General features: G+C 37.9%; 3 protein-coding genes across 4 annotated transcripts; 2 read left to right on the top strand and 1 right to left on the bottom strand.

Moving 5' to 3' along the window:
• The first annotated feature begins 47,223 nt into the window (after positions 1 to 47,223).
• On the top strand, positions 47,224 to 209,130 carry LOC122751450 (phospholipid-transporting ATPase ABCA3-like). The gene is given in 35 exon segments (XM_043998512.1): positions 47,224 to 47,289; positions 48,088 to 48,352; positions 48,893 to 49,020; positions 53,034 to 53,196; positions 54,678 to 54,757; positions 54,759 to 54,941; positions 70,406 to 70,522; positions 71,251 to 71,368; positions 75,421 to 75,594; positions 97,890 to 97,986; positions 97,988 to 98,043; positions 98,046 to 98,068; positions 99,036 to 99,123; positions 99,126 to 99,169; positions 105,714 to 105,843; positions 113,999 to 114,153; positions 114,715 to 114,870; positions 115,236 to 115,446; positions 117,371 to 117,521; positions 120,272 to 120,370; positions 132,417 to 132,624; positions 135,045 to 135,348; positions 156,985 to 157,243; positions 157,424 to 157,628; positions 158,180 to 158,399; positions 172,805 to 172,960; positions 176,758 to 176,942; positions 177,611 to 177,686; positions 187,433 to 187,566; positions 187,817 to 188,011; positions 195,873 to 196,060; positions 196,827 to 196,997; positions 197,494 to 197,684; positions 207,991 to 208,064; positions 208,999 to 209,130. Coding segments are annotated over 35 exon segments (5,202 nt in total).
• Positions 209,131 to 224,839: 15,709 nt separating this feature from the next.
• LOC122735137 (cytochrome b-c1 complex subunit 2, mitochondrial) lies at positions 224,840 to 250,318 on the top strand. Its single transcript, XM_043976470.1, has 14 exons — positions 224,840 to 225,026; positions 229,381 to 229,467; positions 229,571 to 229,720; positions 231,382 to 231,446; positions 231,573 to 231,629; positions 231,743 to 231,867; positions 233,807 to 233,904; positions 238,583 to 238,640; positions 239,050 to 239,145; positions 241,489 to 241,688; positions 242,786 to 242,866; positions 245,604 to 245,680; positions 248,412 to 248,565; positions 250,046 to 250,318. Exons 1-14 carry the CDS (start codon positions 224,994 to 224,996, stop codon positions 250,133 to 250,135), a joined length of 1,371 nt encoding a protein of 456 aa, XP_043832405.1. The 5' UTR covers positions 224,840 to 224,993; the 3' UTR covers positions 250,136 to 250,318.
• A 1,541-nt stretch (positions 250,319 to 251,859) lies between these two features.
• Positions 251,860 to 264,584, bottom strand: PDZD9 (PDZ domain containing 9). 2 transcript variants are annotated; one of them, XM_043976518.1, is made up of 4 exons: positions 264,355 to 264,584; positions 261,825 to 262,001; positions 254,402 to 254,597; positions 251,860 to 253,106 (listed from the first exon to the last, which is right to left on the bottom strand). In XM_043976518.1, exons 1-4 carry the CDS (start codon positions 264,422 to 264,424, stop codon positions 252,728 to 252,730), a joined length of 822 nt encoding a protein of 273 aa, XP_043832453.1. In that variant the 5' UTR covers positions 264,425 to 264,584; the 3' UTR covers positions 251,860 to 252,727. The 2 variants fall into 2 exon arrangements, with proteins under 2 accessions (XP_043832453.1, XP_043832454.1); XM_043976519.1 differs by lacking the exon at positions 261,825 to 262,001.
• Positions 264,585 to 288,065: the final 23,481 nt, after the last annotated feature.

Genomic DNA, 288,065 nt, shown 5'->3' with positions numbered 1-288,065 from the left:
TATATATATATATATATATATACCCCTCCTTTATATAATACAGGGTTGAAGCAGTTACGCAATCTATAACACTTCTTAACACCATGTGTCTGGATCAAAGCCAAATTTAGTAATGTGTCTATGATACCTGAAAATGTTATGGAAAGGTTATCATACCATATCTCATGGTTCCTAGACATCCAGAAATTGTGCTAGGCCACAGGTGGATGGATTCTGATCATGCCATCAGACTGAGTGAAAGAAAAAGAAAACAAGTTAAACTAGGTGCATGTGATGGAGCTTCTATGACAACAGGCTATTTTAGGATGGGGAGAGAAAGAAACTGGACTATGTCCAGCAATTGTGGTCTACATAGTCACCATCATAAGCAAACCATGGACTTACGTGTACACATCTCTCCTCCTGTTGTACATATATTCTCTCCAGGGCCTGCATCAAACTCACTGTAAGAGCAGTTAGTCTCTGAAATTCTAAGTTTACATAATTCAGAAATCCCATATTAATTTCACCAAAGGCAGTATGATGGTAAAAGTGTGTGTTATGCTGCATAACTGAGGATATACTTGTAATATATACAATAATTCCAAACCATACCCAGAGTATAATTTCATATAAATATTAGACATTATTACTGTGGGGACCAATTTTTAATTTGGGAGTGTTAGCTAAGCGGCTCGCTGCAATATTGGGGCAAGGAAGGAGACTGGCAGCCTCCCTCAAAACAGAACAGGATTTATCTATTTCGTGTGTGTGTGTGTGTGTGTGTGTGTGTGTGTGTGTGTGTGTGTGTGTGTGTGTAGTTTTGGTTTTTTTTAGTGAGGCAATTGGGGTTAAGTGACTTGCCCAGGGTCAGACAGCTAGTAAGTGTTAAGTGTCTGATGCCGGATTTGAACTCAGGTACTCCTGACTCCAGGGCCGGTGCTCTATCCACTGCACCACCTAGCTGCCCCGGGATTTATTTTAACAAGAATGAACTTAAAAAAAACACAAACAGGCTCAGTAGGATCAAGGGAAAGGAAATAAAATGGGGAAAGGGAAATTATACAACCTGAAAAAAATACCACCGACCAGGAATCAGCTGAGAATACACAGTCCCGCTCCTGTCGCCTTCCAGCTAGAATGGTGACTTCTCCCCATTCCCTGAAACCCCACACAGCCCCCAACCAATTGTCTGGCTGCTCTGACAGTCACATGACTGCCCTTACTAGGCTTCCAATCATTATAATTTTGCCAGGCCCATGTAGGCGTCGGTGAGTGGTGATGACGTGAGGTGCCAGCACCATTGCAATGGCTACAACCAGTGGGTGGAGCATTGTGCATTTTGAGGAGCCCCAGGCCAGTATGTGCTGAGGCATAAAAACCTCAAATAACAATTAATTCTTTACATTCCCCCCTTTGTTTTGTCAAGAAACACAGGGTGTTTCCTTGATGGAACAATAAATAATAAACAATAAATTTAAAAAATAACAATATCATAACCAATGCTAACAAACAATATACAAATAACAATATAGGAAAGGGAAAATACATACTACAGATGATGTCTATAGTAACAGAAGGAAAAGCAAAAATGTCCATTTAAAGTCCTTAAAATCTTGTCTTTGAAAGAGAGATGTCATCAGGGGAACTGGACTCTGGTCTGGATTCTGGCTGTCTCTAGATTCTGGCTGTCTCTGGATTTTCATTAATCTTTAGCATAGCATTGTCCAAAAATGTTCAAATTAAACAATGAAAGTTCTTCAAAATATAAAAAACAAGTTTAAACTTGATACATATACAGCGTATTGGAGTCCCCCCTTTGGAGGATACTCATATCTATACGCAATACAAAATTGAGACAGTTATGACATTACTAACACTTTTTACCACTATATATCTGGATCAAGGCCAAATTTAGTCATGTGTCCATGATGACACCTGAAAATGTTATGGAAAGGTTACCATACCACATTTCATGGTGCATAGACATCTAATAATTGTGCTAGGCCTCAGGTGGATGGATTCTGACCATGCCACCAGATTGAGTGAAGAAGCCAAGTTAAGTTAAACCAGGTGCATGCATTAGGGCTAACATGACACCAGAACATTTTTTGGAGTGAGAGAGGAAGAAACTGTACTATGTCCAGCAATTGTGCTCTACATAGCTGCTCTCATAAGGAAACGATGAACTTCCTGAATGTATTTGGCTGTTCTCTCAGCCTCCATCAGGGTATCTTACATGTACCTGTCTCTCCTCCTGTTGGACATATATTCTCTCCAGGGCCTGCAATGTGGAGTTGAACCATCTCCATCAAGCTCATTGGAAGAGCAATTAGTCTCTGAAATGGTAAGTTTCCATAAATCATAAATCTTGTATTAATTTCACCAAAGACAATTTGATGGTAAAAGTGTGTGATACACTGCATAACTTAGGATATACTTGAAATATATGTATATATATAATCCCAAACCATACCCAGAGTATATATAGTCACAGTGACATACAAATGATAAATGAATGTAAATGGCTGATATTATTAAACATTATTACAGAATCTTCATTAAGCAAGTAAACCACATCATCTTGTCCATGAATTCTCTATCTAGTACGATGACAATAACAGATACTTGAAATGATAAACAATTTATCAAAAGGAAATAAAACATCAGTGAGACTCAATATGTTCATTAATTGTCTTATAAATCAAGCAATAAGGTTCAATAACCCTTTCTAGAAGACAGAGCCATGTGCTCTTGGTGGAGAAGTTCTTCACCTGTAGGAGGAAAAGCTTGTTTAAGGTAAGAGCTTATAATGCTAGAGTTTGGGGTATACCACATTTTTTAAACTGGTTCCCCAATTCTCTGCATGCCAAAGTGGCAGGGGTTTCTGAATCATCACTGATTCTTCTAATGCTGTCATAATGACAGTTATGGTAGAAAATATGGAGTTCTTTAGCATTGGCTTTTTCTGTGGCACAAATTTGCCATAGGGGTTTTTCAACTGGTGAATGATTACATTTAGTTGGTTATGTTTGGCAAAGGCTACAATGGCATTGTTCCCAGCCACTTTTTTCAAATCAGCAACATAGTCTTCAAAGGGAATATCTGTTTCTATAAAAGACCCAAAGTCTTCTTTATGACTGAGCATATAATTAGCAGTTTCTTGTCTGTGTTTGAGACGGTTTCTCGAATGAGAGTTCTGAAAAGACAATTTCCATATCCTGATACCTTATGGAGTTTGAGTCCCAGGGTTTGCAATTGAGTGATATTACTTACAAATTGGAACTATTACCCCTGGCCTCTGTTTGGTTTCTTTTCTCTTTAGCAGCTGGTTGAGTTTTATCTGAAATTACTTTACCCATAAATGGTGTGAGCTTCACATGGGAACAATGAATCCAAGATTCTTTTTCTCCAATTTTAATAGCAGTAGGACTTGACAATAATACTTGAAAAGGTCCCTCCCAAGTGGGCTAGGTTCCATTGGTCTGCTGAAAATTCTTAATATATACATTGTCTCCAGGACTTAAATCATGCAAGGAAAAATCTAAAGGACCAGCTTGTACAGCAACTCCTGCTTCATGGAGTTCACGTAGCCTAGTTTGTAGTTCCTGTATATAGGAAGCAACAGAAGTATAACCTCCCCGCAGTGATATATAGACTAGGGAAAAAGTTTTAGCTTGGATAGGAGGGCGACCAAAAAGCATCTCATAAGGAGATATGTGGAGTTCACCTCTTGGTCTACTGCGCAGATAGAATAATGCCAAGGGTAGAACATCAGGCCATTTCAAATGGGTTTTAGTATATAATTTGCCAATCATGCTCTTAAGCTCTTTATTCATACATTCAACTTGGCCTGAGCTTTGAGGGTGGTAAGGAGTATGAAATCTAGGAGTTACTCCCAAGAAAGAATAAATATGGGAGAGAATTGAATCTGTAAAATGTGTACCTCTATCAGAGTCAATGTATGCTGGTGGCCTAAAGCAAGGAAAAATCTCTTTAAGGAGAGCTTTGGCCACAAAGCCAGCAGTTGCTCATGGGGCAAGAAAAGCCTCCACCTGTCGAGTGAGCTGGTCCACAATAACAAGGCAAAATTTATATTGTCCTGCTTTGGGCATAGAAATAAAGTCAATTTGTAGATGTTCAAAAGATGTATATGCCAAAGGGCGCCCTCCATATGCTTTAGCACAGAAAGCATGTTGATTGTAAGATTGAAATGTGGAGCAGCCCGAGCAGATTCAAGATGCTATGTTAGTTATACCTGGTGCTAACCAGGTCCTTCTAACTGAGTCCACAATGCCTTGTGTGCCAAAATGGCCTTTCTTGTTAATAGAGAGGCATAGCTGGTGATAGAATTTCTGGGGGAGAAGTGGTTTTCCCTCCGAAGACATCCAGACTCCATTGATCTGTTTAGCCTTGAATCTCTTTTTCCACCTTTCTACTTCAGAATCATAAGTTAGGTGGAGAGAAATATCCTCAGAAAGTGAGAGGTTAAATACATGTTAAGGGGCTTCTAAAGCAGTGAGCTTAGCTGCTGAATCAGCTTGTGCATTCCCCTTTGAAACAGGATCACTATTCCCTGTGTGGGCAGGGCAATTCTGCTAGAGCAGAAGGAAGTTTCAGGGCAGATAGGAGGTCCTTGATAAGGTCTCCATTAGCAATAGCTTTGCCAGAGGATGTTAGAAAGCCCCTCTGTAGCCAAAGCATGCCTACAGCATGGCATACACTGAAGGCATATCTGGAGTCAGTATAAATGGTAGCACTCTTCCCTTTGGCTATGTTACAGGCTTGTGTAAGAGCCACAAGTTCAGCAGCTTGGCACTAAAATGTGAAGGCAGACAAGCTGCCCAAATAATATAATCAGAAACTACAGCAGCCCCAGTGAAACAGGTGCCATCTTTCATAAACAAAGAACCATCTGTATAGAGTCTAAAGGTATATCCAAAAGGTCATCACGGAGTTTCTCAGCCATATCAGCTAAAGAGGCACAGTCATTCAACGGCTTCCCCAAGAGTGGTAAGTTAGGGAGCAGTGTTGCTGGGTTAAGAACTGTATAGTGTTTTAAAGTGATATTTTCATGGTCTAGCAGAGTTACTTCATACTTAGCCAGCCTTTGATCTTAAAAGGCTTGTGTTCTATGGCATAGTAAGAGGGCCTCTACTTCGTGGGGACATTGTATTGTAAGAGGATTACCTAGGACCAAATAAGAGGCTTTTTCTACCAAAAGGGCTGTAGCTGCCACTGCCACAGAATCTAGTTGGCTGGAATAATAAGCTATTGGATGCTGGACAGGTTCTAATGATTGAGTCAGGACCCCAGAAGCCATTCCCTTCTTTTCATGCACAAAAAGAGTAAAAGGCTTATTGTAATCTGGGAGTCCTAGTGCAGGTGCTTATAACAATGCCCGCTTCAATTCTGTTATAGCTGAGAGATGCTGGGAATCCAGCTGTAAAAGTTCTAGGAAAGAATTTTTGGTTAGAGCTATAAGAGGCTTAGTAATTTCACCAAAAGAGGGTATCCATTGTCTGCAATACCCAGCTGCTCCTAGAATGGCCCTTAACTGCTTCTTAGTAGAGGGAGAAGCAAGTTGTTGAATAGCCTGGACTCACTTAGGAGAGATAGGGCGAGTTCCAGCAGCCAGAATGAAGCCCAAATATTCTACCTGAGGTAAGCACCATTGCACCTTTGACTTAGAGACCTTGTGGCCTCTCTTGTATAGTTCTAATAATAAATGGTGGCTGTCTTCCTGACAGGTGTCAACATCAGGGGAGGCTAAAAGCAAATCATCTACATACTGCACTAAAGTGGAACCTTAAAAAGTAATAGAGGCCAGGTCCTGTTGTAAAATTTGATAAAATAATGTAGGACTGTCCACAAATCCCTGTGGGAGTCTAGTCCAGGTTCACTGTGTATTTTTCCAGTTAAAGGCAAATAAATACTGGAAGTCCTCATGCACTGGTATAGAGAAAAAGGCAGAGCAGAGGTCTACCACTGTGAAGCATGTAGCCTCACATGTGATTGAAGAAACTATGGTGGCAGGATTAGGGACTATAGCATGTCTAGGAATAACATAATTGTTAATCGCTCTAAGATCTTGTACAAAATGATAAACAGGTTTGCCATCTGGGCCAGGCTTGGGCTTTTTAACTGGCAAAATGGGAGTATTACATGGAGAATGATGGCATGGGACAATAATACCCTGACTTTTCAGAGTCTCAATTATAGGAGTGATCCCTTCTATAGCTTCTTTAGACAATGGATACTGTGGAATGGATGGAGGTGGTCCCCCTTTAACTTTAAAAGTAAGAGGCATGGCAGATTTAAGGAACCCCACCTTAGTAGGGCATGAGGCCCATAAAGACTCAGGAATGTCAGAGGGAATTTTGGATACATCCCCTACTGCTCCTTGAGCTTCTGTAAGCAAAATTGGTAATAAATGAACAGTATCCTCTGGCAATTGTAGGGAGAAAGCCCCATCTGGAGCACAAGAAATGGTTGCTCTAAGCTTGCAAAGGAGATCACGACCTAATTAACAGGGGCATCAGGCATAAGTAAGAATGAATGTTCCACTGTTAAAGGCCTCATAGATACCATGCGAGGGGTTAATTTTGCCACTCTTTGGGCTTTTCCCGAGAATCCTACCACATTCAAAGATCCTACAGCTTTACTCCCAGGGTCTGGTTTGCTTACTAATACTGATTTATAGGCTCCTGTATCTAACAGACAATCATGATATGTGTCCCCAACTTTGAGGGTCACATTCGGTTCGTTACTCTGGGGAGGCAAATGGACTGGCACAAGGGCATTCAAAAAATCTGGGTCTGGGAATACATGGCTTAGAGTATCTATTTTCCATCCCTCCCCTTCATCTTGTCAATCCTGTGCCCCCCTCTGAGGGAGACCTTGGTTACTTTGATTCTGGTTCTGTCTTTCTGTACCTCTCTGATAGGGTCTATGGTTATTCTGATACTGTTTTTCTGTATTCCCCTGAAAAGATCTATTTCCATTTTGATTTCACCTGTAATATGGCCTATCATTATCTTGGTCCTTGTACATTATCTATAGTCCCTCAATGAGTGTCCTTCTTTATCACAGTAACTGCACACCTTAGTGCCCTTGTATTGGCCCTTAGACGACTGACCAGAAAGTGCTGGTGCCAGAATATTTTGTTTAGGCTTACTCTCCTCATGTGAGTCAAAGACATAGGTGGCAAGTTCCTTAAGTCTATCTATAGTCAAAGTTCTCCAGTCTGGACATTGTTTCAGAAAATATTTGCAGATTCTGACAACGAATTATGAACAAATGTGTTAAGTACAATATAGGAATCTCTTAAATCTAAAGGATCCAGTCTGGTATATTGTCTAATGGCCTCACAAAGTCTATCGTAAAACCTGTTAGGTCTTTCGTTAGTGTCCTGATCTATGTTTAAGAATTTCTGCCAGTTTTCAGGTTTTCTAGAGCAAGATTCCATTCCCTTCAGAAGTGTTTCCCTAGTGTCTTTTAATTCTTGGAATTGTTAGTCATCATTATAATTCCACTGTGGATCTCTGAGAGGCCATGCGGCAACTGCCTGGCCCCTCGAATCCAGGGCATTTCCTGCTGAGATAATATCTGTAATCTCACTTGGGAATAGTAGAGTTTCCATAAGGCAAGTAACACTGGCCCAGGTAGATTGATATGTATTAAATATAGTCCTTAACCATGAAATTACAGTGTTTGGATTTTGATCAAATCTAGGGATGATTTATTTTCATGCACTCAAGTCATTTGGTCTAAAGGGACTATATTTCCTAACTTGTATTGGCACTCCTTTTTTGGTATGTTCTATAGCTTCCTGCAGAGCAAGCAGTTTCTGCTGATCTGATTCTTTTTTTTTTTTTGACAGACAAGGAGTACATTTATTAAACTTCACATAACACATTTTCCCTTTTCCCCCTTCCCTCCCAACCCCCCCCACCATCCCTTATATCTAGGCACTAATATAACCTCCAGGGATCCAAATTTACAAAGCCCCCACATCTTTAACTGTTGCTCCATAATGATCACAGAATATTTTGCTTTAGCCAAAAAAACCAATCAGATCTCCAAGTTCAAAATCAAAATTATGCCTAGATTTTAGATACAGCCTATCTACAGCATCACATAAACTAACACAATTTTTAAAGTTGCTTTTCTGTGGTTGTGGTGGTCAGTTTTTCAGTGGAGAAGAAAAACACCTCCATTTCCACTCTTGAACTCAAGTAGTATTTCAGCATTAGCACCATCATTATATAGTATGTGTGTATAATTTGTATGTGTGTGTATATCAAGAACATCCACATACCAATATGTATGTGAACATTATACCCAGCCTTTGTTCTGCAAGCATCCTCAAAGACATGCTTATTCATTTACAAAGGCTGTCCAAAACACATTTTACTACACAAATAACATGACAAAAAATATTCTAAGTTCAGTTCTAGTTACAATATCATCTTTTATCCTATATATTTATCTATGGGAACAATGACATACTCTCTCTCTCCTTTCACTCTGATATGTTGAGAAAATAAATACCATGCCTTTAAAAGAAAATATGTTCTGGAGTACAGGATGAATCTTGAAAGTGTGCTGTTTTTTAAAAATATTTCCCTCAACAAATAAAAAAAAGTGATTTTTTTTCCTCCCATCCCCTCACCCCCAGAGATGGTATAAAATATCTCATTTTAAATGGTCTGCTTATAGCAAAGTTGCGTTGTGGACCCCAATTTGGCAATCTCCTGAAACCTATGGATCCTTTCTCAGAAGAATTAAAAAAAAAAAAGCTCAAAGGAAAGAAATGCTAAGTTTGAGGTTGGTGGGAATAACGATATAATTTTTTCCTACCCAAGTTTATTAATGCCCTGAAATCTATCCATTGACCTCTTGAAAGTCTGGATCCCAGGTTAAGGACTCCTGGCTCATAGCAAAGTTACCATAAATGAATTAGTACTATTGACAAATGATCACCTTTTAACAAAAATAGACATTGATAAGGCCAAGGGAAGAAATCTTAACTTTGAAATCTCAACAAATCTAATCCATAACTTGTACTGTGACATATAATTGCCAAACTTGGAAACACAAAAGATCTACCGCCTCCCAAAAGTATAAGAAGTGCAAGCTGGTTTTTGCTGTTTCATAGTTTTCTCCATAAGCCTAAATCACAGCATCTATCTGAAACAAATGTCTTCCTGTAAAAGTCTGAAAGAGAAAAAAAGAGCAGAGAGCCTCATCTCACCATCTCCCACCAGAATGGAAAAGGGAACAGACGAAGCCTTTCAACTTGACAGTGCCAAAGGAGCAGTAGCTTCCTAACTTTGTGTCAAGTTCACAAGCACATGAAACAGATGGTGGTGGGGGAAGGGAACGGCTATCTTATCAGGTGGTTAATGAAACTAAATATATAACCAGAACTACAATTACACTGAAGTATAGCAAGTGGGTTTTAAAAAAAAGCATTTTTTCTTTAATTTTAATGGAAGCACAGTTATTCACCCTAAGTTCTCCTTTAACCCAATTTCTCAAATAGTATCAACTTTTGGAAAAGAAAAATCTATTTCTGGACATCCCTTAAGAGTGAAACTTAAAAAAAAAAAAAAAAGGAAGGGAAAGGAAACAACCTAAGATGTCTCCACTCCCTCCCCCCACCCCATATATTTTCATATAGATGGGCCAATAAAACCCCATAATGAAACCCTATGACAGAAAAAGATAAGAATCACATTCTAAGAAGTTAAGTACATCAAACTTAAGGAGATGAAGTTTGTTATGTGCATTAAGCTTGAACAGAGCAACCAGTTCAAATTTTAGTTGACCTTCAAAAAGATCTCATCAAAGTCAACATTTTCATTTGTCTTTTCAATTAAAATGATTTTTAAAACGTTTAAGGAATTCACAAGCAACAGCACACCTAGTTCTGCTGATCTGATTCTAAAGATTGGTCAAGATCTGTTTCTGAACTCGGGTCATCTCCAGCAGAGGGAGTTGTCTTAGCATCTCTCTCGCCATGTGGTCTAACATGGTCATATCCTTTTTTCTCTTTCTCCCTTATCATAAAAGAATACCACAGTGGTATATTGCTAATAAAATGGATAATCATTAGAGCTATGATAATATTTTCACAACAAAATTCAAATTTGGCTATAATACCCTCAGTAACATTGAACACATGCCCGGTGAGGGGAACAGACTCTCCCACTCAATTATGCCAAAGGTTTCATCCTACATAGATGAGGAAAAAGCCCATAAGACAATGAGAAAAGACTGAGTAGGCCATCTGATTGAATCTGGATGTTAAGTAGTCCCAAAATGCTCTAATGAGGAAAATCATGAGGAAGAAAAAGTATTCAAACATGTTGCTCTTTAAAGTGGACTGGCTTTTAGAGGCTTAAAGCAAGGGAGATTAGTTAAATGAGGCAGTGGGGGAGGGTTAAGAGAAAGTCCACGAGATTAACTGGCTCCTAAACTAGGAGTGGGTGGGTTCGTAAGCTCCTGACTTAGGCTTGCCAAAACTGTGAGGGCCAAAATTTGATATACGGATCACTAATTGGGTGACTCACCTAAATATTGGGGTCCTGGAAACATGAGGGACCTTTTAGGTTCACCCTCCCCTTTGAACTGCCCTTTTTTAGATATTTCTCCCAGGCCAATAAGAAAGGAGCCTTTAAGCTTTAATTCACAAAAGGATCAGATTTTATTACTTGGGAATTAATTAAACAACAAAGGTGAAACTAATAAAAATCAAAGACAAGGAAATATGAAAAAAGAAATACAGATAAATACTCTTAACTCTAAACTGAGCCTATGCAATCCCCAGACCATTTCCAATTAAGCTAACTCAAAGGAATTTAGGATATTCTGTAATTAACTCGCCAAAACCTAGACAGTCTACAGTTGTTCATGCCACGAGAAAAGCAGATGCCAGAGAGAAAGAGAGAGAGAGAGTGTGTTCCAGAAGAACCTCTGCCTCTCCTCATGGAGCATTCAATATTCCTCCCCGAAAAGGGGAGGTCCTTCAAAAACTGCCTATGGAGAGCTCTCCTTCTGACCTCAGTAGTATATGTAACTTCAGGGTGGGCCAGGTGTGGCCCCTCCCAAATGACTCAGCTGAAAACTGCAATAATATTTTTTTACCACAACTAATTTTTACTATAATGGGTACATGATTTAGACATAAAAAGTGATATCATAGGTAAATTAGGAGAGGAAGGAATAATTTACCTCTCAGATCTTTGGAAAGGAGAACAGTTTATGATCAAAAAAGAGATAGAGGATATTATGAAATGCAAAATGGATGATTTTGATTAAATTTAAAAGGTTTTTTACAAACAGAAGCAATGCATCCAAAATTAGAAGGGAGGCAGAAAGCTGGGAAACAATTTTTATAGCCTGTGTTTCTGACAAAGGCCTAATTTCTAAAATATATCAGGAACTAAATCAAATTTATAAGAATCCAAGTCATTCCCCAATTTAGAAATGGTCAAAGGATATGAACAAGCAGTTTTCTGATGAAGAAATAAAAGCTATCTATTGTCATATGAAAAAATTCTCTAAATCACTATTGATTACAGAAATGTAAATTTAAAAAAACTCTCAGGTGCCACCTGACACCTATCAGATCAGCTAATATGACAAAAAAGGAAAATAATAAATGTTCGAGAAGCTGTGTAAAAATTGGAACACTAATGTATTGTTGGTGGAGCTGTGAACTGATCCAACCATTCTGGAGAGCAATTTGGAACTGTGCTCAAAGGTCTATAAAGTTGTGCATAACCTTTGACCCAGCAAGACCACTCACTATTAGGTCTTTTCCCCAAAGAGATCATAAAAAAAGGGGAAAGGACCCACATGTACAAAAATATTTATAGCTGCTCTTTTTGTGGTTGCAAGGAATTGGAAGTTGAGGGAATGCCCATCAATTGGGGAATGGCTAAACAAGTTGTGGTATATGAATGTAATAGAACACTATTGTGCTGTAAGAAATGATGAGCAGGTGGATTTCAGAGAAACCTGGAAGAACTTACAGGAACTGATACTGAGTGAGATGAGCAGAATCAGGAGAACATTGTACACAGTACCAACAACACTGTGTGTTGATCAACTGTGATGGACTTGACTCTTCTCAGCAATACAATGGTCCAAGATAGTTCCAAAGGACTCATAATGGAAAATGCTCTCCAAATCCAGAAGAAAAAAAAAACTATGGAATCTAGATGCAGATTGAACCATACTATCTCTATTTTGTTTTTTGAGATTTTTCCTTTTTGTTCTGATTCTTCTTTCACAGAATGACTAATGCAGAAATATGTTTAATGTGATTTCATATATATAACTTGTATCGGATTGTTAGCTGTCTTGGGGAGGAGGGAGGGAGGAAAAATTGAAACTAGAAATCTTATAAAAACAAATGTTGCAAACTATCTCTATATGTAAGTGGAAAATGATAAAATGCTTTTATGTAAAAAAGAAACAAAGGAAGGGAAAAAACATCTCTAGGTTTCAAGGAGATCACGTTCTAATGGGGAAAACAATGAATACATACATACATACATATATATATAAAATACACACATATATTTGATGTTTTCCCCATTAGAATGTATCTCATATTATATATATATATATATATATATCAGTATACACATAATAAATTAAGAGTTGATGGAAGTACTTTAGAGGTAGCCAGAGCTGCTGGCTATGAGGTTATATGAACCACAGACTTCATGCCTTAGGAATTCATATATATAGGTTGGATCACAAAGAGCTAGAAAGGACCTTAATTCCATCATCTTACAGAGAAGGAAATCAAAGCCCAAAGAAAGTGCCTTGTCCAAGGCCTTGTGGTTATTTATTGCCTTACCAAATGCAAAGGCCTCGAGGGCGGCAGCAGGATCTTCTCTAAATCAGACATCTCCCCAGATCCAGTATGTGCTTAATAAATGGTTGCCAGTATTGAATCCATTTAAAAAAAGAAAAATCCCACCACACAAAGAAGGAAAAAACTCAGTATTTTAATTTTTTAATTATGATAAAAAAGTGATCACTTCTACAAAGTACCGAAAAAAGAGAATTGAATATGAAACTATGAAACCCTATAATATACAGCTTGTTTTAAGTACATAATAAATGTAACACAGTAATTCCAATACCCTTTTGCTTGTCTTTATCTCTTTCTGAACTTCGTTCTGCATTTTCCTATGTGTTTTATAATTGCTACATTGATGCTCTTTTCTTTCTTTTCTCTTTTTTCCTGGCTTCACTATTACTACTACCCCCTCCAGGTAATCCCTGCCCTCCCTTATAAAAAATAAGTAGATAAGTATGGCCAAGCAGAACAGATCTACACAAACATTGGCAGTGTTAAAAAAAAAGTATGATTTATTCTGCAATTCTAGCCCATCACCTCAATCATAATTCATTATCAGTCTTCTAAAGTCATGGCTATTAATTGAATGAATCAGAGTTCTTAGGTCTTTCAAAGATCTTTTCTTTTATAGTGTTGTTCAGTCACTCAGTCTTGTCTGACTCTTCATGATTCCATGGACACCATACCCTTCTATCCTCCAATATCTCTCCAAATCTGTCTGTCCAAGTTCATGTTTGTTATTTCCATGATACTATCTCTCCATCCTTTCTTCTGCCATCCCCTTTTCCCTTTCTCTTCAATCTTTTCCAGCTTCAGAGTCTTTTCAAATGAGTCCCCTCGTCTCATTATGTGGCCAAAGTATTTAAGCTTCAGCTTCATATTTGACCTACCAGTGAATAATCTGAACTAATCTCTTTAAACATTGACTAATTTGACTTCCTTGCTGTCCATGGGACTTTGAAAAGTCTTTTCCAGCACCACTATTTGAAAGTGTTGATTCTGTTATGTTCGGTTTTCCTTATAGTCCAACTCTCACAGTCATTGACTGCTACTAGAAAAATACTCATTTTGACTATATGGACATTTGTTGGCAAGGTGATGTTCCTGCTTTTTAGTATGCTATCCATATTTACCATAGCTTTCCTTCCAAAGAGCAAGCATCTTTTAATTTCATAGCTACAATCACCATCTGCAGTGCTCTTTGAGCCCAAGAATATAAAATCTAACATTTCTTCCCTTTCTTCTCCACCTATTCGCCAGGAAGGGATGGGATCAGATGTTTTTTTATGTGAAGCTTCTAGTCAACTTTTACACTGTCCTCTTTCACCCTCATCAAGAGGTTTCTTAATTGTTTTTCACTTCCTTCTATCGGGGTGCATATGATCTGCATATCTGAGAGTGTTGATATTTCTCCCAGCAACATTAATTCCAGCTTTTGGTTCATCCAGCCTGACATTTCACATGATGGACTTTGCACATAAGTTAAATAATTAAGGAGACAATATACAGCTGCCTTGTACTCCCTTTGCAATCTTAAACCAATCAGTTGTTCCATGTTTGGTTCTATCTGTTGCTTCTTGGCCTACATACAGGTTCCTCAGGAGACAAGTAAGATGATCTGGTATTCTCATCTCTTTAAGGACTTGCCACATTTTGTTGTCATCCACACAGGCAAAGACTTTAGTGTGGTCAATGAAACAGAGGTAAATGTTGTGGTTTTTTTTTTTCTGAAACTCCCTTGCTTTCTCCATAATCCAGTGGATGTTGGTAATTTGGTCTCTAATTCCTCTGCCTCTTCAAAAACCAGCCTGCTCTTCTGGCAATTCTTGGTTCACATATTGCTGAAGCCTAGCTTGCACAATCTTAAACATAACTTTGCTGGAGTGTGAAATGAACTCCACTGTATGGTGTTTTGGACAGTCCTTGACATTGCTCTTCTTTAAGATTGGGATGTAAACTGTTCTTTTTCTAGTCGAGTGGTCACTGTTATATTTTCAAAATTTGCTGCTATATTGAGTGCAGCATTTTAGCATAATCATCTTTTAGGGTCTTAAATAGCTCAGCCCACTTAATTCTCCATGATGTCTGCCACTAGATCAGTAACCATACCATTGTGATTATTAGTGATATTAAGATCTTTCTTGCCACCTCTTCTTAATGTCTTCTGCTTCTGTAAAATCCCTACTATTGGGGGGGGGCGGTTTGTGCCTATTTTTGCATGAAACTTTCTCTTCATATCTCTAATTTTCTTGAAGGGATCTTTCCCATTCTGTTGAAGTTACTGTATAAGTAGCTTTCATAGAGTTCTGCTTTATTCTGCATCAATTCTCCTACATCTTCCTAGGTTTCTGCTATTTCTTTTACCACAATAATATTGTATTCCATTTATATGCCATAGTTTACTCAGCCATTTTCCAATTTATGAGTACTCTCTTTGTTTCTACCATAATGTGCTACTGCAAATATTTTTGTTACATATTGGTCCTTCTCTCATTCTTAGATCTCTTTTAGGGGTAGGCATATTATAAGCTGAGTGGTGCTAAGGCAAAGCCAAAGGATATATATAGTTAACTGGCTTTTGAGATAGTTCCAAATTCCTTTTCAGAATATATAGAGCAAGATCAAGTCACATCCCTATGAATGGTGCCTTAGTGTCACTGTCCTCCCACAGCCAGACCAAAAACTGTCACTTTTCTTTTTTTTTTTTTGGAGGGTGAGACATCTTTTCCAACTTTATTTATGGTTATAAGTTAGAATCTTGAATTGTTTTACTTTGAATTTTTCTTAATAGACTTGGTACTTTTAAAAATATGGTTGGTGATGGCTTACATTTCTTGTTTTATAAATGCCTGCTCATATCCTGTGACCATTTATCTACGGGGGAATGACCTTGTTTTTATATATTTGAATCAATTCCCTATATATCTTGGATATTTTATATTTACCAAAGGAGTTTGCTGCAAAGATTTTTCACCCCAGATAATTGCTTCCCTTCTAATTTTAACTGCATTGTTTTAGTTTGTGCCAAAGCTTTTTAATTTCATGCGATCAAGACTTCGCATTTCTCTCCATTGATTCTCCCTGTCCCTTAATTAAGAACATTCCTCTTCCATAGCTGTGAAAAAAAAATCTTTCCCTTCTTCTTCAATATGTTTATGGGGTGACCTTTTCTGTCTAGGCCCTGCATTCACTTGGAGCTTGTTGGAGTAATAGAGCTTATGGAAGATGTTGATCTAAACTCAATTTCTGTCCGATTGCTTTCCACTTTTCCCAGCAGGTTGTTATTGTTTATTTCCAAATAGTGAGTCCTTATCCTAGTAGTTGAGGTTCTTGGTTTTACCAATAACTGTACATCTTCAATATGTTCATGAAAATCAGTACCTTCACTTAATTGTCAACTGACAAATCCAATATGATACAACTTAATAAATAGAAAATTCTGCATTTTAAAAAAGAATTAACTGTATATGCATAGAATGGGGAAGAGTATGACTAAAATCCCTTCTATAACATACCTGAAAAGTACTCAGCCAGGCTTTTTCTGAAGACCACTTTCACTGAGGAGGGACCTATTCCTGAGGCACTGCATTTCATTTTTTAAGAACTCTGATTATTAGGAAGTTTTCCTTTTCATCAGGCTATCATTGAGAGGGTAAAAAAAAAACTTAAACTTTTTAGTACAAAGCAGAGAGAAGCTTTATTCACTTTGTTACATACTCCATAGCAGAGAAAGGCTTGTTGATTCACACAGTTTCCTCTGTAAGCCAAATAAATTCTGTTTAAAATCTTTTTCTTACTAGTATATACAGAAATGAATAGAAAAAAAGACAAGGGCAGTTATGCTTGGTAACAAATTGTTGTTAAATACAAGGTAACTATTCTACACAAGCAGTTCTCAGATATGATTTTGCAACATGTTTTAACCTTGTTCACTATGCTGATGACACTAGTGATAAGAAAATATTATGAAAAGCTTTGCAAATGGACTGGTGTAGACATAAATTCAAAAATGAATAGAGCATTGGACCACAGACAAATACTCACTGTGTGACCCTGGGCAAGTCAAGACTTAACTGCTGCCTACCTGTTTCTTCATCTGTAAAATGGATATAATACCTACATCCCAGGGTTGTTGTGAGGATAACATGAGATATTTGTAAATGTGCTTTGCAAATCTTAAAGGCTATATAGATTCTAGGTATTTTGCTATTCAGGGAAATGAATTTGTTCATTTTGCACAAAAATGGAAGCTACTTTAAAGATGTAGTCTCATGTCAAGAGAGAAGAAATTTCCCTCAATATTCTCAATATTCCCCCTCTGAAGCTTTTTTAGTTTTACTCAATATCTATCTCCAGTAACTGCATAAATACAGAGTACTTGTAACAGGAGTTAAAGAGAACAGTTAGATTATATTGCTGGCCTATGGATATAGAGTTCTATTTATGAACTTGAAGAACTGAAGGACAAAGAAAATTACTAAAAGCACAGTGAATATAGAGATAAATACTTGGTGTGGACCCCAAAATTGTATGGAAAAGGGTTAACTCATATGTGGTTGTCATGTAGTTTAGGGGATCAGAAGGTTCTGAATTGAACAGAGCAAATTATTATTTCCATTTCAATCTTCTTCATACACAGTCCCGGCTACAATGGAAACAGAGATATCTGGTTTCAAAGGTGGGTAAATTATTTTGTAAGATTTGTAAGTCCACAGGGGCAGCTAGGTGGCACAGTGGATAAAGCACCAGCCCTGGATTTAGGAGTACCTGAGTTCAAATCTGGCCTCAGACACTTGACACATACTAGCTGTGTGACCCTGGGCAAGTCACTTAACCCCCATTGCCCCACACACAAAAAAAAAAGATATGTGAGTCCACATCTGATGTCCCTAATAGTGGATAGAAATACTGGTGGTTATCAGGTCTAGATAAACTCTTCCAGAAAGCTTAAAGAGTATTTTTTTCTATTGGTAGTTTCTGTGTAGATTCTTGTTTCCTTGTTGGAGATTGTGACAGAGTGTATCAGTAAATAACAGCAGAACTGCTGCTATCTGCTGGTAAAACAACAACAACAAAACCCCAGAATACTTAATTAGCACTTGACAATAGTTCAGCTTGGTACCATCTATCTTTCTGGTATGGGGTGACTGGAAGTCTAGCTGGCATTCACATAGAGCATACCATGAGATTATCACATACTATTTACCATGTTTTCTGTTTACAGTGTCTACAATGTGCATGAGGATGATAGGAAGTACACTAGTTCACTTAAGTCTAGTCTCAGCACAGATCTTAGTTATTTTTTTTTTGGCTGGGCAATGAGGGTTAAGTGACTTGCCCAGGGTCACACAGCTAGTAAGTGTCAAGTGTCTGAGGCTGGATTTGAACTCAGGTCCTCCTGAATCCAGGGCCAGTGCTTTATCCACTGCACCACCTAGCTGCCCATTAGTTTTTTTTTTAATAAAAGTATTTTATTATTTTCCATAGGATTCTTAGTTCCAAAATTTTTTCCCACCCTCCCTTACCTCCCTCCTCCCCAAGACAGAAAGCAATCAGATATAGGCTATATATGTGCAATTACATTAAACATATTTCTGCATTAGTCATATTGTGAAAGAATCAAAGCATAACAGAAAAACCTCAAAAAAGAAGGGAAAAGGGGCAGCTAGGTGGCGCAGTGGATAAAGCACTGGCCCTGGATTCAGGAGTACCTGAGTTCAAATCCAGCCTCAGACCCTTGACACTTACTAGCTGTGTGACCCTGGGCAAGTCACTTAACCCCCATTGCCCCACCAAAAAAAAAAAAAAAGGGAAAAAACAGTCCAAAAGTAGAAACAATATGGTTCAATCTGCATTCATAAACCACAGTTCTTTTTCCTGGATGTTGAGAACATTTTCTATCATGAAGTTCTTTGAAATTGTTTTAGACTGTTGCATTGCTAAAAAGAGCCAAGTCTTTCACCATTGTTCATCACACAATGTTGCCATTACTGTATACAATGTTCTCCTGGTTCTCCTCCTTTCAGTCAGCATCAGTTCATATAAGTCCTTCCTGGTTTCTCTGAACTCCTCCTGCTGATCATTATTTTTCACATTGATTTTTTAAAAATTTTGTGTTCTAAATTTTCGTTCTCCATCCCTCCTGGAACCTCTTTGTGAAATCAAGCAATTCAATATAAGTCATACATGTGCAGTTATGCAAAACATCTTCTCATTAGTCAGGTTGTAAAAGAAAATAGATAAAATAACTTTAGAAAGAGGAACTAACAAATAAAATTATACTTCAATCTGTATTCAGATACCATCAGTTCTTCCTCTCTTGATGTTTTGCATTTTTCATATGCCATTCTGATATCATCCTGCTCATCATTTCTTTCACAGTTACTACTGCTAACTGTATTACCCTCCATCTTATTCCCTCCCCTTGATATTTTCTATCTTCCTTCACCCTGTGAGCGACTAAAAAATTATCCCCGAGTCTCAGGATTTTTCTCTGAGCCTGGCTGGCACCCCTCCCCCTCTGCTTCAGCGGATTTCTTTCAACAGGTGATCAGTGGATTCTTTCAATTTCTATTTTATCTTCTGATTCTAGAATATCAGGGCAATTTCCCCTGACAATTTCTTGAAAGATGATGTCTAAACTCTTATTTTGGTCATGATTTTCAGGTATTCCAATGATTTTTCAAATTATCTCTCCTGGATCTATTTTCCAGGGCAGCTGTTTTTCCAAGGAGATATTTCATATTGCCCTCTATATTTTTATTCATTTGGATTTGCTTTACCATATCTTGGTTTCTCATAAAGTCACTAGCTTCCATTTGTTCAATCCTAATTCTTAGGCAATTATTTTCTTCAGAGAGCTTTTGTATCTCCTTTTCCATTTGGCTTTTCAAGCTGTTGACTTTTTTTTCCTGACCTTTCTGCATCACTCTCATTTGTCTTTCCATTCTTTCCTCCATCTCTCTAAATCTTCCATCTCTCCTACTTTCTCTTCAGAGTCCCTTTTGAGAGCTTCCATGGCCTGAGACCAATTCATTTTTCTTAGCAGCTTTGGATGTTGGAGCTTTGACTTTGTTATTATCTACTTCTGAGGGCATATTCTGGTCTACTTCCCCCCCCCCAAAAAAAGGTATCTTTGTCCACTGCTTTCTCATCTCTACCCAGAAGCAGATATCTGATTGAAATCTGATTCTCTATGGTTGGAAACTTGGTATTCCTGTGCCCCTCCCCCACTGGCCATCACCACTCAATTTAGCCCACTGGTTCAGAACCAGGGTGCTTTACCCCAACTCCAACAGAGTTGTCTTATGGTATATTTTGGAGTGGACAGGTTTATTGGGAGCTTGGGGGAGTCACAGCTTTTCCTCTGCCATCTTGGCTCTGCCCCCTATCTTAGTTATTTTTAAGATTCCATTTGTCATTCAATCATTTTAAAAGATCCAGGGTGATATGAGCAGTGAGAATGCTGTTGTATCTCTAAAGTCTTGAAAAGTTCCCTGACAATCTCGTCTATAAAATAGATACCTCAAGTCATTACTGATAGAGGGATACCAACTCTGGAAATATATTCTTTTGAAAGTCTTCTATATTTGTTCAGTCATTTACTCACATCAAACTTTTTGTGACCCTGTGTTCACACCAATACTATCTGTGGAGTTTTCTTAGAAAAGATACTACAGTGGTTTGCTATATCTTTCTCCAGTGTATTAAGGTAAACAAAGGTTAAGTGATTTACCTCATAGTTACCTGTTACTTACACATAACTACTAAGTGTCTGAAACTGGATTTGAGCTCAGACCTTCCTGAGACATCTAGCTGCAAATCTAGTAGTCATATAGTTACTATAGTAGTATCTGATTTTTACAAGGGAAATAGTCATTCCATCTTGAATACAAGCAGACAATTAATTATAAGTACACATTCGAAAGAATAACCTTTTATCATTAGAAAAAAATCAGTTTGCATTTTTATATGAATGGTAGGGGATGAAGGGTTTTTTATTACTTTTGAAGGTTTCCTAGTACCTGATAGACAGGCTAGTTTGCACAGGACTGTTGGACTAAAGAAAATGTGGGGTAACTCATGCCCTTTTTTTTTTAACATAACCTTATCTCCTTTGCTTATGGTGACTATGAATAAAGTATGTCTCCAAGAAAAAGACAGATTAAGGGAATCCTCCAAGCTGGTTCATAGACTAAACTTCACTTGCTACCAACAATCATTCTCAAGTATCCACTATGTGCCAAAAACTCTGGTAAATGCTGGGGATATAAAGAAAGACCAAAAAAAGTCATTGTCAGGGCACTTATAATCTGTGAAAGATAACAACATGCAAACAACCATGTATAAACTATACACACAGAGATATATAAAATTAGAGATAATCTTAGAGGTATTACATTTGAAAATTAAGGTAAACTGAAAGGTAAGTTTCCTAACATGGTCAATTTATTAAGTAGGCTAGCAGTAACCAATAAATTGAGTCAGTGGCCTCTCCCAATAGCCAAAAAACAGGTGTTAGGGCTTATTAACCTTCATAAAGTTTGGGAAGTACAAGAGAATAAAGAAAAGAAATAATGTGATTGGTTATAGGTTAGAGAGCATGGGGGGGGCACAGACATAATTGGTTACATCAAGGGTAGCACCCATGTGGGGCTAGTAATCACTTCCTTTGTCATTAAACAGTGCTGATTGATTTATGGGATCCATCTACATATTGCAGATCTTGTTAGTGGACCTAATTCAGCAGTCTCCTGGTGACAAGAAAGGTTTGTTAGGGAGATAACAGCTTTTCTTAATAATGTAAGGACAGTTCAAGGACAATGTATCTCTTAGAGCTAGCTTCAGGACTTATCAAAGATAATACCAGATGTCTTTGTATTTTCACAGGAGCTGAAGGTATGATAGATAAGTTTTCCCCATTAATTATAACTTTAAACTGGGGCAGCTAGGTAGTGCAGTGGATAGAGCACCGGCCCTGGAGTCAGGAGAACCTGAGTTCAAATTCAGCCTCAGACACTTGACACTTATTAGCTATGTGACCCTGGGCAAGTCACAACCCCAATTGCCTCACCAAAAATAAAATAATAATAATAACTTTAAACTAACTCAGAGGGAAAGCTAAATTCCTAAGCTCAGTTCAAGGGCATAGAAAGAAGGATTCAGGCAAATGCAGACTCAATTATAAAAATCAATAAAGCATAAAATCAATTATATTGTAGAATACAGTAGAAATTTGAGGTGATATTAATTTTTATTTCAGAGGGAAGGCATTAGCATTAAGAGGGACTAGGAAAAGCTTCTTGCAGAAAGTGAAATTTTAGCTGAAATGTGAAGAAAGCCAATAAAACCAGGAGTCAGATTTAGGAGGGTGAGAACTCCAAGCATGGAATTGTAACAGTGAAAATGTACAGTCAGAATATAGAGTATCTTGTTTGAGGAAAAGCAAAAAAAGCTAGAGTCATTGTATCACAAAGTACTTAGAGAGAAATAAAACACAAGATATCTTATAGGAAAGAGTGAGGGAGAGTTTCCAAATTATGAGGAGCTTTAAAAGTCTAACAGATTTTATATTCTATCTTAGAGGTAATAGGGAGTCATGAGTTTACTGAATAAGGAGATAGAGTGGCATGATCAGACTCATGCTTTAAGAAGATCACTTTGGGAGGGCGGAGCCAAGATGGCGGAGGAGAGGCTGTGATTCCCACAAGCTCCAGATAAACCTGTCCATTCACGCCCAAATAATGCGGTAAAAATCAAAACCCAGAACAGCCTAATGCACATAAGAACAGAGTGAGACTGTTTCTCCGCAGAAGAGGGCAATTCTGATCACCTACTGATCAGGCTGAACAGCTCAGCGCGCGGTCCAGACCCAGCCAGGGACACTGCTTCCAGCAGCTTCCGAGACTCCGATCACGGACTGGTGAGGGGGTTCAGCAGTAGGCCGGGGTAAAGTGGAGGCAGTATCTACTGGAGTTGGAGCAAAGCGCCCTGTGTCTAAACCAGTGAGCTGAATCAAGTGGTGGTGGCCCAGTGGGGGAGGGGTAAAAGCACGCCAAGCTTCCGACCATAGAGAATCAGAATTCAATCAGACTTCTGTTTCTGGGTCAAAGAGAAAGCAGCTGTGATTACTCACAAGCCAGGCAGGCTGAGAAGAAGCCCAATCACCCCCTGGGCCACGCTGTAGCATGAACAGTGTGTCTGGGAAGCAGTGCTACACTTTAAGGAGTAAAAAGCCAAGAAACAGTAAGCCATGATGAGTAGGCAGAGAAAGCAGAAGACCATCGAAAACTTCTTTGGGGGAAAGGTAGACCACAATACATCCTCAGAAGAAGAAGATAATAATAGGGTCAAAGCTCCAACAGCCAAAACTTCCAAGAAAAATATGAACTGGTCTCAGGCCATGGAAGCTCTCAAAAGGGACTTTGAAGAGAAAGTAGGAGAGATAGAACAAAGATGTAGAGAAAGAGAGGAAGGAATGGAAAGAGAAATGAGAGCAATGCAGGAGAGTCATGAGAAAAAAGTCAACAGTTTGAAAAGCCAAATGGAAAAGGAGATTAAAAAACTGTCTGCTGAAAATAATTGCCTAAGAATTAGGATTGAACAAATGGAAGCTAGTGACCTTATGAGAAACCAAGACACAGTAAAACAAATCCAATTGAATGAAAAAATAGAGGGCAATGTGAAATATCTCCTTGGAAAAACAGCTGACCTAGAAAATAAATCTAGGAGAGATAATTTGAAAATCACTGGACTACCTGAAAACCATGACCAAAACAAGAGCTTAGACACCATCCTCCAAGAGATTGTGAGGGAAAATTGCCCTGATATTCTAGAAGCAGAAGCTAAAATAGTAATTGAAAGAATCTACCAATCACCTCCTGAAAGAGATCCCAAAAGGAAAACCTCCAGGAATATTATAGCCAAATTCCAGAACTCCCAGGTCAAGAAGAAAATATTGCAAGCAGCTAGAAAAAAGGAATTTAAATACTGTGGAGCTCCAGTAAGGATAAAGTAAGATCTAGCAGCTTCTACATTAAAGGACCGGAGGGCATGGAATATGATATTCCAGAGGGCAAAGGAACTGGGCCTACAGCCAAAAATCATGTACCCAGCAAAACTAAGTTACATCATCTTTCAGAGGCAAACATGGAACTTCAAGGAGAAAGAAGACTTTCAGGCATTTGTTATGAAAAGACCTGAACTGAATAGAAAATTTGACTTTCAAATACAAGACCCTGGAGAAGCATAAAAAGATAAACAGGAAAAAGACTTCATGAGGGATATTAAAAGATCAAACTATTTATATTCCTACATGGGAAGATAATACTTCAAACTCATAAGAACTATATCAGTAAGGATTTAATAGAGGACACAGGTCTGAACTGAATACGAAGGGATGTTATGTTTTGTTCTGTGTGGGGTGTCTTATGTCTGGGGCCAGATTTGGGCTTAGGGCCTCCTGGGTCCAGGGCTGGTGCATTGTCCACTGTGCCACCTAACTAACCCATAATGACATCCTTAAAATAGGGTTGAGGTGTAGGAGAAATAGACTGGGGGAGGGGGAAGGGGAGAGATGATCTGGGGAGAGGTTGTTCACATGAAGGAAACAAGAAAAAAGCTTATGGAGGGGAGGGGAAGAGGGGGAAGGAATTGGGGAGTGAGTGAACCTTAATATCATCAGAATTGACTCAAAGAAGGACTAACATACATACCCAAGTGGGTATAGTAATATATTTTTGCCCTGAGGGAGGGGAGGGAGATAAGGGGCAGGGGGAAGGAGGGAAGAGCAGATTCAGGGAGAGTAGTAAAAAGCAAAATACTTTGGAGGAAGGTAAAGATGTTCTGCATAACAGCACAAGTATGAAATATTGAATTGCTTGATTTCATAGGGAGGGTTGAGGAAAGAGGGAGGAAGAAAATTTGGAACATAGAATTAGCTCAAAGACCTTAAACTCATCAGAGTTGGCTCATGGAGGGAATAACATTCACACCCAGTTGGGAGGAGTAATCTATTTAACCCTAAAGAAAAGTATGAGGGGAAGAGGATAAGGAAGGAAGGGTGAAAAAAAAAGGAAGTGCAGAGTAGGGGAGGGGACAGTCAGAAGTAAAACACTTTTGAGGAGGAATAGTTTAAAAGAAGATGGAAAACAGAGTAAATATCATGGGAAGGGAATAGTATGGAGGGAAATAGTTATGATGACTTTGCTGGGCTAATATGAAGAAAATTCTTTGTCAAGTTTAAGGTACTTTATTTAGGTTATAATGAACAAGATACTATTAGAAAAACCTGGAAAGACCTACATGAACTGAAGCAGAGTGAAATGCACTGTATACAAAATAACAGCAATATTGTAAGATGATCTGCTGGGAAGCATGTGGTTATTTTCAGCAAGGCAATGGTCCACTATAACCCTGAAGGACTTATGAAAATGGCAACCCATCTACAGAGAAAGAAGTGATAGTATCTGAAAATAGATGGAAACACATTTTTTTCTTTTCTTTTTTTTTGGTGAGGCAATTGGTGTTGGGTGGCTTGCCCGCAGTCATGCGGCTGGTGGGTGTTGGGTGTCCGGGGCCGGATTTGGGCTCAGGTGCTCCTGGTCTGCTGTGCCACCTAGCTGCCCCTGGAAACACATTTTTAAAAAATTTTTTTTTCTCTTTGACAATTCCTCAGTCTGAAGTTTTGGGAGTTTTTTGACTGTTTTCTCTCACAACCTAGCTAATGTGGGAATGTTTTCCATGACTACTCATGAATAACTTATTTTGAAATGCTTGAGTTCTAGTGGGTGGGAGGTGGGAATGGAGGAGGAGGAAGAGAAGTTGGAACAATTTTTTTTTAATTGATTTTAAAATTTGTTTTTACATATATTTTGGAAAATAAAATTCTATTCAAAAAAAAAAGAAAATTGCCGGGTCAAAGAATTGAAAATTGAGGAGATGCCCATCAATTAGAAAAGGGCTGAACAAGTTATGTTACACAATTGTGATGGAATGTAATTGTGCTGTAAGAAATATAAGCAGGACGGTTTCTGAAAAACCTGGGAAGATTTACATGAAATGATGCAGAGCTGGAACATTGTAAATAGTAATGGCAATGTTGTGACATTGCTCAACTGTGAGAATTAGCTACTTTCATGAAAACCACAATCCAAGATACTTTCAAAGGAACTATGATGAAAAATGATGTCTTCAGAGAGAGAGAGAGAGAGAGAGAGAGAGAGAGATATCGAACTGATGATTTCTGAGTGTATATTGAAGCCTACGTTTTCACTTTTTCTTTCCTGTTTTTTAGACTTTTCTCAACTTGGCTAATATGGAAATATGTTTTGCATGACTTCACATGTATTCTATTGTTTGCCATCTAAATGGGTATTGGACAGGCCAGAGGGTGACAGAATTTGGAATTGAAAAAAAATTAATAGAACATGAAATGATCCAAGGCACTTCCAAAAGACATATGATGGAATATGCTCTAAACATCCACTAAAACAACTATGGAGCCTAAATGCAGATCAAAATATACTATTTTTACTTTGTTGTTATTTTTTTCTTGTGGTTTCCCCTTTTATTCTGATTCTTCTTTTACAACATGACTAACATATAAATTAAAAAAAAAAAAAAGAAGATCACTTTGAAAACGAAATGGAGAATGGACTGGAGTGGGGAGGCTGAAGGTAGAGAGACCAATCAAAAAGGAAATTGTGGGGCAGTTAGGTGGCACAGTGGATAAAACACTGACCCTGGATTCAGGAGGACTTGACTTCAAATCCAGTCTTCAACACTTGACACTTACTAGCTGTGTGACCCTGGGCAAGTCACTTAACCCTCATTTGCCCGCCAGAAAAATAAAAGGGAAAAAAAAGGATATTGCAACAATAGCCCAGGTGTGAAATGATGAGTGACATAAAAGTGACAATGTCAGAGAAGATAAGGGGGTAAATACAAGAGATGTGAAAGGAAAGCCGTGCAACAGGACTTGACAACATATTGGACGGGGTGTGGTGAGAGTGAGGAGTTCTGGATGACACTTAGGTTACGAGTCTGGGTGATTGGATAGACACTGGCACCCTTGACAAAAGATAGGGTTTTAGGAAAAAGAGTTCAATTTTGAAATGGTCAAGTTTAAGATGTCTATGGGACATCTAGTTTGAGATGTCCAATAGGCAGTTGGAGATATATGAGACTGTACAGGACAGTAGAGAAATCTGGACTAGATGAGTGGATCTTCTATCTTCCTTTAATGGGTTTATTATTTTAACAAGAAACCTTTTAGTTGTACTTTATGGATGTACTTAGTCATAAGGGACAATTTGTATTTCTACAGGTTTATTTTTATGTTGAGATAGACTAAGTTCATATTTTGGTAACTGAGCAGTATATTAATTTTGAGTTCTCAATATTTTTCCTATCATTTTGCAAACTGAATCTAAATAGCTCAATCCATAAATTAAAAATTCTAAGGCGGGGGCGGTTAGGTGGTGCAGTGGATAAAGCACCGGCCCTGGATTCAGGAGTATCTGAGCTCAAATCCGGCCTCAGACATTTGACACTTACTAGCTGTGTGACCCTGCGCAAGTCACTTCACCCCAACTGCCTCATCTGTAAAATGGGCAGGAAACCACTCCAGTATCGTTGCCAAGAGAACCCCAAATAAGGTCACGAAGAGTCGGTCAGGACTGCTGGCCCACAAGAGTTTTCTCTGCTCCGGGCCTGCGAGGTATCTGCAGCATGCGCCCTCTCTCCCCTGCCGCCTCGACACGCATCGCGAGACTAGCCGAGAGGCCGTTGGGGAGGAAGGCGGAGGGGCAGCGCGTGCCCTCCCGCGAGTGCTCACTCCCCAAGGTCCTCTCGCGCCCTCTCTTGGCGGCGGCGGCATCGGCAGCGGCAGCGGCATCGGCGCAGCGGTTGTGAGTATTTTGGGGGATCGGCAAGAGCTTCGAGGCGGGGTGGAGGTGGGGGCGGACAGGTGGGGGGGCGGGTTAGAGGAGACTCGCGAGTTCTCAGTTGGCGGTGGGGGAAGAAGACTGTGGCCTTTCACCCCTTTTTCCAACGGCCTGGTGAGTGCCGCCCCACCCGTCCCGAGCTCCCCTCTCCTTCAGCTAGTGCGGTGGGCCCATCCCCTTTCTACAGAGCTTGGCCCGTCCCACCCCCAACCCGAAGGTTTTCCCGCCCTCTGCTCCCCTTGGTCCCCCTGAATCATGCCTGGAAAATTGGAAATAGGTCGGAGAGCTGAAACTCCTGAAGGGTCTTGGAGGTGGAAGGTGGGGGTGGGGGTACTCCCAACAGGAGTTGGGTCTGGGTTCAGATAAGGAGCCTGAGGCCCAGACAGTTCAAGTGACCTTGCCCAAGGTCATATAACACAACAAGGCAAGGGTCCCAGGCTGGATTTAAACCTTGGGCCTCTCACTTCAAGTCCATTTGCTTTCTACTACATCACGTTGCCCGACTGTGTGTACTCTTTCTGTGCTGCAGATAATTCCCAAATCCTTATAACCAGCTGTAATCTCTGCCTCTCTACTCAGATGTCCCATATATATATATATATATATATATATATATATATATATATATATATATATATATATATATATATATATATGTGTGTGTGTGTGTGTGTGTGTGTGTGTGTGTGTGTATCAGATTTTTAGACCATGGATCTAGCTCCTTTGAGGCCACCTAATCCAACTCCTCCACCACCGCCCCCTCCCCCTTAAAGAAATTAAGCCAGGAAACTGAGGCCCAGAGAGGTTGTGACTTGTCCAAGTGGAATTTGAACTCATCCTCTGACTCCAGAGCTAGTAATCATTTCATTCTACCCATATCTTGAAGTGGATTGATTACTGCATTATCCTTTCTCCTAACTCTTCGCCCTTCTGCTGACTTGCTTATTTAGTGGATGGTATTGCTATCCTGACAGTCACCCAGGCTTGAAATTTAGTACTTATCTTTGACCCATTATCTTCTTGCCTTTGACCAAACTGCCCCATAAATTTACTTACTAATTTCTGTCAGTTCTATTTCCATGAGCTTTCAGATCTGTTCTGTTCTCTCATTATCTTTCACCTGCCCTGATTATTAATAATGGTTCCTCATTTCCTCTAGAAGCTAAGGTACTGAGCAGTGGGTAGAGGACCAGGTCTGAAGTCAAGAAAATTCCTCTTCCTGACTTCAAACCTGGCTTCAGATACTTCCTAGCTATATGACTCTAGGTAAGTTACTTAACCTTGTTTGCCTCAATTTCCTCATCTGTAAAATGGGCTGGAAAAGGAAATAGCGAACCACTCCAGCATCTTTGCCAAGAAAACCCCAAATGGGATCATGAAGAGTCAGACACCACTGAACAATAGTTGCCTCTAGGAAAAAAAAAAAAAACTCCTTAGTTTAGCATTTAAGGCCCTCTACAATCTAGTGGAGTTTTCACACCACAAACTGTTTTTCCAGTTTTATTTCACTTTGTTTCCCTTCATGCATTTTGTGTACCAGCCAAATCTTTCTACTGCCTGGACTCAACATGTTGTCTTCTGCCTCTGTGCATTAGTGCAGCCCATCTCTTATGACTATCATACCTTTTTTTCACTTCCTTTCAAAATCCTCTTTTTTTCAAGGATCAGGTCAGGTACCAGCTTCTTAATGCATGCCTGATATACTCTGTTTGAATCTCTCTTTTGCTGTATTGTATTCTCCCAATAGAAGGCAAACACTTTGTAGTGGAGAGTATCATATTTTATCTTTGTATTTGCCAGTGCCTAGCATAGTACTGTACTCATAGCTAACTTTTAATAAATTTTTGTTAAAATGTTAGTTTAAAAGCTTGTTTTGTTCATAAGATTGATTATGTTTAGCATATTAAACTTAGCAGCATAGTTTATTCAGACAATAATTGTGACTTTACAACTGTAAACTAGTTAAGAAATCGTGTGTGTGTGTGTGTGTGTTATAGTTATAGTTATAGTTATATATATATATATATAGTTATATATATATATATATAGTTATAGTGAAAAGCATCAAAGACCAAAGAAGAAGCTTAAGGTAACTAATGCTTTAAAGATTTGGTACTCTATTGTGTTAAGCAGATACAGAAAACTCTCAAGTTTAGAAAAGTTAGAATACTATTCAAACCCCATTTACCACAATTTTTGCCATGTGTTACGAAGTATCTCATTTTCTGAGTTATTACCAACTTGGTTCTATTTTTTTTTCTGAATGTTTAAACTTGTTCTTATTTCTTTCTTGAGCCTTTTCAGCAATTAGTTTTAAGATTCTTATATCTAACCTCTATAGTAACTGGATGAATTAATTAATTGTTCTAGGCTTCTGTTAACCTGATTTTATAATAAGGATAATGCCTTACTAGCCCAAAAGCAGTGGAGCTGGAACAGATGCTTTCTTGAGGTCCTTTACAATGTTTATGATTTGGTGATAGGGTGTCATTGTCTACCAAACTCCCAATTCTTTAAGGCATAACCAAAACAGGGACACTTTGATAGATCAAAAGTCAGCAAGAAGTACATAAACAAGCAAAGCACTGAATCTAGCTGACTCTTGTCAAAATGACTACCTCCTGAAGAACAACATTTATATAGGCCATGTATTGGAGAGCCATACTATACTGCTTATTTTCATTGTTCAAAAACTATGATGATGTGATTCTATAGTTTTACACAATGTGCCTGTTGCAAAGGTTTTTAAAATTATTTTGGGGGAATATTGTGGATCAATGCGTGAACATCTTAGTAACTTACTATTTAAAAAGTCATCATCCAGGGGCAGCTAGATGGAGCAGTGGATAAAGCACTGGCCCTGGATTCAGGAGTACCTGAGTTCAAATCCGGCCTCAGACACTTAACACTTTCTAGCTGTGTGACCCTGGGCAAGTCACTTAACCCCCATTGCCCTGCCCCCCCAAAAGTCATCATCCAAATAATTCAGTTTTTTCCCAAAGGATAAGAAAGTCCTGGAAAAAAGCTTTCCCCAATGTTTCTCACCATTTTTCTGATCTTACACTATTGTTCCTACAACCTCCTCCCCAACTTTTTCCTTCCAATAGCATTATTTCCCATATACTTCTTTTAACACTACAGCATAAATATACCTAATATTAGTCTAGTCCATGTGTGTCTATTAGTATTTAAGCTTCCTTCAGATATCCCTGACATCTCCCTTTCTATAGTCCTTCCCATTCCCAACAAGTATTTATTAAACATGTTCTCTGTCTTTACTTTTCTGTATTCTGAAAAAAAATAAAAAGGAAGTAGAAGACTCAAAGAAATGGAACAGTGGAGGCTGAACAGGAGATCACTTTCTAGGGTAAGAGAGGGGAAATAGAAACTTCTTAAGGAATGAACCTTTGGGGAGGGAATTCTAAGAGAGGGAATCGTTTCCTTTCTATCAAAGTATGTGTTATGGGAGATTGAGAAGAATAACTTATTAGGTTAATTGAGATTTATTCCTATCATGGAAACCAAAGCCATATTGGGGTAAAAAATTCTCTGTTAGCCATTTGGGAATTTGATGGGGAGAGAATCCATATTTTGACTTTTAAATCTCAGATGGAAAAAACAAAACCACACATAGACTGGATTAGGATGCTATTTTTAGAGGTGTGAGGTGAATCTAATGTTTTGTTTTTCACGTGGTCTCTGGTTGTGTGTTCTGGGTAGAGCTCTGGACCTAAAGTCAAGAAAACCTGAGTTCAAATCCTGCCTAAAGGGACATGGACTGTAATCCACCCATATCTCATCTGTGTTCTGTTAATCTTCCTCAGAGCGCCCTTGCACCAGGCTTCCAGAATGTGCTTGCACCAGGCTTTCAGGGGGACTTACAAAAAATATTAATGTTGAATGTTGGGGGGTAGCTAGGTGGCACAGTGGATAAAGCACCGGCCCTGGATTCAGGAGGACCTGAGGTCAAATCCAGCCTCAAACACTTGACACTTACTAGCTGTGTGACTTTGGGCAAGTCACTCAACCCTCATTTCCCCCCCCTCCCCCGAAAAAATAATGAATGGAGAATATTAATGATTCACTGTTTATAAATTAGTTATCACTTTCTTCATTGACTCTTTAAATTTTTCTACTAATAACACAGAATAATCTACTTCGGTTTTTGAGTTTTCATGGAATGAGGATCATTTCCCATATTTTTACAAACACAACCCTAAATCAGCATTATGTGAGAACTCTGCCAAATTTTAAATTTTATGGATCTGATCAGGTGACACCTGGTGAACCAGTAGAATGGTATAAGAAAATAGAGATAATATTTTCAATCTCCAGCATGTGTTTTATTATTACTGTAAGCAAGATTTATATCTCCTTTTTTTTAAAAGATTTATATCTCCTGAAATAGGATTGTGTGCTGTACTATCATGGCCAAGACCAAAAAGAATGTTTCTACTGACACAGAGAATCAGATAGTTATGACCCAGGATGATTTTAGCATGTGGTGATCATGTTATCTGTTATCATCAGCCTTCAATTGACTCCAGTAAACTTAATATCTCTATTCAGAGGCTTATGCAACAGCATTTTGGCAAAGGTTCAGATAATGTTTTTACCACCTACTGAAAGTAATGATTCTCCATAGCATATATCCAGTAGTTGATGTAGCCCATAGAATGTAAGCTCCTAGAAAACAGATACTGTTGCACCTTTATATTTTTATCCCTACTGCCTGGGATAGTGTCTGCCACATATTAGCTGCTTAATAAGTGCTTTTTGGTATACACTAATTACTGTGAAGGAGTTTCTTCTTTAAATCATTCTTTAATGATTTTACTTCACCTTCATTTACCAATATATATCTTTTACTTCTTCACCCAGAGAATCAGGTCAAATAAAATGAAGTCAACAAGCATTTATTAAGTGACTACTGTGTGCCAAGCACTGTGCTAAGCATTGGTAATACAAAGAAAGGCAAAAAATGGCTCCTCTCAAGGAGCTCACAGTCTAATGAAGGAGACAACATGCAGACAGTGAGTGGGATGGAAAGTACACCCACTGACCCCTGTAATAGAGACTTGAGGAGAAAGGAAGCCAAAGCATTGATTTTATTTCTTTTGAAAGAAAGGTGCACCACACTCACTGGGACAACCAGGAGGTGTGACACACTGGGATTAGGAAACCAAGCAGTTTTTATACTCTTTACAGACATCCAATTTGAGCAAAATGCAGTAATTGGGTTCAGCAATAAATCATTCTCCTGGAATGTTCAATGATAACTCTCTCTCTCCTGGGTTGTTAGATTATTTTGTAAAATTTTCTGTTTCTGCAACAATGTATCATGTCTGCATAATGTCTCGGTGCAGATTCCATGAAGCAATTTTTAAGTTGATATGCCTATATTTAGAAAGGGGGATAGTAGCTTCCCATTATTGCCTCTCTCTAGAGAAAAAACAGAGAGATAGAGAAATAGGGGGCTCTAAGGGGCTTCAAGACTTTGAGATCAGATCACTAGGCCGAAGGGGGGGGGCACTTTCCATCTCAGTGGAGGGTCATATCCCTATGTCCCTCTCAACAGCTATGTATGAGCAAGCTTTACACAGGATAAATTGCAAATGATCAACAAAGGGAAGGTACTAGAATTAAGGGAATTTGGGAAATTGAAATTTTAGCTCAGACTTAAAGAAAGCCAGGGAAGCCAGAAAATGAGAGGAGGAAAGAAAACATTCTAAGCATGGGAGATAGCCAGTGAAAATGAAGGCATGAGCTTTAAAAAATCCAGGGTGATTAGCATATCACACTCAAAAACAGAGGCAGTTGGTGAAACAGAAAGTTTTTGTAGGACTTTTGCTATATTTTCCTTGCCAGAGGGTAGTTAATTTTGGTCAACTGATAATGGAATATTCAGAGAAATTATACTTGATGCCCTGCCACCAGATGGAACAAATGAAGAACAAACCTCTATTGGTGAGAAAACCTTGATCATCACTGTTAGGTTCTAGCTGGATGCTTATATTAAAGACATCATATGTTAGATGATTCAGAAAAGGTTAGGTGCTACTGAGTTATACTGCTTCATCTATACTTAAAATGGGAAGTAAGAAAAGGCTATATAAAATTATTTCTGCTCAAGGGGAACAATCCCAAATCATCAAAACCACCTACAACTGAAGATACCTGAGTGAAACAGTTTCACCAGGAAGCCTAAACTGTTCCGGGGGGGGGGGGGGGGGGGGGGGGGAGAGAAACAGGAACAACAAAGTTACTTCTGAGCAAATTATACCAGTGTGAAAATGTGGCATTATAGATGGAACACACATCATTAGGGTATAGAAACAAAACTATCAGTATTTCTAACATAGTTAGCATGGTATATTTTACCACATAGCCTAAAGCTTGTTTGCTTTTTAAGGGTGTGAGCAGTTAACCTGTCATCTTTTTCCATTGTTAACTCCACTCATACCACACAACTGAGTTGTCTGTGGAAATCAGGCCTTCAATAAGTGATAGAAAGTAATTTCAACTTCTAAGTGTCCACAGCACTCTCAAAGAAGTAGATACTGACACAAATATAGACTATATGAAACCTCTGAAAAACTCAAGAAAAAAATTTGGCATTCAGCCTAAAGTTTGTCTTCAGTCTCTTCACACAGTTTGATATTATACTTGTTTTAGAGCATGTGGCTATGATTTTGGATTTGCTTCAGAGAGAGGAAAAATGCCAACAGATACAAGTTAATTTTCAGTTGAAATTCTTGACAAGATATGCAAGGCAGCTGACTTTTGCGGCATTTTTAATTTAACATACAGTTTTTAATTTATAAATTTTGTAGCCATCCTGTCATTTTGACCAAGATCTTTAGGATACATTTTTATAAGGTAGTTAAAGAATAACCTCTTACAGAAGTATTATGGAAAAAATATATACTTAAAACTACAGGTATAAACCAAGCTTCTTTAGTGTGGATTATCCTGAAAGAATTTTCAGCATTTTTCTCAGGGAAAGTAATCTAGGTCAGATGTGGGGCCTGGGGACTGGTATATATCTACAAATATTTTTGTTTAAATCCCCCTTTGCATTTTCAGAGAGGTAAATGGCCAGCCAATGCTCTTCTGGTATGATGTGAGGATAGGTGTTGACCTGTATTACCAGAGGTCACCAGGATAACTTCTAGGAAGTATATCAGAGGAGTCAGAGTCTAGGTAATAAAATTACCTAGAACATCCTTCTTTTATCCCCAATCCGTGGTCTAGAAGATCTTTTAAAATTTTATTTTATGAAACAAGAGCCCTTACCTAGATCTAGTGTAATTCCTTTGTATAAAAAAGTACCAGTAGTCTGTCCTCCATTAATCTTTAAGTTTTTGGTTTTTTAAAATTCTTTAATTTTTAAAAACATCTTTCCAATTACATTTAAAAACAATTTTTAACATTTAAAAAAATTTTGAGTTCCAAATTCTCTCCTCTCCCGAATCTCCCATTATTGAAAATGCAAACAATTTTATATGTATGTTCAGTCGTGCAAAACATATTTCCATGTTAGCAATACTATGAAAGAAAACACCAACAAAAAAAAAACCCACAAGAAAAATAAAGTAAAACAAAGTATGCTTTGATCTGCATTTAGAATCCATCAGTTATATCTTGGAGGTGGATAGCATTTTTCATCATAAGTCCTTTTAAATTGTCTTGGGTGACTATTGCTAAGAATAACTAATCATCATACAATATTGTGTACTCTATTCTCCTGGTTCTGCTCATTTCCTTTTTTTTTTTTTTTTTTTTTTTTGCAGGGCAATGAGGGTTAAGTGACTTGCCCAGGGTCACACAGCTAGTAAGTGTCAAGTATCTGAGGCCAGACTTGAACTCAGGTCCTCTTGAATCCAAGGCTGGTGCTTTATCCACCACACCACCTAGCTGCCCCTGCTCATTTCACTTTGCCTCTTTTCATGTAGGTCTTTCCAGATTTTTCTGAAAGAAGCTTGTCCATCTTTTTTTATAGCAAAATAGTATTCCATCAAAACAGTGTACTACAACTTCTTCAGTCATTCCCCATTTGATGGGCTTCTTCTCAATTTCTAATTCTTTGCCACCACAAAAAGACCTGATATAAATATTTGTATACATAGAGATCCCTTTCCCTTTTTTTTTTTTTTGGCGGGGCAGTGAGTGTTAAGTGACTTGCCTAAGGTCACACAGCTAGTAAGTCAAGTGTCTGAGGCCAGCTTTGAACTCAGGTCCTCTTGAATCCAGGGCCGGTGCTTTATCGACTGTACGATTTAGCTACACCTGATCTCTTTCCTTTTTTTAAAAATCTCTTTGGGATATAGAACCAGTAGTGAGTGGTGTTGCTGTATCAAAGGGAATGGAGCACTTTGAGCATATTTCCAAATTGCTCTCCGGAATGATTGGATCAGTTCACAATTCTACTGACAATGCATTAGTGTTCCAGTTTTCCCACATCCCCTCCAAGATTTATCATTTTCCTTTTCTGTCATAGTAGTCAATCTGATGGGTATGAGGTGGTACCTCAGAGTTGTTTTAATTTGTATGTCTTTAATAAGTAGAGATTTAGAGCATTTTTTCCCCCATATGACTATGGATAGCTTTGATTTCTTTGTCTAAAAACTGCCTGTTCATATCCTTTGACCTTTTATCAATTGGGGAATTACTTGTATTCTTAAAAATTTGACTCTCTGATGGTGGGCCATCCTGTTGGCCTCCCCTAGGGCTACGTTCTTGCTGATAGACTTCCAGGGGCAGGCTTGCATTTATGGTCTGCTTGGAGGTAGAGCAGGGGGACCCCTTGCTGTTGCCCAGCAATGGGGACAGTGCCTTATTGGTGACCTGCATTGGGGTGGGGCCTAGCTGTGCTGCTGCTGCTGGTCTTCAGGGACTGTTGGCTTGCCTGAGGGCTCCACCTTGCTTCTGGTTTACACTGGGTATGGGGCCTTACTTGTGCCCTGCCCCACAACTCAGACTTTGCTTCAGGTTCCTTGGGCTGTGATACGCCACTGATGCTTCTTATCTACCATGCTCCCCCATGCCAGTGAGACAGATCTTTTTTGCTGACCTTCCAAGCTATCCTGGGCTGGTAAGCTGTTTACCACTCCAAGATATGTTGTGAGGCATCATTATAAGATTATTTGGGGGGCAGCTGGGTGGTGCAGTGGATAAAGCACCAGCCCTGGATTCAGGAGAACTTGAGTTCAAATCCAGCCTCAGACACTTGACACTTACTAGCTGTGTGACCTTCAACAAGTCATTTAACCCTCATTGCCCTGCAAAAAAGAAAGAAAGAGAAAAAAAAGATTATTTGGAGAAGAAATTTCAGAGGGCTCCAGGGAGTTCATGTCTTACTCTGCCATCTTGGCACTGGAAGCTTGTAATTTTGCTTTTTTAAGGAGTTCTCTATAGTGAATTTTTTTTTTTTTTGGTGAGGCAATTGGGGTTAAGTGACTTGCCCAGGATCACACAGCTAGTAAGTGTCATGTGTCTGAGGCCAGATTTTAACTCAGGTCCTCCTGAATCCAGGGCCGGTGCTCTATCTACTGTGCCACCTCGCTGCCCCTATAGTGAATTTTTATGCCTGTTTTTTTTACCACTTGGCTTATTTGGCTTTTTCATGTTATTTTCTTCAGTATTTTTGCATCTCCTTTGCCAAACTATTGACTTTTTTTTATGATTCTCTTGCATCATTCTCATTTCTTTTTTTCAATTTTTTCTTGACCTCTTTTATAAGATTTTTAAAATTCTTTTTGAGCTCTTCCAGGAATTTGTTGTTTTTGTTTCATTTTTTTGTTTGTTTTTTAGCCTGAGATCAATTCACATTTTTCTTTGAGGATTTAGATATAGCTGTTTTGACTGTTATCTTCTGAGTTTGTGGTTTGATCTTTCCAGTAACTTTCTATGGTCAGGTTGTTGGGGTTTTTTTTGTTGTTGTTGTTTTCTCATTTTCCAGCCTATTTCTTGATTTTGTATTTTATGTTAAAGTTGGGCTCTGCTCCTGGTGTGGAAGGAGAACTGTCTTAAGCTTCAGGATTTTTGTGCTGCTGTTCCGAGCTAGTTCTGAGGGTCTGTAAGTTTTCAGTTCTTCCAAGGCTGTATGATCTAAGGAGAAGTGTGGTCACTACTTTCTGGTATGTACTCTTTTCCATGCTGGAACTGTGACCAGGGTCCCTGCTCTCCTGCAGCTCCATGCTCTGGTATGCTAGTGTTCCTCGAGTATGGGCAGTACAACAGAGTCCTGTCCCCAGTGCCAGCCAAGAGACCCTTATGATCTCCTTCTGACCCCTTTACCATCTGTGGGCTGAGAGCTCTTTAAGCTACTGTTGACAATTTAGTTGCCCTCAAGTCCTGCTATTTACTTCCTGGAGAGCTGTCTGTGTTGGACTGTGTTCCACTCTCACCCTAGTGAGATAGACCTTTCCTGCAAACATTCTAAGTTGTCTTGGGCTATTAATTTTTTTACCCTGTCCCTGTGTTGGTTTTGCCACTCTAGAATTTATTTTGAGGTGTTATTGTAAAGTTGTCTGGATGGTAATTTGGGATTGTTCAGGTGAGTCCCTGCGTTTATTCCACCATCTTGGTTCTATTCAAGTGCTCCTCACCCTCACCCCAGTCTATAAGTCTGTAAATAGTCTTGTGGTATTCACATATGACATTCTGAATATCTTACCTAGGAAAGTCTGCTCATACCCCCTTTTGAATTTCCCTTTTATTTCAGATAACCCTTATGTGGTCACCTTTTGCATAGGTGGGCTTTTGTTGTTTGAGGTTGTTATTGATGGATTTTTCTTTTCTTTTCTTTTTTTTTAGGTTTCTTTTATTTTTTTCTTAGTTTTTTGGTTTTTTTTTTTCCAATAACATGTAAAGATAGTTTTCAACAATTCATTTTTGGATTTTGAGTTCCAAATTTTTCTCCCACCCTCTCTTCCCTCCCCCCCTCCTCAATATAGGAAGTAATCTGATTATAGGTTATACAGTACAATCATGTTAAACATATTTCCACATTAGTCATGTTGTGAGAGAAGAATCAGAAAAAAAGGATTTTAATTATTCCTTGAAGAAGGCAAGAAAAATGACTTTCAGACTTTTTATTGATTTGCCGCTTAGAATTCAATTTGGCAAACTTTCAAAAAGTTGTTTAGAGGGGAATGTTGGGAGAACTTTGCAAAAATCCTCCCTTTATCCTCCCCCACCCCCTCCCTGATTACCCTTTTCAAGGAATTTAGCCACAAAGGACAGAAGAGATACAGGACAGTAGTTATCAGGGAAGGAATGCTCAAGTGAGCATTTTTTCAAGATAGAGGAGACATGGATATTTTTGTGCTCAGTAGGGAATGAGCCAGTATACAGAAAGAGAAGGAATATATAAGCAAAACACATTCTAAGGATGTATAAAAATATACAATTATATTGGGAAACAGGTGAATAAGTTAGGATATATAATGTGATGAAATACTTTTGTTTTGTGAGAAACGAAGGGGATGGTTTCAAAGAAACCTGGCAAGACTTTATGAGTTAATGTAGAATAAAGTGAAGAGAATCAGAAGAACAATGTGGTACAAACAACTTTGAAAAAAAAATTGGGATTCTCATTAGTATAATGACCAACCCAATTCCAGATAAAACATGCTAGCCACTCTGGATAGAAAGGTAAGGGACTCAATGCAAAATGAGACGTCTGTCTTTGGGGGATGGCCAAAGTGGAAATTTGCTTTGCTTGACTCTTTAAAAGATATTGCAGTACTCAAGGTGAAAGGTGATGTGAGAGGTGTACTAAGGTTGTGAATGGAAAAAAAGATTAAGATTAAGATTATAAAAGAGATACAGAAATAGAAATGACACGGTTTAGCAGATATGTGGGGTGAGTAAAAGTGGAATTGAGAATGATACCAATATTGTGAACCTGGGTGACTGAAAAGACAGCAAATTCCTTCTCCAGATAGAAAATGTTCCAGAGTAAATCCTAATAGGGAAATCTAGAAACAATCACAGTGAGTCATTTGTCCAATCCATTTCAGCATAGGAGACAAAGAAGACTTCAGACAATGAGGACATGGTGGAGCCAGGAATGTTCTGCATTCAGAGCACTCCAGTCCAGAGAAAGGTTGAATACAAGGGTAAGAGGAGGTCCTAGGTCCATACAGGGCCACCCCCAGACCCTGTGACCTGGTAGTTTGGTCAGCTACTACTACCAAGTTCCAGGGTGAACCAAGAAGGGGACCTGCACACAGAGATGGTGTTCTCAGGTATAGAGGCAGAAGTCATTAGCAGCGGTGGTATAGCCAAGAGCCCCACATGTAGAACAGGGTCTCATTTCCAGAATATAGTTCTACCTGCAGAGAAACAACCAAAGAGAAAGCATTTTCAGTTGAATGATTGGTTTGAAAGCCAACTCGTTGAGGGTTTCAAGGAGGTTGAGAGTAAAGGAAGTAGAGGTAGAGAGTAGGTGATTTTTTTTCAAAGAATTTAACTTAAAAGGGAAAGAAAATTATAGGATGATGCCCAGGAGAGGGGTAAATCTAATGGTTTATTTTTAGGAATTAGACTTTGGTGTGTTTTTAGATAAGGGGAGAAATAAGTAATTAGGGAGAAATATTGATTCTTGGTTGGAGTGGGGAATGAAAAGGGTGGGTAATCATATGGAAAAGAGAGGTGGGTATGGGATCAAAGGTACACATGAAGAAATTGATCTTGGCAAGAAGAAAGGCCACCTCTTCATCAGCCAATTGAGCAAGAGCAATTAGTGAGAGGATCAGTTCCCAGCTCCACCAACAGTGCAAGTGCTCTTATTTGTTGTTTTAATTTGTATTTTTCTAATCAATAGTGATTTAGAGCATTTTTCAAATGACTATAGATAGCTTTGAATTTTTTATCTGAAAATTGCCTGTTCATATCCTTTGACCATTTATCAACTGGGGAATGGCTCTTATTTTTATAAATTTGGCTCAGTTCACTATATATTTGAAAAATGAAACCTTTATCAGAGAAACTTACTCTAAAATTTTTTCCCAGTTTCCTTCTAATGTTGGGTAAATTATTTTTTTATTTGTGCAAATGCCTTTTAATTTCATGTAATCAAAATTATTTGTTTTACTTTCCATAGTCTTCTCTGTCTCATATTTGGTCATTTGGATAAAGTCTTCCCTTATCCATAGATCTGACAGGTATATTTTTCTATCCTCACCTAATTTATTTATGATATCACCTTTTTGTCTAAATCATTTATCCATTTCGACCTTATCTTCATATATAGTGTAAAATGTTCGTCTTTGCCTAGTTCCTGCCAAACTTCTTGATAATTCACCTGGCAATTTTTGTCAGATGTTGAGGTCTTACCCCCCCAAATCTTGGATCTTTAAGTTAATCAAACACTATGATCATTTGCTACTGTGTATTGTGTACCTAATCTACTCCACTTCTCCTTCATTCTATTTCTTAGTACCAGATTGTTTTGAAGATTACCACTTTATAATACAGTTTGAAATCTGGAACAGCTAGGCTACCTTCCTTCACATTTGTATTTTCATTGGTTCCCTTGATATTCTTGACATTTTGTTTTTCCACATGAATTTTATTACTATTTTTTCTAGCTTTCTAAAATAAATTTTGGCTAATTTGATTCCTATGGCAATGAATAAGTAGATTAATTATGGTAGTCATTTTTATTATATTAGTGTGATTTACCCATAAGCAATTAATATTTCTGCACTTGTTTAGATCTGTCTATGTGAAAAGTGTTTTATAATTATATTCATATGAGCCCTAGGTTTGTCTTGGCAGGTATATTCCCAAATATTTTGTATTGGCTAGTTATTTTAAATGGAATTTCTCCTTGCTGGGTTTTGTTGGTAGTATATAGAAATGCTTATTATTTATATGGATTTATTTTATATCCTTAAACTTTGCTGATTTTTGTTCATTGTTTCAACTGGTTTTTAGTTGATTCTCTAAGGTTCTGTAAGCATGCTGTCATTTATCTTGAAGAAGTGATAATTTTGTTTCCTCATTACTTATTTTTATTCCTTCAATTTCTTTTTCTTGTCTTATTGCTATAGCTATTTTTCTAGTACAATATTAAATAATAGTGGTGATTATGGACATACTTGCTTTACTCCTGATCTTATTAGGAAATTCAAGTTTAACCCCATTGCAGATAATGCTTGCTCTTGGTTTTAAATAGATACTACTTACCATTCTAAGAAAAGCTCCATTGATTATTGTGTTTTCAAGTGTTTGGGTTTTTTTTTTTTTAATAGGAATGGGTGTTGTATTTTGTCAAAGGCCTGTTCTGCATCAGTTTATATAATCATATAATTATTGTTGTTTTTATTATCAATACGACCAATTATGCTGACAGTTTTCGTAATATTGAGCCAGCCCTGCATTGCTTGTATAAATCCTACCTGGTCAGAGTGTATGATATTTGTGCTATACTGCTGTAATCTCCTTGCTGGTATTTTATTTAAAATTTTTGCATCAATATTCATTAGAGAAATTGGCTTATAATTTTCTTTCTGTTTTTGCTCTTCCCTGAATTACATATTGAAAGCCTGTATGTGTCATAAAAAAATTTGATAGGATTCCTTTACCCATTTTTTCAAATATTTTATAAATTATTGGGATTAATTGTTCCTCAAATTTTTGGTAAAATTCATTTGTAAGTACATCTAATCCTGGGGATTTTTTTCTTAGGCACCTCATTGATAGCTCCTTCAAAATATTTTTTCTAATATCATGTTATTTAGGCATTCTTTCCTCTTCTCTTAATCTGGATCATCTATATTTTTGTAAATATTTATCAATTTCACTTGGATTGTCAGTTTTGCTGGTATATATTTGGGCAAAATAACTCCTAATAATTGCTTTAATTTCCTCTTTGTTGGTGGTACATTTACCCTTTTCTTTTTTGATACTAGTAATTTGGTTTTCTTTCCTTTCTAAAATCAAATTAATCAATGGTTTATTTTATCATGTGTTGTTTTTTCATAAAATTAGCTCCTAGTTTTATTAATTATAGCAGGGGTTTTTTTTTTGCTTTTATTAACCTTTCCTTTGATTTTTCAGGAATTCCACTTTGGTATTTAATTGGGGATTTCTAATTTGTTCTTTTTCTAGGTATTTTTTTAGTTGCATGCCCAATTCATTGGTCTTCTCTTTCACAGTTTTATTGATGTACACATATAGAGTTATAAATTTTCTCAGAGTTCTCAAGTTTCTTTCTAAAAGTTACTTCATTTGATGATTTACATAAATTTTGGAATGTCTAATTGACTTCATCCTCACTGATGAAATTATTAATTGTCTCTATGCTTTGTTCTTTGATCCACTTATTTTTTAGTATTAGATTGTTTAGTTTCCAAATAATTTTAATCTATGTTTCTTCAATGTTACTTTATTGAATGTAATTTTTATTTTATTATGATCTGAAAATGGTGCATTAATATTTCTGCTTTCTTACATTTGGTTATAAGGTTTTTGTTCCCTTACACATGATCAGTTTTTGTGAAGGTACCTTGTATAGCTGAATAAAAGGTATACTCCATTCTATTCCTATTCCATTTTCTCCATTAGTCTATCATATCTCACTAAGATTCTTTCATTTATTTCATGGTTAGATTTATCAGACTCTGAAAGGGTAAAGTTGAGGTTCCCCACTAGTATGGTTTACTGCCTATTTCCTTCTATAAATCATTTAATTTTTCCTTTATGAATTTGTATGCCATGCCATTTGGTGCATATGTTTAGTATTGCTATTATTCCATTGTCTGTGGTTTCCTTTAGCAAACTGTATGTCTATTTTTGCTTTTGCTTTGTTGGGAATCATGATTGCTACTCCTGCACATACATATATGTATGTATAAATGTGCGTATATATACATATGCATCTACATCTACATCTGCATGCACATACACATACATGTGGCTCAGTGGGTAGAGTACTGGCCTGGAAGTTGAGGAAAACTGAGTTCATATCTGACCTCAGAACCTTATTAGCTGTGTGACCCTGGGCAAGTCACTTAACCCCAATTGCCTTAAACATCTGGGGCCATCTCCAGTTATCCTGATAATATATCTTGCCACTGGAACCATATGGCTGTGGAGGAGAGAATGAAGCTTGTAGAGCCCTCCTTCACTTAAATCCAATTCATTGCAAGTCATGACATCTGTAATGGTCCTCTTGAAGAATGAAGTACAAACAACAACATATATAATATTAATATGTAATATAATAATTATATAATATTTTATATATACTTTACCTAAAACATAATATATCCTATTCCGTCTCCTTATTTTAACTCTCTATGTGTCTTTCTATTTCAAATGTGTTTCTTCTCAACAACATATTGTTGGACTCTGATTTCTGATCCTTTCTGCTGTTTCCATTTTATAGATGAGTTCTTCCCATTCTCAGTTATAATTGCTAACTGTGTTTTTCTCCATCCTGTTTTGTTCCATTTATCTTTCTCTCTCTTTTTGTCCTGTCCCTCCTCTAAAGTCTGTTTTGCTTCTGACCACTTCTTTCTTTTATCTGCCTTCTCTTTTATCATTTCTTTACCATTTTCTTTGGCCCCTTCCTTTCCTATTTCCCCATTGAGTAAGATAAATTTCTATTACCAATTGAGTATATGTGTGAACACACACACACACACACACACACACACACACACACATACACACACACACACTGAACCAATTTAGATATGAGTGAAGTTCAACTGTTGCTTGCCCTACCTCCTCTCCCCCTCCCATTTTCCCCTCCACTGTAAAAGCTTTTATTTGCATGCCTCTTTTATGTGGGATAAATTTCCCCATTCTTTCCCTTCTCTATTTTCCCAGGGCATCTCTTTTTTGTCTATCAATTTTTTTCATCATCCCAACATAATTCAGCCATTCCTGCATCCTCTATATAGAATTCTTCCTCCCCTAATAATGATGAAGTTTTTATAAAATACATATATCATCTTCCCATATAGAAAGGTAAAGCATATGACTTTGTTGAATCCTTTATGAGTTCTCTTTTCATGTTTACCTTTTATACTTCTCTTGAGTCTTGTATTCAGCTCTGGTCTTTTTATCAGGAATGCTTGAATGACCTTTATTTCATTAAAGATCCCTTTTTCCCACTTGAAGGATTATATTCCATATTGCTGGGTAGGTTATTCTTGGTTGTAATCCCAGCTCTTTTGCCTTCTGGAATATCTTATTCTAAATCCTTCATTCCTTTAATGTGGTAGCTGTTAAATCTTCTGTGATCCCGACTATGACTCCATGGTATTTGAATGATTTCTTTCTGGTTACTTGAAGTATTTTCTTTTTGACCTTGGAGCTCTGGAATTTGGCTATAATATTCCTGGGAGTTTGCATTTTAGGATATTTTTCAGGAGATAATTGGTGAATTCTTTCCATTTCTCCTTTACCTTATGGTTCAAGCATATTGGGGCAGTTTTAAAATATGATGTCTAGGTTCTTTCTTTGATCATGGTTTTCAGGTAATATAATAATTCTTAAATTATCTCTCCTTGATCTATTATCTAGATCAGTTGCTTTACAATGAGATAGTTCTCATTTTCTTCTCTTTTTCATTCTTTTGTCTTTGTTTTATTATTGTTTCTTGATGTTTCAAGGAGTCATTACCTTCTACTTATCCAATTCTGATTTTTAAGGAATTTTTTTCTTTAGTGAGCTTTTGTACCTCCTTTTCCATTTGGCCAATTATGCTTTTTAAAGAATTATTTTCAATGAATTTTGTACCTCTTTTTCCATTTGGCCTATTCTATTTTTAAGGTTTTATGTATTCAGTATTTATGTGACTCTTTTACCAAGTTATTGTCTTTCCATTATTTTCTTCCTTTTACTTCATTTATTTATCTAATTTTTCCTCTTCTACTTTTTTATTTTGAAAATAATTTTAACTCTTCTAAGAATTCTTGTTGAGCTTCTGTCCAATTTATATTTTTTTTTCCTTTGAGTCTTTGCTTGTAGCTGTTTTGACTTCATTATTTTCTTCTGACTTTGTAATATGATCTTCCTGACATCATAGTAACTTTTTATGGTCAGCTTCTTTTTTTGTTGTTTGTTCATTTTTCTACCATATTTCTTGAGTTGGAACTTTTTGTTAATTTTAGGCTCTATTCCCAGTGTAGCACTGGGTAGAGGGGGAGTACTGGAAATTGAGATTGAGTCTTAGAAAAAAAAAATGCATTATTTAGGTTACTGCAAGGGCAGGGGTAATGTCTTTCCACTGGAATTAGAAATTGTGGAATCAATGCTCCTTTTTCACTGTTGTTTTAAGTATCTGCTATATGTGAAGTGAATTTGGGTACTAATATTTATCTAGTATTCTGAGGATTTTAAAGAAATGTTCCTGTTAGTGTATGGGGACTTTCAGTGTGAAAACTCCTCCCATCAATACAGATTAGCAACTTTTATGTAACTTACAATTATAGAGAGTTATCTAGAGGTATCTTGAAAAGATAAAATTAAGTACCCATAGCCACATGGTTAGTGTCAAAGGCAGGACTTGAGTCCAGATCTTTCTGACTCCAAGGCTGGTAGTCTGTCTACTATACCATGTTGCCTCTTTTTTTAGGGAAAAGGTTAAAAACTGATTTATATATCAGTACATTCTAGAATCAACAAAAGTAATTGTTAGTCCAGTGACCCCTGTTAAATCTTTTGTTTTTTCATTGACTGGCCTAAAAACTTAAGGATAGACAGACAAGCACACATATGCATATATGTGCATATGTATGTACACACATGTATATATTGTGTATATACATGTATATGTGTATATATGTTAGTAATTGTAGTTTTGTGGGGGGATGCCTGGTAGAAAAGTATGGTATGGGTATCATGTCTTTCTAGGTTCTTGTTACAATTTGTTTCAAAGAAGAAATGGCAAAAGTACCCTAAAGTTCAGTGAACTCTGCTGATCATATTTAGTTTCCCACATGTCGACATGCAGAAACCAAGCTAAGATTCTGGGAAAACATTGCACTCTGGCTACCACTTTAGCAGCCAGTTTGGTCAGGGATGGATTTATGGTGGGAGGTACTAGAAAAATCCCCAAACCTAAGTTTGCAGGAAATATATATTCATTACTTGGCTCATATGGAGACATGATACCTATGATGGAGCTACGATGAGAAAAAAACAAATTTCCCTCTCAAAGATTTTATAAAAGAACCTACAATAAAGAAAAACAACCTAATCATGGATATAAAATAAGGACTTTTTCTTATTAAACATAAACATTAACATCTCTGTTAATTTTGAGGGTGGGTAAGAGAAACATAAAATAAGGAAGTGAGTAGAAGAGTAGAAGAAGGGAATTTTTTTTAACTGGTTAGATATTCTAAATTTCTTCTCTTATATATCTGGCCTAGTGATGAATTTTTCACCATGGGAAGATGCAAATTATTATCCCGGCAGTTTTCACTGCTTCTCTGGAAGAATTACATTATAAAGGTAAGTATAGACAACCTTGAGAAAATCTGAGGGACCAATTGACCAAGGGCTATGAAAGTTTGATGCTCTCATTTCTAGTTCCTGTTATTTCTTTTTATCAATCCTAGGACTCTGGGTGTCTGTGGGTTATGTGTATAGGAAGACAGGACCACTAGAATCAGGAGTACACTCAGGCAGTGGATTTAAACAAGATCTGGCTGGTAACCACATTAGTGGCCAGGAGTCCAGATATCTATGTGAGTTAAGGTCTGGGTGGAGTAAGTCAGAAGAACAGGAAATATAGTTCTAGAGAAGAAATAGGTCAGATATCAGTAAGTCAAACCAGTATTTATAGTCAATCACATAAAATGGTTGTTAGAGCAAACACAGAATCAACCACCATATATATGGGTAGACAAAAATCAGTAGTTTATATATACTGAAAAGATTAAGTTGAGCTAGATGATCAGTCTGGCAGACAGCCCAGCAGAGCCACAGATATCCAAGTGTCTGGGCAAAATAGAAGAATAAATGCAAGGCACTGGCACCAAGACCTTGATTTCTGAGACCAGGGAGTATTGATGTGCTTCTTGTTAGAGCAGAAGTTCCCAATGGTGCCTAATCTAATGCCCTCAGATGGAAATGGGTGAGTAAAGAATATGTAACTAGAGAGAGAGTGTTCTTGAATGTCAGATTTTTATAATTTTCAGACCACAAAACATCAAATATAGTAGTTTGAGGCTAAAAGAAAACAAAGAATTCTAAATGTAAGAGAATTGACTATGTTCCCTCTATGTTTCTTTTCAATTTCTCTACCAGAGGCGGCTGTGGATAATTACATTCCTAGAAATCATCTTGGAATTGCTATTTGCTATTATGCTTTTGATGTTTCGCAAGTATATTCCCACAGAGCTGGTGGATTCTGTCAGTTACAATGTTCAACAAATCACAACCCTACCCTCATTTTTCCAAACTCCTCCAAGGCAGACTAGCCCATGGGAGCTGGTTTATGTGCCATCCAACAGTGAAGTGGTGAAGGGTATCACTAAAAGAGTGCAACAGTCTTTAGGCACCAATATGAAAGGTTAGGAAATGTCTGAAGAGAGGAGTTTCCATAAAATATTTTATTAAATTAATTTGTAGATCACAATCTTGTTTGTTGCGACTTATACTTAGTCCCATTACTATGGACGTTCTAGGAAAGAAATATCCAGTTATCTCATAAATATAAAATTATGAACTAGATAAAGCTTGAGGACGAAATTAAAATTGAATTATTTCCCAGTATAGCCAACAAAAATGTAACCTGTAAAATGAGTAGGTTGGATTAAACGATTTCCAAGGTAACTGTAAGTTCCATGATTCTGTGTCTATGAGATTGAAGTCACCAGGAAAAGAGAGTCAACTTGATGGTTAGAAAAGAAACTTTCCAAAGGAAAGTTGACTTGGATAGAAGTTTTACAGGGTCTTATTTTTGGAAGTTTGCCATTACTTGGAAATTTTGATAAACCCATCCTTGCTAATTGGTCTGAAACTCCCATATCTCCTCAAATAGACAGGATAATCAAACATTAATTATTATGTTTATTTAGACAGCTCACTACATGATTTTCTTTCTCCACAGCTCGAGGCTTTACTTCAGAGCAGGCTTTTGATGATTACATTAGGTATCACAATGAGTCTTCCAATGTGCTGGCTGCCATTGTTTTTGAACATACCTTTAGCCATAAATTGGAACCCCTGCCACTTAAGGTGAGGAAATTGTGACTAAAATGTAAGCAATCAGATATAGGTTATACATGTGTAATTATATAAAACGTTACCATATTAGTCGTTTTGTATAAGAAAACTCAAATGAAAGGAAAAAATGAAAGAAATAAAGTGAAAATAGTATGCTTCAGTCTGTGTTCAATCAATATCAGTTCTTTCTTTGGAGGTGGATAGTATGTTTCATCATTAGTCCTTTGGGATTGTCTTGGATCATTGTATTGCTGAGAATAGTTAAGTCATTCACAGTTCTTCATCGAGCAATATTGCTCTTGTGTACAGTGTTCTCCTGATTCTTTTCACTTCGCTATGCATCAGTTCATGTAAATCTTTCTAGGCATTTCCTGAAATCATGCTACTTGTCATTTCTTATAGCACAATATATTCCATTATAATCCTGTACCACAGGTTGTTTGTTTAGCCATTCCTCAATTGATGGACATTCCTTAGGACACCACAAAAAGAGCTGCTATAATATTTTTGTACAAATAGGTCTTTTTCTCTTTTGGGGATGTCTTTGGGATATAAATCTAGCAGTGGTATTGCTGGATCAAAGGGTGTGCACAGTTCTATAGCCCTTTGGGCATATTCCAAATTGCTTTCCAAAATGGTAGGAACAGTTCACAACTCTGCCAGCAGTGGATTAGTGTCCCAGTTTTCCCATAGTCCCTCCAACATCCAACATTTTCCATTTTTTGTTATATTTGCCACTCTGATAGGTCGAACTGGCACTTGTTTAAATTTTCATTTTCTCTGATCAGTAGTGATTTAGAGCATTGTTCATATGACTGTAGATAGCTTTGATTTCTTTATCCAAAAACTGCCTGTTCATATCCTTTGACCATTTATCAATTGAGGAATGACTTTTATTTTTTATAAATTTGACTCTGTTCTCTCTATATATATTTGATAAATGATGTCATTAGTAGTAATACTTATTGCAAAATTCTTTCCCAGTTTTCTGCTTTCCTTATAATTTTGGTTATGTTGATTTTTGTTTGTGCAAGAGCTTTTTAATTTTATATAATCAAAAATATCTATTTTACATTTTATAATGCTCTCTATATTTTCTTTGCTCCTAAATTCTTCCTCTGTCCATAAATCTGACAGATAAACTATTCCATGCTCTCTTAATTTGTTTATGGGATCACCCTTTATGTGTAAATCATGTACCCATTTTGACCTTATTTTAGTATACAGTGTGAGATTTTGGTCTATACCTAGTTTCTGCTCTAATGTTTTCCAGTTTTCCCAGAAGTTTTTTTATCAAATAAAGAGTTTTTGTTCCAAAAACTTAGATCTTTGGGTTTAGCATATTCTAGATTACTATAGTAATTTACTATAGTGTAATTTGTATCTATTCTATTCCACTGATCCACTTCTCTATTTCTTAGCCAGTAATAGGTTGTTTTAATGATTACCACTTTAGAATACAATTCGAAATCTGGAACTGCTAGGCTATCTCCCTTCACATTTTTCTTTTCATTGGTTCCCTTGATACTTTTGACATTTTATTCTTCCAGATGAATTTTGTTATGATTTTTCTGGCTCTAAAATATTTTTTTATAGTTTGATTGGTGTGGCACTAAATAAATAGATTAATATATATAGAATTTTCATTTTTATTATATTGGCTTGGCCTACCCATGAACAATTAATGTTTTTCCAGTTGTTTAGATCTGACTTTGTATGAAAAGTCTTTTATAGTTGTGTACATATAGTTCCTGGGTTTGTCTTGGCAGGTAGACTCCTAAGTATTTTATAATGTCTACAGTTAATTTAAATGGTATTTCTCTTTGTAGATTCTAGGAATTTAATGGATTTGAAGACTCCCTGAAGGTTGAATGGCCTTTAACTATAGTCATCGTTTCTTGGCTTCCAGTGAGAATTGGATAGTTGCTTTATCACCATATTTGTTACATGATCATTCATTTTACTGTTAGATAAGGGATAGGATTGTTGAGAGGTTTAAAATCTGTATTTTAAGCCTCCCTTATTGGCCATAGTCTGGCCTACAAATATCTCCTTGTTTCCCAAACTATTTGTATAAGTTCCTGGCCCTTTGTTTTTCTTCCTCTCTAAACCTGAATTTATAATTCCTGACCACCTAGACTTTGTACCTTTACCTGCCTGCTCTCCCATGACTTGCCTCATTTTTTTTGGAGGGGCAATGAGGGTTAAGTGACTCACCCAAGACTGAAGCAAAAGGAAATATTGACAAAGACAGAGGCTTTGAGATGCAGAGACTACATCAGGAAGTATTTATTATTTTCTTTTTATCTGCCAGGCACTATGTCAGGTGATAGGGCTACTAAGATAAAAAGGAAACAGTCCCTGCTCCTCAAGTAGATCATAGTATATTGGAAATGGGAAATAAGAGAGCTCCCAACAGATGACTAATTTCACACACTCAGAAGTCTATGGCAAATTACCTCAGCTGGACTGGACTGTCATTAGTTTTCTTTTTTTGTTTTTTTTTTTGTTTGGTTGGTTTTTTTTGTTTTTCTTTGTGGGGCAATGAAGGTTAAGTGACTTGCCCAAAGTCACACAGATAGTAAGTGTCAAGTGTCTGAGGATAGATATGAACTTATGTCCTCCTGAATCCAGGGCCGGTGCTTTATCCACTGTACCATCTAGCTGCCCCCCGTCATTACTTTTCAACAGTCTTGATACTTTTATCATATCAACTCCCAATCTCATTCCCCACCGGATCACTGTTCCAAACTGCAAATCCCTCAAATTTATAGGACTTAGGCTATAAGTATATTACATAGACTGTTGCCTCAATGAAATACTGAAACCAATCATAATCTGGGTCCCACTTCTCCAATCTTATTTTGTATTACTTCCCTTCACATACTACAAGTCAAATTGGCCTGCTAGCTGTCCCAACATGGCATTCTGTTTACTGCTTATGTATTTTTGTACTTGTGGTACACTCCATGAACTCCTTGATTACCTCAAAAATATCCCTAGTTTTCTTCACAGGTGTCATCTGTACATACGGAAGCCTTTCCCTGTATATGACTTCACACACACACACCCCAGCTTGCCATTTAAAACCCCTTCATTATCTGGCTTCTAATTATTCTTTTCCCACCCCCTTCAGTCCAGCCAAACTGGCCTTGCTCTTCCTCATAGGGGATGTTCCTTTCATGATACCTTTGCACAGGCTGTCCCTATATATCTCTGCTTCTTAGAATCCCAAATTTTAAAAATAAAAATTTTTAAAATCCCTTAGTTTCCTATGTACCTTCACACTCAAATGATACTTCCTACTCAAGAGCCTTTGATCATCCCCCAAGCTCTCACTACTATTATATGTACTGCTAACTGTATATGTTGTATTCCCCAGGAGAATGAAAGCTCTTTAGGGGTAAGGACTCTTACCATTTATTTCTTTTGTATTCCTAGTACCTAGAACAATACCTTTATGGTTTTTTATTGAATTGTAAATTTAGATGAATTTGGGTTAAGAGAGAGGGTTCTGGGGCAGCTAGGTGGCGCAGTGGATAGAGCACCGGCCCTGGATTCAGGAGTACTTGAGTTCAAATCCGGCCTCAGACACTTAACACTTACTAGCTGTGTGACCCTGGGCAAGTCACTTAACCCCAATTGCCTCACAAAAAAAAAAAGAGAGAGAGAGAGAGAGAGGGTTCTACTGATGCCATATAGTTATATATTTAAAGTGGAAAGGACTTAAAAGGCCATTAACTTCAACTTCCTCATTTTATAGAAGAGGAAGCTTGGGCTAGAGAGGTTAAGTAACTTGCCCAGTGTCACAAAGTTAAGTCTCTGAGGCAGGATTTGAACTCAGGTCTTCCTGATTCCAAGGCTAGAGATCTATCTATTGTAGTACCAAGCTTCCATGTCAGAGTTTCTTTACCCAGCATATGTAGTCCTCACTCACTTAGATAGTTAGAATCTTTCCTTGGTTTAAATCTTTCTTCTTTACTATATATATATCACTGAACCTGTTTTCTAATTGTTTCTTGTAGGCTAGATACCACCTGCGTTTCAGTTTCTCTCCAAGAAACACATTGGTAACAGGGAGACTTTTCTTGATGCCAAAGGAGCCAGAAGGCTGGCGCACAGCCCTTCTCTTTCCACTTTACCCATTACCAGGACCCCGGAATCATCTTTTGAGTGATGGGGGAAATCCTGGTGAGAATGATTTTAAGTATATTTATTTTATTTTACAACTCAATTGATTGCCTTTTAGCAAACCAATATTGTGTTTATTTTTTATCTCTGAAGAAAATCTGTTTATGTTTAGGCTATTATTGTGGTTTTTTTAATGTTTGAACTATCTGTAATTTGATAGTTATAGTTAAAAAAGAGTCTGGCCCCCTATGAAAAATCAGATTGAGCCTAACCTGGGTGAGATTACTTAGAATTGAATTGAGCTAGGAAAAAAAGAAACATGGAGGGACTATTTGGGGAACCAAACTCATTCTTTCAAAAGAGGAGGGTTTCCTTCAGAGAACCCCCCCCCCAAAAAAGAAGCTGAATTAAAGACATGTTTCTGAGTAATTTAGTAAGTAGCGAAGTCACATTACCATGATATTTCATGTCCACATTTAGGAGAGGTTATATATGACAGTAGAAAAAGTACTGACCTAGGTATGAAAACACCAAGATATAGTTTCAGTTCTACTACTTACTAACTGTAAGCAGTTCCTTACTTCTCTTCAATTATGTAGAAGTGGGAATTTTTATCAGACATTATTTAAGATCTTCCTCTAGCTATAAAATTCTATGATAGTAAATACTGACTTTCCTTAGGCCCATTTGAGAATAAACTGATAGTGAAGAAAGGCATAAGCAGAATTATCATACATTAAGAAAATTAGCATAATTCTTTTTCTTAACTTAGAAGAGTTTTGTGAGGGGTTTTGCTTATTTACGTTTCCTTGATTATTTCAGGAATAGACAAGAATATTATATAAAATACTTTAAAGCGCTCTTTCCCCTCTGTATAAACAAAAAAGTAGGCCACTCAATAATACTTTTTTTTTTAATTACATAAACTATAACATGATTTCCTGAGGGTATTCTTTTCCTCCTACAAGTTGAGTTCAGGTATGTCCTCATAAGAAAAATGTGGTCTTTTTCTTATTTGAGGGTTTGCATTCAAGCCTTTTAAAAGCCTCTATTATAGCTTTTCTTTTTGGTTAGGTAACCCATTTTATAAATTATATTCTAGCATCTGTAGTCAAGATATAGGTAATTTACCTGAACAGAGATGCAGTCCTCTTCCTATAGTGATCTATAGTTCATTTCTTTCTCAAGCTTTCCAATTTACCCAAGATTAGAATCTTTTAAAGTTTTTTATAACTCTTTATTTAAATGAACCTACATTCTGTTTAGTTGATAAAATGTGTCTAGCCTATCAGTTGTCATGTAATATATCAAATTGGAAGGAGGTAGAAAAGGCACAGAAATGAGGTAAAAAGCACATTTACTTCGCAAGTGTGCATTAAGTGCCAGACAAGTGTTATGACATAGTTTTATGCCTAATGAAACCACATTTTTTTAGATGAAAAGTATTGTACTACCATCCTCCCTGAATAAAATTGACATTTGCTATTTTCCTGTGAGATACTTTTCAATCTATATGTAGTGTCCTTTTCTTTTTCATTCCGGCTATGTCTCTGAAGGGTTCCTAGCTATTCAGCATGCTGTAGATAAAGCATCATTCGATATCATGGGAAAAGAATCCTGGAAAGTGGCTTGTTGAACATGTCACTGTCAGTGTAAAGAGGTTTCCATTCCCACGTTTTGTTTCTGACAACTTCCTTGAGTTCCTGGGCCGGGTGTTGCCCCTGATAATTTTACTGATTTATTCTTTAAATGTACTCATGATCATCCGGGTCATTGTTCAAGAAAAGGAAAAACAATTGAAGGTAATCTCATTTGTGTTTGAATTTCAAACTTTTTGATAGATTGAGTTGCTGTGGAATGTTAGTAACTCAAAAGTAATACTTAGTAGGGGGCTTAGTTTATTTCCCTACACTCTCAGTAATACTAGTTATTTGCCTTAAGGTGTCAACATAATGCACACATGACTAGCACGTAACAAGGAGTCATTGAGTCCACTGAATTACTTGGTCACCTTTTCTATTTCCTATTCTGATGTTTTTTAACCTAATTCTTGATTATGCTTCTTTTCTTTTCTTATCAATTGGAATGGCCTGGACTTTGCAGTTTCTACCTTCGTAATGTCTTTCTAAATGATCTCTTATTGTCCCACCAAGGGTTGTATCTTCTAGTCACTGGGCACTGGAATGCTCCTTGAGGTAAACACCTGGCCAGACATCATCCTTAGTGCCCGCAGACCTTTCTGTCTCTTTATTCCAACCTAGGCTGGAAAAATTACTCACTGATTTTTTTTCCCTGCCTGGATTCTTGATCAGGATTCTGGCTAGTAGGTTTTATAGATCTTTGTGCAGGAGGTTTAATGGATGAGCTTAACTGTTAGTTCTTCCTGCTGCTATGCCATCTTGATTCTTCTCTGCATCAATATTCAATAAGGATTTGAGTCTATAGTTTTATTTCTCTATTTTAATTATCCCTAAATTAGTGGTCAGGATTAAATTTATATTTTTGAAGGAATTTGGTAAATTTCTATTTTCCCCTGTTTTAGAAAATAGTTTATGTACTCTTGGAACAAATTTTTCTTTAATATTTGAAAGAATTCATTTATAAATCTTCCTTGGTTGTGGACTTTTTTTCTTTGGAAATTCATATATAGGCTTGTTCAAATTCTTTTTCTAGACTTGGGTTATTTTAATTATGCCTTTTTTATTCTGTTACAGTTGGGCATTCTGTACTTTTGTAAATATACATGTATTTATTTGTCAGTTTTATTGACACTTGTTAGGCAAAACTTTATAAATAAATTCCTTTATTTTTTAATAGTTGTAATTTCTCCTTTTTCATTTTTGATACTACTAACTTGATTTTCTCTTTTTAAAAAATCAAGTTGGCTAAATGTTTATCTCCTTCAAAAATATATAACTGTTAACTATTCCAATGGAATAGATAAAACATTGATAACCAAAATTATAGCTATATTTTAAGTGTCCTTTGAATAAGCTTTCCCTACCCCAACATATAAACTTTTAAGAAGAATAAAAATTGATCAATATACTGGCTAAATAAATGAGAAAAAAAGAGAATGCCATAGAAGGCTTGCATAAATAAAAGTGATGTGTAATTGGGTTACAAAGAGTTTCATTGCCTTAAAACAAACAGCTCCTTATTTTGTTTAATAATTCACTGATTTTTAAAAATTAAACTTTTGTTCATTTCTTCCTTGATTTTTTAGTATTTCTATTTTGGTATTTAACTGCGTTTTTAAAAATTAGTTACTACTTTTTTTAGTTTGATGCCTAATTCATAATCTCTTCATTCTCTTTTTTGTTGATGAAAGAGTTTGGCGATTATAAATTCCCTCTACAGAACTTCTTTGACTGCATCCCAAAAATTTTGGTATGTTGTCTCATTGCAATTATGTTAATAATTTTTTGACTCACAATTTCATTAGCATTGTTAGGCGTATCTTTAATTTTTTGTTTTATATTTCCCTTGCAGGGGTAATTTTTTGTTTTATTGTGTTCTTATTTATACTGTTCAATGTCTCATAAGTACATTTTTAAATTTTATATATTTCAGTTTTTCCAATTACATGTAAAGCAATTTTTAACCATGTTAAAAATTTTTGAGTTCCAGATTCTGGCCCTTGTTGAGAAGGCAAGCAGCTTGACATTGAATATACATGTGCAGTCATGCAAAATTAGCCATATTTCCATATTAGCCATGTTGTAAAACAAACAAACCAACAAAGGTTTTTTTAAAAGCATTTTTAAAAAGGCTTCAGTCAGCATTAAGACTCCATTAGGTCTTCCTCTGGAGGTAGATAGCATTTTTCATCATAAATCCTTCAGAATTGTGTTGGGTCATTATTTTGTTGATCACATTACAATATTGATGTTACTGTTCAGAATGTTCTCCTGGTTCTGCTCACTTAAATTTGCAGCAGTTTCATATACGTCTTCCTAGGTTTTCCCTGAAGCATCTCGCTCATCATTTCTCATAGCACAATAGTATTCCATCACAATGATATACGATAACTTGTTCAACCAGTCTCTAGTTGACGGGCAGCCCCTCAATTTCCAATTCTTTGCTACCATAAAAAAGAGCTGCTATAAATATTTTTGTACATATAGGTCTTTTGCCTTTTTTGTTTTTTATTTCTTTGGGATATAGTAGTAGTATTGCTGAGTCAAAGGGCATGCAGAATTTTATAGCCCTTTGAACATAGTTCCAAATTGCTCTCCAGGATGCTTGCATCAGTTCACAACTGCACCAAAAGTCCATTAGTGTCCCAATTTTCCCACATCCTTTCTAGCAACCACCATTTTCCTGTTCTAATTCCTTCAATTTCTTTTTCTTCTCTTATTGCTATAGCTAAAATTTCTAGTACAATATTAAATAATAGAGGTGATAATGGGCATCCTTGCTTTACCCTGATTGTACTGGAAAGGCTTCTGGCCTATCCCCATTACAGATAATGCTTGCTGATGGTTTTAGATAAATATTACTTATCATTTTAAAGAGATTTCCCTTCATTCCTGTGCTCTCTAGTGTTTTTAGTAGGAAATGGTGTTGTATTTTGTCAAAGCCTTTCTCTGTATCTATTGAGATGATCATATGATTTCAGTTGGTTTTGTTATTGATATGGTCAGTTATGCTGATATTTTCCCTAATATTGAACCAACTCTGCATTTTTGGTTTGAATCCCACCTGTTCTTAGTATATGATCCTTGTGATATATTGCTGTAATGTCCTCAGCATTTCATTTAAAATTTTTGAAGCAATACTTGTTAGGGATATTAGCCTATAATTTTCTTTCTCTGTTTTGGCTTAGTGCAGTTTTCATTTAAGGTTTCTCAAAATAGAATGTCTAAGCTCTCTTTTTCATCATGGTGTTTCAGATAGTCCATTGATTCTTTTTTTTTTTTTAATATTTTTTTAATTTTATTGTGGGCCGCAATGGGGGTTAAGTGACCTTGCCCAGGGTCACACAGATAGTAAGTATCAAGTGTCTAGGCCCGGAATTTGAACTCAGTAACTCCTGAACCCAGGGCCGGTGTGCTTTATCCACTGTGGCCACCTAGCTGCCCCTAGTCCATTGATTCTTAAATATTTTCTCTTTGATCCATTTTCCAGGTCACTTGTTTTTGCTATTAGATACTTTACATTTTCATCCATTTTTAAACCTTTCAGTTTTGTTTTAATATTTATTGTTGCATCATTCTCTCATTACGTTCTATCTAGACTGTTTGAATTTTCAAGGCATTTCTTGCTTGAGCAAGGTTTTGTACCTCTTGTGCCAAGCTATTAATTCCTTTACTCTTTCTTACATATCTTCTATTTTTTCCTCAAATACTCTTATTCCACTTAAAACATATTTTGAATCTCTTTATAAAACTCTGCTTCATCTCTTTCCAGGAATTCTTATTGATTTTGTGTCAAAGCTGTGTTTTGGGGTTTGGTGTTTTTTTTGAGGGCTTTGCTTATACATGTTTTGGAGTCATTCTCTACTGTGTTTGTGTCTTGAGCTTCCCTGACCCATTATAGGTCATTATGATATCACCATTTTTTTGTTTGCCCGTACTTCTAACCAACCACTTGACTTCAGGCATGTTAGAACTAGGCTCAGCCATACTTCTTGAGGGAAGGTCTAGGTTGGTCCTGTTACTGCACTCTTGGGGTGTTGACTATTGTGTTTTTCTAGTATCTCAAGGTCAGGCTGGAGACTTTCAAGCTTTCAGTGCTCCCAAAAGGGTTCTGATCCAGGGCAAAGTTTGATTTCTGTCCACCTGGTCTTAAGTTTCTGACCTGGCTTTGAGTCTGTGCAAGTGTAGACTGCTACTAGACTCAGTCTCTATCATCCAGCAGGAAAACTGTTGATTCAAAGTGGCAGACCAAGAGTCTTCTCTTTGGTCTGGGTTTCTTTCCTGCCTTGGTTATTCTTTTACAGGCTCCCCTAGATGCTGGAAGTAATATCCTGCTTTACCTCAGGTACCTCAGATCTGAGCCATACCACTGCTGCTGCTGACTCCTGAATTCCTTTCTTGGTATAATGCCCAGGGCCTCCTTACACTGTGCACAGGTACCCTTTTCACTCTACCATGGATCTATAACCCAGGAATGGGTAGTGAATGATAATACCTGTTGCATTGCTCCAGTGTGGATTTGGGGGTACCCCAGCATAATCTGTTGGTATGCATCTGCTCCCTGGACACTGGGGTTTACTGTCTATTCTTTCCTTTTAACTTTTCTTTTATTTAGGTGCTATGCTATTTGAAGCATCTATGTTAATTATTGATACTAATTTATTATCCATAATAATTTTCACTATAATATAATTTCCCTGTTTATCTCATTTAATCAATTGTATTTGCTGTTGCTTTGTCTAAGGTTATGATTACTTTTTCTGAAGCATCTTAGGTTTTGCTTCAGCCCTTTATTGTAAATCTTCATGACAACTTTATGTCTCAAGTCTGTTTCATGGAAACAACGTATTGTTGTATTCAGTTTTCTAATCTATTGTTAAGGGCTAAAATTCTAGCTAAAACTGTCTAAAATATCTAATGAGCGGTCGCCAAATAAATTATAAGCTTTAGCAAGAGTTTAGACTTTTAAGCATTTATTAAGGAGAATAAGAATTTGGTAAAGAGAGAAGAAAAGGCCTAGATTCCTATCTATTAAAGGGAGAGCACATTTCTAGCTCTGCTCTCCACCAGAGTCCCAAGGAAAGAGAGCGAGACCAAGCGCCAGTCTCTTCCTTCTTCCTCCCACTAGCCAATGTCACTTCCTGACGCCAAAGAAAAGACTCCTGGTCTTGCCCTCAAAGACCTTCGCTTCATGGGTGGAACTCTTCTACAGTAAGTCTCCAGCAGGTGGCGTCATTCCAATCGTTCCACTATTCTGCTGTCCTCTTACATTTTATGGATGAATTCATCATATTCACATTTATGGTTGTAGATTTCTTTTCATGCTATTCTCTAATAATTTTTCCTCTCTTTCCTTCTTGGTCACTCTTTACAAAGAAGAGGATTGCAAGAGAGATGAAGTGTGCTTAGCACCAAGGGCTCTATACATGATGCAATCATCTTCTCTTCTTTTCCAGTTCTCTTCCCCCACTTAAGACCCTTAATCACAGATTCTTACCCATTCATTCTTTTCTTTTATACATCTCTTAATAATCAACCCATTCAAGCTTAGCATTTGTTTTACTTTTGACTGATTCCTCCCTCTTATTCCTTTCTCTTTTCTTTCCCCATTTCTGTTTCCTTGTTGATTTAAATTATCTAACCTCTTGGCTGCTTCAGAAGAAAGTGAGGTTTAAGTGTCACTCTTTCTGTCCACCTGATCTTCTTTGTATATTATCTTCTACTTGCATACCCCAGTTTTGTGAGATATGTTTCCTTATCCTTTAAGCCATATTGCATTACTTTTTTCTCTTTTATTTCCTCTTTTAGGATCATCAAAATCAACCCTAATGAAATAATTCCCAAATTCTCTACCTTATTAAACTCTCTCTGTAACTCTTGATGTCATCATAGTTTTAAGGGGACACAATACTTCCCACTGTAATTTGAATGTAAATACTTAATCAGTGTTTAATCCTTTCCAATTACTTGCTTACCTTTACCATTTTCTGTTTCTTTTGACTCTTGTGTTTGTATTTCAAAGTTTCTACTCAGGTTTCATCTTTTCATCAGGAATGTTTGGGAGTCCTCTATTTCATTAAAGGTCCATTCTGCCCTCTAAAATTTTTTGCAGTTTCACTAGGTGAGTTATTCATACTTATAAGCCTTTATATTTTATATACAGTATTCCATATTCTCTGATCTTTTATAGTTCCATCTGCTAATTGTCGTGAACTCCTAACTGACTCCTTGGTACATGAACTCTTTCTTTCTAATTATTTACAGTATTTTCTCTTTGATCTGGAAGTTCTTGATTTTGACTGTTATCCCTGGGATTTTTCATTTTCAGATTTCTTAATTTTGTAACTTTAAAAATTTTGTATTGATATCTTTTATTTTTATATCAACTAAATTTCCCCTTAAGTACTTCCCCTCGGTTTTCCCAGAGAGCCATCTCAAGAATCTTTTTTATAAGAGAAACAAAAAGAGGATAAAGAAAAATAACCAACCAACAAATCAATACTTCAAAAAAAATCTGAAAATATATTCAGTGTTTCATACCCTTGGACCTTCCACTTGTGCAAAGGAGTAGGGGAGAGCCATCTTCTCATGTCTTCTTTTGACCATACTTACTCTTAGTAATTTTACATTTTAATGTTTCTTGGTGGTGGTTCTCTCCATTTATTTTTTTTGTGATAATTATGTATATATGTTCTAGACTGATTAACTTGACTTTGCTTTAGTTCATAGAAGTCTTTCTTTGCTTCTCTGTATGTACCATATTTGTTGTTTACTACAGGACATTATTATTCCATTACATGTACATACTATAGTTTGTTTAAACATTTCCCAGTAAGTGGCCAACGTATAAAAGTCATCTGTCCTAAATTTCATAATAATACTTTCTTGTTCATTCATTTCAGTCGTGTCCAACTCTTCATGACCCATTTGGGGTTTTCTTGGGAAAGATACTAGAGTGATTTGCCATTTCCTTCTCTAGTTCATTTTACAGCTCAGGAAACTGAAGCAGACGGGGTTAAGTGACTGTCATACAGCTAGTAATAATACTAAGATGCTTTTGATGTGGTAATTATTGATTGATATAATCTACATAAACAAAGGCATTTTATTATCCTTAATAATGTTTAGAGTGTAAAGGGGTCTTGAGGGGCAGCTAGGTGGTACAGTGGATAAAGCACTGGCCCTGGATTCAGGAGGACCTGAATTCAAATCCGGCCTCAGACACTTGACACTTACTAGCTGTGTGACCCTGGGCAAGTCACTTAACCCTCATTTCCCTGCAAAAAAATAAATACATAATTTTTAAAATAAAAAATAAAATAGAGGGTAAAGGTTAAGCTAAGACCAAAAAATTTGGGAGCCACTACACTAGAAATTTTCTTAATAAATTTAGGTTTAAAGTAATGATGTTCACATTTTTATTTGTTAGTTTTAGAAATGCTAGCAAAAACAGTAAAATTTTTAAAAATAAATTAAAGGTGTAAAGAAACACAAAGATGAGATAAGACTATGCCTGTTTGCTGATAATATTTTTAAACTCTTGCATCATTTTATCTACTTGACCTTGTTTGTGGCTAAACTGTGTTTTTCCTGTGAGGCTTTACTTGTATTTAGAGTCATTCTCTTCTTCTAGGTTTGTGTATTATATCCCAGACACTATAATAACTCTTTATCGTGGGAGTCTTTTTTTGTTTATTCATTCTTCCAGTCTTATCTCCTGAATTGTGACTTTGTATAGGGCCAGGCTCTGTGAACTTGTGGAGGTATTTCTGGGCCTAATTTGTTCTTCATTTGTATTTTCTTGGGTCATGTTTCTGCTTTCTCTTGAGTGTTGTACTCTTCAAGAATCTCAGGAGTAGCTCAGACTAGGGACCTGCAAACTTGAAGTGGGCCTAAAGTGATCTGTTCTAGGACGAAATCTGATGGTTGCCCTCCTAGTGTGAACTTGAAAAACTCTTGACCTTGGTTTGTATGGGCAAACCAATTATAGTCTTACCTCCCACTTGGAGCTTCACTTGCTGCTGTTCACCTCCTGGAAGAAGGTTCAGTGACAGAACTGCTAGTTCCCTTTTGATCTAAGCTCCCTGTTCTGGTTGCTCAGCTACAGGCCTCAGTAAATTCAGAAGACTGAATCCTAGATGCAGTTCTGGAGTCAGAACCACATAATGACTGCTCACTTATGTTTCTACTCTTTTCCCAGAACTTAGCCTCGGGCCTATTATGACCACTTCTTGTCCCAGTAAGCACCATGGTTTTCTTCCTCAATCCACCCTGGCTCTGTGGCCCACCTGTGTTGTCAAAGCAACAGAAATACCAGTTGACACCTATTCCTACTTGCTGAGTAGCATCAGGCCCATACCTACTATATTTGCAGCTGCTTCTTTCCCTAGTACACAGCTGTAAGATCCAGTTCAATCCCTGTGCTGAAAGGTTATTTTCTTGTTAGATCCTCTCCTTAGTGCTCATGCACCATTCTATGTCTTTCTAAGATGACTTGAGTTGGGAAAATGACTCATCATGGTTTTTCTTTAAATTTCCCAATTATAACTCAGTCTCATGTTCTTTGAAATGTTTGTTTTGCTGGTCCTCAGTCTGAATTTTTTTCAGTAAAGTTAAGAAGCAAAGTGCTCAGTGGAAAGGGAGAAGGGATGTGGAGGTTTTGGGTGCTTGAGAAGGGAAGATGGATTTGTTTAAATAGCTTCTGTGGAGAGTGATAAGAGATAAATTATGGTGGAATAAAATGAATGCCTTACTGCAGTAAGACTAGTCATTAATGGTTGTGAGAACAAACCTCTAGGCTTGTTTAGCATCTCATGAGTAGGAGCAGAAGGCAAATTTGGAAGTAATCCAGAGCTGACTTTGTCAAGAGAAGAATAGAAAGAAGACAAAGGGGCCAGATATTCAAGAACAGAAGGAAGCATAGCATAAAAATAGCTTACTATTGGGGCAGCTAGGTGGCGCAGTGGATAAAGCACCGGCCCTGGATTCAGGAGGACCTGGGTTCAAATCCAGCCTCAGACACTTGACACTTACTAGCTGTGTGGCCCTGGGCAAGTCACTTAACCCTCATTGCCCTGAAAAAAAAAAAAACAAAAAATAGCTTACTATTGGGGTGACATTGGAGAGGATAGAAAGTGAAGTTGGAATAGGAATCATGGCCTGAGAAAGTACTGAGGGATAAAGGTAATAGAGATCTTTATGAGGATAAAGAACAGGTAGAAGAAGGAAGCATAGTAAGAAGTATAATGATAGGATATAGTAAATAAGGGAATATCATTGTTTCTTTTTTTTAATATGTTTTTATTTTATTTTCTTGTTTCTTATATCACCATAATTTTCTAAGTTTCCCTCTCCTTCTCAGAGAACCGTTCCATATAACAAACAGTATTTTTAGATAAAAACGATCAGCACAATTGATCAATATATAGAAATACTCCCACGACAGTTTCTAATGAGAGAAAAGAAGTGTTTATGTGTAAGGGTGAGATCTAGTATGTGGTCATCTCTATACAGGACTGAGATGGAGTAAAGTAGTAGGTCAAAAGATTTAAGGGGGCCGAGGAATTAGGAAGTCAAGGAATTTGAGGGAGCATTTAAGTTCTTAATCACTTTCACATCATAGACATGGCAATAGACATGGCATTCCAACAAAGTCTACAGATCTACTTCTCAAAATGGTGTTTTTAAATGCATAAAAGAAAATACGTATTATTTCAAAAGAACCCAAAAGTTGATTAAAATAAAAATGTAATCTTTTCCATCCAATTTCACTGACCCCCTAAAATCTTCTGTGAACTCCTTGAGGTTTGTTGAACCCCTGATCTAAGGGGATATTGAAGTCCCATAGGATAAGTGCAGGATTTGGGAGGGGAGGATGATGGTGATCCAGGTACTGAACTCCTTGAGAAAGGAAGAAAGGGGTGATCAAGAGAACTTCAAAAGGGGAAAAGTTATGAAGGAATAGTGGAAAAGTAAGGAGTGTTTTGACTCTTCCCTCCAGGCCCAGTGTGTAAATTACTTTCTTCCATTGCTTTTATTGGATGCTTATCTCTTTCCTTTTTACCTAACATCTGTGGAAATTGAAGAACCAAAGACCTCTTATTTTACTATGACCCAAATATTATATTATAATATCCATACAACACAATATTACAAAACTATATCTTATAACATATCAATTATTATTAGCCCATCTAAAAGCAATAATTACTTTTTGGCTTTACAGATTATCACAGTATAATAAAATGAAACTGATCCTGTTTTGCAACAGCTTGAAACATCATAGGTTCATAGATGTAGAAATAAAAGGAAACTCAGAGACCATCTAGTCTAACCCCCTAATTTTACAAATAAAAATACTTGAAGCCCAAGGAGATTGTGACTTACCCAGAACACACAGTAAGTAGCAGAGGCAGGATTTTTTGTTTGTTGGTTTGGTTTGGTTTGGTTTGGTTTTGCGGGGCAATGGGAGTTAAATGACTTGCCCAGGGTCAAGTGTCAAGTTTCTGAGGCTGGATTTGAACTCAGGTCTTCCTGAATCCAGGGCTGGTGCTTTATCCACTGTGCCACCTAGCTTCCCCCACAGAGGCAGGATTTTAACTCAGTTTTTCTGATTCCAGAGGCATTGTGCTTTCACAATGTGATTTTGAACTTCTGAAGAATCTCTATGGATGATAGTTACCAGAAAGACAAATTTTGGCTCATTTTAAGTAAAACTTTTCTAATAGCGTTATTAGGTTGTCTCAATGACTAATTAGTTCCCAGTCTCTAGATGTCATCTGGCAAAAATTAGATAACTGCTTGTTAGAGATGTTACTATAAAATTCATGCTTTAGGTGCTGGACTAATTGATCTCTAGAGTCCATTCTTATGGGGTTTTTTAAACATTTTAACTTAAAGTTTTGAGTTTCAAATTCTATCCCTCCATTCCTCCATCCCTCTTCTCCCCGCTTCCTGAGATGGTAAATAATCAGGTATAGGTTATACATATGCAGTTATTTAAAACATTTCCATATTAGTGATTTTGTACAAGAAGACTAAAATAAAAGAAAAAATGAAGGAAAGAAAATGAAAAATGTATTGCATGCTTCGGTCTGTATTCAATCAATATCACTTCTTTCTCTGGAGGTGGATAGTATGCTTCATTATTAGTCCTTTGGGATTATCTTGGATCATTGTATTATGAGAATAGCTGAGTCCTTTACTATTCTTCATCAAACAATATAATTGTTACTGTGTAAATTCTCCTGGTTCTGTTCACTTCTCTATGCATAAGTTCATGTAAGTCTTTCCAGCTTTTTCTGAAATCATCCTGCTTGTCATTTCTTATAGCGCAATAATATTCCATCACAATCATATACCACAGCTTGTTTAGTCATTCCCCAATTGATGAACATCTCTTTGATTTCCAATTCTTAGGAACAACGAAAAGAATTGCTATAAATATAGTTGTATAAATAGATCCTTTGGGCATAGTTCCAAATTGTTTTCCTGAAAAGTTGGATCAGTTGACAACTCCACCAACAGTGTGTTAGTATTCCAGTTTTTTCACATCCCCTCCAACATCTAACATTTTCCTTTGTTATTATATTAGCCACTCTGATAGGTGTGAGATGGTACCTCAGAATTGTTTTAATTTGCATTTCTCTGATCAGTAGTGATTTAGAGCATTTTTTCATTTGACTATAGATAGCTTTGTTGTTTCTTTTTTTTTTGCCTGAAAACTGCCTGTTAATATCCTTTAACCATTTATCATTTGGGGAATGACTTGTATTTTTATAAATTTGACTCAGTTTGCTATATATTTGACAAATGAGGCCTTTAGGAGAGATAATTGAGGGGCGGAGCCAAGATGGCAGAGGAAAGGCATTAAATGCACAGAGCTCCTGATACAATCACCCTAAAAACAGCAATAAAAGAACCCCTGGAACAGAAAAACCCACAAAAATACAGGCTGAGATTATTTTCCAGCCATAGACAGATTAAAGGGAGCCATGCTAAGCTACCGGTAAAGTCCAACCCCACAATTGTGCTGACAGAGACCCCAGGCACGCCACACCAGAGGAACTAAACCCCCAATCCCCCAAATCAGCTGCAGCACCAGTGTCTTCTGGAACTGAGCTTACGGTCTGGTGAGAGGACTGAATAGCTGGCTGAGGGGAAAAGTGCAGGGATGTCAGTGGGACCTAGGGAAGAATTCGACTGTTCCTCCCCAGAAGGGCACCAGGAAGAAATCCTGAGTGGCAGGAGACCCAGTTTGGGGAGGGGCATAGGCTCACTGAAGCTAAGAACCACACCACAGAAAGCTTTGTTGGTTGGTTGTTTAGTAAATAGGCTTGAGGTTATCTTCAGACCAGAGAACAGGCCAGGCAAGAGAAAAACCTGCCCTCCCTCAAACCAAAACACCTGGGACCCTCTGAAGCTGGGAACAGTAGTGTAGCCTAGAAGCAGGGCCCCCCAGTGGGGAGTTAAAAGTCAAGTAAAAGACAGCAAGATGAGCAAGCAAAGAAAGTTTAGAACTATAGAAAGTTTCTTCAGTGACAAGGAAGATCAAGGTGCACCCTCAGAAGATAACAACCTCAGGGCCCCTACAGCCAAAGCTTCCAAGAAAAAGATGAACTGGTCTCAGGCCATGGAAGCTCTCAAAAGGGACTTTGAAGAGAAAGTAGGAAAGATAGAAGGAAGATTTAGAGAGAGGGAGGAAAGAATGGAAAGAGAAATGAAAGCGATGCAGGAAAGTCATGAGAAAAAAAGTTAACAGCTTGAAAAGTCATATGTAAAAGGAGATAAAAAAACTGTCTGAAGAGAGATAATTGTTGCAAATTTTTTTCCTAGTTTCCTGCTTTCCTTATAATTTTGGTTTCCTTGGTTGTGTTTGTGCGAAATGTTTTCATTTTGTATAATCAAAATTATCAATTTTATGTTTTGTAAAATGATTGCTATCCCTGCTTTCTTTGCTTCAGGTAAAGCATAATAGATTCTGCTCTAGCCCCTTACCTTTACCCTGGGTATATCTCTTTGATTCAGATGTGTTTCTTGTAAAAAAACAGTGCAGGATCCTGATTTTTAATCCATTCTGCTATCCACTTCCATTTTATGGGTGAGTAATTCCCATTTACATTTTTTTTTTTTTTTTAGTGAGGCAGTTGGGGTTAAGTGACTTGCCCAGGGTCACTCAGCTAGAGAGTGTTAAGTATCTGAGGCTGGATTTGAACTCAGGTACTCCTGACTCCAGGGCCGGTGCTCTATCCACTGCGCCATCTAGCTGCCCCTCCCATTTACATTTATAGCTGAAACTGTATCGTTCCCTCCAAGCTATTTTTCACTTGTTTATCCCTCCCCTCTCTCTCTTACCCTCACCTTTTCCCTCTTCACAAGTGTTTTACTTCTGATCACTGCCTTCTCTTATATGCCCTTTTTATCAGTCCCCTCCCCCTTCTATTATCCCTATCCTTTGATTTCTATATGCAAATAAATGTTGGATTATTTCCTCTTTGAGCCAATTTTGATGAGAAAATAAGGCTTAAGCTTTGCGCACCACTACCCTCATTAAGCTCTTTCATGCAGGACAATTTACCCCATTCAATCTTGCCCCTCTTTCTTCCTCCAGTGCAATTTCTTTCTTATGTCTTTAGTTTCTTTTGGGGGTATCATCCCATCAAAGTCACTTTATATCCATACCCGTTGTCTACATATACTCCTTCTAATTGCTCTTATACTAATAAAGTTGTCAAGAGTTACAAGTATTATCTTGCCATATTGAAATATAAACAGTTTAATCTTGTTGAATTTCTTATGTTTTCTCTTTTTTGTTTCTTTGTAACTTTATTATGCTTTCCTTGAGTCTTGTATTGGGGATTCATTTTTTTTTTAAATTCAGCTCATATCTTTTAACTAGAAATGCTTGAAAGTCCTCTATTTTGTTAAATAGCCATTTTTTCCCCAGAAAGATCAGTTTTTCTGGGTAGGTGATCCTTGGTTGTAATCCTGTCTCCTTTGTCTTTAAGTATATCATATTCTAAGCCCTCTGACTCTTTAATGTGGAAGCTGTCAAATTCTGTGTAATCCTGACTGTAGCTCCATGATATTTGGATTCTTTCTTTTTGCTTGCTGACAATACATTCTCCTTGATCTGTGAGCTCTGGAATTTGACTGTGATGTTCCTGGTGGTGATTGATGTATTTTTTTCAATTTCTATTTTGCCCTGTGATTCTAGGGTTCAGGGCTGTTTTCTTTGATAATTTCTTAAAAGATGTTGTCCAGGCTTTTTTTTTTTTTTTTTGGTGACTGGATGTTTTTATGTGAGAGTTGGGGTCTGATTGTGCACTCTCCCAAGCTTTTTGTACTGGGACTTTGGGTCTTCTTGTTTTCACTGAGCTTCAAGGCTTATCTGCTTGCTTTCTCTGGAGGATAGGCTTCCCTTCATACTTCTACTGGGGGTTCCTTGTTGGCCTCCCCCTGGTGTAGGGTTTAACGGCTATCTGGCTTCATGAATGTGGCCTTGCTGATGGGTTGCTATGGTAAGAGTCTTTCTGGTAGCTAGCCCTGAAGAAGATATCTTGTTGCTTGTTGGCCTTAGGGGTGGGGCCCTGGTGCTGGGTTGCCTTGGAAACAGGGCCTCTCTGGTAGCTGGCCCTGGAGGAGTAATTTTGTTGCTGATCCTCCTTTGGAATGGGGCCCTGATTCTGGGTGGCTATGGAAACAGGCCTCTCTGTTGTTGGGCCCCAGGGTAGAGATCTCACTGTTGGCTAGCATTAGGGTGGAGCTTCACTACAGGTCAGCATTGGGGTCAGTGCCTTGCAGTGACTTGTGCTGGGAGTGGGGTTTCTGGGGTGGGGCCTTGCTGTGCAATAGAGACTGCTCACTTGCCTAGGGGGCTGCTGGTTTACAGGACAGTGGGGCCTTCCTGGTAGATTGCCCCAGGCTTAGAGCCCTGCTGCAGCCCCTCTGCTATGAGGCTGGCTGCTGCTGTTGCTCTTGGGCCTCCCTCTACTCCCACCCTAGTGAGATAGATCTTTCTCAGCTGGTACAATGCTTCCCTGCTCCTAGATCATTTCTTTTCTTTTTTCTTTCTCTTTTTTTTTTTTTTGGTGAGGCAATTGGGGTTAAGTGACTTGCCCAGGGTCACACAGCTAGTAAGTGTTAAGTGTCTGAGGCTGGATTGAACTCAGGTCCTCCTGACTCCAGGGCCGGTGCTCTATCCACTGCGCCACCTAGCTGCCCCTCCTAGATCATTTCTAATGAGGTTTTCTAATTGGAGGAAATTTGGAAGGGCTTCAGATGGTTCCTTCCTCACTCCACCATCTGGCACCAGAAGTGCCATTCTTATCTTTTAAGTATGTTTCTATGATTCACCAATTTCAGTGTGAATTATTCTATGAACTCTCCCTTTATTTTTCTGTGGCCTGATTTAGAGCTTTCTACTGACCATCAATAGAGATAAAATTAACTTCCCTAGCTATTATGAATGATACCCATAAAAGTTCCTCACATACTTTCAGAGTTTTGATCCTTTACAGATTTATTTAACCATTTACTCTGTCAAACCAGTACCCAGGTAAGTGTTTGATTTTGTGCCATTTGGTTTATGTTTCTTCCTTCTTCCTTCTCCCCAAACTCCCTCCTAGGAATACCTTCAAATGATGGGACTCAGCAACTGGCTGTTCTGGGGTTCCTATTTCATCACATTCTTTGGTTCTTTTCTCATTACCGTCAGTTTGATGACAATGTTTTTCTTCATTAAGGCAAGTATTTGGTTTCTTCTGTCATACTGAAATTCTATTGTAAGAGATGTTTGGTATTGGGAGCCCTGATAGAGGAAAGCAGGGTAGTATATGAGAAAGTGAGAGATCTTTTAAGGGAAGAATTGGGTTCAGATACCAGCTCTACCACTTATTATTACCTGTGTTACTTGGGGCCTCAGCTTCTTTATCTGTAAAATAAGAGTTAGACTATATGACTTCTGAGAGTGCTTCAGCTCTAAATCTATGAATCAAATTAGTTAACAGTGACTATTTCAGAAATCTTGAGTCTAATCAAAGGTATATGTTAGTGTCCTAGGAAATAATACCTTAAACTTAAAGGGACAGTTTTGCAGTTCCTTGAAAAGTGAGTAGTCTGTTTTACTTCACATGCCACTGGACTCTAGGCACTGCTTGTTTGTTTTGGTTTAGACCTATGGTTTCGTTGGTGTTGGGAATTCTAAGAGAGATTACTCCTATCAGAGCAGAGAAGCAGTTATTTTGTACCTTTTAATCTAAGAGTTTCCTGGGGCACTAGATGTTAAGTAACTTATTGAAGGTCATCCAGCTCTATATACATTATGCCTTGCTGCCATGAATATTTTTGGATTAATTGCATTACTCATGCAGGAATTTTAAACAACATTTTCTATTCTCTTTCCATCTTTCCCTTGTTTTATATAATAACATGTACCTGTGTGACTAATGTAATTTTTAAATATTTTTGGTAGATTTTTAACCAACCAATACTTCGCAACAGTGATCCATCTTTGGTGTTTATCTTTCTGGTGTGTTTTGCCATTTCTTCCCTGTTCTTCAGCTTCATGATCAGCACATTCTTCAATAAAGGTGAGATGAAAAATTTCTTCCCTCACATATCATCAGTCTTTTCTTGTAGATACACTAAGGATTTATTTGGTTGTTTTCTGTCAGCCTTCCCTGCTGCGGAGTAACTAGCCATGTTGGAGAGAACTAAGGGTCACAGCTAGCCCAAATTCTTTTCCATTCTTATTGTATCTTGCTTCAGCTCTGTTAATTTTTGTACTTTCTTCAGGAGTGACAAGGGTCAGAAGGATTAGCTTTGGCAAGAGCCATCTCTTCGTGAGAGCCTAAAATAAAGGATAATAGTAATAATGTCAAGGAGTTTGAAGATGTAGAAAAGATGGAGCTTACAACAAATGGTCTCTATATTTTTCAATAAACTATGAAGTATGGTCCTCAGCTCTAAGGCTCAAGTTAGGAGGATGTATGGGAGGCTTGAGGAAAGAGGAGATTTGAAACAACCTTTTTGAGGAGTAGCACAGAGAATCAAAATGAAAGGATCAAAAGAATCGCCTTACTACTTCAGTAAAAATCCATTTGAAGTTAAATAGCATACATTTGTTGTGATCCTACTCAGTTTGCTTAAATGACTTCCTCCATTTCTATTCATTGACACATCAACAGGAGTGGAGGACATGGATGGTGGGAGTTGTTCATGATTGAGATAGGGCAAAGCCTAGGCTGCACAGGATGAGGAAGCAGGGGAGTTGAGAGGAAAGGAGAGTAATGTTGAAGTGATTATCTATAGCCTAACTTTTTAAAGTGTGGGTCTTGATCCCATACGGGGTAATGTAACTGAATGTGGGGGTCACGAAAAATTTGGCAAAAGTAAAAGGTTATGTATACCTATTTTATACCTGTATACCTCTGGTCACATAAAAATTTCTTGGGCAAAATTCTTCAAATTATAGGAGAAATAGATCAAATTTTTTAAAAATTGAAGTTGATAAAATAAAGTCTTTTTAAAAATCTTAGCAAAACTGATAAACCATTTTAACTAACTTGATTTTTTAAAAGAGTGAAAAATCAAATTATCAAAATAAAAAAGTGAAGAGAGTAAATTAGCAAGTATGTAGAGGAAATACATAAAATTAAACAGTTGCACAAAATAATAGGATCATAGATCTAGAGCTGGAACCATCTAGTCCAACTCTTGTTTTACAGATAAGGAAACTGAAAACTAGGGATTTTAATTATTTGCTTAAGACTGCACAGTTTATAAGGATGATGGATTTGAACACAGGATGTCTGACTTCATCTCTGGAACTCTTTCTACTCTATCTCACAGAGAACTTTGAAAGAAATGGATGGTTATCTACAAAAATATAAAATAACCAAGTTAATGAAAAAAGAAATAGAAATCTTAACCCAAACTCAGAAAGATAGAGGAAACTATAAATAAATCACAAAAAAGAAAAAAGCTCCAATCTACATAGATTTACAAGTAGACACTTAACTATTGATTTGTATCTTTGTAATAAAAATTATTCTCAATAATAATAGCTAGAATTTATATAACACTTAAATGCTTGCAGTGTGCTCTACAAAAGAATAATAATGATGATAATTATGAAATAATGACTTTTTCTAAAGAGCTTACCATGTGTCAGGCATCAAGCTAAGTGCTTTATAATTATTATCTCATTTTATCCTCACAGTAGTCCTCTGGGATAATTTCTTTTATCTTCATTTTACAAATGAGGAAACTGAGTCCAAGAGATTAGGTTACTTTCTCGGGATCACACAGCTATTATGTGTGAGACAGTATTTGAATTCAGTTCTTCCTGACTCTAAGTCAAATACTCTTGTCTACTATCATTTACCTGCCCTCAGTAAGTACAGTAAGGCAAGAGAGAGAAATTTGAAGTATGAACATGGTCAAAGAGGAAACAAAATTAAACCAATTTGTAGATGGTATGTTGGATAATGTAGAAAACTCCAGAGAATCAAATAAACTAATTGAGTTGATGAATTGCTTCAGTAGGTTACAGAATAAATCCATAAAAATCATCATTATCTCCAAACTATACTAACAAAAACCAGGAGAAAATATTCTCAAAATTCCATTCAAAATAAATAAATAATGCATAAAATATTTGGAGGTTAACTTACCTATAAACATTAATAACTAAGTAATTGGAGAGATAGAGAGTATTCATTGCAAGGCTGTTCTAATATATTTAGTGATATGCCATTTAAACTGCCAAAGAGTTACTTGCTGGAGCTAGACAAAATAATTTCATTTTGAAGAAAAATGATCTAGAATGTAGAGGGAACTATGGTATGCTGCAGTGACAACACCTTTCCCCATATCACACCACTTTGTAAGCACTGAAAACTTGTAGACCCCTAGAATTATCTCTGAAAACAGCACAAGAAAAGTCTGAAACTTGGAAGAGAGCCTCCCCAACCCCAGGTGAACAGAGTTCAACTTTAACATAAAGTTCAAAGTCAAGAAATAGGCTGTAAAATGACCAAACAACAACAACAATAAAAAGAATTTGACTATAAAAAGCTACTATAGTGGCAGAGACTACCAAGACACAAACTCTGAAGATAACCACAAAAATAGCTACAACCAAAGCCTCAAAAAAATTGCTAATCAGACAATAAGAATTCCTAGAATAGTTAAGCAATGAATGCAGAGAGAAAAATTGAGAAAATTCATGAGAGTGATGCAAGAAAATTATAAAAAGAGAATTTACGTCATGGTAATAGAACACAAAAAATACAGAAGGAAATAACATTTTTAAAATAGAATTGGCCTAATGGCAAAAGAGGCATAAAATTAACTGAAGAAAGGAACTCCTTAAAAAGGAGAATTTGCAAAATGGGTGAAAAAGAGGTACAAAAGTTCACTGAGAAAATAATTCCTTAAAAATTAGAATTGGTGAGTGGAAGCTAATGGTTCTATGAGACATCAAGAAACAATAAAACAAAGTCAAAAGAATGAAAAAATAAAAGAAAATGTGAAATGTTATTAGAAAAAACAAGTGATCTGGAAATTAGATCAAGGAGCTAATTTAAGAATGAATCGGCTACTAGAAAGCCATGGTCAAAAAAAAAAGAATCCTGGACATTATCTTTCAAGAAATTATCAAGGAAAACTGCCCTGATATCTAGAATCAGAGAGCCAAAATATAAATTAAAAGAATCCACTCATCACCTACTGTAAGAGATCCCAAAATGAAAATTCCAATATTATAGCCAAATTCCAAAACTCCAGCTCCTAGAGAAAATTTTGTAAGCATCCAGAAAGAAACATTCAAATATGATGCCACAGTCATAATTATGCAAGATTTAGCAGCTTCCACATTAAAAGACTGCAGGACTTAGAATATTATATTACAGAAGGCAAAGGAACTAGGATTACAACAAAGAATAACCTGTACAATAATTAAAATCCTTCAGGGGGAAATGGACATTTAATGAAATAGAGGATATTCAGCCAAATATGCCATTATTGGTTATATACCAAAATAATTGCAAAAACTCCATTTTTTTGTGCTAGCAAAAAAATTGGAAATACACAACCATGACTGAAAAGATCATTGTGTATGAAGTAGTTGCGTGTTATGGTGTATATTGACTGGGGTAAAAGTTGCATTAATAAACTTGAAAGATTTGCAAGCAAGAAGAATATCAAGGTAGAAGAAGAAGAACCACATAGCCAGAGGATGTATTGATAATGTATGTCGTATATATAAAATAATATTTAAGACTTCATGAGCTCATAGTCTAATTGAGAGACTTAGTATATACACTTAGGAAGCAATTTGAGAATGCATTTTTAAAAAGATACTAAGCAGTATAGAGTATTATATTATTTCTAAGAGGGTGCAAAATCAATATTCAAAATGGATGAGTGTGGGATGAATTAAAATTTTCTGGAAGAGGTGAGTTTTTAGGGCTATATTGGATGTGAAATTCACAGAAATAATCAGGGGAACTATACCGAACAAAATCACATGTTCCCCTAATCAGAGGGTAGTTTTGTTGCTTGTCATTTTCCAAAGGCTTTGATTTCTTATATTGCATATTGTTTAAATTATTTCTATTTTCCCCCTCAAAACTTTCAGCTAATATGGCTGTTGCTACAGGAGGGTGTATATACTTCATCACCTACCTCCCATACCTGTTCATTAATTCTCGATACAACCAGATGACTCTTAACCAAAAGCTGTCTGCCTGTCTACTCTCGAATATTGCCATGACATTGGGAATCAATCTGCTAGTCAAGTTTGAAATTAAAGGTGAGTGTTTTCATTTTAAAATTCCATCTCCACTAATTTAATCCTTTAACAGAACTGAAGAAATGACAGCATTATCTTAGAATTTTAAATAGAACTGAAAATGTACTGGCTTTAGCATGTTTCCTGTTATTTGGAGGGAATTTGGGATAGTTCTAAATTAGTTTACATCTTAATGATGATTAAATTTTTGTTAATATATCCTTTTCAAGGAGACTGTGACTTGTGTAGTTAAGATTTTCATGACACACATGGATTGAATGAGATTTCATTTTTCTAAAGTAATCTACAAAATGATTAATTCTGAAGTGAGCCATAATGACCCAAATTCTCTTTGGAAATTTACTCTTTACTGAGGAATTGGTGAATTATTGCTTTTGTTTCAAATAGTCAAAAAATGACTGTTAATTGCCTCTTACCTTCTGAGCAACTGTGCAAGGTCCTTTGGGAATACAAAAGAAGTATAAGGAATAGGCTCCCTTGAGAAGCTTCCACTAAGATTGAGGCTGAATATAAGAAACACTTATGGAAAGGAAAACAGTATAGATGTTAAGGGTTGTTCAGAGAAGTCATTAAAAATTCTATCTTCAAGTCTTATTCTAACTTAGGAATGTCTTTTATATCCCTTTCCTTCTATCTGCTCACTGACCACCATGCTATTTGAGGCTTTTATTGCCTCTTATGCAGGCTATCATTATAGCCTGCCAGTTGGTCATTCTGTATCCAGTTTCTTTCCTGTCCAGTCCATCTTCCAAAGAGCTTCTATGTACAGCTTTGACCCTGTTCTTAAACTTTCTGTGACTGCCTATTAACTCTGGGATAAAACACAAGCTTCTTTAGTCTGTCATTTAATATCATGCAACATATGGTTCCTTATTTATTTATTTTTATTTATTTATTTATTTATTTTTATTTTATTTTATTTATTTATTTATTGTGAGGCAATTGGGGTTAAGTAACTTGCCCAGGGTCACACAGCTAGTAAGTGTCAAGTGTCTGAGGCTGGATTTGAACTCAGGTCCTCCTGACTCCAGGGCCGGTTGCTTTATCCATGTGCCATCTAGCCGCCCCAGTTTCATCTTTATTTCATAGTCCTTTTCCCGCTCTCAATAACAGCACTACTTGGCTCTTCCCAAAGTTCCTTTCTATCCTCTACCTGATTCTCTATGATTGAAATGAGTTTCCTCCTCAAATTTTCAATATCTTTATCTTCATTGAAGGCTCTGCATAAGTAAAACTTTCTCTAAGCTTCTCAAAGTATTTGTATTTTTATCTCTCCTTAGTCTATACTGTATTTGCGTATACTTTTACTGTCCCAGTAGTAGAATATATGTTTCTTGAGGGCATCTACAGAACTTAGCACAACATCTTGTAAAATATTTTAATTTAATACTTTTAATTAATATCTTGCAAAATATTTTTAAAAATTAAATTGAATTAAGTGCTTCCTGGGCAAGGCAGTATTTGTGATGAGTTTTTAGGCCAAAGAAGAGGGAACAAAAGGAGAGAGTAGAATACTCTAGCCAAGGAAAATATAAGCAAAACTTGAAGAGAGGATTCTGGAAAGATGGTGGTTCAGAAAACTTTGAGCTCTCCAAATTTCCTCCATAAAAAAAGCCAGAACATAGGCTCAGAGCAGCCGAAATAAACTTTGGGTAAAGCAGATGTCCTCTTAAGACAATTTAAGAAGACCCCAGGAAAGATCTACCCTCCAGGGGCTGATATTGGCCTGAATGAAATGCAAACACCTCCAAGCTTACTCTGCAGGATCAGTAAACAAGCCCTAGAGGCAGCTGGGTTGAGAGGCAGCCTCAGCCTTAGAAACTTACATCTCACAGACAGTGTTGGAGTCTGAAGGTTGAGTAGGAGAAGATTAAAAGACCCTCTACTGTTGAGAGACAAGGGATGCCACCCACAGCTGTGCTGACAAGATGGGTTTGGGGCTGTGACACAAAGAGAAGGAGCTAGCACACACCTGGTGAGTGTACTGGTGAGGGGTGAGGACATTTCAGGACAGAGAGGACAGCTGTAGTTTGTAGCCACCAGAGGGACCACAGGGAGCAAGATCATTTGCATGACAGTGTGGCCAGGGGCCTGGCCATGGCTTAGGAGTGGAAAGCTCAAACAAATAAAAATGAGCAAGCAAAGGAGAAAAAAATTCAACCATAGATAGTTACATAGGGATAAAAAAGATCTGGGTGCATATTCAGAGCGAAGATTCATGGAGCTAAAAAAGCCACTCCTTTTTCAATGAGAAATGTCAAAATGATCTCAGGGCACAGAAAGAATTTTTGGAAGAACTTAAAAAGGACTTTAAAAATCAGAGAGATTCAGGAAAAAATTAGGAAAAAATAACAGCAATCCAAGAAAAATTAACAAAAGTTAACTAATTTGAAATAGAGAACCAAAAACTGAAGGAAGAAAGTAATTTCTTGAAAACTAGAATTCAGCCAGGGGAAAATAATGACATTCTAAGACAACAAGAAAGCATTAAGCAAAACCAAAGGAATGAAAAAATAGAAGAGAAATTGAAATATCTCATCAGAAAAACAAGTGATCTAGAGAGTAGATGGAGGAGAAATAATATAGGAATATTTGAACTACCTGAAAATTACAATTAAAAAATGAATCTTGATATGGTATTCTAAGAAATTATCAAGGAAAATTCCGTGAAGTTCTAGAACAAGAAAGCAAAACAAAAATAGAAGAAACTACTGTCAGAAAAATCTGAAAGACCTATGAAATGATGCAAAGCGAAATGAGCAGGACCAGGAGATCATTGTACAAAGTAATAGTAATATTGTAAGCTGATCAACTGTGAATGACTTAGTTATTCTCAGTAATACAGTGATCCAAGACAATTCTGAAAGACCTGTGATGAAAAATTCTATCTCCAAAGAAAGAACTGATGGAGTCTGGATATAGATCAAAGCATACTTTTCTTTTACTTTCTTTTTCTTGTTTTTTGCCTGTTTTCTTTCACAACATGACTAATGTAGAAATGTTTTGCATGACTACATATGTATATAACCTGTATCAATTGCTTGCCTTCTTAAAAGAGTCAGTAGGAGGGAGGAAAGAGGGAGAGAATTAGGAACTCAGTTTTAAAAACATTTTTTTAATTGTTTTTCCATGTAATTGGGTGAAAAGAAAATGTTAATGTTTTAAAAAGAAAGAAAGCCAGGGTACTTGGCTCCTCCAGAATCCCAGTATGTTAAGTGAAAAGCCACTGAAAACTCTTATTCCACAAAATAATGAAGGAATGGCAGGAATAGAAGCACAAAAAAAGTCAAGTAAGAGAACTAATTGGAGAAGAGGAGATGGGTGCTAATGGTTTGGTAGCTCCCATAGCTTCAAAACCTTGAGTGACTGCTACATGGTACCTTCCCTCTCTAGGCACAAAAATTCCCTTTCCCCCATCCAGTTGAGAGAACAGGATCCTTTTAACATGCAAGTGTAATGTCCTTTTTTTCAATCCCAATCCTACTGATTTTTTTGCAGATTTTGACAACTACCAATCATACTTATTTTCCTTGATATACTCTTCTCTAGGTTTCTGTGGCACTAGTCTATCATGGTTTTCTATCTATCTCAGCACCCTTTCTCAGTCTCCTTTTGATTCATCTAGGGTCATACCCACTACTAGGACTTCAGCCCTCTTCTCTTTTCCCTTTATACTTTTCACTTGGAGATCTCATTGGCTACTATGACTTCTATTATCACATCTATGATGATGATTCTCAGATATCCTTATCTGGGTCCTAACTTCCCACCCCGACCTCTAGACTTGCATCTCCAATTTCTTAACATCTCATACTGGATATTCCGTAGACATCTTAAATTCAACATGTCCTGCCAATCATTCCAGGTTTTGCCTAGAGCTTCTTCTCCAGAATTATGTTTGGGGCACTATTTTATGGTTGTGTTAGAGGTAAATAAGGAGGCATTACAATAATTACTGCTTACTCCACCATCTTGGTTCCTGGAAATCCTTCTCCCCACCACTCTATTTCTTAGCCATTACAAATAGTTTTGATGATTACCACTTTATGATATAGTTTTAGATTAGATACAGCTTAGGCCACCTTCCTTTACATTTTTTTGTTCATTAATTCCCTTGATATTCCTGACCTTTTATCCGTCCAGATGAAATTTTGTTATTATTTTTTTCTAGCTCTATAAAATAATTTTTGGTAGTTTGATTGGTATGGTACTGAATTAGTAAATTAATTTAGGTAGAATTATTTTTATTATATTAGCTCAGCCTACCCGTGAGCAATTGATAGTTTTTCCAATTGTTTAGATCTGACTTTATTTGTTTTGAAAAGTGCTTTTATAAGTTATGTTCTTATATTTCCTGGTTTGTCTTAGAAGGTAGAGTCCAAATATTTTATATTGTCTATAATTATTTTAAATGGAATTTTTCTATCTCTTGCTGTTGAGATTTGTTGGTAATATGTACGAAAAGGTAATGAGTTATGTGGGTTTATTTATATCCTGCAACTTTGCTAAAGTTGTTAATTATTTCAAGTAGTTTTTTAGTTGATTCTGGAAGATGCTCTAAGTATACCATCTATCTACAAGGAGTGATAGTTTTTGTTTACTTCATTGGCCTATTCTAATTTCCTGTAATACATTTTTCACATCTTTTCATGTGATATAATTTACCTCATCTGTCCTCCACCCTTCTCTTCTTCTCCCAGTACAATCCTTTTTTTTTTCACTCATTTTTATATCATCACATCAAAGTTATACCCACTTATAACCCACAACCTCTGTGTAAGTATACTCCTTCTAACTTCCTTAATAAGGAACAGTTCTTCAGGAGTTACAAGTGTCATCTTTCTATATAAGTATGTAAATAGTTTAACCTTATTGAATAGGCATGGTTTTTTCTCTCCTTTTTACCTATTTATGTTTCTCTTGAGTCTTGTATTTTTTTTGCAGGGCAATGAGGGCTAAGTGACTTGCCCAGGGTCACATAGCTAGTAAGTGTCAAGTGTCTAAGGCTGGATTTGAACTCAGGTCCTCCTGAATCCAGGGCTGGTGCCTATCCACTGCTTCACCTAGCTGCCCTGAGTCTTGTATTTGAAGATAAAACTTTCTGTTCAGCTCTGATCTTTTCATCAGGAAATTTGAAAGTCCCCTATTTCATTGAATATCCATCTTTTCCCTGAAAGATTATACACAGTTTTGCTAGGTAGTTGGTTTCTTGGTTGTAATTCAAACTCCTTTGCCTTCCAGGGTATCAGATTCTAAGCCTTTCAGTCCTTTAATGTAGAAGCTACTAAAGTAGCTTATGTAATCCTGACTCTGGTTCTTAATATTTGAATTGTTTCTTTCTGGCTGCTTGAAGTATTTTCTTCTTCACTGGATAGTTCTGGAATTTGACTTATTGAATTGGAATATTCCTGGAGTTCTTCATTTTGGGATCTCTTTCAGGAGAACATGAATCCAACAGTTATTTTTACTCCCTTCCCTAACATTGTGATAACAGTTGTGGTTGTAATAGCTTTACCATCAAAAACCTAGGGATGGGGGCAGCTAGGTGGCGCAGTGGATAGAGCACCAGCCTGGAGTCAGGAGTACCTGAGTTCAAATCCGGCCTCAGACACTAACACTTACTAGCTGTGTGACCTGGGCAAGTAACTTAACCCAATTGCCTCACTAAAAAAAAAAGCCTAGGATGGGGGAGGCATGCTAGGTGGCACAGTGGATAATAAATCACCGGCCCTGGATTCAGGAGGACCTGAGTTCAAATCCGTCCTCAGACACTTGACACTTACTAGCTGTGTGACCCTGAGCAAGACACTTAACCCTCATTGCCCTGCCCCCACAAAAAACAAACCAAAAAAACCCTAGGGACGTATTATAGTGTCTTTATTGCATAATGTCTAATAATTAATGAGTTTGTTTAAAGATAACATTTCTATACTTTTAAACCCTTGTATTTTGATAATTAATTAAAATGTCCATAACCCAGCCTTCTTTGTTGACATATTGTTTATTAAATCAAAATAAATATGGCACCTCTCTCATGATGCACCTTTCAGTTCCACTCTTGTATCTTAGAAGTTTAGGGCAGCTAGGTGGCGCAGTAGATAGAGCACCGGCCTGGAGTACGGTAGGACCTGAGTTCAATCCGGAATCAGACACTTAACATTACTAGCTGTGTGACCCTGGGCAAATCACTTACATCAGTTGCCCTCCATTTAAAAAAAAAAAAAAAGAAGTTAATAGATTCTGTCTGAAATAAACCACCTTCTGTTATATTAAACAAATCCAGTGACACCTGCTTTTTGTATTTTCTTGTACAATCTTTGGATATTTTTGAGTGATGTAGCTATGAATGTTTTGTATGATGTATGGGATATAAACTATACTATACCAAATACATACATACACACTTCATATAACTGGCAGTTAGGTCTTTGGTAAGAAAATGGAATCAGGCCTCACATCTGATAGAAGTTGGAAAATTCATGGGCCAATGTAAAGCATATAAACCAATAATTATTTATCATGGGGGCAGCTAGATGGGTTCAAATCTGGCCTCAGACACTTGACACTTGCTAGCTGTGTGACCCTGGGCAAGTCACTTAACCCTCATTGCCCCATCCAAAAAATTATTTATCATATATGGATATACCACTTTATAGTTTTACAGACTCAAGAGATTGAATCACTTTCCCTGACATGACTTCTCTATCATTCATTATCATTCATTCATTTTCTGTTTCATATTTGATCCATCATGGCCTTTCATCATGTTGAATTTTTTTTTGGTGACCATGCAGCTGACTAGAAATTTCCCACACCCTCTTTATAGGTTTGTATCACTTCATTAATTTCTTTTCCTCCTAGCCTCTATTGTATTTTTTCGTTTTTTATTGCTATTAATTATTTATTTGTCATTTATACCATTGTACCTGTTTGTGTCACCTTAACCTTTTGAATATAGCTTTAATTGTTTATATAGAATATTAAGAATTTCACTTTAACTTTGTTTTCTAAATTCCATTCCACATGTTTGTTTGTTTGGGTTTGTTTCTTTCAGTCAGATGATATGATATTCAAGTTTTCTTGCACATTCCACTAACTACTGATACAGTATTCCAGTGTCTTTATGCAGTTCTTAAGGTGTTTTTTTCAAGTTGTTTCTACCATAGTAATATTTAATACCTCTCCTTAAAAGGATTCATAGTTAGTTCTACCTTCCCTTCTCTGGTTCTTACCATAACAACAATTACAGCATATTCTGAAATATTTTACACTCTATCAAATATTGTGAAATAATTAATAGACTTGCTTTTTCTAAACTCTATTTTGACATAATTAGCCAATCAGTTGGATTTGTGTCATCATACCCAAAAGGGTTTTTTGAAATTCTAGTCTAAATATGTCAGTATCCTTTGCAAAATAATTTGAATCATCATCAGTATTCTTTCTGTCCATTTCGTTATTGGTTTTCACTTTGGGAATTTAAGTGTATATTTTCAGAGTGCCTTCAGGGTTCTTCAGTTTTAAGTAACTCCTCAGTCTTCATTTTTATTCCATCTAATCTGGGCTTAGAAATACAGTTATTTCTTATAATTGTCCTCTGTTGATCTACAGTACACTGTGTAACTTGAAGCTGAGGATAGCATTGAAAAAAAGTAATCCTTGCCTGTAACTGGTAACATCTGTTTCCAAATTTGTTGTGAAGTAGTATAGGGTTTATATAAAAACATTCAGATATTCACTCCATTTCATGTGAACCTCAAGGTTTGCTCTGCTGTAGTAGTCAGTGCTATCTGCACAGGAGCATTTTCTGAAGTAGAGTTTTGATGATTTCAGATTCATTCCAATGTTTCTTTCCTTCTTGTGAATTAGAATATGATGAGTGCTACTCACTCTGCTGCTGTCTTTGTTAAGTTGATACAGTGTTGTACAGTTTTATCTCTTGGTAAGCCTATCCGTCCTCCTTGAACACACAGTTATTTAGATTCATAGGAACACATATTACATTGGCCAGAATGTTTACTTAATCAGTGATATCACCAGGGTCCAAGTGACCAACATTTCATTAGCAATCTCAGGGCACACAAGAGTCCTTACCAACCCTACACACAGATAGTAGGGCAGTATACTGGATAGAAAGCTGATCCTGTAATCAGGAAGACCTGAGTTCAAATCTGTCCTCAGACACTTACTAGCTATGTGACTCTGGGCAAGTTACATCCCACCTCCCTGACCCCACCTTTCCAGTTTCTTTATACCTCACTACCCAACACATACTGACATGGGCCTCCTGGCTTTTCCATGAAGACACTCCATCTCTCAGCTCCATGAATTTTCTTTGGCTGTCCTCCACAGCTAGAATAGTCTCCCTCCTCTTCCATGCCATTGACTCCATGGCTTCCTTTAAGATCCAATCAAAATCCCATCTTTTACTTGAAGCCTTCCCCAATTCCTCTTGATTTTGATTGCTTTCCTTCTGTTAATTATCTCCTAGTTATCCTATATATAGCTTGCTTTGTATAGGTGTTTGCAGGTTGTCTTCCTCAGTACCTTAAGGGCAGGTACCTTTAGGAAAAAAAATCATTTTAGTGGCTGAGTGGAGTGGGGCAGGGTTGGAGTTGAAACAGGCTGACTCAACAGCAGGCTATGAGAGCAGTCCAGGAGAGATTGGAGAGAGATTTCAAAGGCGAAATTAACAAACATTGGCAATAGATTGTATGTAGGGGGAGTGGGAGAGATATCCAGGTCCAGTATGACTCCTAAATTGTAAGCCTGAGAGACTGGGATTATAACTTTGCTCTCTAAAGTAATAAGGAAGGTAGAAGGCGAGAAGGGTTTGGAGAGAAAAATGAGTTCTGTTTTGGAAATACTGAGTTTAAGATGTCTACTGGACATACCATTCAGGATTTCTGAAAGGAAGTTAGAGATACAAGATTGAAGGTCAACAAAGTGTTTGGGACTGGAAGGGGAGATTTGAGAATCATCATGATAGAGATGATAATTAAATCCATGGGAGTTGATGAGATCATCTAGTGAAGTAGTATAGAAAGAGAAAAGAACCCAGGAGAGAACCCCTAGGGACACCTGCAGTTAGAGATCATGATCTAGAGAAGGATCCAGTAAGGAAGACAGAAAGGAAGTGGTCAGGTAGGAAGAGGACAACCACTAGGAAGTAGTGGAAAGAAGGAGAGTGACCTGGGAGTGTGTATGCAGGACTACCAGAATCTCGATTGGGTGGTAGATGTGAAAAGAGTTTACTGACTGATGGAGGCAGGAGAAGAACCTGGAAGTAGCAATAGGGATTAAGAAGAGTTCCAATTCCCCCACCACAACTAAGGAGAATAAGTGAAGGTGCAGCCAGTACTGGCAAGCATAGCCAGAGAAGCTACATTATCAGGGGGATGCCAGAGAGAGCAAGGTTTTAATAAAAATATTCCATCCAAGGACAATGGTAGTTATGACTCTTGGTTTCAGAACAACATGGGGAGTAATATAATCACTGGAGGAAGTGAGTTAAAGTGTGACTGTGGCTTTACCTAAAATAGCCATGCCACTTCCACTGTGGTAATCATCCTCACTTCTTCCTGCTGGAACCTTGGACTCTGCCCATGAAATATCAGGGAGGCTTTCTACTTAGCTTGTCCAGAGCTAGGCCTGTATTGAAACCGTTCCTGCATTCTTGTTATGAATCCAACCTGGTAATGGATTATCCTTTTATCTGTTGCTGGGTAGCCTTTTTGCTAATATTTCATTTTAAAATTTTGCATCGACATTCATTAAGGATGTTGTTTTCCACTTTTTTTTCTTTCTCTGTTTTGAATCTCCCTGGTTTAGATATCAAGATCATACTTGCAATCAAAGGAATTTGGTTAGGATCCATTCACTCTTTTGATTTTTTTTTTGCAAACAATTTGAGCAATAATGGGATTGTTATTTGTATGTTTGATAGAATATACTTGTAAATCCATCTGGTCCCAGTGTTCCTCACCCCTCTTTGGAAATATAAATGTCTTGTCCAATTTCTCTTTCTGAGATGGAGTTGTTTAAATTCTCTATTTACTGTTCTTTTTATCTGATTTTACATTTTTGTAAATATTCTTCCATATCATTTGTCAGTTTTATTGACTTGTAGTTGGGAAAAAATAATTTTCTTTACTTGTTGTGAATTCTCCTTTTTCATTTTTATATTGAAAAGTTAATTTTCCTTTTCTTTAAAAATCAAATTGGGGGAAAAAATCAAATTGGGGGCAGCTAGGTAGAGCAGTGGATAGAGCACCGGCCCTGGAGTCAGGAGTACCTGAGTTCAAATCCGGCCTCAGACATTTGACACTTACTAGCTGTGTGACCCTTGGCAAGTCACTTAACCCCAATTGCCTCACCAAAAAAAATCAAATTGGCTATAGTTTCTGTTTTTTCTTTCCTTTAAAAAAACAGCTCCTAATTGATTTCTTTTTTGCTTTTAATTTTATTCATTTTATTTTATTTTTCAGGATTTCTATTTTGGTGTTTGAATGGGGGATTTTAATTTCTTGGTTTTCTAGGATTTTTCTTTTAGTTTCAAGCCCAAGTCATTGATCTGTTCTTTCTTTCTTTAATGAGAATACTTAGAAGTTTTCCCTGCAGAACTATTTTGGTTGCATCTCCAAAATACTGATACATTATCTATATTGTTGTAATTCTCTATATTGAAATTATTTATTGTTTCTTTAATTTGTTGACCAATCTATTCTTTAGGATTAAGTTAATCTCCAGTTACTTTTTTTTTTAAGGCAACTGGGGTTAAGTGACTTGCCCAGGGTCACACAGCTAGTAAGTGTTAAGTGTCTGAGGCCGAATTTGAACTCAGGTCCTCCTGACTCCAGGGCCGGTGCTCTATCCACTGTGCCACCTAGCTGCCCCTCCAATTACTTTTTTTTTTTTTTTTTGCGGGGCAATGGGGCTTAAGTGACTTGCCCAAGGTCACACAGCTAATACGTGTCAAGTGTCTGAGGCCGGATTTGAACTCAGGAACTCCTGAATCCAGGGCCGGTGCTTTATCCACTGCGCCACCTAGCCACCCCCCTCCAATTACTTTTTAATCCTTTCTTCACTATGATCTATTGATTACATAAAGATATGTTTACTATTACTGCTTTTGTTTGTGAGTTTTTATGCCCTAATATATGTTTAGTTTTTGTAAAGATGACATGCACAACTAAGAAATAGGCGATGTGCTTTGGAGTTATTCTTCACCATTCCTGGCATCAATGATAGCTCTTTATCTTTTTGTTCATTTTTCTAGCATTATTCACAAGATTTGTACTTTGTGTAAGAGCCAGGCTCTGTGCACTTATGGTGGGATAGTTGTGTGACCTTGTTTGGTTCTGATCTAATTTGGTGTCCACACACCCAAGACCATGACAAAGGTAGGGCTGTTGGGTCCAACTGAGGGGCTGCTCCATTTTCCACTGCAATAAAGTCTTGACTTTTAAAAAAAATTGAGATAGAATGGGCTTTTTTTCAATGCATACACAAAAATATGGGGAAATCCTGCAAACATAGGAGAGTATTTACTGTCCTCTCCAACAATAATGTTTTCAATACAATGCTTTTCAGATCCAGTTTGGGCCACTTATGGCTGAGAGTCACTGCAGTTATCCATGAACTAAAAAATTATATCTCTAAAGAGAAATGGGCTAATTCCTTCCAGACACATATGTCTTTATCTAGGCATTACATTCACAGGGTATTTCATGCTGTGTTCTTCAAAGACAACTGGGGTACCTCAGGCCAAGGAGTTGTAAAGTTTCATTATATCATTTGTGACCTTAGGAAAGGCATGGTCTGATCATTGCCCTCTTGGGCCTTCTGGACCCCAGACCCTAGTTTGGACCTAGGCAATATGGCTACACACTTTCCCTGGAGGGATATCCAGTAGATGGGCTGATTCTAGCCCTGCCAGTTAGATGAAATGTTCCTTAGGTTCAAAGCAATAGTGTTGCCTGATTATTCCTATTTATGTAGAAGTAAGAAAGGGTTTGGAGGAGAAGATGAAGGCTGGAGATGGCTTTTCTGGATCAAAGAGATATCACTAAGGCTCTGTTCTACTTCTGGGGTTTGGCTCCATAATCTTAATTCACCTCTGCTCCACAGTTCCTTCCCTAATCACTTGCCTATAGGTCACATTTGTGATCTTGTTCTAGAAAATTGATCCACTGTAATTTCTCCTTAGATTTCCCAATCACTGTCACTCTTCTTAGATCTTTGAGTAATTGGTAGAGTAGGAGAAGACAGGAAGCTAGAAGCTAGTCTGTACTATTTTATCCTGCTCTACCATCTTGGCTGTTCTCTACAAATTTAGTTCTTAACTCTCATTTACATATTTAGAGGCAGTTGGTTAGTTTAGGAGCATACAGATGTTTCTGTATAATTTGCTTTTACTACAATATTAATTACGTATAGTATGGTATTCAGAAAGAATTTACAAATTTTCTCACTTGATTTTCTTTTGAATGATTTTTTGGGGGTGGGGCAGTGAGGGTTAAGTGACTTGCCCAGGGTCACACAGCTAGTAAGTGTCTGAGCCTGGATTTGAACTCAGGTCCTCCCAAATCCAGTGTCAGTGCCTTATCTACTGCGTCACCTAGCTGTCCGCTTTTGAATGATTTTTACATTTTTGTTGCAAATGAGCTGCTAAATGTAAGAAACCACCACATGTGAGAAACAACAAAAACTCAAGAATAAAAGATACTATCACATTACAGAAAAACAAAGTTATGTATCCTGAATTCTGTGCCTAGAAAATACTTAATTTTATTAAAAGAGCTGAGGAAATGGGGCAGGAAAAAAAAGATAAAACCACACTCCAAAGCTTACTGAATACTTTTTTCCTCATGGAGTTTTATCTCATTCTCTGACTATAATCAAAATTTTCCACTGTTTTAGAGTTGATTTTAGTTCCTTTCTGGCCTTTCCTTAGCATTTGTTTAAGTAGGGGAGTAAGTATCATTTTTGTTCAACAAATATTTGTTGAGTACTTTCGATACTCAAGGCAGTGGATGGGGTAATGAGTGATATTCAGAAATGAATATGACATAGGATCATATGTTCAACTAAAATGAACCTTAAGTCATCTAGTCTGATCTCATTTAATTTCATGAAAGTCAAATCTAGTAGGGAATAAACTTTTCCGGAACAAATGTATACTGCTTCCATTTTCTTACTCCTTTTGGACTTATTCAAAAAGTTAAAAGCATATCTACTAATTACTAAATAAAAGCCGTTAAAAGAGTCCTCTTTTTGTGCTATGGATCCCTTTGGCTATGTAATGATGCTTGTGGATCCCTTCTCATAATACTTTATTTATGGATGATATTTGTTAATTTCTTCAAGCCCTAGGCCTCTTCCAATAGTTGTACAGTCACATTAATCAGAGAGATCTTCTGAATAACGCACAAAGGAAAAAAATTATTATAAAACCTATTGAGTTAGTTTATTATATATATCTAGTAGAGCCACTGAATATGGGCAGAGCTGGCTCTAGAATTGAATAGATGGAAGAAAACAGTCTGGACTGAATTTGAGAGATTTAAAACCACTTCCAGGGACACCCTGGGAAAAAAAGTCTATCTTTTAAAAAACTGATATTCTCTCAGTGATGTTATATGGATGCTATTCATGCAATGCCATAATCTCCAAAGAATTAATATTGCAAGAGGCCCAAAAGATAGTGCAGTGTTTGCAAGTAGAATTATTTCATGTTACACAAAGAAAAGAGGCATTAGAAAAAAAGGTGGGTCAATCGTTTATCAAGATTCAGAATTACAAAAAACAAAACAAAACGAAAAGATTCAGAATTAACAAGCAGCCCAAGAGCTACACCGTTACCCAATAAATGTTTAAAAAGCAGAGAAAAAAAGATATAGTATGTTGGAGAGATCCTCCAAGGAAGAAAAACTAGAATTAGAAAGGAGAAGCATGAATACAACTGCAACCTACACTATTTGAGGGAATATTCATGAATGGAAAAGTACTTATGTGTTTTTTGTGTTCCAAGAATTGTACTTAAAGAGACTGAGGGTCCACAGAAGTTTATGATAATAAAACCTTATAAATAATTTCTTTAAAGGTTTACAAAGTTTTTTATTCAGTTTATCTAAGTTTATGAATATCAGCTATTCATTTATCTATAATCAGATAACAACGGAGACTGAAAATTTCCAAAAGTAAGCTTGTGATAAGCATATGCTCTGTCCTCCTACAGAACTGTATAGACTAGATTTACAAATGTTGTAATCTCCTTCAATTTCTTTACATTCCTAAGGACACATAGGAAATTTCTTAAGTAGCTATTAATCTACATGACTGGATATTACACCAAAATTCAGTTCAACAGATTAAATTTAAAAGACACACATCATGTGCAAGATAGTGTGTTAGGTGCTTCAGTACTCTTAGATTCCATGAGAGAGTTATGATATATAAACGGATAAGATTGGAGGTAAAAGGAGAAAGGAAGTACGAGACGGAGTGCCATAGATGGAGGGAACACTTTTAGCTGGGGGTGTCAGGGAATGAGTCACAGAGGAATTGGCGTTTGAGCTGTGGCTTCAAGAAAGATAAGAATTATGATGGACAGAGATGAAGACAGTACAATTCCTACCTTGTGAGATTGCTTGTATGAATGCAAAAAGGTAAGGGATGACATTTGTGAAGTAGGAAACAGATAATAGTATGGTTTGGCTGAAACATAGTATTAAAGAAGAATAATATTAAATATGGCTGGAAAATTAGATTAGAGCTAGAGGACTTTAAATGTCAAGTTTCAGAATTAGTTTGTATTTTATCAATAGGGAGCCACTGACAGTTTTTGAACAGGTTAGATATATCTTAGGAAGATTATTTTGCCAAATCATTGAAGTATGAATTGGAAAGGGAAGGGAATATAGAAGCAAAGAGACCAACTAGGGAGCTATTGCAGTGGTCCAGGTGAGTGGTAATAAAGGCTTAAACCAGGATAAAGTCTATGTGAATGGAGAGAAGATGATAATGAGAGATGTGGATGTAGAAACAACATGGCTTGGCATGTTGGAGAATGAGGGACAGGAATGAGTCAAAGATTTCTTCAGCACTTCATAACTCAGTGACTGGAAGGATGATGGTGCATTCCATTAGCAGAACAAGGCAAATTGGAAGGAGCAGTAAGCTGGAGGGGGAGATTAAGAAGGAAACTAATGAGTTCATTTGTGGATAGATTGACTTTAAGATACTGATTGACATAGAGTTGGAGATACGGAACTGGAAGCCAGGGAAGATGTTAGGATTTGATATGTAGATTTGGGGAAAGGGGTATTAATGATAATTGAACCCAGCAGAGTAACTGTAAGTAGGAGTAGTGGGGATCAAGTGTTGAGAAAAGAGGACTCGGAGCTTAACTTTTGGGGACACCCACACTCACAGATGGAAAGAGACAGAATCAGTGGGAACCAAGAAGGTATAGTCAAGTGAGGCAGAATGCCATAAGAAAGCAATATCATTGAAGATAAAGAGAAAGTAACAAGTAAGCAATGGGGTAATCTTAATGCTTATAGAAAGGCTGAGGATGAGGAAAGGAAAATGGTCATCGATTTCAGCAGTGTTGAATTTTGAGAGAAGATTTTCAATAAAATAGTAGGGTCAGAAACCAGACTGCAAAGGATTGAGAAGTACATGGTAAGGAAGTAGAAAGAGGGGATACATAATACTTTTCTGGTTTGCCTGTGATAGAGAAGAGAGATATAGGATAATATCTAGGGTCAGTGAAGATATTTTTATAGCTAGGGGACTCTTGAGCATCTTCAAAGACAGCAGGAAGGAGCTCATTATGGAGAAATTAAGAATAATAGAGAGAATAATCACTATGGCATGCTCCTCAAGGACATGGGGATGATATCCAAGGCAAAAATAACAAGGTTAGTCTTGGCATGGCACAGGATTAAAGGAAGACGACATGTGAAGACAGAAAAAAGTTTTGGGTAGAGAATACAGGAGGTACAAGAATTCATGACTGCTGGCCTTAATCTTCTCAATAAAGTAGGAAGCAAGGTCATTTGCTGAGGGTAGAGATGGAATCGAATCTGGGGGCATGAAGAGAGAGAATATGATTTAGAACAGCCATTGATAAGATCTTTCCATCTTTATTATAATAAAGACAGTCATAAATAAATAGAAGAATTGCTGCAAAAAAAAAATATATGATTCTAGGACTTCTTCCATCATATGTACTCTAACCAGGAGAGAGTACATTGTCCTGCCCCTAATCCTGGACACTATGACTCTCTTAAGGCAGCCCAAGATTATATTAGCTTTCTAGGCTGCTGTATCACACTGTTGACTTGAAACTTGAAGCCCATTAAAAGATTCAGATAATTTTCAGTTGAACTAAATGGTGTCAGCTCCTTTGGTATTGAGTCCATTACATACTGTTGTGGTTTGTCAAAAAAGATTCTTATTCTTCAGGAATGGGAGATTAAGTCCACAAAGTTTCTAATACAGAATCTTCAGGATATAAACCAGGTTTGACATATGAAATCATAAGTGTATTTAATGAAAACAGGATCACAAGATAAATCAAGAGTATTAAATTAGATCACTATGCTCTGGGTATCCATTCCCCAAAAGGTGCCAGGGCCCCATTATTGCAGAGATCCCAGGGTGTGCTTGTTTAAACTTCCTGTTAACCACTCCATCAGCATAGCATAGTAGGAGCAGAACTGCATCAAATCATTTATGTGAGGTCAGTAACTGGGAAATATTATAGAGAACAGTATTATTTCTCCTTAAAGCATGAACCAAATGATCAATGGAGTGTGGGACATAGCTACCATTTAATTTTTCTTCTCTCCCTAGATAACTTGCCTTCCACATATTCCTCCAATCCTCAGTTTGTCCCCTCAACATACTACAGACTCATAAATAGACTTCTAGGGAAATAATTCCCAAAGAAAGCACTGGCATCATGCCTACAGACACAAACCTTGATAATAATGCATTTATCATAGACCCAGTCAAAGATAGCAATTTGTAGAAGTGATCCAGAATTGAAAATGGGCAGGCATATACAATTGAAAGGACATGGGGACAAGGGATTCAAGAGTGAATGTCAGCCTTAGAAAAGAAATCTAGCCCATAAACTCCAAGATATCTTATGAGGTTTCAGCTCTCAGAATTTCTATCTCTTGGGGCAAAGCACCTGCAGAATTGTTACAGTCCAGTGGCAGGACAAAGTCAAAATGACTGGTGATGGTTTGAGATGCAGTGGATGACCTTGGTGTCTCTGATGTCTAACCAAGCTGTAAGTGCTCCACATCTCCTGCTTCAGTTGCTTTCATGGCCATTGGAACAAATTGTTCTCATTCACCCATTCCACCAGGGGAAATCTTCACATGCTTGGGGTAGATACCCCCCTAATTCACCAACAGGTTTGAGGCTCATTGGTTTAGCAAGATGTAATTGACTTTAGAACAAGGAAACAGGAATTAAAGAGTAGAGGACAGTATAGCACTGAATCAAGGTACTGAGTTTGGGAAGGGAAGAGAGTGTAGAAACAGAGAAAATCATTATCCTCCAAGACCTTACATTGCTATTGACCTCACAACCCATGAGGAGAAAGGCTTATACACGAACAGTGCACAATTAAGAGATAAAGCTCTGTCACAAATTGTTCCCATGCCATTTTGTTTTGTTTTGTTTTTTGTTTTGTTTTGTTTTGATTATTTTTGCAGGGCAATGGGGGTTAAGTGACTTGCTAGTCACACAGCTAGTAAGGGTCAAGTGTCTGAGGCCGGATTTGAACTCAGGTACTCCTGAATCCAGGGCCAGTGCTTTATCCACTGCGCCACCTAGCTTCCCCCCCCCCATGCTATTTATTGAAAATAATTGATGCACACACAAAAAAGAGTGAATGTCAGTATCTAGTTGAAACACAGGGTCAAGACTGAATTCAACAAACATTTCAGTTCAACAGTTATTAACTACTTAATGCACCTAAAGCATTATGGTAATTACTGGGAATACATAGAACAGAGCAAAAGAGTTTATGTCTTCAAGAAATACACATTCTGCAAATTAAGTAAAGTGAAGCCAGAATAGGGATAATAAACTAGTAGAGAAAAAGTGAGGCAAATGGAAAAGATGGAAAAACAGCTCACTCTGATCTAAGCAGGGAATTTCAGAGTTTAAAATTATAGAAGTAGAACAGTTTTTTATTATGAAGAACTAAGATTTGATCCTTCCCTCTTAGCTCCCAAGGTATGAAGTAGAGAGGAGATGGGAGTCAAGTGGTTAAGGAACTTGATAAACTAGGAGGCTAGGAACTTTGAAGGGAAATCTTCGTAAACAATGAAGACAGCAAGGATGAGGGCCAAGGATACTGTAGTGGAGAAAAGACTATGAGCCAATAACTACATTTCTTTAGAAAAGAGAAAGAGGGACATGGAGTCCAGTAAATGAAAAGAACAAGGATCAGGAGCTTATGAAATGTTTAAATGCTGATCGATTGATTTATCGAAAAGAAGAATGCAGAAGAATCTTAAAAGAAGGGAAGGAGAGTGGAGCACAAGTTGTAGGAATCAGTATAGTCAAACTCCCTTCCACATAACTCCATGTAACAGTTATAGAAAATGCCCCAGAATGAATCTTGATGGGAAAAATGTGAGTCATTAGTCTGCCCATCTCAACATAGAGATAACAGTAGAGGTCTACAGATGCTAGGGATGGGGTAAGGTCAGGAGCCATGTGCAGAACAATGTAGCACCCAGGAAGTAACATCAGAGTGAGGCACAGAGGAATGTGATGGAGACAGGTGCCAACTGGTAGCTTTATTGTCTTTATTGACCCCCCAACTCTGGGTCACAGATCCAAAGCAGAATGAGAACAGAACCCATGAATAGAAGTGACATTCCTGGGTGGTAAAGCCCTGGCCCCTATTCAAGAAATAAGGACTTTCAGAAGCAAGCAACAGGTTTGTGTCTCAACCCCCAGGAGCAGAGTGGGGTCTCAATTCCAGTATCTATCCCAACCTGCAGAGGAATTTAGGGAAGGAATCGCAGACTAAAGTGGGGGAGGCTTATAATTGTCACTCTTATCCATTACAGCTTTCAACAGACTGATAGGGGATGAGTGTAGCAGCAGTCTATTACAGTTGCTCAAACCCTAAAGCAGATCAGGAACTTGCAGAGTTTATATAGGGAGTAGAAAGTAGGGAGAGGAATCATACTTTTTCCCTGGAGCAGACTACTTTGGAAATACTGAAAACTTGAAGATCCTCAACTTGTCCTTGAGATCCTGAAATAACACAACACACAAAATTCTAAGAAGGCAACAGTAGGACGAGCCTACACCTTTCCTATGGAAGGGCACAGAGCTGGATCCTAACATCAAGTCCAAAGTCAGGAAATAGACTAGAAGAATGAGTAGGAAAAAAAGTCCCACCATAAAGAGTCATGGTAGCAGAAATGTTCAATATGCAAATCCAGAAGGAGAGAATGAGTCCAAGATATAAGCAGTGCTTCAGAGAAACACAGCTTGGGCAAAAATTCAAATACAATACCTGGAAGAGATAAAACAAGATCTAAAGAGTTAAATGTTTTTGTAAATGAAAGTTCTTAAAGGAAAAAATTTTGGAAAAGAAATGAGAGCTATGGAAGAAAGAAAAATCAGAAAGTTAAAGTGGACCAAATAGAAGCCAATGATTTTGTGAGGCAACAAGAAATATTTAAAACAAAGTTAAAAGAATGAAAATATAAAAGAAAATATAAGGTGTCATATAGCAAAAATAACTGACCGAGAAAACAAATCAAGGATAAAAATGATCACTGGACTTTCTGAACGCCGTAACAACAACAAAAAAATAGAATCTAGACTTCGCGTTTTAAGAAATCTTAAAAGAAAACTGCTCAGAGGTCAAAGTAAAAATAGAAAACCCCAAATTAAACTTTCAAAGTCAAATAAAAAATATGGCAGATACCCAGAAAGAAAGAATTAAAGTTCCAAGGAGTCTCAGGATCACACATGATTTAGCAGCCACCACTATTAGGGAGCAGAGAACTTAGAATACATTATTCCAGAAGGCAAAGGACATAGGTTTACGGCCGAGGATAATTTACTCAGCAAAACTGTGTATACTACTACAGGGGAAGAAACAGACCTTTAATGAAAGAGGATTTCCAAGCCTTCTGAATGAAAAGACCAGAGTTGTGCAGAAATTTTCAAGTTCAAGCACAGGAGTGAAAAGAAGCATAAAAAGTAAGCATGAATGAACAGTGATAAAGGCCTATAAAAGTATAAACTGCTTATATTAAAATATGAGGAGTTGATACATGTGTCCCATCTGAACCCTATCATCATCAGGGTCATAAATGGAGTCTAATTACCCTACTCCTGGGAGTTATGTCTTGATGATCTTAATTTTTTAAAAAATAGAAACAGAAGGGAAGAAGAATACACTGGGGGCTACAAGGGAAGGAAAGTTAGGGAAATTTTGTTCAGTCAGGGTATGCAAAAGACATCTATACAAATGAAGATGATGGGGGGAATGGCTGATACTTGAACCTCATTCTTATCTGAACTGGTCAAAAGAAGAAAGAATACACACATATATACACAATTGGATTCAGAAACATTCTTCAGGGAAATAGGAAAAGGGAAAGAAAGGAAAGAAGAATTAGAAGGAGAGTAGAGGAAAGGGGAAGTAGTCTTAAGCATTGCAAACTCAATATATAAAATATAGCTCTTTGGGAGTTACAAGGAAGAGGAAACTCAGGGGTGCATATAAATTGGGGAATACATGACCAAATTCTAGTATAATAAATGTGCTAAAATGATGGAGAGGGTTACAGATCTGTGTGAACTGATAGAGAATGAAGTGAATACAACCAAGAGAACATTACTGGTACAATGACAATATTATAAAGGCAAACAAATTTGAAAGATTTGGGGACTGTTATCAGCATATTGGACTAACCACAAATCCCCTACAAGGAATTCAAGCCTGATGCCCCTTCCACTGCCTCTCATAGGACGTTCAACTCCGTCATTGATTTGGGACTTGAGGCTCTTATTCTGACAAGATAAATATACTTTCTCCTTTACTCAAAGATAGAGACCATTGAATTTGGAAACTCAAAAAGAGGACCTATCCTATAGAATTCTCCTCTGAGATCTTAACAACTGTCCAGCCCCATCTGGAAGTTGGTATTATGGCACCAAGTTATGATCCCCTTCACTGTCCTACAGCTTGATGTATACCTCTATTGTACTGACTGTGTTTACACTACATACCAATCGATAATAATTGTGTATATTTCTATAGTGTTTTAAAGTTTACAAGCTCTTTCTAGGATTAAAAAATAGTACCCCTAGATTAAAACCTCAGATGTTTTATATTCCAACAGCAAGACAATCACACATCATCATCACATTTTGAACTTTGTGTATTTCTCCTTCCAGCACACACATTTATTTTTTGAATATGTTTTGGATTGTGATTTCTGCTCTTAGTTCTTCCCTAAATGTACAGCCTTCACCATGGTTCTGCAGTATTCTAGTACTTGAAGAAACTGAAAACTATATAGGCAATGTTAAAAAATTGGACGCTAGAGATTAAATGCGTTTGCCCTGTGCCCTCTTTTAGTTATCTGTATTACATAATCCTCGTGTTCCAAGTTCTATTTCTTGGGTTCTAGTCCTAACCTAAGAAAGCCCTATAACTCAATTTATGGCCTCATTTAATGACTCAGAATCTAAATTTTTCATTTCAAGGCTTGTTGCAATGTATTTTTGGTCTGACCAGGTTTTGGCTTTTACCATTGATTGCTGATGAAAAGCAAGGAGACTACAACTAAAACCTGTTTGACCATGATTCATTTTTGTATAGTTTGATAATATGATGATATCTAAAGGACCATTGTTTCATGTAAGTAATATAAATAGTTATTGATGAATTTATCCTTTAGATAACTAAAGCTTTATTAAAACTGGTACAACTCTAATTTGTGACAGATTCATTTTCTCTTGCATGGGTTTAAGGTCATTTCCATAGAGTTAATCATTACCATTTGCCATAAAATCAGTGTACATATCCCAGTATCTGTTAATGAGTCCAGTGCTGAAATCACTGCTGTTTTGAAATTTAAATTTCCAAACAAATTGCTACTTGCTGATGTTCCATTAAGGAGAATAACCTGAGGGTAAGGCTAACACATTTTTTTTGCATTGATAAGGAAGCTCTGATTAGACTTAGCCTAGTCTACATAATAACTGCCTCCTATTGTATATTTCAGGCGATGGAGTTCATTGGGATAGCCTCATGGATGCAGTCAGCATTGAGGATGACTTAAGTTTTGGGCATATTCTAGAATGATGCTATATGATTCTTTGGCTATGCTTTAGTAGCCTGGTATATGGAAAGTGTCTTTCCTGGAGAGTATGGTATGCCTCACCATGGTACTTCTTCTTGAAGGTGAGTTCGAAGCTGTTCATTAGATTATTAGCAGCCTTGTTCTTTTTCTGGTTGGTAAAAGAATGATTATCAAAACCCCTATCCTTACCTTGACCTGACCTGAAAGTTGACCTGATCTGAAAGCTAATGTCTAGAGAACTTATTGTAATCAGATTTTTTTTCTCCTGGATTCCGGATTCTATCCTGGATTAATCCACAAATGAATTCAGTTTCAAACATGTCTTCAATTGAATTATATGGTCAGGTGACCGTAGAGTCATAGTCAGATATGATAATATATATATATATATATATTAAATATTATCTGTGGATCATAGTGTGTAAACCACTCTAACCATGAGTAATTATCCCCCTTCCAATAATATATAATGAAGAAAGATTGGGATTATAAAGTTCTTTGTCTTTAATAGAGAGTTCCAGATATGAAGAATAGTGTTATTCAATTAAAGGGTGTTTCAGGAACACCCTGAGAAATAAGAGTAAACCCCTTAAAATAATTCCATCTGCGCTCTAAAAATGTAAATAGAATATATCACATAAATAAGAATATATCACATAAACTCAACATTAAGGATGTTGATAAAACTGAGAGAATATATGGTCTTTAACCTCTGTGGAGTACTACTTCTTTGAGTTACATAGAGTCATGGACATAACAATACAATAGCAGTACTGTTGCATTTTTCTCCTTTTTTGCCATGAGTCCAGTTTAAAGATGCTTCATTTTGACACCTTTTGTCAGCTTGCATTCTAATTAATTAAGTTTTTGCATTGAGTTTTTGTGGAAAGCCTAAGTTCATTTTCTTATAGAAATTCAGTAACTAGGAGTTAGCTGATGCTTTATTCATTTTAGTCAACAAAGTGAGCAGAGGCATGTTGTTTTCAGCTATTATAATCCTCCCATTTTACAATAAAAACAATAGTTTGTTGACTACCTATCTTGGTAATACAGTTTTTATTATCTTAGCGTTCCTACTGGTATGGATACCCCAAACCTCTTTTTAGGAGATATATAGACTCTGACAACAAACACCGTAGTGAATATATGGAAGCTGAACTGTAGGATTGGTGGCTGGAGTACAGATCAAACATCTATCCAAGGTATTTAATTTTTCTAGGTCTCTTTTCCATCTGGAACTGAAAGTATTGTAGCTATTGTAAAAGCAATGCTGTATGTGGTACCTTGGACCAAGAATGAGGAGATACATAGTTACAGATATATTGTATGTGTATATATAGATAGATATACATATATATTCCTATACATATTATTAGACAAATCTCTTTCAAACATTTAAAGATCTCATTGTAATGTTTAATATATAATCTGCAGGGCAGCTAGGTGGCGCAGTGGATAAAGCATCGGCCTTGGATTCAGGAGTACCTGAGTTCAAATCCAGCCTCAGATACTTGACACTTACTAGCTGTGTGACCCTGGGCAAGTCACTTAACCCCCATTGCCCCGCAAAAAAAAAAAATATATATATATATATATATATATAATCTGCTCTACAAACAAGAATATACAGAGGATTTTACCATATATATGGTATCCCTCTTCCACTTTGACAGTCCTCTGTGGCAATGGAGGATATGTCTTTGAGCATACTTTTTATATATAAAGTCAGAAAGTTGATTAGTAATTAGCTTCTTGGTTTCATTTATTAAGGGCTTTTATATGCATGAAAGACTTCATTGGAGGAGAACCTTTAAGGCTGCAGTTTCTACTAAGGAGCTTTTGTAATGCTTTTTTTTTTCAAAATCAGTGAATAATAAATAATAAATGAAGTAGAATCTTCTGTGTGACTGGAAATATATAGTCTATTACAAAAAATATTTCCAAAAGCTTACCTTTTCATTTCTCATATTTCATCAAGGAGAGCCTCAATATGTGTTTAGAAAATTCTCATAAAAATTTTATAAAGATAAAGTAAATATACAAGTAGACTTTTTTTTTAAATCTCCTTTCTTTGGTAGTAATATGCTACACTTCTCCCATTTTTTGATATCTTTCCCTCCCTAAGATAGTTTATAAAACAATTTCTCAATACATTCAAGGTTGTATTGCTTCTAACATGAATCTTATGCATGTGCATGTGGACTGGTTCAGTGCTGGTCTGATTTTTTTTCTTTTTTGTGTGTGAGGCAATTGGGGTTAAGTAACTTGCCAGGATCACACAGTCAGATTTGAACCTCAGGTCCTCCTGAATCCAGGGCCGGTGCTCTATCCACGGTGCCATCTAGCTGCCCCTGGTCTGATTTTTTTTATCTAATTAAGTGCTATTTCTTGTTGTAATGCATCATAGCCTAGGGTATTTGAATCCAAATTTTGTGATTTTATTCTCTAAGGATCATAAAATATATAATTTTGCAACATTCACTTTCAACTTTTTTTTTTACTGTTTCTTCCATTTGCATTATTATAGATATTGCACATTGTTTTCTTGGGTCTGATTACTTCATTCTACATCGGTTCATATAGATCTTTCCATGCTTCCCTGTAGTCACCATTTCTTAAACCATAATAATATTCCGTTAAATGTATTCCTTATTTAATATATATCTACTTTGTTTCCAGTTGTTTTTATCACAAAAAAGAGCTGCCATAAATATTTTGTTTTCTGTAGGGACTTTGTTCTTATCAGTGGATAAGATTGTAAGCTCCTTAAGGGAAAGGGCTGTCTTTTACCTTTATTGTATCCCCAGTATTTAACACAATGAGTGTTAAAACAATTTAAACAAATTTTTATTGACTGACTCCTCTCTTTAGAGACATGGTGTGTACTTCATCATCAGTTCCCTAAAATCATGATTAGGCAGTGCATTGATAAGAATTCTAAAGTCTTTCAATGTTGTTTTCCTCTTTGTTATTGTAGTCATTGTTCAAGTTAGTACCCTTGTTCTGCTTACTTTTGCTTTTTGATTTTTTTTTGCTTACTTTTTCTTGCACCAGTTTTCCTATGTTTTTCTGAATGCTTCATTGTTGTCATTTCTTAAGGTACAATAATATTCCAATATCTTAATATACTGAATTTTGATCAGTCATTTCCCAATTAACAGGTATTCGCTTTCACTTCAATTCTTTGCTACTGCAGAAAGTGCTGTTCTGTATATATGGAAACTTTTCCCCTGTCTTTGACTTCTTTTAGATATATGCCTACTAGTGCAACCACTGGATCAAAAGATGTTTTTTTCATAGGATTACAAATTGTTTTCCAGAACAATTGAACCACTTCATAGCCCCTCCAACATTTTATATCTGTGACTTTTGTCATCTTTGCTAATTTGATGTATGTTTGTTGTTTTGATTTGCATTCCTGTTTTAGTGATTTGGAGTTTTCTTTTGTAGTTCATACTTTTCTTATAAAAACTACCTGTTCATGATCTTTGACCACTTATTCTTGTTCTTATTTATTTTTGTCCATTAACTTTTTATTTTGAATATCAAATCTTTCTTAAGAGATATTTGCTACAAAGATTTTTCCCATTTAAATTCTTCTCTTCTAATTATAGCTGTATTGATTTTATTTGTACAGGTGCATCTATGATTACTTTTATTCTATTTTAGAAAGAATTCTTCCCCCTCAACATAATTGTATGAGGCATATTCTATTCTCTTTTTTTAATGATGAGATTTTCTAGATTTAGATCACATATCCATTTGGAACAAAACCAAAAATGAAATAGTCCCTCACAAAGTTTACATCCTGCTACAACTGTGTTGTTGCATGGGGAGACTGAATAAACTCTTAATTTGAATTATTGCAAACTGGTTGCCACTTGCTCCTTAATGGAAAAACAAGACTTCTCTGTTTAGTTTCTCCAGTCATGGCAATATCTAAATGTGCCAACAGCCAAATGATGGAATGCACTTCAGAAGCTTGTATTAGGAAACCCCTGCTTGGCCATAGTCAAATAATTTAAGAGTACAACTTATCTATGTTTTATTGTACTTCCACACTCCAACATCAGGAAAAGCTACAATATATAAAAGAATCACATACACACACACACACAATTTCAGAGTTTCAGGTAGAACTAACATATCAGAGTGAGAATAATGTTAGTTAATATGATTTACTCTTTTCTTGGAGAAAGGCAGTAAGAAGTATGTGAACACTGTCATTAAACTCTTTGTCAAGAAGTAAAGCCATCAAAGGTGAATATTTTACTTCCTTGAACTCAGACTTTTTCTTGAAATCTAACATTTAGTTCTTTTCTATGATCTTATATTTGCTTAATGTTTTACAGTTTTAGAGAGCTTTCACATATATTATTTCACTTGTTTTGTTTGTAGAATCAGCATGTTTTCTTTTAATGTTTTTTGGTTGTTGCTTCTCTTTGAGGTTGTCCCTGATTTCTGTATATTTGGATTCCCAACATAATGTTTTCTCTTTTGTTTCTTTGGTAAGGCTTGTCATTGCAGTTTCCAGTTTTTCTATTCTGATCATTATTTTAGCTGGGCAGGACATAGATTCTGCTTTCATCATTCTTATTTCTCTTTTAAACTGTTCAGCAGCAATATGTCATGGTTGATGTTCTAAAATTCCACGATATCCTCTGTCTCATCAAGTGATAGATCATTTTCTTTGATTTTGCAGTGTTTATTCATAGATACCTAAACTCATTTACAAGATTTGGAGGCCATATTTCTTTCTGTTGTTACCATTTTTCCTGTTGATTTTTCTGTTTTATTTAAGGTATTTGAGTTTCCTTCTTCCTCAGATCTTTGATAATTTCAGTCTCTTCCCTCCCCCTTATCTTATATTGTTCACTTCCTGACTTCCTCCCTTCTGATTGTGGTTTTCTTAAGGGCTGGATCTCAAATCATCTCAGCCTCCTCCTCTACTGGGCAGTTCATGGTTAACCAACCTAGGTTTCTGCCCCAACTAATATTCGGTAGTCAGAACTGGCCCCAGCTGGATGCTGTGGCCTTTTCCTCAGGCATAGTAGAATGCTACACATCTTCCCATATGTACAGTGTCTAGATGACCTGTTCCACTCCCTCTGTTCCTTAGTTCTCTGGTTTGGCACCAGCAATTCAGGGCCTGCTTTCCCCAGCAATGTCAGTTCAAAGCTTTGCAGCCCTCGTGCTTCCAAGTTGCAGCCCCTGGCAGGCTTTTGCTACTGATGGATTGTACCAAATCTGGCTGTCAATGCCCAAGAAAATGTCTGCAGTCTAGAGCCAGTGTTTCTTGGGGGGGGGAAACAGGATGCATGATTAGGTTTTGATGTAAACCTGTCTTGTATCCTTGTGTCTACACTGTGGTCTCACTGCCCACAGCATGGGAAGTGGGTAGAGGGGTGTTGAGTGAGCTCAGGATCAGCAAGCATCAGTTTCTGGGTTTGGGGTGGTTCTATTTTTTTAACCTTCTTCTGGAATGTATATGTCCTATATCACGGAAAAAAAATTAGATGTATAACTTCTCTTTTGGGGAGGTTTCAGAGGTCATGGGGATCAAAAAGAATGTTGTCTACAATCTTGTTGCTCACATGACCTGTGCAGTCTATATTCTTTTACCTTTTAAAAAGTGGAACATTTGACCGTTTCTAGTTTGGGGGTACCTCTCCCATTCTGTATAATCTGTTAATGGTCACTGACTATCACATCAGTCATATCCATAAGTTTTTCCTATACCCTAGGATGAAATTAATTTTGACCAGGTAATTTTCGTATCATAAGCAACTAAATACTTTTTTTTACTATTTCCTTACTCATTTCAGACATTAAAATGTCCATTATCCATTTTGTTTTGTCCTTTCCAATCCCCAGACATTTTCCTTGTCAGGGAAGTAAAATAAGAATTGAATAGTCCCACTTTCTCTCTATCATCACTTATCTATCTCAAACCATGATTGTATCCTTTCTTTTATCCTCTGCTTTTCCCCAATATAGGTAAAATATAAAAAAGAAAAATCCTTTTTCTTGATAGCTTTCCTTTCTGGGCTCAGCCTATTCTGAGTTTGGCACTGTCAATGTCATGTTGTTTTCATCTCCTATATGTATCTTCTTAAAATACAAGTTGCTTAGTAAGGTCCTCCTACACAAACATAGTTCTATTTAGACAATTCATCATTTTTTCATCATTCAAATTGCTTTTCTTCCCAATCTCTAGCTTTTATAGAAGGAAATTTGTTGACAAGGTATAACAAGTACAGAAGTACAAAAACAGTACTCTCCCCCAAGCAGAACATACGGTCTCCCCTGTATTGGTGCATTACTTGGGGAGAGTGATGCAAACTGAAAATACAAAGGTACAAAAGAATACATGCTTCTATTCCCAGGAATCTTCTTGCCCCATCACAGATCCCCAATAGTTGCATTATGTGCTATATCTCATGGAGTGCTCCACTAAAGACACTATATTTCAGTCTTATAGGGTATACCCAGAGACTCAATACCTTGGTACTTTTTTTTTTTTTTTTTGCGGGGCAATAGGGTTAAGTGACTTGCCTAGGGCCACACAGCTAGTAAGTGTCAAGTGTCTGAGGCCGAATTTGAATTCAGGTCCTCCTGAATTGAGGGCTGGTGCTTTATCCACTATGCCACCTAGCTACCCCCTTGGCACTATTTTCTACACAGACACTGATACCTGGAGTGACCTTTGCTTCAGGTCCTGTGTTCTTGTATCTTCCTTTATGGAAGAGTTCAATACTGTTTCATATGGTGCTCTTTTTCACTATTAATAGACATTCCCAAGAAAAACTAGGTTTGTCTGGAAACTTTCATGATACCCTAATTCAAAAGTCATTGCCTTCCTCAATTTTTCTTGATATTATGAGGACACTAATGGAGCACATAGGCTGTACTTTGTTATGGGACCAGTCCATGTTTTCTTTGCTCATAAATTTCTTTTCAGACTTACTTTTACTCTGATTCTTCTTATCAAGACTACTATGTGCTTCTCTGTTACCCTTATAATGATCTTCAGTTTCAGTTCTTTGGTGATCATAATGTCTCATACCTAATAGCCATACAACAATTACTGGAAGAAGTAAAAGATGAGTGTTTTAGGGAAAAAACTTAGGGCATTTAAAAATTTAAGAGGAAATCCACTTCCCTCTCCTCTTTCTGATTGTGGGCCTAATTCAATTTCTATTGGCAGTATCTGTTATCTACCTAACACTAATTTAGTACTTGTATAGACTATCTGATAGTATAAATTTTATTTTCATGTTCATATGTCTTATCTCCCAAGCTTCTGAGGGCAGAGACTTTCTTATACTTCTTTGTGTTCACCAAGATATCTAGCCTAGGGCTTTAAAGGTCATAATATTTCAACATATATTTGTCTATATAATATAAGAACAGTATTGCTGCTGCCTGCATGTACCCATGTGGACACTGAGATTCTAAACTTAAGGCTTTGCATCATTATATGCTAGAAGCAATAACTGCTGTTTTCTCTTTATAACTTTAAGCTTTACTGATAAACTCTAAATCAGTTTCCTTTCCAAATAAGCTTTATCCTGTTTTATTTTGTGAAGTAGTAAAATCTACCCCCTTTATATTTCCTCTTTAGTCTTACTGATATATGGTAAAATACCTTCTAGGAATAATTGATTTGAATACTTGTCTTGTCATTAAGTTCTTCATAGTGAGGAAAATAGGTGCAAAATTACTCTTTCTTTGCCTCTTCTACAGGTGTTTGTGGTGGGTGGTAATATCAAAGAGGCAGTAAGAGACCTGACTCTAAACATATACGAGGGCCAGATCACTGTTCTTCTAGGACATAATGGAGCAGGGAAGACTACCACTTTGTCCATGCTTACAGGTATGTTTGAGCTCTGATCACCTGAGAAGCCAAGCATTTGCTCTCCACAGCCCTTCATGTTTTCAGGGCCTTCACTTTTATTCTTAGAATTAAGTTTGGGGGCAGCTAGGTGGTACAGTGGATAGAGTACCGGCCCTGGATTCAGGATGACCTGAGTTCAAATTCGACCTCACATGACACTTGACACTTACTACCTATGTGGCTCTGGGCAAGTCACTTAACCCTCATTGCCCCACAAAGAAAAAAAAAGAATTAAGTTTATTGCCATTACAGCATTACCCACTGAAAGTCAACTTTCTTTTTTCTCAGTTCTTCCTTGATAGTAGCAGAGCTATACAAGAACCTAATTAACATAATCTGGATGAGGGAAGACTGTCCATTACCCACTGCCCCTTGCAACCCAAGCAGTTTAGGACAATTCTCCATCTTTTTGCAGCCACAATGCAGACTTTCAAAGCTTACTCACTTGAGACTTCTTGTTCTTCTAGGAACATAAGGACATGATGTTCTCCTTAGTGTGAGTTTCTAAGATTTTATGAGTCTCAGAGAGAGACACATAAACCCAAAGGTGATTTAACCAGGGGATCCCAGATATTATGATGGCAGAACTCCATGGTGTTCAGAGTTCAGTACCAACACATCAATGACAGAATTATATCATCTTCCCTCTAATATAACATTTCCATCAGGCAAGGGGTATGAAGTAGAAATAAGATCACCAGCATGAACACCTAGCCAAGAGCCTGGTAATTCATAATATGGTTGTTGATTAACTGAGTGATTATTAAAGCCCTGCCATGATGATTTTAGAAATAAAACTAACTTAACTTTCTGGAAAGGAGTGGTGGCTGATAGCAATTGTGCCCTTTAGAGGTAGCTTCCTATAGACAGTAGTTCTCTCTCTTTTTTTTTTTTTTTTTGGTAAGACAATTGAGGTTAAGTGACTTGCCCAGGGTCACACAGCTAGGAAGTGTTAAGTGTCTAAGGCCGGATTTGAACCCAGGTATTCCTGCATCCAGGGCCCGTGCTTTATCCACTGTGCCACCTAGCTGCCCCTGTAGTTCTCTTTTGATAGCTGCCAATTTCTGTCTCCTACTGTACCTAACATCTTGAACTCTAGAATGTTTTCTGGGAAACTTCTGCTCTGTGGAAAATTGCTAATTAAGAGAAAACTGTGCCAACTAAATAATGTCTGCTGCCCCAAAATATCTCTAGCTTGTGAAGTCAGCAGGGATGACCAGCTAGTTTTAAATGTGGAATTGTAAAGAATATAGTAAATCTCCTACCTTCTTATTAGTTGTAATTTATTACAAAATTTATTTCATTTCTATTTTTGGCCTCTACATTGAAGTCATTCCACAATCATCCACCCATACTGTAGTATGAACCCTATATTGTGACAAAGAACAGTTAAGCAAAAGCAGCTGGTACAAAGAAACCTTGTCTGACAATGTATATAATAATCTATACTAGGTGATCCCTTCCTCTCTGCTGTGAGGGATAGAACATGTTTCATTATTTCTTCTCTAAGACCTTTACTGGTTTTTCCATTACTCAGAGTCCAGTTTTCTTTTGGTGATCTTTTAATTTGTATTGTTGTATCGTTGGATATATTGTTCTCTTGTTTTGTTCTATGTACTTTGTTCTGCTTCATTTCATACAAATCTTCCATCATTTCTCTGAATTCCTTATATTGATCCTTTCTTACTGTACTGTTTTTGTTGTTCGTCCTTTGTTTTCAAAGAGGACTAATGACATAATGGATGATATCTTGACTTGCACGTGAATTGGACTTAGTGAGGCAGACTTTGATCAACCTCACTTTCTCTTCCTCAGTCATCAAATTCCAGTGACAGGAAAAAAGTCAAGACAACTAGAGATGGCCCTGGATGCAGTGGATGACCTTGGCATCTTCAACATCTGACCTCGCTCTAAGCATTCCTCAGTCCCTGCTTCAGCTGCCTTCATGGCAGTTGGAATAAATTGTTTTCATCCACCTAATTCACTGGGGAAAATCTGCGCATGTTTTGAATAGAAATCCCCATAACTCATCAATAGGTTTGAGACTTGTCGATTACCCTCAACATGGTTTAGCCCATCTGCCAAGAAGGTTTACTAGGGTGTGCCCACCATACATGCTACAGCTCCTTGGAGCCACAGATAAGAATTGGATGAAGGTGAATACCAAAGGTAAATGAGCAGCCCTGAAAGGGGTTCAGCAAGTCTTCACACTAGAGGTTTCCTCCCTGAATACCTCATATGCCCCAATATTCTACTGCATCCATATACCGTAATTTTTCTACCATTATCCATATCCCGTATACTTACTTTATTTCCAGTTCTTTTCTACCTCAAAGAGGGTTACTAGGAACATGAATATACATACACACATGTCTATGTATGTATGTAAGGAGGTACTAAAAAGGTTACATCTATAAAATATATTTCCTATATTTTATATGTATATCTACATATATATGCATACATACACATATATTACAAACCTTTGTTTCTGTCTTTAACTTCCTTGGGCCATGCTTTTCTTGTATAAGTCCAAATTAAAATTTGAAACAATTAGACAATTTCATAGCTCTACCAGCAGTGCATCAGTATTCCTGACTTCCCACAGCTCCCCCATCATTGGATTTTCCCATCTTTCTTCATCTCGGTCAATTTGCATGAAGATGGAGTTATTTTAGTTTGTATTTCTCTTACTCTCATCATTTTTGACATGTTTTCAAGTGGTTAACTTATAATTTGGCATATCTTTGAAAACTATATCTTTTGATATATATTGGGAAATGACTGTCGTATGTTTGTGTCAATTCACTGTGTATTTCAAATACCATACTTTTATTAGTAATATTTGAAGCAAAGATTTTTCCTGCCCCAGTTTCTCTTCTGATTCTATCTTTATAGATTTTTTTCATGCAAATACCTTTTTAAAAATTGATTTAGTTAAATAGTTATCTTTTATGATCTCCTCTATCCGTTGCTTAGCACAGTGCCTGAAACATAGTAGGTGTTTAATAAATGTCTGTTGACTATTTATCCTTTAAGTAAAAAAACCTCTCTTTAGATAGTTATGTTCTAATTTTTTATGGTATGACTTAAATTCTGGTCATATATTTTGAGTTAATTGTGGTAGAAAGTATAAAATGGTGGATTAAACCCAATTTCTGCCAAATTGAATTCTAGTTTTCCCAAAAATCTTTGTCTAATAGGGAGTCCTTCCTCCAGTGGTAGTTACATTTCATAAATAACTATTTCGTCATTAAAATTTGTTTTCCTATCAATAGTTATAGGATTCATTCCCGACAGTGGGGCCTATTTCTAATTGGTTCAACTGTCTTTATCTATGTCTCTCTGTTCTTCTGTCTATGAGTCTGTCTGTCTGTCTATCTATCTACAGCTATATCTATCCAATTGATCTATTGGCTATAGATAGATTAGACAGAGAGAGAGAGAGAGATCAGTCTTTGTATCTCAATGTTGACTGATATAATTCACAGGGAACCTTTTCAGCACCTCCTATACCTCCTATGACAAAATTAAAATATTAAGTTAAGAAACATATGTTGGTTTAACAAATATGCTAATATCTTCCTGATGAAGTCTTGCAAAATGGCAGGAGTGTTTGCCAAATCAAATATCACTTTTTAATATTCATCACGGCACAGCAGGCACAAAATGACTTCGAAGTTGTATCATCATAGAGAAGTTGGAAAGATAAATTGATTGAGGGTCAAAGATGTTGAGTCCAATTTGTACATATTGAAATTGAGATACCAGCAGGTCATGCAGGTGTGCAGTTCCCACAGGTAGTTGACAATGTAGGATTGAAACTCAAAGAAGATATTGCAAAGTTGTGTACAGCTAATCCAATCCATAAAAATATTGAATCCTGTTAAATGATCACATTATTCAAATTCATACTATTTGAAATTATAAATGTATGTAAGATATGGTAATGGGTTCTAGTCCAATGGAAATATATAGTATGTAGTTAACTCTGTCCTTATTAAAAAGCTTCCTACACATTATAACTTTTCTGTGGGATAGGGAAAAGATGAAGTGTACATTCAGGAGTCTCTCCTGTTAAGGAAGCCATTAATCAGTTTCTACAGTTGAGATTATTTCAAGAGAAACATCAGAACTCTTGCCCAGGAAATACACACTCCTTTCTTCCAGTCATTTCCACAACCACTCCAACTCCAGTCTGAACTTTGCTATAACCATCTCTAACAAGACTCTGTTCTGTTTGGCCAGTCCGTTACCATATATGAACAATAGTTTCCTTTCCTGATCGAACATACCTGCTATTGATGGCTTCTCTTTTGCTAATATACATTCTAGTATAAACTATAGCATTTACTTTACAAGATTATTGTGAGAATCAACTGAAATCATGTATGTAAATAAAGTATGTTGAAAAACCTTGAAGTGCTATATAATGTTAGTTTTTATCATCATCATCATCACCATTATCAGAATGGTTTTAGTTGTTTGCAAGGCATCTATCTATTCCATTTTGTAGGGGAGGCAAGACAGATTTGGCATTTAATCAGCATAAGGGACTCCCAATATAGAAAATTTTCCCACAAATCCAGTATGGCAACTCATCTGTAATTTAGTCTTAGAGGGTATCCTGGGAGCACTGAGAGGTTAAGCCACTTGCTCATAATAACACAGCTAAGAGTGTCAGAGACAGAAATTGAAGAGAGTCAGGACTTCCTAACTCTAAGCCTAAACCTCTACACTATAACCTCTCACTTTGGTCACTTTTGATGACCTCTAGTTAGACCAGAACATAAAGGAAAACAATCACCTCCCTTGTCTCACAGCCTAGAAGTTAATCTCTTTCCTGCATGTGACTTCCTTGCTCCTGAGACTTTTATACTTTTACATACACAATTTATCTAAAACTTGCATTTGTATCATCTTCACAAAGAAAAACATTTTAAAAACACCAACATAGCAACCCCATTGTATAGCATGTACAATATTCAGTATCCACAGTGCTCTGCCTCTCCAAGAGACATTCGTAATACCTTACAATTCAGTAATACTCCATTATACTCATATACTCCAGTTGGTTCATGATTTCCCAGTCAATAGCACCTATTTTTTCAACTTTTTGCTAACACAAAAAGTATTATTATCAATATTTTTATACATAAGGGCCCTGTCTTTTTCTCTTTGATTTCCTTGGAGTACAAATCTAGCACTGGGCTAAAAGAATAGGAGCAATTTGTTAACTTTTCTTGAATAATTACAGATTGTTTTTCAGAATGATAAGAACTTTTGTTTGACTTACTCATTTTGAGCTTCTTGTGGTATTTGATGAAAGTGCTGTTCTAAATTTAGTATCTGCCATACATTTCCTGTTTTCCCACTAATTTTTGTTCAGTATCTCTCTCTTCATCATACTTTCCCTTTTTACTGGCCATGCCCTCAGTGTCTACAAATGTGCTCAGGTAGCCCCTAGCCTTAAAAATTTTTTGCTTGACCTAGCCATCTCCATATTGTATATCTACTTTTTTTGCTGCTAAACTCCTAAAAAGAATTGCTTTTACTTAACACATCCATTTCTTTACCACTTCACTTCTCAATCTGACTTCAGACCCTACTACTCTATTGAATTTACTTCAACAAAAATCACTAATCTCTTAATTCAAATATCCCTTTTAGTTTTCATCCTCCTTTCTCTTTCTTCACCTTTCAAAGCAGTTTTCCACCCTATGCTTCTGGATAAACTTTCTTATTTTGCTTTTCATGATACTGCTCTCAAATACCTTTTCAATCTCCTTAATCTCTTTTGCTAGTTTATTATCCTTCTCCTACCATCTAAGCATGACTGAACATCTTCCAAGGTTCAGTCCAGAGCCCTCCTCTCTTTGTTTTCTACACTCTCTTCCTTAGTGACCTAATCTGCTCCCAAGGGTTTAATCACCACTTCAATAAATTCAACCTTAATACATCTCTCCTTTGGACTTCAGTCCCATATCTCTCAAATGCCACTGGATTTCCTTCCCTGAGTAACATACATGCTCCTCAAATTCATCATGCCCACAACTGAACTCATCAGTTTCTTCCATCACCCTCCTAACTTGCCTATTTCTTGTGGTAGTACAACCATCTTTCCAGTCACCTAAGTTTAAAACCTTGAAGAGCCATTTTAAATTATTCACTCTTTGTCACTTCTCAGCACCAATCCATTGACAACATATCTCATATGTGTCTCCTTCTCTTCATTCAAACAGCCACCACCATAATTCACATCTTAATTACTTCTCACTTGAACTTGAAGAGCCATCCTTCATGCAGCTTTCAAAATAATTGTTTTAAGATTCAGGTTGTAATTAGTCACTCTGCTGTGTACAGAAACTTTCAATGAATTTTTATTGCCCTAGTATAAGATCCAGATTTTTTTCATTTAACGTATTAATATTTAAATATTAGTTATTAATTAATATTTAAAGGCCTATATAATATCATTCCAATTCATCTTTCTAAATTTATTTCACAGTGTTCCTCTTTATGCACTATACTTTACAGCCAAATTGGACTATTAGCTGTTCCCTAAGCTCAATATGCACAATAGTCAATAAATATTTATTAAGGCCCTACTATGTGCCAAGCAATGTGGTAGGCATTGAAGATACAAATAAGAAAGAAGAGAGATAGCATCTGCCATCTAGTTGCTTACCATCTAATGGGAGAAGACAATACAGAAAAGGAAGCTGAAAAGCTAGAGTGGCAGTTAGAAAAGGTACTGGACACAGGAGCATGGGGGAAAAGTCAGAGAAGTCCAAAATAGTACATCCAGGTGAGAAATGAGATGCTCTGAGCTGAACCACCTCCTTAAATGGGGAGTTTGGAGCTCACGGCCCCACCCACCAATCAGATGTAAAAGAGGTAAAGGAAGTGAAAAGGAGTCAATCATTGAAGAGCTTCTACTCTCAGCTTTACCCTAAGAGGGGGCTCAAAGGCCTAGGACTCTACCAGGCTCCAGGAAAACTGATAGGGTGTTTCTTTTCCATACTCCAGTAACCCAAATGCTTTAACCCCTCTTTTTTGAGACTGGGCAGGCAATTTGGTGCTGCTAGTGAGAGTTAGTTCAAATTCATGGCCTGTCCTCCCCTAATTTCCTGGGAGTGAGAAATGAACAATCCTTTCTGTCTCCTTTATTCCCCTTCCTTTGAGACCCTGAATGGTTGTGTTCTTGGGATATTTTCTCAAGTCCAGAGAAGGGACTGGACAGATGGATATATAACCTCTACCTTCCTTTTTGCTATGTGGGGACCTTGAGTTGAACAATTCAGCTCCCCTCATTGTACCAGAGATCTTGTTATGTTCCCCTCTGCTCTCTCTACACCCCTTTCAGGCCATGTGTGTGTAGTGGGAGTGTATGTGTTATCCTCTGTTGCTCCCTCGCCTCAGTACGCACTGTTCAGGCCCCACTTGGGCCTATTATATCCAGAGTGACAACAGCATCTGAGAGGTGGGGGGTGGGGGGGTGTGGATAGGAGTAGAACGCTGGCCCCCAGCCTCTTCACTAGCATTTGGCCCAGCCAGTCCTCCATTTAGCTTGGGGCAGGGGGTGTGCTCCAAGGCAACAAATATGTCTATAACCATTTTTTTTAATGGAGTACCAAGGCTGACAGGATATATTATTTCCTACCTTCATGCATTCGCACAAGCCATCCCCAGTACTTGGAATGCATACTTTACAGGTCTCTGAATTTCAAAATCTTTCTCTTCTATTTGTATTCAGTTCAAGTGCTATCTCTTTGATGAAGCCTTCTCTAATATCCCAGCTAAAAATCTTTTCCTCACATACGTATCACTAATGTGTTTTCTCTGGATCTCTACACTGTCAGTATCATTCTCTTCCATATATTTTATTGATCTTCATTCATGAATCCCCTCCAATAGAATATAATCTCCCCAAAAGTAAGGAGTATATAACATTTTATTATCTCCAGTACCATAATCATTACCTTACATAGAGTAGTATTAAGTAATTCTTTATTGAATCAAATTGATTAAAGCAGAAGGAATCCATTTAGTCTGGGTTCTTATGAGAACTTCAATACAGAAAGGTTCTGTTACTGCAGATACGCTTCTGAGATATCTTTTGGTTGGTCCTCAGGTCTTTTCCCTCCTACAAGTGGACAGGCATATATCAATGGCTTTGAAATCACAAGGGATATGGCTCAGATCCGAAAGAGCCTGGGTTTATGCCCCCAGCACGACCTCTTGTTTGATTACTTGACAGTAGCTGAACATCTTTACTTCTTTGCTATGGTAATACAAAGAGAAATTGATTTTTTCCTCTATTCACATGCCTTGGGGTAATGGGTCTAAGAAATAGCACCCTTAGAATGTCCCAAAATAGTATTCTCACAGATTTATACCTGTAAAGAAACTTAGAAGTCACCTAGCCCAAACCCCTCTACAAATAAATAACTGAGGCCCAGAGGGATTACTTGATTTTCCTAAGATTTAAAAGGCAGATCCTTTAAGTCCAAATCTTGCACTCTTTACAGTGCATAGCACTGCCTCAATCTTTCTAAAACAAAGTAAGATCAGTGGGGAGGGAACATCTGAAACTAAAGTTGTTCTAAGTTGTAGCATTGTAGAAGAATGGGAAGAGTATTTGGATCTAGGATTAGAAGACAGACCTATGTTCAGATCCCACCTCTGTCACTTTTTGATCATGGGGCAAGTCATTTCACTTTTATGGACTTCAAATTCATCATCTGTAATATGAGAGTAAATTATCTCTAAGGTCCCTGCTAGCTCTAACTCTTAAGATTCTTACTCAAATTTAGAAAACTACTTAAATCTTCTTTCTTGGTGTTTTAGCTGAAAGGATTTTCTAAAAAGAAGTTAAATAAAGAAATTGATCATATGTTGAGTATTTTTAACCTGGAAGGAAAGCGCAATGCATTTTCAACGTCACTGAGTGGAGGGATGAAGCGCAAACTCTCCATCAGTATTGCACTCGTAGGAGACTCTAAGGTAGGTACTAAATCTGGTCAAAATGATCCTTACTGTTGACTGATTAGAAACATAGATTATGTAAAACTCAAGTGAAAAATTATAAACATAATCCGCTAAAAAGGACTTCCTAAGATATATCAGTGAAGAAACATAACAATGGTTTGATATAAGGTTATGGGATTATTATGGTAATAAGGTTTCCGAGGACTAGTTCTGATTTATCCTGAACTTATCTGCAGTCAGACAAATGACTCAACAACTTTTTCTTTTACCTTAACCAGAAAAGTGACAGCAAAGCAAATTTAAGTTGGGCTTCATGAATAGTAAGAGATTCCACATATAATATAGCACCAATGTCACAAAGTTCTCTTTCTGACCTGTAGGTTGTGATGCTAGATGAACCTACATCTGGTATGGATTTGATCTCAAGAAGGGCTACCTGGAATCTCCTTCAGCAACAGAAAAGTAGCCGTACGATCCTGCTGACCACCCATCATATGGACGAGGCTGACCTGCTGGGTGACCGCATTGCCATTATGGCCAAGGGAGATCTGCAGTGCTGTGGCTCTTCACTCTTCCTCAAACATAAATATGGTCTCTCTAGTTTCCCCTCTTGACCATACTGCTGCCAGCCTAATCTTCCTTAGTTATAATTTTCATAATTTATTTCCTCGGTACAAAAAACTAAAATAGTTTCCTATTTTCTATTGCATCAGATTTAAATTCCTCTGCCTGAACTTCATCTTTTGTTTTCTGATTCTATTCTAACTCTCCAAACTTATTTACCACTATTTTTCAATATATGTACCCTCCTCTGACTCCAGTCACAGATATATCATGCTCATTTCCACCTGATGCATAGAATGCACTATCATCACCAATATCTCAGCCCTTTGTTTTCCTTGGGTAGACCAATTCCAATATTCACCTTAATGAAAGGACATGGTTTATAGGTCTCTTTCATTTTAGTTCATGAAATGTGCCCAGCATTCTTTTTGGAATTGGTGGGGACAGGAAGTACATGGCCTACTCTTGAAATCATTGCTCTAGAAGAGCTCACAATCCAGGTGGGGAGAAAAGATGCATGAAGCAGTTACAATATATTGTATAATTAAATGTTTATATTGTTTTGTAAGAAACAATTAGAAAATCATTGTGAACTGGAGTAGTAGAGTAAGGTTTTGTATTGGAGATGAGACTTGAACTATACACTATAGAATAAATGGTGTTTGGGTTGTTAGAAGGGAGAGGAGTGGGAATTTCATGAAAAGTAAACAATGTAAAGAAATGCATAGAGGTCATGGTCTGGAATAAAGGACTCTTAAGGAGGATAGTGGAAAACAAGGGTACTAGAAATAAGGTAATAGAAATCTAAGGCTAGGTTATGACAGCCTTGAAAACTAGTTTTGGATTTGATTTCATTATTCATTAGGCAATAGGTGGCAATAGGTGTGTGTGTCTTTAAGTAGAAGAAACATAATAAATGTTCTTTAAGGAATACAAGATTGGTTACCAAGCTAATCAGCTGATAACATTGATAACTAGGGTAAACTACCAGGGTAGTTTAGAGAAGGAAGAAAAAGGAGCAAATGATACCCAGTTAGTGCTAAGTATTAGGCATAAGCACCAGAATTTGGGGATATATGAGTGAAAACTATTGGAAGATTAAATTTAAAGATTTGAGATGATGCCCTTACTCTTTAGATTTTGGTTTGTAATGTTACTTTTTCAAAGGCTATTTTCATAGGGGCCGCTAGGTGGCACAGTGAATAGAGCACCAGCCCTGGAGTCAGGAGGACCTGAGTTCAAATCCGACCTCAGACACATAACCCTTACTAGCTGTGTGACCCTGGGCAAGTCACTTAACCCCAATTGCCTCACCAAAAAAAAAAAAAAAAACCAAAACCCAAAGGCTATTTTCACCTATTTTCACTTTTTATGTCTTCAATATGTGTAATTGCCAATAGGTCAACAGTGGTATCTGTGTTGTAGATTACGGATCCATGGTCTAAATGCCAAGGCTTTCCTTATGCTTTAATATAAAAAAGAAAATTATTATTATTGCTATTTAAAAAATTTTAAAGCACGAATTAGAAACAGTTATTCCCAATTTAGAGCAAGATTTAAATACAACACATACATAAAAGTCAGGGACCTTCTCACCAATCTTTTACTAATATTAATCACTATTTAATCACCCCCAAATTATCTTTCCTATAAATGTCTTTGGCCTTTACTCCAACATTTAACAATCCTAGGTCTCATACCAGGGTTTTTTCTCACTTGTTCATTGATTATACACTCATGAAAATACATTTCTAAGTTAGGACCTGTGTTTAACATTCACCATATAAGGAGATGAGAGTAGTATTTAGAAGCTCTAGGAAAAAACTCTTTAAAATTGTGGCCAAGTTACACATAACTCTCCAGTTTCCTTTCCCTTTGGAGCTGCCACATATGATCTATCAAGGGTAACAGAAAAAGTAAAGTTTTAATTTGATTTTTTAAATTATTTCAGGTGCTGGATACCACTTGATCATGGTGAAGGAACCTAAATGTAAAATTAAAAAAATTTCCCAACTGATTTATAACTATGTACCAAATGCCACAATGGAGAGTAATGTTGGAGCTGAGTTATCATTTATCCTACCCAAAGAGAATGCTCAAAGGTATGAATCCAAAGAGAGTTGATCTGATAATACTCATACTGTTCCTGTATTCCTCAGGGTGGGCACCTGGGATTCTGATTCTTCATGACCTCATTTGGGGTTTTCTTGGCAAAGATACTGGAATGGTTTAACCATTTCCTTCTCCAACTCATTTTATAGATGATAAAACTGAGGCAAATAAGGTTAAGTGACTCACACAGGGTTCTACAGCTAGTGTCTGATGCCAGATTTCAACTCACAAAGATGAGTCTTTCTGACTCCAGGCCCAGCACTCTATCCACTGCACCACCCAGCTGTCCCCATTTCTGCCTTTACTTTGTGCCAAGAATGAATAAATAAATGTGTGTGTGTGTGTGTGTGTGTGTGTGTGTGTGTGTGTGTGTGTGTGTGTGTGTGTGTATAAAAGTAACCGGATAACATAACCAGAAAGTAAGTACTACTTTCTAGTTGTATCTAGTAGCAACATTTTCCTTCAATGTGTCATGTATTGGGTTTTGATTTTCAAGCCATTATGTAGGTGGGTTTCTTCAATAGGAGAATTTAATCCACCCATATTTAATTTTATTGTTGTTAAATGTACTGATACTTTGTCATCATATTTATTTTTCTCCTTTTTGATGAAATCATTTTTTCTCCACTTTTATTTCTATTGCAGACTTGAATTTTTTTAATATCTTAGGGCAAGATGGGAAGATAAATTTCCCTAAGTTATTTAAAAGAACTGTTATTCATATCAAACATATTTAAACTTTACTTTTGAACAACACCCTTCCAGTAGATATTAAAATTGCTTTGTTGCTAAATCTGCAACTCTGCTTTCTCATTGTTACTTACTAATCTTAATTTCCTTTTAAAATGTTATTTTTATTTTTTCTTTTCTCTCTCTTTAGCCCTCAAATTCTTATATTACCTAATGTTTAATGTAATTCTTTTGTAACTTAGCATCATTATAACTATGCATTATTTAATATATTAATTGGATAAATGTCATAATATTCCTTCATTTCTTTTAAATTACACATTATTGTTGTTGTTCAGTCATTTTAAATTGTGTCTGATTCTCCATGACCGCTTTTGGAATTTTCTTGGCAAAGATATCAGACTAGTTTGCCATTTCCTTTTCCAGATCATTTTGCAGATGAGAAACTGAGGCAAATAGGATTAAAAGTTTTGCCCAGGATCATGCAGCTTTGAACTCAGGAAGATATCTTTCTGACACCAGGCCCAGCACTCTATCCACTGTGCCACCTAGATGTCCTAAATTATAAATTATCTGATTTAATTTGTCCTTTGGAGTTTTTCATTTCTTTGTTTGGTAGTTGGTTCTTCCATCTTGATAATTTGATATTTTCTGAGATTGCAGAACTTTTTAATACATTTTTTGCTATTGTTAGTAGTATTATTTGTTTCTCAAATAGTTGTTGTAGTTTTGGTGGTCCTGAAAAAAGCATACTCACTCTGTTATATTCTCAGAAGTCTAGTCACCACCTTAGAATAGGTCTTATGGTATGGAATACTATGGAACCCTACATGTCACCCAAGTATGATGCTGATGACTGATTTTGGCAAATGATTCAAAGAGAGGTTCTCTGAGAAAGTTCAATTTTGAAATGTTGAGGCTTTCCTCAGCTTTATTTGAAATACACATCTTATTATTAAACTAGAAATATTGTAGATCTATTGTATATCACATTCAGTCTGCAAAGGGGAACATTTGAGGTCTAGTACCAGAACTGTTTCTTTGCTAAATGAATTTTATTATTCCCTATGTAATCTAATTAAATTATCTGATTTTAACATTTCCTTAGACTTTCATAGACAACCACAAATAAATTAGTTAATACCAGTACTGCTCTTATAACACTGTACATTCCCTACCTTTGTTACCCTAATTTGAGGGTTTGAGGATCCTTTCTGTAGCTACTGCCTCATACAAAGACTAACCTCTCTGCACCTTATTCAGGTGGGTTGTAAAATGAAATTAGATGAGTTCTAAAATCCTTTCCAAATCAAAATCTTAAGATGCTAGCAATATAGGCTTCCTTTCATCTACCAAAGCCTCCCCCCATATAAAATTCAACTCAAACTATTTTATTAAAGTTGTAAAGATTTATAAGGATACAAAGTATAGACAGATAGGTATATAGAGTATATATAGACTCCAAATTCATCCATTTTGTTAAATATCTCTGCAAGCTGGATACAATTGTCTTAGCTACTCTAGTGTCAATTATTTCTGGTCCAGGGCTTTCTTTCAATGTTTATAAGTTTTTTGTTCCTATAATTCTTTCTTGAATAAATTTTCCTGAGGACTAGATCCCAACTGTCTAGCCTGGCTATTTAAGAAAATAAGTTTTTCCTGGTCCCCAGATACTAGCATTTCTCTTTTTCCATGAGTATTCTCTCCCTACAATGCCTAAATTTTCCTTTGATGGACTCAGTCCATTTGTCTCTCCTGAATGAAATAGTGGTGACATCTCTTTACTGATTGCACATATACCTTAACCAGGTATAGCCAATGATCCATCCTGTTCAGAAAGAAATATTACTAACTTGGGCAGTTGGCTTACAATGGATGTGTAAACTTCAAGAGTATTGTAATAAAGAACCAACTCATTAATTTTTTTTCTATCCTAGGGAGGATGGGGGTGGGGGGGGGGAAGGAGCATTAAGGGAGTGTGACAAAATATTAGAAATGCAACTAGAATGAACCAGAATGGCACTTTTCCTTTTTCTTTGCCTTCTTCTAGGTTTGAAGAATTGTTTACTGAACTAGAAGAGAATCAGGAAAATCTGGGCATTTCTAGCTATGGGGCTTCTGTTACAACAATGGAGGAAGTCTTCCTTAAGTGAGTAATTTGTGGCTGTACCCAAGAAATCAAGTCCTCCCTCTTCCTTCTGAATCAAATATGGATTTAGGAGTAAATCTTGGTCTAACTGAGGCCAGAGTAATATACTGATGTCATTTGTTAATTTTATCTGAAAAGACAAGTACAGGAAATTAAGCTAAGAAGTTCCTTTCCCCTGAAGTAGGACATATCATGGGATAAATAGCACCTCTTTGAGTGCATTGTCGTAGGTTCCTGCTGCCAAATAAATCTACCACGAAACAGAAATTATAGGGGTCAAAAACCTAGGTGTTGTTATGCTTTAAGCACAGGTTCAGGGGGTAGAAAAATAACCCTGAACAAAAGTCAGAGTGTCCAACAAGCCTTTAAAAAGACAATTACATCAGAGAGACAAAGTAATTTTTTATATTCAGTAGTCTCATGCATCCTCTTAGGCCATAAAAGTTGAACAAACTTAAACAGAATCATAATCTCATATATCTCCTAAGGAAACAGACCTGGTTAAACAGATTCTATAAATTAAGTCAAGTTAACAGATTAAGCTACATTTAGAAACTCCTCAGTGGGCCTACTGAGAGGAGAGATTTACATCCTTCAAAGTTAACTACAGAGTGAAAGCCAGTCAGAATCCTTCCCCAAATAAGGCAAGTCATATTCTTTGGGGAAGCCTTGCCTCCCATTTTTTTATCTGAGGAATATTTGTGGCCTTATATAAATTTTCATGCTCCATGAGAAAAGTTTCAGCCAGCTCAATAAACTTCTAACTTAGAGAAACAGCTTTGATCCACCCCCCAGTAAAAAAATTAATAAAAGAAAGTCAAAATAAAAAATTCTCATGACAGAGAATAAGAGTGAAGTATAGACTTTTAGAGTAATCAGAGCTCATAAAGTATAGGGAAAGAGGTTAATGAGAGGTTGATGAGCTGGCAAATCTTATCCTTTCCACCTCCACACATCTTACTTTTTTTTCACTCATATAGCCATCACCCTACTTGAGGCTTCAATCCCCTCTCACTTAACTTTTACATTAGCTTCCTGATAGGTCTCATGGCTCAATGCTTTCCCCAGGGCATACACACACACACACACACACACACACACACACACACTCTATTCCTCATACAACCACCAAAATAGTTTTTCTAAAGTATACTAACCACGATAGCCCCAATAGTCAATAAATGCCAGTGGCAGTTACTCCAAGAATGAAACATGAAATCCGTTGGGCATTTAAAACTTTACAGCATGGCCTCACCCTACCTTTCTAGCCTTCATACATATTCCTTACTTCCACACACTCTTCATTCAGCCAAATTGTTCTCCTTCCTGTTCTTCACACACAATATTCCATTAATGTCAAGCTATTTGGACTTTCACTTGAAACACTTTTCTCCATGATTTGGGCTAGTTCCAAAAGAATAGTCTCTAAGTCTTTTAAATGGAAATTTAGTTCATTAGTGTCTAGTCTGGTCTTGAATTAATTGTACTACTACTTTCATAAATTCACTACTATATACCTGACAGGTAAGTTAGTCATCTAGCCTTTCCTTAGGAACTTCTATTAGAGGGTAACTACATTTAGCAATCCATTCTGCTTTGGGACATCATTAATTATTAGAAAGTTTTTGCTTATATTAAATAAAAATTTACCCCCTCTGTAAATGCTCTAAATAATCTTGGTTTTGGGGCAGCTAGATGGCGCAGTGGATAGAGCACCAGCCCTGGATTCAGGAGTACCTGAGTTCGAATCTGGCCTCAGACACTTAACACTTACTAGCTGTGTGACCCTGGGCAAGTTGCTTAACCCCAATTCCCTCACTAAAAAAAATAATAATAATAATCTTGGTTTTGCCTTTGTAACTTCATATAATGAGATTACTCCAATTCTTTTTTTTTGTTTCTTTTTTTTTGTTGTTGTTTGTCTTCCCATGTTTATATAGGGCAGCAAGGTGGTTTAGTGGTTAGTGTTGGGCCTGAAGTCAGGAGGGCCTGAAGTCAGGAAGACCTGAGTTGAAATCCAGTCTTGGACACAACTAAAACATTTCAACAACAATAAGAGACATACATGTATGCATATATGTGTATGTATATATATGCATATATACATCCTTAAATTCTTTATATATCTTGGATACCAAACCTTTATCAGAGAAATTTGGTACAAAGATTTTTTTTCCAATTTGACTGGTTTCCCTTCTTATCCTAGAGACATTAATTTTGTCTATGCAGAAGTTTTTCAGTTTTATATTAAAAAGTTATCCTATATTATCTTTTGTAATTGCCTCACTTCCTTGTTAGGTTAAGAATACTCCTCCTTAAATCCGGCCTCAGACACTTAACACTTACTAGCTGAGTGACCCTGGGCAAGTCACTTAACCCCAATTGCCTCACTAAAAAAAAAAAAAAAAAAAAAAAAAGAATACTCCTCCTTGGGGCAGCTAGGTGGCACAGTGGATAAAGCACCGGCCCTGGATTCAGGAGGACCTGAGTTCAAATCCAGCCTCAGACACTTGACACTAGCTGTGTGACCCTGGGCAAGTCACTTAACCCTCATTGCCCTGCCCAAAAAAAAAAAAATAATAATAATAATAATAAATACTCTCTCTTTATCCCTACCTATTTTCATCACTTCCATCAATATTCTAGATTTTTTATTTTTCCAAAGGAATTTTGTTGTTATATTATCAAGTCCTATAAAGTACCCCTTTGTTAATTTAGTTGGTATAGCTCTAAAAATGTAAATTAACTTTGTTAATATTGTTGTTGTTGTTATTATATTGGCACAGCCCAGCCATGAGGACTGAATATTCCCCAGCTATTTAAATTGTTCTTTATCTCTTTAAAAAGCACTTATTTGTAATAGAATCTATACATTGCTTTTGTATATTTTTGGCAGATTGATCACCCAGATCCTTTATGTATTTTGTGGTTATTTAGGATGGGATTTCCCTTTGTATTATTGTCTCTTGGATTTTGGATTGTGGAAATGCAAGTGATTTCTAAGGATTTATTTTGTAGCATACAACTTTGCTTAAGCTATTAGTATTGTTGATTAGTATCTTTATTGATTCCTTAGGATTGCCTAAGTATGGCATCATATCATTAGCAAACAGTGATAGTTTTCTCTCTTTTTTTCCTTATATTTAGGCTTTTAATTTATTTCTCTTGGTTTATTGCTGTTGCTAACATTTCCAAAACTATAGTGGGGAGACTGTGCAGCCTTTGCTTTACCTTCATATTTACTGGAAAAGGTTCTAGTGTATCTCCATTGCATATGATGCTTGCTTTTCATTTTAGGTGTGTTTTATATTTTTAAAATCCCTTTATGTATATACTTTGTAAGATTTTAGTATAAATGGATATTGTACTTTGTCAAAAGGCCTTTTCTGCATCTATTGTGATAATCATTTGGTTTCAGATGTTTTTATTTTTTAATATGATTAATTACATCAATTGTTTTCCTAATGTTCAACCATTCTGAAATCTCTGCATCTTGCAACATTACATAAATCTCATTTGGTCACAATGAATGATTTCTTGAATAACTTGGTATAATCTATTTGACAGGATTTTTTTATATTCATTAATGATAATGGTATATTTATAGTTTTCTCTTTGTGTTTTATCCTTTTCTAGTTTGAGTATTAGGACTATATTTGTCCCACAAAAGAATTCTGGAAGGCTATTTTCTTTCTCAGTTTTTGAAAGTAATTTGTATAGTATGAGTATGAATTGTTACTTGGATTCTCCTGCAATTTTAGTAAAACTAGGGATGGTTGTGGTTTTCTTTCCTTTGTAATTCCTCTACAGCTAGTTCTGTTTTCTGGGTTACTTAAGATCTCTAATTGGTCTTCTATTTAGTTTATATTTTTAAGGCATTCCTTTTTATCTTTTGTTTTCAGTTTTGTTAGCATATAACTGTACATAATAGGTTCCAGTTATTCTCTTTATTTCTTTTGCTTTTGTTGTGATTTCACCTTGATCATTTACTACTATGTTGATTTGATTTTCTGCTGTATTTAGATCTAATCAGATTAGATAAAATAGAATCTAATATAATCAGATCAATTTTATCAGTCTTCTAAAATAACCATCTTTTAGTTTTATTTCTCATTTCTAAGGAGGAAATATTTTTTGTTTCCAGTTTATATTTTTCTCTTATTTTTAATATTTCCTCCTTTGTGCTTACTTTAGGTTAGTTTATTTCTTGGCTTTCTAGGTTTTTAAAATGCATATCCAGTTCATTAACCCTTTCTTTTTCTATTTTGTTAATAAGAGATTTTTATTGATAAAATCATTTAAGTTTTAATTTTTGTAATTTAAATCATAACCATAATAATTAATGTGATGGGTGGTCTTAAGCATAACATACAGATAGCAATCAAAAAATCCAATGAAAAGCAAGAGTAAGTGACTTCATCCACACCTGAGTTACACAAAAAGCCAGAATTGCAAAGGTAAATAGGAAAGAGGACTTCTAGTAAAGACAGGAAAAAACAGAGAGTGCTTCCTAAAGCCACCAGACCCAATCAAAAGACACATGGAGCCCCAAGAATCTTTATTTATAAGCATCAAGAAAGCCCCAAGGTAGTCAGAAACCCACAGTGAGGACCTTTAGGGGGCCTAGGTGTAGCAAAGATCAGGAGCTGCATCAACCAGTCCAGTAACTCCAGATCCCTAGCACTCCGTCCTGAGATACCATGTAGGACCCTGGAGATTCACTACTCTGAACCAATGCATCCTGACACCAAGAGATAGAGATAAACACAGTAAGACAGGTGACCCAGATTGAGAATAAACAAGGCCAATCACCCAACCCCAAAAGTGCAGCAAGAGGCAGAGCCTAACCTTGGCATAAAATTCCCATTTAGAAACTAAAGTTAGAAAGATGAACAAGCAAAAAATATATGGACTGTGATTATAACAGATGCAAAGATGCTAAAAATCCATCTGAGAAGGAGAGATTAACTCTATAACAACTGTAAGCAGAGACTAAAAAAAATGTATTTTCAAAAAAAGACTACATGAATATCTTGAAGAAATGAAGCAAAAAATCCAAATGAAATGAAACCTTGGGATAGAAAGAATTAGAAGGAAAATAAGTAGCTTAAAACAAAAAATGGTAAAACTTACCTAAACAACGGACTCCCTGAAAACTAGAATAGATCAAACACGATTCAGTGACTATGAGACAGCAAGAAATATTAGCACAAAATCAAAAGACTAAGAAAATAATAAGAAAAGAAAATTTCTGTAAGCTATATGATTTCAAAAACATTCTTCTGGGAAATAGCTAGGAGAGATAATTAATAATAATTAATCATTTAAGAATCCTTAGTCTCCCTCAAAAATGATTATTTTTTTAAAAAACTGAATATTATATTTCATAAATGAAAACTTTCTAGACTCCAATCCATTCTCCATTCACCCACCAGAGGGATTTTCCGAAAATATAGATCTGATCATGTTACCTCCACTACTCAGTAAACTCCAGTGGCTCTATCACCTCCAGGTGTCATTGAAAGCCCTTCATAACCTATTTGCTTCCTACCTTTCCAGTTTTCTTATACCTTATTCCCCACCTATGTTCTTTGATGCAGTGACACTGGCTTCCTGGCTTTTCTACAAATAAGACCCTCCATCTCTCAGCTCTGTGCATTTTTTTGGCTATCACCTCTCCTTCCTCAACTTCACTTACTGTCTTTCCTGTCTTATTTTAAGTCCTAACTAAAATCCCATCTTTTACAGGAAGCCTTCCCAAATCCCTCGTGTGCCTTTCCTCAACTAATTAGCTTGTTTGTATGCTGCCTCTGCCATTAGGTTATGATACTTCTTGAGGATAGGTTCTGTCTTCTGCCTCTTTTTTTATCCCCAATGCCTGGCATATAATAGACACTTCATAAATGTTTATTTATTGATCAGACCTATTAGAACCAGAATACAGTGAAAATAAAAAGAATCTACCAATCACTCTCTTGGGGGGGGGGGCTCAAAAAGGAGAAATCCCAGGAATATCATAGGCAATTTCCAGAGCTCCACATCAAAGGAAAAAAAGACTTAAAGAAGGCAGAAAGAATTCATATATCAAGAAACCATAGTCAGTCTGGTAACTTAGAGTATAAATAAGAAGAGACTTGGAACACAGTATTCCAAAAGGCAAAAGATATGATCTTACAACCAAGAATAACTTAACCTGTAGAGGTAAACATAATTTCAAAAGAGAGAAAATGGACCTTTAGTCAAAGAGAAAAATTTTAAGTGTTCCTGATAAAGGGGCAGCTAGGTGGCACAGTGGATAGAGCACTGGCCCTGGAGTCAGGAGGACCTGAGTTCAAATCTGGCCTCAGACACTTAATACTTACTAGCTGTGTGACCCTGGGCAAGTCACTTAACCCCAATTGCCTTACCAAAAGAAAAAAAAAAGAATTTACAGGAGGGGTAGATCCAAGATGGTAGAGAGAAGCCAGGAAGCTGCTTGAGCTCTCCCCAGTTTCCCTCAGAAATAATGTTAAATCAAGCCTCTAAACAAATTCTGGAGCCACATAATCCATAACAAGACAGTAAAACAATCTTCCAGTCCAAGATAACTTAGAAGGACTTCAGGAAAGGTCTGTTTCATGGGTAAAAGAGGGACATAGCACCAAGTAGTGTCCTGGCAAGCCAGTGAGAGGCTCTTAGCCATATTACAGATCAGCAATCAAGGCCAGAGGCACAGCAGGCCATCTGTAAGGCCTCCAGCCCCAGTGAAACAGGCAATCTGCCAGCCCCAGAATCCAGGGCACAACAAGCACAACTAGGCCAAGCCACCTTAGCACAGTGGGCAAGCAGCCCTCCCCAGAGACCATACCACAGAAAAGCCAATAACCAGGTCCCTGGCCCCCAATGTAAGAAGCTTGGAACAGTGCCCCCTGTGTCCTAGGAGTACAATTAAACTTTTCAAAATGAATAAAAAACAAAAAAGAGCCTGGACTATGAAAAGCTACTATGGCAATATAGAAGATCAAAAGACAATCTCAGAAGAGGACAAAATGTCAAAAAAGAAACTAAAGGGAATATGAATTGGTCTCAAGCCAAAAAATCCTCTTGAAAGAGCTCAAAAAGGATTTTAAAAATCAAGAGAGATAGAAGATGGGAAAATAAATGAGAGTTATATAACAGAATTATGAAAAAAGTCAACAGCTTGGAAAAGCAAGCACAAAAATTGGAGAAAATAACTCCTTAAAAAATAGAATTGGCCAAATGGAAAAAAATCCACTGAAGAAAAGAACTCCTTTAAAAGTAGAATCAGCCAAATGGAAAAGAAGGTGCAAAAGCTGACTGAAAAAATAATTCCTTAAAAATTAGAATTGGGCAAGTGGAAGCTAATGGCTTTATGAGACATCAAGAATCAGTCAAACAAAATCAAAAGAATGAATAGAAGAAAATAAAAAATACCTCACTGGAAAAAACAACTAATCAGGAAAATAGATCCAGGAAAGCTACTTTAACAATTATTGAACTACCTGAAAGCCATGATCAGAAAAAGATCCTGGACAGCATCTTTCATGAAATTATCAAGGAAAACTGCCCTGATATTCTAGAACCAGAGGGTAAAATAGTCATTGAAAAAATTCACTGAGGGCAGCTAGGTGGCACAATGGATAAAGCGCCGGCCCTGGATTCAGGAGGACCTGAGTTCAAATTCAGCCTCAGACACTTGACAGACATTTACTAGCTGTGGGACCTTGGGCAAGTCACTTAACCCTCATTGCCCCACCAAAAAAAGAAAGAGAAAAAATTCACTGATCACCTCCTAAAAGCGATCCCAAAATGAAAACTTCAAAGAATATTGTTACCAAATTCCAGAACTATCAGGTGAAAGAGAAAATACTGCAAGCGGCCAGAAGGAAATAATTCAAATATCATGGAGCCACAGTCAAGATTACACAGTATTTTGCATTTTCTATATTAAAAGATTGGAGGGCTTCGAATATGATATTCCAGAAGGCAAAGAACTTGGATTACAACCAAGAATCAACTACCCAGCAAAATTGAGCATAATTTTTCAAGGGAAAATTAAACATTCAATAAAAGAGGGATTTTCAAATTTTCCTGATTAAAATACCAGAGCTGAACAGAAAATCTGATCTTTAAATACAAGACTCAGGGGAAACATAAAACAGGAAAGGGGAAAAAATAAGCCATGGTATTTAATAAGGTTAAACTGTTTACATCCCTACATAGGAAGATACTTGTAACATTTAAGATCTGTATCTCTATTAGGGCAGTTAGGAGTATACTTAGAGAGTATGAGTATAAGTTGACTTGGATGTGATGATGAAAAAAATTAAGGGGTGAAAAAAGGATTGTACTAGGAGAAAAGGAAAGGGGAAGGCAGAATAGGGTAAATTATATCACATGAAGAGAAGGCATGAAAAGCCTATTACCGTAGAAGAAAAGAAGGAAGTGAACATTGTTTGAACCTTACTGTCATTGGATTTGGCTTAAAGAGGGAATAACATATACATTCAGTTGAGTAAAGAAATCTATCTTACCCTATAGGGAAGTGGGAGAAAGATAGAAAAGGGAGGGAGGGAAGGGCTGATAAAAGGAAGCAGTGGGGGGGGGGGAGTAGGAGTCAAAAGTGAAAAGAAAAGAGGAAGGCTGATTTGAAGGGACGGCAGATTGAGGGAGTTAGTGGTCAGAAGCAAAACACTAGTGAGAAGGGATAGGCTGAAAGGAGAGAGAAGGACTTCAGGAGAGAGAAAAGTATAAACAAGGGGAAAAATAGAATGGAGGAAAATACACAGTAATCATAACTGTGAATGTGAATGGGATGAACTCTCCCATAAAATGAAAGCAAATAGCAAAGTGGATTAAAAACCAGAATCCTAGTGTATGTTGTTTATAAGAAACACATTTGAAGCAGAGAGACACACATAGAACAAAGGTAAAAGGCTGGAGCAGAATATATTATGCTTCAGCTGAAGTTAAAAAAGAAGGCAGGGGTAGCAATCTTGATATCAGACAGAACAAAACTAGATCTAATTAAAAGAGACAAGGAAGGAAACTACATCTTTATAAAAGTTATGAGACAATGAAGTAATGACAATAATAAACATATATGCACCAATATAGCATCCAAATTCTTATAGAAGAAGTTGTGTGTTACAGGTTAGGCACACAGTAGTAAATGCCTATTGTAATCTACTGTTTCATAAACCCAAAGACTTCCAGCTTCAGGGATAAGAACTCACTATTTGACAAAAACTGCTGGAAAAGCTGGAAAATAGTATGGCAGAAACAAGGCATAGACCAACAATCTCACACCATATACCAAAATAAGGTAAAAATGGGTACTTGATTTAGATATAAAAGGTGATACTATAGGCAAATTTGGAGAACAAGGAACAGTTTACCTATTAGATCTGTGGAGAAGGGAAGAATTTATGACAAAATGAGATAGAAAACATGAAATGCAAAATGGATCGTTGTGATTACATTAAATTAAGAAGTTTTTGCACAAACCAATGCAACCAAGATTAGAAGGAAAGCAGAAAGCTGAGAAACAATTTTTATGGCCATTTTTTCTGATAAAGGCCTCATTTCTCAAATCTATAGAGAACTGAGTCAAATTTATAATAATACAAGGCATTCCCTAATTGATAAATTGTCAAAGGATGAACAGGCAGTTTTTCAGATGAAGAAATTAAAACTATAATTACATGGAAAAAAATGTTCTAAATCACTGTTGATTAGAGAAATGCAAATTAAAACAACTCTGAGATACCACCTCACACCTATCAAATTAGCTAATATGACAGAAAAGGAAAATGATAAATGTTGGAAAAAATGTGGGAAAATTGGAACACAGATGAATTGTTTGTGGAGTTGTGAACTGATTCAACCATTCTGGAGCACAATTTGGAATTATGCCCAAAGGGCTATAAAACTATTCATAACCTTTGACCCAGTAATACCAGTACTAGGTCTGTATAGCAGAGAGATCATAAAAAAGGAAAAAAGACCAACATATACAAAAATATTTATAGATGCCCTTTTTGTGGTGGCAAAGAATTGGAAATTGAGGGGATATCCATCAACTGGGGAATGGCTGAACAAGTTGTGGTACATTAATGTAATGAAATACCCCTACTCCAGATACCTTCCTCTCCCCTTACCTATTCTGCTTCCTTATTTTTGTTGTCTTTCCTTTTAGAATATAAGCTTCTTGAGGATAGGAACTGTCTTTTGTTTGCTTGTATTTGCATTCCAACATTTAGCCCAGTACCTGGCACAGAGTAAGTGCTTAATAAATGCTTGTTGACTTACTGGCATTTAATAAACGTTTGTCTATTGAGTAATTAACATAAAACATAAATGGAAGTTTTTAATACCTCTCAAAGAGCACAGGAGAGCGAGCTTAAAAGGTAAAGGTAGAGTCATGGATGTGATCCATGGATTTGAACTCTTTGTTGTGTTGCTGGTTTTTGTTTGTTTTTTTTTGGTGGGGCAATGAGGGTTAAGTGACTTATTCAGCTAGTAGGTGTCATGTTGGACTCTTTGTTAAAGGGAAATATATTTACATCTCTCTCTCTCTCTCTCTCTCTGTCTCTCTCACTCTCACATACACACACACATATGCGTGCACACACACATGTACACATACCAATGAAATACAATATTAAATCAGCGAGGTACAGAGGAGCTAGGGAGTTAAAGGAGACCAAGACTGAGCGAGTTAGATAGATATGTATGTATGTATGTATGTATGTATATGAGTACAGGCTAAATGAGAGGAGAACTTCCTTGCAGTGACAAGTTCCTTGTTGAAATTAGAAAAATGTGAACCTTTAATAGTTTATAACTGGGGCAACTCAGTGGTGCAGTAGATAGAGCACCAGCCCTGAAGTCAGGAGGACCTGAGTTCAAATCCGGCCTCAGACACTTTAACACTTACTAGCTATGTGACCCTAGGCAAGTCACTTAACCCCAATTGCCTCACCAAAAATTTTTTTAAAAAATTAAATAGTTTATAACTGTCCAGTTTGAGGACTTTCTTTTATATTATTCTGAAATACAAGTATAGGTGTAGATGGATGAAATGATCTCAGCATAGAATTAGCAGGTTGGTTGGGAATAGTAGAAAGTCATGAGGATAAGAGGAAATGAGGAATACTGGGGAGAATGGCATTGAAATCCTTGTTTGATTTGTCATATTTGTCTGTAGGGAGAAGAACTAGGAACATTAGTTGGAAGTAACAAAGGTAAATTTAAGCTCATAGAGGGGATTCCTGATCAGGTTAATCTAAATAACTTCTGATTTCCCTTCCAACTGAAATTCAGTACATCCATGATAGAATTTTCCATGGAAAGGAAATTGTCAGTAGACTGAGTTGTATAGAGCTTAGATCATTAAAGACATAAACGAAGATGTAAACAAAGTTCATCTGGTAAAATTCCTCATTTGTGAAGAGTTCTTTTTGTTGTTATTCTTTGTCACACTGCAGAATTTCTGAAACTAATCTTCCCATTTGACTTCATTCTTTTTATTCTTGGATAATGAATTTAGTTTTTTAGTTAGATGAAAGATCAGAAAACACAGAAGTACCTGTATAGCAATGGATAGTCCATTAAAGAATCAGAGATAATATAAAACCTTATAATCATCTTTATTGTTGTCTTGACTTTGTAGTATCTAAATGATTTTAAGACTTACCATACATGCTCTTCAGAGTCCTTTTAAGCACTTTCACAAGCTTTAGAACCACTGTATACCTCTGAATAAGATTTTTGCCATACTTAAAGTACAAAATGCACCTGGATTTTCAAGTTCTTATAAGTTTCACTGCAGAGGTAATTTCTAATTATATATTTTGCAGGTATCCCATATTTCTTAGTAATTAGAAGGCTTTCCTATTTTGATGTGTTGAAAAATGATCCCTTTTTCATTTTGGCTGCATGCAATACTAAGGGTACTATTTGGTATTTTTTTCAGTTACCTAAACAGCCTCCCTAAGACAGTTAACTTTCATCTCTAGCTAAAATGACATGCTTTTTGGTACAGGGTTGGTAAGATGGTGGATTCCGAGATGGATCTCCAAGCCATCCAACTGTCTGCCTCGAATAAAGAGTTCCTGAAACAAGCCAGCAGAATGTCTTTAGAAGGAGAGAATATGGGTATTTATCTTAGTGACAGTGATGAAGAGGATAAAAAACAAGATGACCAGCAGCACCATGAGCACCACTACCACTCTGTCAAGTTCAATACAGGGGTAAGCAATCTTGCTTCGAACTGTAAGCCTGGAAGGTTTGGTTAGCAAGCAAGGTACATGTTTTGATTTCAATTTTTTAACTAAAAAGAAAGTTAGAAATATCATCAAATGGAATACTCAGCCCGATTTAGAAAATATTAGCTGTTCTGTGCTGTTCAAGTAACTTAGTGATGCAGAGGCTACCCCATAATAAGTCATTACAAGGACAACTTTGGGAAAGATCATATTTGTTGTTCTTACCAGTGTCATCATTCTGAGTCATATATTTTTGCTTTAGAATGTGGTTTTTCAACTCTGTCATCCAAGAATTTGGTTGTTAGTTCCTCTAGACTTTAGTAAGCAATTTTGAGTTAGCTAAAGTGATTCATGCTAATTAAACACTTGGGATACTTTACTTACTAATTTACATGTTGAACTTTAGCTTTTACATCTCTAAAGGCTAGTATATCCCTTCCTCAAAAAGGAAAGCTTTGAGGCAACAAGCTAAAATTAATAGTTACATTATTTATAAGGAACTCAGAGAAAGGAAAATTAGGTGGTTTAAAGATAAATTTCCATTTCAGATTAATTACAATTTTTATTTTAATTTTTATCTTATTGGCACCCTCTGATGCATGTGCAATTAAACATGTGAAATGATTATTAATGGCATGGTCACTAGGACTGATAAAAGAGGTACATGTGTTAGTTGGGAACATCATCCTTCCTTTTATTGTAACTACCATTTCTCCTGGTAGCTCTCTTTCAACTCCAGGATCAAATACAAAATCCTCTTTTGCTGTTCAGAGCCCTTCATAACCTAGCCCCATCCTACCTTTCCAGTCTTCTGACACCTCATTCCACTCCACATACTCCTTGATCCATTGATGTTGGCTTTATTGCTGTCCACTAACAAGACACTCCATGTCTCAGTTTCGGGCATTTTCTCTTGCTGTCCCCCATGCCTGGTGTGCTTTTCCTCCTCTTCTCTACCTCCTGAATTCCCTAGTTTCCTTAAGATCTCTCTTTTGCAGTGGTCAAACTCAAATAGAAACTATGACCACTAATCTATACATAAAGATCCTTGCAGACTTAGTTTTAAAATGTAATGGGTTTGGGGGGCAGCTAGGTGGTGCAGTGGATAAAGCACCGGCCTTGGAGTCAGGAGGACCTGAGTTCAAATCTGACCTCAGATATTTGACACTTACTAGATATATAATCCTGGGCAAGTCACTTAACCCTCATTGCCTTGCAAAAAAAGGGGGGGGGTAGTTATTTTGTGAAATATTTCCCACTTATATTTTAATCTTGTTTGGGCAACTCTGGAGTGTTGTGGGCCAAGGGTTTGATACCTCTGTTCTACAAGAAGCCTTTCTTAACTGCCCTTATTAATTCTATTGCCTTCTCTCTTTTAATTACTTCCTACTTAATCTTCTATCTAGTTTGTACATATTTATTTGCTTGTTGTCTCTCCAATTAGATTGTGAGCTCTTTGAGAGCAAAAGCTACTTTAGCACAGTGCCTGGCACATAATAGGTGCTTAATAAATGTTTACTGAGTCTTGATTTTAATATAATTGATTTCCTTCATCATTTTATGTATTTTAGTTTATGCATTTAAAAATATTCTTTTGATAAGGGGTCCACAGACTTCACCAGCTTGTCAGAAGGGTCCGTGATAACAAAAAAAAATAAGAACCCCTTTTAAAAAAAATTATAATTTTTTTTTAGTTTGGGCATGGTGTTCTACGTAAATAGAACTAAGAATGTTTGAACTAGAAAGGATTTTATAGGTTCCTGAATATAGGTCCCTCAGACTTTATAAATAAGGAGACTAAGGTCTAGAGAAGTGATTTGCCTCAGAACATGTACCTAGTTAATGATAAAGATAAAACAACAAGCCAGGTCTCCTGATTCCCAGGCCAGGGCATTATTTACATGTGGTAAAAACAGACTGGCACTTCAAGGTTTTTTGGGAATTAGTCCTTTATGCAATATAGCAACTATGCTTATACAAGAGAGGTAGTAGGACTTTGCTTTGTTCTTTATGCTGCATGAAGATGCTCAATGTATTTTCAGGGGGAGTTCTTGTCCTTGTTTTGAGGGGAGATTTAGTCTTGTGAGTATGCAATAAATGGTAATTTCAGAAATCAATCTCTCCTCAAATAATTTTTGTAAACATATGATTATCTCTGCTATACTACTTGTGTTGGCCAAGGCACTATGTTTAGGAATACCTCTCTGTTTTTTGTTCTTTAACTATTATTGAACTATATTTGTATTGTAAGGTACAAGGGGTTTCAGTGTAAATATCTTGCTGCCAAAGATGTTCAAGACGGGTATTCCTTTAGCAATTGATTTCAACGGGATGGTCCCTGAGGTCTATCCTGACTCTCAAATTCAGTAATTCACTAAAATACTCTATTTCTCTTTGCTTTTTAGATTTATCTCTACTGCCAGCAGTTCTATGCCATGTTGGTGAAGAGAGCTACCTTTAGTTTGCGTAATTGGAAGTTAATACTACTTCAAATTGTGGTACTTCTGACATTCACTGCCATACTTCTCAAAGCCATCACCTTCTATTCAGAAGTTCGAGATGACCCTACATTAGACATGAGTTTGCGACAATATGGCCGAACCATTGTGCCTTATTCTATTACTGGGAATACTGAACTGAGTCGGAAACTCAGAGAACATATTCAAGTTTTGCTAAAGGATGAGAGACAAGTGCCCCAGATGGTGAAAGGTAAGGGTCACATATAGTGGGAGGATTTTCTGATTGACTGGTTCTGCCCAGAACTTCCAATTTAACGAGGAGACTCAGCCCAAAAATGGCTCCATACCTCTCTAGGCTGCACTGCTAAGTCATCTCCATAGGATTTACTCTGCCTGGTGCCCCTGAGCCCAGGACCTGCTCTCCCTGTAACCTTTGCAGCTCCCTTTTACTTGTCATTTTTCACCATTAGAATTTAAGCTCATTGAGAGCAGGGACTTTTCTTTCTGCTTCTGTATGTATTGCCACACTTAACCCAGTACTTGGCACATAGTAAGCATTATTATTACCATGCATTCAGTCATTTTTAATACAGAAAAAGATTACCATTTTAGTCTTATGGATGAGAGACTTTAGAATCTATTAGTAAATATCACTAATCTATATGTGCTTTTACTCAATAGATATTAATATATAATTTATTCCTATTTTTCCATTTTATATAAATCCTATTCACAGAATTCATTTATATTTTTATATCACAGTCATTTCCTGATATTTCCCCATATCAAACTCTTTCTTGTAATAAAGAAAAACAGTAAAACAAAATGTAACTGCCAAGACAATGAAAGAATATTTCATCATTTATTTTCCAGAACCAAGAGTGATCACTGTAATTAATCTGAGTTCACCTACCTTTTAGGGTTGTTTTTCATTTGCATTATTGTAATCGTTGTATAGCTAGGTCCTAATTAGTACAATTGTAATGAGGCTATCTCCCGTCTCCAACATGTAACATGGGAATGTAATTTTGCATGTCTCAAAGAGAGGCAGAACAAATATCTCTAGCCTCTTCTCCCTCTACCCTTCTTTGAGGGATACTTTAAATAATGCCAGGAGGGGATGCAGGAAGTTGGGACCAGAAGCTTGACCACTCTGCTCTCTTTAGAGAGAGGGGGACACTGGGCTATAATTATACCTATCAGCTCCCTTAAATATTATTAGTCTACGAGGATATGGTTTTCAGGTTCAAGCTAAACTTCTGATTCTGTTCATTAATTGGAGGCAAGGAAGACCCTAAACTTTATATTCTAGGCTTGATCCCTTTCCCACCTAATACCAGTTCAACAGTGAACCCACATAGCAAATTTATCAAAATTTACCCAAATCATTAGCAAAACAGAAATCAAAGAAAGTATTCATTGTAGAATATATAACAGACGATACAGAGTGGATGAGCTCTCCCATTGGGAACAAAGTCACAGAGATCAACCAAGAAATTCCCAGATCCCACCAAGGGGAAGTTCCTCAAAGTCTCTGGTGGCACAACCTGGGGATAGGGACATGATGGAAACTGCCAGGTCCTATTCAGTCAGTTTCTTCTCAGAGTCTTAGTTTCCTTTCAGCAACCTGAAGCAATCTGCTTCTAAAATATATGGGCAATTTTCCCTGACAATTTCTTGAAAGATGATGTCTAGGCCCTTTTTTTGATTATGACTTTCAGGTAGTCCAATAATTATCAAATGATCTCTCCTGCATCTATTTTCCAGGTCATTTTTTTTCCAAGGAAATATTTCACATTGCATTCTATTTTTTCATTCTTTTGGTTTTTAGTGTGTCTTCATTTTTCATAAATTCATTAGCTTCCATTTGCTCAATCCTAATTTTTAAGGAATTATTTTCTTCAGAGAGCTTTTGTACCTCTTTTTCCATTTGGCCAATTTGGTTTTGCAAGCTGTTGACTTTTTTTCATTATTTTCTTGCATCACTCTCATTTCTCTTTCCATTTTTTCCTCTACCTCTCTTACTTTATTTTCCAAGTCCTTTTTGAGCCCTTCTGTAACCTGAGACCAAATTCATATTTTTTCTTGGAAGTTTTGGATGTAAGAGCTTTGACTTTGTTATCTTCTTCTGAGGCTATATTTCGATATTCCTTGTCACCATAGAAACTTTCTAGGGTCAGCATTTTTTTCTGTTTGCTAATTTTCCCAGCCTGTTTCTTGACTTTTAACTCTTTATTAAAGTGGGGCACTGTTTCCAGGGTGGAAGGCACACAGTCCTAAGCTTCAGGAGGTTTGAACAGCTGTTCTCCAAGATACTTCTGGGAATTTATAAGTCCTTAGTTCTTCCAAGGTGGTATTATTTAAGGAGAGGTATATTGACCACTCTCCTGGCCTGTGCTCTGGTCTGCAAGGAACCACAGGCCTGATTCTCTTCCCTGGAATCCCAAAAAGAGTCCTGCTCCACTGTGGTCGCAAGCTCTTGTGTGCTTGTGCTTCTCCTCTACTTGGGACCACCACCTGGATCTGAGCATGGGCAAAACAACAGAGTCATGCCTCAGCACCAGCAAAGAGACCCCTATAATCTCCCCCTGGCCAACCACTCGACCCCCTCACCATCTATGGGCTGAGTTCCAGAAGCAGCTGCTGCCACCACAGCTAATTCAGAGATTCCCAAGGCCTGGTTTTCTGGGGCTGGGTCTGCACTGGCACAGCCTGCACTGGGCTGTACTCCACTCTCACCCTGGTACAACAGACCTTTCCTGCTGACCTTCTAAGTTGTCTTTGACTGGAAAATTATTTCACCCTGTCCTTTTGTGGGCTCTGCTGCTCCAGATATTGCCCTATGGCATTATTTGAAATTATTTGGAGAGGTCTTGGGGAGAGCTCAGGCAAGTCACTGCCTTTCCTCTGCCATCTTGGCTCCACCCACACACATATCCTTTGATCCAGTAACACTGGCCTCCTTGATGTTTCTCACACAAGACACTACATCTCCCAAATGAGCATTTTCCACTGGCTGTCCCCCATGGCTGGAACTCTTTCCCTCTTCATCTCTGTCTCTTGGCTTCCCACAAGTCTCAGGTAAAATCCCAGCTTCCAAAAAAAGATCCTCAACACTAGTGCCTTATTATCTTATTTATACATAGTACTTGAATTTTGTCTCACCATTAAACTATGAGCTCCTCAAGAGCAGAGATTGTTTCTTTGTTTACTTTTTGCTCTTTTTGTATCTCCAAAATTTAGTACAGATCCTGGCCAATAGTAAGCATTTAATAAATGCTTGATGACTAACTTACAAGATAAGCACAGTCATACACAACCAAGAATCAAAAAACTTAATTAACCTTTATATAGTACTTAATATGTTCCAGGCAAGGCCCTGAATTGACTTGGGCAAGTCACTTAACCCTGTTTGCCTCAGTTCCTCATCTGTAAAATGTGCTGGAGAAAAAAATGGCAAACCACTCCAGTATCTTTTCCAAGAAAAAAAAAATGGAATCATGAAGAGTCAGATATGACTGAAATAACTGAACAACAACTGTTCCAGGCCCTGTGCTAAGTGCTTTTAAAATGATTATCTCATTTGATCCTCACGATGATCCTGTAAGATAAGTGCTATTATTATCTCCATTTTATAGTTGAATAAATTTAAGACAAACAGAGATCAAGTGACTTGCCTAAGGTCACACAGCGAGTAATTGTCTGAAGCTAGATTTGAACTCGTCTTTCTGACTCTAGGTCCAGCACTCTATCCCACTGTACCAACAAGATGCCCACTTTTGTGATTGTTCAAGTATTATCATAAGAGAAGTATTTCTCAACGTATATATTTCCTGCAAGGATCCTTTTAGACCAAGGCAAAAAACTTTGAAAGGTCACTGTTCAAAATATTATCTTTGGCTGGCAACAAGAAGTCTAGAACTGTCTTACTAACCTCATAGGGATTCCCAATCTGAATATTTCAACTGAACCCTCTCACATATGTTAGGGATACTGAAACCAGAACAAAAATCTCAGTAGAGATATACACATATACAACTCTGCCAAGATTGATGGCAACAGCTTTATACCCTATCTGGAGATCTTTGAAGATGAGCTATATCTGCCTATTGACTTGTACTTTATATTCTCAGAGAATGAAGAGACTATAGAAACAATCAATTTGCCCCCTCAACAGAGAAAAACTAAAAGCTTATCACCCAACTCTACATTAGCCTGAAGGAATGCTGCCAGAAAAAAATGATGGTGCAGTGCTTGAGTTTAATAGCAAGATACAACAAAGTGACAGAATTTCGTTAAGAAATATTTCAGTAGGGGCAGCTAGGTGGCGCAGTGGATGGAGCACTGGCCCTGGATTCAGAAGGACCTGAGTTCAGATCCAGCCTCAGACACTTAACATTTGCTGGCTGTGTGACCCTGGGCAAGTCACTTAACCCTCATTGCCCTGCCCAAAAAAAAAAAAGAAAAAGAAAAGAAAAGAAAAAAGAAATATTTCAGTATTCATGGGACACAAAAGTAAGCAGATCTATTAGAAAGCTACTCCATACCTAATTGTGGATTAACTGGGCAACTTGTGGGTTTAAAAAATAGACCCAAAGACTGTCAGGGACCTACAAAGACCAACTGACTACTCATTACCCATAAATTAGTTGGTTGGACTCCCTGCTGGGCAAATAGAAACATTATAATTTACTTCAGTGGACTCTAAGCAAAAAGAAACTTGCCCGCCAATCATGCAAAAACTGCCCCTAAGTGACTCAGAAACACATTCTAAGTGAAGAAGACTCTATATAATATAACCCCTAACCACAACTTCAAGTAATAGAAGAGGGTGAAGCAATACCTTTTCTGCGTAGTACTTCAGCTATAGACTCCTAGGTTGCAGACACACCCCCAAAGAGTAAAGCAACACTGCTACCTAGCCTGGATTTTCCACAAGTTTGGGTTTATACTTCTAATGAGGCTTATTATCAGATCATGCCATAATTTAGCCCAGGCTTAGGGGGTAAATAGCACAAGTCACAGTAGAGAAAAATATATTTGATCACTAAACCAGACTAACAACAATAATACTAATGTCTTATATGTATATTTGTATATATGTACAAGCCATGAATTAGCATGTATATGGCTCGGTATTCAGCCAATTAAAAATTATTTTTAAAACCAAAAATGGTATTTCAAATACAAAGGACATTGACAAATTACTAGGTTAACTATTATAACTTATTTCTATAATCTTGAGATGTTATTTTCTCTAATAAAAAACTATCATTAAAATAATGTAATACATTAATTAAATGGTCAAAAATCTAATAAAAAATATGAATGTTTTCCAATGTAATGTCTGCCTTCCATGTAATTACATGTATTCATTGATATATTGTTAATTACTGCATATTTTGAATTTGCTTTTGTTTTATATATTCTTGATCATGGTTATTTATTTTTGTGCTAGATTCATACCTGTATAAATTATGCCAGCTACAATATAGTGCTGCCTTTCACTCTTATCTGACCTTGTAGAGCTTATGGTTCACTAGACTGTCAAAAAGGTTCATAACATTATTGTCCCTCTAACTTTCTGGATTTCACCACCATGCCCCAACTGTCTTCTTACCCTGGAATATACTTGTACCTCAGAAGAGCCCTTCTCCCATTATTGTGTCCCTCTTAGAACCTCCATCTTGAGGAAGGACCTAGACCACCCATCCTTCCTACCTCTCCTGGCTCTGTTTTGGACTCTCCAGACTTTGCCTTCACTAACTGATGTTGTTTGCACAAAGTGAAGTGCCTCTTCTCCCTTCCCCCTACTTTTTTATCTAGAAGGTCTTATTTAAAGTTTTTCTTCTCTTTAAGTTGGCTATTTGCTTTCGTGATTAGTATCAAACCTAATAATGTTTCATTATTTGTTGCATATGTGTAGAAAGTTATGGCATGCACACATTCTAAAAGTATGGACCAGAGGAGGGAGTTCTCTTTCCCTTCAACCCTCACAGACACCTGGTTATGCTAACACAATCCAGGTAAAAGAAAGTTTTTAATCATTAATATATATGGAGCCAAATTAAACAGCAGAGTAACAGGGGAAAGCCTTACACATATGCCTGAACAATATTAGCTTGTTTCTCCTTTTCTCTAACAGTTGTTTGGGGGGGGGGGAGGGAGTGTCACTAAGAATCATGGCAACCCAATGGTGGCTGAAATTCCATTTCACTTTCTAACTCTATCTCCTTGTATTAAAACATTCTGGGGGGCAGATAGGTGGTGCAGTGGATAAAAGTCCCGGTCCTCGATTCAGGAGGATTCAAATCCAGCCTCAGACACTTGACACTAGCTGTGTGACACTGGGCAAGTCACTTAACCCTCATTGCTCCACAAAAAAAACAAAAAACAAACAAACAAAAAAAACCATTCTGTACCTCAGGCACATTGACTTATGGGAAATGGAATCCTGGGAAATTCTCCAAATAAGAGATCACATTCTATGCTCAGGGATTCAGGGGAATGTAGTCTTCAGGTAGACCAATAATTTTCAAATTATCTCTCCTGGACCTATTTTCCAGGTCAGCAGCCCAGAATATACATCACATTGCCCTCTATTTTTTTATTCATTTGGATTTGCTTTATTGTGTCTTGGTTTCTCCTTGCTTCCATTTGTTCAATCCTAATTCTTAGGCAATTATTTTCACTAGGGAGCTTTTGTACCTCCTTTTCCATTTGGCCAATTTGACTTTTCAAGCTGTTGACTTTTTTCTCATGTCTTTCCTGCATCACCCTCATTTCTCTTTCCATTTTTTTTTCTACCTCTCTAACTTCATCTTCAAAGTCCTTTTTGAGCACCTCTATGGCCTGAGACCAATTCATATTTTTCTTGGAAGCTTTATATATAGGGGCCCTGATGCTGACATCTTCCTCTGAGGGTGCACCTTGGTCTTCCTTGTTACTGAAGAAACTTTCTATGGTCCTCACCTTTCTCTGTCTGCTCATCTTGCCTTTCTTTTACTTGACTTTTAGCTCCTTAAAGTTGGGCATTGTTTCCAGGCTGTACTATCCCAAGCTTCAGAAGTCCCAGGTGGTATGATTTAAGGAGGATCAGGTTCTTCACTCACCTGGCCTGTTCCCTGGTCCATAGATGACCCCAGACCAACTTGCTAATCAACCAGCTTTCTGTGTTGTGGTTGTCAGCTCAGATAAGCCTGTGCCCCTCCCCCACCTGGGCCACTGCTACTCAAGCCTACCTCCTGGTTCCCAGCAAGGGTGAAAAACGCAAGTTCTGCCTCAGCACCAGCATAGACTCCTGTAGTCTCCCCCCTGCCCAGGGCTCATCCCTCTCACCAGACTGTGAGCTTAGTTCCAGATGACACTGGTGCTTCAGCTGATTCAGAGGCTCTGGGGGTCTCCTTCTCTGGTGAGGCCTTCCTGGGACTAGATCTGTGTCAGGGTGACTGTGGGGTTGGGCTCCACTCCTGTCTCAGCATAGCAGCTCCCTCCTTCTGACCTCCCAAGCTGTTCCTGATTAGAAGATGATTTCAGCACATTCTTCTGTGGGTTTTGCTGCTCCAGGCATTGTCCTGTGGATGTTTTTTTGGAGCGATTGTGTCATGAGTTCAAGAGCTCACTGCCTTTCCTCTACCATCTTTCAGGAATGTATTCTTTAATCAAATATGCCTGTTATATTTTCTCTCCTTATTTTTGTTCTCCTTTATGATTTCATACCAAAAATGAGTTTGACCCAAACTTGTGATTTTGGTCATTTGAGAACCTCTAAGTTATTCTCCTGTCTTGTGCCTCTTCCCAAAGATATAGAAATCAAAAAGAAAAGAAAAAATATATATAGAAATCAGAATACAATGAAGATTCTCCTAAAAATTATCTGGTAGTTTAGCTTTTGACAGACTTGTAAAATATTGTTTTGTTTGGTAATATAAATTTATATTTAAATTATGAATGCAAATTTTGCTGATTGTGCTCAAGACAAAAATTTAATTCAATTCTACAACACTCCAACTTTTTATATTTGTGAGTGTTTATACATGTTTTACATAGTTACAGTTTGTTTGTATATATACTATCATGAAGGGCACCATGAGCTTTAAGTCTGTAAGAGCTGGGTTCATATTGTACCTTTGATACTTATTAGCTATCTTATTATGGGCAAGTCATTTATCCTCTCTGTACCTCAGTTTGTTTACTTGTAAAATTAGTGTAATAATACCTGTAGTAACCTACCTCACAGAATTATCGTGAGGCTCAAATGAGATAATTTATGCAAAAATGTTACCAAGTTTAAAAGTCATTTGTTATTACCATTCTCTGCCTTTTTTCACTTAACATATCCATCTTTCCACTTATTGACAAAGTCCATATTCTTGTCATTCTTAGTAGCTTTATCACATTTCATTGTGTTATTGTAGCCGTTCTCCTGTTGTAAAGTAGTAAGGCTGTTTCTAATTCCTTGTTATAAATTCTGCTGATATTAATAGCTTCTGACAACTGCCTCCCTCAATCTGCCCTCTCTTTTATCAGTCCCCCTTCCTTTTCTTTCCCCTTTCTTCCCCTGCTTCTACCCTCCCTTCTATCACTACTACCCTTTTCCCCTTACCGTTTTACTTTCTTAAAGAGTAAGCTAAGTTTCTTTATCCAAATGGTTGTATATATTATTCCCTCTTTGAACCAAATCTGATTAGAGTAAGGTTGAAACAATGCTCACCCCTCCCTTCTTTCCCTCTATTGCAATAGGTTTTTTGTGCCTCTTCATATGATGTAATTAACCCCATTCCACCTCCCCTTCCTTCCCTTCCACTTATCCTCCTTTTCTTCTGCCCCTTAAGTTTATATCATCACATCAAAGTCCATTTAGTAACTATACCCAAATAGAGATACAGATCTCAATAATTAAAAGTATTATCTTTCTTCATAGGGATGTAAACATTTTAACCTTATTGAAAAACTTTTTTTCCCTGTTTACCTTTTTATACTTCTCTTGAGTCTTGTATTTGAAGATCAAATTTTCTGTTCAATTCTGGTCTTTTCTTCAGGAAACCTTGGAAGTGTCCCCTATTTCCTTGAATGTCCATCTTTTCCCCTGAAAGATAATGCTCAATTTTGGTGGATAGTTGATTCTTGGTTGTAATCCAAGCGCCCCTTTCCTTCCAGCAAAGCTTTGTGATCCTTTAATGTTGAAACTGCCAGGTCCTGTGTAATCCTGACTGTGGCTCCATGATATTTAAATTGTTTCTTTCTGGCTGCTTGTAGTATTTTCTACTTCACCTGATAATTCTGGAATTTGGCTACAATATTCCTTGGAGTTTTCCTTTTGGGGGGGTCTCTTTTAGGAGGTGATCAGTGGATTCTTTCAATGATGATTTTATCCTCTGATTCTACAACATCAGGGCAGTTCTCCTTGATAATTTCCTAGAATATGATGTCTAGACTCTTTTTTGGATCAGGGCTTTCAAGTAGTCCAATAAGTCTTAGATTATCTCTCCTGGATCTATTTTCCAGGTCAGTTGTCTTTCCAATGAGATATTTCACATTTTCTTCTATTTTTTCAGTCTTTTGATTCTGCTTGATGGATTCTTGGTGTCTCATGGAGTCATTGGCTTCCATCTGCCCAATTATAATTTTTAAGGCATTACTTTCCTCAGTAAGCTTTTGCATCTCCTTTTCCATTTGGCTAATTTTTCCCCATTTGGCCAAATGTATTTTTTAAGGAATTGTTTTGTTCAGTTTTTCCCATGTAACTCCCATTTCTTTCATTTCTTTTCTGATTTTTTCTTTTACCTCTCTCATTTGATTTTTAAAAGCCTTTTTTAGCTCTTCTAAGAAGGCTTTTTGGTCTTGAAACCAGGTCATCTTCCCACTTGAAGCTTCATATGTAGACATTTTGACAGTATTGTTTGTGTTTTGGTCTTCCCTGTCCCCATAGAAGCTGTCAGTGATAAGGGTCCTTATCTGTTTCTTACTCATATTGTAGCCTATTTTTAAACTTTTAAAGTTGAGGTCTGCTCCTAGGTCACAGGGGCCACTGTTGCAAGCTTCTTGTGCTAGAGGATAAGGGCCTGGTCACTGGCTTTCTGCTCTGAGGCCTCTGTGGCTTTCAGATTCCTCACCACCTTGGGCTTGCTCCCTGTGCTGGGATGGCTTGGCCAAGTTATGTCTGTCCTGTGGGTGATTCTCTAGCTGGAAGTCTGCCCTCCCAGCCAGGGCTGGCAGGTCTCACAAATAGCCTGTTGTGCCACCAGCCTTCTGAGTCAGGACCAAGGAGCCTCAGTTGCTGTGCTGTGACCAAGAGCCTCCTGCTGACTTGTCCAGACCCCCTCCATGGTGTGCTACGTTGAGCTATGTATGCTGCAGTGCCCTCCCCTTTCATCCTGGTGAGACAGACCTTTCCTAAAGTCTTCTAAATAATCTCAAGTTACCTTCAGCAACCCAAATGTTGGTTGAGAAGAAACCTAAAATGTAAAAAGGTTTTAACAAGGGGCAGCTAGGTGGCTCAGTGGATAGAGCACTGGCCCTGGATTCAGGAGGACCTGAGTTCAAATCCGGCCTCAGACACTTAACACTTACTAGCTGTGACCCTGGGCAAATCACTTAATCCCAACTGCCTCAAAAAAAAGGTTTTAAGAAAAAAAAATTTATTAAGTCATTTAGCAAAGAGAACTGGAAAAAAGTGTGGCTCACTACCCCTCAGGCTTTGAAAGTTGGACATTATTATATAGCATTCAAACAAGGGTGCAAGGACAAGCAGATGAATGGCCTGAATATAGGCATTTAAAAAAAAAAAGGGATACATAGGTTGCTTGAGACATATCGACAGGTAAGCCTAAACATTGAATAAAATTTGGGTGAAGCCAAAAGAAAAGCTTTTGGTGAGGTCAAAACCTCAGACCTAGGTGGGATACAAACATTCCTTTAAGCAATCTCTGGCTCACCTTGTCTCTGGGGTCAGCATGACCTAGACATCCTAAGTGAAGCAATATCTAGCCACTCAAGGCTAGATTCAAACAGTGTGATAAATAAGAAGGTTTATTCCTCACAGTTCTCCTCTTTGGGGCTTTTAAAGCCCAGCATTCTTATATTAGTGGAAACATAACTACAAAAGCAAAGATATGGGTTACGGTTTCAAAGGAAATTCATTAAAGTAACCCAGGTCAGTGGAGATGTACTCCTCACTACCCATCTTGTCTAAAACTTGTTAGAATTTCTTTAAGAAAGCATAGTGGCCAGATTGATAACATATAACAAACTTCTTCTAATGTCTCATGGTTAAAGGAATCAAATTGAGTAAGCATCAAGGGCTGTAAGTCAGAGAACTAAGACTGGGAAACGTGTGCACTTGACAATACATGAAGATTTCCCAGGCATTGAAAGAAAAAGCAAAGAAGAATGCATATGACGACAAGTATCACAGAAAAGACAGATTCATAATCCTTTGTATCTTACAGTGTCACAAAGTTGAATAAATTTATTTAAGCAGAATTTAAAAATTCATATATTCATTAAGAAACAAACCTAGTTAAACAGGCTCTAGGCAAACTAAGGTTGCAAATTAAACTACATTCAGAGGGTTCACAATGAACTGATTGAGAGGGGATATTACATATGACAAAGATAACAGAAAAAAAATACTCAGTGTCAGGGAAATCCTGGGGGAGCTAACAAATAACTGAGTCATTTTGGGTAACTCAAATTCCCCTTTGGTTTCTACCTGACGAATACCAAAGTTCTATTATTCTATAAATCAGGTTTTCATCAGGTGAAGTTAATATTAACAGAAGACAAGCTTTTAGTTAACCAAAAGTTGCAGTAGCAGTGGCCCTGATCTGTGAACAATAAATAAAAGGAATCAAGATACATCTCTTGCAGGCAAACATAAAAGCACAAGAAACACCAAAGCAAAAAGCAAGAACCATCAACACCAAGCAACATAAAGTCTCTGTTCCTGGTAACCTATTCCTAATGTTACCAATCAGCACGTTTCATCTTGAGTCCCAGGTCTCCATTGTAGCCATCTAGTCCCTGAAACACTTTTCCCTAGAAATTCTGGAATAGGCCTTATGCTAAGGAATTCCAGAGGGGTATTCCTCCCAGTATATGTTTCCCTAACTGCAAGCCACCTGCAGAGGTTCCCTAACTAATGCTACCACAACCTGCCAGTGACAAGAAACTTAGTAAGGCCTAATACAGGCTCTTAAATTTGATTTTCCAACAATTAGTTCATGTTGTGAAAATCAATTCAAACTTTATGGAGCTAACCTTATTAATAACAGAGCTATTAGAAATCTATAATTCCTCTGAAAGTTCAGAGAATTTCAATTTAGTTCTCACACACCATTTGCTCTTTCTTTATTTGAACCCTGTACCTAATCTGAATAATGCTATCTACAAACTGGAAGAAGAAACAATCCATGAGGGCCTGACTTGGAAAATAAGCCCTTTTGTCTCTTAATATTATCACACAGACTTCAAAACAGGAAAAGACATGATTTTAAAATTTATTTACACTTATTAATGCAATTTTCTATGTAAAACTTTAATCCAATTTTGAAAACTTATGACATCTTTGTCCTATCCCCCCCTTTGAGGAGTGTGTATGTACATATGTATGTACAATGTGTCTGTATATGTATATACATGTACATAAATAGGAAGTGAGGGAGAGATACACATTTCATATGGAGAGAGGAATATAAAATAATATATATATACATATATATTCTAAAAGAGGTAAAACTGCAGACCCAGTGCTACACATAAATGCCTAAGAAATCATTTACTTAGTTGCTTAGGATTGGAAGTTGAAACAAATAGAAATTACAAATTCACAATACTAAAATTAAAAATAGTAAGATTTGCATCCTATAGTAACTCAAAGGGCAGCTAGGTAGACAGTAGACAGAATATTGGGCCTACAATCAGGAAGATTCATCTTCCCAAGTTCAGATCTGGCCTCAGACACCTAATACCTGTGTCATCCTGGGCAAGTCACTTAACCCTGTTTACCTCATTTTCCTCAGCTAGAGAAGGAAATGGCAAACTACTCCAGTATCTTTGGCAAGAAAATCCCAAATGGAGTTGTGAAGAGTTGGATAAAACTGAAACAACTCAACAACAAATAGTAACTCAGAGATGTTCAAGTATTGTGAAAACAAGATTCATCATATATATCATATATTCAAAAACAAAAAACTTTTATAGTTCATCTGCCTTGGTTATAGAAATTTGCTATGAAAGGAATAAAGAGGGGTGTGATTATAACAATGTCAAAACTGTCCCTTCAAGGGCACAGACTAACCGTAGCAGTTTGATTACAGTTAAAAGCCATGGTTAACCTTTGTTTTGGAACAGCCAATCATACAGCCAAATTCCATTATCCCCAAGGTATCAGAGTCAGACTCAGAATTAACCAGGTGGAAAATTTTCCTATTCAGAAAGAAAATAGCAGAATAGTGAAACTTAGTCAAGAGAATCCTACAAATGCATTCGCAGGGTCTTCCTCTTGACCTTCTCTGGCAGAGGCATCTACCTGTAGCAGTTCTCAGATCACATTCCCAGCACTTCTAAGCCCAGTGTCCCATCACACTGTACTACCTAGATACTTATAAGAGTTTTTGTTAATAAAAAATCAAGAAATAAGCAGTTTAAGTACCACAAAAAATATAATCAGGATCACACAAGACTTGACAGTTGCTATTTAATGAAAGAAAATCTTGAAATACAATATTCCGGGGGGCAGCTAGGTGGCGCCGGCCCTGGATTCAGGAGGACCTGAGTTCAAATATGGCCTCAGACACTTGACACTAGGTGTGTGACCCTGGACAAGTCACTTAAACCTCACTGCCCCACCAAAAAAATGAAAAAAGAAAAGAAAAGAAAAAGAAATACAGTATTCCAAAAACCAAAACAGAGAGGTTTACAACCAAGAACAACTTACCTTATAAAACTGAGTGTAGGGGGCAGCTAGGTGACACAGTGGATAAAGCACCAGCCCTGGACTCAGGAGACTTGAGTTCAAATCCAGCCTCAGACACTTGGCACTTACTAGCTGTGTGACCCTGGGCAAGTCACTTAACACTCACTGCCTCACCAAAAAAAAAAGAAAAAAAAAGAAATTAGTTTAAAAGGGGCAGCTAGGTGGCACAATGGATAGAGCACTGGCCCTGGAATCAGGAGTACCCGAGTTCAAATCCAGCCTCAGACACTTGACACTTACTAGCTGTGTGACCCTGGGCAAGTCACTTAACCCCAATTGCCTCACTAAAAAAAACAAAACAACCAAAAAAAAACTGAGTGTAATCCTATAGGTCTAAAAATTGATCCTTTAATGGAATAGAGGACTTTCAAACATTTCTAATGAAAAGAGCCTACTTAAATAAGAATTCTGAAATACAAACACAGAAGTCTAGAGAAACTCAATGTAAATTTGAGCGTTTAGAAGCAGCTGTAAGATGATAGAGTACTAACATTTTAATAGAAGGAAAAGAAAGAAGTGCCCCTTGAAAATTTCATGTTTTCAAAAAGGTATTGAGGGAGTTATATTATCTAAGAAAAATGGAGGTAGGGAGTATTGGTTCTGTTCTGAGGGGTTTAAGTTGACAAAGAAAAGGTAAAATAAAAGGGATGTACTTGTGTGAAAAAGGGAAGACCATTGAACTTGCTATTATAACTGAAGTGTGTGATAAGAGTATACAAACATGGAGGAAGGAGTAGAGGTAATGAGCATCAGATAAGCCTTACTCTTATCTGAAATGGGCAAAGAAAAGTTGAACACACAGAGTTTGGTGTAGAACATCAAACTTGACAGGGAAAAAGGTGTAACTAGTGTGGCCAGGAGGCTAAAAGGGAGGTAATGGCAGGGAAGAAATAGTCCCAGCAAAACAAACTTAGTGATCCTAAATAGAGATTATAAAAAAACAAAAGAAAAGAACTAGAATCTAAGGATGGGAAGTATCTTAGATTGTAACTTTAAAAGACTCTGATCAATGCGATGAACAGTGCACTTATAAAGAAGCATGCCACCCACCTCTAACAGGAGTTGCAAAGGCATTTTTTATGATGACCACTATACAGATTCAATTTACTTGACTGTACTTACTTGTTACAAGTCCTTTTTCCTCTCTTTAATTCAGTCTTTATTTAGGAAGGGGATGGTTAGGATTAATTATGCCAAACAAAAAAAGGGTCCTTGTAACATTTTTAATGTACAAAGGATAGAACAAAAGGAAATTCAGGGTGGTTATCTAAATTCAGCATAAAAATATATTTTTTAAACTTTTCATCTAGTAAAATTTTTAGACCTTGCATTTTATTGCTATAGCCTTTGAAAAGACAAGATCACTTCCATACCAGGATTAGTTACTATAGTTGGACTTTCAGAAGAGAAGCTATGCAATTAGTATGGTTAATTGATACCTATTTATTTCCCAGCTGTTTCATGAGACACCCATAGAAACTGTCTGAGCCAGAGTACAGATTTCTACAATGTGTCATGGGATTTTTCTTTAACTGACCTTGGTCCTTATAAAACAACATCCCCCATAAAGAAATTGGACCACAATATGAGTCCTCAAAGAGGATCTAGAGAATGAGCACAAGTCATGGAAGAGGATTGTGAGAAGACTATAATGTCATAATAAGCAATATGAATTGAAGATCAATGGTATATTCCTCTCAATTCTTTTATATTCTTCTCTCTGGCTGAAAAGGTAGGAAATAACATAGGCAGTTAGGAAATAAGATTCATTTGTCTTGGAACATCCGGTCTCAAAGCCTGATGTCTAAACATTAAGATTTGGGAAAAGGAATAGTATAGTTTCTTTATCATCTTACATGCAACGATTTGTGGATTTCCCCCATAGGAACATAGATGTTAAACTATAAGGTACCTCGAAAGGCTTTCTGTTCCAACCCCCTGTACAAAATTAATTATTCATAACTATAACTAACCTGGAAAATTATATATAATTGGATTTATAAAAAATTATGATTATATGAAAAATGATAAATTTAGAAAAATTATAATTGGGCCGTAAGTCCCTTCGTGGTCGCCATTAAAATGTAAAAATATTTTTGGTGACTAGCTTAATTTTGCGGGGACTGATCTATGGATGACTAATTTGGGGACTTTTGACTATTTGGCTATCTGACTGCTGTTAATTTAATATGGGCCGTTTATAAAGTTCCACCACACTGTTCCCAAACTGATAGACTAAAGATCAAGAAGCCTCTTAACCAAATAATCAAAGCAGAGTTTATTTATGAGATACTATTTAAAATTAGGAATACAGGGAAATAAAGTGTACAACCTGACTGCTTTCCTGTGGGCTCTTTCCACTGCATCTCTTGCATCTCTTTCATACCGGCTGCTCTTTGAACTTCTTGAATATAATAAGGGCCTTAGCCGCCTCCAGCCTCAGGGCACGTTACACTTTCCCTAGTTTGTATTAAGGCCTATAACCTTGTCAGACCCAGCTCTCCTTTTCTGAACCGAACTCTCCTCTGTCTGTCCTTGTCCGGGCTCCCCTCTAGTCAGCTTCTCTCCTAGTCCGTCCTGCTCTAGTCTGTCCCCCTCCTTTGCGCTCTAGTCAGCCTCCTTCCTTTGCGCTCTAGTCAGCCTCCTTCCTTTGCGCTCTAGTCAGCCTCCTTCCTTTGCGCTCTAGTCAGCCTCCTTCCTTTGCGCTCTAGTCAGCCTCCTTCCTTTGCGCTCTAGTCAGCCTCCTTCCTTTGCGCTCTAGTCAGCCTCCTTCCTTTGCGCTCTAGTCAGCCTCCTTCCTTTGCGCTCTAGTCAGCCTCCTTCCTTTGCGCTCTAGTCAGCCTTCCTCCATTTCCCCCCTCTAGTCTGTCTCCGAGTCTCCCTCCTCCTTTTTCTATCTAACTCCCAGGTCTATATATACCTTTTCTTCTCTCCACTCAAATCTCGGGGCTTCCTTCACCCCCACAGACCAAGCTAATCCGCCAGCCAGAGCTGCAGCTGGTGGGGGGGGGGGGGGTGCGCTCCAAGTTTCACGTGCCTCAGCACAGGCTATCCAGGATCCGCTCAGGTCAGAGGGAGCTGGGGGCTTTTTTTTCCCCCCCAGCTGTCTGACCTGGCGGCTTGTATAGCCCACGGGGCTTTTTCACTCAGCTGAAGCTGAGGAGGAGGGGGGAAGACCCTGAGGGCCTAAGGCTTTTTAATCTCAGCCTAAAGGTAGGGTCCCCAAATCAAAATAAATTTCCACAGTCCCCCCTTTGCTTCGAAAAGAAACACGTAGTGTTTCCTTGATGAAGCACCAAAACAAAGTACCATAACCTATGCTAGAACACAATGTCAATAACAACACAGGAAAAGAAAATTGTCCAGAGGGGCAATCCCTCATGGACTTGCACTTTGACAATATCCACAGAGGGAAGGCCTCTGTAGAAAATACACATTACAGATGGTGTATATAGGGAAAAAAATGAAAGTGTCCATTTAAAGTCTTTTAAATCTTGTCTTCAAAAGAGGTGTTGTGATGTCATCAGGGGAACTGGACTCTGGTCAGGACTCTGGTTGTCTCTGGAACTGCTGGCTGTCTCGATACTGCTGAGCTTTCACTAGTCTTTAGTACAGCATTGTCCAAAATTATTCAATTTAAATAATGAAAGTTCTTCAAAAAGCAGTGAAAGTTCTTTAAAATGTACAAAACAAATCTGAACTTTGTACTTATACAACATATTGGAGTCCCCCCTTTTGGAGGATGTTTATATCCATAAGCAATAGAAAATTGAGGCAATACATCAATAACACTTTTTACCATTATATGTCTGGATCAAGGCCAAATTTAGTAATGTGTCTGTGATGACACTTGAAAATGTTATGGAAAGGTTACCATACCACATCATGTGGTGCATAGACATCCAATAATTGTGCTAGGCCTCAGGTGGATGGATTCTAACCATGCCACCAGGCAGAATGAGGAGAAAAAAAAATTAAGTTAAATCAAGTTCATGGGCTTGTGCTTCCATGACACCAGACTATTTTTGGAGTGAGAGATGTGCCCTATGTAGTTGCTATTATCAGCAAACTATGAACTTACTGAATGTATTTGGACTAAGGGAATCCTGCCTCCAGGTTTCGCTGAATGGCTGTTCTCTCAGCCTCCTCAGGGCATCTTACGTGTACTTGTCTCTCCTCCTGTTTGTACATATATTTTCACCAAGGCCTGTATCGTGGAGTGGAGTCATCTCCATAAAGCTCAATGTAAGAGTAATTTGATCTCTGAAATGGTAAGTTTCCATAATTTTAAAATCTGATATTAATTTCACCAAAGAAAATATGATGGTAAAATACGTGTTATGTTGCATAACCAAATACACACTTGCAATATATACAGTAATTCCAAACCATACCCAGAGTCAATTGGGAAAGTGGTATAATGACCAATACAACAAAATTACTACTCTTTCACTAAGGATAATAAAAGCTATATACATAGTCGCAATGACATATTAACGATAAATGAATACAAATGACTGATAATATTAAACATTACAAACTCTTCATTAGACAAATAAACCACATCATCTTGTTCATGAATTCTCTCTTTAGTACAATGGCAATAATAGATACTTAAATTGATAAACAATTCATCAAAAAAAAACCATCAGCATACTTGAAGTGAAAATCAACTTATCAAAAGAACTTAAACATTAGCAAGATTCAATGTCCATTAATTGTCCTACGAACCAAATAATAGGGTTCAATAACCCTTCTTTGAAGTTAAAGGTCCAATAACCCTTTTTAAAAGTTAGAGCCATATACTCTTTGTGAAGAAGTTCTTTTCCTACAAATGGTGCAGGTGGAATGAGATGATGAGGACCGAACTGGGTCCAAGCAGGAACTGGAACAGCAACACTAGCAGGCCACGGTGCCTACTTCAATTCTGCCACAGCTGAAAGATACTAGGAATCCAGCTGTAAAGATACTTGGAAAGAATTTTTTGTTAGAGCCACAAGTGGCTTAGCAATTTTACCAAAACAAGGTATCCATTGCCTGTGATACCCAGCTGCTCCTAGAATGTCCCTTAGCTGCTTTTTAGTTAATTTTGCCACGCTTTGGGCTTTTAATAAGCAATAATAATAATTGTCCCCAACTTTGAGGATCACATGAGGTTTGTTATTCTGGGGAGGAGAATGGAATGGAATAAAAGTATTAATGTATTTAAAGTCTAGAAAAATAAAATTTTCAGTATTTACTGTTGTCCATTCCTCCCCTGTGCACCGTCATTTTTCCATATTTCCCTGATCTTTATCCTTTTGAGAGGGTCTGTGACTGTTCTCAGGTTGCTGCTTTATATTTCTCTGAAAAGGCCTATACCTGTTTTGACTCTGCTTGTTTGTATCTCCCTCATAATGTCTATATTTATTTTGATTTTGCTTATAATAAGGCCTATAATTGCCCTGATTCTGTCCTTCTGTACCTTCCTGATAGGGTCTTCTAAAGTTATTCTGATTTTGTTGATAATAAGACCTGTAATTGCCTTGGTTGTTCCCTCTTTGGAAAAAATTTCTCTGATTATTTCTATTGCCCCTAAAAAAGTCTTTAAGGGTTTCAGTCATTACCTGTCTCAATTCATACCTTCTGGATCTACACTCTCTCAACAAGTGTCCTTGTTTTCCACAATATTGACACACTTTAGGGGTTTTATATTGATTTTTAACTGTTTGGCCTGAAAGTGCAGGTGCTAGGATGCTTCTGCTTTTAGGCTTTACAGCATCCTGCATAGGAGGCTTCTGCTGACCTGCTTTTAAAGACTGGTCAACATCTTCTTCTAACTTCAGGTCATTTTTAATAGAGGGAGCTCTGGCATCCCTCTTAATACATGGCTCACTATGGGTACAATTCTTTTTCTCTCTCCAGAGTTGTATAAGAAAATACCATGCTATAATATTAGTAATGGAAAGAAAAAAATATTACAATCACTACAGCTATTATTATATTAGCATAATAAGGGTCAAAATTAGTGAAAATGTCTCCAGTAACATTAACCATGGGATCAGTGGGGAAAATAGACTCACTCATCCCATCATTCCAAAAATTTTTTATAGTATGGATGAGGAAAAGTCCTGTAAGGCCATAAGAAAATACTGAGCTAGTCATTCTTTTAAAGTGAGACAATATGTTGTCCCAGAAAACCCCAACCAAAAAAAGGCAACAGGTAAAACAAATATTCAATCATGGCTCAGTATAAACGGTAAGGCTTTTCTCTGCTAGCAAAAAATCTATAAGGCTTAAGAGGCTTTCAAAAAAATTAAATGAGGCAGTGGGTGGAAAAAAATTTCTTTAAAAAAAATTTTTTTTCTAGTGGCCCTTTAATTTTTTTATTTTTTTATTTTTTTAATTTACCAGGTTAGTAGGTTAGAAACTCCTAGCTGGCTCGCCATTAAATATTGTACAAAAAATTAATTATTCATAACTATAACTAGTCTGGAAAAATTATATATAATTGAATTTATGAAAAATAATAAGTTTAGAAAAATTATCATTGGGCCATAAGTCCCTTCGTGGTCGCCATTAAAATGTAGAAATATTTTTAAATGACTAGGGCTGATTTTGGGGGGACTAAACTGGGACTGTTGACTATTTGGCTATCTGACTTTGTTAATTTAATGTGGGCCGTTTATAAAGTTCCACCACACTGCTCCCAAACTGATAGACTAAAGATTAAGAAGCCTCTAACTAAATAATCAAAGCAGAGTTTATTTATGAGATACTATTTAAAATTAGGAACACAGGGAAATAAAGTGTACAACCTGACTGCTTTCCTGTGGTCTCCTTCCACTGCATCTCTTTCGTCTCTCTTTCGCACCTGCTGCTCTTTGAACTTCTTGAGTACAATAAGGGCCTTAGTCGCCTCCGGCCTCAGGGCACGTTACACTTTCCCTGGTTTGTATAAAGGCCTGTAACCTTGTCAGACCCGGCTCTCCTTTTCTGAACTGAACTCTCCTCCGTCCTTGTCTAGGCTCCCCTCCAGTCAGCTTCTCTCCTAGTCCATCCCCCTCCTTTTTTTAGTCTCCCTCTCCCTCTCCCTCTCCCTCTCGTTAACTCCCAGGTCTATATATACCTTTTCTTCTCTCCACTCAAATCTCGGGGCTTCCTTCACCCCCACAGACCAAGCTAATTGCACTCCAAGTTTCACGTGCCTCAGCACAGGCTATCCGGGATCCGCTCAGGTCAGAGGGAGCTGGGGGCTTTTTTCCCCCCCCCCCAGCTGTCTGACCTGGCGGCTTGTATAGCGCACGGGGCTTTTTCACTCAGCTGAAGCTGAGGAGGAGGGGGGAGACCCTGAGGGCCTAAGGCTTTCTAATCTCAGCCTAAAGGTAGGGTCCCCAAATCAAAATAAATTTCCACACCCCTCATTTTACAGATAAGGAAACTAATGTCAAAGGAGGTAAAACCAACACACCCAAGACGACATAGGCATTAAGAATTAGATGTGAATTTGAATCTACTGACTCTGCCAGTGCAGTGCCCTTTTTACTGTATTACACTATCTCTTCACTGATGATTTAGCTGAAGAGACAAACAGGAAACTCTGGAAGTAAATGATTCACCTTAAACATTCAAAGAACAGTAATTTCCTGCTCTACACAATCCCATTGGATTGGAGATTTTATTTAACACTGACCTGACCGGGGTATTTGGAGAATGCATGCTAGAGTAGCTTTAGTTTACTGCTATAACCCAGTTTCACAGATATTGTTCACTCTGTGCTGTATTAGAGTTGCCCCTTTAGCCTTAGGAGAGGTTGGTGGCCCTTCCAGTAATATTTATTCTTCCCAAGCATAATCATCCCTCAAGGAGAGGGATTATATCTTATTATATGACTCATATTGACTGGCCGTTATGCCTTTCCCATCCTAGGTAACATAGAAGAGTTCCTCTTGAATGGTAGACTGTGCACTGACCGATGCCTTGTTGCAGTTGATATTGATTCCCGAAAAGATAAAACAAAAGTCACTGCTCTTTTCAACAACCAGGCATACCATTCACCTGCAGCAGCCTTGGCATTGGTGGACAACATCCTACTCATGTCACGTTCTGGTACTCGTGCTTCCATTAAAGTCTCCAATAAACCTCAGCCTCGAAGTTCTATCAGAGCTGCAAGGGAAGCATACCATAAGTAGGTATCACTTTCTTTCTCCTTGACTTACGGTTTTCAAATCATTGATAACATCTTCCTTCCTAACATTTTGTACACTTAAATATCATACTGTGGAAGGTAGATACCTACATGAATCAATCTTCCCTGCAACTAATCTGCCTGGGTATACTGATAAGTCTCCATGTCCATCTCTGACAGGGGCAGTCGTGGACATGAAATTGCCTTCAGTTTGTTCTTTGGCATGGCTGCCTTGGCCAGTAGTTTTTGTCTCCTGACAGTCACAGAGAGAATCATTAAGGCAAAGCACCTCCAATTTGTGAGTGGTGTACGAATTATTAATTTCTGGCTCTCTGCCTTCTTGTGGGACCTCTTCAACTTTATCATTCCTTGCCTCCTGCTGCTGGTGAGTATTGGAGGAGTATGTTTGTGTCTCAAAGTCCTTTAGTCCAGGATGGAGCTTCCCCTTCAGACTGTACTGCTCTATTCTTGAAGCTAGCCACAAAGGTTAAGGTTAGCTACAGTGGCTCCTGCTGCTAGGAAACCTTTTTCTGAGCAGCCTCTCTTTGTCTCGTCCCTCAGTTTACTTCCTGATAATTTTGGTGTCTGCAGAAGTCTAGTCCTGGTCCCTTTGTTCACTGATGTGTGCTAGTCAAAAGTTGATGCCCTGGACATAGTTATGTTCATACAGCATCCTTACTCTAATGCCTGTCTTGACGAAGAGGACAAAACAAACTATTACAAGAGTAAGAAAGTGCTGTCTTCTTGGTACTTTTGTTTTCCCTTTGATGAGCCAGGGTTTTTTAAGGTGGTTAAAATAGTTTGGCTGAATAGTAGTTTCATACCCCTACCTTAAAAAGTGGAACTACCACTTTCTAGTTCTAGGGTTCTTGGCTGATATTCTCCTCATTTCTTAACCCGTGATTCCCATCTCCATATTTGGTCTCTTTGTTTTAGGTTGTGTTCAAATTCTCTGGTGTGAAAGCTTTTGTTGTCGACTATCATGCAGCAGATATATTATTTATCTTCCTGCTATATGGCTGGTCCGTCATCCCCCTCATGTACCTGATGAGCTTCTTATTTTCTGGTAGTGCCACTGCCTATGCCAAACTTGTTGTATTCAACTTCTTTTCAGGCATGATCAGTTTCCTCTTTGTCTACATGGCAGAATCTAAAGGTAAGGGTAACAGCACTTACTTTTCTTCTCCCTTCAGCTATCCTCTTCTCATATAAGCCCTTTCCCAGGGAGAAGCAATGAATGAATGAGAAAAATAGATTTTAAGATAAGGAAATTACCAAATAAATAGGCATTGAAAATTCATGACTATCATAAATCTGGCCCAGATTGGAGTAGATGATATGTAACCATCCTTCCATATAGAAAGATTCTCTGATTCCTTGAGGACTCCAGTTGAGGCTATAGAGTTGAGGCAGAATAAATCTTAGTTTAAGAAACAGGCTGGAATGATACACTTTCTTTTTAACCCCCTAATGCAATGACTTATGTAACCTACTTTGCTTCTATATGTATTAGTATTTGAGGAAAATCTGATAAATGTAGTGAGTGACCTAAGAAAGTACAGAGAGAGGATTCTTAGATAGAAAGTCTAAAATAGGATTAAGTTTAGTCAATCTTGAACTTTTTCAGGGGTAACATTCCTCAAAAATGGCACAAAAGCAAAAAATGGGAATGTTGATACATTGAACCTATGAGAAATGGGGGGTTAGGTTCTCATGACCACCAAAAACTAATCTTTCACAAGAAATTACTGAAAATACACTTTCCTATATACAGTTCTTTATAACAAAATAATAATTCTAATAATATGCACTTTCCCTAACACAGAAACCATGAAATAACCCATAAAATGCAGTATACAAAATTGGTAATACATAAAACATTTTTCTCACTAGTATTTCCCTAGAATTCTGTGATCCTTTGTGATAACATCTCAATTTTAAAAATTGATTTCACATGATATTCATTTTTCATAACATATGAAATCTACAGTACCATAAATACTGTATAGCAAATAAAATTATCAAAACTAAAACATTTTTAACCTGAATCTTACTTTCCACTGTGTCAGATGGTGATGTGAAGGCATTGCACTGTATACTATGCTACTGTAAACCTCTTTACCTTGGCTGCCTTCTGAAAACCAAGGGAGAGATTGCTGGCACTTTAGTTGCTGCTATTAGAAAACACCAAGACTAGTGAGGTCACAAAATCATCTCCAACAGTGTTCCCTTCACAGCTGGTGGATGGCATTGGAGATTGTGAAAGACATACCAAATTGAAATAATACATCATCTCCACAAACTTGCATGTATCATACTTCTCATTTTTTTCTCTTCTTAACATAGCTGAAAATGTGTGTGGTTGCTAAGGCAAAAGTGAAAATGAGGTTACTAAAAATCATGCAAATGCTTGAAGTCGAAAAAGTTAAATGTGTGAATGTGGAGGATTAACTGTATATGTTACTTCTGGCAGTATAAATTATTCACATATTTTGTGTAAGGTCATTATGAACCCTGATTCATTTGTTGGGGAAACACAAAGAGGTAACACTTTTATTTTATGTAGAGAATAAGAAAGAAAGAAAAATTTCTCCACAAATGGGATTTCAATTATTTTCAGATAGTACCATGGCCACATGTGTCTTCTGTAAAATCAGATTTCTGAAAGTGTTTCTTTTGTCCAATTTATTTCAAGTGGTTGTGATTCAAAGGACATGATCTATGGGTCTCAGCCACCATATCTCTTATGTCCAAATGTTTCCCTCTTCCCAGCCCAAATGATGAGGAAATGCAATTCCAAATCAGAGGTTTTTAGCCTAGAAGATAATGAACCAAGATGTGCTTCCTTCTGTCAACTGGACTTTTCCAGAACTGGTCTCTAACCTATGTATGGCCAGAGCTTCACAAAACAGGCCAGAGACCAGTGAATCAGGAATTAGAGAGAAAGTTTATTTTCTAAGTGAAGAAAAAGGCTTGCAAGCGAGGGGGGTCTATAAATATATGTGCCAGGGACCCACTCGTGGTTGGGGAGCCCCCCAGGGAAGTGTGGGGAGATCCCAGTACTCATACTACTGACTGTTCAGTGAGTTGTGGCCCTAACAATGAGGGAGCAACAAGCATGTGACAAGTTTGATTCACTGCAGGACGTTCCAGCATTGTCCAGTGTTTGTCTTTGACCAGAGAACACCTGGTGAATTGTATGGCTAGCCCGGAGGGTGAGATCATGCAGAGGATGATTGCAAAGGATTATCCTGCCAAGCTCAAGGCACAGCTTACTTGTTGGGCCTCAGCTCTGGAAAGCAGGGAGTCTAAATTTTACTTGTCACTTCCATCTCCTCTGAATGCTTAAATACAAATACCATTAAGAAATATAGAAATTCCTATACAATATAATGGAATGTAGAAAGTAAAACCAGAAGTACTATATGCATATAGAAACATGCAGAAAACTAGAAGTACTATATGAATGTAGAAAGTAAAACTAGAAGTACTGACCACAACCATGTGAAAAATATTGTTGAAAAAACAGTGGCTTGGGTGCCTACAGAAGGGCTGGACAAATATTTTATACTCAACTCCTAGATGGAGTTAGGAGTTAGGAATACCTGAGTTCAAATCTAGCCTCAGACATTTACTAGCTGAATGGATATGTCAGTTAACCTCAGTCTGCCTCAGTTTCCTCAACTATAAAATAAGGATAATAATAGCACCTACCTCCCAGGCTAAGGTTTAAATGAGAAAATATTTATAAAGTACTTAGCATAGTGCCTGGCACATAGTAGGTACTTAATAAATGCTTATTTCCTTCCTTCCCTTACAGTCTTACTCTGGAATGATTTACATGGACCTAGAACAGCCACCAAGGGCATTATGAGCATTAGAAGAAATATACTTACCCCAACTTAAATAGCATAGTGAGTCTAAGGAATTGCAGCAAAAGCAGAAACAAAGGAATTCAAAACAAACTTAACCTAACCCTAAGACTGCCGCTGCTAGCTGTATGTAGTTTTGAGTGTAGACTAGCCCTTATGCTAGGATCAGCCACTATGAGTTCAGCAGAGGAAACATCAGAGTAGAATATAATCACACCTCACAGCAGAGGATAGAAAGTGCAAGTGCCAGTGTTAGTGACACAGGGGGCTCCATGTCTCCATCCAGGAGTATGATTTGCCTATGTATGTTCCCTTTCCCACTAGTGGTGTAGAAATTTGTAGAATAGTGTGTTTTGGGGGTGGGACTGGGAGAATGTTACTTTTTGACTATCTTGGTCATCTGTTTAATTAAATTAATCCCTTTTACATTAAAACAGTATATCCTCTTATTGGTCTGGTAAGAGAAAAACATTAGTGGGAACTATTGAGCTATGGATTTGAATAGATGTAAACCTAAAATGTGCCTTGAACCTGGAATACCTTTCAGAGACTCCCATGCATGAGGAGGTGAAAAAAGCCAACCCGTGCCCATTAAGCTCTGATACTCATGCAGAAAGCACTGAAGGACATTCTAAATTAAAGGAAATGACAAGAGCAAAGGCTAAGAGAAAGGATTTAGGTCACATGCAGGACACCATTGGTTTGACTGCAATGAAGCACTTCTTGGGTTAGGAAGTACATGAATAATCAGACCCTTGAAATACATGATTTTAAATGTGGACTTCACTCAAAATATCAGGGAATATCTGTAAAAAAATTTTTGAAAGTAGGTGATTTGATCCAAATAGTATTTGGAGAAGAAAATGGTAAAGGGAGGCATGCTAAGAGGCTTGTAACAAGAGTCTAAGTGATGAATAGACATTTAGGCCTACATTAGACTTATTACTGTGTAAAAAGGAGGGAGTGAATCCAAGAGATGTTATAGAAGAAATAACAGATAAATGTTTACATGGTATAATGAAGAAGATAAAAGATTGAAAGACCTATTAAAGTGGAAAGCCTGGGAGAGAAGAAAGTTCTAATTGATTATAACATGAACATTTGGACTGATCGACAGATTAGGGAGAAAGATTATTAGCCCAATTGTAGGTATGGACCTGAATATCAAAGTGTCTTAATGCTTAAGGAAGGATTTAGTCTGGGAGAAGTGATAGAAAGCTCTGGGTACAAGAGTTTGGGAATATATTTGGGAGTAATCTGTATACAGGTTCCTGATTTGGGGATTGAGGTTACAGTGCTCATCCCCAAAGACTGGATGGGCACTTGTTAGATATGTTATAGAGGGATTCTTGGTCAGGTATGCTTGGATTGGCCTGTTAGGTCTCTTCTACCATGGTACAGTTGGAAGGAGTGCTAGATTTGGAGTCAAAGAACACAAATCCCCATTCTATGAGTTACAGCCTGTTTGAATTTTTGGGCATCACTTAGCTTCTCTTGGCCTTAGTTTCCTGATCTGTTAAAAAAAAAAATTAAGAGACTGAAATTTCCCTTCCAGCTCTAAATCGTTGATCCTATGGTTTTATGATCCTGTGTTGGGGGTGGAGAGATCTGGGAGAGGGTTTCATGTGATCACAAGGAATAAAAGAGGTTATTATGATTTATTAATTATATTTGCCATTGATGCTTATTTTTATTATACAACATTAAATTTCCCAAATTTTAAAAATTAACAAAAGTATCCCCTTTATTAAGGGCATGGTAATTTTAGTTCATTTTCAATTTATCATTGCATCCAGAACCTGAAGAGTCAAGTCTATAGAGTCATACTCAGTGCTTCAGTATTCTAATTTTAAGTTGAAGGTTTATTCATTCTATTTAAAAACAACAACAAAACTCAGACTACCCGTGCCATTCCCTTAATTTTTTAATTTTTTTTTTTAAGTGAGGCAATTGGGGTTAAGTGACTTGCCCAAGGTCACACAGCTAGTAAGTGTTAAGTGTCTGAGGCCAGACTTGAACTCAGGTACTCCTGAATCCAGGGCCGGTGCTTTATCCACTGCGCCACCTAGCCGCCCCAGCCATTCCCTTAAAAATACGTTCAAGTAGAATGCACAGTATGGACACACTTTGGCAGCTGTGTGAAAGATGGATTGTAAAAAGAAGAAACTGAAGGCAGAGAGACCAATTAGGAGGCTATTGCAATAATCCAAGGAAGAGGTGATGAGGGTTTGAGCTAAAGTGGTAGCTTTGTGAATAGAAGGGGGTGGATTTGAAAGAGGTTGTATGGGGCAGAGCCAAGATGATGGAGGAAAGGCAGTGAGCTCTCAAACTCATGACACAATCACTCCAAAAAACATCTAAATAATGCCATAGGACAATGCCTGGAGCAGCAAAACCCACAGAAGAATGTGCTGAAATCATCTTCTAATCAGGAACAGCTTGGGAGGTCAGAAGGAGGGAGCTGCTATGCTGAGACAGGAGTGGAGCCCAACCCCACAGTCACCCTGACACAGATCCAGTCCCAGGAAGGCCTCACCAGAGAAGGAGACCCCCCAGAGCCTCTGAATCAGCTGAAGCACCAGTGTCATCTGGAACTAAGCTCACAGTCTGGTGAGAGGGATGAGCCCTGGGCAGGGGGGAGACTACAGGGGTCTATGCTGGTGCTGAGGCAGAACTTGCGTTTTTCACCCTTGCTGGGAACCAGGAGGTAGGCTTGAGTAGCAGTGGCCCAGGTGGGGGAGGGGCACAGGCTTATCTGAGCTGACAACCACAACACAGAAAGCTGGTTGATTAGCAAGTTGGTCTGGGGTCATCTATGGACCAGGGAACAGGCCAGGTGAGTGAAGAACCTGATCCTCCTTAAATCATACCACCTGGGACTTCTGAAGCTTGGAATAGTACAGCCTGGAAACAATGCCCAACTTTAAGGAGCTAAAAGTCAAGTAAAAGAAAGGCAAGATGAGCAGACAGAAAAAGGTAAGGACCATAGAAAGTTTCTTCAGTGACAAGGAAGATCAAGGTGCACACTCAGAGGAAGATGTCAACATCAGGGTCCCTATATCTAAAGCTTCCAAGAAAAATATGAATTGGTCTCAGGCCACAGAGGCGCTCAAAAAGGAGTTTGAAGATAAAGTTAGAGAGGTAGAGGAAGAAATGGAAAGAGAAATGAGGGTGATGCAGGAAAGACATGAGAAAAAAGTCAACAGCTTGAAAAGTCAAATTGGCCAAATGGAAAAGGAGGTACAAAAGCTCTCTGATGAAAATAATTGCCTAAGAATTAGGATTGAACAAATGGAAGCCAGTGACTTTATGAGAAACCAAGACACAATAAAGCAAATCCAAATGAATAAAAAAATAGAGGGCAATGTGAAATATCTTCTGGGAAAAACTGCTGACCTGGAAAATAGGTCCAGGAGAGATGATTTGAAAATTGTTGGTCTGCCTGAAAACCATGGTCAAGGAAAGAGCTTAGAATAATCTTCCAAGAAATTGTCAGGGAAAATTGCCCTGATATTCTAGATGCAGAAGGTAAAATAGAAATTGAAAAAATCCACCGATCACCTCTAGAAAGCGATCCCAAAAGGAAAACTCCTAGGAATATTATAGCCAAATTCCAGAGCTCTCAAGTCAAGGAGAAAATATTTCAAACTGCCAAAAAGAAAGAATTCAAGTACTGTAGAGCCCCAGTCAGGATAGCACAAGATCTAGCAGCTTCTACATTAAAGGACTGGAAGGCATGGAATATGACATTCTAGAGGGCAAAAGAAATGGGATTACAACCAAGAATCACCTTCCCAGCAAAACTGAGCAATATATATAATGGGACTTTAATGAAAAAGAGGACTTTCAGGTATTCATGATGAAAAGACCTGAACTAAATGGCAAATTTGACTTTCAAATACAAGACCCTAGAGAACCATAAAAAAACTGGAGTTGGGGGACATACCTAGGGTTGTGCAGTGGGTGACTGTCTTGTGTCTGAGGCCAGGTTTTGGCTGGGATCCCCCTGGGTACAAGGTGGATGCTTTGTCCACTGTGTCACCTATCTGCCCCATGATGCCATCCTTAGGGTTAAATTGAGGGGTGAGGAAAATGCACTGGGGGAGGGGGAACAGCAGAGGTAGCATGGGGTGAAATCCCACATGAAAGAAACAGGAAAGGGCTTATGGAGTCGGGGAAGAGATGGGAGAGGAGCAGGGCAGTAAATGAATTTTACACTCATCAGAAAAGGCTCAAAGACCTTAAATTCATCAAAGTTGCCTCAAGGAGGGATTAACACACACACACCCAACTGGATGGAGTTATCTATTTAATCTGGGCAGTAAATGAACCTAACACTCATCAGAATTGTCTCAAAGACCTCAATCTCATTAGACTTGGCTCAAGGAGGGAATAATGTGCACACTCAATTGGGTGGAGTAATCTCTCTAACCCTGCAGGAAAATAGGAGAGGAAGGGGATAAAGAGAGAGGGCCAGAAGAAGGAAGGGCAGATTGGGGGAGGGGACAGACAGAAGCAAATCCCTTTTGAAGAGGGATAGGATGAAAGAAGATGGATAATAGAATAAATATCATTGGGAAGGGAACAGGATGGAAGGGAAACAGTTAACAATAGTAATCATGAAAAAGAGAAAAGGGGGAAAATTGTACAAAAAATTTTTAAAGCAACTCTTTGTGGTGGCTAAGAATTGAGAATCAAGGGAATGTCTATCAATTGAGGAATGATGGAAAAAGCTGTGTTATATTATTGTAGTGAAATAGACTTGTGCTACAGGAAATGACAAACAGGATGATTCCAGAAAAACCTGGAAAGACTCATGACCTGATGTATAGTGAAATGAGAAGAACTGGGAGGACATTGTGCGTAGTGACAGCAGTATTATTCAATGAGCAATTGTGAATGACTTAACTACTCTCAGCAATACAATGATCCAAGACAATCCCAAGGGACTGATGATGAAGCATACTATCCAACCCCATAGAAAGAAAGAACTGATAAAAAAGAGCACTTGTGGATTGTATATATATAACCTGGTTGCTGTCTTGTGGAGTGGGGAGGAAAGGGAGGGAGGGAAAAAAATTTAGAACTCTAAATCTTTTTTTTTTTTTTAGTGAGGCAATTGGGGTTAAGTGATTTGTCCAGGGTCACACAGCTAGTAAGGGTTAAGTGTCTGAGGCCAGATTTGAACTCAGGTCCTCCTGACTCTAGGGCCAGTGCTCTATCCACTGCACCACCTAGCTGCCCTAGAACTCTAAATCTTATGAAAATTAATGTTGAAAACTACCCTTACATGTAACTGGAAAAAATATACGTTTGTTGCAAACAAAAAAAAAAAGAGAGAGGTTGTAGAGGTAGAAACGACAAGGTTTGGCAACTGTTTGAATATAAAAGGTAAGAGTGAGGAGTCAATGATAGCCAAGGTTGTGAACCTGGATGATTTGAAAGATAATGGTGCCAAAAAAAAAAAAAGAAAGAAAGAAAGATAATGGTGCCCTTGAACAAGGTAGAGAAGTTTGAAAGAAGGGTGGGTTTTGGAGAAAAGATATTGAACTGAGTTTTACATATACTCAATTGCCCCCCAAGATGTCTAATATGAAATAAGGCTAAAGCTTAGGACAGAGACTAGGGCTTGATAGAGTTAGAAATGGAGATCTATAGATATTCAAAAATAGAGAGAGTAGATAGATCTATGTATGTGTGGGCATATAGATAAATATGGATATATATATACATATGTACATATGTGTGTGTATCTATACATCCAACTATCTGGCTATCTGTCTGTCTTCTCAAAATTACCATTCCTAACAAAAATGTGTATGTTGGTTCCTCCTGTGATGACTGCCCCAGGACCCTACTCTTTAAGTTTACACATGAAAAACTATAGCTCATGAGCCCCCACCAGGGCTTTTTTTTTTATTATAAAAGTATTTTAAGGGGCAGCTAGGTGGCACAGTGGATAGACCACCAGCCCTGAATTCAGGAGGACCTGAGTTCAAATCCAGCCTCAGACACTTAAAACTTACTAGCTGTGTGACTCTGGGCAAGTCACTTAACCCCAATTGCCTCACCAAAATATATATATATATTATTTTCCAGTTACATATAGAGATAGTTTTCAACATTTGTTTTTATAAGATTTCTAGTTTCAAATTTTTCTCCCTCCCTCCCCTCCCTCCCCCACTCCCCAAGACAGCAAGTAATCTGATATAGGTTAAATATATATAATAACATTAAACATATTTCTGCATTAGTCATATTATAAGAGAAGAATCAGAGCAAAAAGGAAAAAACCTCAAAAAAGAAAAACAACAGCACCAAAAACAAAAGAAATAGTATGGTTCAATCTGCATCCATATTCCTTTTTTTTTTTTTCTGGATTTGGAGAGCCTTTTCCATCATGAGCCCTTTGGAACTATCTTGTACCGTTGTATTGCTGAGAAGAATCAAGTCTATCACAGTTGATCAACACAATGTTGTGGATAATGTGCACAATGTTCTCCTGGTTCTGCTCATCTCACTCATCATCAGTTCATGCAAGTCCTTCCAGATTTCTCTGAAATCTGCCTGCTCATCATTTCTTTCTTTTTTTTCTTTTGGTGGGACGGTGGGGGTTAAGTGATTTGCCCAGGGTCACACAGCTAGTAAGTGTCAAGTGTCTGAGGTCAGATTTGAACTCAGGTCCTCCTGAATCCAGGGCCGGTGCTTTATCCACTGTGCCATCTAGCTGCCCCTGCTCATCATTTCACAATAGAATTCCATTACATTTGTATACCACAACTTGTTCAGCCATTCCCCAATTGATGGGTGGCCCCTCAATTTCCAATTCCTTGCCACCACAAAAAGAGCAGCTATAAATATTTTTGTACATGTGGGTCCTTTTCCTTTTTTTATGATCTCTTTGGGAAAAAGACCCAAAAGTGGTATTTCTGGGTCAAAGGGTATGCACAGCTTTATAGCCCACCAGGGCTTTTACTTTTAGTAATGGACACAATTAGCTCAAATCAAAGACAGTTACTGAACACTGTTACAACTACATACTGCATCAGTGGATAGAGTGAGCACAAATGAAGAGTACACTAGTGGAGAGCACAGTTAGAGAACACATAGCCAGGGCAACTCATACCTCTGACGGATGATCTCCTGCTAGACACAGTGTCCTCTGAGGAAAGGTTGCTAGGGGCCAGACCAGGTGTCTTACATCTGCACAGGGAGTCTACCTCTTCCTGCTGCCACCTCATAGCCAGCCTCCTCACAGGAGATGACCTCAGACCACACCTGTACTTATCCCCTGAGCTTTCTATCTCCTGCTGATGTAAGGTGTCCGCTGAGGGGCCAGGTCAGGCATCTTCCATCTACCCCAAAGCAACAACATATCTTCCACCTCCTGCTGCCAGACAATTCTCCCAACTGGCATGTGGAAAACTTCTAGTACAAAGAAGAACAACACTCCCCTTGATTTCAGACTTTCCATTTCTTGCTCCATCTGTACTTTTAAGAGTGTCATCTTCCACTCAATGAATATTCTTACACCTGGTCATACCCTTTCATATCCCAGTGACTCTGAACTCCTATAGATCATTATCCAAACCCCATTCCTCATCCCCTATCACTTGATTCCTCATTCCCACCCCCCTCAAACCTCCCACCCCAAAGTTTCAGCCCTTCCACTATACCCTCTGGAATGCCTGTTCCATAGGGCAACAAACTGCCCTTTATCTTAAATCTTTTCTTCTTCCACTCCTTCCAGCTACTAACTTTTATTGAAACCTGTGTCCCCACTGATGACACCACTTCCCTGGCCACTCTTTCACTAATTTTCCTTGGTTCATTGGTCAAGGTAGGGAAGTTGGAATACTTCTTGAACCCCCCATTGCCACTTCCAGCATATAATTCAGAAAACTGTCTTCCTTTGAGAGTCATGCTATCCCAATAAAAATCCTGGTAGTTGTCTACAGGTTACCAGGTCATTCCCCTTCATTCCTCAATGAGTTCAGTATCTGGCTTACAATTTTTCTCTCCTTTCCAACTCCTGCACTCATATTGGGGGACTTCAACATCATATTGATTCTCCTTCAAATACCCTAAGCACTCAGTGCCTCAACCAAGTCACTTAACCATGAGCTACTCCTCCACCATACCTCAGCCATACACAAAGATGATCATACCCTCAGTCTTGCTATCACCCACAAATGTAACGCCTCTCTTCAAGAATCCTGAAAGCCACTTATACAACTACAAACTATTTTTTCACCTTTCCCTATGCCTTCCCTTAAAAAACTACACTCATCAGGCATACCATGACCTCTCGTCTCTTGATCTCGCAATTCTCTCCTGCCATCTCCCTTGCACTAGCCACTCTCTCCTCTTCTCCCCATACTGACTCCCTGATGACTGAATTCACCTCTACACTGTCCCTGGCCCCTTTGTGATATTCCTGATTATGCACTCCCATAATTCATTGCCTTCATTCTTTTATACATACTACTGAACAAAGGTAGAGAAAAATCACAAAACCATTCTAACTAGGTTCACTACAAATTTATATTATACAACCTCAATTGGGTTTTCACTGCTGCTGGGCAACTCACTTTAATAACTTCCTTATCAACTCACTCTCCCACTCCCCACAGCTGCTCTTCCAGACCTTTTCCTCCCTCCTCAAATCTCTCATTTTCTCAGCTGAGAATATTTTATATTTTACAGACCAAATTAAAGCTGTTTGCCATGAAATCCCTCTTCTCTCCTCTTCCCTGTCCCCTATTAGGTACCTTCTGCCACTCTCTCCTCCATTACCCCTGTTTCACTTGATGAAGTGGCCTCACTTCTTAGTAAGGCTAACCCTTCTCCTTGTTCAAGTGATCCCATTCCATCATTTCTCCTCCAATATACTGTCCCCTCCCTTGTTATCCCCACACTACACTTATTTTCAATCTCTCCTTGTCTACTAGTTCATTTCCTACTACCTACAAACATGCCCATCTCCCCTATCCTAAAAAAAACCCTCATTTGATCCTTCCATCCCTGCTATTGTCCTATATATCTTCTGCCTATGTAGCTAAATTTCTCCAAAAGGCCATCTACAATAGATGCCTCCACTTTTTTTCCTCTCTTCTCTCACTATCTTCTTTATCCCTTATAATCTGACTTTCAACCTCATCATTCCACTGAAACCACTCTCTCCAAAGTTACTAATGATTTTATACCTCCACATAGTAGGCATTCAATGCAGGAATTCAAAGAATAAAACCACTGCTCTAAGTTTGCTGTTTAGTAAGGGAGCTAAAACATATACAAAGGTAACTATAATACATGACTAAATATCAAAGTAAAATCAAAGAGATTGGCAGTGTTGTGCGAATTCAGCTGAGGGAGAAATTATGCCTGAGAGACTCAAGACAAGCTTCAGAAGATTGCATTTGAACTGGACCTTTAAAAATGGGTAGGAAGAGGGCGGCTAGGTGGCACAGTGGATAAAGCACCGGCCCAGGATTCAGGAGTACCTGAGTTCAAATCTGGCCTCAGACACTTGACACTTACTAGCTGTGTGACCCTGGGCAAGTCACTTAACCCCCATTGCCCCGAAGAAAAAAAACAACAACAAAAAATGGATAGGAATGATGGGCAGTAAAATCTAGGAGAAAAGGCATTCTAGAAATAGATGTGAGCAAAGGAAGGCAAAAATGTCTGGAATCCATTTCTAGAATGGCAAGTAGTCCAGTTTGCTTAATATATAGGGGGAACAAAGATAAGTATTCTGTTAGTCTGTAAAGACAGTTTGAGGTTCAAGTCAAGGCACTGAGAAAGAAGTGCTCTTAAGGGAAGAGTAGAGTTTCTCATCTCTCCATTTTCGCCATTCTCTGCCCCCCACCCCCCACCCCTTTACTGTGTCATTGGAAGGACCAAACCAGTAGAAGAAAAAGTGTTTATCCAGGAGTTGAGATTCACTGCCACCCAAGGGAGGAAGAAACTTTAAGAATCATAAGCTCTTACAATAGAATTAAAATTTTCCTTGTTTTTAGAACCTGGTGCAAGAGTTAGGAATTGTATCTGTTTAAGTTATTAAAACTTTAAAACTGTCGGGGGCAGCTAGGTGGCAGAGTGGATAAAGTACTGGCCCTCGATTCAGGAGGACCTCAATTCAAATCCAATTTCAGACACTTAACACTTACTAGCTGTGTGACCTTGGGCAAGTCACTTAACCCTCATTGCCCCCCCAAAAAAAAACTGCATTAAGACTTTGGAGATACCCTGCATATGTATAGTCTGTTTAGTAAGTCATCTCACAACATGCATTCACATTACATACTATGAGCAATTAATGAATAGCAAGTTTAGAAGCAGATAAAATTCAGACTTAGCATTTTAATCTTGTGCCTTCCTTACTCTTCCTAAAGCACAAATACTGTCCTGAGGTGCTCGCCTGGATATTCTTGTTGTTGCCCCCAATCGTAGCTCCTTCTTCCAGGATTTGTTGTGGCCATAATCCATTCTTCTTCTTATCTCTGCTGTCTCCTGTTCTACAACTCATCCCCTCAGAACCAGGTTCTCCCTGCATTCCAAGATATGAGATAACCTGAGAAAATCATATAGGATGCACCAAAGCTCCTCCCTCCAGAACCTGGACCACATATGTGTATTATAGTAAGGACTTTTTGAAGACAATTATTTTGTCTTTCTATTGTATTATATTGTATTTTTTTAATTTTATTTTTAATTTATAGAATAAAACAAACATTTCCATAACATAGTACAATTTTTAAAAGATAATTGTATATGAAACTGCAAATCTACTATGCACAACCTGCTATTCCTTTCAAATATACAACAAAATTATTTTTTCTTCCCTCCCCTTGCCCTAGAGATAGGTACAATTAGACACAAATAGGTGTGTGTATGTATATGTGTGTGTGTGTAAAATTATTCTATATACACTTCTGTTAATCAGTTCTTTCTCTGGATGCAGATAGCATCTTTATTCATATGTCCTTTATAGTTAATTTGGGTATTTATAAAAGTAAAAATAACTTACTTATTCAACGTCATTCTTAAAACAATATCGTTGTTACTGTATACAATGTTCTCTTGGTTCTGCTCATTTCACTCTTCATTATTTCATGTAAGTCTTTCCATGTTTTTGTAAAATCATTGAGCTCATCATTTCTTATATCACAGTAGTATTCCATCACAATTATATATTGTGTATTATTAATGTATATTAATTTATAAACCAAAAATAAAAGATGGGTTAGTAAAGATGAAATTGGCCTAAAATCTCCCTAGCACCTACATATGTATGTGTATATATATACAAATATATATGTATGTGTAAAATGACTAAAGTTAATAGTCTTAAGAATAAACAAAAATGGCTTTTATCCCATAAGAGCTTGACAACCCTTGTCTTAGACTATGTTCCTTCTAGCAATTGGTTCAGGTGGGCTTCCTCATCACAGAAAGAACATCACAGTCATAACCTAAAAATATTCACTGTACCCAAAATATATTTCAGAACTCTGTCATGATACATACATACCTAAAGAACTAGCTATCAGGAAAAACAAGTTTACTGATAAGTGCTATCTTTCAAGTATCACATGTAGTTTAGAAATTCCATGAGCCTAATTTGGATGTCCTGGGGAGTCATGTCTCTTGTAATAGAAGGTAATCTATAACTTTTCCATTATAGTGGTGGTAATGGCAAATTCCTCCATTGAAACCTTGGATAATATATTTCTGATATTTCCCAATCACAACCTCGGGCAGTCTATCAGTGGATTTTATGAAAACTACAAAGCCCAGAAATACTGTACCTCTCGTGCTTCTAAAGATTGTGAAGAGAAGGGTGAGTATCCAGATTCAAGTAACAGTTCCTTTCCACATTTAGTAGCTGAAAGGGAAGAGATAATGTATCATTAAGATCACTGTCAGTGCAGAAGTTATTTCCCCAGCATGGGGACTCTGTGAAGCACTTTAATACCTCAAGGAAGACATAATGGGCAAATCCGTTAGAGGAGTTAGTAGTAGTTTGTTCTACAGAAAGTTAGTTAAATTGATACTTTCAGACCAGTACGATACTGCTGAACAGGAATGGAGTCATGCAGTTCCATGTCTGAACTTCTGACAGAAAGCAAGAAGTCAAACTCTGTGTTAAAGGGAGAAGATATGGGGCAGCTAGGTGGCGCAGTGGATAGAGCACCGGCCCTGGATTCAGAAGGACCTGAGTTCAAATCCAGCCTCAGACACTTGACACTTACTAGCTGTGTGTGACCTGGGGCAAGTCACTTAACCCCAATTGCCTCACAAAAAAATAAAATTAAAATAAAGGGGAAGATAGTTTAGAGATACCTTAGCCTCTTTAATCCATTAAAAATCTTAAGACTGTGACTCATAAGCTGAATATTTTAGAATAGAAAAAGAATAAGAGCTTACCAGGCCATTAAGCCAGACAATATTAACTAGCTGGTAGTTTAATTTGTGTTCTTTCTGACTAACAAATTATCCCAAGAGGCCCAGTTTTGTGGTGTCCCCAGGGTGTAGTTTCTGTTCATGGTATTGCCTTGACAGTACTGAGATGGACAATAGTTCATATACTTTTAAAAAATCAGACCTACAGGTTAAACTGATTGAAAACCCTAAAGCAGAAGAATTTAAGGCAGCCAGAAATAAATTAGACTAGTCCTAAAAGTTCTGTGATGTTGGAGAAAAGGGAAAGAAAGTCTTCATCTCAAACAGAAACCCTGGTTAAAATCTTTGGTTCACAAACATTGGGATTTGTCTTCTTCACTGAAACCTCCGCATTATGGTCTCTGATTATTTTTCGGTCAAGCTGGTATGGAGATTAAATTAGACCAGCTCTATGGAGCACCTGCGTACACATTCAAGTAACTATTTCATGGAAAGGGGGACAGAGTGTGGGGTGAGAGGGGATGGAAGAAAGGAGGTTCCATGGACAAGGTTACCTAATGAACTATGTGCAAGCCCAGCTGTCCATAACCTAAAATATTTCCTTGTATATCATCTATGTATGATAGAAAATTACTATTATATCATGTTATCATATTAAATCACATTTATCTTCACTCTTGTTCCAAACAGTGGCATTCCATTCACCTCCTTCAGTTAACCAGCAAATGTGTGTATATATGTAGATACATACGTATATATCTAAAAAGTCCTAAGTTATATTTTAACACAGAGATGTCATACAGCTGGCAGCAATGCTACTAACTGTTGCCAAGCCAAATTAAAATATAATTGGGAAATATTTAACAAAAAAATAAAAATACAATTAAACATATACAACATTACATTTTAAAACTAAGTTAATATGTGGCCTGCAGGAATCTTTATGTACAGCTTAGTGGCCTTTTCTACTTTAACAGCTCTCTGTCACACACACCCCAAAGGCTTTTCTCCTTTTAAAAGGTTCCCTACTCTTCTCATAAGTATGTCTCCTCTAGAAATTTTTTCCTTACCTGATCCTTGAACAGAGTTGTAAATTGTATAAATGGTGCCTGTCATTTTTTTTTTCAACACAAAAGAGTGGATCAATATCCTTTCACCTAAAAAGTTCAGGAAGAATTTGTTCCCAATCATTTATAATTAGTGTGAATAAGTTTCATTATCTCTGACTTTAGAATTGTCTCCATCCTTTTATAAATGTTTTATGGGACTTAGAGGTTTCCACAAAAGAGGTAGTCAGCGAAGCAACAGCATTTATCTGGCATATTTTAACTCTCATAATGGAAGGCAGAAGAGCTAACTTGACAGCTAGGAGCACGATGGGGAGCCAAGGGAAGTTGGGACAAGCATCATAGACACTAGAGAGGAAATAACTGGCTCTCTTGAGGAACAGGGTGTCTCCGTGACTCAGCTAGGAGGCCCAGATATTAATGAGTAAGATCTAGGACCTTTTTTTAAAATGTGTACCTATATCTTTGTGCAAATATGTACCTGTATCTATGTGCAAAAAGATATATGGGGATTAAACTGTACATAGCACTAGAGTAACCAAACAAGAAGAGCAAAACTGAAAATTAGAATTTGACCACTATAAAAGTTGTAATTAATTACACTTAAGTTAATTGGTTTATCATGTATATTTTATAACCTGTGTAATACCATAGCAAAAATAATGATCAAAATTCACATTTATGTTGTTATTTTAATATTTGTAAAGCATTTTCCTTCCTTACCAGCCCAAGAGGTAGTTAGTGTAAATATTGTCATTATTACCCCTGTGCTGAGGGGTTAAGCTAATTGCCTTGACATATATCTGAGGTAGTATAAAAATACATATCCAGTCTCCCAGTCCAGTACATTTACCACTATGGCATACTATCATTTTATTAAATACACTCTTGACATTTTTTCTGTTAGGTATCATGCTAAATGTTGTCTAAGCTTCCTTATTTATAGAGCTCATGTAGCATGATCATCAAAACTTTAAAAAATTAAAGGAACATTTGTGATAAGAGAACCTTTCCAAATGTAGAGTTCCCGCTTTGTTTCCTCAAGAAACAGTACATTTCCTTGATGAAACAGTCAAAAATAACAGAATATAATAACCTATGCTAACTAACAATATGTTAATAACAATATAGAAAAGGGAGAGAGGAAAGTTTTGTCCAGAGGGGCAATTTTTTGTCCTCATGAACCAATGCTTTGACATTGGTCTTGCAAAGCGAGGGCCTCTACAGAGAGTACATATTACAGATGGGGTATATTATAACAGAAAGAGAAAAAGAAAAAAAACAACAAAAACAAAACAAAACTGTTCATTTAAAGTCTCTAAAAGTCTTTTCTCAGTTGTCCTCTAGGTGTAATCGTAGAATGGAAGTCTTTTCAGGGGTTGATGTGTGGATGCTGGTAATCAGCCAGGAAAATTTCCTATAAAATTGAGTTTAATACAACTTTAAAATAGCTTTGTCAATAATCAAATCAAACAATGAAAGTTCTCAAAAACATGTCTAAGGGAATTCATAATCTTGGTTGTTACACATGAAACATATAATAAAACAAAAATTGAAACATTCTTTAAAATTATAATATTACTATAGTCCCCCCTTATGGAGGGTAATTGAGAAGACAATTGCTGTAATATTAATTTTTAAAAATAATTTTTATCTTTGTTTCATCACTTTTTGCATTATCTGCCTAATTATCCTCATGCCATTATGAGAAATTTAAAAATCTAATATAATTGGTAACAGGGCTAAAATTCTAGCTAGTCTGTCTAAAATATCTAATGAGTGGTCGCCAATAAATTATAAGCTTTAGCAAGAGTTAGACTTTTAAGCATTTATTAAGGAGAATAAGAATTTGGTAAAGAGAGAGAAAGGCCTAGATTCCTATCTATTAAAGGAAGAGCACATTTCTAGCTCTGCTCTCCACCAGAGTCCAAAGGCCAGAGAGTCAGAGCGAGTGCCACTCTCTTCCTTCCTCCTCCCACTAGCCCGTGTCACTTCCTGACGCCAAAGAAAAGACTCCTGGTCTTGCCCTCAAAGACCTTCGCTTCATGGGCAGAACTCTTCTACAGTAAGTCTCCAGCAGGTGGCGTCATTCCAATCGTTACAAGAGATAAGTAAGAAATAAATCAGATCATCCCATAATGAGTATATCACTTTTTGTTATCCTCAGGTATTACATATGAGAAGAATATTTATTCATGGAAGGGTCATGGGATCGGAAAATATATTACCTCAATGGCTGTCTCAGGTCTCATTTTCCTTCTCGTACTTTTTCTTCTTGAGAGCCAACTCTGGAAATTGAGAAACAAATTGAGTCGCTGTTTATTCTTTCAGTTCTACACAAAGTGGCATAAGGTAAGTGACTAAGCATGTGATTTAGGAATATAACATTTTCTATATGACTTTTCACATGGAATTTTTGCTGCTGTTGTACTGGCCCACATATAGTACATGTTCACTGCCATCAAATGGAAGTCAGGGATTTCTCTGAGTAATCAAAAATACAACTATGACACTTCAAAGTACCATAAGATCATTTATCTAGAGATGGGCAGGGACCCTAAAGGCTACTTAGTACAAACCCCTCATTTTTCAGATGAAGGAAAAGTGGCCAAGGTGGAATTTGAACCTAGGTCCTCTGACTCCAAATCCATTTCCCTTGCTACCATACCGTACTGTTTCTGACACATACAAAAAAACCCTTCTATTCATTTACATCCAGTATTTTTATACATTAAGATAGGCATAATACTGACAACAAATAATGTTCATAGTTTGAAATAAAACATATAAATTAAGCTGATAATTTTCTAGTCTTCACTCCCTAGACTAGTTTCTTTGGCTTTATTCTAGTTCGTGGATTTGTTAAATGACTTTTGCCTTATATAACTCTATACCCATATGAACTTTTGTGTCAGAGTAATACAAAAATATGAGAGGAATGACTTTAAACTTGTACTGCTTAACTTCTTACTTCCAAGATTCCTGACGTCATCTTGTGAAACTCCCCTCCGTTAATACAGTCACAGCCTCTTGTGTCTTGCTACACAGTCTTTGTTTCTATGACTGACATTTCATTTCCTGGTGGTGAACTTTCTGGTAACAAAATGAGCCTCTATAAACTTAGCTAAGATGGTTCACAGTGTCTGTTACTGTGTCTGGGCGCTGTTCAGGCTTGTACTTTAATAATTGTTTTAAGCAAATGATAAATGCCACTGATACTACCCAGGAAGAACAGATTAGGGGTTTCAGTAAACAGTAAACCAAAAGGAAACACAGGCTTCCAAGGGGGAAGTAGAAATGGAAGAAAGAAGTATAATAAGTTCAGTAGAACCTGGAAACTGGGAAATATATGCTACTTGGGTAGCCAAAAATCTAGGAGTGAATCGCTAGTTGAGTTAAGGATAGAAATGGGGGAACCAGAAAGATATCCTGCTCAAAGACAGCTCTTCCTGAATTAGGAGTAGAAATCAGAAAGTTTTTTTTACAAAAACAGATTTCTTAAGGATTCAAGTTGAGAGTGTAATAGGTCATTTTGTTAGAGACCTAGCATGAGAAAGTACTGGGGACAAATGGCTGGGCAAAGGTATTTAGAAACTAATAAATTCTTATAAATTATAAATAAGGATAGTCTTATAAATAAAACTAGTGCCTACTAAGTTACTGTGGGGAATATGAAAAAAAAAAAACCTAGTACCAGGGGAAGCTAGGTGGCACAGTGGATAGAGCACTGGCCCTGGATTCAGGAGGACCTGAGTTCAAATCTGGCCTCAGACACGTGACACTTACAAGTTGTCTGACCCTGGGCAAATCCCTTAACCTTCATTACCCTGCTAAAAAAAAAATTAAAAAGCAAAACAAAACAAAAAAACAACCCTGGTACCAGTCCTTAAAGGACATATAGTTGTAACTCAATAGGGGCTGAGATAATATTTTGGGAAAGATGATAAAAATAATTCTTTCATAGTACTTTAAGGTTTACAAAGCACTTTCGTGACAGTAATCTTGTGAAGTAGGTAGTAAAGTTTTACAGATGAGGAACTGAGATCAAAGTTAATATATTCAGGAACAAACAATTATCCTCCCTAAACCCATGGCTAGCACTTTCCACATGAAACAATAAAAAGCAACCTGTAATTAAGTGCTCATCTGTATGGTACAGAATATAAGTGCTATAGGATAAAAGGGAACTTTGGTGAAGGCTCCAGATGCAAGGGATCTAAGGGAAACTTATCTCATGAGATAATGATTTCAGTATATAATTCTATATACCTGTAATTGTCTATATATGCTTTGTATCTTCATTGTATCCTCATACCCATAGTATTTTTTGTTGCCATCTAGACACCTAAGACTAGCCCCTAGTGCTTTTTATGACCCATTATGAGAAATAAGGCAGATAAGCCACATTAAGGAATATGACAAAGTGAGCCTGGGTAACTCTATTATCACAACTATTCTTTAGAAGCTTACGCTTTGAGCTCAAAGCCTCAAGTGGTTGGACATCTTTCATCAATATGACATTCCAAAAGAGCAAACATGAGTCTTGTTTGACATAGAAGCAAGTGGGCTAAGAGAGGCAATATTCCTAGTCTGTTGTCCCCCAGCAAGGAGAAAAGCTGAAGATATCACAGAAGACTTGAATTCAGTCTGTTTTGTCACCCCTTTGGACCAGCATGATCACTCACTCACATGTACTGAAAATATTCCCTTTTATTACCAAACATTTCCTGAACTTCCACAGGGTATATGACATAACAGTAGAGCCTACAAAATCAAACCATGCATTTAATCAATGCTTATTGATTCATTTAAATATAGAGTTTACTTCTTATAGTCATCTGTGACATGGGCAGGAAAGAAACCTTTCTTTTGAGACTACTCATTCTTTTTTTTTTTTCTTTGGTGAGGCAATTGGGGTTAAGTGTCTTGCCCAGGGTCACACAGCTAGTAAGTGTTAAGTGTCTGAGGCCAGATTTGAACTCAGGAACTCCTGACTCCAGGGCCGGTGCTCTATCCACTGCGCCACCTACCTGCCCCGAGACTACTCATTCTAAACTATGGAGCTCACTGGGCTCTAGGTCCAAACCCAGTAAGGAAGATTTTTTTTCAAATTCCTTCTACTTCAGTTCAGCACTCTAAGAGCTCCAGGTCATTTTGTTATTTTTATAAAAAATTATTAGTGTACCTATAATTTCTTATAAAGTTCCCATTTCTAGCAAAGAATAGGTATTCCTTGGTCAAAGCAGCATGAGCCCTGCGTCCAGATATGAAGGACAGAGTTTATTTTGAACCTCAGATCTGAGGTGATAAATGGGAAATCTTCCTTAAAGCCCTTTTCAGAGTTTCCCATCATCAACAACAGCTTCAACAACAACAAGCATTTATTAAGCTTTTATTATGTACAAGATATAATGTTAATATTTTGGGATATATAAAAAGGCAAAAACAATCTCTGCCCTCAAGGAAGTAAATTCCAATGTGGGAAACAATATGCAAACAACTATGGATGTGCAAGATCTATACAGGAGATAAGAAGGCATAAAGTAGAATTTAGTCTTAGAGGAAGCCAGAGAAACTAAAAGGAGAAAAGGAGGAGGAATAGTATTCCAAGCATGAAAAGGATAGTCAATGGAAAGATATGGAGCCAGGAGAGAAGAGTGCCATGGGTGAGGAACAACAAGAAAGCCAGTGTAGCTAGATAATGGAATAGATGAAGAAGAGCAAAGTGTAAGAAGATTGGAAAGGAAGGAAGGGCTCAAGTTTTGAATGACTTTAAAAGTCAAACAGGATTTTATATTTGATCCTAAAGGAAACAGAGCCACTGAAGTTTACTGAGTAGGGAGGATATGGTCTTTCCAAGATCACAACTGGCATCTGGGTGGAACACAGAGTAGAGGGAAAGAGCTGAGGCAGTAAGACAAGCCAGCAGACATGAGGCAATGGGAAGAGAGACTGGTACTTAGGGAAAGAGTTCTGTTTGGGATTTGGGGATTTGGGATTTTGAGATGCCTACAGGACATCTATATCAAGGTGTTGGTGATACAAGATGGGAAGTGAGGACTGGATAAACAGATATAAGAATCATCAGGATGAAGATAATAATTGAATCCATGGAAGCTGATGAGCTAAGAAAGCTAGGTTATAAAGAGAAAGAATAGAGGAGAACCCAGGATAAACTCTTGAGGGACACCTAAGATTAATACATGTGACCTAGAAAAGGAATTTCAGAAGGTGCAGTCAAACAGGTAGGAAGTAAACCAGGAGGGAGAACTGTCACCAAAATCTAAAGAAAAGAGAATACTCAGGAAAAGAGAGTGATCCACAGTATCAAAAAGAATAATTTACCCTAACTGGCCATTACAGAAAAAAGATTGAGGAAAACTCACAACGAACAAAGTAAAGTCCAGTTTAGGAAGACCGGCACCAATTTATTTTCTCTAATTAGCAAATGGCATGCAGCATGTGGAACTCTTCCTGAAAGAAGAGCTCAAATTTCCTTTGCTGAGTGAAAGTTTTAAACCTTTTGCCCACAGTGGTTACAGACCTTGGGCACTCAAAGTTTTATGTCTTTACTGGAAAATCAATCAATTCCTGATTTCCTGGATGTTCTTAGTTCCAAATCAGGTTGACAGTTCAAATTTGAAAGCAAACAATATAACAAGATCATATGATTGAAGAGGGGTTGTTACAGATAAGGCTACCCCTAAATGTTTGTTTTACAAATATTGGGGATGGGGGGGCAGAGCCAAGATGGTGGAGGAAAGACATTAAATGCACAAAGCTCCTGATACAATTACCCCTAAAACAGCAATAAAACAACTCCTGGAGCAGCAAAGCCCACAAAAAGACAGGCTGAGATTATTTTCCAGCAAAAGACAGATTAGAGGGGGCCATGATAGGCTTTAAGGAGAGTCCAACCCCTTGATCACACCAACACAGTCCCCAGGCATGCTGCGCCAGAGAAACTTACCCCCCAGCCTCCAAATCAGCTGCAGCACCAACCTCTTCTAGAACAAAGCTTATGGTTGGGTGAGAGGGCTTAACAGCTGGTGGGGGGCGGGGTACAGAAGTGTCTGTGAGACCTAAAGAGGAATTCAGCTATCCCAACCCAGCAGGGAACCAGGAAGAAATCCTGAGTGGCAGGAGACCCAGGTAGGGGAGGGGCACAGGTTCCTCAAAGCTAAGAACCACAGCACAAAAATTTTTGCTGGCTGGTTAATTAGCAAGTTGGCTTGAGATTATGTTTGGACCAGAGAACAAGCCAGGTGAGAGAAAAACCTGCCCTCCCTCAAATCAAAACACCTAGGACCCTCTGAAGCTTGGGACAGTGTAGCTTGGAAGTAGGGCCCCACTGTAAGAGGAAGTTAAAAGTCAAGTAAAAAACATCAAGATGAGCCAGCAAAGAAAGTTGAGAACAATAGAAAGTTTCTTTAGCGGCAAGGAAGATAGAGGTGCACCCTTAGAAGAGGATAACAACCTCAGGGCCCCTATATCCAAAGCTTCCAAAATAAAAATATGAATTGGTCTCAGGCCATAGAAGCACTCAAAAGGGACTTTGAAGAGAAAGTAAGAGAGATAGAAGGAAGATATAGAGGTAGAGGAAAGAATGGAAAGAGAAATGAGAGTGATGCAGGACAGTCAGGAGAAAAAAGTCAACAGCCTGAAAAGCCAAATGGAAAAGGAGATACAAAAGCTCTCAGAAGAAAATTATTGCCTAAGAATTAAGATTGAACAAATGGAAGCTAATGACTTTATGAGAAACCAACACACAGTAAAGCAAATTCAAATGAATAAAAAAACCAGAGGGCAGTATGAAATTTCTCCTTGGAAAAACAGCTGACCTGGAAAATAGATCCAGGAGAAATAATTTGAAAATCATTGGACTACCTGAAAACCATGACCAAAATAAGAATTTAGACCGCATCTTCCAAGAGATTGTCAGGAAAAATTTCCCTGATATTCTAGAAGCAGAAAGTAAAATGGAAATTGAAAGAATCCACTGATCACCTCCTGAAAGAGATCCCAAAAGGAAAACCTCCAGGAATATTATAACCAAATTCCAGAGCTCCCAGGTCAATGTGAAAATATTGCAAGCAGCTAGAAAGAAATAATTCAAGTACTATGGAGCTACAATAAGGATAAAACAAGATCTAGCAGCATTTACATTAAAGACAGAGGGTATGGAATATGATATTCCAGAGGGCAAAGGAAGTGGGATTACAGCCAAGAATTATGTACCCAGCAAAACTGATTATAATCTTTCAGAAGAAAAAACTGGACTTCAGTGAAAAAGAGGACTTTCAGGCATTTGTGATGAAAAGACCTGAACTGAATAGAAAATTTGACTTTCAAATACAAAACCCTGGAGAAGCATAAAAAGGTACACAGGAAAAAGAAATCATGAGGGATATTAAAAGATTAAACTGTTTACATTCCTACATGGGAAGATAATACTTCTAACTCATAAGAATTTTCTCAATATTAGAGTAGCTGAAAGGAATACACTTAGACAAAGGACACAGGTCTGAACTGAATATGAAGGGATGATATATGTAAAGCATTTATTTTTTGTTTATCCTTGGTTTTGTGGGGCAGGCAGGGTCGGGTGGCTTATGTATGGGGCTGTATTTGGGCTTGGGACCTCCTGGGTCCAGGGCTGGTGCTTTGTCCACTGTGCCACCTAGCTAACCCATGATGACATCTTTAAAATAGGGTTGAGGGGTAGGAGGAATACACTGGGGGTGGGGGAAGGGGAGAGGTGGACTGGGAAGAGGTAGCTCACATGAAGGAAACAAGAAAAAGCTTATGGAGGAGAGGGGAGGGGGAAGGAGTGGGGGAGTGAGTGAAACTTACTATCATCAGAACTGGCTCAAAGAGGGAATAACATACATACTCAAGTGGGTATATTAATATATTTTTCCCTGAGGGAAAGTGGGAGGGAAATGACATGGGGGGAAGGGGAGAAGAGGGGAAGGAAGGAAGGGCAGACTGGGGGAGGGAGCAGTAAAAAGCAAAACACTTTCAAGGAAGGTGAAGATGTTCTGTATAACTGCACATGTATGACTTATATTGAATTGCTTGATTTCATAGGGAAGATTGAGGAGGGAGGGAGGAAGAAAATTTAGAACACAGAATTAGCTCAAAGACCTTAATCTCATCAGAGTGGGCTCAAGGAGGGAATAGCATACATACCCAATTGGGAGGAGTAATCTATCTAACCCTACAGGAAAATGGGGCGGGGGGGGGGGAGAGGATAAGGAGAGAAGGGTGAAAGTAGGGAGGGCAGAGCGGGGGAGGAGATACTCAGAAGCAAAAAACCTTTGGGGAGGAATAGGGTATAAGAAGATAGAAAATAGAGTAAATATCATGGGAAGGGAATAGGATGGAGGGAAATAGTTATGATTAATTATAATGTCAAAATGTATGGTACCTACTTTGCTGGGCTATTGTGAAGAAAATTCTTTGTCAAGTTTAAGATACTATATAAAAGTTGTGATGAACAGGATGCTATCAGAAAAACCTAGAAAGACCTACATGAATTGAAGCAGAGTGAAATGTACTGTATATAAAAGAACAGCAATAGTGTAAGATGATCTTCTGTGAAGCACGTGGTTATTTTCAGCAATGCAGTGATCCAATATAACTCTGAAGGATTTATGAAAATTGCAATCCATCTACAGAGAAAGAACTGATGGTATTTGAAAACAGATTGAAGCATAATTTTTTGACAGTTCCTTAATCTGAAGTTTTGTTTTTATCTGTTTTCTCTCACAACCTAATGTGGAGATGTTTTCCATGACTACTCATGTATAACTTACATTGAACTGCTTAAGTTCTTGGGGGTGGGGGGTGGGAAGGGAGGGAGGAAGAGAAGTTGTGACACAAAGTTTTTTAAAAATTGATGTCAAAATTTGTTTTTACATGTAATTTGGAAAATAAAATTCTAAACAGAGAAAAAAAATATTGGGGATGGCTCCAGCAGACAAAAGTGTTTGTTAGGCCATAAACCACCATATTAATTTGGGAAAGGAAGTCTCAGAGATAAGGGTTATCTGCTAGCTATCCATAAAACTCCCAAACATTGGAGAGGCAAATGGGCCACATCCCAAATAAACTCTGGGGTCAGCTTGACACCCACTTGTAGATCATCAGGCTTCAGTTAGAGGGCTTTTGATTTTGTTAGTCCAAGTTTTCATATGGTTCTTCTGGACAACAAGGAAGCTCTAACAAGTCCAGATGATTTGTATATTCATTAACCATCTCATTGATATCTAGATTATTAAACTTTGCACAATAGTGACAGAAGATGGAGAAATCAAGAAGGATGAGGATTGAGAAATGGTTTGTTGGTAGGAGATCACTGGTAACTTTGAAAGTAGTAGTTTCAAGTGAATGAAGTTGGAAACTGGAATTTATAGGGTTTAGAAGAGAGTGAGAGGAGAGGCAGTTCCAGCAGCATCTGGTAAGCTCTCGCTGGCCCCAGAAAACCAGGGGTGAATATAAATCTCTCATGGGCAGTACCCACCTCTGCAGCAGGTGAACAGCTTCTGGCATGTTATAACAATGTAGGTAATTGGCTCTAAGGGCTGGAACAGCCAGGCTGAGGCCAGAAGATGGGCTGGGCCCAAGCAGCATCTGGGTTGACCGGGCCGCTCCACTGGCCTCTCTGTGATATCACGTGCTGGCCAAACCCAGGTGTGCTGCAACAAGGAGGGGGGTCTCTTGGGGGGCACCATACCTCCTCTCACTCCCCCTCCTTCCCACCCACACCCACCGCAGTGGGGAGCCAGGAAGGAATTGGCACCAGGGGTTCCAAGTTGCTGGGTTGCCCTTGCCAGGGGTTGGTAGGTACAGTCAGGATCTGTGGATCCTGGTGAGCAGGGCCCTTCCAGTGGATAGCCCTGGCTGTGGCGGGCTTTTTGGGCTGACTAGATCACTGACCCAGGCAAGGTGTCTGCCCCAAAGTGCACATGCATCCTCCCTCTCTCCTTCCCACCGACCCTACCTTCTACCCTGGTGCAGCAACCACTCTCTGAACCCCTACAGCAAAAGTCAGGCTGATCAGATTTGGGGACAGCCTTGGACAGCTAGGTGATGCAGTAAATAGAGAGCTGGGCCTGGAGTCAGGGAAACCTGAGTTCAGATCCTACCTCAGACATGTAATAGCTATGTGACTCTGGGCAAGTCATTTAACCCTGTTTACCTCAGTTTCCTCATCCATGAAATAAACTAGAGAAGGGAAAAAACCACTCTAGTATCTCTGCCAAGAAAATTCCAAATGGGGTCAAGGAAGAGTTGGATGAGACCAAACAAGAGAGGAAGGGAATTTGAGGCTGTGATTTGGATGAATTTCTCAAGGATTTTAGCCAAGAAGTAGAAGAGATATATGATGATAGCTATCAAGAATGTTTCAATAAGATGAGGGTTTTTAAGGATGGGAGAGATATGGGCATATTTATAGATAGTGTGAGATTTAAAATTGGATACTAGAGCATTAACCTCCCCTTTTTAACCTTTCCCTTAATTTATCTCCCAGACTAGTAAATGGAAGAAGCCTCTGGTCTCGTTAGAACTTTTATTGTTTGGAAATTACAAGGTGATGTTGATTAGAGAGATAGTAAAGTATAAATACAAACAAATAGTCTTAAATCTAAGCTTAGTCTATATTCCGTATAAAACTCACCAAAACCCATATAGGGCTCACCAATTTTAAATCTCACAATAGCAAAGAAACACTCAGTAGATATAGAGAGACTGAAAATTAATAAGTGGAGTAGGAGATATTGGAGAAGGCAATCTGCTGAGGGAAGACAAGATGGACTGATGTCCAGGATGTATATAGAAGGGTTTGTCTTAGGGAAGGAGGGCCATCTCTTCCTGTGAGACAGTGATGTAGGAGAAAATAGTAGTGGAAGACAGCTAAGCACAAAGGGAGAAGAGAGAGCTCTCAGCAAAGGCCTCAATTTTTTTCAGTGAAGTATGAGGCAAGGTCCTCTGACAAGGGATGTACCATAGAAGACTTAATGAAGTATAAAAATATTTAAAATAGTCTTCTTGGTGATAGGATTGTGAGTTGATTAGGAAAAAATAAAAGGGTTGTATTGCTATAGGAGGGCCCAGTTGAGATTTATATTTGTATGTTTCCAGTGAGAGTGGTTTTGTGATTTTCTCCTGGCTTCTATTTACTTGATAGTAGCAAAGAGAGTGAATAGTAAGAATTATCAGTGATAGAACGAAAAGGGCAGGGTAGTGGAATGTAAAAGATAATTAATAATTGAACTGCATCACTAAGGAGTCAGGGTGGTCAATGGAGGGAAGTATAGCAGCTCGGCAAAAGTGCTGGCCTGAGAAAGAACTTAAAGGATGGAAGGATTAGAGATCATTACGAGAATAAACTGGGAAACATAGAATGATAAAAGATTATAATCAGATAAAGAAATTTTAGAGTTCATGAACATGGAAGTAGTATATTTATGGGTGATAGTATGGTTAAGGCTATGATATCTCTATATGTAGCTAAGGTGGTTGGAAGAATAAGTAATGAGAAAACTATGAAGTTTAGCAAGTTCAAGGGGAGTATCAATAAGTTTCTAGGCACTGAACTCATTGAGGAAAGGAGGAGAGTGTCCTGGAGGTCAGTGTTGGAGAAAAATAGGTCATGGGGAATGAGTAGATTGAAGAACTGTGAAATTAGGGTGTTTGAAGGATTATCAGTATGTAAGTTGATATGTCTATGTTAGCATCTTTATGTAAGTCTCCCTTCTAGGCCCTTTCCCACAACTGTCCCCACAGCTAACTTTGACTAAGATGTCCACATCTTAATCCTTGTCTTTGGAATGTAGAAAAGTGGATGGGTTTAGCAGCACTGCCACCAGAAGATGTTGATGTGGTCAATGAGAAGAAGAAAATTCGAGACTATCCTATAGAAGCAATTTCAGTCATGGAGTGTCCACTGATTCTTAGAGACCTCATGAAGGTAAAACTAGCCAGTGGTCAAAGGTGTCCTGAGCTCTATTAACCAGGGGCATCAAAGATGCATGTCAATGTATTTGATCTTTAAGATCTGTTCTCCTTTTATGATAGAGAAGTAACCTATGCAAAAAAAAGGAAAACTCTTTTGTATCTACTTTTGAAAGTGGGAATGTTTGTTACACACTGGTCTATAGTTACTGTTCTTAATTTATTGGCATTATTTCTCTAGTATTATGTTCTCTGGGTTTTCTCAGGTATATTATCGATGGGTACCCATCCTGGCTGTGGACAGGATTTCCTTTGCAGTCATGAAAGGAGAATGCTTCGGGCTACTTGGTTTCAATGGTGCTGGGAAAACCAGCACTTTCAAAATGTTGACTGGAGATGAAACCATAACCAGTGGGGATGCATATTTCGATGGCCTCAGCATCAGCAAGAATATCAAAACGGTAAGATAGCACTACTAGGGTCCAAAGTGAAATGATCTCCTGACATATATGGGGCTGGAGACCACAGTGGTTGATCTAGGTTCATAGGAAGAAGGTACTGAGGGAACTTATAGAAGCAGTTGGGCAAAGATATGTTGGTAACATAAAAGTAACCTCTGAGTAGAGTGTATTTTGTTGGGTCTCCTAGAGTAGAAAAAAAACAGGTATAACCACTGAATTGTATTCCTTATAGAGAAACATCTGCAGCATAGGTAACAGAGCTCATAGTGTAGTGTCTGAAACTTAGAGAGATGTGGCTGCTAAATTACTAATGTTGGTTATTGGAAAAAGTGATAAAGGATTGTATAACAATAACTGTCAATATGCAACTTGAGCTTAAGGATCTTCTACAAGTCAAAATGTTGTGTTTTAGACTGCCTGGAGGCATAATTATCACCTCATATGTAAAAATATTCTGTTATGTAACCCCTCTGTGCTATCCAGGCTGGGGATCTCCCTACATCTCTAAATTCTTTCTTGGAATAACCACTTCCCTCCTCTCTAGCTAATCAGTCTACTGTGTAATTTAAGATTCTAAATGTGGATTCTAATCTGTTCCCCCAGTTTTGGGGGAAAACTGACTAAAATCACTGATAAAACGAGTTTAGGTTTTTAAGGGTTTATTGAAAAATAGAAAGAGAAAGATTGAGAACAGAATTCCAACAGCCTGGCATTCCTATCTTTCCTCAAATTTCCTGTGAAATCCTCTGCCGCCACCACCACCATCAAGTCAGGAACCCAAAAGAGACCGAGCTCTCTGCGCAGGCCCTCTTTCCTCCTTCCTGTCCCCTCCCAGAAAATAGGAGGCTCCTCAAGTTGATTGGCTGGTAGCCTTGATAGACAGCACCCATAAGCAAACGTCACTTCCTGAGGCCAAGGAAAAGCCACATGGCCTTGCCCTCTGAGGCATTTTCCTCATGGTGGAGCTTTCCTATAGTAAGTCTCCAGTAGGTGGCATCATTCCAATCATTACACTACCTATACTTGAAAATCTGTTACAATGCATCTCATAGGTCATATTGTTTCCCACTGATGTCCCATTAGCTAATGAGACAAATGCTTCCATTTTCTAATAGCTCAACTTATTAGAAATTTCTTCCTTATGTAGAAAAATTGGGCAGGACTATCTTTTCCCCACTAATAGTCTCCCATTGATTCTATATGGCTTCATATCATGAGACAATTTAGTCTTCAAAGATAAAAATGGCAGGTGACCGATGAAAGGACACATTGTAGTTGAAAGTAGCCTATAGTATATTAACAAAGATGACTTTTACACATGAAGTGGTGTAAAAGATAAGTCTGAATGGGAAAGTAAGTGGGTTTGTCACATACAAGAGAAAGATATAACAGCAAGATAGTATGGGTTACATTGCTCTGTATAAAATATTAAAATAACCACAGAAAGCAATATCCAGTGTTTTTGATAGGTTCAATTAGAGAATTTATGAAAGGACATGGGCAAGAATCAAACAGGATCTCAAGGTATACATAAGTCTCATTCTGCATGGAAAAATAATACTTATATCAATGAGACCACAAATCATGAGAGGATGAAGTATTATAAACAGATAAGTGTACTCAGGTCAGGTCAGCTCCAATAGAACCAACAGAGAGTATTTCAAAAGCAAAACCACAGCACTTTTATTACCTTAATGTGCCCCACGTGTACCAACAAGGACACATTCTCTAAGCTGATCAAAAATGGAGACCCGTGTCCATGAATTCCACTTATATAATTCAAGACTCACTCCTAATTTACTTACTCCACAACCTTTAATTACCCATAATGAATTTTATGGCAACATAGCTCCAGATATCTTATGTTCAAACAATTCAATTCAGTGAGCATTTGTTAAGTACTTTTGTCCAAGCCACTATGCCAGATATTGGGGATACAAAACAAAAAACAGTCCCTTTCTCCCCATCCCCCTCACAATGAATTTATATCCTCCAGGAATGGGATGTGATGTTTAAAATCTAATGTGTGGTCACCTTAAATTAGAAGCTCATAACACTAGTCTTTGGGGCATTAAGCATTTATTAAAGTATTTAGAAGTTAGCAAAAGAGAGAAGAACACATGTAGAGTGGAAGCCCTCTGCGGGCCCACCCAGGCATGATCACCACACACAGCTCCAAGCTAATTGGCTGGTAGCATTGATTGACATGACTTACAGGCGGTTCTATGAATAGATGTAACTTCTGGATGCTAGTCACATGCTTTCTCCTCAGGGCAGCACTGCCCTGGTTCTCACGATGTCTTTCTCAGCAGAGGGGTGGCACTCTAATTCTCACCAGGGAGTGGGAAATACAACATGTACTTAACTCATCCAATCACAGGGATTCCATCAGTATGAGTCCTGCCTTCCAGTGGTGCCAATTTTAATCCATCCTTGTCTGGTTTTCCTTTGTGACTATTGCTTATATCCTTCCATAAGTCTGCCACAGGGGATCTATCTAAACAATATGAATACAGATAAACAAATTAAAATGATTTACAGAGAGAAAGGGAGCTAATTGTTAATTCTCCATGTCAAACCAGTTTGTGCTATAATAAGCTACTCCTGACCTCAGCCCCACAGAAGGATCATGTTGTTGGGGTAATCTGTCTAGACTTAGTCAAGCAGAGCAAGAGATAGCCTTTTCTATAGCCAAAATACTTTTCCCTATAATTTTAATATATTAGTAGTTGTTCTGCTTTTTGGAGCCACAAAAAAATAAGTTTAAAATACCCCATCCCTCTTCCACATAATATGTTTACATGCCTAAAGCTAGCTATTCTGTTCCCCTTAACTCTACTCTAGGCCAAGGATTTCCAATTCATAAAAACTTCAAGTTGGAAAGGATGTTGAAAGTTATCTAATCTGCCAAATGCATGAATCTCCTCCACCATTTCCCAGCAGATGGTCATACTCTCTTCTTGAACACCTCTAAGGACAAGTAGCTTACTATGTCTCAGTGGAGTCCATTCAATTTTTAGACAATTCCTTATTCAGAAAGTTCTTCTTTATATTGAATTGAAACTTGCTTCTCTGTAACTTCTGCCTGTTGTTCCTATTTCTGCCTTCCAAGAAAGAATATCTAATTCATCTTCCATATAACAGTCCTTCAACCATTTGAAAATGGTTGTCATACACTGCCTTTCCCCGTCACTATCACCATCCCCACCAAAGTTTTCTTTTCCCATATTAACATCGCTGGTTCATAGAATCTTAGAAAGTACCACAGAAAGCTAAACCTTCCACATAATATATGAATCTCCTTTTAGAGCATCCCTGACAGATTTTTCAGACTGTGTTTGAATACCTCTGATAATGAGCACTTATTACCTTGTAAATGGTCAGTTCCCTTTTAGATGGAAGACTTGATATTGAGTCCTGAAATAATAGGCAGCCCCTGGAGTTTGTTGAGTAGGGAGGGGACATCGTCAGACCTATGCTTTAGGAAAATCATCTTGGCAGGTGAGTATAGGATGGACTAGAGTGAGGAAAAACTTGAGATCTCTTGTGATTGTCCTGATAAAAGGTGATAAAGGCCTGAATTAGATAGTAACTATGTGAATGGAAAGAAATAAAGACAGCAATAACAAGGTTTGTTAATGGATTGCATATGTGGGGTGAATCCAAGTGTGGAGCACCAAAATTGCAAGCCTAAATGACTAGGAGTATAGTTATGCCCTTGACAGTAATAGAAAAATTTGAAAGAATGGGTGGTGAGGGAGTAATGAATATCTCCTGTTGAATTTGAGATAATTACAGGATATCCAGTTTGATATATCCTAAAGGCAGTTGGTGATGCAGAACTGTAGTTCAAGAGAGATTTGGGATGGGTTTGTAGATTTAGGTCTCATTTGCATAGATATAATCATTGAACCTATGAGAGTTAATGAGATTACCAAGTGAGAGAGTGTAGAAAGACAAGAGAAGATGGTCCTGGACAAAGCCTTTGAGGAAAATCCAAAGAGTAAAGTCCATCTTTTGCAAGGACTTTAAAAAGTTTAAAACACAAGGTTTTTTTAAAATAATAATTGCTATAGCTATATCATTTTGGGGTAAGCATATTTTAGCTTATTAATATTATATATTAATAAAGAATTGATCACGAGTCTCCCTAACTTCTCATGGTCTCAGGCCACATGGTAGAGAAAGCAGGGAGAGAGCTTCAGCATGGCAGTTAACATGAGCAGAAGAAAAGCCTCAGAAGACCCATGCTGTCTCCCAGAGAAACAGCATATGGTCTCAAGGAGACACAAGAGAACTCACAAGACTTATAAAACCTATGCTGTCTTAAAAGAGAGAGTCAAGAGACTTCCTGGCCTCTTCCCAGGGTTTTTATCCTCTTTGGATAGAGGCAGGTCTACACATTGATCAAAGCTAATTGGTTAGCATTATTCAATTCCATTATTTGACACGGTTTGAAGGTGGTCCACATTAAAATGAACTCTATAGATGACGTCAGGGAAAAGATCCTCACTCAAGAGATCTGAAGTTTCTTAAGAAGTGGACTTTCTGGGGTGGGAGAGGAACACTGAGAAACTGATCCCTGGGTCCCCCAAGAAATCCATTATTAATAATTATTTTCTCACAGAATGAAGATCCAAAAAGAGAGTTGGACTGATCAGACATGTAGGAATAAAATCAGGATAGAGCAGGATCACAAAAATTCAGAAAAAGTACCCAAGAGGGGAGGATGATTAACAATGCCAGAGAATATAGGGCAGCTAGGTGGCACAGTGGATAGAGTGCTAGCCCTGGAGTCAGGAAGACCTGAGTTCAAATCCAGCCTCAGACACTTGACACTAGCTGTGTGACCCTGGGCAAGTCACTTAACCTCAACTGTCTCACACCCCCCCCAAAAAAAAAACAATGCCAGAGAATAAAGAAAGGTCAAAAAGGTTGAGGCCATTAGGGTTCTCAATTTTGGAAAGGACAGCTTCAGTTAAATGAAGTTGGAGGCCTGAGTCTGTACATTACCAATATAGACATGAAAAATGGATGGAAAAATATTGAAATTCAATTATGTATTATGTTGTAGTTTATAAATAGTGACTTTAAAAATTTTTGTATATATCTAGGAACATGATGTCTTCTCTGAAGAAAAAATTGCCTAAATAGTTAAATGTATATACTGTGGTATGCTAAGAGTTATCTTTTTTTTAATAAACAGCACAAGAAAATTTAAGGAAGTAAAAAAGATCTTAGTAGCCTCTCACTGTGAAAAGTAGTTTCTGTGCAAACAGAAAATGTTTTATGTTTTACATGCTGAAAATAGTTGGCAGAAATATATGTATATTTTAATGTACATTTGATAGTCCTACAAATAGGATGATAAAGAAAAATGGCTAAAGTTTCAGATTAATTGTGTCTAAAAGGCTACAAGGATTTTATTAATTGATACATTTGGGTATTGGGACAATTTCCTGCCTATACAGAAAAGCTAAATATCTGCATCCTTTCCTTCTCCACCACAATGACAGGTTGATAATTCAATAGCAGTTTATCATAGCTTGAAAACAGTAGGGTGTAGCCAAAAAAAAAGGTGTACAATTTTATTGGCAAGAACATTTCTACCTTTCCCCCCTTTGTCAGTATTATTCTATCCATCCCGTCCCAAGACAACATGGGAGGTACACCCCAGGAAAGATTAAAATCATAGATTTGGTACAATGTGTAATGATTTTATATCATTGTTGGGTTTATTGTTACTTTGTTTGAAATATTTCCCTTTCTGGAGGGGAAATTGTTGCAAATGTACAATAGGAACCTAGAAAGCCTGGGCACTTATCTCTCAAAGTCCTGTGCCTACAAATAAGATATGATTCCTGCCCAAATAGTATTTGTAAATTGTGATAAACTGTATTATTTAGCCACAATGCCATTTTTATTTTTGTGTCTGCTCATTTGCGTCATAAATATTTGATTTGTTATAATGAAAAGATTTTATATATCCATATGAACTAAAGTAAACTAGAAATTTTTTTAATTGACTTGGAATCTTTTAGAAAAACTTTGTTTTTCTACTGTATACAAAATACAGATTTTTAAATTTTTTGAACAGTTGTATTGATAACTGGTTTTTATATCACTTACATCTCCCAGCATATTTCCCTCCTCCTCCCCCTCCTTGAGAGCAATTCCTTGTAACAAAGAATTTAAAAGGGAGGGAAACAGTTCATTAAGACTAACCCTGATACCCAGAAAGTTAGACAATGTATTCAGTATTCCATATTAATAGTTTCCCCAACTCCTACAAAAGAAATGGGAGAAGTGTGCCTTTTCATATCTCTTGATTATTTTAACTGTGTAGCATTCAGTTTTGATTGATTTGTTCTTGTCATTTACAATGTAGTAGACACCGAGTATATTTTTTATTCTTTGTTTATATTAGTTTTATGTCTTCCCAGTTTTATGTATTCATCATATTTATTGTTTCTTACAACACAATATTATTCCATTATACTCATGTACCATAACTTATTTAGCCATTGATTAGCCAATTAATAGTCATCTATTTTGTTTCTACTTCTTTGCAATTACAAAAGTGCTGCTGTGAATACTTTATTATCTGTGGGGTCTTTCTTGTTGTCATTAACCTTCTTGAGGTATATTACTTAACATTGTAATCTCTGGGTCAAATAGAAAGACGGCTATTTAATGATTATAATATATTACCCTACTAATTAAGAGCAAGCCTAATACCTATTAGAATTCATTTTGACTTAAAGGATAATCTCACCCTGATTTAATCACAAGCATTGGAAATTGCTGTATGAGGTGAAATCTTTTGGAACTACAAATCTATTACATTGCCTATGACCTCACTTTGATCCTGGAAAGAAAAAAAGTGGTTATTAACTCATCAGAGTCCAAATATGACATTGGGCCTGGAGTCACTAAGATTTGGGTTCAAATCCTACCTCAGACACTTAGATCCTAGGCAAATCATTTCACCTCTCAATGTCTCTTCCTTAGTCATCTCCTCTTCTCCCATGGGTTCAAATAACATCTCTGTACACACCACTCCAGGACCTAGATAGCCATCCCTCATCTTTCTCCTTAACTCCAGCCTTACATCACAAAGTGCCTACTAGATATCATCTGGTAACATCCCAAACTTAACATATCCAATTCAAAGCCTATTATCTCATTTAAGGAACTAAACATACCATTCCACTAAACTTTCTGCAGGGGATATTCACCCTACCAGTTACCCAGATTTACCATCTTAGAACCATCTTTGACTTGTCCCTTTCCCACACTCCCACAGCCAATCATTTAACATTTTTTTTTAATTTTACCTCTATCATCTCTGACATCCCCTCTCTCAACCATCACATAACCACTATACTCATCACTTTCAGTGATCGCCCATCACTTTCGGCAATTTTCCTTGAGAGTAATAGGCAAACCTCTTCGCCTGGTATTTGAGGCTCTCAACCATTTGGGAGTAACTTACTCTGTCCATAGCTGCTGCCTTATGTCACCCTCATGGCTCAGCTGTCCTGTCATCCTTATTGTGTCACATCTTTTATTTCTTATGTATTCCCCCACAGCACTGAACATAGCAAGTGTTCAGGACCTAGTTGAATTTAATCCAGGTAAAACGGTCCACAGAACCAGTTTATCCTAGTGGGCTACAGCTACAAAGAACCTTTAGCCCTGATATTGGCAGGGATATTATAGGGAAATCAATCTCATTACTTAGAGATACTAACCAGCAGAAGGAACTCTGTGCCCTGTATGTAGAGAGTGAGCACCCAGGGAAAAGAGCATTTTCTTTTCAGTCTCACCCTTTAACTGGGACACTGAACCCTTATTTCAGGTACAGCGACGAATCAGTTACTGTCCTCAATTTGATGCTCTGCTAGACTACATGACAGGAAGGGAGATAATGTATATGTATGCTCGATTGTGGGGGATTCCTGAAAATCACATCGAACATTATGTGAAAAATATGCTGAAGTCATTGCTCCTTGAATCCAATGCAGACAAGCTCATAAGGAACCTAAGGTAAGATGCTGTCCTTCCCTAGTCCTTCTTCGCTATATCTAATAACTCTTAGAAGCAGAAACAGAAAGGAGCATAGGGTTCCTGATCAATAGACTTAGGATATTATCACATAAACTTTGTCAACATTCACAAAGTCAATCTTCCACCAGTGATTCAATGACATCAGAGGAGCAATAGAAATCTGCCCCCAGGGAGTTGATCAGCTACCCCCATTCCACACAGAACAAACTGTATTTTAAGTTTGCTCTCCACTGATTGGCCCCTGCTAGAGACAATAGATCTATCTTAAATCCTAGCTGCTATTGATCATTCTGATACTATGATCAGGGTTCCTTCCTTGGACCTACATCCTTATTGACTTGAAGTATAGAATAAAAGGACATTAGCATCATGGCTTGAGTGTCTCAGACCCTATCTTAATGCCCTTTCTGATACACAGAGACAATGACTATGCTAAAGGAGCAATCAATCAAAAAGACTGTTGTGACCCAAGTGCCAGTAATAGGGATGATGCCTACATACCTAAAACATATAAATTTAGTGCCATAGATCCTACTGCTCAGGGTCAGGTACAAGGATGTGACTCCCCTCTTGGGTATGAATTTAAAATATATTTACATTAAAAGTCTGCATTGGAGTTTGTTACCAGCCAGACATATTTGTCAGTGTGCTACTTAGGACTTTGGTTATCTCTGAATTATTTTCTGTAAATTACTGCTGTTTACAGACTCTTTTTCTTTCCTTATTTGCTTCCTTCTTCATGGAGTGGTGGCAACAAGCGTAAGCTGAGCACTGGTATTTCCCTAATTGGAAGGCCTTCAGTTATCTTCTTGGATGAGCCTTCCACTGGCATGGACCCGGTGGCTCGGCGCCTACTCTGGGACACAGTGATGCGGACCCGTGAGTCCGGCAAGGCCATTGTCATAACCTCCCATAGGTGTGGCCCGCACCTTGGTCAGGGATGTGGGGGGAACTGTAGTGGGGACAGCAGGACTTTGCTGGGGCTGGGAACTTAAATCAGGAGCTCTGAGTCTTTGAGCTTCCTGGGAAGGAGGCCTCCCAGTGGAGGATCCTTAGATGGTGGCCACTTGGGTGAGTCTTTGGAACCCTTAGAATTTAGAGTGGAAAGATAGAGGGAGGCTGATAGATGAAAGCTCCCACCATGAATTTGGGCACCTATATCTTTTATATATGAGAGGACTGGACTAGATGATCTCTAAAATGCTTCCACCTATAAATCCTGTAATCCTATGACCCTTAGAGTTTCTCTATTTCCCAGACACACCCTGGGCGCTGGGCACTTGCAATACAAGAGCCTCTCCAGAGGCCTCTGGCCTTTCAAGAGATGATATACAAAGTCCTACCTTTGTCTAGACCACAGCCCTTACCCTACAAGGAGGGATGTCTCCAGCCCTGGTCCCTTGTCTCCCCAGCATGGAGGAATGTGAGGCCTTGTGCACCAGGCTGGCCATCATGGTGGCTGGGAAGCTGAAGTGTCTTGGGAGTCCACAGTATCTCAAGAACAAGTTTGGTAGTGGATATACCTTGGTGGCCAAGATGAAGAGTGATAGTACAAATGCTGATATGGAACAGTTCAAGGAGTTCATCAAGTTCACCTTTCCAGGTATGATAGCTTGAGTATAACCTTCCCAATACATGTTCTTGCCCCCTCCTGTGATGAGAAAGAAAAGCTCCTTGGTGATCCTCTTACTAATCCCTCTTTGGTATGAGCTAATTATTGTTTTTAAGGTTTCCCTTTGCCAACTAACCTTGTGAGTCCTGCAGCCCTCTCCTACCCCAGCCAAAGGATGCCTGGGGAAGGATAATTAGAATTGATGGGCCCTCTTTTCCCTTCTTAAACAAAGAGCCTATAGGTCATGGGTACAAAAAAAATTAGATGATTATGCACCAACCTTCATTATAACCTTCATTATTATGCCACAGAACAATGTTCTACGCATGTGGTAGGATAATAGAGCCATGCACTAATCTATATGTAAAACTTTCAAGATTGAATGGGAAGGGGGCAGCTAAGTGGTACAGTGGATAAAGCACTGGCCCTGGATTCAGGAGGACCTGAGTTCAAATCTGGCCTCAGACACTTGACATTAGTGTGACCCTGAGCAAGTCACTTAACCCACATTGCCCTGCCCCCCCAAAAAAAAAAGATTGAGTGGGGAAATGACAAATAAGTTTGGTGTGGATAAAGTAAAAGGAATAAATGCATCTAGGGAAAAATAATCCAAACTATATTTTATAGGACAATGCTATTTAACATAAAAGATACCACTATCATTTATGATCAGTTATAATAGACACTGGGAATCACTATAGAACCAACACTAAAAAACAGAGGGAAGACAGCTCCTTACAAAAGATCATTAGTTATAATGGTTGCACAGTTATGTAGAGCTGCTCTCTTGTTCCAGAACTGGAGGTACTGTTTCCAGCCTCCTTTTGTAGACATTGTTCTCCTATTCTTTTGGAACCTGTTTTGGACCCCGGGCCCTGCCCTTTGCTTGACATCACTTTAAGTTGTAATCCTCTACCTCTTTCTGAATCTCTGATCACTCACCTTGGCTTGTCTGCTTGGTTCTGCACTTTGCTTGCTGTCTACACTTTGATCGTACATACAAGATTCTGATCTCTCAACATCATCCCCTGGAATAAATATACTTACGTACCCTGCCTGCATTTATAGTAATGGAAACCAAATTGTTATACTTGCCTATATACTACACTATCTGCCCTGCTCCACTGGCTTCAATAAGCTCCTTTCCTGGTCTACTTTATATTTCTGCTACGCACAACCTAATACTGAGAAGCAGGTCAAAAATCATTGTCATTAATTACTTCTCCAAGAGGTGATATAAGATAAAAATGCCATTCAATTCAATAAACATTTATTAAGTTAATGCTTTATGTGCAAGTCACTAACTTAGGTGAATGGAAAACAAAGAAAATAGTCCCTCTTCTGGTAGGGTTCTGGTAGAAGTTCTGGTAGAACATGAGGACAAATGGGTAAAATACAAAGTAATTTGAGGAGTGAGAAAGCTAAGAAAGAAGAGGGCCAGGCAAGTCTTCAGAGAGGGGGAGTACCTAAGCTGAAGCTTGAAAGAAGACCAGAATTGTAAGAGGGGGAAATGAGGAAGCATTCCAAACACTGCAGATGGTCCTTATAAATGTTCCAGTGTGGGAAGCAGAATGTTGAGTTCAGAGAACTACTAGGAGTCCAATTTGGCTGGAACATGGAGTTTATAAAAAAGGAACAACATGAAATAAGGCAGAAAAGGTAGATAGAAAATGTTTGGGGCAGCTATGTAGATGGCAGTTAGAGAGCAGGGAGACCAATTAAGATGCTGTTAAAATAGTTCATATGAGGGGCAGCTAGGTGGCGCAGTGGATAAAGCGCTGGCCCTGGATTCAGGAGTACCTGAGTTCAAATCCGGCCTCAGACACTTAACACTTACTAGCTGTGTGACCCTGGGCAAGTTACTTAACCCCAATTGCCTTACTGAAAAAAAAACTAGTTCATATGAGAGGTTATGAGGACCCAAACTAGGATTATACCTGCATGAGTAGAGAAGAAAAGATGGAGGTGAGAGAAGTGGTGGCAAAAAAATTAGCTGGGCAATAATTGGTGCAGTGGATTAAGTGTCTGGCCTGGAGTCAGGAAGACTTCTTTTCCTTAGTTCAAATCTGGGCTCAGATACTTAGTATCTGTGTGATACTAAGGCAAGTCACTTAACTTAGTTTCCTCATCTGTAAAATGAGCTAGAGAAGGAAATAGCAAACTGCTCCAGTATTTCTGCTGGGAAAACCCCAAATGGGGTCATGAAGGGTTGAACACAACTGAAATAACTCAATGACAACAGCAACAAGAATCAGGTTAGCAAAAGATTGAATTTCAAGAGTGAGAGAGAGGATGAGATGTTAAGGCACTTAGCTATTAAGAAGCAAAGCTTTTTAAACTGTGGGTCATGGGGGCAGCTAGGTGGTGCAGTGGATAGAGCACCGGCCCTGGAGTCAGGAGTACCTGAGTTCAAATCTGGCCTCAGACACTTAACACTTACTAGCTGTGTGACCCTGGGCAAGTCACTTAACCCCAATTGCCTCACTAAAAGAAAGAAATAAATAAATAATAAACTGTGGGTCATGATCCCACATGGGGTCACGTAACTGAATGTGGGGGTCACAAAAATTTGGCAATAGTAAAAGGTTTTGTATACCTATTTTATTTATACTTATATACCTGGGGTCACGTAAAATTTTCTCAGGTAAAAAGGGATCTTGAGTGGAAAAAGTTTAAGAAATCCTGGTCTATAGAGAAGTAGATGTTGCAGTGTGGAATCCAAAAGACCTGAGTTCAAATCCAACCTCAGAAACTTTCTTCATAACCCTGAGTAATGGTAACCTTGAAGAGAACAGTTTTAGCTGAGTGATGAGGTAACAAGCCAAACTACAAGGGTCTCAGAACCAAATCTGTGGCAAAAGAGTGGAATCAGTAAGCATAAACAATTCCTTTTAGGATTTTGGTGATTAAAGGAGGGAAAGATAGAAAAGATTAGCTTGTAAGGATGGTAGCACAAAGTGCAAATGACAGGGTAGAATCAAGCATGTTTTTAGGCAACAAAGAAATCAATAGATAGGGAGAGATTAAATATGAGGTGAAGTGGAAAATTATTGGAAACTCCTGGGGGAAGCAGGAAGATACAACATTGAGAGCACAAGTTGAGGGGTTGAAAAGATATCCCAGATTAAAGGACAAGCAGATGTGGGTGCATATGTAGAGACATTTTGAAATGAGGAGTTAGGGGCATGAAGGAACCCACAATGACTCACCTCAGTTTTCTCAGTAAAATAGAAAGCTCACTACTGATTCGGGAGCAGAGTTGGGAGTTTCAGAAGAAAGGTTTGGAATAATCACCAAAGAGAACAAGTTAGAGAAACAATCAAGAAAGAATGAAAAGATTTCTATGCAGCATTGTAAGTCTATTTGAGATGAGATAACATGAATTTCTCACTGATGCAGTAAATACACTTTTTTTTTTTTTTTTTGCTGGGCAATGAGGGTTAAGTGACTTGCCCAGGGTCACACAGCTAGTAAGTGTCAAGTGTCCAAGACTGGATTTGAACTCAGGTACTCCTGAATCCAGGGCCGTGCTTTATCCACTGCACCACCTAGCTGCCCCATAAATACACTTTTATAACTTCTCCCAAAGCTATACAAGGACAAAGGAGCAAGGGATTTATGGGTGGAATACAATGTGCGTGTATTTATGTATGTATGTATGTATGTATATGTATATATGTGCATGTATATGTATATATAAAGTTAAGACTCTGAAGCAGGAAGGTGAGATCAAAGCAGGAGTAGTGAACTGGGAAAACAAGGAAGGATCGGAGGACTAGAATTGTCCATGAGGATGAAAAATAGTTTAAGAAGAATGAGTTAGAGGGAGAAAACAGAAGGACAGGAAGTTATTATCAGAAAAGAAAAATTTCATAATTTAAAATCATAGCACAGTTATAGATCATGTTGAAATGTGATAAGGTGTGACCACCCCAATCTGGCTAGGTGCAGTTAAAGATAAAATAATAACAATAACTGACATTTACATAGTCTTATAAAATTTGCTGAGTACTTTGAACTTCACAAGAACCCTGTGAGGTAGGTACATATATATAGGTGACTGGAGTTGAAGAAGTTGATGAGGAAGGCTAAGATATTCAGAAGAACATTAACATGTATGATGACATCCCCAGGTTTGAGAGTAGGGGTTATAGTGTAAAGGAAGACTGAGCCAGGTCCTAAATTCCTTGAGAAAGAAGATTGACTTGGAAATGGTAGCTTATAAGAACAAGAATATGGTCTCAGTGATATAGACCAAACCTCAAAGAGGGAGAGTTTGCTGAATTGTAGTAACAAAAGGAGGATCTAAGAAAGTAGCACTGGGGACCAGAGTATTGTGGCTTCTTCTCCTGCGAAGCATGAGAGAAATAGCAGCCTCCACTAAAAAAAAAAAAAGTGTTCCTTCCAGAGAAAAATCAAGCCCCTATGAGCACAAGATGTACAGAATATGAAAAGAATTTCAGCATCTCAGAGATCATCTATTCCAAACCATACTTGAATAAGAAACTCCTCTAAAATGTCTGACAAAAGATTCTCTGCCCTGTTTCTACCATACCCTACTTTTTTTTTTTTTTTTTTTTTGCGGGACAATGAGGGTTAAGTGACTTGCCCAGGGTCACACAGCTAGTAAGTGTTAAGTGTCTGAGACCAGATTTGAACTCAGGTCCTCCTGAATCCAGGGCCTGCACTTTATCTACTGTGCCACCTAGCTGCCCCCACACCCTACTTTTTGTGGGGGGGGGTTTGGGGGGGGGCAGGGCAATGAGGATTAAGTGACTTGCCCAGGGTCACATAGCTAGTTAAGTGTCAAGTGTCTAAAGCTGGATTTGAACTCAGGTCCTCCTGAATCCAAGGCCAGTGCTTTATCCACTGCGCCACCTAGCTGCCCCCACACCCTACTTTTTTACCTTTCTCAACCATTGATAATCAAATCAATTTCATTTTTTACTACTATGACAAGTATAACACTCTTAATTTCCTTTAGTTCTGTAGGCTGCCTAGGGGGGAAACTCCCTTTCCTAACTCCTCACATCCATCTATTTCAGCCCCATCCCTCCAATATCCCTATTCATTTTTCCCTACATTTCTGTTGTGCCTCTGGACCCCCTGTTCTATTGTTAACAAACTCCCCAACATATCTGAATTTAAATCTGGCCTCAGATACTTAGTAACTTTATGTTCTTGGGAAAATCACTTAACCTCTGTTTGCTTCAATTTCCTCATCTATAAAATGGGAAAAATAATAGCACCCACCTCCCAGGGTTGTTTTGAGAATCCAATGAAATAATCATTGTCAAGCGCTTATGTGCCTGATAGGGCATAGGGCGATTTTTATAATATTACATCTGTTCCATATTCCCCAAAATCCTTTCCATTTTTCCTATTTTACTTATATGGACATTTTATTTCCCCCAATAAAATGTAAGGGCAGAGATTATTTTATTGTTTTTGTATCACTGGCACCTAGAACTGTGCCGGTCATATTGTAGCAGAGATAGCAACTTGCATTATAAATGCTGGTAGAATTGAATTGTTCGTCCAAATTTTGCTAAAAGACATCCGTGGCAATTTGCAGGGGAGGAAGAAGGGAAGGTGGGAATCTCAGTTATGTGCTTGTAACCAGTTTGGAAGGAGCCATCAGAGGGCCAGTTGGCTGGAAAAGAAAGAAAGGCATTCTAATTGTTTAAGACTCTAATTATTAGGAATATTTTCCAAGTCCAAATTTGCTACTTTTCAGCTTCTACTCATTGTTCCTAATTCTGCCTTCTAGAGCAAAACAAATCTTATCTTTCTTACATGGCAATCTGTCAGATATTTGAAGACAGCTCCCATACCCTGCCTAATTCTTCTCTTCTCCAGTTTGTTCAGTTAGCTTTCTCATAGCATGATTATGTTGAGAACTCATCATAATATCACCCTCCTGTGGATATTTTCCACTACATTAATGTCCTTCCTAGAAAGTAGAACCTAGGACTGAATACAGTATGTCAGATGTAGCCTGACCCAGCCAAAGTACAAAGGAACTATCACCATCCTGGTCCTGTACACTTTGCCTCTCAATGTAGCCTAAAATTGCATTAGTTTTTTCAGCCCTTAGTCATTCATTCATTCAATCAACAAGCCCTTAGTGTATGCCAGGTGTGATGCTAAGCTAAACCCTGAAGAGACAAAGAAAGGGTAAAACTGAGTCCTTGCTCTTGGGGAGCTCCTGTTCTAATGGAAGAGACTGTCTGCAAATAGTCACACAAGTTCAAGGTATATTCACTATAAATACATGATTTTGGAGGGAACGGACTGGGAATGGGGAAGGAAAGGCCTATACAAGACTGGATTTGAGCTAAGTCTTGAATGAAGCCAGGGAAGGTAGGATTTGGATGTAAAGAGAAAGAGCTTTCCCTTTATGAGGGACAGCCCGTGAAAAGGCATAGCCAGGAAGTGTGTGAGGAGCAGCAAGCAGGCCAGTGTTGGTGGGTCTTCATTTACGGAAGGGAGTAAAGTGCAAGAAGAAGCCATGCTGTGAACAGCTAAACTGAAGATTTTATATTTAATCTTGCAGATAAAAGTGAACTACTGGAATTTATTGAGTAGAGAGGGACATGGTCAGACTTATACTTTAAGAAAATCATTTTGGTGATTGAGTGAAAGATGGATTTTAATGAGGAGAGAACCAAGGGCAGGGAGACCAACTAGCAAGCTTTGCAATCATGCAGGCAAGAAATGATGAGAGCCTGTACAAGGGCAGTGGTCATGTGATTAGAGAGGAGGACATTGTAACAATTGGAATGAGACCACCTGCTGGAGACTTACTGTGGGAGGGCTCCGCCATGAGGAGAAGGCATCTGAGGGCAAGACATGCGGCTCTTTGGCGTCAGGAAGTGACGTTTGCTGGTGGGAGGAAGAGGGGACGAGGCTGGCTCTCGCTTTCTTTCGCCAGGACTCTCATGGAGAGTGGAGCAAGAGAACTGTAGCTCCCCGAGATAGATAGATGAATCTAGGCCTTTCTCTCTCTTCACCAAATTCTTATTCTCCTTAATAAATGCTTAAAAGTCTAACTCTTGCTAAAGCTTGTAATTTATTGGTGACCACTCATTAGATATTTTAGACAAACTAGCTAGAATTTTAGCCCTAACAACATGTAACAGGGGTGTTGTGAAGGTAAAAACAAGATCTGAGAGCAGATTGGATATGTGGAATGAGCACTAGTGAGAAGACAGTACCAAGATTGCAAGCCTGGGTGACTGGGAAGATGATTGTTTCCCCAGACAGTATTAGAGTAGTCAGAGGGCAGGGTTTAAGAGGAAAGATGATAAGGTCTGTTTTGGATCTGTTGAATTTGAGGTGTTTACATGACATCCGATTTGAGATAGTCAAAAGGTAGCAATGCAGATAATATAGGACTATAACTCAGGAAAGAGATTAGGCTTGGATATGTAGACCTAGAGATGATAGTTGAACCCATGGAAACTGATGAGATCACCAAATGAGAGAATATAAGAAGAAAAGTGAAAAGGGCCCAGGACAGGGAGACCCAAAGTTAGTGGGCATGGTCTAAATGAAGATACATCCAAAAAAAACCAAAAACTGAAAAGGAACAGGCAGATAGGAGAATGAGGAGAGAATCGTGTCAATAAAACCTAAAGAAAAGAAAGTATCCAGGAGAAAATGATTGACAGTGTCAACAGTTGCAGAGAGATCAAGAAAAATGAGGATTTTGAAAGATTATTAGATTTGGCAACTTTGGATTAGTCATTGATGACTTTGGAGATATTCATTTCAGTGGAATGATAAGGTCGGAAATCACATTGCAGAAGGTTTAAAAGCAAGTGTTAGGAGAGAGAGAAGATGGCTTTCTCAAAGACTTTATTTTTTTTAATAATAAGCATTTTTATATCTGGTTTTGAGTTCCCAATTTTCTCACTCCTTTCCTCCCTCCCCTTCCCCTTTCCTGAGGTGGTACTCACTCCTTTTTGATACTCTCTTCTCTGTATTTTGGGACACTTTTCTCTTCCCTTCTATAGTATTTCATTCAGTGATCTCATCAGCTCCTATGGATTTAATTACCCTCTCCTTTATGCTAATGATTCTCCAATCTACCAATCCTGCCTGAGACACTCTGACCTCTAATCTTGCATATCTCCTATACGTTTTAAACTCAACATGTCCAAAAAAGAACTCATCTTTCTCTCTAAAACCTCCTTCCCTCCTACTTCCCTTATTGGGTTTCTTTTTGTTTTTGTTTTTTTGTGGGGCAATGGGGGTTAAGTAACTTGCCTAGGGTCACACAGCTAGTAAGTGTCAAGTGTCTGAGGCCGGATTTGAACTCAGGTACTCCTGAATCCAGGGCCAGTGTTTTATCCACTGCGCCACCTAGCCGCCCCTCCTACTTCCCTTATTACCATAGAGAGCAATATAGTACTTCCAGTGTCAAAGACTGCAGAGAGGTCAAGGAGAATAAGGATTGAGAAAAGGCCATTGTATTTGGCAACTAAGAGATCATTAGTAACTTTGGAGAGAGGAGTTTTAGTGGAATGAAAAGGTCAGGAGCCAGATTGTAACAGTTTAAGAAGAGAGTGAGAGGAGAGAAAGTGGAGGTACCTGTTGTAGATGGCCCTTTAGAGGATTTTAGCTACAAAAGACAAAAGAGATCTAGGATAATAGTTAGCAGGAACAGAAGGATCAAGTGGTCAGAAATTGAAAATAAGTGAGAATGAGGATGGCAGAGGGGCAGTCTGTTGGAGGAGACAGGAGGGAATGGGATCACTAGAACAAGTTGAAGGAGTAGCCTTGGTAAGGAGTAAGTCATTATGTAAGACAAGGGTGAAGGAGGAGAGAGTTACAGAGGGCACCTGAATTATAGGAGATGGGAAAGAGGAAGTTCATGGCAAATGGCCTCAAATTTTTTCTGTAAAATATGAGGCAAGGTTCTCAGCTGAGAAAGTGGGGAAAGGGGGAGCCATGAGAGGTTTGAGGAGGGATGAAAAGGTTTGTAAGAGTTGCTGTGGTGACCCTGGGCAAGTCACCTAACCCTCATTGCCCTGCAAAAAAAAAAAAAAAAAGAGTTGCTGTGGAAAGTGGGATAGCAAATTGATAAGTGTGGTATAATTGGATTGCCTAGCAGCTGAGGGCCTGGTTGAGGTTAGGCAACATGTCTGTAGTGAACATAGTAAAAACCATTTTGTAATATTCTCCATCTTCATTCAGCAGCATGTGTAGGAACAAAAGTAGTGAATGGTGAGAGTGATCTAAGGCTGAGGTTAGGGTGGGTGTAATTGGCAATATGATAAGGGGGCTAAGGATTCAAGAGAGTAAGACAGAATAGAGTTGAATTAGTTCACCAAGGGGCCAAAATGGGGAAAAGAGGAGAGTGTACCTAGTACATGGGAGATGGCTAAGGAGAGAAATGAGGGGTCAAGGGATTGGAGTTCATAGTATGGTTGAAGAATGGGGTTTTGTAAGGGAAGGCAGAAGGAGAGGTGAAAAGCCAATAGGTTATGATTGGATAAGGGGATTTCAGACTTCTTGAATATATAAATGGTACATTTGTGGGTGATGACAAGATCAAGAATAAGACCACCTTTGCACAAAGACCTTCTACAAAGATCCATTGATCATATTCACTGGGTGAGTGGCAGTATTTCAGATTAATCAGAGTCCTTCCTGATTAATTTCAGACACTTGTCCACCTCCATGGAAGGTATCCTAGTCCAGCTAATCATTCAGGGTTCCCCTGATCACCCATTACATGTGTCTGTTCGTGTGTAAATATAAGAATTTGCAAAGGCTCAACTATTCTTCATGGGCTGCATTAAAGCATGTGGATTCTAAACCAGCAGGGTGTTTTTTAATCTATGAGTTCTCTCTATTTTTATGTACTGTAGAAAATATATCATGAGAAGTCAAATAAAACAGGAAAACAAATCTGCTTCTGCAAGCAGCAATCATGAAATCTCTTCCAAAGAGAAATGGCTTTTGGATTATCTGTTCTTAGAGATTATCTACACCTATAGGCATGCCTACAAGGGTGTGCTACATGTGTGGCCAGCAGATCCTCCATCCTTCTTTTCCATTACTCTTTATCTTCTTCTTCCCATTCCTATCAGGGAAACTAAGGGGCCCAGGCAATGGCATTTCAGGGGGTGCTGGCACACCCTTCTAGACCCACCTATGTCTATACCAGTGTTCTCCCTCCATTGGTGTAAGTGATTTGACAGTAAAAATTATTTTGAATTTAAAAATAAATTTACCAGGAAGCAGCTATTCCCCATCACTTTCCCTCACCAAGTTCTCCCCATTTTAGGCAGATCACTGAAGCATGAGCACCAAGGAATGGTCCATTACAACATACCCAGCGATAACCTCAGCTGGGCAAAGGTGAGTGTGGGGAGCTGACCCAAACTAATGCCCCATAAGGCAGGACTGAGGACCAGCCTTATAGGGGATGAGTACTGTAAAGCACTGACAATTTGCACCTGAAGGCTCAGGGGCCATCAGGGACCTTTTATCTGAGTAGTGTAGTGGAAAGAAAACTGGACTTAGCATGGGAAAATCAAAAGGGAGAATAATACTCTACCTACTTCACAGCGTCTTTGTGAGACTAATTTTTCAATCTTAAAACATGATATAAATATGAGTTTTATAACCTGGAGACATAGATTATTCTAATTAAAAACTCATGTCAAAACCTTTAGCAAGAGCAGGAGTTAATAACCTCAGAGCTGTAAACTTTTTTAAAAAACATTTTGATAATTATTTCAAAATAATTGGTTTCCTTTGTAATCATATATATACATATATATATACACATATATATATATATAATTTTATATTTTAAAAACATTATTCTAGGGGCAGCTAGATGGTGCAGTGGATAGAGCACCGGCCCTGGATTCAGAAGTACCTGAGTTCAAATCCAGCCTCAGACACTTAACCCTTACTAGCTGTGTGACCCTGGGCAAGTCACTTAACCCCCAATTGCCCCCCCCCCAAAAAAAAAACAAAAAAAACCCATTATTCTAAAAAGTCTGCATGTTTCACCATATTGCCAAAGAGGTCCATGGCATGTGTGTACACACACACATACACACACACACACCTCCTCCAGTCATTTGTTACAGTTTTTGACTACCAAAGGGGTGTGGAAAGAGACCTTCTTTTTCTGTGTCTTCCCTTTGACTATTTCTCCTACTACCCAAACCCCACCTACATTTTTCTCCTAATACCTACATAAGAATAGGGGGTCCAGGGCCCCTCTAGGATGCTCTCTGGGGAACATTGTTAATATTTGACTCTGTCTGCTGCCCTAAAGGTATTTGGTATCTTGGAGAAAGCAAAAGATGTATATAAATTGGAGGACTATTCCATCAGTCAAATCACTCTAGAACAAGTGTTCCTGAGTTTTGCTGAACAGGGAACAGCAGAAGATGAAGAAAATGACTAAAGAGTTCTCCCCACCACTGGCCCTTATGACATGTGTCTATATGTAGCAAATAAAGGGACATTTATTCTATCTGTCTTAACTTGTCTTAATTTATCAATGTAATAATTTGTTTTCTACTTGGAGAATTCAGGTGAGTACCCCTGGGTACAATAAGCTCATTCCTAATTGTGCAAGACATGGGAGAAGAAATCATAAGTACTCAGAGCCTGAAGTGTTTCAATGAAATGGCTACGCTTTTCTTCCCAAAACCAGTTCAAGAAAAGAACAATGTTTAGTAGAGCAGAGGACAACTCTCTCCTGAGTGTTCTGAGCTGTAAGTGGAACAAACATTGAGAGTAATGGAGCTAGGCTTAGGAGACGCAGCCTTTAGAGAAGTAACCATCTCTTTGGGCAGCCCATGGGGTAGCTGACCAAGCCCCACTCCCCTAGGATGGTGTGGGGGGTGGGAGTTGACAGCCAGGGTAAATCATACAGCATTCCTTCCCCTTAACATTTCTTGACATATAATCTAATTAAATAAGGACACCTATGGGGGATAGGGAATATGCTTTTAGGAGACAAAAGGAAATTATTGTGACATTAACTACCTGTTCTCTCCTTTTTTACTCCTTAATCCACCATTCCCTCAAAAAAAAAAAAAGAATGTATCGGAAGCATGAGTACCTCAGATGTTCTTTAGCACTATTTAAAACATCTGTCTTTTATGTCACCATCCATATCCCTGGAGATTCAGTCATTTGCTCCCCAAAGCAGTTTCAGGCCACTACACAAAGTCCCAGTTACTGGAATATTAACTTAATTACCACTCCCTACAAATGAGTCTGGGATCAGGCTTCATGAAAAGCTATAATCACTGGCAGGATCAGAGTAGTCTCTCCATTTTCAGTGCCTCCTGGCTAGCAAAAACAATGTACTATTTGCTAGTTCTTTGTATGACATCCTGAAAAGAGAATCCAGGCACTTTTGTGTAATGATTACCTCTAATACTAGGATCAGATCATAAGAAAGAAATTTATCCTACCCTTTTTCCAGATGAGAAAGACTATACCATCATCTCCTATAAGCTCATTATCCAAATCTTATTTGAATAAGAGATACAAACTCTCAGAATTGCAAGAGACCTCATAAACCAACTAGACTAACCCATATGTGAACATTTTACTCAGCAAATGGTTATCCAATTTTTGCAAGAAAACCACCAGGGAGAGAGAAACTAATAATGTCTGAGGCAGTCCATTTGCGAGCTTCTTTAAAAAAATCCAATCTGGGGGCAGCTAGGTGGCGCAGTGGATTAAGCACCAGCCCTGGATTCAGGAGTACCTGAATTCAAATCCGGCCTCAGACACTTGACACTTACTAGCTGTGTGACCCTAGGCAAGTCATTTAACCCTCATTGCCCTGCAAAAAAAAAAAAATCCAATCTGCAACAAAAGTCAACTAAGGCAGAGCTCTGAGCAGGTATCAATTTATTAGGGAGGCTGGTGGTCCCTAATCAATTGGATCCAAGAAACTCCTCTGTAATCAAGGATCCCTTTACTTGAAGGCTGCTTGCTTTTATAGAGAATGAGAGATCATTAAAAATAGAATAAAGTGGCACAATTCCTGATTGATCAATTCCAAAAATAGAAAAACCCTATAATTGGCCAAGGGACATGTCCACCAAGCACCAGCATTTGATGAATCAATAACAATTCACCAGAGCTCTGGGACTTTCCACGAGCAGTTAAGAGCATTAGGCATGGGGGGAAAAACCAGAGAAAGTGGGGAAACTGTTTCTTTTTGGAACACAGCTCTAATAGCACATTCATAAGAATGGGGTAGGACAAGAATAATACACAAGTTAATACAAATCTTTATAATAGGCCTAGCATAAGCATAAACTTAACCTATAGATCAATTAAAAGCAATACAATAATCAATATATAGTGGGTTAATTAACCTTATATAACACCTATCCTACCAGTGTTAACTAAATCAAACTCAGTTCTATCCTACCTACCTAACACAACACTGATACTCATTAAATGACAATGAACTGAGTAAATTATCAAATTGAGTAGGGGTATCAAAAGCATTTTCACACATTCTACTTATGGATAAATCCAATTGTTAGGAAGGTCTTCCTTATTTGAAATCTAACTTTAGTAGTAAGTATAAAAAAGGCAGGGTTTAAACAAGAATTTGCCTAGAAAAGATCTGGGGCTGCTATTCGACTAAACATTCACTATGAGTATATGGCAACCAAAAAATCTCAGAGGCATTGAGAAGCATAGCTTCTAGTAATCCGGAAGTGAGAGTTTTCCTGGGTTCCACATTTAAGTTTAACCTTCATTAACATTTTCTCCAGCACTTAAGTCTAGACAGTCAACAAAACCCAGGTTTATAATGTTTTGCCAGTGTAAGGTGTAAATACTCACACTGGCAATTTAACTGTCCACTTGCGGGAATTCATTTGAACTGGCTCCAGTACCTCCCTGCATCTAACTATTCTGTGATTCTATGAATTAAGGCTTTTAGGATTAAACCAAGGGGGCAGCTAAGTGGTGTAGTGGATTCAGGAGGAGTTCAAATCTGGCCTCAGACACTTGATACTTACTAGCTGTGTGACCTTAACCTCATTGCCCCACCCCCCAAAAAGGGGGGGGGGCAGATGAAACCACAAGGTAGCTGATTTCCAAATGACTCTGTATATCCTTTAATAAACATCTCTAACTTTGATATCATTAATCTCTAATATGTCACTCCCAACACCTTTGTAATTTGAACCCAAGTATTGATTGGTTTATCTCTCAAGCTACTACAAATTTCTAAGGAAAAGGAATATGTATCCCATTACTGACATGTATCACTTCACTACAAATACACACACACACACACACACAATGTGCCATGCACTATATAACAGACCATGTGAGTGGGTAAATCTATGACAAAATGCCCTCTCTGAGCTTCTACTCCCTGCATCATCCCAGAGCAAAGTTTTAATGCTTTTGAGGGAAAAAGGTAGAAGATTGAGAATCAACCTGCAGTAGCTGTAAAATCTATGACATAGGTCATAAACTGATTTCTCTTCTACTTTTTTTTTGTGTGTGAGGCAATTGGGGTTAAGTGACTTACCCAGGGTCACACAGCTAGTAAGTGTTAAGTGTCTGAGGCCAAATTTGAATTCAGGTCCTCCTGAATCCAGGGCTGGTGCTCTATCCACTGCGCCACCTAGCTGCCCCCACTTCCACTTTTAAGAAATCCTTCATCTTCGGTAACCCAGGCAAATTTTTTTAAATGTAATAAACATTTTTATTTATAGTCTTGGGTTCCAATTTTTATCCCTCCTTCCCTCCCTCCCCTGCCCCCTCCCTGAGGTGGCAAACAATCAGATATGCGTTATAGATGGAACACAGACTGCAACATGGTATTTTTCATGACAAATATGGTAATGTTTTACATAATCATACATCAATACCAGTTCTTTCTTTGGAGGTGGATAGTATATTTCATCAATAGTCCTTTGGGATTGTCTTGGATGACTGTATTGTTGAGAACAGTCAAGTCATTCACAGTTCTTCATCAAACAATATTGCTGTTTCTGTGCACAATGTTCTTTTGGTTCTGCTCACTTCACTATATGTCATCCTGCTTGTCATTTCTTATAGCACAATAATATTCCATCATCATCATATACCACAGATTGTTTAGCCATTCCCCAATTGAAGGGCATTCCTTTGATTTCCAATTCTTAGCCACCACAGAAAGAGCTGCTAGAAATATTTTTGTACAAATAGGTCTTTTTCTCTTTTGGGGGATGTCTTTGGGATATAAACTTAGCAGTGATATTGCTGGATCAAAGGCTATGCACAGTTTTTTATAGCCCTTTGGGCATAGTTCCAAATTGCTGTCCAGAATGGTTGGACCCAGCTTTCCCATGTCCCCTCCAACATCCAATATTTTCCATTTTTGTTATATTTGAACGCAGGCAAATTTAAACAATCTTATTCAGGTGGCAAATAATTAAAATGTTTTGTAAAGGACTTCCTCCTAAGACATTCAGCTGGAATGGCATAGGGGATAGATAGCCTGTTCCAAGGCACAGACACAAGAGATATGTTGAATTCAGGTCCTTTTGGTTGGAACATAGACTGTTAAGGAAAGTAACATGAAAGGTAGATGAGAGATTTATGAGGTTTTAAATGCCAGGCTGAGTAGTTTGTGTTTTATCCTTGGAAGCCATCAAAGATTGTTGAGCAGGGAAGTAGCATGATCAGATCTGTACTTTTGAAAGATTATTTAGGGGGGGCAGCTAGGTGGCGCAGTGGATAGAGCACTGGCCCTGGATTGAGGAGTACCTGAGTTCAAATCCGGCCTCGGACACTTGACACTTACTAGCTGTGTGACCCTGGGCAAGTCACTTAACCCCCATTGCCCCGCAAACCCCCCCAAAACAAACAAACAAACAAAAACAATAAAAGATTATTTAGCAGCTTCGTGTAGGATGGCTTATTTGGAGAAGAGAGAAACTGAAAGCTAATTAGGTCACTATTGCAATAGCCCAGACAAGAGGTGACGAGGGCCCAAAGATTTTGAAAGAATTGATAATGCTTGGTAACTAACTGACTGAATATAGGTAATGAAGGAAAGTGAGAAATATAGGGTGGTATTAAAATTGTGAACCCAGATGGCTGGAAGGATAGTGACACTTTCAACAGAAATGAAATTTGGAGCTTGTAGGTGTAGGGGAAAACATGAGGTCCATTTTGGACACTTAGATGCTTAGCACTTGAGGTAACTACAAGATATCCAGATGGAGATTTCCCATGAGATCTGGAACTTGAGATAGATGAAGAGAGAAGAGATCAGGGAGTGGGGTAGAAGAAGAAGAGAGATGTGGGAACCATCCATGGAGATCATAATCACAAGAGAAACCATGAGAAGTTAGGAGGTCACCAAGTGACAGGGTATAAAGAAAAAAGAGATGAAAATGAATACCCAGGACAGAGTCTTGGGAAACACCCATGGTTAGGAGGTGGAAAAGATAGAGGAACATGAAAGAGAAGCCAGTGCAGAAGAAAGAGAATGACATCACAGTTATTAAGAGAATCAAGAGGGGGAAGCTAGGTGGCACAGTGGATAAAGCACCAGCCCAGGATTCAGGAGGACCTGAGTTCAAATTTGGCCTCAGACACTTAACAATTACTAGCTGTGTGACCCTGGGCAAGTCACTTAACCCCCAATGCCCTGAAAAAAGAGAGAGAGAACCAAGAGAAAGCAGTGTCATAGAAGCTGAACAGAGAGAGTGTCCCAAAGGAGCGGGGTGGTCAGTTGTGTCAAAAGCTAAAGAGAGGGGGCGGCTAGGTGGTGCAGTGGATAAAGCACCGACCCTGGATTCAGGAGTACCTGAGTTCAAATCTGGCCTCAGACACTTGACACTTACTAGCTGTGTGACCCTGGGCAAGTCATTGAATCCCTATTGCCCCTCAAAAAAAAAAAAAAGAGGAAAAGCTAAAGAGAGGTCAAAACGAATAAAGTCTGCCATAAATTTTAGCAATTAAGGGATTGTCAACAATCTTAGAGCTGTTTCAGTCATGTAGAAGCCAGGGATGAAGACATGGAAGTAAAGAGCTTAAATGACTTTTTCTTATGAGTTTGGCAGTGAAAACAAGGAGAATAGAGAATAATAACTTCAAGTGAACACTTTTAAAGCATTGGGGAGACCTGTGCTTTTCTTAGATTATCTCATCTAACCCCCTCATGTTTTAATACTTTATGGAAGGAACCAGTAAAGGAGAGGATAAAGATGAGTGAGAAGTGTGAGAAAATAATGGGTTTTGGGACACCCAGAGGCCCCCTGAGGGGATAATATTAAGATTGATTAAAACTTAATTAAAACCACACCTATCTGAAAGCCTGGCCCTGAGGGTGTGTTCTCTGACCTCTGAGCTCAGCATGTTCTGCTCATGGACCACCCTCAAGTCCAGTAAACCAATAGATTTGAATGATGTTAGCCAATTAACTTTGAGCAGTGTGGAAGGGCCCCCACTCCTCGGGACCCAGAGGAAGCTTCCAGAGACAGACATGCTCTCAGATGGGCTTGTGGTGGGAGACTTGGAGAAGGAAGGAGGCCAGGCTGAGCTCTTATCTCTCTTCTAGTCTAGATAGGCTTCTTAACTTTCTAAGCCAAGTGTTCTCTCTTTACTAATAATTAATTACTAATTATTACTATATATTACTATAATTACTAATAATTAATAAATGTTTAATGCCCAAAACTGGTGCTAAAGCTTCTAATTTATAAGTAACAAATATATTAGAAAACGCAGCTAATTTGCCCTAAACTTGGGACAGAAATAAGGCGACCACATATAATGTTGGGCCGCCACAGAAGTGATGATCAAATGGGCAAGCCCATGGAAGAAATGAGAGGAGATGGGATTAAGAACAGAAGTAAAAAAAAAAAGGTTGACCTTGGCAAGAATGGCCATTTCATCAGAGTCCAGAGCAAAGGAGGAGAAAATGGAAAGTAATATATAGGGGCTATGAGATATAGAATAGGGGAAAGGAGGAGGCCATGGTAGTCTCTATTTTTTCAGTAAAATAGGTCTCCTGCTGAGAAGGAAGAAGTCAAGGATGATTTAGGGGGCTTGAGATGAGAAAGTTTGGAATATCTACTATAGGATGTATGATACAGAATCATTTAGGGAAACAAAAGGATTCCTATGCATCAGTCAAGGTCCAGTTGGAAGCAGTTGACAAATTCATAGTGGATCCAGTCAGCAAAGCGGTCTGATTCCCTCCATTGATATTCAACAACAGGTGAGTAAGAATGGAAAGGGATGGTGGGGACAACTTGAGGTTGGGGTTTGACAGTCTACAAGTGGCAATAAGACAAAGTCCTTTCCTGCTCTAGATTATGATGCTACATAATCCTCCCTGGCCAGCCCACACTGACTTGAACATAAGAATTAAGTATGGATTACAACACAAGTATCTTCCCTTTGCTCTGTACTGTTTAATATTTTATACAATGATTTGGATATTCATCCAAGGACACAAGGCTGGGAAGGATAAATAATATGGAGAGAGGATTCAAAAAGATCTCAACAATCTAGAATACTGGGCCAAATCTAATCAAATGAAATGTAATAGGTCGCATGACCAATAAGATGGATGGAGGATTAGCCATTTTCTCCACTTTTCATGAACTTTCAACTCCCCAAGATAGGAGCTATGTATAAGAGGGGAGCTTTCTCTACACACTAAGACATTAAGAAGTCTAATGAGGTAATATTATGAATTAACAGCAGAAGGCTTAATATATAATTCCTAACTCAGCATTTCATTCCCCACCAGGCCCAGGCTCTAACAGGACAAGACAACAGGACCCATGGCCTTGGCTCTGGGATCCACTCAGTCATTTCCTTACTGAAGCTGTACCCTCTGCCAGCAGACCCTGTCCCTTCCCTCAGGTTACTTTCCTGTAGCAAGCAACAGACCTCAATTCTATGCCCCACCTCCCTAGTCTGAGACTAAAGACAAAGTAAAGTAGAAGCATGCTCTGCCTAGGATGGCAGCATGCTATGCCACAGCAGCACCCAATTGGAGGAAACTGGGGCAGGGTGTTTTGAGGAGAGGGTTATTTCATAATGCCTGAAGGAAAGGTGGCTGGAATCTACCTGGGGCTAATTCCATCCCCTCACAAGTCATATGGAGCAGAGGCTGAAGCCTTCCCCAACATAGGAAGAAGCTAAAATAGCTGGATGTTTAGCCTTGGGGAATCAAAGGGAAAGGAATCAGAAAGTGAACAACAGGGGAATATTAGGGAGAAAAGACGAAAAATACCAATGATCTCACAAAGAAGAAAATTCAGTTAAAAACCTTGAACACAATCAGTTAAATTAGTAGGAAAATATTAAAACACAAGGGAAGATAAAACAGCACCTAATGAGTCCAAACATCCCTGAATAAAATTTCCAAAACAACAAAGAAAGCTTAACCAACACTTGCTGAAGCAGAGGATACTGTGTACTGCCAAGCAGGAACTACAGCAGGATGTTCAAGAGAAAAATAAAAATCATGACATCATCATTTATGGCCTATACAGCAGAAACAATTTACAGAATAGAACCATATCATTTGTGTCTAGATTACTGAATTTTGCATAGTTGTTGTTTGTCCTTCATTCTTGAAAAAGACCATGACATCAGGTGATGTCATCGCTTTGTGAGATTTAAAATTGGATATTAGATCATAAATCTCCCCTCTTTAACCTTTCCCTTAATTTATCTCCCAGACTAGTAAATGGAAGAAACTTCTGGTTTTCTAGATAGAGCTTTTATTGTATGGTAGTCACAAGGTGATGTTGATTAGAAGGATAGGAAAAGTAGAAACACAATACAAATCATCTTAAGTCTAAGCTTAGTCTATATTCCGTATAAAACTCACCAAAACCGAAGGCCACCTTTGGGGAGAGAGAGACCATGTGCGAGCTGGGCCCAGTCGAAACTCTCATCAGCATCAGCCTGTGCAGCGCAGCCAGGAGACCAGCAGAGCAGAAAAAAAGCTCCACTTCCGTTCTCTCCTTGCCTTTTAAACTCGCACCCCGGAAGTCGAGTGCGTAGCAGACAGTCTGACGTGCGCAGCAGGCAGACTGGCGTGCGTAGCTCATGCCGTTGGTCTCCTCCCCAAAAGGGTGGTCCTTCAAAAACTGGCATCTTTCAGTTATCCTAACCGACTGTTAAAAACTTTCATATATTTTACCACAACTTACAATGAATTGGATTTAAGTGAGGGAGGATGGTACAAAGTCATCAGCCTCACTCTCTCCTCCAGAGCCATCTGGGTCCAGTGGCAAGATATATATACCAGGATGACTGGAAATGGCTCCAGATGTTTAAGGCAATCAGGATTAAGTGACTTGCCCAGGGTCCCACAGCTAGTGTCTGAGGTGAGATTTGAATTCAGGTTGTCCCAACTTCAGGGCTAGTGATCTATCCACTTCACCACCTGGCTGCCCCAAATTTTGTATGAAGGAAGGAATGAAGGAAAAGAAGGAATGAAGGAAATTAAACTCTAACACTAGGGAAAGGGGTAGTAAATGGGGGCAGGAGGCATAAAGCAGAGTCTATGGGAACAAAGTTGCCTTTAAGTAGATTAACCTAAAGACTGTAAAGAATTATTTGTTATTTGAGGTTTTTATGACCCCATCTTTTGGCTAGAATTTTAAAAAAACCTTGGTGCACGTACTGGCCTGGGGCTCCACAAACTGCACTGTCCTCCATCCACTGGATGTAGCCATTGCCATGGCACTGGCACCTCACGTCATCACCACTCGCCGACGCCTACATGGGCCTGGCAAAATTATAATGATTGGAAGCCCAGTGAGGGCAGTCATATGACTGTCAGAGTGGCCAGCCAATTGGCTGGGGGCTGTGTGTGGTCAGCCTGGGGTCTGCTGGAAAGAAGGGAGGTTTTTCACCATTCTAGCTTGAAGCTGGAAGGACGCTGCTGTGTGTTCTCAGCTGATTCCTGGGCAGTGGTGGTGTTCAGGTTGTATCATTTTCCCTTTCCCCATTTTATTTCCTTTCCCTTAATCCTACTGATCCTGTTTGTGTTTGTTTTTTAAGTCCGTTCTTGTTAAATAAATCCTGCTCTGTTTTGAGGGAGGCTGTTGGTCTCCTTCCTTGGCTCAATATTGCAGCGAGCCACCTAGCTAATACTCCCCAATTAAAAATTGGTCCCTACAAAGCAGTATCTAAAAAAGAGTGGAAACCGGGGCAGCAGTGGATGAAGCACCAGCCCTGGATTCAGGAGGACCTGAGTTCAAATCCGGCCTCAGACACTTGACACTTACTAGCTGTGTGACCCTGGGCAAGTCACTTAACCCCAATTGCCTCACTAATAAATGAATGAATGAATGAATAAATAAATAAATAAATGTGAGTGCATTAAACAATCCAGTAAAACAAAAAAGAGTGACAGATTGGATAAGAAAACCAAACTCTATAATGGGTTGCTTACAAGAAACATATTTTTAAAATAAAAACACATGCAAAATAAAACTCAGGGGATAGGAAAAAATTTTACTATGCATCAAGTGAATCAAAAAAAGAAAGGGCTGGGGGCAGCTAGGTGGCGCAGTGGATAAAGCACCGGCCCTGGATTCAGGAGTACCTGAGTTCAAATCCGGCCTCAGACACTTGACACTTGCTAGCTGTGTGACCCTGGAAAAATCACTTAATCCCTATTGCCCCGTTAAAAAAAACAAAAAAGCAAGGGCTGGAGCAGCTAGGTAGAGCAGTAGATAAAGCACCAGCCCTGGATTAAGGAGTACCTGAGTTCAAATTCAGCTTCAGACACTTGACACTAGCTGTGTGACCCTGGGAAAGTCACTTAAACCTCATTGCCCCAGCCAAAAAACAAAATTAGAAAAAAAAAAAAGCAATGGTTGTAATCATGCTAACAAAGAAAAAAACAACAATCAAAAGATAAAAACAAACATTCAAAAGATAAAAAAGGAAAGCAAGGAAACTTGCAGAACTAATAATGCTGAAAGGAACATAGACCAATAATAAGCCAAAGATAGACAGACATAGATAGCAACACAGTAGTGATGGGACTTCAATATCCCTATCTCAGTTTTGGTTAAGTTTAACAAAAAGCTTGACAAAAGGGAAAATATGGAACTGAACAAATTTCTGTTGAAACTAGAGTTTAAAAACATATCTTCTAAATGGAACAGAAACAGAATGTCCATATTTCTTACCACCACATGAAACTTTTACAAGAATTGACCATGTATTAGGGCACAGAGATATTGAAAATAAATGCAAAAAGACAAAAATGGTTAATAAATATTACAAAATATAACACAGTAAAAATAGCAATTGGTTCAGAGATCACAAACAAAAGACAAGCGGCAACAACAATGAAATGCTAAGTAATAAGTGAGTCAAAGAACAAATCATAAAAAGAGTTAATTACTATGTAAAATGATGAAACAACATCAAAATTTCTAAAATGCAGTTTAAAAACTCCTCAGGAGAGGGCAGCTAGGTGGTGCAGTGGATAGAGTACTGGCCCTGGAGTCAGGAGGACTTGAGTTCAAATTTGGCCTCAGACACTTGATTGTGACTTGCTGTGTGAGCCTGGGCAAGTCACTTAACCCCAATTGCCTCACCAGCTCCCTCCCCCCCCCCCAAAAAAACCTCCTCAGGAAAAAAATCACATCCTTACAAACATTCGTTAGCCAAAGAGGGATTAATCAACTAGATATTTACTTTAAAAAATTGGAAAGCCAACAAACAAGCCTAGCCTAGAATAAGCACAAAAGAGCAAATATTAAAAATTAGAGGGAACAGATCAATTTGAAAAAAGAATTAGAAGTGATCAATAAAACTAAAAGTTGGTTTTTTGAAGAGACTAAGAAGATAGATAAATCCTTAGCTAATATGATTAAAAAGAAGAAAACATCTATCTAAAACCAAAAGCAAGCATCATATGCAATGAGGATACACTGAAACCTTTTCCAGTTAACACAGGAGTGAAACAAAAATGCCTATTCTCCCCACTATTATTTGGCATAGTTCTGGAAATGCTAGCAACAGCAATAAGACAAGAGAAAGAAATTAAAGATAGGTAAAGAAGAAATAAAACTATCCCTGTTTGGGGATGTTATGATGATTTGCTTGGAAAAACCTAGGGAATCAGCAAAGATACTAATTGAGACAAAAACAAAATTTCAGGGCATAAAGCCTTCAAAAATCACAAGCATTTTTATGTAATAATAAAACACAAGAAGCAATAATAGAAAGGGAAATCTCATTTCAGATAACTACAAAAGTAATAAAATATCTGGGGATTGACCTACCAAAGCACACAAAATATTTGTATAAATTCAATTACAAAGTATTCCTTAAAGAAATAAAGACTTAAAAAGAATATTCAGTGCATATGGCTAGGCTCTGTCACTATAATAAAATTGACAATACCACCAAAAGTAATTAAAATTTTGAAATTTTGTTGCCATGCAAATCAAATTACCATGGGGATACTTTATATAGCTTGATAAAATAATAACAAAATTAATTTTTAAAAGTCTAGAATATCAAGGAAAATTATGAAAAGAAGTATCAGTGAAGGGGGAATAGCACTTCCAGGCAGGACTCATCAAAAGCACCCAGCGTTGGTTTAAAAAATAGAGAACCAGGGCAGCTAGATGGTGCAGTGGTAAAACACTGGCCCTGGATTCAGGAGTACCTAAGTTCAAATCCAGCCTCAGACACTTGACAAATGTATTGTAGAGGGGCAGCTAGGTGGTACAGTGGATAAAGCACCGGCCCTGGATTCAGGAGTACCTGAGTTCAAATTCGACCTCAGACACTTGACATTTACTAGCTGTGTGACCCTGGGCAAGTCACTTAACCCTCATTGTCCTGCAAAAAAAATAAATAAATGAATGAATAAATAAATAAATAAATAAATAAATAAAATAGAGAACTAAATCGATGGAACAGATTAAACAAGAGAAAATGTTCCTCGATAGAACTCCCTTAATGACCCAGTATATTTTATTTGTTTTTGTTTTTTGGGTTTTATTGCTCGTTCCTTCAGTTTCCTATTGTTCTAATTTTGGCTATCAAAGCACTTTCTGTAGTAGCAAAGAACTGGAAACAAATTAGTGATCACTTGGGGAATGGCTAAACAAATTGTGGTATACAACGTAATCGAATATTACTCTGTGTAGGAAATGACAAATATATGAATGCATAGAAGTATGAAAAGACTCCTGTGAATTGATGAAGAGTGAGGTAAGCAGAGCCAAGAAAACGATAGGCACAATTATTGCAATATTTTTTTTCTAAAGGAACAAATATTCATAAGAGAGTTGAAACAGAAAAATAGGGCTGAGAGCTTCAAGAAACATTCCTACTTCCATGTCAGGAGGATATAACAAATACCTAGGAAGTTCAAATAATTGTACCAGGAGTCTATGAGGTATCTTGCCCTTTTTGGTTTTCCCCCAATTTTTTTTTTGTTCATCTAATTTTCAGTCAGATGAGCTCTTCTTTCATGATTTTAATATGATAAAAGTTTTAATATGACAGTTCTATGTGATAACTGGCCATAGATTTGGATTTAACAACTTTTTCCCGTCTTATACTACATTCCATAATAAATTAAAAATGTATTCAGGTCATTAATAGTAATGATCATGTTGTTCTTGTCATTCAATCATTTTTCAGTCATGCCTGACTCCGACCCCATTTGGGGTTTTCTTGCAGAGATACTGGAGTGGTTTGACATTTCCTTCTCCAGCTCATTTTCCAGATGAGGAACTAAGACAAATAGGGTTAAGTGACTTGCTCAGGATCACAGAGTTATTACAAATCCAGCCACAGACCTGGATTTGAACTCAGGAAAAAGAGTCTTCCTGACTCCAGGCTGGGTACAGTATCCACTACACTACCTAGCTGTCCTATTAAAGATCATCCATTAAAAAATTAGAAGAGAAAATCATATGCATTTCCCCCTGCTATGGAAAGATATATTCTTAAACAAGAGATAGAGGCAATTACACAAGATAAAATAGATAATTTTTGATTACATGAAATTGAGAACTATAAAACAGAAATGCATCTAGGTTGAGTCAAAGTTTTTGCATGGGAAAAACATCTTTATATCAATTTTAGGGTTTAATATTCCTTAAAAACTTTTTTTGGATAATGGGATTGAATTAAAGATAAACATTGGAAGTTTACCACAAATGAATAAGGATCTAGATAGTTCATTGGACCAAAATTAAGCCAGTCACCACACGAAACTGTCATATTAAAAAATATTATATTAAAACTATTATGATAGAAGAGCTAAAAAAATTACAAACAACAAACATAGGTTCAAAGAAGGGATCTGAGAAGACTCCCCTACCCCACTTTGCAGATCTGGAAGGTCCACAGACATTACAATTGTTTTCAGACTCTTTTGATTTATGGATTAGTTTTGCTGATTTTTTTTTCTCTTCTTTTTTCTCTCTTTAAATAATATAATTTGTTAAATAAAATAGTTTTCTGGGAATGGAAGAGTGAGAGATACTGAGGGAGATTGTTGTAAAAAAAACAAGATATAAATTTAAAAATTAAGTGAAATTTAACAAATGTGAAATCTCACACACATTCAAAAATCAGTTACACAAGAACAATATGGGAGAGGTCTAGCTAGATGAGTTCATCTGACAAAGATCAATTTGAGTTAATTGTGTGATACGGTCACTAAAAGATCTATTTCAGTCTTGGGCTGCAAATCCAGAATATGTAAGATCCTATCATAATGTGCCCAGGTTAGATCATATCTGGAATACTGTATTCAGTTCTGAGGCACTACATTTTAGGAAGCAATTGAGAATCTAGAGTCCAGAGAAAGGCAACCTTTCTTGTTTAACCTGGAGAAGACGTAGCAGCAGACATGTTTTTAAAAAGGAGCTGAGGGGGCAGCTAGGTGGCGCAGTGGATAAAGAACCAGCCCTGGATTCATGAGGACCTGAGTTCAAATCTGTCCTCAGACACACCACAGTGGTGGTTACCTTTGGCAAACACAGACTTCCCTGTTTTATGCTTCATCTGACATTTATTACCAGAGATCCATCAAAAAGGATTATTTCTGCTACATCAGCTTCTCTGTGTGAAGATCCTCAGAATTATACATCAAATTCTATTAGTCTCTCCTGAGCTAGAGACCTACATCATGAAGTGATTTTTGGACATCTCAAACTGGATTTCTCATAAGCATTTCAAAATCAACAGGGCTAAAACAGTTTTACTGTTTCCCTTAAGCTACTCCTTTCTTGCTAATTCCCTGATGCTACTGGAGGTCCTTTCATCCTCTGTCACTCAGGCTTGCAATGTTGGTATCCTTCTCACATATATCCATTCTGTTGCCCTACCTTGTCATTTCAGTCCTCACTCCATCTCCCATATGCATCCCCTTTATTCCACTCACAGATACCACCCTTGTTCCGGCCCTCTTCACTTCTCACCTGGACTATTGCAATCACTCCCTAATTTGTCTGTCAGCCTCGAGTCCTCCCCACTCCTGTTCACGTCCTCCCCACAGATGTCAAGGCGATTTTTCGAAAGCATTGGTCTGACCATGCCGCCTTTCCTACTCAGTAAATTCCAGCGGCTCCCTCATACCTCCAAGATGAAATATAAATTCCTCTGGCATTTCCAGTTTTCCTATATTTTATTCCCCTCTGGATTTCATTCTCCCTGGAATGAGCTCCCTCCTCATCTCTGCCTTTTAGTTTCCCTGGCTTCTACAAAACATGCACATCGTAAGCATTTCGGAAACGCGAGTCGAACACTTAAATTAAAGACTTTTCCGGGCTCTCAGTCATCTTAAAGCTGACCCCGCCTTCGACCCACCCACGTGGCAAAAGCGGGCGGGGACGTAAGAGAGGCGGGGCCCAGACACTCTGCGGGGCTGATTGGTGCCTGTGGCAAGAAGAATCCAAGATGGCAGGGGGGAGTTGTTACTACTGGTTAGCCCTTTATCCAGTCATGAAAAGATAGGAAAAATGCCACCCTGTCTGAATGAACTTGGCCTAATATTAAAATATTTTTAATGGAAACCTTGAAATTTGGAGGCAGAGGCAGCAAGAGGATTGGCATAAAAAATAATGAAGGCCTCCCTCTGCTGCGCGGGGAATAACTAAGCACTTCTTCCTGGCCCCCGCCCCGGGCTAGAAGCAGTAGAGAGCACTACGTGAAGAGAGGCCTCTCGGAGGGAGCGTGAAGCATTCTGGGAAACGGAGGTCCTCCGCCACCATCTTTCTTTCCCTGAGCCCGGTCAGTACGGGGTCACGAGCGAGTTGGGCCATGAAGCTGCTAACGGGCGCCGGATCCCTCTCGGTGAGCGCAGCCGGCTTGGCGGAGATGCGGAGGGGGTGACGGGCTTCCGGGAGGGAAGTGGGCTGTTGGGGTTGCGGAGCCGAGGCCCCCCCGTTCGGCTCCCCACTTCTTGTCCTTCAGCTCAACCCTGCAGAAGGAGCGGGGGCCCGAAGCTGGAGCGGCTGAGGAGATGATGGCGCTGCCCCCAAGGGAGCCGAGCCGAGCCCCGGGCCTCTCCTTCCTTAAGGACTGAGGGGAGACGAGTGAAGGTCATGTTTGTGACCCCTGTCTGTGACCCCCGCGCCGGGGTCGGGGCGGGGCTGACCTGGACCCTCAGCTTGAACCCCTAAGGGTGAAGGCCGTGACTTTGATGAAACACCCTCCTCGAGGATTTAATGTGGGCCGTGCTATAAAAACGTCCCCTTCCTCCTTGGGGGATGGGGATGGGGGGCGCAGAGCAGCTTTCAGAGCCAGGTTCCAGGTCACATGCTAAGCGGGGAAATACTCAGGAGCCTGGTTGACCATCCTTCCCCCCGTTTACTCCCCACCCCGCCTTCTGCTCTAGGGGAGGACGAGGCGTGTATTAGAGAGAGGGTCCTACTAGATCGGGAGGTGTGGTGTCTGGGCCCTAGGACGGCAGTGAAGTACTCGGTAAACCATAAAGCGCTATATTAAAAATGTGAATTGTTACTTCGTTCCATGGAAGTTTATCTACAGTTTCCTTTATTTTTATAGCCAACCCCAGTGATCAGAGGAATAAAGTGGCTTCTACCTGAGGAGAGAATAGAATTCTAGGTCCAAGGACTGAAACTTCTAAATTATAACTGTGAATTTGAGGGGGTCGGGGTCGGAGGCGAAGGGGTTTAGCTACAGCAAAGTATAACCGCTGGAAAGCCTTGTATCATCGGCATGCATAGAAATGCAGTACTGTGGTTATACAGTACTGGATTGGTGTGGATAACTTGCATTCCGCATTTTGGGTAGATATATTCACATGATAAGTATCTGACCACAGGGGCAGCTAGGTGGTGTGGTGGATAGAGCACCTGCCCCAGATTCAGGAGGACCTGAGTTCAAATGAGGCCTAGTGTGTGACCCTGGGCAAATCACTTAACTTTCATTGCCCCACAAAAAAAAAAAAAGAAATAGTGAAGTGTCTGACCATAGTTGGGTTGAACACTGACTGCATCACCAAATCTCTAAGTACTAGAACTAAGGAAGTTCTGAGGTAATAAAACAAATCAAAGATTATTCCTTGACAACAGTAAATGATAAAAATATAATTGATTATCATAGGAAATTGTATAAGCAACAGATATAAAAACTGATAGATTTTAATGAATGACCTTTAAGTCCCCTTCTAAGATAAGATTCCCTACTTGCCTGATACTCCTACTAGAAAGTTTAGATAAAAGTTCCTTGAAAGGGGGCACCTAGGTGATGGAGTGGATAAAGCACCAGCCCTGGATTCAGGAGAACCTGAGTTCAAATGTGGCCTCTGACACTTACACTTAGTAACTATGTGACCTTGGGCAAGTCACTTAACCCTCATTGCCCACCAGTAAAAAAATAAGTTCTTGATGACCTCAACTTCAAGGACTAACTGCTGAGTCATACCTTTCGCCTCCCCACTTTGAGGTTTTCAAATTCTGAAATAACTTTTGCTCCATGCATATCACCTTCCCATTCCTTCAGCTCTATTTTGGGGGGGGGGGGCAATGGGGGTTAAGTGACTTGCCCCGGGTCACACTGCTAGTAAGTGTTAAGTGTCTGAAGCTGGATTTGAACTCAGGTACTCCTGAATCCAGGGCCAGCGCTTTGACCACTGCACCATCTAGCTGCCCCGCTTCAGCTCTATTAATGTTCCCTCAACCTTGAATGCTGGTAGCCTTCCTATATTTACCAGCCCTTTGCCTCTTCCACCTAACCTGGACCCCTAGTTAACTTATTTCAATGATATTTTCACCCTGTGACCCTTGACCTTATGCTGTGCTTCACTTTGCTATTTGAAGGAAATTTCCATCATGCCCTTTCCCTGAAGCCCAGGTTGTTTAAGATTGCTGGTGAAGAGGGGTGGCTAGGTGGCGCAGTGGATAAAGCACCGGCCCTGGATTCAGGAGTACCTGAGTTCAAATCCAGCCTCAGACATTTGACACTTACTAGCTGTGTGACCCTGGGCAAGTCACTTAACCCCCATTGCCCTGCACAAAAAAAAAAAAAAAAAAAAATTGCTAGTGAAGGTAATAAAACCATGCAAATCGTTTCTACTACAAATCAGTGCTATTTGACATGTCAGAGTGGAAGGAGCATGGACCTGAGAGTCAGAATACCCGGTTTCCTGTTCTGCCATTAACTGTAGTTTGGGACTAGTCGCTTCACTTCTCTAGGCCTTGGTTTAACTGTCTATAAAATGAATGGATTGGACAAGATAATCTTTAAGGCTCTTTCCATGTAAAATAGTTTTATATGAATTTATCTTGCATTTGTGAACCCTTATATTAGTTGATAATCTTTTTGCTTATCTTTTGTTTTCTAATGCAGAGGTATCAGACTCTGTCCAGCCAAATAAAAATGTAATTAGGAAATGTTTACCAAAAATAAAAATGCAATGCTGTATAGAAAATACTAATTTGTGGTTTTCTAAGTCAGTATGCTACCCATAGGGATCTTTTTCTGTTTCAGTTTTACACCATTGTTCTAATGCATTCTCCAAATGAGTGCTGTTTTTGTGTGTTTGTTTGTTTGTTTTTTAGTGAGGCAATTGGGGTTAAATGACTTGCCCAGGGTCACACAGCTAAGTAAGTGTTAAGTGGCTGAGGCCAGATTTGAACTCAGGTACTCCTGACTCCAAGGCCAGTGCTCTATCCACTGCACCACCTAGCTGCCCCGAGTGCTGTTTTTAAAAAATGAAAAAACCTTTTCCCATTTTCCTTAAGTTCACTTCACTTTAATGTGATGAGTTTTTTTTTGGTAGCTGGACATAGTTACATTTTATAACCCAAAGAAATCTTAGACATCATCTACCATTGTGCCCCCTCATATTATAAATAAGTAAATGGAGATTGAGAGAGGTTGAAGTGACTTTCCCAAAGTTGAAGAGGAAATCAGTGACTGAGCCAATCTGACTCAAGCCAATAATAGCACCTTCCTCTTGGGGTTAGCATGAGGATCAAATGAAATTAATGTATATAAAATGCTTTCTAAGCCTCAAAGCACAAGAAAGAACTAATACTGTTATTCCTACTATATTGTGGTGCTCCCTCTTGAGTTTGAAATACTATTTATCTCTAGCTCTTAGAATACATATTGACTAATGTGAATGAACAAGACATTTATTTAGCAGTCACTGTCTACAAAGGGGCAGTTGGGTAGCACAGTAGAGAGAGCACTGGCCCTGAAGTCAGGAGGACCTAAGTTCAAATCTCACCTCACTTACTAGCTTGCCCTGGGCAAGTCACTTAACTCTGATTGCTTTAGACATTCGGGGCCATATCTAGTTGTTCTGATGTATATCTTGTTATCTGATGTATATCTTGTTACTGGACCCAGATGGCTCTGAAGGAGAGGGTGAGGCTGGTGACCTTGCACAGCCCTCTCTCACTTAAATCCAATCCATTGCAAGTTCGTTTTAAATCATTGTATGATCCTCTTAAAATGAAGAACAGGCAACAACTATGTTTAAGGCACTGTGCTAAGCACTGAGGATACAAAGAGAAAAGTAAGACTATCCCTCAAGGAACTCACATTTGAATGGGGAAAACAGTACACTTCAGATGTAAGTCTGGAATGGAAAGTCGCCATTGTCCTTAGGGTACGGCAGCAAAGCAGAAGGTTAATTCCTTTCCTCTGATGTCATTTCCACTGACAAAAGCATATCCACTGGTAAAGCCATTTGACAGTGCCTAGTACTTTGGTGGCAAGAACTTTCTTTTCTGGGTCTTCAGTAGCTGTGCCTGTAACACCTGCAGAATCAATGTCAGGGTGCATCTCCACAGGAGTTACTTCTCAGAATGATGGAGGGCACTGGGCTGGAAGCACTCTCATTTCCAAGATTCTTGGGCTATCTCCATCAGTGTCCTAGAGAAAATGGTGGTGGCTGTGGCAGTGGTGTTTCAACTTAATTGGCGATAACTTAAGGACATTCCCTGAGCCATCAGGCTTTGTGATTTGGTGATGAGTTGGTTTACTTGGCTAAGCAGTAGAATGATTTTTGTGTTCTGACACAAAGTTCCCACACAGATTTCATTCATGTAATCATTTGTAATTTTGGTTTAACGTCTTTATAAATCATAGCACTTTGGGATATAACATAGGTCTTATGATTTTCTAGAAAGCATTGTTCACGTGAGGAATATTTTTCATCTTTTGTGTTTAGAGACGGTTTTATTCCCTCAAAGTTGCCCCAAGAGTTAAAGCCTCTGCTGCAAAAGCTCCTGTACAACTCCATCCTGAGGAACTTGAGGTGAGTCTTACCAAATCTCTCAGATATCGTGTTTAAAAAAAATTTTTTTATTACTTAGTTATAAGAAGACTTTGATAATGTCTCTGCTTTGTTTTGACTATAGCTAACAAAGTTACCAAATGGCTTAGTGATTGCCTCTGTGGAAAATTATGCTCCAGCTTCAAGAATTGGTTTGTTCATTAAAGCTGGTAGTAGATATGAAGATTCTACCAATTTTGGAGCCTCCCATTTACTCCGTCTTGCAGCCAATTTGGTAAATATTCTTCCTCAATACATTGGGTTTTTTTTCAATTATATTTATTAGATCATGTAAATATCTCCAAACAGATACATAGCTTCCAGTTCCATATTTTTGGCATAATCTGTTTTATTTTTATAGCTAACAAATTAATGTAAATATTCATGGATAAACATAAACTTTAAATTTGAAATAGTAGTGAATAGGCAGCTATTAAAAGCACAATATATTTTTATATTAAGATTGTTAAAATGCCTTGGGATTTTACATTAAGATTACAGCATACATAAGAAATCAGCAGGAGCAGCTAGGACCTAGGGGGCAGCTAGATGGCGCAGTGGATAAAGCACCAGCCCTGGATTCAGGAGTACTTGATTTCAAATCCGGCCTCAGACACTTGACACTTACTAGCTGTGTGACTCTGGGCAAGTCACTTAACCCCCATTGCCCCACAAAAAAAACAACAACAAGAAATCAGCACAAGTTGTTACCTGTTTGTGTTTTCATATTATAAATGAGCTTTCTCCCCATGCCCCCTCTGCCTGCCTCTTCCTTCAGAAGTGCAGCCTCTTTGTATATGGTAAATTAGCACTTGGTTGCAGAATCGAGGTATAATTTACTTTTTCACAATATAAAATGCCGTTCATACGTGCCATATTTTACAATTGAACCATTACCTATATAAATGATTTGTTTTTTATTTAGTCTTAGTCTTTACACTTATCATTTTTACTTTTCTGTTGCTAAATTTTATTTTGACAACATACAAACACTGACCGTCTTGGACTCCAACAAAATACAATCCTCTTTCCTCCCCAACAATATACAATCTCAGAAAACAATTAAAATGAGATAAAAGTCATTGTGTTGGGGCAGCTAGGTGGTGCAGTGGATAAAGCACCAGCCCTGGAATCAGGAGTACCTGAGTTCTAATCCGGCCTCAGACACTTACTAGCTGTGTGACCCTGGGCAAGTCACTTAACCCCAATTGCCTCACTAAATTAAAAAAAAAAAAGGTCATTGTGTTGATAATACCTCCAACCTCACATTTTTATAGTTTGAAATGCTTAGAGATGGTCGCTAAAGTAGCTCCACTGTTATCCTTTGTAATAAATTTGAATTTTGTAATGCAATAGAAAGAGTGCTGAATTTGGAATCAGAGGACTTGAGTTCAAATTCCACCTCTACTATTTACCACCTATGTAGCACAAGACAAGCCTCTTAACCATTATAAGCCTCAGTTTTCTCTTCTAAGATAAGGTGGTTGAACTAAATAATCTCTGAGATCACTACACCTCTAAATGTAGGATCCTGTGATTCTATAGAGCAATTGTTGATGGCCCTTTGGAGTTGTTTTCATTTATATCATTGTAGTTATTATGTAGATTGTTCTTTTGATTCTACTTTGTTTACTTCATACAGGTCTTCCCGTATTTCTTATAGTTGTCATCCTTTATAAGTCAATAATATTTAATTATACTTGTATCAGTTTGTTAAACCATTCTTCCCTTATTGGACAAGGGTATTTCTAACTTTCATAAGAGTTCATTTTAGTTTTTGAGCTTGCTAACAGCCTTAACTGTATTTTGATTTGGGTATTTGTTGTTGTTAAATTGTTAAATTTGGTATTTCAAAATTATTGACAAATAAGACTTTTTGTTTTTGTTTTTGTAAAGACTACAAAAGGAGCTTCTTCTTTTAAGATAACCCGGGGGACTGAAGCTGTTGGTGGTAAATTAAGGTATGTTAAATAAAATACATAGTTACTTATTACAGCTAAATAATGGTTCCACAAGGTGGCTATATTATAGGGGAAATACTTATCTTACTAATTCAAATAACTGACCTTAATATATTTCTTGTTTAGTGTGACTAGCACAAGGGAAAATATGGCTTATACAGCAGAATGCCTCCGGGATGATGTGTAAGTATCAGTATATTTTGTCTAATTGTAACCCTTTTGCAAGGCAGACATATTAGCATTGGCTTTATTTTCTAGGATTATTATCCCCAAATTTTTCTCTATGTCTTTTACAGTGATATTCTAATGGAATTCCTGCTCAATGTCACCACAGCACCGGAATTTCGACGTTGGGAAGTAGCAGATCTTCAGTCACAACTAACGATTGATAAAGCAGTTGCTTTTCAAAACCCCCAGACTGGTAAAAAGCATCTTGATAAACTACATTTGATTCATGCTGCTGCAGTTTAAAGATGATCTGATTGGCTACGTAGGCCTGGCTTCTCAGGCACCTCTACAATGGCAGTACCCAGGCAGGAGCTTAGTTTTATCAGTCTAACCCGACGTGATCAGATTGGGCAGCTGATTTACACTAACCAAATTCACGAGAAACTGATTAAGAAACAATTCCAATTTAATATTTACAATGAAGAATAGTACTGTTAGAGGGTGTATTCTGGAGACAGTGGGAATCAGCATGTCTGCTAGCATCAGCAGACATTTTTTGCCAGTAGAAATACTTAAAAATCAAAATGATATTGGAAGATCGATTGGTAAGTTAGGTTTCATAGGAGCCATAACTTGTTTATGTTATGCCTACCACACATCCCTTCATTACCCTCTGTGTGATATTCATTCTCAATGTTTGGGAGACTCCGTCAACTATTACTTCAGATTAATTTTTACTATCATTGTACTATATCAAGCACTTCTCATCTCCCCGTGGCTCTAGAGAAAAAAATGTCATTTCCTGCTCTATAAACATTGAAGGCTTCATACAGAAATTTTACAATGAACTCATCGAGTTTGACATTGTTCTTAAGATAGTGGATGTATGAGACAAAATATGATCAAGGGTTTTTAGTCTCTTCATTGATTGAAATGACTGGCCAGTTTTTCTCATCTTAAATACCAATGTCCTGAAATACTTATCATTGGGAGTCAAATCCTTGCATCAGTGCTTAAATGGTTTTGTTTTGGTTTTGGTTTTGGTTTTTTTGGTGAGGCAATTGGGGTTAAGTGACTTGCCTAGGGTCACACAGCTAGTAAGTGCTAAGTGTCTGAGGCCAGATTTGAACTCAGGTCTTCCTGAATCCAGGGCCGGTGTTCTATCCACTGTGCCACCTAGCTGCCCCCAATGCTTAAATGTTTGTCCAAATTATTATTTGAAGTGGAATGATGTCTTTAAAAAAAAAAACACAACAACTTTGAAAAACATATAAACTACAGATTTAAGATTTCTCTTAGCTGTATTAGAATTTCACTAGTGAAGTTTATAATTTTTGTGCTGCTAGTTAGTGTAAAGGAATTAGACTTGGATTACTTTTGAGCTGTATGGAGAAAAAAACCAAGATATACTATTGACCTGTGTCAAGAAAGTTAGAACTTTGTGTTCCAACTTCTCTTCTTCCTTCCCTCTCCATCCCCCCCAAGAAAGCAATTCAATATAAGTTACACATGAGTAGTTAAGCAAAACATCTCCACGTTAGCCAGGTTGTGGGGAAAAAAAAAAGGACAAAAACAAAACTTCAGATTAAGGAACCATCAAAAAAAATTATGCTTCAATCTGTTTTCAGATACCATCAGTTCTTTGTAGATGGACTGCAATTTTCATAAGTCCTTCAGTTATCTTGGATCATTGCATTGCTGAAAATAACCGAGTTAGTCACAGCAGATCAGACAATGGAATTTTAGACCTAAAAGGGGCCTTACAGATCATCTAATCTAATTTTTCATGTTAACAAATGAAAAAACTAGTCTGCTAGGGTTAAATGACTTAAGCAAGGTCACACAGTTAGAAAGTCAGACTAATGGTCTTTCCAGTGCTGTAGTCATGGAAGCTATGGAGGTAGTAAGTACATTGCCAAAGTGCCAGAGGAGTTGTGTACTCTTAATATATAAACTCCTAATGACTGAGATACATTTTCTGAAAAAAAAAAAAAAAACTGCCATGGATAGTCTAACATCCATCCCTAGTCAGCAAGCAGAATTTTATATTTGCCAATAGGCAACCATAAATTTCAAGTCCTGGTGATACTGAAGCAAATTAAAACAATCAAAGGGCCAGATAACTTTTTTCTCACTTTACTATCTTCACTTTAATTGTATTTAGTGAATGGTTTTTTCCCTCTCCTTTGTAGGTGTGATTGAAAATCTGCATGCTGCAGCTTATCGGAATGCTCTTTCTAATTCCTTGTATTGTCCTGATTATAAGATTGGGAAAGTTACTCCAGAAGAGGTACTACTATAACATCTTGTGTTTGATACTGTTGCTTTTTTATATTAAGTATGGTATTTATCTGCTATTTCTGTTTTTGGAAACTTTTTCTATTTTTTATTTAAGTAAGCTTTTAAGAAAAGCCTACTGGGGCAGCTAGGTGGTGCAGTGGATAAAGTACCGGCTCTGGATTCGGGAGGACCTGAGTTCAAATGCGGCTTCAGACACTTGACACTTACTAGCTGTGTGACCCTGGGCAAGTCACTCAACCCTCATTGCCCCACCAAAAAAAAAGAAAAGAAAAGCCTACTTAGAAAATCCTGCCTGGACTTTTTCTTTAATGTGCCCTAATGTCACTTCACTAGATATGGTTTAGAAGTAATTACCCTGTTCCTGGTTAGAGGAACCTTTTGAGTTAAATATCAAAACACTACCTTTTTCTCTTCTGATGCTTCATCCTAGGTTTGTCATTTGGCAGGAGGTAGCTGGGGATTTTATAGAATCTTAAAGTTGGGAGGGGCCTCTATTCCAACCAATCTATTCCAACCAATACCTTGTAAACAAGAACCTCCTTTAAATTATCTCTAACAAGTGGTCATAACAGGTGCTCGTAGCTTGAAAACTGATATTTAGAAAAACCTAGTACTAGGTCTAGCAATTAGTACATGCCTGTAGTCCTTGCTACTAAGGAGGCTGAGTCTGGTAGAAAAGATGATCAGGTGTCTGCACCAAGTCCAGCACCAAAATGGGGGAGTTTGAGGAGGAGGGAACTGCCTCTGGATGGGTGAGCCGGCCCATGTCAAAGTTTCTGTTCCAAAGATTCTGTTCTGTTGCTTATGAGTGGTCACTGTATTTCTAGCCTGAGTCTCAAAAAAAAAGAGAGCTACTGTCTCCTAAACCAGCTCATTTCACATTTGGATAACTCATGATTTAGGAAGTCCAGGTTATTATTGGTGGGAAGGAGATAACAGTGATGGTCTAGTCTAAATAGAGGCAGCATAGTAAAGTGGTTTGGGAATTGGCATGGAAGCTGAGGCCTTAACAATATAAATCAATATAAACTGAGGGCAGAGTCCAAGTTATCAGTGGGGAGAAGGTAGAAGTGATATGTTGCCGTGTTCAACTCAAAGACTTTCCAGGACGCTAAAACCTACCAGACCTTGTCTTCTGCTAACATAGTTTTCCAGACCTGCAAAAGCAGGTATTAAAATGAAAATAATAGGGCAGCTAGGTGGCGCAGTGGATAGAGCACTGGCCCTGGATTCAGGAGTACCTGAGTTCAAATCCGGCCTCAGACACTTAACACTTAATAGCTGTGTGACCCTGGGCAAGTCACTTAACCCCAATTGCCTCACAAAAAAAAAAATGAAAATAATAGCTTTAAAGTTTATTTAACTAGAATTAAGGATTCATCCTCATTTCTGTTTTAATCAACCACTGAAATAAAACAGGCCACATATTTCCCCTTCTGTTTTGCTTACATTGCTTCAGGAAGCCCCATATCATTCAACAAGCCTTTATTAAGAGCTTTGTATGAGGTGCTTTGCTTTGAAAAAGGTCAGAAATAAAAGTGAAAGATATCCTTTCCTCAGGGAGCTTACATCCTAAGGGAGTAAACAACATGTACATAAATAGATATATACAAAGTAAATATGGGATATTAGAAGGCAAGATTTTAGCAGCTAGGAGGATGGTGAAAGGCAGACGGCTGTGCTTGAATTCTGTCTTGAAGGAAGCCAGGAATTCTGAAAGACAATAGTAGCAAGGGAGAGCCAGGCCTGGGGGCTAGCCAGTATGAAGGTATGAATATAGAAGTGTGAGGTCCCAGAAGGACTAGAAATTAGACTAGTGTAGCTGGATTGTAAAGTACATAGAGCACGGTAATTTGTTTGCTTTTTTTTTTTAAGTGAGGCAATTGGGGTTCAGTGACTTGCCCAGGGTCACACAGCTAGTAAGTGTTAAGTGTCTAAGGCTGGATTTGAACTCAGGTACTCCTGACTCCAGGGCCGGTGCTCTATCCACTGCACCACCTAGCTGCCCCGAGCACAGTAATGTGAAAGAAGACTAGAAATATAGGAAGGATGGGGCAGGTTGCAGAGAGCTTTAAATCCCAAATAAAGGAGTTTATAATTCTACCCTAGAGGCAGTAGGGATCCACAAGACTTTATTGAATAGAGAAGATAACATGGTCAGCCCTGTACTTTAGGAAAATCACTGGCAGCTATGGAGAAGAACTGGAGTAGGAGAGACTTTAGGCAGGGAGACTAATCAGGAGGCTATTTCATTAGATAAATGATGCCTGAAGTAGAAGCTGAGTAGAAAGAAGGAAATTTATACCAGAGATGCTATGAAAATAGAAATAACAAGACTTTGCAACTGATCAGATATGTTGGGTAAGTGAAAGTAAGGAATTGAGTATGATTCTGAGATTATAGATCTGCATGACTGAAAAGATGGTGATGATCTCAGCAATAATAGAGAAGTTTGGGAAATTGTGGATTTGTGAGCTGGGGAAAGGTAATGAGTTTTGTTTGGGATGTGTTGAATTTGAGATGTTAATGAGACATCAGTTCAAAATGTCTCATAGAAATTCATGATGTTGAATTGTAACTGAAGAGAAAAACTAGAGCTACATATATAGATGTGGGAGTCATCTGTATAGAGATGATCATTGAACCCATGGAAACCAGTGAGATCACCTAGAGAGAAAAAAGTAAAGAGGGTCCAAGGCAGGACCTTGTGATACACCTAGAGTTTAGCATGACATGGTCTGGTAAAAGTGATGACAGGAAAGACAAGAGAAAGTAGAGCATTGAAACCTGGAGTAGAGAAGGTAGTCATAGTGACAGATGGTGGATAAACCAAAAAAGATGAAGATTCCATTGCCTTTTGGGTCACTCACACTTTCGATCCCTGGGACACAAGTAGTATGGGGGCAGGGAGAGAAAAATCTTAGCAATTGTTGGGGGAGGGAGGGAGGGAGGTGGTTAAGATCACAAATGCTCTTACCAAATGATTATGAATACAATTACCATATACAACTACTTTTTCTTCCCTAAAATCTTGGAGAATTATTCACACACATATCAGAATTATCTTTAATTTTTTTAAAAATGAGAAGATGGGCTTTTGCAAATGATTTTCCTTAGGTCCATGTCTTTGTAGTCATATAATTGACAGAATACAAGAAAGACATTATGGTTAATCCTCACAGGGTTTCCTTAGAGTATATTAATAGTGTTGTCCTCTTCAAAATAGTTTACTTGAAAGGCCATATATACTTTTTATCCTTTAAGAGTGATTGTCTTTTTAAAATCTGTAAAAATCTCTAAGCTTCAATCAAGAAGTCCTGGGTTTAAGTCTCGCCTTTGACACTGACTTGCTTTTCGCGGGTCACAAAATTTCTCACTGCCCCACTCAAGTATGTATTACAGAGGCTAAGACTATAGTTGCAGAGAAACTGAGTGACCTTAGCTGTGTGAGTTCAGGTTTGTTATTGGAAAAAGTCTCAGTACTTTCTAGTAATCTACTTTGTATGATGGGTGCCAAGTTGGGACATGCACAATAGGAATTCACAGAGAGAAAGATTATTAAAAATTCACATCAGGGACGACTTCATCTAAAAGGAAGCCTTCCAAGCTTCCTTTGAAGCCATCCAAGTGCATCTGAAAATAGAGAGGAACTGGTAGAATGTGGTTTGGAAGTTTATCTCAATACCACCTATACAGAGGCAATTTGTTGTGCGAGTTAAATACCATTACAACAATATCCCTGTATAATGGTAATATTTCCAAGTGCTAGCCAATGATCCAATTCTTTTGAACATAATATGGTAAAATAAAATTTCGGTGCAACTTAAAATGTAATGTACCTAGTGGGTTTGTAAAATGTGAGGTTTAGAAAGCTTCCTTCTAACTTTAAAAGTCAGTTCTGCTATAACTCAACATATCTATTCCTGTGCATAGTAAAAGATGGCAATTGAATTTGTGGATACAGACCAACCCACTTCTTCCTACTTCACCAAAAGATACACAATAAATATGGTACTTAGTGGGTGTGCACGCATAAAAATTCACAAATATGAAAGAATAGCCAGTACTGTCCTGGCATGTAGCTTTCACTGTATAAATGCTTATTCCCTTTCTTTCCTTTTTGTAGGATAATAATACACTATGACCCAAGGTAGATTGGGGAGGAGGGGGAGAGGCAATGAGGGTTAAGTGACTTGACCAGGGTCACACAGCTAGTAAGTGTCAAGTGTCTGAGGTCAGATTTGAACTCAGGTCCTTCTGAATCCAGGGCCAGTGCTTTATCTACTGGGCCACCTAGCTGCCCCCTAAGAAGACTTTTGGGGGGAGGGGCAATGAGGGTTAAATGACTTGCCCAGGGTCACACAGCTGCTAAGTGTCAAGTGTCTGAGGCCGTATTTGAACTCAGGTCCACCTGAATGCAGGGCCGGTGCTTTATCCACTGCGCCACCCAGCTATCCCGACTTTAAGATTTTTAAAGTGTGTGGTTTTTGTGTATTCCTTTGGTGCTTGGTTCATCTGTGTGTACTTTTCTATGTTGACTGTGTTTCTCACAGCCATTGCATCAGAGCAAATTTGCATATTCAAAACAAGTGTTAAAGCAGAACTATCACTATTTTGTTTAATTGTTTCTATTGTCAAAATAACCTTTTATTGTGTTTTCACTTCAGCTTCACTACTATATACAGAACAATTTTACAAGTGCAAGAATGGCTCTGGTTGGACTTGGTAAGTTTTGATTTAGCTGTCTTTGATTGCCTATCAATTCACATAAACCATAGTCTGAATACACTGTGGGATCTTATTTGAATAATGGGTTACAAGTAAATGGCAGACCTTTAGTCAATGGCTTCAAATTCTGTGATTAACTTTTGTTTAATTTCTAGTGACATTTTTTTTGGTGAGGCATTTGGGGTTAAGTGACTTGCCCAGGGTCACACAGCTAGTAAGTGTTAAGTGTCTGAGGCCAGATCTGAACTCAGGTCCTCCTGAATTCCAGGCCAGTGCTCTATCCACTGTGCCACCTAGCTGCCCCTTCTAGTGACATTTTAAAAGTCAGAATCTAATGTTTAACTTTATAAATAGCCCATGTGAGTTTTCATAAATTTCAGTTTGAGCTTTTTATCTGTTGCTGCAGGGATAAACCATACTGTCCTGAAGCAAGTTGCTGAGCAATTTCTAAACATGAGGGGGGGACTTGGCATGTCTGGTTCAAAGGCCCAATACCGTGGAGGTAGGTATTTTGGGTTAGGTTTGGTTTTATGAGAGGACATAAAATTGGTCTCTAATTCATGCACAGACAATCTAGTATAATAGAAAATGTGCTGAATTTAAGAGTCAGGAGAACTTTATACTTGAATCCTATCTCTGGTATTTACTAGCTTTTTGAATGTGGGGTAACTCAATTCTCTGAGCTCTTGTGTTACCTGTAACAATTTTCATAGAGAATATGCAGGGAATGACTTACCATACTACCACCAGTTATATGACTTTGGTTAAGTCGATTCAACTCCCTGGAGCTCAGTTTCTTTATAAGATGAACAGGTTGGACAAAATTATCCCATTTTCAGTCAGTAAGCATTTATAAAGTACCTACTGTGTACCAGGCACTGTACCAAATTCTGGGAAACAAAAAAGGCAAAAGATAGTGCCTGCCCTCAGTGAGTTTACGGTCTAATGGGAGAGACAACTTGCAGACAAGTATATACAAAGCAAGCTATGTATAGGATAAATAGGACATAATAAAAAGAGGAAAGGCACTGAAATGAGTACAGGTTGGGAAAGGCTTCCTTTAGAGAGTGGGGTTTTAGTTGGGACTTAAAGGAAGCTGGGAAGGTCATTAGTCAGAATGGAAGAGGAGAGCATTCTGGACATGAAGGACAGCCAGAGAATATGACCAGAACTGGAAAATGGAGTGTCTTGGGGGAACAACCAGGAAGTCAGTGTCACTGGATCAAAGTGTACTTCTCAAGGAAGTAAGGTGAAAGACTGGAAGATAGGAAAGGGTTGGGCTATGAAGGTCTTTGAATGTCAAACAGATGATTATTTTTATTTGTTCCTGGAGGCAACAGGAAGCCACTGGAGTTTACAGAGGATTATGGGGAGGGCTGGAAGGGTGACATGTTCAGACCTGCTGTTTAGGAAAATTACTTTAGTGGTTGAATGGAAGATGGATTCGAGTGGGGAGAGACTTGAAGCAAGCTGACCTCCAAGCAAGCTGTTGCAATGGTCCAGGCTTGAGGTGATGAGAGCCTTCACTAGAGTGGTGGTAACGTCAGGAGAAAGAGGGGTTTATTTGAGAGAGGATGCGAAAGTGAAATTGACAGGCCTTCAGAACAGGTTGGGGGCAGGGAGACATCAAGGAATCCAGGATAATTCCTAGTTTGCAAGTTTGAGGGGTTGGGAAGATAGTATTATTGTCCTCAGGAGAGAATGAAGGTTTAGAGGGGTTCGTAATAAATTCTGTTTTGGACATACAATTCAAGATGTCTGAAAAGCACTTGAAGACGTGAGATTGGAAATCAGCAAAGTTTCAGGCAGGAAAGGTAGACTTGAGAATCGTCACCAAAAAGATGGTAAATTAAATAAGTGCTGATAAGATCACCAAGTAGTATAGGAGAAAAGGAAAGAGACCCCAGGTCAGAACCTATAGCGAGGTGAGGGACACCTATAGTTAAAGGCTGTGACCTGGATGATCATTCAGCAAAGGAGCAGTCAGATATGTAAGATGAGAACCATGAGAGATTGGTGTCCCAAAAACCTAGAGAAAAGAGTGATTGACAGTGTCAGTGGCTACAGACAAGAAGAATGAGAATTGAGAAAAGGCTATTGGGTTTGGCAAAGAGCCATTTTGGTGGAATGATAAGTTTAGGAGCCACATTGTAAGGGTTTAAGAAGAGAGTAAGAGGAGAGAAAGTAGAGGCACTTAGTGTACATGTCATTTTCAAGTTTAGCTACAGAAAACATACAGGATAATAGTTAGCAGGGATAGAAGTGGGTTTTTTCAGGATATAGTAGACATGGGCAGGATTGTAGGCAGTAGGAAATGAGCCAGTAGGCAGAAAGAGACCAAAAATAAGTGGAAAGGGTGGGATGACAGCAATCTCTTGGAGAGGATGGAATAGGATCACTTGAACAAGTAGAAGGGTTAGCCTTGCCAAGGACTAAGGTCACTTCATATGATGCAGGGGTGAAGGGGGAAAGTGGTATAAGACATGAGGAAGAGGGAGTCTCTGGGATTCTACTTATTACCATTTTTTCCTCAACTTACTCTTTAAAATAAGGCCTATAGTATCTTCAGGTCAATATTTGGGACTAATGAGTGGGTTAACTAGTATGGAAGAGAAGAATTTGGCCCTATGTTGTCTCTTCAGTGGTCTAAGTTGAGGTATAATTGAACAATACTGCAGGATGATATGGATATGGGAGAGAAAGACCAATCGATTATCTTACCACTTTTTTGTGTGTACCATTACTTGTTGGGAGGTCAAGTGACTTAAGGGCAAAACTTGGATTTAATGAGAATTTAAAAACTAAACTAAAACCTGATTAACCTTTTCTTTCCCTCCCACCCCAGGTGAAATTCGAGTGCATAATGGTGATAGTCTTGTCCATGCTGCCATTGTAGCCGAGGGAGCTGCCTCAGGAAGTGCAGAGGCAAATGCATTTAGTGTCCTTCAGCATGTCCTTGGTGCAGGGCCTCATGTTAAGAGGGGCAGCAATGTCAGCAGCCAGCTGCATCAAGCTGTAGCCAAGGGCACAAACCAACCATTTGATGTTAGTATAAACATTATTACCTTTATTTTATTTTCAAAGATTCGGTATTAGAATATTGTTGCGATGATAGACTTGAGAAATTACTAAGATTTAAGACATCTTAAATGACACTTAGTAAGAGAAATTCAATTTTAAAAATTCTGGAGTTTCACTTCATACCCATTATACAGGGAAGATGATAGAACAGGAAATGACATTTGTTGGAAGGTTGTAGGAGCACAAGCACATTCATTACCCTGTTGGTAAAACTGAAGAGATCCAACAATTCTTGAAAGCAGTCTGAAACAATACTGCAGAATCATTAAATTCTGAATATCCTGTGACCTAGCACTCCATTATTAGACTTATATCTTGAAAACATCAATGAAGAAAGGACCCACACATACAAAAATATTTGTAGCATCACTTTTTGTTGTAGCAAAAAAACTGAAAACAAATTGGTTGCCTATCAACTAGGGCAAAGCTGAACCAATTATAATATGTGAATTAATGGAATATTATTGTGTCATATGACATAATGAGAAAGGGAAAAATTCAGAGAAACTTGTGAGACTTTATATGAACTGCTGTAGAATGAAGTTAGAAGAATCAGAAGTTTATATCATGACTACAACAATGTGAAAGACTTAAGAACTATTACCAATGCAATGACCAATCATGACAACAGAAGACTAATGTTGAATTATATACTTCCCACCTCTTTTTAGACAGTTAATGCAGAATGAGACAGCCAGTGTGTGGATTTGTTTTTTATGATTATATTTGTTATAGACAAGAACTTTTATTTTTTGTTAGGGAAAAATAAAGGAAAGGGATAGTGATACTAAAATAGGGGAGGAAAAGAGGATTAATGAATGAATCACTTTTAAAAAACAAGCAGAACTGCCCTGCCAGAAAAAACAACCAAAAACACCAAGCAGAAGTTCAGCAGGGAATGAAGACTGTTGGGGCTACAATGTGAAGTAAAAGGCAGGGAAATTGTATTATCTCACTATATGAGGGGAAAAAAAAGTATTTTGCTTAGAAAAGAGTATCTCTTCCCCATATCCTGTTTTGATTTTTATTATTATGTTTAGTAAAGCCAAATTGTCTTTCAGGTTTCAGCCTTTAATGCAAATTACTCTGATTCTGGACTCTTTGGAATTTATACTGTATCTCAGGCTGAAGTTGCTGAAGATGTAAGTTACCACCCTACTCCCACCCCAAATTATTTTTTATTAAAATATAAAATGTTTGAATGCCACAATTAATCACATATTTTAAGTTTGCATGTTTATAAATGTTTATAATAATAATAGCAGCTAACATTTATATAGCACTTTCAGGTTTGCAAAACACCTTATATGTATTCATTTGGTGCTCACAACAACCCTGTGAACTAGGTGCTATTGATATCATTTTAAAAAGGAGAAAACAAACACGTGAGAGAAGTTAAGACTTTCCCAGGATCACACAGCTAGTGTTGTCTGAGGCAGGATTTTTTTTTTTTTTGGCGGGGCAATGGGGGTTAAGTGACTTGCCCAGGGTCACACAGCTAGTAAGTGTCAAGTGTCTGAGGCCGCATTTGAACCCAGATACTCCTGAATCCAGGGCTGGTGTTTTATCCACTGCGCCACCTAGCTGCCCCCTGAGGCAGAATTTTAACTCAGATTTTCCTGACTCCAACTCCAGCAGTCTCTCCCCTTCCCCACCTAACTGCCTAATCATAAGCTTTGAAAGTCAAGAAAAGGGGAGTGCTGATATCTCCTTTGACCATTTATATAAGTAATGGGTACAAATGTCAAAGGTATAACACCCTCTGGTACATTATGAGACCTACTTCCAGGTAAATACTGATAGATCAGTTTAGAGGGTAAAGGAAAAGATAACCGGCTATACTAAATCTGCCAACTGTGCTCTTTCAAATCACATTGCTCTACTTGCCAAGGAATTCGTGACAATGTCAGATGCTTTGCTGAAATTAAAATAGATTATAAAATTCTCCTGGTCTACCAGCCTAGTAATCCTATAAAAATGAAATCAGTAAAAACTGAATTTATAAAGCTTATTTATACAAAATTAGATCGAAGCGCTGAGAAGTTAGTACTGAATATCTTTCATACAACCTCTAACCAAATATTTCTAATGATGGGAGCTCACAGTCCCACAACATGGTCTGTTTCATTTTTTTTGACAGCTCTGATTACTAGAAAGCTCTTTATCCTGAGCTGAAATCCACCTTTGTATAACTTCCACCACTTTTTTTTATGCCATAAAAAGTCATGTAGTGTATGTCTAATTTATCTTCCATATGACACCCTTGAAAGCAACTTACTGTATCACTTCCAGGTCTTTTCTCCAATAAACTGAATGTTTCTAATTCTTGTCATGGTTTCCAAACCCATCATTATCTTCATCTCTTTACCTATATGTACTTTAGTTTATCAATGGCTTACCTCAAAATGTGGTGTTTAGAACTGAACACAATATTAAAAATGTGATCCAGTTAAGACAAAGTTCAATGAGACTGTGTCCCTTGCTCTGAACTATTTAATAGTCCATTGTATGTGTGTGTCCTGAGAATTTAGAACCGATTATTAAACAAAGGGTTAAAAAGGAAGCAGCCAGTAGTGAGTCACTAAAGATTTTCAAACAAGGGAGAGACTTAAATAGTAAGAAAGGCAGCTTGGATATATGCAACTTGGAGTCCTCTTCCTCTAGAGGAAGGAGTTACTTAGAGCTTGGGGAAGATAACTGCCAAGAGAAATAGTGTAAATTCCCCTTTAGGAAACATCCACATTAAAAAGCTAGGAAGTTGATGAAGAGCCATTGATATAAAAGATATAAAAGTAACAGTTAATACAGAAGGAAAATCAAGAGCATCAATGTAAAGAGATCAAGAGGATGAGTACAGCCACTGAATTTGGCAATGAGGAAATCACAGGTAACCTCTAGAGAATGGTTTTATTAGAGTGGAGGAAGGAGAGGGAAACAAGTATTTATTTAGTGTCTAGATGTGCCAGATGCTGTGCCAAGCCCTTTTTTTTTTTTGGCAGGGCAATGAGGGTTAAGTGACTTTCCCAGGGTCCCACAGGTAGTAAATGTCAAGTGTCTGAGGCTGGATTTGAACTCAGGTCCTCCTGAATCCAGGTGTGCTAAGCACTTCATAAATATTATCTCATTTGATCCTCACAGCCCTGGGAGGGTGCTATTATTACCATTTTACAGTTAAGGAAACTGATGTAGGTACAAGTAACATAACTTGCCCATGGTCACACAGCTAATAGTATATGTTATGGCCAGATTTAAACTTGGATCTTCCTGACTCCAAGCTCAGTGCTTTATCTGCTGTACCATGTAGCTGCCCTAGGGTGGTAGGAACAGATAACCAGTTGCACTGTGGTTGAAAAGAAAGTGGATAGTGAGAAAAAAGGCATGAGAAGAACCCATGAGTGATTTAGATGAAGAAATGTTCAAGATAGATATAGGAGTCCCCAAACCTCCAGCCCAAGGAAAAGGACCTCAAATCCCCTCATAAAGTATCCTACCTTTCCAACTCTGTGTGTATAATTTCTTCATTTCTTTACCCACATAATGGAAAGCCCATCTTCTCTACCCAGTCTTACCTCTAATTGGCTTTTCCATCAGCACTTTGCATTCTTTGCTAGCCCCATTATGTGTCCCTGATGTTTTCTAAGACTCCATGAAAAGAGGTCAGCATCTTCTGGTGGGGGGGTGGGGGGCGGGGAGAGTGTGGGAGTGAGTGTTAAGATTTGGAGCTAGTGCTTATGAGTGTATTTTCCTCTCAAATGCTCTCTATAACCAAATTTGGCCAGTTATATTGTCAAATGGAAGTCTAGTGGTTTTGAGCTTTGGGGAAATGGAGAAAAAGGCACTGAAAGTTACTTATTAAATTTGCTTTACTTTTCTGTCCAGGTTATCAGGACTGCTTACAACCAGGTAAAAGCAGTTGCTCATGGTGACCTTCCTGAGAAAGATTTAACAGCAGCTAAGTGAGTATAAAATGTGTGTGTGTGTGTGTGTGTATATATATATATATATATATATATATATGCACAAACCCATATACATACATATAAAGGTCTTATGCTTTTGCTCTTTAGATGAAGAAAAAGTTTTCTTCATAAAATATCAGTTGACCAGAGTCATTCATAGGAAATTAGAAATGCTATCTTGATTTAGGTTGGCACTGAGCCATAATAGATCCCAGTGCAGAGTTTTACATTTCTGGCACATCCTTTCATATCTTCCATCTTCTTTTTTCTGCATGTAAAATGTTTTGTTTTTCATTAAAGGGGGTCAATGTGTTTGGAATCCAGCTGCATAGCTTAGACATCTCAGCAGATTGGCTTCAGCTAGCAATACTTCCATTAAATTTGAAAGAAAGCCTTTTTAATTTCACAGAAAAAAAAATCCAGTTTTGAGGATACAGTTCTCCCTTTATGTAAATTTGTATCACATAAATTTGACTTTATGTAAAGAATTCTTTAAGAAATCTGCATTTAAAAAAAGACCTATGCTAACTTTACTATACAGTACAGTACTGTGTTCTTTCTCTCATTTCATGGCTTCCTCCCCCTATCTCCTCCCCACCAAATCCTCCAATTGAAAGCAGAAGCTCCACCACCCTTGGATCAGGAGCTTGGCTTGACACCTCCAATTAGGAGAAAAGAGACCTAGCTCCACCCACCTGCACATGTGTCTGTCTTCCATCCTTAGATACCACATTTGTCCCCAGCCCCCAAGTTTTGCTCATCCATCCCCCATGCATGTTCCCTGTGTACTTCTACAGTTGTGGCCAGGTCCTACATTCCTCCTGCTTTTGCTTCTCTGTTCATGTCCTTGAACTGTATGTTCCACAGGCATGTGCTTCTTCTTTCCCCACCCCCCCTCCTGTCTCCCCTTTCCCACATCTGTGGGGAAATTTGCATTATGTAGAGGTCTGCAGTAGAGTCTACTTATTTAAAGGGAGAACTCTCTGTAGTTAACATCATTTTTTTGTGGTTCAAGATTACCCTTCTTATGAGACACATTCTCTTGGATGCAAGATCTACCAGATTAGCCATTTACTATACAACTAGCAATATCATCAGTTTTGTTAATAGCAGTTTGAGGAACTAGGGTAGATTTAGATAACAAAAGTGTGTGTGTGATCTTAGGATTCAAAATTTCAATCCTAGATAGAATCAGTTAATATTTATTAGGCATTGCAGCTACAGATGTGAAAAATGCCTGGGGGCATTTAGTTCAACTCTTCCCTCCTAGTAGTATTACTTACCTTTTAACCATTTAACATTTCTAAGAGCTGGTTTGCTACACATTTACACAATGAAATAAGTAAACTGAAGCATTTGGCTTAAGAAAAATTTAGGTTTTAAATCCTGTTTGTTTGCTTTTTAAAAAATATTAAGTGTTGTGCAAGCCTTTATAAGTTAAGGCAGAACACAAAAAAACTCAGTCACCAGTTTTGAAACATGGTCATTTTTTTTTTTTATTTGAATGCATCTTGTCATACATTTAAAAGTGCAATCATTTCAGATGGGAAAAAAATTATATGACCTCTTAGATATAATAGGTAAAATTCCATCTTAACTAATTTGAGAGGACTTCAGGATTCGTTACATTTGAATCATGTTAGGGGCAGCTAGATAGCACAGTGGATAAAGCACTCGCCCTGGATTCAGGAGGACCCGAGTTCAAATGTGGCCTCAGACATTTTACACGTACTAGCTGTGTCACCCTGGGCAAGTCACTTAACCCTCATTGCCCCTGGGAGGAGGCAGGATAAAAACATTTATATACTGTTATAGTGTTGTGGTAAGAAGGGGTATGTGAAGTGGAAGGCCCTGGGATGGTACCTGAAATAGTGTTTATGTCCATACTTAAGGCCACCTTTTTCAGCTGCATCTTAGACCTCCAGCATCTTCACCTCTCCTTATTTCCTAGTTGGCTTTATTAACTGGTATACTCAACCACATTCTCTGCTTTGGCCCTCAATCAAACAAACATCCAGCATATGGTTCTAGCAACAGCTAAGAAAACGTCAAATGCTGAACCAAAGAAATATTTTTTATTTGATTATTAGTGTTCTGTGAATTGTAAACAAAGCAATTTATAGAGGCTTTTTGATATAGTAATATTTGTTTAAAAACCAGGTCCCTCTTCACCTCACTCACCCCCAAAAAAACTCACATTGGGTACCGTCTGTTAGAACAAAGAATCAGAAAATCTCAGGGACTTCCATCTATATCTACCCATACTGCCCATACCTGAAATAGAATCCTCTTTACAAACTTCCTTGACAAGCACTTAATATACATTTGCTTGAAAACTTCCTTTGAAGGGGAACCTACAAGAAAATTAAACTAAATAAAACACTGTTAACATGAGGTTTTGTCTGCAGTTACAAAGTTTTAAGTAGGTCCAGGCAAGTATCACAGAATAGTTTTTGTGAAGTGTGTTATTATGGAATTCAGTTAAACTTAACAGCTCTTATTACTGCATTTCCTGTACAGTAGTTTTCAAAAATTATAGTAATAAATACTAAGTAAATTAAGAAAATAGACTGAAAAACTATTGTCCTATAAAATTTTGAAGGCATTATGCATAATAGTGGAATATAATTATAGGAGCACTTTGCAATAAACTTTTACTTAGAATAAACCTTAAATGTTTGTGTTGAAAATTTGTCACTTAAATATTTCATAACATTTTCTTGCCCAGAAACAAACTAAAAGCTGGGTACCTGATGTTAATCGAGTCTTCAGAGGGCTATCTGGATGAAATTGGGTCCCAGGCTCTGGCATCTGGTTCATATGTCACACCATCATCTATTCTTCAAACAATTGACTCTGTGACTACTGCTGATGTTGTAACAGTAAGTAAAATAGATTACTTCATAATGTTGAAGTGTAATTATTACTATAATTGAACTTTTATGATTTTTCACACAAGTATGATTTACCTTTTTTACCTATATGAAAAAGGAACTACTATTTTTAAGGGTTTATTTTCTTGTTATATTTTCAGCTAATCTGATTTACATTGGGTCACTAGCTTTCTTGTCATATAACCTGTTATAGTCTGAGAGAGTGAGTGTGTGTGTGTGTGTGTGTTTTAGTTCCAGACTTGACTGGCTTTCAACTCCTGAACACAGATACCCATGCACACATGCCTCAAAGTTAGGGATTATCTTTATATTTGTACGTTTGATTAAAAATGTAGAAGAAAAAGCTGCTGTGATCATTTTCATTTTCATCTATTTTCTCCCATGTCTCACTGCTCCTGACCTATTATATGTCAATAAAAAGAGAAAGCAACACCCCACAGGTTCTGTTACTACCATCCTTCCTCAAAAACCAGCGTTACTTTAGGAATTTCTTTTGCAGTACAAGAGTAGGCCTGTAGATGTATACTTACCCTAAAATATCAAACCACCTTGCTTCTAGAACTTTTCACATGGCATTTAACTGTCCATTTTAATTGTACTTAGTAAAATAAAAGATAAAAGTGTGTCTTAATTCTCTAATTTCCAAGTGGAATAGATTTTAATTGAAGCACAATTTGATTTTTAAAAAAAATCCATGTGTAAGACTATACTTTAAAACTTTCTTTGAAGGGGAACCCACAAGAAAATAGCTTAACAAAACACTGTTAAATTGAGGTTTTATCTGCAGTTCCAAAGTTTTAAGTGGGTCATGGCAAGTATGACAGAATAGTTTTTGCATCTGAAATGTGTGTATCTGTGTAGAGGAGCACTTAGGTGGCTGTGCCACCTGAGTGCTGGGCCTGGATTCAGGAAGACCTAAGTTCAGATCTGGCCTCAGACACTTGCTAGCTTTGTGTGTGAGACACCCTGTGTAGATTACCTTTGCTTCAGTTTCCATAGTACTAAAATGGGGATAGCAATAGTATCTACCTCCTAGGATTGTTGTGAGGATAAAAATGAGATATTTGTAAAGCACATAGCACAGTGCCTAGCACTAGTAACACTATAAATATTAGCTATATATAAGTTATGCTAGGCGGCATGATTGCTTCTTACATCCTTAACAGAGTTCATAATATGTTATCTAGTTTTTTGAAAGTGGGGGAATATGAACAAATTAAAACACCAGGCATATCGTTACTTTTTACTCTAATTTGAAGAGGTAACAGAAAATTATTGGCTATACATATAAGTCTTCTTTCAAATCCTCAAAGCTGCAGGCACCTCTCTAAGAAAGTACTGATCTGAATTGAAACTCTCTACACTGATAAAATTACATTTTCATTCTTTAAAAAACAAAGCTCCTAGAGCAACAACATAATGTTTTAACTAGTGATATCTGTTTTCTTATTCCTTTCAACCTTTTCAGGCAGCAAAGAAGTTTGTTTCTGGCAAGAAGTCAATGGCAGCAAGTGGAAATCTGGCCAATACCCCATTCCTTGATGAATTAGAAAAATGAAGCATCTATTATGGAAGAAAACAAAAGACTTTCAACACAAACTGGCAGAATAATCCTTGGTAAAAGATCAGAATTTATTAAGACCAGTCATCTTTTTATTTATGAATGGACAAGTGGCAAAACAGAAACGCAGACAAATTCCACCAGGTTTAATGTCAAATCAATAAAACATTTTATTTAAAATGTTTTTGCTAATTTTTTCCTAAATTTTTCTTAGTCTGTTAAGTATTTACTTCAGTGTATGCCAAAGAGGGGTGGGGAGGGGCAGTTTTTACTTGAGTAAAAGAGCGGAAGAAATTTGCCTAAAGATCACTCAGATTTCAGACTATCAGGCACTGTTTATAAAAACAGAAAGGGGGGGAAAAAAGTAGATCAGTGGAACAGATTATTAGATAAGCAAAAAAACAGGAACAAATAAAAACGGCAGCCCCTTTGTTCAGTAAACCTAAGAGTATAAATTATTGTTGTAAGGACTCCTTTGTTGACAAGAACTACCAGGAAAACTAGAAAGCAATATGAAAGGGATTAGATTTAGTCCAACATTTTACACCCTCACTTAATATAACATGGGGGTGAAGAATGGAAGTCATAAAAGAAAGTAGGCAGGGGGGCAGGTGACGCAGTGGATAAAGTGCTGGCACTGGATTCAGGAGGACCTGAGTTCAAATGTGGCCTTAGACACTTGACACTTAACTAGCTGTGTGACCCTGGACAAGTCACTTAACCCTCATTGCCCCACACCAAAAAAAAAAAAAAGTAGGCAGATTTGACTCCGTGAGACTTAAAAGTTTCTGCATAAATAATCAAGTCCAAAACATTACAGAAATTATACAAATATATTACATCAAGAGCCATTCTCAATAAATGGCCCAAGTATGTGAAAAAATTTTCTCAAAAAAAGTACAAACCATAAAATATCACAAGAAAAAAACTCCAAATCACTAAGTATAAGAAAAGTACATGTTAAAAAATTATTTTGGGGGGCAGCTAGGTGGCACGGTGGATAAAGTAGCGACCCTGGATTCAGGAGTACCTGAGTTCAAATCCAGCCACAGCCACTTGACACTTACTAGCTGTGTGACCTTGGGCAAGTCAACCCCCATTGCCCTGCAAAAAAAATTGTTTCTCCTCACACCATATAGATTGGCAAAGGTGTAAAGACAGAAGAGAAAATAGATACAATCTAATACACTTAATGGAGCTGTAAAGTAATTCAGTAGTTGACTTTCAATTTAGAATTATGTAAGAAGTGAATAAACCCCAAAGCCAATAATCACAGAAACAAAGGTCTTCTGTGGTACCAAAGAACTGGAAACACAGTTGATGTTAGGGAATTGTTGAAAAACTATGGAATATAATTGTTCAGTAAAAAATAACAAATGAGAAAATCAGAAATGGAACATGAAAAAGCAGAATGAGAAAACAATATACAGTCAAACTAGAGTTACTAAAATATCAATGAAGCTTCCAGAAAAGAGATAATGAAAAAATCCCTCATCACCACCATGGCAAGAAGATGAAGGACTACATGGCTCAGAATAATGAATTTGTTGTCAGATAGGATTACTATTTTTTTCCTATCTCAAAAGGCAGGATTTAATGAGGGGGAGAGAGAGGCAGCTAGGTGGCATAGTGGATAGAGCACCAGCCCTGGAGTCAGGAGGACCTGAGTTCAAATCTGGCCTCAGAGGCTTAACACTTACTAGCTGTGTGACCCTGGGCAAGTCACTTAACCCCAATTGCCTCACTAAAAAAAAAAAATGAGGGGGAGAGGGAGGTAACTGATAAAAATAAAAAATAAAAAAAAATTTTGCAAAGGTTGTTAGAAATTTGGTAGGGCTAACTGGATACCATCAATTCAACATTGCAGAACTGTAAGAATTATCAATGATGATTTAATTCATAGAGTAGTAGTTATTTAGGTACAATTACATCACTGGATTTCTCCTTCCATGGTAGGTACATTTAAGAAAAATTGCACAAATGGAATGTAAATCAAAGAATTGTTTTCTAAACTATTTAGATTATAGTTCATCTTCAGCTTTCCCTTCACCAGGTCTCTGAAGTAGTAATCTATAAACCAACGCTTACATACAGTAGATCACACAATCTAAAATAACCCATTTAAAAGTAATAACTATTTCTAAGTAAATTTATGTTTTGTATTTGTCAGTATATACTGACCTGAGCCAGTCTTCCTTTTACCTTAAGAAGTGAAGATTAATGTTTTGACTTCCTCATACTTCATATTCTGCAACTAAAATGCCACAGCATCATATTCGTATACAGTGATTCATTTTCTCCAGAAAGGGATCAAAATACCTATAAGTGTTCTGAATTGTGTTGCTCTTTTGAGAATAGGAGTTGCAGAGCTAGTTATGATTGTTTTGATATCACCTAAAAAGATCCATGAAGGCTTTTGGATTACAACTATTTCTACACATTGAACTGAGAGGAATGCATCCTTTTGTAAAATAAATCTGTATATGGTGATGTGCTAACATTAAGTTAAACATTTACTACTTTAGTGGTATGGAAAATTAAATATCTGATCCTGAATTAGATCAACTAATATAAATATTGGTCCTTTTCCTATTGAATGTGGGCACATTCTTCAAGCCAAAAAGCATCTGATGTAGAAGAGGAAGAAGTAGAAATGTCACTGTCTTGTTTTACCATTGCCCAATATGGGGAAGGTGCTCTAAAGTCTTTTGGAATGTCCGTATTCTGCTCATCAGAATCTTTATGAATCATAACATCACAGCCAATGTCTTCTCCTACAGTAAATATATGGTTCTTTTTTTTATATCCATGCCATTCTGTGGAGATTGATGACAGCTTCCTTGCAGAATGACGCCTAAATGATTGTGGAGACTTATAGTACTTAAATCGTTTATCTAAGTCTATATCTTCATCATCCTCACTACTAGAGGAAGATGTATCTTCTTCCTGCTCATATTTCTTTGATGTGCTAAAATGGAAAGAACAAGTAATGAAATAAATCTTAAGATTTACAGTATTTTTAGAATTCTTAAGTGAATTGTCCTACAATCTGAATTAACCTCCCTTTAAAATTTTTATGTAACCTTTGATCTTTTCCATTCCTCAACTTCAAAATATTTGGCACTATCTGTAAAAGTTATATTAAAATCAAACCCAAGCTATTGCTATAAGTGATAATAGCAACTAAAGGTCAATGTTTTATTGTTCTTACTGCATCCATTTCAGTTCCTACACATGACTATGGAATCCACAACAGCTACTACATTTCTGGCCTCTGATTGCTATCTAGAGACCGAGTAAAAGTGAGATATCACAAAGCAACTGTATGTAATGGGGGTTCAAATGAAGTGGTTCTAAGTACCTTCAAAATGGTACTGAGTTCTATTTGTAGTAATGATACAAAGCCATCGCTTTTCATATCTACTACTTTATGGAACTGACATTCAGTTGTGTTTCTATATATTGCTTTGTGATTCTTTCCTCACTTTCCATCTAAGGATCCTCTTACTGCTCACTTAATTACATCTTTTTTCCCCCTAAGGATCTACAACAACTTTTTTGTAACTTTATTGCTTTTCCCTTCATTTGAATGACATTTGTACCTCTCCTAACATTATCTAGCCCTACCCACATGTAGTCCTGCTACCACCCGTAAACAGGTATTTGTGAAAAGTGAACTCCAGTGTTGCCACCTAGGGTCATTTCTCATTCTTAATAAAATGTGTACTTGTCACTAGCCTTATAGATAAGCAGCATGATGTGGGGAAAGCACAAAATCAGACCTGGGTTCATATCCCAGCTCCAAAATTAGCAGTGTGACTACAGACTTAATCCTCCTGACCCTCAGTTCCCTTACCTGCAAAAGGAAGAAGATATACTATCAAATAGGTTTGGTGTGAAAAGTGTCCCATAAGCACAATAAAGTATGAGTTATATGTGACTGCTAGATATAACAGTAATATAAAATAGGAATAACTAGAAAAATTAGGAAGGTTCTTTGATTAGTGAAATTAGGGAAGTACTTGAATAAATCTGTTGTTGTAGGGAAAATGCATTTTCCTATCACATAATTTTGTATACCAGAAAAATAATTTTAGAAATGTGTCTCAAAACTCAGTAAATCCTACTCATCACCAATATCTTTTCTACCTATCTAATCCACTCTAGCTTTAAATATGGATCACATTTTATCTACATAAATGTTTTTCATCATATAATAAATTTATACCAAAATAGAAAAGGTTAAAAAACACACACACTTACTGATCTATTACCACTGCAGGTTTAGTCTCGGGGATTAAATCATCTATGTTTTGCCATTCTGGTGGTATATCAATAAAATCTCGGTAAACTCTGATTTGGAGTATCGCACCTATGGGGATATGGTGCAAAAGCTGTAAAAACTCTCGAAGTGTATATCCTAACACATTTGAATGGCCAATTGAAATCAGAACATCACCTGGAAAAAAAAAAGAATTCAAAAAAATTAGCAATTTAGTTAACAGTTTAAAGCATTCCAAATCAATTCGTAAACCTACCATTACCTCTAGTTATTTTCCTATATCTTTTTTTTTCCATTTCATAGCCAAACTCCTAGAAATAGCTGTACTGTACTCTCATTGCCTTCATTTTTCATATCATTTCTCAACCCTTGGCAATCGGGTTTGACCTTGTTACTCAACTGAAACTGCTTTCAAAGTTATTCATAATCTTTTCAAATATATTTTTATTCTGAACTTAAACAAGTAATATGGACATTTCCCTACACACAGTAGTGCAGAAAAAGGATTGTATGTGAAACTGTAAATCTTTTGTGTACAGCTTTTCTTTTTAAATATATAGGTTGAACATATTTCATTCAGAGCTGTCCTATTATTTCTTTCTTGGCTTTCTGTTCTATTCTGTGCATTTTAAAAATATTTGAATGACCTTTTCTTCTCACTCCTCCCTCTCTCCTCTCTTCTCTTCCTCCTCCTCCTCTTTCTCCTTCCTCTCTTCTTCCATGAGGCTTTTCCTGATCTCTCAGCTTCTGATACTTCCCCAGCAAAGTAATGCTGTATATAGTTTGTAAATAATTACAAATATGTGTATGTTCTTTCCCCTGACAGAATGTAAGCTCCTTGAGGGACTTTAATTTTGCCTTTGTATCCTTAGTGCCTGGCATATGCCAAGCACACAGCAAGTACTTAAGAAATGTATACTAGGGGCAGCTAGGTGGCGCAGTGGATAGAGCACCGGCCCTGGAGTCAGGAGTACCTGAGTTCAAATCCGACCTCAGACACTTAACACTTACTAGCTGTGTGACCCTGGGCAAGTCACTTAACCCCAATTGCCTCACTAAAAAAAAAAAAAAAAAAAGAGGTCATTATATCAAACCAAGACCAGTCTTAACACATCTCAAAGTCATGAATAAAGGGATAAGGTTTCTTAATAACAATGTTTGTGATATACTTGAAATGTTTCCTAGGTCAGAGATGTAATAAAGGTAAATATATTCTACTATTTTAATTGCTACTCAGAACTCTTAAAATTATAGTTTCAAATTAAATATTGAGACAAGTAAGGGTGGTCCATTTACATTAAATGATAAACAAATTGCCTATGGTATAGTTTGCCTACCTAGAAATTATATTGTTTTCTGATCCTATCATTCTTTTTTTTTTTTTTTGGTGAGGCAATTGGGGTTAAGTGACTTGACCAGGGTCACATAGCTAGTTTTAAGTGTCTGGGGCCGAATTTGAACTCAGGTCCTCCTGAATCCAGGGCCGGTGCTCTATCCACTGTACCACCTAGCTGCCCCCTGATCATATCATTCTTATAAAGTCAGAAGTAATCTCATGGAATCTGTTTTGCTTGATTTTTCATATTTGTTACAAGGGTTTTGGTTTTCTTTTGTTTTTCTCAGTTGGGAAAGATATTAGCTACAGACTAATTACTTTAAAAAATAATATATACTGGGGCAGCTAGGTGGCACAGTGGATAGAGCACCAGCCCTGGATTCAGGAGGACCTGAGTTCAAATCCAGCCTCAGACACTTGACACTTACTAGCTGTGTGACCCTGGGCAAGTCACTTAACCTCAATTGCCTCACTTAAAAATAATAAAATAATAATAATAATACTCTTCATCCTTTGAAGTGTAATTTAGAAGAATTAAGATTCTACCTGCCACACTAAATAGGAAATTTGTAAGTTAAAGTCATGGCCAGGACACTGTTTGTAAAAATTGCAATTTTATTTAGAAAGTAGAAAATAAGCAACTTAGTTCCCTGGATTACTAGGTATGAATCTGTATGGTATACAGATGTAATTAAGGCGGAAGAAAACACTGAACACTGCCCTTCATAAACACCAATTTAATATTCATCATACAAATTTCTGTTTTAATGGACTATAGGAAACATTTGTAACATCAACCTTATAGAAAGCCATGCCACTTCCAAAGGGCAGAGATTTTATTTTTGTTCTGTATAGTAACACAAGATTGCATCTGGGGAACTGTACATTGCTTTCAATGATGCCAAGTTCTTTACTGAAAGAAAATCCCACTAGTGATACTCTGTGGCTGCAAATTGATACCACAACCAGAGGAATCAAAAATGTGGGTCACTTATAGCAATGAAGAGATCCATGATGGACATAAATGAACAGCAGTGTCTAACAAAGAATTGTATACCCAGAAGATACCATTCAAGAAATGTATGCCTGATTATTTAATGAGAGTCAAGAGTAAGCTAGGGAATAAGTGGGTACTGCTTTGGTACCTATGAAATGTCAACAGATCCAAAGGAAGGTTCCCAACACTTTAGGAATACCTCCACTGGAGTATTTACAGAAGGAAATGAACAAGAGTTAGCAGAAGTGCCTACAAACAGAGGAGATAACAGATCCACCAAAGAATTAAAGTAATACACCTGTTATTTCAAAAGAACAACAGTTGGCAACTTATACTCTCCAAGCATTTTAATTAATTAAAACTTTGGTCAAAGTTTAGTTTTAAAGCTTAATAGTACTTATGTTCTAAAGGTGAGAAATAATTAACAAGAATTTCTTGCAGTAAATTAACCCCAATTAACAGTAATTAATCAAAACCAATGACAATGAACCATAACTATAAAAAATTAAATGCTCAGAAATAAGAAACGCGTTTCTGGTGCTAAGAAATCATACATTTTGAAAGCTTTGGACCAAAAGCTAGGCATATCATCTAGAAACTCAACAACATTTTTTGAGAACCAAAATATTGTGCCAGGTGCTGAGAACATCTTAGAACTGGTTTATTGGGACTGAGAATGAAAAAGATAAATTACAGATGCACTTCAAAACCCACTGGCTAAGAATAATGCAACTGGCTTATTATAAAAAGAGGTTTGAGCTCCTGAATTTCCTTTTTCATGGATAACTTTAAATTCTATGAAACCAATGACTGGGTACCCCCTAAAACTGTACCAATGCTATCAACTGTTCTTGGTTTCCATTTTACATTAACACCATCCCATTTGGGTGCTCAATTTTAGCACCAAAATTTTCAGATTGCTTCAGGAGAACAAGAGCACTGCAGACTAGCCTAAATTACCAATTAGATTCAGCTCCCTAGCTTTGTACACACAGCCCAAAGCTTGGTTCCCTTCTCCTTTAATAAATCCATTTGGAAATTATCTTAATAAAGTAAGCTGGGCTTATTTACAAAATTATCAGTTCTGTATTTTTGTTTTCATTTGTTCAGTTTCTAGGATACTATCTTTTTACAGAAAAACTTGCCTACAACTGGGAAATTTCAGATTACAAGTGAACTAAGAAACTGGAGTTTTTTACTTCATTCACCAGGACCATCTGTTTCTAATGCTTTCACTCTTCTTAAGTCACCACTTTTAGTATACCACTCTTCTGCTAAAGAATCTGAAACTGGGGGGCAGCTAGGTGGTGCAGTGGATAGAGCACTGGCCCTGGAATCAGGAGGACCTGAGTTCAAATCCAGCCTCAGATGCTTGACACTTACTAGCTGTGTGACCCTGGGCAAGTCACTTAACCCCAACTGCCTCACCAAAAAAAAAAAAAAAAAAGAATCTGAAATTGTTCCGCCTTGCTTAGAAGACAAAGTCTTAACTCACAATGACAAGGAATCCCTTCCATAATCTAATTCTAACCTCTCCTTTTATGAACTTTGAAGAGTCTATTCCAATCACGTCAGTTGCCTATACACACCATCCTAACAGAGGCTATTAACCTTTTGTTGTGTCATGGATCCCTTTGGCAGTCTGGTAACTGCATAAAAATACAATGAATTACAAAGGAAATCAATAATGCTGAAATATAGTTGTCAAAAAAGTTTGTTTTTTAAATCACAGACCCCTAAGTTAACCAAGAACCTCTCCTTAGCCTTTGTGCATAGTCTTTACTCTTTGTTTATATTCTTTCTTTCTCCTGGAAGGCCCTTCCCTTTCTCTTCCTATACAATACAGCCTTCAAAACTTGGCTCAAGTTCTGCCTACCTCCTTGGATAAGCCTTTCCCTAAAATTTCAGCTACCTGATCTCCCCTCTCCCAGGCTCCAGACTTGGGCATCATTCCATCTGGCCTCCGGCCTCCAGCCTCCAGCCCCTTCCTCTAACCTCTCTCGGCCTGGGCACAGGTGTTTTGCCATCTCAGAGCTCTCCCTCCATTCCATCCTCCACACAGCATTAAAGTGATATTCCTAAAACACAACTCTGACCATGTTACTCTCCTGCTCAAAAAGCTCAAGGGATTTCTATTACCTCTCGTATCATAACAAAATCCTCTTTGGGGCATGTGTTGCTGAGAGAAATGATTATTTCTCTCTTATATTAAATAACCAACTATTGCAAAGACACAGGGTTTTTTCCTTTTTCTTATTCCTTCATTCAAAATGTAGGCTTTCAAGGAAATCTCTGACCTTGCCCCCAAATTTACCACACCTAGACCATCTTATCTAGGTGGAATTGTTGCCCTGCCCTACTAGAAAAACCTTACAAAGAAAATCTAATATGGGTGAAATCTGACCAACTATGTTCTAGTTAGACAGATCTGAATGAACACAGCCACATCCCCCTAGCACTTCAATAGGATAGGTCCATCTCTCATTATAACATTCATTCTTCTTATTAATTGTTTAACCGATCAGAGTTGATTGCCACTCATCAAGAAAGCCCACTCATGGGGGCAGCTAGATGGTGCAGTGGTTAAAGCGATGGCCCTGGATTCAGGAGTACCTGAGTTCAAATCCAGCCTCAGACACTTAACACTTACTAGCTGTGTGACCCTGGGCAAGTCACTTAACCCCCATTGCCCCACAAAAAAAAAAAAAAGCCCACTCTTTCAAGGGCATATAAGCATCAAAAAGCCACCATGATGACTCTTTGGCAGTCGAGAGTGCCACTGACCCCTTTTATTTATTATCTGCTAGTGATGATTAATAAAATTATTAATTACCCAGAAACTGTCTCTTGAACTTCTTATATGTCACACTGCTAAGACTTGTTGATTCTAACTCTATAACATCTTTTAAATCAGTTCTCTATTCAAACCATGACCACCCCAGTTCAGTACCTCTCCACTAGACAATTGCAACAGAATGCTAACTTATCTCCCTGAATCCAAGCTCTCTCTTCAATATCTTTCCCAAACAGTTGCTAAGTTGATACTACTAAAGCAGAGATTCCACCATGTCATTTTCCTCAAGCTTCTTGAGTCCCTAATGACTAGAATACAAACTGCTGTTTAGCATTTAAAGTCTTTCAGATTATGGTTCCAGCCAATTTTTCCAAACTAATTAAACATTATTTTAGATAAATATGCCAGGTAACCTTTGCCTGTAAATAACATTCCACGTCTTGTCTTTGTGCCACAGGCTGTCATCCATGACAAATGTTCTTCCCAACCTCAACTTCTTGGAAATCCCTCCCCCTTCAAGGCCCAACTCAGGTGCTTTTTCCTATAAAAGGCCTTTCCTGATTTTGCCCAGTTGTGTTTACCAGTACCCTCAAACACATTTATCTTGTATGTATATCATGTTTACTTATCTGTGTACCAGCTACATCCCCAAGTGGAATGTAAGTAAGGTACTCAAGGGCAGAGGCTGTGTCAGTTTTCTCTTTGTGCTCTCAGCAGTTAGCTAGCTGAATCTCTATGCAGATGATTCCCATATCTAACCTCTTTCCTAACCTCTAATCCCTTATCACCAACTGCCTTGGGAAATCTCAAAGTGGATGTCATGGAGGCATCTCGAATTTAGCATGTCAAAAAAAAAAATTTATCTTTCCCCCAAACCCATCTCTCTTCCCAACTTCATCATTTTTTTTGAAGGAGGTATCATCCTTCCAGTCTCCTAGACTCAAACATAAGTGTGTCATCCTCAACTTCTCATTGTCCCTCACCACAGACTGAATCTATTGCTAAATCTCTCTTCCTCCTCCTCCTCCTCTTCTTCTTCTTCTTCTTCTTCTTCTTCTTCTTCTTCCTTCTTCCTTCTTCTTCCTTCTTCTTTTTTTTTTTTTTGCAGGGCTATGAGGGTTAAGTGACTTGCCCAAGGTCACATTTGAACTCAGGTCCTCCTGAATCCAAAGCCAGTGCTTTATCCACTGCACCACCTACCTGCCCCCTGCAATGGCTTTCTAACTGGTCTCCCTGCCTTATGTTTCCCCATTCCAATCCAACCTTCACTCAAAGTGAAGGATGTCAAAGGGATTTTTGGAAAGCACAGATCTGACCATGGCATCCTTCCCTTCTCCCCCCCCCCCAAACGATAAACTCTAGTGACTCCCTATTACCTTTAGGGTCAAATCTAAACTCCTCTGCTTGGCATTTAAAGCTCATAATACAAATCATACATACCCTGACCCCTTCCTACCTTTCAGTCCCCTCCATACATTCTATGCCCCCCCCCACAATAGCTAACACAGCACTCCCATCTCCCAGCCTTTGCACTGTTTCTCCCTACCAATGGAATGCTCTACCCCTTCACTTCTGCCTGTTTAAGCTATTCTTACTTCCTTCAAGCCTCAGCTCAAATCTTCTTCAGGAGCAGACCCCAGCTGCTACAACTTTCCCCTCTGAAATTACTTCTCATCAACTCTGTATATACCTAGTTATTTAGATGTTGTCTCCTTACTCTGTATCCCCAGAACTTAGCACACTGTCTGTCATATAGTAAGAACTCAATAAATATCTTTGGATTGAATGACTAATCACTCATCAGTTATTAGTCAATACCCATATATTACGCTACTTGATTATCTGCAATTTGGCATTTGATAATTTACTGTTTTGTACTATTTCTAATTTATGTAGCTGTATAAATGTTATCTCACCAGTAAGATTTTATTTTTTTTAAAGGCAGAGGCAGTGTTACATTTCATTCCTAGCTTCCACAATAGGCATTCAATAAATACTTGCTGGATTTAATTAAAAATATTTATTTCCTCTTCTAAAGAGGAAACCTTTACCCACATAGAAAACCAATCAGACCAATCAGGACAAAGAGCAAAGTTGAACCAAGCGAGAAAGAGTTTCACTTATCAAGATGGACATCTTGACAGCCAGTACAGCTGTCTGGAATGGAATAACTGTAAATTCTAGGTAGATTAAAGAAGTTAATCTATAAATTAATCTATATAATCTACATAAATTAATCTGTATTAATCTATAAGACCTAGGTGTCTAATTGATCACCTGGCTTTAGTCTTCCATCCTTGGCAGCTGTTCCTTTCTCCACAAGGTTGAATATCTGGAGATAGGGTCCATGTTGGAAGATAATTAGTCCCAATCCTTGGGTTCTCATTTTAAGAGAAGTCTTTATTGTTGTGCTCAAGGTGTGCTGGGAAGGGTTCATTAGAGGTGGAAACTCCCCTTTAAACAAAAAGAATAGTCTAAAATAGTCTAACATCTATTTTCTATGGAAATAAATTTCATAATAGACATTTTAAGGATTAAAAATTTATTTTTTCAAAAAAAGTTCAATCCATTAAGTACTTTCCCAAGGAAATGCTTTTGACAGTAATTGTTTTTAGGTCATGGGTAATTCTCTTTCCAATATTTCATAAACAATCTTTTAAATAAGTGACATAAATTGCAATTTTTAGACCCTTCTCTGATTCCATATATATTCTTATTTTAGAAGTAAAAAATTAAAGACTTTAAAGACTTTCTCCAGCTTCCACTTCCCTAACATGCCACTTAGGGGTATGAAATGCTCAAATGTGATCTGGCAACCTCTTCCAAAAAGCTGGAAAAACAATTTGTTTATTATGGTTAGTATATTTATACCCCTTCATTTATCTAATTTTACTTTCACCATCAAAGTTTCGGAAGGGTCTCAGTCTCTTCAAGTAAATACTTAGCCTAACCAGCAATTCACTATGACTAATTACTATGTTTTCCATAAATCTCTAAGCAAACAGGGGCAGCTAGGTAGCTCAGTGGATAAAGCACCAGCCCTGAAGTCAGAAGTACCTGAGTTCATATGCAGTCTCACACACTTGACACTTACTAGCTGTGTGACCCTGGGCAAGTCACTTAACCCCCACTGCCCTGTGCAAAAAAAAAATAAAAAATAAAAAAAATTTACCTCTCAGCAAATGGTCACCAAAGAGGGCAGAGGAAAGGAAGGGTGGTAAAAGTCCTTCCATCAAGCTCAAGAAATACACAACTGTGAAATCCATTATTTAATATTTTACCACAATTTAGCAGCTTTTCTGCAGAAGTGAAATTAAAAGCTTGTTGATTAATAATAATAATACATCTTAAATTGTATATTGCTCTAGACTCTGAAGACATGATCTTAGAGAAAGTGTGGCATAGTGTATAAAAACACTGCACTTGGTGTCAAGAAGACAGCATTTTGGGTTTGTTTGTTTTTGCAGGGCAACAAAGTTAACCTTAAGTCACTTAATGTGACTTACCCAGGGTCACACAGCTAGAGTCTGACCTGAGGTCTGACCTCAGGTCCTCCTGAATCCAGGGCTGGTGCTCTATCCACTGCGTTCCCCAAAAGACAGCATTTTAGTATTAGCTGTGTGACCCTCGCCTGGACAAGGACTTAACCTCTCTGAACCTCAGTTTCTTTTTTTTTTTATGAGATATTTTATTTTTTCCGTTACATGTAAAGATAGTTCTCAACTTTTGTTTATACATGCTTTACAATTTCAGATTTTTCTCCCTCCCTCCCCTCCCTCCCCCCCTCCCCTAGACAGCAGGTAATCTGATATAGGTTATATCTATATATCTCTATACATATACATATAGATATATATATACACACACATATATATACACATAATAACATTAATCCTATTTCTGCATTAATCCTGTTACAAGAGAAAGAATCAGAGCAGTGATGCAAAACCTCAAAACAGAAAAAAAAACAACAGCACCCAAAACAAAAGAAATAATATGTGAACCTCAGTTTCTTCATCTATAAAATGGGTATGAGCACTTATTTAACAATGTTGTCATATTAAATTAAATGATGTCATCATACCTATCAAAACTCCTGGCTAAAAGAACTGAGAGAGGGAAGGTGTTTCTTTTCCGAGGACAATATATTACTCCTATTTTATAGAAACAGAGACTTGGAAGGGGCTGAGATCTTTTAATCTACCCACTTCTAGTGGGATCCCTTTTGATGCTAATGCCTTCCCTATGAGGCTACTTGCAAGTTACCCAGTAGATATTTTGTATGTAGCTTATTTGCATGTTGCCCCTCCTATTAGAATGTGAGCTCCTCGAGGGCAGGCACCACTTCACCTTCTTTGTAGCCCGGCCTTCAGTAACAAATGTTTCTTGAAACTCCTCGGCTGTTGTTTTTTCTTTTATGTAAAGTACAGAGGAAATGACTCTCCCAAGGCCACAAAGCTACTTAATGGGCAAAGGACTCAAGTCCTCTGAAAGAAAAGTAAGCCCCTTTCCGAGGTGACCTTACACGAAGCCCCGAGGGCAGAAGCTGCGCCAATGCGGCATTTGCTTCCCTTCGCTTCCCCGCAGGGCTAAGGCCACAGCGTGGAGGCCACACAGTGTAGGGCCCAGCGCGCCGGACGTTGGAGTCAGGAGGACCTGGGTTCAAATACAGCTTCTGACTCCTACCGGCTAGATCACCTTGGGCAAGTCATTCAACCTCGGTGCTTCAGTTTCTTTATCCAGAAAACCTAGGGGTTGAGCTCGTGGGCCACCGGCTGGAGGGCTATGCTCCTATCGCCTGCCTTACCATCAAGAGGAAAGCGGTCTTCCTCCAAGGCCCTGCGCCGGGGGCCCGCAGCCTCGGGAAGGGGGTCCATGGCTGGGGAGACGGGGGAGGGGAAGGGGGAAGGTTGGGGAGAGATGGCTTACAAGCTCCACCCTAGAGACAGCGGCTACTCCTCTCCGGAGAGATCGTACAGCCAAGCCCCCCCCATCCCCCGAGGGAGACCGGGCCCCCCTTCCAACTCCCAGCAACAGTTTGGAACACCACGGGATCCCGTCGGAGGCGGTGGCCACGGAGCATGCTCCGTGAGGGCGCAACTGAGGCGATGCTTGCACTCCAGGAGCCAGCCCTGAATATCCGCGCAAGGCCACAAGGGGGCGCTGCGCAGCCGCACTGGCATTCCCTAAATACTGGCCAGGGTAGAAGAGAGCAACCGAGGCCAGGAGCTTGCTGGGGAACTCCCTTGAGGAGTGGGAAGGAAGCTTGGGAAGGAAGTGCAACATGTTAAAAGGATAAGAGGAGGTAGGTAAGATGCCCCGACCTGAACACTTAAATGGTCAGGGATCATATTTTTTTTACGTTTCTTGGTATGCCCAGGGTTTAGCACAGTGCCTTCCACAGAGTAAACACTTAGTAAATGCTCCTTGTTGTTTTGGAAGGGGAAATGATATGAAGGATTTTGCTGGGGAAATGATAACGAATTTCTCTGAGAATGAAGCAAAAATAAATGGACTTCAATTATTGGAAGAAAAATTCTGACCAGACACAGAGAACTCCTCCTTGCACTGCAGTAGTCTCCTGGGGAAAGCTGTGGGATCTTCCTGAGGAGATCCCATCTGCTTAAGGAAGGTTTACTGATGCTACAATCCTGCCAAAAGATGGCTACTAAATTCCCCCGAAGAATAGGAATCCTTCAATAAAGGGTCCTTTTAGAAACTAAGCAAGTTTTTATCACCAAAAGCCATCTTACTGAGCTCACCACTTTACAAAAATTAACTCTTTAAACTTCAAAACAATTCCTCAAATAATGAGGTGCTTCTTTAAAGACAAGAAGAATTACGGTACAAAATATGGGATGAAATAATTTTAGGACTGGCATCTAAAACTTCCCTCTTCCACTGAAAGCTTTTTACATAATCTAAAAACAATAAAGGCAAAACCTACTTCAACAAAGAGTTTTATTAGAATAAGGTTAAACTTTCTCCCCAAATTCTAGAAAAAGAAATCTTAGATTTGTATCATTAGCACATAAGAAACAAAATTCTCTAGCCAGATACAAAAATTAACCAAACAAGAATGAAGGAAAGGAAATATGATTTTTGAAATGTTAATAGTAACCAGTGTTAATAACCAAAAACAAACCAGCTTAAGTATAGTGGAATTCCTTAATGATACCATCTTTACCTTCCATGGTTTTTTGGGTTTTTTGTAATATTAAAAATTTTAAATCCCATCTAGGTTTTCATTGCACTACCCATTAAACTATTAAATGTTCATTAAACATATTTATATTTTTACATATACCATTTAAAATGTTCATTCCTTGGTTTAATTACATCTTTAAATCTCTTTAAATCAATCCATATGTTAATACAACATGATTTCTTCAGTCAACTCTGAGCTCCCAAAGATGTTACTTCATTTTCCTTTCTATGCAAAACAATAAACACAGCTTGGAAGGATGAATTTCTTGTATCTCTGCAGCATTAAGAAGACAATCAGAACAAGCACAAAGTTGCAAGATATTAACAGACAACAATCTATCTGGCTGAAGACTTCATGACCAAACAAAAGATAGAGAGGTTCATAGAAGGTAAAATGGATGATTCTGATTATATAAAATTTAAAAGTTTTTACACAAACAAAAGCAATGTATCTAAAATTAGTAGAGATGCAGGAAGCTGGGGGTGGGAATCTTTGTAGCAATTTCTCTGATAAAGGTCAAATTTCTATGATATATAAGGAACTGAATCAAATTTACAGGAAAAAGAGCTATTCCCCAAATTGGTAAATGGTCAAGGATATCAATAGATAGTTTTCAGAGAACAGAACCCAAGTGATCAGTAGCCATTTTTTTTTTTTTTTTAGTGAGGCAATTGGGGTTAAGAGATTTGCCCAGGGTCACACAGCTAGTAAGTGTTAAGTGTCTGAGGACGGATTTGAACTCAGGTACTCCTGACTCCAGGGCCGGTGCTCCATCCACTGGGCTATCTAGCTGCCCCAGTAGCCATATTTTTTAAATGCTATAAGTCGGACAGCTAGGTGGCACAGTGAATAAAGCACCAGCCCTTGATTCAGGAGGACCTGAGTTCAATCCGGCCTCAGACACTTGACACTTACTAGCTGTGTGACCCTGGGCAAGTCACTTAACCCCCATTGCCCCACCAAAACAAAACAAAAAAAATCTAGTTTGATTCTAAATGCTATAAGTCACTAATAATTAGAGAATTTCAAATCAAAACAACCCTGAGATATCACCTTATACCGGTAAGGTTAGCTAACATGACAAAAAAGGAATATGACAAATGCTGGAGAAGCTGAAGAAAAGAGGGCCCACTAATGTCCTGCTAGTGGAACTGTGAACTAGTCCAACCATGCTAGAAAGCAATTTGGAACTATGCCTGAAAAGCTATTAAAATTACTAAAGAGTGATATTGTGCATATCCTTTGCACAATACTATACAAGGTCTATACCCCAGAGAGATAAAAGAAAGAAGAAAAAGACCCATATGTACAACAATTTTTATAGCAGCTCTTTTTGTGGTGACAAAGTATTAGAAACTGAGGGGATGCCCATCAATTGGAGAATAGCAGGAGGGAATAGAATACTATTATGATATAAGAAATGAAGAAGGATGGTTTCAGAAAAATCTGGAAAGATTTGTATGAACTGATCCAAAGTGAAATGAGCAGAACCAGAAAAATTTCTATGACAACAATATTTTAAAGATAATCAACTTTGAAAGACATAGTAACTGATCAACACAATGATTAATTACATACAGTTCCAAAGGGCTCATGATGAAACACACTATCCACCTCCACATACAGAAGTGATGGAGTCACAGTCCAAATTGAAGCATATTTTTCCTCTTTCCTTCTTTTTTTTTTAAAACATAGCTAATGTGGGAATTTGTTTTGTATGACTATACATATTTGCAATAGTTTGGTTGTTTTGGTTTTCAAGGCAATGAGGGTTAAGTGACTTGCCCAGAGGGTCACACAGCTACTAAGTGTCAAGTGTCTGAGGCCGGATTTAAATTCAGGTCCTCCTGAATCCAGGGCCGGTGCTTTATCCACTGTGCCACCTAGCTGCCCCAATAGGTTTTTTTTTTCTTTTTCAATGGATGGGGTGTAGGAGAGAGAATTAGGAAATGAAAATAAAATAAAATTGATCTTTTTTTTTACCAAAAAAGTAGTAAATTGTTGTTGTTCGGTCATTTCTCAATTATGTCCACCTCTTTGTGACCCCACTTGGGATTTTCTTGGCAAAGATGCTAGAGTAGCGTGACATTTCTTCTCCAGCTCATTTTATAGATGAGAAAAATGAGGCAAACAGGGTTACGTGACTTGCCCAGCGTCACACAAGTGTCTGAAGCCAGATTTGAATTCAGGAAGATAAAGTCTTCCAGACTCCAGGCCTAGCACTCAATCTACTTCAAAACCTATAACTTAGTTTATTAGAGAATTATTTGATGCACTGAGGAGTGACTTGCCCTTTGTCACACTGCTAGTATGTGTAATAGGACTTGTACTGAAGTTTTTTTTTTTTTAACTACAAAACAAACTGTCTTAACTACCACACCACAATATTCCCCCCTCTCTTATTATTTTTATTACCACTTTAAAAGTCAAGCAAAAAATATCCCTTCTTTTTAGGAGCTTCACTCTGCTTTCTCCAACATAATCAATAGGTGGACTCTGCTTCTTCTGCTGCTGAGACGTCTCATGGGACTGCTGGCTCTCCTGAATTCTCCAAGTTATATGGGCATTCCCATCTCAAAATGCTGTTGTCTAGAATCAGGAATAAATAAACACAAAAGAAGCAGAGGTACCATGTGCTCATGGACATGTGGTAATCAAGTGGGAGAGAGTAGACAGCTGCCCCTCTTCCATTGAGTACTCCACAAGGAAAGAAACACAGAAACAGGTAGTTCTAACCTTTTGTATGCAAACTCAGTTCTGTCTTAGAAACTCAAGCAAGACTCATCAGTTTTTATAACTCCATAGTCAATTAGGAAACTTTTCGTCATCACATAATACCATGCCCTCAGTCATGCATAGCTGGAAAAAATTTACCAAATTTCCACTTGTTGGACTGAAACCAGATATCTGCATGTGCTCTGTATAACCCATCAAGAAGGGCAACTTTAAGCATGCTTCATTCATGTGATATCTAAACCTCATAGGGTTGTTGTGAGGACCAAAAGAGATACTACAAGTCAATGTAGTTTGCTTAAAACTATATTAAAGATTATAGCAATATATCACAAGGATCTATGACCAGGTGAGATTTATACCTGGAATGTAGTGTTGGTTCAATATTAGGAAAACTATCAGCATAATTGACAATATCAATAAGAAAACCAACAGAAATCATATGATTATCTCAATAGATGTGAAAAAACCTTTTTAAGAAAATACAGTACCCATTCCTATTTTAAAAAAAAACAAAACACTAGAGAACATAAGAATAAATGGAGCTGGGGGCAGCTAGGTGGCGCAGTAGATAAAGCACCAGTCCTGGATTCAGGAGTACTTGAGTTCAAATCTGCCCTCAGACACTTGACACTTACTAGCTGTGTGACCCTGGACAAGTCACTTAACCCCCATTACCCCACAACAAAAACAAATAAGAATAAATGGAGCTTACCTTAAAATGATAAGTAATATTTGTCTAAAACCATCAGTGAGTAAGAAATGATGAGCAGGCAGATTTCAGAAAACCTGGAAAGACGTACATGAACTGACACTGAGTGAAGTGAACAGAAGCAAGAGAACATTGTACACAATAGCAAGAATATTGTATGATGATCTACTGTGATAGACTTAGCTCTTCTCAGCAATACAATGATCCAAGACAATGCCAAAAGACTTATAATGAGAAATGCTCTTCACATCCAGAAAAAGAACTATGGGGTATGAATACAGATTGAAGCAAATTATTGTCACTTTTGTTGTTGTTTGCTTCTTCTTTCTTATAGTTTTTCTGATTTTTCTCTCACAACATGACTAACGTGGAAATATATTTAACGTGATTGTAATGTATAACCTATATCAGATTCCTTGCTGGCTTTGGGAGGGGGAAGGGAAGGGAGGGAGGGAGAAACATTTAGAACTCAAAATCTTACAAAAATAAATGTTGAGGGGACAGCTAGGTGGCACAGTGGAATGGATAAAGCAAGTTACGTAACCCTCATTGCTCTGCAAAAAAAAAGTTGAAAACTATCTTTACATGTAATTAGGAAAAAATAAAATAAAATATTATATATATATTTTTGGGGGGGGTGAGGCAATTGGGGTTAAGTGACTTGCCCAGGGTCACACAGCTAGTGTCAAGTGTCTGAGGCCAGATTTTAACTCAGGTCCTCCTGAATCCAGGGCTGGTGCTCTATCCACTGCACCGCCTAGCTGCCCCCACTATATATTTTAAAAATTAAAATAAATAAAATACAAAATTGCTTTTCCTTTACCCTTAAAAAATCATCAGAGAGCACTATCTGTAATGGGGATAAACTAGAAGCCTTCCCAATACAATCAAGGGTAAAGCAAGGATGCTCATTATGACCACTATTATTTATAATGTACCAGAAATCTTAGCTATAGCAATAAGAGAAAAAAAAGGAATGAGAATAAGCAATGAGGAAAGAAAACTATCACTCTTTGCAAATGATATGCTGTTATACTTAGAAAATCCTAGAGAATCAACCAAAAAACTACTTAAAATTATTAACAACTTTAGCAAAGTTGCAAGATGAAAAATAAACCCACATAAATCATCAGCATTTCTGTAAATCACCAATAAAGTCCAGCAACTACAGATAGAGAAATTCCATTTAAAATAACTATAAACAACATAAAATACTTGGTAGTCTACCTGCCAAGACAAACTCAGGAACTATATGAACACAACTATAAAACACTTTTCACACAAATAAAGTCAGATTTAAACAATTGGAAAAATATTAATTGCTCAAGGGTAGGCCATTCCAATATAATAAAAATTACAATCCTATGTAAATTTATTTATTTACTTAGTGCCAAACCAATCAAACTATCCAAAAATATTTTATAGAGCTTGAAAAAAATAATAACAAAATTCATCTAGAAAAACAAAAGTTCAAGGGTATCAAGGGAATCAATGAAAAAATGTGAAAGAAGGTAGTCTAGCAGTAGTAGCTCTCAAACACCATTATAAAGCAGTAATTATCAAAACAATCTGGTACTGGCTAAGAAATAGAGTGGTAGACCAGTGGAGTAGAACAGGTACAAATTACACTATAATAAATGACTATAGTAATCAATTGTTTGGTAAACCCAAAGACTCTAGCTTCTGGAATAAGAACTCACTATTTGACAAAAACTCCTGGGAAAACTGGAAAACAGTATGATCAAAACTAGGTATAGGTCAACATTTCACACTATATACTATATAATAAGGTCAAAATAGGTACATGAATTTATATATAAAGGATGATACCATAAGCAAATTAAAAGGGAAGGGAATAGTTTATCTGTCAGATTTATGGACAAGGGAAGAATTTGGGCCAAAAAAGATATAAAGAGCATTACAAAATATAAAATAGATAATTTTGATTATATAAAATTTAAAAGCTTTTCCACAAACAAAACCAATGCAATGAAAATTACAAGGAACACAGAAACTGGGAAAGAATTTTTGCAACAAGTATCTTTGATAAAGGCCTCATTTCTTAAATATATAGAGAACTGAGTCAAATTTATAAAAAATACAAGTCATTTTCCAATTGATAAATCATCAAAGGATATGAACAGTTTACAGACTAAGAAATCAAAGCTACCTATAATCATATGAAAAAAATGTTCTAAATCACTATTGATCATCAAAGAAATGCAAATTAAATCAACTCTGAGGTACCACCTCACACCTATCAGAGTGGCAAATACAACAAAAAAGGAAAATGTTGGATGTTGGAAGGGATGTGGGAAAACTGGAATGCTAATCCACTGTTGGTGGAGTTATGAACTGATCCAACCATTCTGGAGAGCAATTTGGAAGTATGCCCAAAGGGCTATAAAAAACTGTGCATATCCTTTGATCCAGCAATACCACTGCTAGGTTTATATCCCAAAGACATCCCAAAAAAAGAGAAAAAGACCTATTTGTACAAAAATATTTATAGCAGCTCTTTTTGTGCTGGCTAAGAATTGGAAATCGAAGGGACACCCATCAATTGGGGAATGGCTAAACAAGCTGTGGTATATGATTGTGATGGAATATTATTGTGCTATAAGAAATGACAAACATTGATTTCAGAAAGGCCTGGAAAGACTTATATGAACTGATGTATAGTGAAGTGAGCAGAACCAGGAGAATTTTGTACAGCAATACAATGATCTAAGAGAATCCCAGAGGACTAATGATGACGCATACTATCCACCTCCAAATAAAGAACTGATATTGATTGAACACAGGCTGAAGCATGCTATTTTTTACTTTCTTTCTTTCTTTTTTTTCTTTTGAGTTTTTTTACACAAAATGACTAATATGGTAATGTTTTAAATAACTGCACATATATAACCTATATGTGAATGCTTGTTGCCTCAGAGAGAGGGGAGGGCAGGAAGGGAAAGAGGGATAGAATCTGGAAGTCAAAACTTTAAATAAAAATGTTTATTTTTTTTTAAAGCAAAGAAAAGGGGCAGCTAGGTGGCATAGTGGATAAAGCACCAGCCCTGGATTCAGGAGGACCTGAGTTCAAATCCGGCCCCAGACACTTGACACTTACTAGCTGTGTGACCCTGGGCAAGTCACTTAACCCTCATTGCCTTACAAAAAAGAAAAAAAGCAAAGAAGAAAAAAAGATATGTGAATAGTCTTAGAAATAAACAGAATGTGTTCAATTAGTGGAATCAGATAAGTTTTCCCTCTACATGATCAAACGCAAGGATACAAAAAGTGGCCTATATTCTCTATTGCATACTTAAGGTCTGTAAAAACACTTTAAGTGAAATGAATATTCAAATTCATAATTCTTGTCTGATATAAGTAAATGAATGAATGGAAAAGCATTTATTAAGCATCTACTATATGCCACAAACTGGGCTAGGTTCTAGGATACAAATACAAAAGTGTGACAGTTTCTGCCCTTAAGGAGCTTACATTCTAAAAGAGGGAGAGAACACATACAGGGTAGTGATGGCCAGGGAAGAGAGATTCTGTTTGGGAAGTCACAGGAAGGGTGAATGGAACCATAGGGTAATTTTCATTCTTTTTCCAAAAGCAATGATAGTATTGACTTGATTACTGCTCTCCAAGCAAGAGGTGAAGGGGAAAGGATAAGGTTATACAAGTGACAGTAGGACAGAGGGCAAGGTATCCCAACATGTCCAGAGTAGATGGATGTGAAACATGGTCTGGGGTCAGCTGGATACAGTTGTTTGGGTGGGTTAGCATTCACTGGCCAAACAAGCTCAGACTCAGAGTGGAGTTCCAAAGATGAGTGGATTAACTCACCCAGGGAAGGAGTCATGGTCTCTGGTCTGGAAAATGATGCTGTTCCAGATGGAGAGGGGAGGGCAGCAGCAGGGCAGATGATAGGATGTTCCAAGATTTCCAGGGTGGATGGATGTGAAGTGAAAATGCTACCTGCTATGAGTTAGGCAGAAAAAAGTACTAAGGGTATTAAAATGAAAAATAATAAAAGCATTCATTGTATGAACCAAAAAAGGTGGGCTCGAAAAGACCCAGGAATGTATCATTTGTCACTGAGTGCAACTTGTTAGTCACATGAGAGTTCAGCCTTCTCAGAAAATCTGGTGCTATTTAAACTATCTGACCAACAAAGAAAGAGGCATTAATGCTTTCAGTTCATATGTAGTTTGGAAAACTTGAAATGCTACCAGGGAGGGGCGGCAGGGAAGGAGGAATAGAGTTTAGAACTCTCTCACTAAAAATAAATAAATAAATAAATAAAATTTTTAAACCATATTAAGTCTTGTGGGACACTTGTATGTGTTAAATGTTTGATAAACCTTAAAGAGATATACGAATGTTAGGTATGACTATTATTCCCTATAACTTCCACCAAAGTAATTTCACAAAGCATCAGAGATATGCTGAATGAAAAGAAGAGGGAAGATAACAAGAATTTATTAAGCACTTACTATGTGCCAAGCACTATACTAAGCACTTTACAAATACTATTTCATTTGATTCTCAGGACAACCCTATGAGATGTGTGCTATTATTATCCCTATTATTATTATTTTAACAATTGAAGAAACTGAAGTAGACAGAGGTTAAATGAATTGCCAAGGGTCACCTAGCCAGGAAGTGTCTGAGGTCAGGTTGTTTTTTTTTTTTAAGTGAGGCAATTGGGGTTAAGTGACTTGCCTAGGGTCACACAGCTAGTAAGTGTTAAGTGTCCCAGGCCGGATTTGAACTCAGGTACTCCTGACTCCAGGGCTGGTGCTCCATCCACTGTGCCACCTAGCTGCCCCTGAGGTCAGATTTGATCTCAGGTCTTACTAACTCCAGTCCCAGCACTCTATCCACAGTGCCACCTAGTTGCTTCTCCCAACACTTTTTTTAAGTCAAATTCAGGGTAGCAAAAAGAAATTGGTGAATGGCTGAAAAAATTACGGCATGTGAAAGTAATAGAATATCACTACACTATAAGAAATGACAAAAGGGATAGGTTTTTTGGGGGAGTTGGGTTTTTTGGAGGGGAATGGGGGTTAAGTGACTTGCCCAGGGTCACACACCTAGTAAGTGTACAAAAGGGACAGTTTCATAGAAACCTAGCAAGGTTTGTATAACTGATACAAAAAGAATTGAAAAGAACACAGAACAATTTATATAATAGCAACACTGTCAAGAAAAGAATTAAGAAAGGCTTAAAAACATGATCCATGCAATGACAGATCACAATTCCAGAAGATCAATAATGGAACAAGCATGCTTGCCATCTCCCAATAAAAAGGTGATAAACTCAAGGTGCAAAAAGAGAATTTTTTGGATATAGACAATGGTGGGGGGATTTGTTTTCCTTAAATGTGCATATTTGATACTTGGGACATCGGTTGTTGGTGTTTTTTTGTTTTATTTTGTTTGTTTTTTTGTAGGGAGAGAGAAGGGATAGCACTAAAAACAAAGAGAAAAGAGACTCATTTAAGAATTTTTTAAATGACGAGAACAGAAGGAAGTAAAAATGGAGAATGAGATTACTTTTGAAAATAAAATGTTAAATTTATTTTATACTTAAAAAGAAATACAAACTCTGTAATCCATTCTCGGCTACATGTGTGATCCTCTTTTTCTGTTCTACTTTGTATATGAAAATACTCATCTTACTTGGTTTTTGTCAAGTTCAGGATTAAAAAAATACATAGAGGGGGCGGTATGAGGGCTTTAACAACTCTCCTCCAACAAAAGTCTGAGTCTCTTATGCAAGGTAAAAATTATACAAGATACTTTGAGAAATGCAACCAGAGAAATATCTCTATTCAATGACCCTCTGATTATTAATATCAAGTTAAGCATAAAACAAAGAGATACCTGTTTGCCAGTGACATGGAGAATGTCTTGGTCAAGGTCCAAATGGAAGAGGGTTTCCATATAGATGACAAGATCTTTCAGACACTCCTGTTTGCTAATGATAATTGTGTTGACTTCATTAAAGACCCAGAATATTATAGAGTCTATTGAATTAGATCTATGGTTACTCAAACGTGATTAACCTAACAATTCAAAAAGGAAAAACTAAATGAACAAAAAATGGCCATCACTCTATTACCACCCCCAAACATACAAGCTGTATTTTTTGCTAAGTAGCTTACCTTGATAAAAAGCATTGTACTTAATTTTTAAGGAGAATAAAAAGCATGCCTTGATGGAGAGAGCCCTAGATTTGGAGTCAAGCTACCCTATAAGAAAAACTCAGAACCACAGAATCAAAGCTTTTGAATTATGTTGCTGAAGAAGGTGTTTTAAGGTCAGCAAGGAGATCAAATCAGTCAATACTTAAAGAAATTAATTCAAATTAATAATTGGAAGGACAAATACTGAAGCTGAAGCTTAAATACTTTGGTCACATGATGAGAAGACAGGACTTATTGGAAAAGGCCCTTATGTTGGGAAAGATTGAAGGCCAAAAGAGAAGGCAATGGCAGAAAGTGAGATGGATAGATAGTGTAATGGAAGCAATTAACATGAACTTGGATAGACTTTGGGAGATGGTGGAGGATAGAAAGGCCTGGCATCCATGGGGTTATGAAGAGTCAGACATGACCAAATGACTGAACACCATCACCACCCCATGGATATGGCTAAATCACCTCAGCCATCTGGGCCTCAATTCCCTATTTATATAGCCAGAAAGGAGTTTAGCTGAGCACTTTGTGTAGGGTATGTGATTACCTGAATAAAACATACCAACCTTCATCTCTTGGCTCTTTTCTTTGTATAATCTCTAAATCCACCAAACAATCTAAGTTATAGATATTTCAGAAAGTATCTCTCTTCAATTCTCAAACCTTTCTAAAACAGGAATAATGTATAAGAGATAAAGTAATTTCATTGTTTCCATCTTCAACACCAAGAACCCCAACTAGCTGAAAACTCAGTTAACTAACAACAGAACAGGCTAATCCCTAACCCCTAATGTGCTCACTTGGCATTCCCTTCCCTACCACCTATGGCACTACTCCAAGCAGGTTGCACGAGCTGACCCGCATGCTTCACTAGAACTCAACTCTATACCCCACCCCCACCCCCTTCCTCCTAACAAGGAGGCCTCCTCCACAGTCCAGTGTCATTGAGATTGAAATGGCAGAAATTTGCTCAGACTGTGATATGCTTCAGTGTGCTGTGGCACAACAGAGCTCAGCCAGATAACAGAGGAACAGAAGGAACAGGGACAAGATACATATGCATGTGGCTGTGTGGCACTCCACTAAGGCTGAGGGAAAGTACCCAGCATTCTGACAGGGATATATTCCCTCAGGAGTCACCTGAGGCAAAGACTGAGGTTAGTGAACCATTAATTGCCCAGTATGGGAGGAGGTCAAAACACTTTGAGATCCAGTCCCAAGGGAAACTGTCATCAGAGAATGTATGGCCTGCACAGCAGAAATAATTGGCAGAACAGAAGAACTTGTATCCATGGTAGCAAGTCTTAACAAAGAGAGGATAGCTGATTGGGAATGCAAATACACAGAAGTGAAGGACAATGGGGGGCGGGGAGGGGGGGGGAAGAGAGGGAAGCAATAAGTAAGAAAATCAAATTTGACATGGTCTCCATTTTTGTTACTGATTCTATTCTGTCACCGCCACATTTTTGTGTACTGCCTAAGTCACATTTCTTTGTCTCTGAGTTAAAATTCATAAGTTCAGCTCTCCTCTCAGAGTTAATTAAGTTTAGAAGTTCAGTGTTCCAATTTTTATAGCCAGTATTTCTGATAAAGGCCTCATTTCTAAAATATATAGGGAACTAAATCAAATTTATAAAAATCCAAGTCATTCCCCAATTGAGAAATGGTCAAAGGATATGAACAGGCAGTTTTCAGATGAAGAAATCAAAACTATCTATTACCATATGAAAAAATGCTCTAAATCACTAATGATTAGAGAAATGCAAATTAAAACAACTCTGAGGTATCACCTCACACCTACCAGATTGGCTAGTATGACAAAAAAGGAAAATAACAAATTTTGGAGAAGCTGTGGAAAAATTGGAACACTAATGCATTGTTGGTGGAGCTGTGAACTGATCCAACCATTCTGGAGAGCAATTTGGGACTATGCCCAAAGGGCTATAAAGTTATGCATACCTTTTGACCTATTAATACCACTACTAGGTCTGTATCCCAAAGAGAACATAGAAGAGAGAAAAGGACCCACGTGTACAAAAATATTTATAGCAGCTCTCTTTGTGGTGGCAAAGAATTGGAAATTGAGGGAATGCCCATCAATTGGGGAATGGTTAAACAAGTAGTGGTATATGAATGTAATGGAATACTATTGTGCTGTAAGAAACAATGAGCAAGGGGGCAGCTAGATGGCGCAGTGGATAGAGCACCGGCCCTGGAGTCAGGAGTATCTGGGTTCAAATCCGGCCTCAGACACTTAATACTTACTAGTTGTGTGACCCTGGGTAAGTCACTTAACTCCAATTGCCTCACTAAAAAACAAAAACAAAAACAAAACAAACAAAAAGAAACAATGAGCAGGAAGATTTCAGAGAAACCTGGAAGGACTTACATAAACTGATGCTGACTGAGAGGAGCAGAACCAGGAGAACACAGTAACAGCAACATTTTGTGATGATCAATTGTGATAGATTTGGTTCTTCTCAGCAGTACAATGATCCAAAACAATTTCAAAGAACTCATGATAGAAAATGTTCTCCACATCCAGAAAAAAGAAGTGTGGAATGTGAATGCAGACTGAACCATACTGCTTCTACTTTTTGGCTGTTTTTTTTCTTTTTTGAGGTTTTTCCCTTGTGTTCTGATTCTTCTTTCACAATATGACTAATGCAGAATTATGTTTAATGTAATTGTACATATATAACCTATATCAGATTGCTTTCCATCTTGGGGAGGGAGGAGGGAAGGGAGGATGGGAGAAAAATTTGGAACTAAAAATCCTATGAAAACAAATATTGAAAATTATCTTTACATGTAACTAGAAAATAATAAAATACTCTTATGACAAAAAAGTTCAACACTCCTGCTCATCACTGTTCTATTCTTGTATCAAGGAAATCTTTTATTCTTGAAGGATATGGGTAGATGCCAGGGAGTCGAGTCTGTAATCTCTGCAACACTGACTGGCCTTCAAGAAAATCTAGTTTGAGGGGCAGCTAGGTGGTGCAGTGGATAAAGCACCAGCCCTGGATTCAGGAGTACCTGAGTTCAAATCCAGCCTCAGACACTTGACACTTACTAGCTGTGTGACCAGGAAATATAGTCTGTTATCAATGTGATGCTAACTAGCCATGCAGGTAAACACCACCAATGAGCTTTCCATAGTGACAAGACAGAAGGAGAGGTTGTAGCTAGCCCCACATTCCAGATTTCCATCCAGTCATGTTACTTTCTCTTGTTGCTGCCTTCTAGCTTTTGTATGCTTCTCCTTTTCTCTGTAAAAATGATCTGTTAGGGGCAGCTAGGTGGCACAGTGGATAAAGCACCGAACCTGGATTCAGGAGGACCTGAGTTCAAATCCGGCCTCAGACACTTGACACTTACTAGCTGTGTGACCCTGGGCAAGTCACTTAACCCTCATTGCCCTGCAAAAACAAAACAAAACAAAATGATCTGTCTTCCCTCATTCAAGGTCTTTTGGCCTTCTAAGGAGCTAAAGACCCATACACTAGCCTTACCAAAAAACTGAACATACTCAGAACTTTGTGCCTTGGTTTACCTTAATTTCAGTTGTAACAAAAGCATGATATTCATACAAGCAAAACATTGATCTCAAAGACAAGATACATGGAGACAATATCAGGATTATAGGACTCCTAGAAGAAACCAATAAATCAAAAAACCTGAGCACCATAATTCAAGAAATAATACCAGAAAACTGCCCAGGACATCTGAATATAGAAGATAAAATGCTAATTGAAAGAATCCATAGATTACCTCCAGAAAAAACCCTGTGCTACAAATTCAAAGTCACACAGTAGTTAAATTTAACAGTTCTATTGACAAACAAAAAAAATTCTTCAAGTAAGCAAGAGAAAGATCATCAAATATAAAGGAAAAGAAATTCAAATAATACAAGACTATTCTATACTCACCAGAAACCACAGGAGGAAATGGAATAATATGTTCCAAAGAGCAAAAGAGCTCTAAATGGTGACCTAACACACAAATCTGAATCTAACCATAAATGAAAAATATGGACATTTAATTTAAAAAATAGTTGTTCAAAATATTCCTAGAAAGAAAATGAGACCTGAAGAGATTATTTGCTTCTCAAACACCCCAGACAAGAGAAATATGAAAAGGGCAAATGAATACAGCAACTAAGGACAAAAATAACAGCAACTTTTAAGAGATTTCTTTCTAAATATACATGAGGAGACAAAAAAGCAAAAGTCAAATAGAAGTGATGGTGGAGAAATAGTTCTGAAATATCATGGACTAAAACTCACAATGCTCTGTGTACAGGTGAATCAATATTTCTTGTGAAACTAAATTATAAAATAGGAGGGCAAATAAAGAGGAAGAAGATAGAGGGGAATATGTAATATAATCATATCAAAGTGTAACAATGAAGGAAAAGTAATTCCTATTACTTTTTTTCCCTGTTATTAGGAAGAAGAGAGGCTAGAGGAGAATGAAGAAAGGGGGAAACCCTTGTTTTAGTCACAGGACGGGGTACCAATGGTAAATGTTCCTATAGGAGAAGAGGGATATTCTATAAAGAGTGTTGGAGATCTTAGAATGGGTATTATCCGGCACCAGTGGAAGGGCATGGACTTAGGAAAGAGATTTTGAGGCAAATGAGGAAAAGTGACCAAAGGGAGGACAAAGGTCAATGATGAACTATACAATCTGGGACACTGTAGGAAGAGTCTTACAATGGGATATCCTCTCCATCACCTTCAGGTACTAGTAATTTTAAGAGTAAGGTACAACAGAAAAAAAGGGTGAGGAAGAAATCAAAATCTACAGGGTAGTAACAAAACCCATTCAGAAGAGGGAATTCCAAAGTAGATACCTCAAAAATGTTAATTCCATTAATTAAACAGATAATAAAGGAGAACCAAATAAATATAAGGGTTATGAATCACAAAATAAAGTTTAGAGTAGACAGAAAGGAAAAACAATGAAGAGGCTGAAGAAAAGAAATCCTTTTTAGAAAAACAGTACAGAAAATGGAATTTAAAAGACTAATGAACAAAACAAATTGAAGGGTAAGAGAGAAAGAGAAATTCTATTTGACTGTTTAACTGGGGGGCAGGGGAGTAGAGAATCCATGGGTTAAATAACTGGATGAGGGGCAGCTAGGTGGTGCAGTGGATAGATCACTGGCCCTGGAGTCAGGAGTACCTGAGTTCAAATCCAGCCTCAGACACTTAACACTTACTAACTATGTGACCCTGGGCAAGTCACTTAACCCCAATTGCCTCACTTAAAAAAAAAATAGCTGGCTGAAAGCAAGAAAGAAAAAAGGAAATAAGAAGCCAAATTCTAAAATTAGTGAAAAGCATCACAAATAGAGATGAGGCAGGAAGAGATGGGTTGAAGGTAAGGAAAAAAGAGCCAGTGGGAATTGGGTTGCCTTAAAATAGATTAAGCTAAAATAACTAGAAACAAGGCATTGTGTTTAGAGAAGAAGGGTGTGGGGGAAATTCCCAATTTGGAAAAAAAATAAAGACAAATAGAGAAAAATAAAAACCTAACTCTCATAACTTTAAATGTGAGTGGATTAAAAATCCAATAAAAAACAAAAAAAAAGAGTGACAGATTGGATTTTTAAAAAAACCCTCACATATGTTGCTTACAAGAAACACATTTTAAAAACAAAGACATAGAGAATAAAAATAAGGGTCTGGGGAAAAAACTTTGCTTTGCATCAAGTGAATCCAAAAGAATAGAAATTACCATCATGCTATCAAACAAAAACATATTCAAAACATTAAAAAGAAAAAAAAACCAAGGAAACAATTTTATGCTGAAAGGAACTGTAGACAACAACCATTGTCAACATTAAACATCACATGCTCCAAGTGCCTTAGTATTTAAAGTCACAAAGGAAACATGAACTGAGCTACAATGATACATAGACAGTATCACAAGTGACAAGGGATTTCAATGTCCATCTCAGTTCTGGATAAGTCTAACAGAAAGATAAAGGGAAAATATGGAAACAAATTGCTAGCCAAATTAGATCTAAAAAATGTATGATATCTTCTAAATGGGACTATCTCAGATATTTACCACTTATTAGGGTATAGTGATATTGCAAACAAATGTAAAAAGACAGAAATAGTAAATACATCCTTTGCAGACATAGCAAAATAAAAATAGCAATTGTTTCAAGACACCATAAATGAAAGATACAGACCCAAATGAAGACAATGAAATCCTAAATAAGTGAGTCACAGAACAAGTCATTGAAATAATAATTATGTGAAAGAAAATGCTAAAATGATAAACAACATACTAAAACTACTGGGATGAAAGCTAAAGCAGTCATCAGATGGAAATAATATCATTATAATTGTTGTTCAATCATTCATGTCTGACTTTTCATGACTCCATGGACCATACTATCTATAGGGTTTTCTTGGCAAAGATATTGAAGTGGTTTGTCATTTCCTTCTCCAATGGATTAAGGCAAACAAAATTTAAGTGACTTACCCAGGATCAGACAGATAGTTATTGCCTGAGGCCAGATTTAAACTCTGGTCTTCCTGACTCCAGGCCCAGCATTCTATCCACTGAACTATCAAATGTACATAAACAAAATAAAAAAGAGATGATTAATAAAACTAAATTTGCATTTTTAAAAATTAGAAATCCAATGATCCAGTTGGTAAAAGAATGGGAAGTAAAATGCTTGGACAAGTAAAGTGAATTTTATCCATCACAGACTAGAGAGAGCAGTTAGTTGTGGGCTGGACCTCTGCCTTTTGGCTAACCATGGTCTGCTTTCTACTTCCATCACTGGGATCCGCTCAGATCTCTCTGCCTCCATGAATTTTCTACTATGCCATTAGGTCTCAGTTCCTATTGCGTTACCTTTTTGACACAAGTATAGCACCTAGTCCCCCAATTCCTTGTTAGCTGGACAAGAGAAATATAGGGGACCACTGCAGTTCATATTCCTTCTCTTGATCTTGTGGCTTCTCAGCTTCTCTGACACATAGCTGCTTGGTGGAAGAAAGTTCCCCAAAGCAAAAAGTCCCAAATAATTAGGGAATTCTGGTTAATGACAGTGCCAACAAAATTCCCACCTCATCAAGTCTGTATGACAATGTCGTTGAGCAGTGGGGAGTATGATACATGATCTCTAAAGATCTTATGGTGTATAAAATCCTAAAAGAGGGGTCAGGTTGTATCTATTTTGATTTTCCCTGTAACTCCATCCTTCTCTTGGTCCACGGATTCACAGCAACTGACCATAAAGCACCCCCCATTTATGATTTGGAGTTTCAAGTATCATAGCTTTTGGTTCCCCTTCTCTTTTTTCATAAGTACTATAGAGCATTCTTCCTCTTCTTGCCATAAGTAGTCTCCTGGTTCATCTCTTCTGTGAATAAAAAGAGCTAGGCTAAGTACCCTTGTATCAACCATGATTAAAGCTTGACTAAAGGGATCCACTAGACCTTAATCATAAAATCATAAAAATTTATAGCTGAAAATAGCCTTAAAAATTATCTTATGCAACATCACCACCATCATCATGTAGTTTTTTGTTGTTTTTTTGGTGAGGCAATTGGGGTTAAGTGACTTGCCCAGGGTCACACAGCTAGTAAGTGTTAAGTGTCTGAGGCCGGATTTGAACTCAAGTACTCCTGACTCCAGGGCCAGTGCTCTATCCACTGCGCCATCTAGCTGCCCCTCATCATGTAGTTTTACATGGGAAAAATCAGATCTAAAAGTGAAGTGACTTGTTCATCATCACACAGTTAATGGTAGAGTCAGGACTAGAACCTAGGTATCCTTGACCTCTAGGCCAATGCACTTGTCATTGCCTATATCTCCCCCTGTATCTTCTGTTTGTCTTTTAAGATCTAGATTCTGGTATATTTTTATTTTCTTCTTATGTCCTTATATCTTTTCTATAGGTCATAGATAGAAAGGGCTAGAAAACCAGGCATGAGATGAATCTAGATCCTACCTCTGTTTTTTTTTTTAATAGAATTTTATTTTCCAAAATGTATGTAAAAACAAAATTTTAACATCAATTTTTAAAAAACTTTGTGTTCCAATTTCTCTTCCCCACTCCATTCTCACCCCCCACCCTCAAGAGCTCAAGCAATTCAAAATAAGTTATACATGAGTAGTCATGGAAAAATTCCCATATTAGCTAGTTGTGAGAGAAAACAGTCAAAAAACCAAAACTTCAGATTAAGGAATTATCGAAGAGGAAAAGGAAAAAAAAATTTTAATGTGTTTCCATCTGTTTTCAGATACTATCAGTTCTTTCTCTGCAGATGGGCTGCAATGTTCATAAGTCCTTCAGAGTTATATTGGATAATTGCCTCGCTGAAAATAAACACATGCTTCCCAGCGGATCATCCCCCACTATTGCTGTTATTTTGTATACAGTACATTTCACTCTGCTTCAGTTCATGTAGGTCTTTCCAGGTTTTTCTGATTGTATCCTGTTCATTATAACCTGTATATAGTACCTTAAGCTTGACAGAGAGTTTTCTTCATAAAAGCCCAGCAAAGTAGGTACCATACCTTTTCCCATTATAATCAATCATCATAACTATTTCCATCCATCCCACTCCCTTCCCATGACATTTACTCTATCTTCTTTTTACCTATTCCTCCTCAAAAGTGTTTTACTTCTGACTATCCTCTCCCCGGCTCTGCACTTCCTTTTTTCACCCTTTCTTCCTTATCCTCTGCCTCTCCTACTTTCCTGTAGGGCTAAATAGATTACTCCTCCCAATTGGGTATGAAAGCTATTCCCTTCTTGAGCCCACTCCAATGAGATCAGCGTCCCTGAGCTAATTCTGTGTTCTAAATTTTTCTTCCTCCTTCTCTCCTCAACCCTCCCTATGAGATCAAGCAATTCAATATGTCATACTGGTACAGTAATGCAGAACATCTTCATCTTCCTTGAGAGTGTTTTGCTTTTTTCTGCTCTCTCCCCCAATCTGCCTTTTCCTCCTTCCCTTCTTCCCCCCCCCTTTTCTCCCTCCCCTTCCCTCAGGGCAAAAATATATTACTATACCTACTTGCATATGTATGTTAGTCCTTCTTTGAGCCAATTCTGATACTAAGGTTCACTCACTCCCCAACTTCTTCCCCCTCGTCTACTCTCCTCCATAAGCTTTTTTCTTGTTTCCTTCATGTTAACTACCTCTCCCCAGACCATCTCTCCCCTTCTCCCTCCCCCAGTTTATTCCTCCTACACCTCAACCCTATTTTAATGATGTCATCATGGATTAGTTAGGTGGCACAGTGGACAAAGCACCAGCCCTGGACCCAGGAGGTCCCAAGCCCAAATCCAGCCCCAGACATAAGGCACCCCACCCTGTATGCCCCACAAAGAACAAAACATAAATGCTTTACAGATATCATCCCTTCATATTCAATTCAGACCTGTGTCTTCTGTGGGTTTCTTACTGAGATAGTTCTTAGGATTTTGAAGTATTATCTTCCCATGTAGGAATGTAAATGGTTTGATCTTTTAATATCTCTCATGAAGTCTTTTTCCTGTTTATCTTTTTATGCTTCTCCAGGGTCTTGTATTTTAAAGTCAAATTTCCTATTCAGTTCAGGTCTTTTCATCACAAATGCTTGAAAGACCTCTTTCTCATTGAAATCCCATTTTTGCCTTTGAAAGATTATACTCAGTTTTGCTGGGTATGTGATTTCTACCTCTGTTTTTTTAAACATTTAAGACCAAGAACTGAATCATTATGCCTCTACTCACCCAGAACATTAAAGATTTCACCATTTGCTCAAAGAGGATCTCATCAACTAATTATCATTGCTAATTAGAATAAGAGTAATTTATCAACTAGATCATCAATAACCACTATTGAGAGATATGAAGAAGATGGCAAATGTGGAGTTTTTAGTATTGTTTGGTTGAGCTTTCCTTCAGTGCTTGGCAACAAACAGGATAGACAAGAATACAACTATTTCAAACTCAAACACTTCATGGAAAAATGACAGCATCATCCAGTAATGTCGTGTTCTAGGCTGCTCACCAATATTTAATATTTTTATCCATGTGTCACATCCAGGGCCCCTGGAATATTTGTATGATCTAGTGCCAATTTCTTAGTGAAAGAGAAGTCATTATATAACTTTTAAAAAACAACAACCTTTTCCTTTAAAGTCTGGCATTTGCACATGAAAATCAAGACTATAAAAATTATCTGATCTCTCTCCTAGCTAATACTATGTATTACTCATATCTTTCTATATATATGTTGATTGAATGATTTCTGCAAAGCTATAGGATATGTTGGAATTTGAACCATAGTACAATCCATTTCCCATCTTTCTTCATTTGTATAGGCTATTCTTCCCCCACGCCACCCCCATCCGTGGAATTCACTCTCTGTCTTTTAAAATCCATGGTTTCCATTAGAATTGAGCTCAAATGCCACTTTCTATGTGAACAATCTTTCTGATCCTCCCCTAGCTGTTAGCGTCTTTCACCCCAAATCACCTATTTTGTATATATCTAGATAGTTGAGATAGATGCATTTATGTATTATATATATAGTTTCTTGAGGGCAGGGACTGTTTTCACTTTTGTCTTTATATTCCCATTGCCTAGCACAGTGGTTGGCACATAGCAAGTTCATAATAAATGCTTGTTGATTGATTGGTCACACTGGTTGCGCTACCAATAGTATGTAAATGGGCAACCAATCCAAAAATATAGGCAGAACATTCTTCTAGGTCTCTCAAGGTCAATTAAAATGGAGCACTGAAGGGGAAAGTTGATATTCTATTTACTATTTGGTCTGAAACTGAACTGAAAATTAGAATGAACAGTTTATTGTGGGAGTTTTTTAAAAAGAGAATCTCCATAGATAACAAGGTTGCCTCTGTTGAAGATAAGGAACCCTTAGACTGAGTCTATTACTAATGGTTTGTAATTTTTTATTTGCCTTGTGTTTTTGTCACTCTAATATCTTAATATCTTAATGTAACAGTTTAAGAATATTGTTACTTCTATAAAATCTCACATAACTTTACATTTATTGCAGCAATGAGGCCCTTCATGGTTCCTTTCCCTCCTTATGTTCACCTCTTACCTTTCTTCTGATATATATGTATGTATGTGTGTATACACATACAAGTATATATCTATATCTTGCATGTAAATAGTTCTTTGCATGTCTTCCCTACCAATAGCATGTGAGCTCCTTGAAGGCAGAGATTGTTTTTGCTTCTTTGTATCTCCAGTTTAGCACAGTAACTGGTACATGGTGCTTAATGGTGCTTTTTGAAGATCATGATGATAATTATTTTAACTGCATTAATCCTTGAGTTCACTGACATAAATTCCCTTCAACCAAAACAGATCACCAACTGTTCTGCAATTTATAGTCAGTCCTAGAGAGTTGCTTGTGGTATTGAAGAATTAAATGGCTTTCCCAGGTTCAAGAAGCCAATATGGGTCAGAGGTAGGACATGAACCCAGTTCTTTCTGACCTCCCCAACTTTTTGCTTTAACCTCCAACCCCAGTGGGAAAATTCAAATGAAAAACGGGAAGCAGCATGTGCCAGGCAAGTCGAATCACCACCACCATTTTGACCATCATCTCCCCTCTGAACCCCATGGAGATAGCCCAGGACTCTGAAACTATGAGCCTTGGGAATAGCAAGCATTCCAGGCCAGTGCCTGCAGCCATCAACCTGGGCAAGTGATCTTTGTGACAATGCAGAATGACGACTACTCCTGCAGGTCCTAGAGCCACAGCTACTGGCTGAACACCTAGAAAAGAAACTTATTACCAAAAACTTTCGCACTATCAAATGGTTCAATTTCAGAAATATATGTGATTTTATTGGTGGAAACGACATTAAAGAGGCATTGAGACACTACCACTGGATTTTCCACTGCACTCAAAGGACCATGGGACCAGTCCATCTGACTTACAGCCGAAACCTTCTGTGTATTGTCTCTCCTATTAGCATGAGAGCTGGGAAGCAAGGACACATTTCCTATTTGAATCCCCAGCCCTTTGCACATAGTAACTGCTTAATAAATGTTTTCTTCGTTCCATAGAACCTTACAGGCCTAATCTATTTATTATGGGGAAAACAGGACTTCGGAAAACATGAACCCTTTTAAACTCTGTGATGTAAATAAAAGCCTGTTCACTACTACTTTCAGAGTATTTTTTCCTCAAGTAATTCTTCAACAGACAACTTATTTTAAAACCCAAAACTCAATAATTCAACGCCAGGGAACTTTAAGTCAATCAATTTCTTTGTGCCCAGATGTTGCTACCAAATACTGAGCAAGTATTCTCACTCAGCTGATCCTTCTGAAAGAGGGGAAATGGTCTCTATTTCCAATGAATCTAGAGGGGGCGGGGGCGGGGGTGGGGGGGCTTCTAAGTAGTACATTTGACCTGCTGCTGCACAAAATTTCGGGACTCAGGCAGTTTGGGCTCAGTCAATGCGGGAAGGGGCGGGCGAGGCTGGTGACAGAGAGGGAGGGGAAGAAGAGTCTCTCTGCCTCCCTCCCTTACGGCCCCTTCCCGAGCGAAGACCAGGGTCCGAGTCGGCCCGGACTGCCTGCCGCCTGAGATGCTTCCCTGCCCGAGAGAGGAACGAGGTGTTCGGGGGCAGGAGCAACCAGTGCT

The sequence above is a fragment of the Dromiciops gliroides genome, chromosome 1, assembly GCF_019393635.1.
Source record: "Dromiciops gliroides isolate mDroGli1 chromosome 1, mDroGli1.pri, whole genome shotgun sequence".
Lineage (NCBI taxonomy): Eukaryota > Metazoa > Chordata > Mammalia > Microbiotheria > Microbiotheriidae > Dromiciops > Dromiciops gliroides.
The sequence above is the reverse complement of the archived record's forward strand: the minus strand, read 5'-3'. Positions and strand labels throughout refer to the sequence as shown.

What these genes read in the sequence shown, in the direction of transcription:
- PDZD9 (XM_043976518.1), bottom strand. Translation starts at nt 264,424, where the DNA reads ATGGACCCCCTTCCCGAGGCTGCGGGCCCCCGGCGCAGGGCCTTGGAG. An exon ending in AGACCGCTTTCCTCTTGATG is followed by an intron (nt 262,002 to 264,354) that starts GTAAGGCAGGCG and finishes TTTTGTTTAAAG; the next exon opens with GGGAGTTTCCACCTCTAATG. An exon ending in CCTGCAGTGGTAATAGATCA is followed by an intron (nt 253,107 to 254,401) that starts GTAAGTGTGTGT and finishes TTTCCATTTTAG; the next exon opens with CACATCAAAGAAATATGAGC.
- LOC122735137 (XM_043976470.1), top strand. Translation starts at nt 224,994, where the DNA reads ATGAAGCTGCTAACGGGCGCCGGATCCCTCTCG. An exon ending in TCCATCCTGAGGAACTTGAG is followed by an intron (nt 229,468 to 229,570) that starts GTGAGTCTTACC and finishes TTTTGACTATAG; the next exon opens with CTAACAAAGTTACCAAATGG. An exon ending in AAAGGCCCAATACCGTGGAG is followed by an intron (nt 239,146 to 241,488) that starts GTAGGTATTTTG and finishes CTCCCACCCCAG; the next exon opens with GTGAAATTCGAGTGCATAAT.